Below are 250,735 nucleotides of genomic sequence, written 5' to 3'. Positions count from 1 at the left end.
CATACAGCTTATGCAGTGCTCTGTTTAAGCTCACAGACAATGACAGACTGTAAGAAACCATCGCTGGGAAGAGAGAAACTGAAACGGGGATGGTTATAGGCCTACTTCTGCCTTCAAAGTGGGAAAAAAACCCCAACAGGCAAAACTCTCAAGGGTTATAACGAACAGAAAAAGGTCTTTGGTGTTAGCATTTGTAATTCAGCCTTACATTATAATGGTTACCAGCAGCCTCATTTTCTTTTTATGGTCATCCTGGTTTCCTGGTTGCATGACACTTCCTTCGGCCCACTGTTCTTAATAATTTAACCTTTTATGAAATTGTTTTGATTTACAGTGTAGATTAGAGCAAGAGTGAAAAAGCATGATATCACCCCTTGGCTATTAAATTTCTTTGAACTATACACAAATGTGAGAAAGGCTTGTTTTCTTCTTCACCAGCTACTAATTTTCTAATTTTATTTTTACTTAACTGAAGAATACCATTCAGATATTGTAAGTTCTCTGTGCTGAGCTATGCAAAATCTATGCTGAATTTTGGATTCAATGGTTGGCTTGTTTGCTTGCTGGAGTCCTAAGTCATATAAACTATGATGAAAATAGAATTAAAACCACAGCTCAACGAGTGCTTTGCCTCTGTTTGCTTTTTGTGTCTAGTCTGGAACCCAGAATAGCCCATATTACTTGTGATTTCCAAAATGACCTCTGAAAATAAACAATGGAATTTAACAATCTTTCTAGGTTTGTCTCAGCATCTCTACTTGCCCAATTAATCAATACAAGCAAATCTCTGTTGAATCAGCTGGGTGTTATTTGATTTACCTGAAACACAAAGGTTTTTGGTATAACCCAAAATAGAAGCAAATGTCTAATTTAAATTTGAACAAAGAATCATTAGCTCAGTTTGTTAGAGCATGATGCTAGTAAGGCCAGCATTGTGTCTTTGCCTCCAGTATGGGTTGTTCACTTAAGAGTTAGACTTGATTATCCTTGTGGGTCCCTTCCAACCCAGAATATTCTGTGATTATCAAGAAGCCTTCTGACATGCTACGAACTGGACCCATCTTACTCTGCCATAACAAGTTTAGCTACACAAAATTTAGCTCTGGACAACATTTCCATAAAATTGTGTGGCTGGCTATAGCCAGACTGCATTCTTTGTGTTTATCCTGCCAGTTATGAGTTGGTCTCCATCAAAAGCACAAAATCTTAATTTGTGTTCTCAGTTTTCCTCATCCTTCTCCTAATCTTTTAACGATTTGAGTATCAAGCTTCCCACTTTCGAATAAAATAATCAGACTGATTTACAGTATTCAACCTTGGAATAATTCTATGGGCTTGTCATGATCTTGTTCAACAAGGATTTGGCAGGGATACCTGGCGAGTTGGTGGGCTGGGAGCCTTCAACCAAGGGTGAGGTCCCAGCTGCCCGCTTGCTGCTGTCAGAAGAGGGAGACCTTGCCCTCTCTTCCCTGCCCGCCGAGCTGGCTCATCTCGCCAAGCCAGAACACCATTCCCTCTCTGGGCTGAGTTCCTGCCATTTTGGCGAGCTCCCTGGGAGATCAGCACAGGGGGAGCTGGGGGCTGTGGCGTGGGGAGGGCCAGGGGAGCCCTGCAGCAAGTTGGCACGGTGGTTCCGCTGCCTCCAAAACCCTCCAGCCCTTAGGAACAACACAAAAGCAGCAAATGTCTTCCAGTCACTGCCACCACTCTGTCAGAGTCTTGTTAGCAATTGATGCATTTTCATTTTTTTCTAAGCGGGGCTGTTTCAGAAATGAAAGCATTACAGAAGTTTAGAAGTGACAGAGGTCTCTGATCATCCTCCTGGTTCATTCCTTTCTGGCACAGAATTGCTGTGTCATTATTTTCCCAAATGCCTTAGTTTTCATTAGAAGGCTTTGCCTTGAATTTGTAGGCTTTCCAAGAAAGACAATGCTGAAGAAAACATACTGTAGCTGTGGTAAGGAGGCAACATGCCTTTGTTCAACAACTGGAGTCATTAAAATAAAACCACTTCAGGCACTTTAAAAAAATCACATTTATGTAAGTATCTTACTGGTCAAAGTCACAGCAGCCAAAATACAGGTGTTTCAGTTTCTCGGTTTTAGATGCCTGTTCCCAGGTGGAATTTTGAATTGTGCATGTTATCCTTAAAAAAAAAAAATCAGACCGTAATTATCTGAGTTCATAAAACAAGACTAATGACAGGCTTAGATTTGTTTCAAGGGGGAGCTTTTGAGCCATAAATTGTACTGATGGATTTAAATTTAAAAGCAAGTTCAGTTTCAGAATGTGACATTCGACATAATGTGGACTTTATATTTGTAATTGAGATTATGGCCTTATTTTCCAGAAAAAATAAAAGCCATTATGGAAATTTCAAGAGATGACAAATCTGCCCTTTGGTACCTGTTATTTTGGTGTAATTACTTATCCACCCCGTGGTTAAATGCTTGACCTTGATTTTTCTTTTCAATTTGTGGGTTTTCCAGCATGAAGTTGCTGGTTCTTTCCTTTCTAAATCAGGTTAGTATCATGCTAATCTCTTGGATTTAGTCAGTTATTTGTCTCTTTCCTTTTAGAAGTATAAGACACACTGGAGTCCTACAGGAGTGACACTAGTAGAATAGTTTTAAAAACCAAACGCGTGTTTTCTATGATAACATTCCCTGTGCATCAAAAGAGAAGTAGACACAGCTTCGCACAACGTGAGCACACACAAAAAAATACATTATTATTGACAATGGGCTTGCTCAGAGAACAACAAATGCATAATTCCACGTTGTCCCTGGAAACATTACCTCTGCTTTGTTTCAAGGTAATGTTAACAACCCTGCTCTTTCCTTGGTGCTCTTGCCTTTCCTGTACGTTGGGGTGTGGTGTTTCTCCCTCTTAGGTCCTGTCACCAGGAGGCTCAGGACATGGAGAGCTTCCAGGATAAAATAGCTTACCCTCTTCAGTGTCACTTCTGACTGCATCCATTGCAAGTTAGAAAAAATGGCCAAGGGTTGAAATGGAGCTGAATAATTTTTAGTAGAAATACATCAGAATCCCAGCTACTGCCAACTATCACATACTTCCCTTTGTCCACTTCCACCACCCAGGTGAGGAGCAGGCCTGTGTCAGAAGAACAACAACCCAGCCTTGCTGGTCCAAGTTGCCTCTTGTCCAGTGAAGTGGCTGCTTTGATTCCCGATATCAGGCAAAGTAGTGTATTTCACTAGCAGCCTGATATGATCTCAGACCATGCTGCTGCCATTTGAAAACTAATCCTGGAAGTAAGAGTTTTTAATTTTTTTTTTTCTTTCAGCCAGATTGGTCTGCTGATTGCAGAGCATAAGGAATGGTGCAGGAAATGTGCCAAGGAGGGGAGAGGATGAAAGCATGCTGCTTTCATTCAGACTGCTGGTGAAAGCTCTGTTCACAGGGCCCTCACTACAAGAAAAAAATTGAGGTGCTGGAGCATGTTCAGAGAAGGGCAACAGAGCTGGTGAAGTGGAGCACAAGTGTTTTGAGCAGTAACTGAGGGAACTGGGGTCGTTTAGCCTGGAGAAAAGGAGTCTCAAGGGAGACCTCACTGCTGCCCAAAACTACTGGAAAGGAGGCTGTAGCAGGGTGGGGGATGGTCTCTTTATTCAATTAACAAGCAATGGAACTAGAAGAAATGCCCTCAAGTTGCACCAAGAGAGGTTTAGAATGGGTATTAGGAGAAATGTCTTTATGGAAAGTGTAGTCAAACATTGGAACAGGTTGCTCATGGAAGTGGTGGAGTTACCATCCCTGGAGGGATTTTAAAAATGTGCAAGATTTGTTGCTAAGGGAGAGTGGTGGATTTGGTAGTATTAGGTTAATGGTTGGACTCAATGATCTACTACATCCCGAATGATGCTGTGAATCTTTCCATGAATGCTAAAACAAAAGTGAATTTTGATGGCTAAGGTCCTGCTATCCCTTATGCAAGTTACTGACTCCAGCTACATGGGTTTACCTCCTATTTGCATCCAACGCTGACACTACTTCCCCGGTGAGCCAGATCACCTCCCAGTGCTGGCAGAAATGTCCTTTCACTTTTTCCCATAGATAGCTTCACTGAGTCAGCCAGACTCAGTGCAATAGAAAAGGAGTCAGGACTGTGTGCTCAAAAATAGGATGTACAGCCACACGACTTTAAATTGCCTCTAATTGTCTCAAAGCCACAGCTGCTATCTCATCTGACAGATAAGATGCTCTCTAAGGTCAGTCCAGGTAGTGGAAAACTGAAGCTGCACAGCTGTTTGCACTGCAGTCAGCTCTGGAAATCCACAAGCACTAGTTTTCTATCATCAACCTCAGGAACATTTTAGCAAAGCTTAGAGCTGCCCATCTCTAAGTCAGTCACTGAGCCATTGAGCTGCTCCTTCAGCACAACCTGCAGTAGCTGCTGAGCCCCTGGGCTCTGGCCCAGTGCTGGTGGAGCTGGGTGCTGCTGGATGAGGGATCCTCCTGGCAGCTCTTGGGGGGACATGGCTTTGACCTTTCTGCATCTCCCTGCAGCTGGGCACACAGCAGATACAATGCTACTTCACATGGATGCCCTGAAGCAAATTAAACCATGTAAAGTGTTTAGGAGTATTTTGATAAAGAAATTACAGATAGGCAAGTGAGAAATAATGATGATTTAAAGACTTTGTTTTTCAGTAACACTATTAGTGTTTTGCAACTGTATGTGAGCCCTAGAGAGGAGAAAGAGCTAGAGACATTCTTGTTTCGTTAGGTTTGTGCCAGTTCCCATTCCTCTTGGAAGAGTTGCTTATACTATCATGCTGTCAGCAATAATCTTTGGGCATACACTTGTGTGCACAAGAGACACAGTGACATGGGCCATCTTGCAGGATCTTGTCTTAGTGAGCAATGCTCCAGTTTGTGTGGCTTTTTCACATACCAGAAAAGAGGAAATGTTTTATTTTATACAATACACTGACATATGTATTTGTAAATTTACAAATTTGTTTAATATATACACATTACATAAATTATATTAATGCATTTGTAAATTATGAGTGCATAAACATATAAAACTGATGTATCTTTATAAAACTAACATGAGTGAAAAATATTTTAAAAAATATTTTCCAGATTTTAAGTTGATGGTGTGGTTTGAGCTATCCTGCACTTTAAAACCATTGACTGTGGATCTGAGTTGGGAATACAATCAGGGGCCAGTAATACTGTCTCCATTTTATAGATGGTTAAAGCAGGGAACAGAGGTGGTCCAGCATCATCCAGGAATGTAGCTGCAGAGGTAAAGTATGAAAAATATTCTCCTAGGTCTTTGCACCTTGTTATGTCTTGAAGACTGACCAGTATTGTTCAAGTAAATCTTATGCCCAATTTGGAATGTTTGGAGCTTTGGCTGACATACAAGGAGCTTTATCCCACTGGCTTTGTATGCATGTACTCCCAGTGGTAACAGCTGAAAAAATCTGATGTATGAAGAAGCACACCTTACTCTAAATCTGCTGCTGTTGTACTGTTGGAAAGAAATACATAGTCCTGTTTGCAGACAAAGATTCAATTCAATTACACTATTTAATGAAAACTGCCTTTACAGAGGTACCATCAACTTGAAATCCAGTGAAATCCAACGAAATGACAGATTTAAGGTACTGTCTCCTTGTCTCCTCCTACTTTTGATTAATGCACCCACCAATCTTTCTGAATTGTTTTAGCTTGGCTTTAAAAATCTGTTATGTGGTAAAATTTGTATGTAAAAAAGAAGCCTTAGGACGGCTTGGTACAGAGAGCTGTATTAGCTTCTAATATGTTTGTTGAACAAGAGAAATCCTACATTTGAGTACAGAAGGAAAAATGAAGCTGGTTACAATCAAAAGTTTTCTAAACATAAAAGGTTATAGAAAAGATGTATGATGAGAGTAGAAGGAAGCCTGGCATATTAACTTCAAGTTACAGTTAATCTAAAAAACTTTCTGTAACAGAAGGATAATATCTAAGTACAAGTATGATTAAGTCGCTGTGGTTCTCTATTGCAACACACAATGTATCTAAGTCCACACTGGCAACTGATATCAAGATTAAAGTTTTTTTTTTTTTCAGAATTTTGAAAGTGGATGCAATATTGGCAATAGCACACTGCATATTGTATGGAAGAGCACAGACAGTCACCTGTGATCAGAACTGTCCCTGTCATCCCATCACCCTACTTTCAGCCATTTCTGTTTTCTATTTCATATTCCTCGGCGCAGAAGCAAATTATTTTGTTGATTTAATTCAAAATTGAATGTCCCCTGTGTAGGTTTTGTTGAAGGAGTTTAAAATAGCCATCCACATCTTCTGCTCTGAACTTTCCCATTCATAACTGTAATCTGAATTTTTTTTTACAAGTCTTATATAGTCATATATACCAGTTGCTTCAAGGTCTCATTGTGTCTTATTTGTTTCTTATATATGAGACAGTGGGCAGATATGCATTTAAACTGTAGGAATACAGCTGTCAAGATTTTAAAATGCTATTAATTCATATGGCTGGACTCATACTGTATATCCAATATTTATACAGTATATTCTGTTTATAGTGATGTAGGGCACTTTACATCATCAGATAGAAATAAGCTGTACTGTTTCACAATTTTACAGTGATGGGAATGCACTTACAGTAGAAGACAAGCTCCTTTACATTTCTGTGTCACTGTTTTCATTTGGTGGCCCCAAAACACTTGAGAAAGTGAGAGCTGCACAGAAAAACAGAAAGCAGAAAATGCAGTGAAGTTACTGTACATCTGCAGTGAGACAGGGAACTGCAAGGAACCACCATAAAGCAGGTTAACAGAATTAATAGTAGAGGAAAACCAATTTGCTCCATAGCTGAGAGAGTTTTGCCAGCAGCAGCTGACAGGCAGCACGTGACAAATCCAGGCATATGTAGACATGTGAAGTCTTTCAGATGGACCAGTTTTGCTTCTAGAGAATAAACTATCACCATCATATTCGAATGGCTTGTGAATCTCCAAATTAGTATGGAAGTTGGGAAATTAAACAGGGGATCCTAAAAACAATCTCCTGTAGTACTAGTGTTGCAAGCTTAGGTCTGTGAGACTAAAGTTCTTGGTTTAGTTTACCATTTCTTTAGGTAATGGTGCAAATTAGGCATGAGATTTTTCTCAGAGGTGAAAAAGAAGAAACCTTCTTTTGGGTCACAAAAGTGTGGAATTTTTCTATAAAAGTCTCCAAAGTTTTCTTCTAGACATGGGTAATATGAGCTGGTCCTCCCATATCTGAGAACTCCCTGGGAACCCACCAATAACCTAGGGATAACTCACTGGATAACCTAGGGATCAGAACACTCATTGTTTAAGTCTGCAGTACCTACAGCATTTCTAGCTTGCTAGAAAAGCTTGAAGAAATATGGGGAAGGAAAAGAGGTTTCTCAAATCAACTTTTGCTTTAGTTAATGTGTTGTTCTGCAGAATCCATTTCACTTTATTCAGAAATTCTAACCACAACAAGGCATACATTTGTGTTTCTCTGGGTATACATTTTACAGCTTATGTGTCCTCTTATCATGCCAACACATCCTCTAAACCCCCTTGGGAGGACAAGTACAGCTCTGTGGATGAGTCTTATGCCAGTTGACTGACTAATCTAGCAGCTACCAATAGCTGAAGATTGAGGCACTGATAATTCCTCTGCACCTCAGACAGGGGCAAAGGAGCTAATTATACTCTGATTGTCTATCAGTTGAGGAAATCCCCAGATGAAGAGTTGTGGGTGTATTTCACTTTTCATACACTACTTGAGTGATGCTCTGGGAACAGAGGAGTGCAAAAAATAAATTGAGCCCTAATTACTCATACTGAACTTGTGGCCTTCTTAAACTATGCTCAATGCAAGAAGCAAACCCAGGGTTTAGAGACACTTCTTCCAGACTTTTTTTAAGACTGCGCCATTAGAGGCTGTTCCTACTGAAGTGTCTGCCAAAAACCTCTTGAGTCTGTGTTTAAGGAGCAGTCCTGAGTGGAGGTCCTTCCCTGGTGGTGTGCCAGCATTTTTCCCTTCTTATTAGAAGACTCTCTGAAGATCTTGGACCAGTTCCACACTTAAACTCCAAGCATCTTTATTGTCTATCTGTCCTTGCAATATGATAGGCCAGAAACTTTTACTGTCTGGCCTTTTGTAAGTCTTGTTTCACAATCCTGGTAATATAGATCTCTCAGTTTCCCATTTCCTCTTCTGTAATGTTTGTTATATTCAATTGTATGTCTTGGAGTTGATTTCTGCAGGTCCTGCCTATGTTTCATACAGTTTTTCATCTAATCTGCAATTGTTATCTATACTCTCAATCAGCTCATCTCTCTTTATTAGTAATAGATCCAGTCAGATCTTATGTTTGCATACACTCTAGGATGGTAATGTTTTGTCTTGCCAGCAGACAGAGATTTTAAAGTTGTGATAACCTATATGCTTGTCTGAGGGATGTGAAAATAGTGTTATGAATGTTGTTTATGAAAACTGGGGTCTGCAGCCTTCAGTTGTTTTCACACACTGTAGCTGACTGTCCTCAAAGAAGTGACAAGCAGAATAGCTAGTGTTGGCAAGCCCATCTGATCCTAACTAACTAACCAGGAAAATCCTCAGCATTTTGCCTCAGTTACCTCTATGTAGATACCACTTTGAGGACAGATTTATTTAAATAATTCTACACTTTATTTGCTCTATTTTAAACTCTGATTATACCTTATTTTCTCTTCCTAATTTTTTCTTCTACTGACCTTGCACTATGCATAAACATTCTTCATAGGGGAATTAGTGAGTTATTTGTTAATTTTTTATGTCTTAGTTTTTGTGCCTAGTACATAATGATCCACTTACATCTCAACTTGCATGCTCTAACATCCACTTTCAAGTTATTCTCTTTCCTGCCAACAAATCAAGTTTATTTTCTAATAACTTAAAATACCTCCTTTTATCCTTAAATCTCTAAAGATGCTTTCCTCCTTCTTTGTTAATTAATCCTCTCTGTTTCCAAGGATCCTCTGCTTAGGATTGTGCCTGTCTCCTTCTGTGCCATGTTCTGCTCTGAGATGCTATAGGTTGGTGCCTCTGTCCCACTCCCATTCCTGAGCATGGCAGTAGAAGGACGCCAGCTTGCCCAAAAGGGGCTCTCGGCCAGTTTTTGAGCAAGTGTTTTGAAAACTAGTTAGGCAGTTTTCCCACTGTAGACAGGCTCGTGGAAGGATATTAATTACTCATTGCAGGCTTAACGATGGGCAGCAAAAGGGGGCTTTTGTGCAATTGTCAAACCCTCACCATTATTTCTACATGTTGGTTTTGTATTTAATAGGATTACATGACTTCTTTGCTCTATATGCCAAAATGGATGGTTCCTTTCAGTAATAAAACAAAGCCAATAACCTGAAAGGAACCACGGCTCAAAAGCACAAACTTGACCTCTGAGTGACCTTGACATTTACAGACTAAAAAGAACTTTTCTTTGAACAGGCAGAAGTCAGGGAGCCAGCAAGAACCAGGAGAAAATGGTTTTGTTGCTTTCTGATTACATTGTTTAAACCAACATACTACATGGTTTACAATACTTCATTACAATGTATTAGGGCTTGGAGGTGATTTAATGTCTGTTTATAACTGAGACTAATCTTGAAATAAACAAATGAATGTTTGGAAAATGGATGAAGCTGTTCTGCCGGAGACAGCGTTAAATGCATCTCTGAAGAGTAAATCATGACTGTAGAGCACTTAAATGCTTTTTATTTCTACCTTCAGTTGTATTTCAGTAGTTTTATCTAACAAAATTAATCATGGTGCAGTAAAAGATTTCTAATTGGTTAGGACCGCCTAGCAGCCATACATTCTATAACAAATCCACAATTTAAAAACTGTTTAGCCCTTTAAAATCAGAGGAAAAAATAAACTAGAATATGCTGTAGCATTATACTAGGCACCATGGTGATCTAAATTAAATCTGTTACAACCCGTTCTAATTTAAAATTGCTCTGTTGTGTGAATGAAGGGGAAAAGAAGAAGAGTTAGTTCACTTGTTAAAAGCATTTTCATATTCCCAGATAAATCTTTCATCCACCCTGCTTTTGCTTGTGGGCTGTATATTCCCATTTCCTTTGTGCATCCCCTGCATAACTACACATAAATGGGGCTTCAGACGGAGTCAAGAACTCTTTCTCCAGTGGCTCAGTATCAGTTCTGGTCTCCATCAGCCAAGAACAAGCACTGTCACCGAGTGTCACCATCGGATGTTCAGCTGCTCCTGACACTCAGAAGCTCCTCTGCTCTGCAGTGCTGAGGCAGAGACCTTGCTACAGGAGGTTGCTCCAGTTTCTTCTCCCAAAGGATAACTGCAGCGCTCATCCTGCCATACATCTCCGCAGGCAACTCCTTGGGCACTTCTGCTTTCTCCCTGTCCTGCCTCTCCTACCACCTATTCATGGGCCCCAGGTACTGCACAGCACATTTCTTCTAACACCTGACTCATTTCAAAAATGCCTTGAATTTCCCGAAGTATCAGCCATGAAGCAGCTAACGCTTGACTTGAGTGGCGGGGGGAATAAAAAAGTGAAGTCTCATGGCTGCTCCAGCCGCAGCACCCACCCACACCCTTCCGGTTGCCGGCTGGAGGGAGCGGGAGCCGGGAGCGCCGGCTGGAGCGGCGGGAGCGGGGCGCTCCTGCACCGCCGTGCCCGCGCCGCCTGCCGACGCCTGGCGCCGGCCGCGGGAAGAGCAGGGAGAACCGGGCTCGGCAGGACTGCTTCACCTGCCTGCCTCACCACATCCGACACCCGCTGGAGCAGCTTTGGGGTCCCGAGCTTTGACAGTGCACTTGCTAGCGCTGCAGTGGATGCTATACCGTGACTGCGCTTTCTTAGTGCAAGGGTTCTAAAGGTCTGGTCCTACGGCAACGCAGCATCAACATTTACACTTCATACACTTCATACGGCTGACTGTCTCTGTATGCCTTCCTGCCTGCCACTCTGTTTGCCACGCAAACACAAGTGGCAGAAGTCTCAAGAATATTTGAATTTTTTCAAACTTGAAAAGTAGTCAACCACGTGAAAGTCCTGCAAAGAGGAAGCTTGCAACGTAAGCCGGTACGTTCATTAGCATCAAAAAGTGCTGGGAAAGGACATTAGCTACACAGAACAAATTTCAAGTGGTTCTTGCACATTCCTAGGTTTTAAAGCTGACCACCTCTGAGCCACAAACAGACTTTCTTGTTACCAGCTCACAGACCTCTTTGTATCCTGAAATGATGGAATGGCTCGGGTTGGAAGACACTTTAAAGATCATCTAGTTTGAGACTCCCTGCTGTTAGCAGGGACACCTTCCTCTACACCAGGTTGCTTAGAGCTCCATCCAGCCTGGCCTTACATGCTTCCAGGGATTGGACATCCACAATTTCTGTGGACAATCTGTTACAGTGCCTCACTACCCTCACAATAAAGCATTTACTCCTAATATATAGCCTGAACCTACACTCTTTAGTTTGAATCTATTCCCCCTTGTCCTGTCACTACAGGCTCTTGTTAAAAGTCCCTCTCCATTGTTCTTGTAGGATCCTTTCAGGTACTGGAAGGCCACAGTTAGGTCACCCCAAAGTCTTCTCTTGTCCAGGCTGAACAATCCCAATTCTCTCAGCATTTCCTCACAGGAGAGGTGCTCCATCCCTTTAACCACCTCGGTTGCCTCCTCTGGACTCCCTCCAACAGGTTCATGTCCTTCCTGTGCTGGAGGCCCCAGAGCTGGACACAGCACTGCAGGAGGACACAGCACTGCAGCACAGCACTCCTCCTCTCAGCAGAGGGGAGCAGAGAGGCAGAATCCCCTTCCTTGGCCTTTGGCTGCCCAGGCTCTTTCTGATGTAGCCCAAAACACATTTGGCTGTCTGGGCTGCCAGTGAACATTGCTGGGTCATGTCCAGCTTTTCATCCACCAGCACCCCCAAGTCCTTCTGGGCAGGGCTGCTCTTGGTTGTTCATCCCCCAGCCTGTATTAACTGCTATGTCTAAATACACACTAGCAGTGTTCTGAATTTACAGTGAAAACAGATGAGATCAGGCACATTTTTGCATGTGTAGTTTTTTTTCCCCCTTTGCTCCCATGTTAGTTTTTCCCCCTGTGTAATTCATTAGATACTATTATCTTAGCTCCTGTTAAATCTCTTTTAGAGGTTGATGTTTTTACTTACCAGCTTGAGCTCTAGATTGCTGACAGGTTACGCTGCAGAAAGCAGTGAAATTATCATGGACTGAGTTGGCACTGTATTTTTTCTAAGGCACTACGTGATGAAAATAAATCATGTTGCCCCCCGACACGATCCACTAATGAAGATGCACATCCTCTTGCCCTGCCTTCTTACTGGATATAAGTGAGAGCCCTTCCTCTGTCTTTTTTCTTCATTTCCACTGTGGAAGAAGCTTTCTAATTCTGCACATCGGTTTGCTTAGCAATATTGCTGTTGCCTAATGCAATAAAAATCAGTTATGTAACTGCCTTTGCTAGACTTGCAGAGAGCATTCACCAGACGGGAACATGGCCACAGTATCTTTATGCTTTCATTATGCCTCCTATATTCACTGTTACTATGCAATATGCTCTGCTTTCAGTATATTTTTAAAAATAATTTTCCTTGACATCATGCTTAGAATATTATACACTTATAATCTAAGCTCATGCAAAGACAGAGCTGGGAAGAGAAATAAGCTTATTTGGATTTATTGCTAAAAGGGCTGATATTATAGCACTAGTGCCTCCAAGGAACAAAGAATCACCTACAGGTTGTCAGACAGTATTTTTAATACTCTAATTCTGAACCAAATCCCTAAAATAACCTGTGTTTGCAGATTACCGTGTGCTCTTTTGTTCTGAATAATGTCTTGCTTAGTGAGCTGTGTCTTATCAATCCACCAAGTACTGGGTGTCATTGTTCACCTCATTCACAATTCATCTTTTAATTAACATTATCACAGGAAAAATTCTATTTTGGTCAGCATAATTTGTCTTTGGAATTGGCAGCACAGAAATAAAAGAATTACCATCTGAATTTATCTGAAGACTATGAAGGAGATGGTGACTACAAACCTACCTCATCTGGCACTGAAGAGGAAGGGAGGAAAACCATGTAAATGATAATGGCTTTTAAAATTGTATTTGCTATGTAAAAATCACTACTTTGGTCATTCAGTATCTACTAAGCAAACAGTTTCATCAAAATTACTGTTACTGAAAATACAAACCGGAATTCTACATTTAGATACATACTTTTTTTTAGTGGAAAGGGTTGCTGACTTAGGGAAGATTTAGGAGATACAAATGTCTTTTCAAAGTGATGGTTTTAGATATAGGTATGTAATATCAACTTCATGCAGCAAAATGATGACCATTTGCTTTAATAGTTAAACCTCAAATTAAGTTGCAAATGCATCATTGTTTTAGTGAACAGCCACGGAAGTGCTTTTAAAAAGTTTTTTTAACTGTACCAGGAAACATTCCACAAAGAATTGAAGCATTTCTGAATCCTTCTCACAAGACTCACCTTTCATAATGATTTACAGAAAACTCCATTAAATAGCATGTTGTTTTTCTGAGTCTTCTTTATAGACATTTATCCCCGCAGTCTAGATATGCAGTATTTTTATATTTACATTCAAATTAATACAATTATGTCAAATTGACTGCATCTAAGGTACAATGAACACACCAGCAAACCAGCTGCTTAAAAATTCCCTCCAACATCCCTTTACCTCTTGATTTCATCCATTTCTAATTGAAAATGCAACAGGCCCTGAAGATGATCACGTTCAAGCAGCATTCAGCCAGGATAACAAGAATTATTGTATGCTGAGCCTTCTGGAGTGTGCCCTACTGGACACAGCTGGGCTTCAGCTTGGCTGCCATGGGTGAGTTCTGGTGCATCAAGTAGCAGTCTTCTAGTGGGTGTTTCATTAGTACCTTCTAAAACAGATTTAAGAAAGGAACCATCAGTATCCCCTGTGACAAATATTAATTTCCTCAGTTATGCCTATTGTGCTGGTTTAGGATGGAGTAGAGTTATTTTTCTTCCCAGTGGTTCTCTAGTATGGGGCTCTATTTTGGATTTATGCTGATAATATGGGTTGATAATATGGAGATGTTTTTTGTTATTGCTGAGCAGGGCTTACACAGAGCCAACGTCTTTTTTGTGCTGCCACACTGGTAAGGAAGTTGTGGGTGCATGGGGTATTGGGAGGAGACACAGCTCGGACAGGTGACCTCGACTGACCAAAGGGATATTCAGACCATAGGATGTCATGCTCACTGTACAAAGTGGGGGGCAGCAGGAACAGGAAGGAACTTTTTGAGTGATGGTGTTTGTCTTTCCAAATAAATGCTACATGTGATTGAGCCCTGCTTTCCTGGAGATGGCTGAACAGCTGCCTGCCCTTAGGAAGTAGTGAACTGATTCCTTGCTTTTATTTGTTTATGAGTGCAGCTTTTGCTTTACCCATTAAATTGTCTTTATCTCAAGCCACAAGTTTTCTACCTTTTACCCTCCCAATTTTTTCCCCAATCCTACTGGTTGGGGGGTAAGCAAGTGGCTGTGTGTTGCTTGGTTGCCGTCTGGGGTTCAACCAGGGCACCATTGTGTTCCTAATGGACACAGCATTTATTAGACCTCAATTAAATTAATTGAACCCCAGTCAAACTACCATTTAGGTTTTGGTTTCTTTATTTTTTTCTCCTTTTTATTTTTTAATGGCAGAGGCAAGCAGTGCTTGAACAGACAGGTCAGGAGATGAAAGAGGTATAGATGACATCTGCATCTTTCATAACCATGGTCTGTAGCATTCTATGGGCTATCTTTTGTGTTGAAAGCATGGTGAGACCCAGAAACATCTCAACTAGAGCAGAGAAATGCCATGAAAGTTTAATATTAACCCTACTGAAACATTAAAATTGCCTCGATTTCTCTTTTTCAGTAATACACTTGGTAAGAGTTAGGCTTTTTGGCAGAAGATAAAGGCAGTCTCCTAAACCTTAATTATTACTCCTGAGTTTGAATGGTGTCTTTGCTTATGAAGTAAATGACACAGGCTAAATGTTATGGAAAATTCTTCCCAAAGTTGTAGAAAAAGATACTCAGGAAATTGTTATGTTCATATAGAAATAATGGCTTTGCAGGCTAATTTCTGTTTGTGTTGCCCACTTTACTAGGTAAAATAAGATGCCTTTCACATTAGTAAACTCCAGGATTTTTCTAACATTTTCTTCATGCAGCCCAGAAAGGGAAACAATTAAGTCATACAGCTTTCCTTCACCCTGCGCTATTTTCCAAAGAAGACTCATCTTCTGTATTCCTTAGGCATGCACAGTGCATGAATGAGAAACAGCGTGGGCTTTACTGATCTTCTAAGGAATATATAATTATTTTCTGTGTTTTAAGAACAATTACTTAAGAAATGGAAAAGGAGATAAAAATATAGTAAAATATGTACCCTGCATATAGGAAGGGTACATACAAAAGGAATTTATACTTATTCTTGGGAAATTTGATATGTAAATTATTAATTGAGGAGAGAATGAGGGAGAGGAAAGGAGATAAAAAAGGGAAGAAGCAACTATGCATACTCACTGTGAGAATGCTTACCAAGTTTTAAGGAATATAAGATGTGAAGTGTCATTCACTCTCAATGCACAGCTTTTTTAACTTAGCACTGTTTGGCAAAGGCAACATTTCAAGGTGCCTTTAGCTGCAGGCACCTGCAGGCAGTTATGACTTGGTCTGCCTTTCCTACATATTTATTCCCCTCCCATGCATTGTCTAGATTTGGAAGTGTAAATTCTCCAGAGCAGAGATTTCCTCAGCAGGATTTGCTAGGTGAGGGTCCTGTTGGATGGGTCCTTATCTCAGACATGAAGGCTGATAGGATGTGCGAGGTCGAAATAGTACTCCTTTGTGCATGATGGTTATGTCCATGCAGAAGTTGCCAGCAAGTGAAGGAAGGTGTGTTTTAAAAACCTCAGCACACTCAGGCGCCCATGGCTGCAGGCACGGTCAGACACGTCTGCTTGGTTTGGGCCCAGCTGTAATTACAGAGGTGCAAGGCAAGCCCATGGGTACAGCAGTGGTACAACAGGTTTTCAGAAAGTCCTCGTAAGATGTCGAGCCTGAATGTGCTGAAAAGGAGTTATGGAGGATGATTGTTTGCTGGGTTTGGTGGTGTTGACTTGTTTTTTGAGAGGCAGACTGGCATCCTCATTTGAATGAGCAAGCCACACCTCAGTTTGGGTTGTCCCCTGGAAGCTGAGCAACAGAATTTATGGCTTCTGCTATTTAGTAATACTTGTCTTAAAGCCACAGTTGCCATGTTCATATAATTTACTGGTTTATTTTCTTTCCACCCGCACTGAATGTTGGAGGCTTCCAGGAAGCCCTCACTGCCCACTGGCAGTGCTGACAAGGGCATTTCAGCTGAGAGGGGCACCCAGCTTTGCCAGCCGCACTGGAAATTACCCCAGTCCCAGACATCGCTTTGCACTGCGGGAGACTGGTGAACGACGAGCTGATGGTGCTAGTGTTCAACAAGCGTCCTTGGGGCCAAGGCAGCCAACAAAATCCTGGAGTGCATAACGAAGAGCATTGCCAGCAGGTCAGGGGAGGTGATCCTGCCCCTCTCTTCAGCTCTGGTGAAGCATCATCTGGAGTGCTGTGTTCGGTTCTGGGCTCCTCAGTACAAAAGAGACGTGGAGCTTCTGCAGCAGGTCACATGGAGGGCAGTGAGGATGACTGAGAGACTGGGGGGATCTCTCTTATGAGGAAAGGCTGAGGGAGCTGGGCCTGTTCAGCCTCAAGGAGAGATGACTGAGAGGTGACCTCGTCAATGTCTATCAGGATGTGAAGGGAGGGTGTCAAGAGGGTGGAGCTGGGCTCTTCTCAGTGGTGCCGAGCAATAGGACAAGAGGCAAGGACTAGAAACTGATGCACAGAACTTCCACCTGAACTAGAGGAAGAACTTTACAGTGCAGTGACTGAGCACTGGAACGGATTGCTCAGAGAGGTTGTGGAGTCTCCCTCACTGGAGATACTCAAGAACCGTCGGAAAGAAAACCTGTGCCGTGTGCTGTGGGATGACCCTGCTTGAGCAAGGGAGGTTGGACCAGATGTGGCAGCTTCCAGCCTGACCCAGCCCGCGAGGCGAGCAGGGCGGGCGGGGGCGGGTCCCGCAGACGGCCGCGGGCACGGAGCGCCGAGCGGCGGCCGGGCGGCGCCGGGGAAGGACTGCAGCCCCCAGAGCGCGGCGCGGCGGCCGGTGACGTGCGGGAGGCGGGGCGGAAGTGTGTGTTCCCCGGGCTGGGCGGCCGCCCGGACCCCGTTCCGGCTGTCCCGGCCTCGGCCTCGGCGGCGCGGGGCAGGGGGCAGGAGGAGGGAGAAGATGGCGGCGGAGCTGGAGGCGGAGGTGCAGGCCATTGACAAGAGCCTGCTGGAGTGCTCCGCCGAGGAGATCGCCGTGGTGAGGCGGCGGGCCCGGCGCGGGGAGGGAGCGGGGGCTCGGAGGCCGCGGCAGGCACCGGCCTGGGCGCCGCTCCCGGGGCCGGGGCGAGGCCGCTCCGCGGGGCGAGCGGGCTCTCCGGAGCGGAGCCGCCCTCTGAGGGCAGCCCCGGCCGGCAGCGCTGTCCCGCCGCGGCCTCGGCGCGCTGTCGTCGCCAGCGTCGCTGTTGCCGCAGCCGAAGTCCATGGCAGCGATCAGCCAGCTTTTCTTGTTGTGCCGGCTGCCGCAGGTGGCTCCTGGAAGCCGCCTGGACGTGGCCATCCCCTGCCGGGGGCGGCCGGGCATCTCGCCCCTTCCGTAATTGCTTCCTGAAGTTCCCTTCCCTCTGCTGCCCCTTCGCCTCTCTCTGCCGGCAGTCACGCCTGGACCTGAGCAGATCCCCCTCCCTGTTAATTTAGGTGGATGTCTGACCCCAAATACGCTGTACAGTGTTGAAGTGCCATTACAGGGTTCTTCCTTCCTCCCCACTATTTAAGATGCGGTTCTGGAAAAGCTTGCAGTAGTTAATCTTAGGATTATTAGAATGGGGTGCTTGTAGAGGAAATATTAGTAAAATCAGTGTAATAAATGAAGAAATCTACTTCTCTTTATATACTTTTCCTGCTTTTACAAATAGTAGTTGAAAGAGGAATGTAGTGTCGAAGGTAAAGTCTTAGGAGTAAGTTTTGTTTCTAACATAAATGTTTGTCCACTTAGACACTTGGGCATTTGAGGAATTGGATGTATGTGTTAAACGTATTGAGACTGCTCATGTGCATATTGGTAGGATAAAACCTTGAAGAGCTGTCTGTGTGTGTCTCAGTGGGAATTACATTGGCTGCTTTCCAAATGAAAATAAAAGACTGTTATAATTCAGATTATCCTCAGATTATGCTTGTATATCTTCAGTGCAGACAAACGTATGATTAGATGGGCAAATGTGTATAGTTAGCTATATCCTAGCTAGTTTAGCTCCAGGATTAGTCTTCCTTCTTTTCTACAGCAAACCAAATAATTTCATCAAACATTTATAAAGTAGTCCAAATTGAGCCCAAATTACCTTTTCTGTGTGAATAGCAGATGGTTTTTTTGGGTCACACTGTAGGTAAACTCAAGGCAATCATGCACCCAGGGGAATGCGTTTAGGAATTTGCTGTAGGTAGCAGTGCCAGCTTAAATGTAGTCAAATCTCATTTTTATTATCTGTAATCACCTGCACAAGATCCAATTCTGAAATCTATCATTCAAATCTAGTGGGTTTTTCTGCCTCCTTTGCTGATAGCATTACTTTGCCGATAGCCCAGTATTTACAAAACAAATACCATCCCAAAGCAATAGTTACAGCACTTAAGTCTTCAGTTTGTTGTGGTAACAACTTAATGATAAACTTCCAAAGAACAAAAATAATAAAAATAAATTCTCTTTAACATAACAGGAACCTACATTGCAAGTATTTCTTTTTTCATGTAGCTAAAAAGCTCATAAATCATAGCTTTTAGCTTTTGAAACAGAGAAGTGAGTTATTTTATGGCTTATTAGTATTCTACGTTTTGTTCTCCTGGTGTCTCTTACTTAGATGGGAATTTAATAGAAACCCTGATGAACCATTAGGTATTTATTTATGTAAGGTGTTTGATCAATACTTTGCACATTCTTTTTCTCTCAGGGCAGTTAAAGTTGTTGCAGGAGAATAAGTGTGAGGAGGGAGGAAGTGAAGAGGAGCACACTTCCCTTTTTAATAAAAAACCTCTCTTGGGAGAGTAGAATGTTAGCATTTCTTGCATGTGATTTCAGGTTAGAGGATAGACAAACACTAATTGAAATCTTGCCTAAATGCAGAATGCTTTTGTGAAAGAGCAAATTCCGAAGTTTTGAGTAGCTTTTCTGGAGTTCAGTGCTCCCCAGGTAGTGATTTAGAAAGACAATGCAACGTATGTATACCTATGTATATATTTCTATTTACAGTCTTACTTGCACAACAGACCTTTGCAGACCTTCCTGGCAGCTCTTAGAGTCACATCTGTTTCCTTGTCCTAGTAGCCTGGATTTCCTTCTGGTATTATTTCATCCATGATCTGATTTCCAAAGCTGTATGCACGGTTGTGTGTATAGAACTGGCTTCACAAACAGATTTAGGTGTGATGATGTTCATCATTGCCACACCTAACTCTCACATAGCTACTCCCAGAATTTTTGAGATGGGAAAGCCATTTACTTGAGGAACAAGAATTTTCTGTGTCTAGGTATTCGTCTGAGCTTGTAGTGTAGCTAGTATGCACTGTGTGTTTTCTAGATAGAAATTAGTAATATACTGCTGAATTAAAAGACTGATGTTAAAGATATTTTGCTGAAAAATTCCTGCAGTTTAATAACTAGCATATGCTATAGAAAATAATGCAAAACCAAGATTATTAAATGGAAATCATGGAAATGATTAAGTCACTGCCACTGTGATTGGGTCGGTTCCTGGCAGTAGTAGCAATTTGGCAAAACTGATGAAAGGAGAGGAAAAGATGAATGAACTGGTGAGAAAAATAAATTTTTTATTTAAAACTTTACCTTTTTTTTGGCTAAGGCTTTTTGGCATCCTCTTCCCATGGAATTCCTTGGGAAAAAACTGGGCTTTGACCATCAAAGCTAGATGAATGTAGAAAGATTTAAGCAGTTCAATCATTATTCTAAGAAGTCAAACTTAGGAAAAAAGAAATGAAGAATGCACCCTGACAAATTAGGGTTTTTTAAAATACCAAGTTCTACTTCAGAAAAACATACCTAATAAATGGAACTACTTCAATGTATTAAAAAAAGGCAAAAATGTAGCCAGTCTGCACAGATGCTCAGCTGACTCTGAATGTCTGTATCCTGAGGAACTTACTACAACTGTTATCTCAAACATAAGTTCTTTAGAGTAAGTTATAAATAATTCAGAGTAAATCAAGCTCTAACATTTGATCACCAAACCCATTTATTTTGGCATAATGAATTCTGTGTTTTCTTGTACAGTTTTAGGTTGATTTTGAACTCTTTTTTTGAAAGTTGCCAGGGGGCATCTGGTTGTCACATTTACAATGAAAAATGGCATGCTGAGGCTGTTTATGTAACACAAGATTTAATCAGTGGACACTTGCAGTATTTGCTTGCTCTTGTTTGTTCCTTATAAAAACCTTGCAGATTTAACTTACAGTTTAAATCTTTCTAAATTTGTTATCCCCGAGGCAAAAATAAAACAAATGTTGTCCTAGAGTATTTTTTTTATTCTGTGTGTATATACCAGGGGGAAGAAACCAAATTAGGAGAAGCTGTGAGTTTTTAAGTGGCTTAGGGCAGTTCCATGGTTTGATGCCATTTAAAAACGGCCAACATTGTTTTTTACAATTGATTGACTAAGAGAATTGTAGTGAGTTGGCCTCGGCTGGGTGCCAAATACCCACCAAAGCTGCTCTCTCACTCCTCTCCTGAGCTGGAGAGGGGAGAAAATACAACAAAAGGCTTTTGGTGGAGATAAGGAGTGGGAAAGGTCACTTACCAATTACTGCCATTGGCAAAACAGTCTTGACTAGTGGAAAAATTTATTTCATTTATCACCAATCAAATCAGAGTAGCGTAATGAGAGATAAAACCAAATCTTAAAATCACCTTCCCCTCATCCTTCTCTTCTTCCCTGCCTCAAATTTGCTTCTGTTTTCCCTATCTCCTCCCCTGAGCAGCACAGGTAGATGCAGAATGAGGGGTATGGTCACTTCCTCAGGTTGTCTCTGCACTCCTTCCTCCTCAAGGGAAGGACTCCTCACATCCTTCCTTTGCTCCAGTGTGGGGTCCCTCCCATGGGGACAGTCCTCCATGAACTTTTCCAGTGTCAGTCCTTCCCATGGGCTGCAGTTCCTCATGAACTGCTCCAGCCTGGGTCTCTCACAGGGAGTGCAGCCCTTCAGGAACAGGATGCCCAGTGTGGGTTCCCCGTGGTGTCACCAGTCCTGCCAGCAAACCTGCTCCAGCATGGGCTCCTCTCTCCAGGAGGTCCTGCGTCCTGGAGCCTCTTCCACTGTGGTCTTCCCATGGGTCACAACCTCCTTTGGGCATCCAGCTGCTCTGGCATGGGATTCCCCATGGGCTACCAGGGGATCTCTGTTCCCCACTGAACCTCCATGGGCTGCAGGGGAATCTCTGCTCTGGTGTCTAGAGTACCTCCTTGCCCCTCCTTCTGCACTGATTTTGGGGTCTGCAGAGCTGTATTCTTCAATATTCTTACTCACATCTCCCAGCTGCTCTTTTTGTCCCCTTAACTATGCTATTCCCTATTTAATGTGTTATCCTAGAAGTTCTACTGCTGTCTCTGATGGGCTCAGCCTTGGCCAGCTGTGGGTCCATCTTGGAGCCATCTGAGGTTGGTTCTCTCGGGCATGGAGAAGCTTCTGGCATCTTGAATAGAAGCCAGCCTGTAGCCCCCTTGCTACCAAAACCTTGTCTCACAAACCTAGTGCAAGAATTCATAGATCTAACATCTCACTTGAAATAGTAATTCAGATGAGTTATTTTGGTTGAAGGAGAAATGAAAACTCCCTCATTTTCACTGGTGATTTGTTGAAATGAAATGAGAAAGGGACTGTTACCTAATGCTGTGTTTGCTTTTCTCCATGTACTTTTTGTCTCTGTTCCTTGCCAACTTCAGGCTCCCGCTGATCCTCTGTGTCCCAACTGGCAGCATCTGTCTGCACTCCAGCGAAATGTGACCAACGTAGTCTAGGCTGTATCCTAAAAATCACTGCCGACATTTTACTGGTCATTCATCCTGGAGGAAAATTTTACTGAATTTTTCTCTTAAATCTTCTCTATGTCAAAAGGATAAAATGTGTGAGCAAGGAAACAAATTATTCCTTTCCTAACATCTGTCTTTTGTGATAATTTAGATTTAGTACTTAGAAGGAAGCATGACTTTCTAGTTTTGGAATGACATTTTAGATATTTCATGTAGAAATAAAATAACCTAAATGGCTAGAACTATGTTTGGTGTGTTTATTAATGAAGAATTTGTGTTCTCATTTCTTCTAATATAAAAGAAATGGCTGCAAGCAAACGACCTTCAAAAAGAAGTGTACCAGCATCTGGCCTATTATGTACCAAAAATTTACTGCAGGGGTCCCAACCCTGCCCCTAAGAGAGAAGACATGCTGGCACAGCACGTTTTGCTGGGACCAATGGAATGGTATCTTTGTGGTGAAGATCCTGCATTTGGTTTTCCAAAGCTTGAGCAAGCAAACAAACCTTCCCATCTGTGTGGCCGCGTCTTTAAAGTGGGAGAGCCTACGTATTCTTGCAGGTAGTTCAACTTAACATTGTGAAGTATTTATGATTTGTGAAGTTATGGAACATTTTACAATAAGAATATACTGTCCTAATGAAAAGTTAATTACTGAAATATATTTTTAAAGTAACCTTGCAGTCTTTCATGACAAGCGGGATTGGGGAAAATTAACACTACAGATGTATAAATGGAAAAATATTAATTAGTATAATGTCTAATGTTTTCTGTACAAAAGAAATGCAAGATTAAGAAAGAATTTGGGGTGACCTTTCAGGTTGATTTAAGGGCATTAATCAGAAGTAAGCGGGCAAGTGAATGTGTGTGTATTTTGGGTGTTTAATATCAGCTGTTAGTGTTGATCTTGTCTTTTAGACCTCTTTCCATGACCTGCTAAACCAAGCTATCAGATGCTTAAAACAAGCATATCAGCTTCTAGCTTCTTCCCTACCTCTATATCTAGATCTCTCTAAAAATACTTAATGCTTGAAAGAGAACAGGAAGTTCCTAACCAATTAAAAGTATTTAAAAGAATCTTCAGTTTTAAGCCATTGTATTACTAGCTGTAGGTTCATTTTCATCTTCTATATTCTGAACTGTTTGTACTTTAAGTTTTGTTTGTGTCACAAATTCCTGTCATTTTGTGTGGTTTCTACCACTCACTGGGACACTTGAACACTTGGTGAGGTAACATGGGGACTGAATGTCTGTCTAATTTCAAGGGTTTATTTCTCTGGGTTTCCATCCTCTTCATTTACAAGGACAGAATGACAGTGGAAGAATTTTTCTTTCTAGTGCTCTCCTCTTCTAGAAACATAATACCTTACTGGCCTTTGGGTTTGGAAATGCTTTGAGACCTCTTTATAATGAGAGAGATAAGCTTAAACTGGTGGGTACTTCAGATTCATACTGAGTTGTTGGTCTTGAAAAAGTAAGTGTGTTTAGAAGAAAATTGCAGAATTCCTAACGTTTTTGTTGCTCCATATGAACAGTGTTTAATCATTAACATACTGATGATGGAGTCCCTCTCTTGTTTTTGTTCATCAAGAAACATTTGATTCTTGCTGTGTGTTAATTTTCTTAAACTTATGGTTGGTAATGAAGAATAATGAGAGTTTTATTTGAGCTTTCGTGGAATACAGCAAAGAATTATTTTCCAAGTCCACATTAAAGCAGTGGATTTTTCTATGCAGTTGTGCAGCTTCCAGGTCAGTTTCTACTTTAGGTATAGGCACAGTTACTTGTCTGAGACATTACTTGATAAATGGTACTGAATTTTTAAATACACTGCCACAAGTTTAGAGCTCTGAAGAGTCAACATTCAATTTTGTAGAACTGATCTACCAAATCCTGCTTGCATGTTGTTGCATTAAGTGGTAGTTTCTTTGGGTTTTTTTAACCTAAAAAAAATAATGCCATGGACATAAACTATTCTAAAAGAGAAGAGCTTTGTACAATTTTGCTTTGACATTTTCATCTTTATTGTCTTCTCTGGAGAAAACACCTGTGCATAGTAAGTCATGGTTGCCTGATGTTCTTCCCATCATTTATTTTGGTTAAATTGAACTAAGAGAATATTGATAATGAGATTTCATGTGATCTCTAGTGTTTTCTTTTAAACAAAATAAGTTGTTTCTCTGAATTTTGGTTTTAATAATCATCATCATAAGACAGACGTTCTCTTGCTATCTATTTTTACATTGCAAAACCTACATACCTTAATCTTGAGGTACCTTGAAGTCAGTTGCATTACAGGAGTTCATGCATTTTCAGTGTTTTTCAGGGAGATAGTTAAATATAATGTTTAATTGTCCCATTTGGTTTAACCCATTTTACTAGAAATATTCCTTCTGTCTAATACAGGAATGTTTGTAGGCAAGACCCTATTATGGTCTCTGATCTCCTGGTTGAGAAAATTGTGTTCTTGCAGCTCATCAGTGAGCTTGTAGGGCTGAACTTGGAAGCAGAGGTTTGATTTAGTCTGCCGCGTGTGATCTTTCTTCCCAGTGTTCAGTGAAAAATATTCTCTGATTGCTGGAGATCATTAATGCTGGTACTCTATACTTGAGAGAACTTACTTGAGTTTATTTTTGGTTATGTAATTCATCTGTTTACTTGCTTATATACTCATCTCACCTCTTGAAGGCAATGTCTGTATTACCCAAACTAGACATACTACCTACACAATATTTTAAAGGCTCTTCTGTTGTGAGAACAGATTTTGTTCTATTTTATTTGTTTCCCCATCTTAAAGCCATTCCTTTTCTCTTTCACAGTAACATATACATTAGTTAGAAGGTTGATATTGGTGATATTTGAAAATTATCTGTTGTAAAATGTGTAAAGGCAAAAGCAAGTGTTTAATGCTTTTTTTTCCTTTCTGTTGTTGCTGTTCTCAGAGACTGCGCAGTTGACCCAACTTGTGTGTTGTGCATGGAATGCTTTCTTGGAAGCATTCACAGAGAGCACCGATACAGGGTTAGTGATCCTGCAGGATAATGACATAGTTATTAGTGATTTTGTGTGTGTGTGTGAAACACTTTCAAGTTTAAGAATGTATACAAAATTTCCAAATGCTGAATGAAAACAAAGTTCTGAATGTCTGCAGTAATCCTATGTGAACTCGAGTGTTTTCATCTGAGTGTAACTTCTGGAAGTTAACACTTTAAAATATTGAGCAATTAAATTTTATGTGCAACAGTTAAGTTCACAAATGTATGTTACTTTTAACACATACCCTTTAGTGAATTTTACAGGTTTAGACTTGGGTTTTGACTCTTGTGTTTGACTGTTTTAAAAAGCTATTGAAAAACCTTTATTAAGAAGTCACTTGTGTGTAAAGCTTAAACATAAAGTTAAAAGAGAAAATGATAACTGTAAATGCTTTATGTTTTAGTAATATACTGTTATTAGTAGTACAGATTAGTTTAAAAAACCCTTCAAACAAAGCCAAGAAGACCTTGGTGTGTTTTTAAACTAAGAAGTGAAAACTACCAGTGCAGCCTTTCTATAAATCTGTTTTTTACCATACTGCACTGCTGCTGATGTAATTCTATTTACTGCATCGTTACACTGAGCTCTAGGATTCAGGAAAAAATTCCAAGCACAACTTTTATCAAGAAACCCAGCCAAATTTGCTGATATCAGCTTACTTCTTGTACATAGGTTTTTACTTCTCAAGCCTATTGAATTAACAAGTCTAGGTAACATCCAAAAGTGTAAGAAAATGTTCTTTCAAATGTCCATCTAGTTTTCTTGATACTATAAGATGTGCCTGTATTAATAGAGTATATTCAGGTATGCCAAAAATTGGTGAAAGAATTCTTCTATGTATCAGTTAATAGGTGTGATTCAAAGAAGTATTATTATGGTTATTAACTTGAGGAGGTCTTTAAAATAAATTTTATTCAAACAGTGTAAATACACCTTTAAAAATTTTCAATGTTTTTTTTATGTGCCTACATATGTGAAAAGTTTAAGTCTCTCAATTCCTTTTGTCATAAAGCACATATTCCACTCACTGTATAATAGTGCCACATTAAATGATTTATCTTTGTTCAGATTAAAACTGTGAGAGTTTGGCATAGTACAGATGCCATGGCAAGTAATAGATTCAGAAAATCTGAAAACTTCAGATGGGCCAGAATGCAAGTGTTTGAAGGTGTTTTGTTGTTCAAGTTTTTTTCTTTTTACATAGGCACACTGATGATGTAGACAGGCTTTCGGCTGTTGGGTGTTGTGATCATAATTTTGTAGTAGAGCTGTGGTGACTCATTTCTTTATGTGCACATATGATATATATGTGCATATTCACATGAACTGCTTTGTTTTTAAATAATTTTAGATGACAACATCAGGTGGAGGAGGTTTCTGTGACTGTGGTGATACAGAAGCTTGGAAGGAAGGTCCTTACTGTCAGAAGCATGAACTTAACACTTCAGAAACTGCTGAAGAGGAGGTAATTACAATTAGGCATCATGTTTCAAAACATTGTTAACTGTGTATATATATAAATCCTTCAACATGAGATTATTTTTATTTAGTATACAGGTATTTAGTCTGCATGAGAGGCTGTAGGAACTTTAATAGTATTATTTGAACCATAGTGTTAGACAAAAATGAATATCTTAAGAAGTTCCTTAATTTTTTTTCTAGTTAAAGGCTTCATTTTATGTTCTTGGTCACCTCTGCAGTTTTAGTTCTACTTCTTTGTTTCTCTGTATATTTGAGAGGTCAAGGGTTTCTGCCACATGCAAAAGAAAACAAGTCTGTATGTAATCATCTGCACCAAGAAGCCAAATTCAGCTGTCTGTGCAACAAATATTCTGATTCTTACTAAAGGGTAGTGCACAGATTTTTAAAACTCAAAATACCTTGCTGTCACAGGAAAGTCATAATGGAGATGTAAGGCAAAGGTATTTAAAAGACATTGTTTGGTATGGAGAAGGTAAATAGAGAACACATCTTGACCACAGAATCAGAGCATAACAACTTGGATGTATTAAAGGCAAAAAGACATGCGACATCTTACAGGAAGAACTCAAGCTGCTGGACTAACCAGTGCAAAATACTATTGTTAAAAGTTTATACATGTTTGAAAGGGAATTTAACGTGGTTGTGGGAGGAAAAATTACCAATGGCAATTTAAAATTGTAGGTAGCATTTTTGGTGTGGGAAGTGTTAGTATCTTAAGTTATTGGAGACTAAAGAAGCATTCTATCTTCTACTTATAATCTTTTTATCTGTTATTACATCTCAGAAATGAGTGTGGCTAATTGGGCTTCTGACCTGGCTACTCACATCTGTTCTTACTTAGTATAACTTCTGTGAGATTTTTTAAAAAGAGAAAATCTAAGGCAAGCACTGGTAGTAATTTTGCTGATCTGATGGTTTGAGTGAGGCAACTGTAATTGTATTTTCAGTGATAGTGGTCTAATATCTGTTCCCACTCTCTCAGCCCTAAGACTCTAGCACTTGGTCTACATGCCAGTTTACATTAGTCAGCAGCCTTAGGAAACTCCTGTTATGAAATCTTGGGTGGACTGCTACTTCTGTGCCCAAAGATATTCACACAATGAATATATTCCCCATAAACCATGGAGGCTGGTATCTCTTATGCCAGTGTTATGTTAGAGGTGGATTAAGGATGGTTTGTTGAGTGTTATTGGAGCCTATTTTCTGCCTTGCCCAGGTATGTGAAAGTGCTGGGAGTGGGGGGATTGCTGATGCTTATGGTTTGCCTTTGCTTTTGGTGGCTGATAGTTCTTCATACCCTGGATAATTTTTAAATGAAGGGAAAAAAAAAAAAACCGAAATGGCAGTTCTTACCACTCTCGTAAAGCTTCCAAATATTCCCAAACAGTCTTGGGGTGCTTATTAGTACAGATGAATCACTGACTGTCAAGAGCCTCCTTTAGATGATGCAGACTTAAGTTGAGAAATTATTATTGTGATCACTTTTATACAGCCTAAGCTGTAGTGAAGCACAGAATTTAGTATTAGGTAAGCCTAAACCAGAAATTGGGCCATTGTTAAATATTTTAATTGTCTAGCACTTGACGCATACATCAAAATATCAAATGATGAATCCATGTCAATGACTCAGTGTATAGTTTATATCCAGGTGACCTGCAGGCTATACAGCATTCCCTGTCCAGGTTTGTAGAAGAGGAGCTAGTTGTTCTCAAAATTTTGATACAGTAAAAGACAAAAAGAGAAGAGGTTTATAATGTTTTCTATTCACCATCCTTGAAATGGACTGGAATGAAATGGCTGTGGTACCTGCACTGTCTTATTCAGAGTTGCCAGTGGTTCTCATTTGCTGCTCCAAAAAGTGGTCCTTTGTCTTTCCAGCTGACATCTTCCTCCCCCTCCACATTCCCATTCCACCAACTTCAGCAGCCTCCATTCTGCTCTGGCACAGAGAGAAGGACAAGTTTGTAGGGGCGGCTGCATTTGTCAAATGGAGATCACAGAGTGGGCACAAATGGGTGCACGGACAAAAGGGGAACAGCTCTCTGTGAGCAAGGCTGAGACGTGGACAGATCATTATGAAACACCTATTTAGATTTCAGCAGTTAATTATTTATATACCACAGCATATAAGAGACGTGCATCATAAATCATGATGCCAGTGTGCTGCATGTTCTATAAACCTGGATAGATAAGACTTATGCCTTTTAATGCATGCTGCATATAAAACAGGACAAGAGATGCATGGTCGTTTGTATTCTGCAGTTTACTAATATTGATAAGTGGAACAAGAAATACAGGGATTTTAAATTATGGTTTTGAAGGCATAGCAGAAGAAGCAGATTTTAATACAGCTGAGGTTAAAGTTCTTCCAAAGAACTATCTTAAAAGGTGTGCAGGAGTGAGAACAAGGAGAGTGAGAATGGAAGAATGTGTGAAAATGTAAATGGGTGATCAGAGGCAAGTTAACATTCAGGTACTGAATGTTAGATTAGAGCTTTGGTGACTGTCAGTGTAGAACTTGAAGAAGAAAACAGGATGATTATTGACTCTGTTCCTTTCAACTGCAAAGTCATTTAAAGAAAGACATCATTAAAGATGCTTACATCATTCTTTGATAAAGGGAGATGCAAGTTTGACAGTTTGTTTTGAATGTAATTTAATTTCTCATTGGCTATTTATATTTACTTTCCAGGATCCTCTTGTGCACTTACCAGAAGATATGGTAGCAAGAGCTTATAATATTTTTGCCATTACATTTAAATATGCAGTAGATATATTAACATGGGAAAAGGAAAATGAATTGCCTGGACTAGAAATGATGTAAGTATAATGCTTGTCTTCTGCCTTTTAAAGGCTTACAGATATTTACCATTGAAAATGCAGGTTCTGATTTTAAAAATATTTTTTACCTTTCTTAAGATAGTCAGAAATACTTTGTATACAATAATTGTAGTAGTTTTGTATTTCTCATATTTTTTCCTTTGTTCTTGCTTTTACTTTTAACATTGCTTTAAATGACATAAATTCAATCATTGCTTTGAAGCGAGAAGAGTGACACTTACTACTGCATGCTGTTTAATGATGAAGTCCATACCTATGAACAAGTTATTTATACTCTTCAGAAGGCTGTCAACTGCACACAGAAGGAAGCCATTGGTTTTGCAACAACAGTAGATAGAGATGTAAGTGAATTAATTGTTGGAACTTTTAATTACCTTGACTTAATGTTTATTTTGTGACTATACTTACTTTAGTCTGTTTTCCCAAAGCATATCGTTAATGTGAGTCTGTGAGTCCTTTGTTTCATACCACCCTAAAATGCCTATAGGAAATAGACATTATAGGAATAGGAAATACTAAACGTCTCAGTGCCTAAATACCATTCGGACAGTCCAGACTAGACCTGATACTGAATATGTTGCAATGTAAATGTTTTCTAGTAGGTCTTGTAAATACCAAGGTATTTCTCACTCTGTCAAGGATGGGCTGTAGCTTTGGCCCTTTCCTTACTAAACCAAGGAGCTGATATTGAAAGAGCCCCTAAATGTGCTCCAAACATAGGAAGTGCTTCTCAGAGTAACACCAGTTAAGTGTGAGGGATAAAATCCATAACTGACTGCTTTTGTTCTGGTGCTTGTGGAACTATTAATGGTTTGTGGTTTCTTTTTAAAATTTTACTTAATTTTCTTTATCGTAATTGTCAGATTATAGTGGCAGAAAGAGGTAAAAGCATTTTACACAGTTTTTAGGAGGAACAGTGAGTTCAGAGTCACTATATGCTGAATGTAATTGTAACTAGTATTTCAGTTTCAGAAGCACTATGTTTGTAGTGTGGCTGATGTGCATTTTTTTTAAGAAAGTGATACTGCATCTTGTTATTTTTGCAATTAACCTGTAAGCAGTTGACATGAAAAAAGTGGTTTTTTACTTGGCTTATTGACTAGTGCCTTTTTTTGGGGGGGGAGGGTGTAGGGAAGAAATCTTTTCCTAAATGGCAAGGGGAATGTAATTTTGGGCAGTTGAAGTACTTCAGGGAGGTCAGTGGAGCAGGAAATAAAACCACTTCATATTACTTAACACTGAAGTAGATTTTGGTTTTGTGTTACCACTGTTCTATCTTTTGTGATACTGGTAACCAAAAGATTCACTTCTGATCCCTGAATATGAGCTGACCTGAGCACATGCTTGTGGGATACACTCAGATTTTTCCCTACTGTTGATGCCTTCTACTTCTAAATGCATACATGAATGCATATATACATGAGCATATATGTGAAAGAAATGAGAATGTTATGCCTGAAGCAGTGATTTGGCATCAGATCTAAAATGCCAGTGAGTTTTCCTGTCTGCAGTATGCTATGAATTCAATCAGCTATCTGTTTTGATGTGTGGATTGACAGTAGAGAAAGACTGAAAACCTTCCTTTTGGAATAAAACAAGTGCTTCAATTGTCTGTTTAAAAGATCAGTTAATTTTAATATCTGCTTTTTAAAAGGCACTGAAATATCTTCAAATTACATCAAAACTAATGAACAATGCCTTTGTACTAATGTTTTCAGTATTTTAATAAGTGTGGTTCTTTTCAATGTTCCTCTTAAGAACAACGTTATACACAGAAAATTTAATGTAACAGGTAACTGAATATATGATACAATTTTATCTTCTTTTAAAAAGTACAGGGTGCATTTGGGAAATCCAAGTGTCTAACTATATACAGTACTTTAAAAAGTGAAAGTAGCAGGAAAGGCAGAGTAGTTAGCATGCATCTGAGGCTTTTACTGTGTTTTTTTTTACTAATGTAAAACACAGAATTGGGACTCCTTGTTTAGGAGTTATTGGTAATGTTACATTTTTCTGAATCTGCAGGGCCGTAGGTCTGTTCGATACGGAGACTTCCAATACTGCGATCAGGCAAAATCAGTAATAGTGGTAAGTAATGGTGGTAAGGGATGTTATCTCCTTACTTGCCTCATCTTAAGCAAAAGGAGGCTTTGCTACCCAGTTGAGTATGACTCCTTATATTTTAATGATACAAAGTGTTGGGAGATACTATTTACAATGTAGTAGAGGTATCAAAATACTGGTTTATGGGTTTTTGTTGTTATTGGTCTTTTGTTGGATTTTTTTTTTCCTACTGTGGCCTACCTGACACCCAAAATAATTTTCTAAAAAGAAGTTTGTAGACAATTTTTTCCTTCATAAAACAGATGTGGCCAGGAACTTTGAATGTATCTTTTAAAATTACATGCTAGTTCAGATCAGTGAAGTTAAATTATTACAGTTTTTCTCCTATAGTGTGAAGTTGCTTATGTCTTTCACAGCAACAGTTACGGAAATTATTACTCATTTAATCCAAGTGTGAAACTGCAAATATTTTCATTTTGTATCTATGCATTTTTATAGGCATATATATTAATATCTATATATTGCAAGATTCTTCCATGTAAAAATGGGAGAATAATGTTTTCTTTTATTTTTTTGTTAACTGCTGCAGTGCAGTACTTAATCACATGAAATAAATAGTTTATGTATGATACTGCAACTGTTGAAAAACAAATGCTGCAACTAGAATTACTATTCTTTGACTATTTAAGGTATTTTAAAAGCATTAGCATATTTTTAAAGATAATGTTGTGCAATATTTTTAACTTGCTGCCCATGCAGGCAAAGAACAAATAGCTTTTATGTGTAACATCTAACTATTATGCTTTCTAATACATAGATGAGGGTAAATTCTCAATATTTAATTTGTATTTTTGAAAATGTCTGTGCTCAGTCAGTTTCCATGATGGGCTGGTGTGTGACTTGCTTGTCATGTTGAGAGGGACAAACACACATGGCTGTCTTGGCTTAAACATGGGATTGTTTATCAGTAAAATGCAGCTGATCAGTGTGAGCATTGATAACAGGCCAAGAGTGGAAAATGGCTTGACCTAAATATGCTGATATTGCATAATAAGGTCCTTAGAATATTAATAGGATAAATAAAATTCAGATTTTTTTTGGGTTTGCTATGTAGGTGTTAGTAATTAGAATATATATAATATTATAAATTATCAAAATAAATCAAGGAATGCTGCATTTCTGTATAGAAGTATATGCCAGTCCTCACTTAAATATGCATTGCCTCCTTTTTCCTTTTCTTTTTAAGAGAAATACCAGTCGTCAGACAAAGCCATTGAAAGTGCAAGTTATGCATTCATCTATTGTTGCCCATCAGAGCTTTGGTCTGAAGCTCCTAACTTGGCTTGGCAGTGTTATTGGATATTCAGGTGGGCAAAATTGATCTTTTTCAGATAAGTTAGAAAATTTTTATGAGAGGAGCTGATTTTCTGAACCAATTTTGTCTACTTATTTCAGATATGTAATGTATAAGGTGAAGCTATTAATAACTTGTCAGACTTCATTCTATTTTCTCTTACTGGAGTGCTGTTCTGAATTCTAAGTTCCATGTGAAAGTGCTACCAGTCTCACGTATTTAGTTGCTGTTGAACAGAAGCTGAGAATTGCTGTCAAATGCACTATGCCAAAAAGCTATTTTTTCAGTCCCTACTTCTTTTTAAATGAATGCAGTAAGATGAAAATAACCTGTCTGATTAGATAAAACAAAATTATTCAAAAGTAATTTGATGAATGTAGATGAAAGCGATTGCTTCAGATTTTTTTGCTAAGTAGAACAGAGAAAATGTGAGGAATTGTAGAAGGTTTTGGTAAGTATAAAAGCTGACAAAGTCTTAATCATATTTTTTAAAAGAGGTTTCTTCAAAGGAATCAAGATGCACAGTATCAGATTTTATGGGAATGCTCAGTTTTTGTTTTGACTTTGTTCCCCCTTGTCCTGGTAAATCATAAGATTGTGAAGATGAGAGGGTATGAGAGGAAATAAAAGGAAAAATGCCAAACTGTTGATATGGAGAAAAGTAGATACAGACACCCTTGCAATTTGTATTTTTTTCATCTGGAAATGTTAGCAAGAAGTATTAGCAAAGCACACTCAGCTGTCATATTGCACATACATCCTGAATAAGTGCATCATTTCTTCAGAGACTGTCGTATTAGACTGATAGTTGGAAAACCAAGTTTTCATGCACAGGGTCTTTGTAACATGTTCTCATTTTTGAAATATAAATAGTTTGTGTTTAAATTTTAAAGATTAGTAAATCAAAATTTTGAACAAAAGTTATGGTAGCAGTTGTAGGTATTAGGAGAAAGGAGAAAGAGTTATGAAGGAAGTTTCCTTCTATAGGAAGTTTTCCTTCCATTGAAACATGTAGGCAGGCACTGTCTATCTCATTTTAAGCCCAGTCTTGTACCACGTCATTTGTGTCAGGTGCCACAGTCATTAATTTTCAGCACTAAATGACAGTTGCAAAAAAGTAACTTGAATATGTCATTCTTGTCTCATATTGCAGAAGAAAGTGCTGAATTTTGAGTTTGTATGTAGTGTTTCTGAAGTTCTGAAGAGTTCAGGTCATTAAGTGCTGAGTTCTTTATGTTTCAGAAGGGCAAAAGGCATGTTTGTAAACAGCACACGTCCATTTTGTCTGTGACCAGTGAGCTCCTTTCCTTGAATTGCCTTCCATGTCTTGGGATGCAATATTGTACTCCTAGTCTTGTTTTGTGAAATGCACTTCTGAAAGATTTGGTTTCCCTTAGCTTTTTAACAGACACACCCAAACAACTAAATTCTGCTCAGTCTTTTAAACAGTCTGTAAAAACCCTTCATCTGTAACATGGGGTGAGAGAGTTGGTGCTTGGGTGGTTACACTGAAATGTCCCTGAACAATGGCTGAGTGACAGGTAGAGGGATCTTCTGCTGTGCCAGAGTTAGGTTGGATGATTGCTGTCAAAGGAATGACAAATTATTGTAATTAAAAAAAAAAAAAAAAAGCTTTTCTATGGAACTTAGTCAGAAGTTTGACCACTACATCCTGCCTAGCAAATATTCCTTCTTCCACTTATTCCAATAAGTGTCAATTGACAATTGCTGAACAATGCAGTAGTTTCTATTAATTTGTTGTCCTTCATAACAGTAGTTGGAATTGAACTCTACAAGGCAAAAAGGAATAATCCCAAACTGCTGTAGGGGTTCTCAGAGTGTATATTACTGCACCATGCAGCACATGGTGCAGTGTACACAGCACTAAGCCACTCTGCCTGAGGAGCTGAGATGCCAAGCAGGGTGTGGAAGTTAGAGGCTGTAAGTCCCATAGTTCTGAGGAAATATGCATTACCTTCAGTGCAAAGCCAGATTGAAAATTCTTAACAGGAGCATGTCTGGGTTGTGCTGTGTTTCAGATGCAGGCTTATCTGCAAGCATATGACTTACATGTTCATGTGGTTACAGTTATCGCTTTTTTTCATTAGAAGAAAATATGCAGATAAGCCTTAAAATGATAGCATGAATATACAAGTAATTTCATGTATTAATTATATTTCCCTTTTCATTGGAGTCTAATCAGGAAACCTAAACTCTGGGAAATTAGTCTGCTGTGTAACTGTTTCTTATTTTATAAGGAACCACATTTTAATTTCATAACTTTAAACCAAATCACTGTGTTTGGTAATTTTCATTATGTTACTGTGTTCCAAAAGGCTAGTGTGAAACTTGCAAGGTGTGAAATATTTGTGTTTTTATCAGCACAATATGAGTGCTGTTATTCAGTTGTCATGAAAAAGGGGGCAGTGTGAGGACTTCTGTGTTGTATGAACATTTCAGGATGTCAAAACAACACACATTTTTGTTTGAGGTGTAACTAACTTGTACCATTTCTCTTAATTAAGATGGCCTTCGCCGAATATTGTGTCAAGTTGGTTTGCAAGAAGGTCCAGATGGTGAAAATTCTTCTCTTGTAGATAAGCTGATGCTGTATGATTCTAAACTGTGGAAAGGTGAGTTTAAACAAAGCTCTGGAAAATGCTAGAGAATGCTATGCCTAAGTTTTCTTTTTATTGTATCTGCTAATGTTTGATCATTTTTACTGTGGTGTATTGTGGGTAATTTTACCTAATTTGTTACAATCTCACCCTTCATGATCCACTCCCAAGTGTATTTAAGACAAGAACATACAGAAACCATTTGGAGATGGGGCTGGTTTTAGGTCTGATTTTTCAAAGTGGTCTAAAATTAAAATTGACTTGAATATGCAAATGATAATGATAGTTAATGAGAATTGAGTAAATGATAGAGAAATTGGGGATTTTTCTGCTTTATAGGATCTCAGCATCCATTTCATATCTACCAAAATGCCTATATTTAAGGGATAACGCAGAGTCTGCTTTGAATCATGTTTGTGTTCATGAGGTATTCTTAAGTATTCTGAGAACATTCAGTGAAAATTACTGTTCTGTTGTTTTAGAGCTTTTGAAACCTTGAAAGGCTGTTTGATATAAAGGAATTAGCTAGAAAAGTTGCAATTTTGAGGAACGGGAGGTACTTAATTTCTATTCCATCATTGATTCTCTGTCTGATTTGATACCGTGAAAGAGAGTGTAAAGCCAGGTGTGAGAAGAACAAAGAACAGGTAGGGAATGATGCAGTATGTCTGCCTGGGGAACTTCTTGGAGTAGCAATAAAATAAGTAAGAAGTAAGGTGGAAAGTGGATGTAGTATGGAGAAAATTATTATTGTAGGTTTTGTTTATCTAATACCTTTATCTTGAGAAAGAAGTCCTGGCACTGCAAGTTTTGTAATATGAAAAGTACTGCTTTTGAGGAGAATTACAGCATTTTTATACCAGTTTTGTTAGGATAGTATCTTTCATGTAAGCAAGGAGTAACTTTTACATCTCTATTTCGACATCAATATTTCTCTACTTTTTCTCATATTCCATAGTTCTCTGCATTAAGGAGATAGTGTCATGGCTTTTGATTAAAAAGTGATCTGCAGAAGAAATTATGCATATTTTCATTTTTTTCCAAGCTCCATAGAGATTAATATCATTTGTATTGATAATACTTTCTGGGAGGCTGTCCAGACAGATTAGAAATTCAGAGATACCTTAGCTGATTACTTTATGGAGATATTCCCAACTAGGAAAATTTGTTGCAGTTCCCAAGACTTCTCATAATAGTATTCTCTTCTTTTCCCATCTAAATTCCCTGTTTATCCTGTAGAGGAACAGAGTTCTGTTCTTGTTTTGCCGATTTCCCTTATATTTGATGACACATATTCACATTCAACGGTACTATTTTATACAGGAGTAATAAATAATGCCTCTTGAAGAATTTTGATTTGTTATTCTTCTTTATCCTTTGCTACCACCTTACAGACTTAATCAAAGCAGCTTCTACTCTGAAATACACATTTACCTCATTTATTATTTTTCTAAATGTTTTCATAATATGTTGATAGAAAATAGTGACATGCAATATTTCATTCATTTTTGTTGACAGGAGCTAGAAATGTGTATCACCAGTTATTCATGAGCAGTCTTCTTATGGATTTGAAATACAAGAAACTTTTTGCTATCCGCTTTGCGAGAGTAAGTATCTTTCTTATAAAGCCATTAAATGCTAAAACTGTCTAGTGAAGAGAGTCTAGTTAGTATACAGTGATTTAAATGAACTGTTACTCAATTTTTTTTCCTTTTTATGGAAGTGAAAATTTGAAATTAAATGCTGGAAATTTTATTTTACTCTTCAGTATATTAGTTATAATGGCATCTAATTTCTTGGGAAGGAAATGGCCTTTCAGACGCCCCAGAACTAAAGCAGTTCAGATGTTTTTGCCTTCACCATCAGCTATGCAGGCTATCACTTCTTAAGAGCTAATCACTTCTCGTTGTTGAGGTATAAGCTGTTATAGCACTGCTTAGAAATAATGCTGAAATTCAGTCATGCTGATTAGTATTTGTGCAGTAACTGGTATTTGAAATGCTTTAAATCAGCACTGTAAAATTCTGCTCACTCTGCTGCAGACTCTTGGGTAGAAAATAAAATAGTAGCCTTTATTGTGAAAATGAGAGTGAGTAGATCTCACATGTGAGCAGATTAGGTTATCATATTCTTTGTACAAAATACCATAATAATAATCCATTAGAGCTACTCTTCCCTTTTTCATGGCATTAAAGTTTCCCAGAGCAGACATTTAAGTTAAAAAATCAGGTCAGTGTGGATTAGAGGTGAATTTCCCCTTGTTGTTTAGAATTACCGGCAGTTGCAGAGAGATTATATGGAGGATGATCACGAACGGGCAGTATCGGTGGCTGCTCTGTCTGTCCAACTCTTCACTGTACCTACTCTGGTGAGTAGTGCCTGTCTTTCTTTTAAAAACTGATAGTTGGCACTCCTTGCCTTTTTTTGCCTCCTTCTTAATAGAACTATGAGCGATTGCAGAGTGATTTTATGAAAGATGACCACGACAGAGAGTTCTCAATTGCTGACCTCTCGATACAGATATTCACAGTGCCTTCTCTTGTAAGTACTAAAAGACCAAAAAAGGAAATCTTTATTTGTTAAAAGCCACTCAAAGTTCATAAATCAAGGCTGCAGATTTCTTTAACATTACTGTGAAAATGCAGAACAGTCAGACTGTTTGCATACATTGCTATGGGTTTAGGAGTGAAAGCATTTAACATTGGGAAGTTTCAGACTGGCTTCCCAGAGTGGAATGGGTGTTTCTGGTTTTTCTTTCTACATTTTTCTTTTACTGTTTTTTAGAAAGGTGCTTTCATATTTATTTACAGATACATGCACATACCATTTAAATTCCTCATCATACTGAGCCACCTTTACATGTTTGTAGAAGTCTATATTATGGTTTGCGTATCATGGTTTCAGAGCACCATTCTGGTGCAATTTTACAAGTGATCCACTTTATGTTCATTTTCCAATCAATACAAGTGCAAGCAAGAATTGTCTCATGATACTCCCTACTTCCTTTGGTACTTTGAGTCTCAATACAGTGCCTTCTTTTAGATTTCCAGTTAACTTTTGTTTTGGTGCTGCAAGCACTGTGTCTTCTCCCAGCTCACTAAATCTGTGGTCCTTCACCATCTTGTTTGGGAAACTTTTTTTTTTTGTTCCAGTCTTCATTTAAGTCTTGTCTTTGCTTGTATTATGAACTAGACAAATTAAAATTTGAGTCTGTACTGGAATAAAAGTCTGATTTTCATACCCAGAATTGTTTAAAAAAATAAATACTTGTGAATCCTTCCAAATTGAATAAGCCTTATTGAGCTCTTAAATTCAGTAGTAGCATGGCAATCACAATACTGAGAAAACTTCTTCAGTTTCTTAGGGATGCATGATATTCATGGGAATTCAACAGGAACTCAGGATTTTATTCCCATGGTTCAGGACAATACTGTATTGCCTCTTTTATTTTTGATGCTTTCAGTAAGAATGTTGCCAATTTCAGACGTACAGTTAGACTTCACCAACTAATACTCAGATGGTTATGGTATTCTTCCCTTTGGCAGATGGGGTGGAACGATACTACTTCTTGAAAAAGTAATTTCAAATATTTCCCAGGGCAGAGTAATTGCACTGCCCTTTTTATATGTGTTCTATTTTAGAAGCATGCAAAAAAAGCAAAGCAAACACATTTTGACTGTTGTGCAGAATGATACAATAGACTGATGACATGAAAGTAATTATGATAAGCTTCTATCACATGAACTAAGTAGTATTTTTCAATATATTTATAGCCACTCGTTCTTAACTAAATGAATAAGTTGAAGAGTTTAAACCACCCCACCATCATCCAGTAACATTTTCAAACTGATCTTAGTAATTTAAAAGTTTGAGCTCTGAAGGAACTATGGTTTTTTGCTTTGAGGGTGGACGGACAGCTCTGTTGGTGATTATTTTTTGGGGGGAAAATGTTAATCATTAGATTCTTTTCCCCAACTGCAGTAGCATTTTAGAAACTATTTTGGATTATCATTAGCAACTGCAGAACCTGGAAGCTCTAGTCAAGAGCCACAATGTCATTGTGGTAAATCAGAATGCCCAATATTGTTGAGTCTACTAGCCAGATGCAAGGATTGCTAGGCTCATCCCATTTAACCTGGAGAACCAACAGAATGGGGGAATTGTGGAAGTGTTCATGAGTAGGAGCTGGCAATAACTTAGTGCCCCCTCCTCTCTTGTGAAGTTGGGTTAGGTTAGGCTGGGTGATGAAGACAATCTTTGTCAGACTTTGCTGATTTGTTTCATACAACACATGGATATATGCAGTAGGTCTTGAGGAAAATTAGAGGTTATTTCATTAAATTTCCATGTGGAAATTGCATGTGCAGTTCCTTACTAGCTCAAAAGAGGCTCTGCTCACCACAGCTCTTGACAGTTTGTAAACAGAAAACAGAAGAGCTGTCACTCCCCTAAAGGGTCTCAAGCTATATGAGAGGAGACAACACATACTTAAAGGGAGGTACAAGTTAATTATAAGACACATAATAATATGTCTTGTGCCATAATTATATAGATCAGCAGGGGCCTTACCATAGACAGACTTCTGTACAGAAAGGATCTGAAAAAAGAAATCTGGCTTATGATGATTTTTGACTGGATTCCTTTTTTTTGTCTTCTGTGATTCTGTGAAAAGAATGCTTTGCAGTGTTCTGTTCTAATTATTGATGTGATTATTTTGGATTTTTAAAAAATGTATTTTATAAACTTCATGGTGCAGTGTGAGAATCTTGTTAGCTTTGTCTGCTAATTACAGCAAATTTCAATGTACTTTGGCATAGGCTCGAATGCTAATAACGGAAGAGAATCTCATGACCACTATCATCAAAACTTTCATGGATCACTTAAGGCACCGTGACATCCAAGGCAGGTTTCAGTTTGAACGTTACACTGCTCTGCAGGCTTTCAAATTCAGACGTGTCCAGAGCCTCATTTTGGATCTCAAGTAAGTATACTAACTATGTGCTGATTTGAGAAATTGAGGAGTTTAAAAAAAAATCAAAAATGAACACTTGCATCTTTCTAATCTCCCCAGGTACGTGTTGATAAGTAAGCCAACGGAGTGGTCAGACGACTTGAGACGCAAGTTCCTGGAGGGTTTTGATGCCTTCTTAGAATTACTCAAATGTATGCAGGTACGTAATTCTGTGAATTACAAAATTTAAGCAGGAAGTTAGCTATTTTGATGTTAAAATAGAAGAAATTTGATCTACTCTTCATTTTATAACTTCAATGCAGTATCACTTTTGGAGCCATTGCGTTTTCCTAAAACATAACATCTTGCTTCACTTCTTAAAATGTTGTCTTAGAGGACAATAAAAAGGAAGAGCAGTTCAAAACGAGAAGTGTCATTTAGGGCATATTTTGCACTTGTAGAGGCAGACAAGACAATTCTGTGGGCAAAATGTGGTTCATCTTAAGAGTTGCTTCTTGTATTAAGGAATAAATTGTTCCTGACACACAAATAGACCTCTTCACTTGTGGTTTCATTCCCTTAAGGTTCTTTTTACCTGTTGCAGCAACAGTATGTTTATAAGGACTGCTAACCACTGTCTCATATCTGCTTTTAGTGTATTTCAGTGATACATTGTTGAAATGTATAATTCTTCTTGTTCTAGGGTATGGATCCAATAACTCGTCAAGTAGGACAGCACATTGAAATGGAACCAGAGTGGGAAGCAGCATTTACACTGCAGATGAAATTAACACTTGTTATTTCAATGATGCAGGACTGGTGTGCATTAGATGTAAGTTCCTTTGGAATTGTTTTTCTTTGTGAAGAGGGATAAAACCCAAATATTAATACATGTAAATATTGACCTAAACACAACTTCGCTATAAGCACAAGGGCATCTTCTATAAGGAAATGCAAATCTTTACTTTGTATTTAAACACAAGTGTGGTTTGTACTGAGTAATTCAGAAGAGCATGTTTAAGCCTTTTACCAATACTGCAGAGAGTTTTGTCACACATCTGAAGATAGTGTATCAGAAACCTATCTGTTTGTAATTTTCAAAGAGGAGGGAATGGAGGAGTAGGCCCTGGATCTACCAAATACTGCTTAATTATAAATCATGTTTCTGCTCCCTAAGTGTTTCAAGATTTCAGGACTTTAGTGTGGTAAAATATGGCTGTGGAATAAGTGATTCTGGAATACCTGAACATTCAGGCTGGCTTTAATCTGTCACTGGTAGTTAATGTGCAGGTTTTACTAGCCTAGCAGGATCACTCTTCAGAAAGTTACCATAATGTCAGTTACAAAAAAAACCCCAAAGCCAAGTAACATCCTAGTGGGTACTTTTCTAATCAGACATACCAGTATTAGTTTTGCAGTTTGTACCCTCCTTAATTTGGCTTTTTTGTTGGATTCCTTATCTTAATTTTGCAGGACTGTTGTTAAAAATCGCAAACACTTCAGGGTTTTTTTTATGTTGTCCATATTATTTTTCAGAGCTGTGTTTTTTTCATAATCTCTGTAAACTGCAATCTTTCTTGTAGGAAAAAGTATTGATTGAAGCTTACAAGAAATGCCTGACTGTGTTGATGCAGTGTCATAGTGGGTTTACTGATGGAGAGCAGCCTATTGTCCTCAGTATGTGTGGACATTCAGTTGAGACCATCAGATACTGCGTTTCTCAGGAAAAAGTTAGCATTCATCTCCCAGTTTCTCGTTTACTTGCAGGTATGAACAGTTGAAAAATGTTTCAGGAAATGCAAAATGTTCTATAGGTGTGATTTGTGTTTGTGTGTACATGAAGACACACACAAGTATTGTTTAAAGCCTGAATAGGATAAATTTTGGCCATTTTTTAGTTGTTTTCTGGCTTCCAGGCCAGATGTTCTCAGTCACCAGAAAACTTGTTATCATTCAGGCTGGGGGAGATTGTCTCATGCCTCTGGATTTGTATTATAGGCAGCTCCTGCTGCTTTTGCCACTTGAATGACGCAAAAGAACTGTGACAAAATATGGACCGTGGTTGGAATATGTTTAGCTGTCAGCTTGAATAGACTAATCAACATTCTGTTAGAGAACAGATTTATAAAACAGATGTGTCACCAGAAAATTAGGCTATGCCTATCTTGTTCAGCAGTTGTGTTGAAAAAAGCTTTGTGAATTTTACTTTACAGAATCAGAAAGAATGTGATAAAAATAAATTCACAAATAATGAAGCCAAGAATGTAATTCTTAGGTAAAGAGCCATGCAGCTCAGTGTCAAATGGCTTTGAATATTTGAATCTTTTAGCAAAGTCCATGTAACTTCAAAAGAAAGCAAACCAGAAAACCTTAATGTGTTTTGTAGGGGCCTTATTCTAGTTCCTGAGATATTTTATAAACCCCCAAGTACTGATAAAAAGGATGAGGTATCTGCAGTTGATGGTTTGTCCTGATAGACCAAAGACTCTTGGCTCTCACTGTGGGGACATGACAGGGTTCAAAAAAAGACAAAAATCTCACTTGTACTGCAAGGCTTATACAGATACAAAGGGAAAACTTCAATTATCTTAAAATGTATTCTTTGTAACATGTTTCCTCAGGAAATAACTGTGTAGCTTCAATATCATAAATTTGGAGACTTGTTGCTGTGTCTAGAAAAATGGTCTGCAAGTAAATTAGATGACCTTTTTTGTCCTGTTTTAATTACCTAATATATTGTATGTAATATTCTGTATGGTTTCTTCATGTCTTTTTGTAGGCTTGCATGTTTTGCTGAGTAAAACTGAAGTGGCATATAAGTTTCCAGAGCTGCTACCCCTGGTATGTAATTAAATGTTGTATATTCATGAAATATAATTAATGCTGAGCATGAAATTGGTCATGTAAGTGTAGGATGATATTAAATATAACAAAGGGCCTTTGTACTGTGAATTCTACTCAGAGAGAATATCTTTAGTATGTAAAATTGCCTCTTAAAAGATTAATATCTAGATATTCATGACTAGAGCATAGGCAGGCAGTATTGCTCTCTAAAGTAACTAAGACTCAGGTTGCATAACCTCCTTTTTGTAATAGAAACTGTTTTTAGGAACCCCAGGTAGGATCTGATTCCTTCTCCTTGGGCTGGGTTCTCATTTTCTTCCCCAGCTGTTTCTTGCTTTCTGCCTGTTCTTATTGATATGCTATTTCTTTAAGGGGTAGTCAAAAAAGGTAAAATAAAAGGGGATTAAACCTAACTTGGAGAAGAAATTTCAGTGTCTTTGGAAGGAAGTAGTACTTAACCTTTGAATGAAATAAATTAAATTACAGTGTTGTTAAATTGATGCTGTTAATGTTATAAATTATAAAAGCTACTGTCTTTAGGAATAAAATAAAGCCCTTTTGCAGTAGCTGTGTGGAGCAAAGACAGAATGTAAGGGTGATTAACAATTTGAAAGATTGTAAATAGGCTCATCTAACTTGTTTGTTTGATTTGCTTGTGTTTTGTAGTACCCAAATATTTTGATGATCACAAATATCATCCTCCTTCATTTCAGTCCCATGTTCTTTTATTTTCTCTATATACATCAAAATATTGCATTTTCTTAATGCAGAGTGAGCTTAGCCCACCCATGTTAATAGAACATCCTCTACGATGCCTAGTCCTATGTGCCCAAGTGCATGCAGGGATGTGGAGAAGGAATGGCTTCTCTCTTGTTAATCAGGTAAGTGCAAAGTAGCTGTAGAATCACTCTTTCCTGATAGCTCTCTCAGGATAATTTCACAGAATCAATTAGGTTGAACAAGACCTCTGAGATCATTGAGTCCAACCCTTGGCTAAACACCATCTTGTGAGCTGGACCACAGCACTAAGGACCATGTCCAGTCATTCTTGAACACCTCCAGGGATGATGACTCCACCACCTCCTTGGGCAGTCCATTTCAATTTTTAGCAACCCTTTCCATGAAGAAATTCTTCCCAGTTTCCAACCTCCCTTGGCATAACCTGAGGATGTGGTCTCTTGTCCTGTCGCTGGTTGTCTGGAAGAGCCTCAGTGTATTTCTTGAAGTGAAGGGCCTACAGCTGGAGACAGCACTTGAGGTGGGACCTCACCAGTGCTAAGTATGGAAGGAGCTCTTGGTCTTTCAGACCACAAAACCTTCTGTTTCGATTTGAAATTTTACTTATGTCAGTCTTATGGAAGGCAATGTGAGGTAGGCGTTTTTATCAGCACTGGCATCATTTGAGTATTTTTGCTTTTAAACTGATCTTTGATTTTTTTTTTTTAGTCAGAAGTTGCTTTTTTATTTCAGGACTGCTGCAGTGGCCACTGAACTTAGTGCTTGGTGTGTAGAGTTATAGTTAATGCAGTTAATGACTCCTAGCTTTTTCACTGTGTACTGTGCAGCAGCAGTTGGAAGTGCAGAATTAGATCTGTGCATCTGTGGTAATGCATTCATCACCTCCATTTAAAAGTGTCTTGGATATAAAAATATGCAGCATTATGGTATTATGGCTATTTATATTTATAAAGTAGTTGAAATCCAAAAACCCTACAGAAGCATTAGAAGCAGTGTAGAACAAAGTGTTTCTTGGCTTTTAGCTCTAATACTTCTGGAGACTTTAATTTCTAAACGTATGTTCTCAGTGTTTGTATAAATTAGGTGTTCCAAGCATAACAGATATAAAATGGGTACTGTGGTGTCAGTACCACCCACCAGGGTGATTGTCTCAAGTGATTTTCTCAGCAAGTCTTAGATTACAACAGGAATAGGGTTTAATTCTGTGAGGTGTTAACTTGATTTATTTGCAAGAAAATTCCTTCAGTCCCATCAGCCCTCATGTCCATTAGATAATTGCAATGTATATTTGCTAGGAGACTGAATTAAGCTGCTCAAATATATTATATTCTGACACTTCTTGACTCTTGAAGGATCTTTATAAGGTGGTGTCCTTGTTGTCATTACAGCAAAAAGAGCTCTAGTTTTGTGCAATTATAGCAGTACCCATAGTGCTGTAGACACACATCAAATCTGGAATTTCAGCATAGTTTTCGGTAGTGAAATAAATCTCTGTTTTAATTTTCCCTGATGGTCAGGATCTTGAAGTTAAGAGCTTCATTAAGTTGAGATAACATAACTCCGAGTCTGCAAGTCCTTTCTCTTTACTTTGTCTATGGGAAGAGCTCATGTTCAGCCAGCTCCTTTTGGAACTTTCCCAGATAATAGGACTGGACATGTATATGTGTGGATTATTAGGATAGAGAAGAAAGGAAAGGCATGCCTAGCTGTTGTCATGTAATTCTGGTGGAAGTGGTTTGTGTCTAGAGGAGACTGTAGCATGCTGTAGTTTGTTTCCAGACCTATGCAGGAATTTGTCAGCCCTATTTATTTTCCCTCTATTGTGGTAGAACCAAACTTTCCCACCTTTCAGTGCAATGCAGTGGTTGTGGTGCTGCTGCTGCCTGGCTCAGTCCTGTTGAGTTACTTCCCAGGATGGTTTGGGTTAAGTATAGTTCTGTCACAATATTAACATTTTGCTGACATTGGCAATTCCTGAAAGATGGTATCTCAAATGATTAAAGAGCAATTCATGGAGCGAAGAAAAAACATTTCTCCAACTGCAAGGGCTTTCTGTCCTGTGAATTTCAAACAGTTAATTGCTAAAAAAATACATTAAAACATAAGCTAAAGAAGCCAAAAAGATTTTTGCTTGCAAGTTTGTAAAATTCAGACACTGCATCACTACAGCCCAGCCAGCAACTATGATTATCTTTTGCTTTATAAAAAAGCTTTTTGCATATAGATAAAATTGTGTAATTTTTTTCAAATTACAGATTCATTTTTTGTTTATGAACACAGTATAGCAGAGTTTATTTTTTACAGAAGTAAAATAATTTTAGATTAAATATTAACTTTGTTAATCATTGTGGTGTGGTGTTTGGGTATTTTTTTCAGATTTATTACTATCATAATGTGAAGTGCAGGAGAGAGATGTTTGACAAGGACATAGTAATGCTTCAGGTAACAATGTATACCAGTCTCCATTTTTTCAAGTATTTTCAGGATGTCTCTGTGTTTATGTTTTATCAGAACTTTTTTAAGGAAAAAGTGTCTATTTTTTTGTGGAAGGACTTCAATTTTCTTATTTTATCTACATAATTATGTAATAATTTTAAAAGGCAATAACTATTGTTGTAATAATTGTTTTTTTAACTACAGCTTTAAAATTGCAGAATTTTCTGTTTAATGTATATATGCCACATCTTCAAGAATGTAATATTTTAACTATTGGGTGGTGCTGTACTGGCAGTTGCATGAGTCTGCATGTTGTCAGAAATGCGGTCACTGTATGTGTTGATTTTTTTGGTTTTCCCCTTCAGAACAGATTTTGCAAAGGTGACAGTCTATTTAGCTCTATAACAGATGCAGTGCTTCTACATTGAGGGCAGATGCAATCTAAAATTTGCAGCTTGGGATGCATAGTTCAGCTGGACAGCAAAATGTTTTCTGAGGAAGTCCCTCAAATCTTAACTAGAGTTAGCAATACCCAGTAGGATAAAGATGTCCCAAGCTCTTCTGCTTTCAGACATAGTTCCCTGAGGCTTGATCTACCACTGATTTTTAATGATCATTTTCAGCTGCCCATTTGGGTAGATATCCTAGAGCTTTCTTGGAAATTTATTCTTTTTTAAAGATGGTCCCATTAGCAATAGTTAAGTAACAACAAATATTTGCAGTTGACAATTTTGTGTAATAAACAGAAAAAACTTCAGCCAGTAGTTTTCAAAATGGAAGTTTCTGAAAGTTGATGTTTGTTCTGCATTGAAATGTCAGGGTTTTTTTTGTTTCTGAGAAGTTTTTGTAAGCTTTGCTCTACAGTCTTCAGTCTTTCTTTAGAGGATTGGATTTTGTTGTTAAAATCTTCAGTGTTATATACTAAGTAATATTATGGCTGCTAGAAGATAAACTAGCAGGAACAGAATTTTAGAGATCAAAACAACCAAACAAAAGTATTTTACTGAGGTTTGTTTAGACTGCTTAAGATAAGAGAAACCCTGAATATTTCGCATGATGCCCTTAAAAGGGCATCAGAAATACTTGATAAAGTATAGGATTCTGCTTGTCAAATGGGCTTACACTTCTGTTCTTGGTGTCCTAAGAGAGAAAACTCAAATGGTTAAGTCTTCATTCATAGGATTGATAGAGGAATTAATTTTATAAAGAATTCACAGTGACCATCATATATAAGTATGCAAACATGCTATGATAACACCCAATCTGCTTTCTCTTTATAATCTTTTTTTTCTTTAATAGACAGGTGTGTCTATGATGGATCCAAATCACTTCCTGATGATAATGCTGAGTCGCTTTGAACTTTATCAGATCTTTAGTACTCCAGACTATGGCAAAAGATTTAGCACAGAAAATACTAACAAGGTATTTTATGCACTACTGCAATTGAATATCTTCAGTTTTGTTTTTCAAAGTGTATCAGATGCTGTTGTACTAATACAGAGCTATTTCTTAATAAAAAAGCAAAACTTATCCTATTTTAATTTCATTTGGCCAGTTTGAAGTATGCATAAATGTTTTTACCTGTCAAACTTGTAAATGTCAGAAAATGTTGCATTATTTTTGCACTTACGATGCTGTTTCAGCATAGCTCAGTTTAGGAGCTAGGGTGAAAACAGGCAATGTTTTGAATCACTGAAAAAGTATTTTCAGCATATGGAATAATTATTGAAAAATGTATTTTATTTTATTGTTTTGCTTCAGGATGTCGTTCAACAAAATAACACTCTTATAGAAGAGATGCTATACCTCATTATAATGATTGTTGGTAAGTTCAAAAATATTTAATTCAAAAAATATTTAATTAATTTTTTAAATTTAGGCTTTTAATGGTCTGAGCAATTTTTTATTGCTATCTCAGGTTCAGTTCTGTTGTGAACATCCTGTAGCTCTGACTTCTTTCCTAGGAGAAAAGCCTTGGAACTAGCTTATATCAATGTAATGAATCTTTGAACACTGGTGGGTGAGCACAAGATCTCACAGAAGGCACCCTATTTTCTGGCATTTAATTTGAGAAAAAGATTAAAAAAATATTTTAAAACACCAACAACACCAAAAGGTGTATTTTATTTCTACAGGTGAAAGGTTCAGCCCTGGAATAGGACAGATAAATGCAACGGATGAAATCAAGCGAGAGATCATCCATCAGCTGAGCATCAGGCCAATGGCTCACAGTGAATTGGTAAAGGCACTCCCTGAAGATGTAAGTAACTGAGTGTGAAGGAGGGAACCACTTTATAAGGCTGATTGCTGAAAAATTGTCTTATGCAAGTTCATGTCACTTAATGTGGAATGAGAGCAGCATGATTATGCTCAAAGCAAGGTTAGCATGGGTACAAGTTAATAGTTCTCGTGGCAAGGGTAGGAAAGAGGCAAAGAAGGAACAGCATATAAAAGAGGCAGGAGTCTGAGAGCTTCTTCAGTTCCTTTCTCTTTTTAATACTGTTTCTAATCAGGCCATCTGGCCAGCAGTCTCTGCAGGCTGCTTGTACACCCCGAATTAGATGTATGGAAGTGGGTTGTTAGAACTATCCAGAAATATAAGCTGTTATATTTTAAAGCCTAACAATAAGTGAAAAGACATGGAATCAGACACTGTATTATGACTTGTGTAACATAAATGCTTCATTTGCATGAACAGAATAATTTCTCTGAATTCTATTATAAGTACTTCTGTAGGACAGCAAAGCTTGCTTTCCTTTTCCTTTTAGCATATTTGAAGCAATCTTTTAAAGAATATTTTTTAAGACAGTTAGAATTCCAAAGTTAAAGTTTACTGTACTGATAATTTTAAGGATAAACTATGAAATATTTTTATTTTTTTCTAAATATTTTAGACTGAAACTATTAGAAAAGTCAGATTTCAAAATTATTTAAGAATAATTTAGTGTTGCATGAAAGAGCAAATTTGATTTAAGCTGGAGTTCTAAATTATATTGTCAGTCCTAAATGCTTTTTCCCTTGCCTGGTAACTGCAGTGAAATATGTATTGGAGGAAGGGGATGGGAATATTGAAAGAAAATTTGTGTGTGAAGTATTGTTACATATTCGAGCTGAGGTCTCATGCTGCCTTTTGTGGTTGTTTCAGCATTTTTCAGTAACTAGTCTTTTTAGCTTTCCAGTATTTATTTAAATTTCAAGGCCTAGAAATCAGAAATACTGGATATGTATTGTAAAAATGTGCTGAGTGAGCTAACTCAGTTTCTTCTGATACTGTTACATCCAAGTTCATTATGACAGGGAAAAGCAGTACAAATGAACCAGTTAGAATGGCATGACTTTTTCAAAGAACATTTTGCAGAGATGGTGTTCCTGAGTGTATTTTCATGTTATGTGGTTTTGAGTTCTCTTGAGTGCCAGTAAAATGACTTCGTTCTACATTCGGTACTGCATGCTTTCTCTAGTATTGTATGATATTGGAATGTGTTTATTCCAAGAACTACAGTAACACACTGTCTTGCCTTTTCATTCCATGTAGGAGAACAGAGAGACAGGGATGGAAAGTGTGATTGAAGAAGTGGCATGTTTCAAGTATGTTTCTCTTTATTCTAATGATTCAGCTTTAGGAATGGAATGTCTCAATTAGTGAAAATGAGAGAATGAAAGAAAGAAGGCTTAGTCATGGTGATTTCCCAAGGCTTTAATCATGTGCAGAATTCTTAATACTGTTACTTAATTTCTACAATGGCTGTTAGGCAGTGTTTGTTAGCTGTTCTAGTTTTTATGCTCAGAGGTTAAGAGTCAGTGGACATAAAGTGTTTTGTTTCACTTGGTTTTTTGTAGGAAACCTGGATTAACAGGCAGAGGGCTATATGAATTAAAACCAGAATGTGCCAAGAGCTTCAATCTGTATTTCTATCACTTTTCAAGGGCAGAGCAATCTAAGGTAACTAGTAGTTTAACTTCCTGGGCCTTATTTTGTGCCTTTTTTTTTTGTTTGTTTGCCTTTTTCCAAAGCTTACTTATGTGAAGAAGTACTACCAGCTGGATATTTGAAAATTTGCTCAAGATTTTGCAGTGATTTCCGTGCCATTGGATCCTGTGCCCTATACAGATCTGTTGAAATCAGTGGGCATTCAGGAGCTTGTCTGTGGGTTCCCTTGCATCTTATTTTACTGAAAGTATTTAAAACAATCTGTATTTTCCCTTACCTTTATGGAAATTGCCATTTTAGCTCAAACTGGCCTTACAGTTTTATGCTAGGCAAAGGATCCAGGCTGGCTCTAGAGAAAAGATTAATTTTGAAGTTGCATGCCCTACTTTACAAGTAGAACATAAGACAAACTGCAAAGATATGAAAGCTTTAATGTTTATTTAAGGCTGGGAAAAACAGTAACAATGTAGTAAAGCATGAATGCTTTTTTAATTAGTTTTATCTTGGTACAGATTTTGAGTAATGCTGGCAATGTTCTTCTATTTCAGGCAGAGGAAGCACAGAGAAAGCTGAAAAGACAGAACAGAGAAGATACAGGTATTTATTTTTGAGAGGAGATGGGAGAAGAGGGAATCACATATCAAGCTGTGTATTGCCCTGACATTTATACCAACTAAGAGCCTATTCCAGGGCTAGAGTAGAAGTTGGTTAGAAATTAAGCAATTTTTCTTATGTCTCCCTGGCTATAGCCGGGGATCTGATTTGTCATGGAACCAGCCTTCTGAAGAGCTTATTCCTTTGGCTTTTCTGTTACGCACAAGCCATGCTGAATGCTGCAGCCTGTACTGGTAACGCTCTTTATCAAGCAGCTGTGTTCTGCCTTAGCATCATTGAAGGGTTTGGGTTGGAAGAAAGCATAAAGGTCATCTGGTTCCAACCCTCCCCCCGCCTTGGGTTGTGCTGTTAAATTAGACATTTTAATTGGGTGTTGCAAATTTTGGAGAAATGTCAAACGCACCAATTTCCCTTTCAGCACTTCCACCGCCAGCTCTTCCTCCTTTCTGCCCACTTTTTGCCAGCCTGGTGAATATCCTGCAGTCTGATGTCATGCTGTGCATTATGGGAACTATACTGCAGTGGACAGTGGAGCACAATGGCTATGCCTGGTCAGAGTCCATGCTGCAAAGGGTATGGGTTTTTTATTTAAACTTATGCTAATGCAGGAATGTTCATTAGAGCATTTTAATGTGATTTTATAGATTTGAGTTGTTTGCTTGGTGTCTGAAATACCAAGAATACTGTGAATGAGAAATAAGTGGTACTTCCTGATATGCAAAACTAGGGCAACCCCTCTGCCTCTTAATGCAATTTATTTTTATAAGAGAATGGAAGACCCAGGTAAATTTCTAATGGGATATACATGAGAGGGAAGAATTCTGCTTGAATCAGTGGCAGTAATGTTTATTGAGATAGAGAAGCCATTAATCTAAATTGTTGCATATTAAGCAGATACTGATTTTTTTTCCTTGGTTTTCCTTTGCTTATTTTCAGTTTAGGCTAAATCACTAGGAAAAAACCATGAAAGTGCACAACAGAATTTTCTAACTTGAAAATGTATCCACTTTGGCAAACTTAAGTGAGCTGTTTGTTCCTTGCAATTTATAATGATTGTTGACCTGATTTTTAAAAGTGTTTTCTTTTATAGTTCTTTTGAAAGTTTTAAAGTTCTCATAAAACTTCTTTAGCCTTCTGATAATGTTTACATATTTATAAGTCAGAGTTCCCACACAATTTCATGTATAAATAAAATAGTTTACATATTTCTCTGTGGGTAGAGAGAAAAGATTGATCTTTAGATGAGTGTGGTTGGAGAGATGGTAATTCCATCCTCCACTCCATAGTCACTTTTAAAATCCTATAAATACCAGATGTTTAAATCAAACTGAGTCTTTTTCTCTTTTAAACTTACCAAGCTTCTGTGTACTCATTTCATGTCCAATAGCAACAAATTATCTTTAGAAACATGGAGGGTTACTGTAGATTTTCATGTTGTGATTGCAATTTTCTGAGCTGTTCAGAGATGAGTAGTAAACTGCCATCCAGGGGCTATTTATATTGGGCAGGGTTGTTGGTTTAAGGTCCAATCCAAACTTTTTTAAAGTATTAATGGATTTTTAAATAACATTTTGCAGTGAAAGCCCAGTTTTGAAACTGAGTATTAATTTTTTGACATCCAGTCTTATTGAGTGTATACTACCTTTTACAACCAAGTTTAAATTAACATAAGCAGCTCTGTATAACACAAAAAAAGTTGAAAATTGAACGATATATTGGTATTATAAATCACAACAATGTAGTTATATTTAAGTAATGTAAGAATGCTTGGTTTTGAATAAAATTAATAGGTTTGAATAAAATGAGTAGTTTAGGTTTTCTTTTTTTGACTGAACTAAAATTCATCCATTCTCAAAACTGTGAAATTCATTAGGGACCTGTCACTTGCTCAGAAACTTGTGGCATTTCTCTGTGATGGTGCCATGCAGTTGTACTGCATCTTTCCCAAGTCAACCACTTTTGTTTTGGAAGCACTTGCAAAGGTGGATTTGAGACATCTTCAAGAGATGGCACATATCTAGTGAGATCTTGTTAAATAGATGGAATAGACTGACAAGAAAGTAACTGCTGTTTATTAAAACAAATTTTAAAAACTTCAAAACTCTCTTCAGGATTTGCCACTTTTTCTGTAGATACTTGGTCTCTTCCATTCCAGTTGTGTTACAGATTTTTGGGTGATTATCTTTTCCTTACATGGGTGTCAGTGTTGATTCCAGGCATCAGTAAACCTTTGTGTCTGGAGCATCCTGCCAATTTGTATAGGGTTATGAAATGGCTGATGCAGCATGACAGATTTTGCCACCAAGAATGAAGTATCTCAGTTGCAAAATGCCATTCAGACTATCATGGTGCTAAATAGGGTAACTACATTTTTTAAGTCGAAGGAGATTACAGCTCTTCACTGACCTGAAAATTAACATTATTTTAAAATGTGTTTCTAGAGAGACCAAATTTAACTTACAAATTTTAATTTTTTGTCACTAAACTTTGTGTATAAAAAGGACTTAAAGCCTGCTTCATGCTTCTTCTGTCCAGAGACTTGCAATAGTAACATGCAGGGGGTAGGGAGAAAGATGACAAGTACTGACTTCTCACTCACTAGTCAGGACAGCAAAAAGAAAGAGGCAAGTATTTAAATATGGATTTTATATGGTTTTAAACAAACACTGTTGCTTCTGTGTAATGTAGCTTTGGAATTCTGTACGTAGAAATAACTTCAAATATATTTGTTACATATAATAATTGTATTACATGACTTTTCCTGTTGCTTAATTAATTACTTAAACTATATAGCAAGATTATGTGAACCATGTAAGAAAAGAACTAAAATTTGTGATTTTTACTTAGGTTTTGCATTTGATTGGAATGGCACTACAAGAAGAAAAACAACATCTGGAGAATCTCAGTGAGGAGAATGTTGTAACATTTACCTTCACTCAGAAAATATCAAGTATGCCTTTCTTTTCAAATGTATAGCAAATTTGAAATAACTGAAAATACCAGGATCTCATATTTTATTTTTCTGAAACTGCATTTACCAGAAGGGTATATTTATTTATCCATCAAAATGTTATCAACTGCCGATAATGCTTTCTACTCATGTAGATTCTATGATGGTACAATACTAAAGGCATTTTGGAGAGGAGAAATCCAGAAGTTTAATAATTCCCTCCAGATCTGATTCCTAATATCTTTAACATCTTAATAAAGATTGCTGCACATGATCAGATGCAATTGCAAAAATCATAGTTGCGTTCTTAAATAGTCTTTTAATCTTGTCCCTCCTTTGTATTGTCCGACTAATGCCTCTAGTTTTGCTAACACATGAAAGTTCCATTTAAAGTAGTGGGAAATAAAATATTGGAGGTTCCCAAAATGAAAACAGCCAGGGAGCACATACAGTGCATTTCTTTTGTAACAAAATACAGTCATCGAGCAAAACTTTTCAGGATTTGGAAGATATTCATGAAATGATTTGCAGTGGGGGAGTATTAAAAATTACGTATTGTGTCTATTTGTTGAAGAAATTCTTCAGTTGCTGAGCTAGCATTGGGGTTTCTTGTTTTTAATGGTAGTGAGTGATTAATTTGCCAGTAATGGTATAACCAATTCTCATTGTAATTTTTCTCATTTTTTCTCTCAGAACCAGGAGAGGCACCCAATAACTCCCCTAGTATTCTAGCTATGCTAGAAACATTGCAAAATGCATCTCATCTGGAAGTGCACAAGGACATGATCAGATGGATATTGAAGGTAAATATATTATATATAACCACTGAAAATAATGGAAATAAGATTTTTGAAACTTTCCTAATTACATTGGGATGATATCCTTATTTCCCATGTGTATTTGTTGTACCTAGTTTTACTCTTCTGGATTCCAATACTGCACATTGTATAGTCAGGATTATAGTGTATATACAGTTGTATTCTCATGTCCCAAACAAATTAAAGATGTTGTTTTTTTTTTTCTTACAGACATTTAATACTATTAAAAAGCTAAGAGAAAGCTCTTCATCAAGTCCTGTGGCCGAGACAGAAGGAAATATTATGGAGGAGGTAAAAGCAATCTGTAAGAGCTAATCTAGAACAGGTCTGGAGGGTGACTGGCAAAGGACTATATTTCTAATTGTAGCACTAAATCAAACACGGGAAACATTAGTAACTTCTGAACATCTGTCTCACAGTTTATAGGTCAAACTCATTTGTTTGAAGAGCCTATTGGTAAAGTCCTTAAGCTATGTTTCTTTGTTTCATACATTGTAGTCTCCAAATCTTTTGCAATTCTACTCCATAGAATTGTATGCAGTACAGTCACAGCATTAAATGTTTTTGGTGTTCCAGTAATTTTAGACTTCATGGAAAGTTGCTAAAAAAATGGTTCTCTATATATTCTTACCATGCAGGTTGTTCCAGAAAAGCTCTGCCAATGAGTTGTAGCTGGACGTGACATTCTAGGTACTGCACACTGTAGTGCTCCGCTGAGGAATGCAGCTGCTGGGGAGGGAGAGCAGCACCGTAGATGAGACATGTCACTCTCTTACCCTTCTATCCTAGGAGTGCTTAAAGGGAAGAGGAATAAAAAATATAGTTAACGGTTGAGGGGAAGAGGTTTCCCTTCTACATCTGCAGTTCTATCTGGCATTGAACACAAGCTAAGGAAAAGAGGGCACAAAATAACTCTTTGGTAGACTTTACTTTTGTCTTTTATGAGGTTTTCATTGTTTGGAGGTTAGTAGAAATTACACATGGTGGTAGCTAAATTAAATAATCTGTTGTAACAAGACTTCAAAAATGACAGTGAACAATACAATTTCAGAGTTCACGTGATAAAGACAAAGCTGAGAGGAAGCGAAAAGCTGAGATTGCCAGACTGCGCAGGGAAAAGATCATGGCCCAGATGTCTGAGATGCAACGGCACTTCATTAATGAAAACAAAGAACTCTTTCAGCAAACTCTGGAGGAGCTGGATACTTCAACCTCCGGAGTCCATGAAAATAGGTAAAGGCATCTTGTTTAAATTTTTTCTCATTAATGTTTACATGAGATTGTCCTATTGTTACAGCTTTAGAAAGCTCTTTTTTTTCCATCTTGATGGAAAAATATTCGTTAGTTTCTGAGACAAAAAGCCCAGCAGTAAATGAAATGCTTCCCTCCCCATCTCTGTCAGAATTGTGGGATAAATAGAAACATAACCAGGCAAATATTTTTTTGTACAAAATCACCTAGTGAATTATTAATAATGCTGAAGAGACTATGCTATTAAACATAGTAAGCTGGAAATAACTGATTGTATGTCTGTTGAAGATCTGAAAGAAAATCTGTTTGGTAGTTGGAAATACTAATTAGAGAATGCTAATGCTTTTGTGGGGAGGTGGAGAATGTTTTCAAAATTCATATCAGACACTTAAGGGATGGTGATGATGGAGGGCTGCAGATTCGTTTACTGTGTTAAACTGGAGTGGGTTATGCTGTTGGGAGAGTTATAAATTTTTTTTAGAAAATACATACTACTTCTGGGCACATAGGAATTGTTACATAAACACAAAAGCTACTTTTTGTCCGGGAGCATTTATCATAAATTTAAGAAACTCACTAAGCACACGTAAGTCATGATCTGAATGACAATGTTTTTCAAATAATTTGCTCACTAATATTCTTTAAATATTCTAGCCCTGTAATTTCGGATGCAAAACTCACAGCCTTGGGTCCAGAGCAAACCAGAGTAGCTGAACCCAGACAGGTTGTTATGTGTATATTGTGCCAGGAGGAGCAAGAAGTTAAAGTGGGCAGCAGGGCTATGGTCTTGGCAGCATTTATTCAACGATCAACTGTGTTGTCTAAAAATAGAAACAAAATTACTCCAGACCCTGGTAAGTACTGTTCATAGTTGTCTTAAATATTAAAGAGTGTTGGGGTTACTGTGACAACAACATTTTTTCATCTGAGACAGTCACATAGTCTTCTTACATTAACTGTTTGTGAATGGCTTCATTGTAATCAGTGGCAAAACTCCCATATTTTTGGTGAGGTAGAAATATGTGTGCTGAATAATGTAAATCACTGTGAGGCATGAGCTCAGTGTTCTGCCATTCATTTGTGACTAATTATTTATAACTGTTGAAAAAGCCCTGAAAATCAGAAGTGTTTGTTCTTAAACCATGCATGTAACATCAGAGGTAGGAGGTCTTAATGTAGTTCTTTAAAAGCAGGAGATGTACATTTTCTTCCTCTCAGTTATATCATCTGAAATGCCTCTTAGTGATGATAAAAAAATCTTGGATTTAGGCACTTTGTGAAACAGATCAGTGAGCAAGGGCATTGTTACAAAGGTTTCTCTAGGTTCTGTATATGTAAACAGATAAGAGTGTTTGCACTGAATTTTTTGCACTCTCACTCTGAAGATCAATGTCCTTGAACTCATTGTTTGATGGTGCTGAACCACCAACACTGCAGGTTGATCCTGGGGACTTGTACCAGGGCCCAACACCTCTGAAAGCTTGGTTTGAAGCCTTTAAGTACAGTGCTACACTCAATACACTCAAACCAAAGTAAAGTGATACTTTTAAATAATTTAAACAGTATAGGCTGTTACAGATTATTAATGTGTTTTGTGCTTCATCATAATAAAGTTAAATAATAATGCAAATGTGGCAACATTAATCTGCCATCAAGTCTTTTATAAATGTTTATTTCAAAGTTGTTTGGTTTCTTTTCTTTTAAATACAGAAAAGTATGACCCCTTATTCATGCACCCAGATCTGTCCTGTGGAACACACACGGGTAGCTGTGGACATATTATGCATGCTCATTGTTGGCAAAGGTAAAAGGCTATATTTAAGTTTTTAGTTCAAATAACATGTTATATTATCAGTTTGTCTAATGGCACTAATTTTAATGGCAAAATTCCTAACACACAGTAAACTTGAAAAGGAATTTCAGGAAGTGATTAAAACAGCTTTCTGCTGGAAAAAAGGGAGTAGAAATCAAATGCTGTAAACATACTCAAAATAATTTTCATTTACTGTCATCTTGGTAAAGAAGAGTCCAAAGCTATGCATGGCAGCTTTCATTCCCTTTCCTTGTCTATCCTGATGCATAATTCTCTGTGGTGCATGTGTATCTGGAGCTCAGATTTTTTGGGGTTTTTTTGCAGTTCACTGCTAGGCCCACTTTTGCTGCTTCTTCTTCTCTTTACTGAGGTTTTAAATGTCAATGCATCCCTTGCACTCTTAATTCCTCCAACAGATTTAATTTGAAGTAGAAACATCAATGACCTAGTTAATCTTCAACAAAAACTCAATTTTATCCTTTGTTTCCCAGCATTTTAATAAAGCCTTTTGCAGTTATTTTTTATTCTTTGATTTTGGAGTCATATAAATATGCTTAGTGCTGTGTGGTGCTAATGCCACATGACAAATTCAAACCATTCATGCTTCTGACTTTGATTAAGCCCTTGCTTTGCTCCTTAGCATGGCTTCTGAAGGGCCTAATTTCAGATTCTGCCTTGTGTATGAAGAGTGTTAGGAGCTCCCAGAGACTCTGTGGCTATTACCACACACAGGTTTCATTTGTGGTCTTTGATGTCACTGCTCACTGAAGATAGGTTTTTAATCTTCTTGTATAGCTAGTGTACAGTCTTTTGTGGTTACCATAATCTCCTGGAAATGCTCTTAGGTGCCTGTATTCAGATAATTTTGGGTCATCACTGGGCATGCTTTAAACCACATCAGAGGCTTCTGGAATAGTGGTTACATTTAGCAAAGCAGTGAATTCAGTTGCTTTTTCATAGAGGGTTCAGCCAACAGTTTTTTTGGCTGCTGCTGTTTTGGTTGTGACCTGTAGTAGAAAACACCCAAGGATAATGCTCATGGTATCTTCTTAAAAAAATTATGTAAAAATGAGTTGGGTTCTATGGCTTAGTTTGCATTTTTTTATTGGTTTTGTTTCTTTGTTTCTTAGTGTTTTTTGTTTATTTGGAGGCCTTTGTTTGCCTGTGGTGTTTTGTTTTCTTTGGTGTTTTTTTTTGTTTATTGGTTTGCTTTGGTTTTATGCTTTGGTTTTATGCTTTGGTTTTATGCTTTGGCTTTTTTAATGCTTCAACTTCTCTCTGCTTCATGCACTTTTTTCCTAAATGTACAGTTCAGACTTAACCATGAATTTAACATCCCAGTGAACTTCTGCACTTTAGGGTAGATTTTGGCAGCCGAAAGCACTAATACTTTATCACACAGAGCGTAGAGGTTTTTCTTTCTGATAATAATCTTACCTATATTTAAGGAAAGGCAAAACTGTGTCTTCCTGAGAATATTTTAATTTCTATGTTCAAGTAATAATAATTTGCCACTAATGTCTTCTCTTTTTTAAAGGTATTTTGATGCAGTCCAAGCAAAAGAGCAACGAAGACAGCAAAGATTACGAGTACACACAAGTTACGATGTAGAAAATGGTGAATTCCTTTGCCCACTTTGTGAATGCTTGAGCAACACTGTTATTCCTCTGCTTCCTCCACCAAGGGTTTTGTTTAACAGGTCAGTTTGGTTTATAAATGTCCTCAATAAGTGTAAGAAAACAAGATGCCAAACTAGTTACACCCCAGAAGACCTTCCTGAATGTTTGTTGTCTTCTGTTCTGATAAACTTGAGTGGATTACTTGTCTTCATATTTTGGTTTTTAGATTTTACTTTGTTATTGTATATTAGGAAAGCATAGGACCTGCAGAAAAAGAACTGAATGTAGAAAAATGCACGAACAGCAGAGAAAAAGCCCATTGAGAAACAGATTAATGATGTTGGAATGCTTATGAAATACTAATTCTGTCTTACAGATTGTTTTAACACTTTTTTGGGGATTTTTTTTTGACAGGTTAGACTTTTCAAGCCAACCAAACCTAACTCAGTGGATCAAAACAGTATCCCAGCAAGTAAAAGCCCTGCATTTACTACGAAATGAAGACTGTGCAAGTAAGTCTGAGGAAATCTTGTGAAAAAGATACATTCATGGAAAAGACCAAGCACTTTGCTTCTGCCACAATGGAGTCTAAAGATGATGGCATAAGTGGCAAGATCAGCTTGGGATTTCAGTTTCTAGTGATGGAATTTCAGATTCTACTTCTATAGCTTTCTATAATGTAGAAATTACATATGGGTAAATAATCAGTGATTTATTACTTTTTGTTTGTACAGGCCATTCTGGTCATTCAGAAAAAATGGATCAGCTACAATTACCTGAAGGATTTAGACCTAATTTCAAACTGAAGTATGTATTTACATATTAATATATCATTAAAAATTAATCATGAAATCATAACATGAAAATAGAATGCAACTTCTGTGCTAGAAGGTCTCAATAATTAGGGCAAATTACGAATTTTGCTTTAATTTAAAAAGTTAATATTATTATGATGATGACATTGAAGTCCATCCCAGAAGTCCTAAGTAATTCAGTAGAATTTCAATAGTGAATGTGCTAAGTCGTTGTGCAGAAACATGCTGCAGTTATATAATTACAGCATGAAGATTAAGTTTTGTACTGCTTGTAGCTGGATGAAGGATTCATCATTATAGCCAGCACAACATGTAAAACATGAAGGAAGACTATGAAATTGAGAGAATGTTAATATGTAATTTCATCTGTAAAGGTGTATTTACATTTGGTTCCACACTCTCTTCACTTCAAGGGAACGTAACAAAACTTGTTACATGGTGCACACACTGGTCTGCCAGCAGCACACGAAATGCAAGACTCTTATACCAGCTGATGAAAGATTTAGCTTTCAGTCACACACGTTTCTTGTAATGTAGCCTTGACCTTATTGTCTTTGAAGACTAGATAGTATTAACACTAAAAATGAGATTGGTTCTAAACAAAAAATCAAATAATAACTAGGGATCTGTCAGAAAAAAATGAGGTTACAGAGTACCAGATCCAAAGAAGGATATTGGAGTTGTCACTTAAATTTTAAAACTCCGATTGCTCATCTGTGGGATGAATGCTTATCATTAGAGGTACTATGCTGCCAATGGAGGAAAGAATGAATTAGTAATACTGTTTTGTTTGTTTCAGGAATCCTTATTCTGAGAGCATAAAAGAGATGCTGACAACTTTTGGTACAGCAACTTACAAAGTAGGCTTGAAGGTCCATCCAAATGAGGAAGACCCGCGTGTACCTATCATGTGCTGGGGCAGCTGTGCTTACACAATACAGACTATAGGTACTGATCTGTTCATTTGACTCCTTTGTAGGAGATTTTCAGAATCTGGTTAAACTCACAACATTAATTTTGTTTTCTTTTTTCCAGAACGAATTTTAGCTGATGAAGATAAGCCATTATTTGGTCATTTACCTTGTCGACAGGTAAGGAACAAGTAGCAATTCCTCTCTGAATTGGTGGAAAAAAGAGGGACTTCTACTTCATCAGTGACTACATTTTAAGTTATGGTTATTGGATAGTTTTATTTGTTGGACCCTATTTTTTAGTTGATCTGTATCTGATCAGTGAACTATTTTAAAACCACATCTAGCCAAACTGTTACTTTTTTTCCTATAAACACATAATTTATTAAGGCTGCAGTTGCTCATGGTAACAGTCAAAATAAGAATGCCAAAAGGAACTTGCATATTTGCATTAACATAAGTATCTGTCATATACTTACACAATCAAACTGCCCCCATAAACTGCAGTTGAGAGGCCTGAAAAAAAATGCTGTTAAGTCAAAAGACCTTTTCATGTTGAGGAACTTCATTAACTGTGACAGTCTCTTTATTTTTACAGGATGACTGCCTTACGTCATTAACAAGATTTGCAGCAGCTCACTGGACAGTTTCATCTCTTTCAGCAGTACAGGGTCACTTTTGTACTCTATTAGCATGTAAGTTTGCCACTTTATACTTTTTTTTTTGTGAAGAAATATATGAGTGCTTTCAGAATGACTGTTAGTACTAATTAGAAGAAGATTATTTTATGTAGTAGTATTAAGTAATAAACCAAGAGCTGCTATTTCCACCTGTATGTGTTGTGTCAAGAAAAAAGATATTCTTTTGGACTGTAGCTCCAAGAGAAGCATGGATATTTTGCTGTTATGGAGTTCTATTGATTCTTCATTAGCAAAAGATACTTAGAGCAAATGAGAAGGAAATGTGGTCCTTCACAAAAATAATCCATTGGACTTTTAAACATGGAGAAATTAAGATTAATGTAGTGTGGAAAGGGTATTTGCAGAAATCTGTAATATATCTGCAAACTTTTCTCTCTTTGACACATACTGTCATATGTTAATTGAGAGTTTTAATGAGAACAGCCAAAATGTTCCAAGCTTGAAGCATTAGTAGATATAGATGAAAAGTCTGAAGTTCAGCCTAATGAAGTAATTGCCCATGAGAGGACAGTTCTGAATGGGTATTATAAAATGGGATAACTTTAATATCTCCAGTCAGTAGAGCAGAGAAACTTTTAAAATGCATTGATATAGTGAAATTACTAGTAGATGGGTACCAGCTACTTCAGGAAACAGTTGTTAGCTTTATGGGGAAAAACGTAATTGACAGTTTGTAGCAGTAATGGTTGAGCTGTTTTCTATGTGAAGCAGAAGAGAAAATGCTGCTGTTTGGTGGGAACTTTGCAATATATGGTGTTCTGAGTGTTTTGGGTTTTCTTGAAAACTTGAATCAATATTTCTTCAAAGCTCTTCTACCTTCCAACTGACATAAGCAACTGTACTGCTTTTATTTTTAGGAAGGAAAAGTTTCTGCTATTTTGTTTTTTTAGGCTAGGAATAGTGAAAATGATGATCTGTCTATATTCCATAAACAATACATAAAGATGACTTATTGAAAATAAGTTCAGTTTTGGAAGTCCCTTGCTCTGGTCATGTTTTTGATACAGACATTTTTCACACTTTTGAGTTGAGTTCTGTGGCTGTATGCTGACAAAAAGAAAAGCATTTGAAATCTGAGTCGTGGCAAAATGTTTGCTAATAGAAATAGCTTCCAACTGTCACATGTCTTCAGCTCTCAATTTTTTGGCCAGCAAGGCAGCACTCTTCAACTGAAGTATTTTTAAGTTGTCATGATGAGACTATTTTTTAATCTAGTAGTGTTTTTAAACTTGGCAGCTTAATACTTACAGCTGCATTCTAAAATATACCCAGAGCTGTAGCTTTATAACAAATCAGACTTTACTGCTTGGAGTAAAGAAGTAAGCAACTGTTCCTTGATTGTTACTTAAAATATCTTGTAACATTTTTCAAAACACTGAATTTTATGTTTGCTTTTAGATGAAGGTGCTTGGAATTCATTAAGTGTGTGAATTTTTATTGTCAGCTGGAGTGCTTTGGTTAATACTTCAAGGTTATTGTAAAGACTACACAGAGAGACCAACACCTAGCTCTACCTTAATTAGAGATAAAGTGATAAATTGAAAATACTATAGCCATGATTTTTTGAGTCAGTAAGGCAAATGATTTATGTAAGGCACGTTCAGGCAGTTTTCTGAAGTTAAGCAAATTGCAGAAGTTTTATTTGAGCAGCTGTCCAAGAGACAACCATCAGTGTTTCTGTTTAGTCACTATTGCTTTGTTTAATAAAGAAGGCAAGACTCTTTTCCAATAATGCTGAACAGCTCTTGCTTGAATTGATTCTGGCCAAAACAGGTACATTTGTATTTTAAGTTCTTTAGGCATGTAAATGAAGGAGATGGCTCTCATTTTTTAAGTGAAGTACACTAAAATATTTTAATATATAAATGTTCGATTAATATTTTTTTCCTCTCCAAAATACTTAGCACTGGTGCCTAATGAAAAAAATGGGAATCTTCCTTGCATACTTGATATTGACATGTTTCATTTATTGGTAAGTATTTTCTAATATATATTAATAATGTTTCGATCCAGTAAGCACTACATAAAAACTATTGAAAACTTTCTCTTTAGTTAGGAGCCTTTCAAAATATCAGGTTTTAGTATCACTACTTAATACACTTTGAAGACTTTTAAAATTTAATAAAAGTATTCTTAATAAAAGTCTTAAATTAAAAGTATTCTTTTCTATAAATCAAAAGTGAGACATAATGCATACTCTGTCTATTAGAAACCCCAAAATACATGAAAACCAATCCCCCAACAAAACAACAAACTCAAAAAACTAAAGAGATTCAGAACTTTCCTGAGAGATAATTGTTGTTCTCTTAAATAATGTCTGTGTAATTAGCTTAAAAATTAGCCTTATGTAGTATGCTGCCTCCAAGGGGTGTAGTTGCAGCATGGGCAGAGAAAAGGGGAAGATTCAAAAGGAAAAGGAATATACCAACTTCCTTGTTTTCTTTCACAGGTAAGCTTGGTGCTCTCTTTCCCTGCCATACATTGTCAGGATTTTTCAGGGCTTAGTCTTGGCACTGGAGATCTTCACCTGTTTCATCTTGTCACTATGGCACACATAATACAAATTTTACTTACCTCATCAACAGGTAATGCCACTTTATCTCAACTTCTATTGAAACAATTCCTCCAGTCTTTACTCAGGAAAAAGCTATGGTGCAGCTGGTAAATGTGTGCAGTTTACATTTAGAAGATAGAATTGTTGGTGCTGTCTTTGAGCCCACAAGGAGTATTGGTAAATTGTACTCATCAATGTTCAGTCACGCTGTCTTTATTGCTCTACTCTGGGAGTTTTGTGGAGCGTAGCTATTAATGAATCCTGGCTTTCCAGCTGCCGTAGCAGCACCTGAACGGTTTATTGCAGGCTTGGCTTAGGCATTGCCTGATGAATGAGTTGCAGTTAGCAAAATAAGAAATTAATATATCTCCTGGCTAGAGGAGCTGGATAAGGGGTTGTTTGCAAAAAGCAAGGAACTCCAAGCAAGCATGTCAAGAAGCCAAACCAACTGAATAACTAAACCAGGACCTCATTGGAGCTGACAATGGCACAAACTTACCAGATAAGATGTGCAGCAGAAAACTGCTGTCCAGTGCATCATATTCTGTCTCAGTGGAATAGTTTGGGCATTCTTATCAGAACTTGAAAAAATACATTCTTTTATATAAACATGTATATATGAAACAATTTGTTAACTACTTATTTCTTCTTCAGAAGAGAATGGCATGGACCAAGAAAACACTAACAGTGAAGAGGAAGTAGCTGTGCTTACACTGTATAAATTTCTTTGCCAGTGTACAGGAAGGTAAAACCATGATCTTTTGATAAAATTTTATGTTATTTTTCTCCCTCCTGAACTGAACATTAACTATTATTAACTGAACTATTAACTACTGACTGAATTCTATATATTAGTGCTGTCAAAGACACTTGTAACTTAGGAACTCTTACATCTTATTTCTAATCCAGCACTTCTCGATTCATTTGAGTAACTATTCCTGCAAATTCATCTGTGATCAGAAAGATAACTGCTCATGAGGATTGTGTTTGGAAACAATTTTTTTTGTAGTCAGTTTGCAGAATGTGGAATTTGCAGTGTCTGAGTACAGTTAGGATAGGAATGGCTTTGAATGGAAAGCAAGTAGGTTTTAGGTGAAATTAGGTGTTGGGAAGAAGTTGTTTCCTGTAAGGGCGGTGAGGCACTGGCACAGGTTGCCCAGAGAAGTTGTAGATGCTCCATCCCTGGCAGCGTTCAAGGCCAAGTTGGATGGAGCTCAGAGCAACCTAGTCCAGTGGAAGGTGTCCCTGCCCATGGCAGGGGGATTGGAATGAGATGGTCTGTAAAGTCCCTTCCAACCCAAACCATTCTGTGATCTGAAATGGTTATGCAAAATTCTCCTTAAATTACCGTCCCAGTTGGTTATTTTTTTATGAATCTCTAGTTTGTTATTTTTCCTGGAGTTTGCTTTGAAAATAAACACTTTCTAGAATGATTGTTTCAGCTAAAGTCAGTAATTCAGTATGAAGTGTGACTGAAGACTTACTAAATATAGCTCTCAAACTGAAATGATTAAATAAAAGCAAGCTTTTTTTTGTTGTATTCTCTTAAGTGCCTTGAAAGAAATTTCCTCAGGCTGGCACCTGTGGAGGAATCTAAAAGCTGGAATCATGCCTTTTCTGAGATGTTCTGCTTTGTTTTTTCATTACTTAAATGGAGTCCCAGCACCCTCAGAAATTCAAGGTATTGTTTGTTCTGTATTAAATCAGTGTTCAAGACATAAGCATTAGTGGTCAAAATAAATTACATTTAAAGTCTCCTCTGAAGAAGCTGATTGAATGGATGTGGGCTTGTTACCAGTGCAGCACCATGTCAGCATAATGAAAAAGGCAAAAGTTGTTTTCAAAATGTATTTTTAATATAGAGGTAAATGCCATTCTAGATTACTTAAAACAGTGATTGATTCCATTCTGTTAATAAGGGAAATTTTGATTGTTTCAAAACTCTTATGGATTGCTGTTTTCAAATGAGACCTGCTTTTGCTTGCATTGATTTCATTCAATCAGCATCTGCTAATAATTAATATTAAGGCCAGGTAGGATGGGGCTTTGAGCAGCCTGGTCTAGTGCAGGGTTTTTCCCCCATGGCAGGGAGGTTGTAATGAGATTTACTTTAAGGTACCCTTCAATCCAAACCATTCTATTGTATCTCTGTAAATTCACTATATTACACCCCAGATAATCAATGTTGGTAACATTCTATACTGCCCTCCACATATGGCATATGTAGGGTAGAATGTAAATCTGAAGATGGTCATAATAAACTTTGTAAATACGAAGTTATGAGAATTACACCTTTTTTTGTTTTTCAGTAAATGGAGCAAACCAGTTTGAACACTTATGTAGCTATCTTTCCTTGCCAAACAACCTCACTTGCCTTTTTCAAGAAAACAGTGAGATTCTGAACACATTAATAGAAAGGTGAGTTGTGTTTTTGTGCTTAGTTTTAATATAATAAAGAATCTGCACAAGATAGTAGTGTAAGTATTCTCCCAGGAATACCTTTGGAAGTGAATCAGATTTTGAAAAGTGTTTATGAAAGTGTTTTGAGATAAATCATTGTGGTTGTAGTGGTTTTTAATAGATGTACCTTGGATTTTTTGCTTATTTGTATTTCTGTCATTTATTGAAGCTAAAAGCCAGTTTTTTTTCTTGTAGTTGGTGCAATAACAATGAAGTAAAAAGATATCTGGAAGGCAAGAGACATGCTATCAGGTAAACATAAAAAGATTTTAATCAGAGATGGGGAAAATCTTCAATTCTGCAGCTTTCTCCAAATACTTTTTCTAATGGGTGTTTATAATAACAGAATATCTGTTCTGCTTTATTGAATAATAAAGATATTAGGGAAGAAGTGATTTTTTTAATATTGTAAGGAAAGGAAATATTGCTAAAATGAGCAGATTTTTAAGTCAAAGTTTAGTAGTGGGGTTTTATTTAGACTGATGTGCAGGAATTCGAAGTCATAAAATTGCATCTCATGTTTCCTAGTACTTTGTACCTTCTGATGCAAAAATAATGATGTTGCTAAAAGATATAACCTTTCTTTAAAAATACTAGGCATTGAAGACCTTTTTAAATTGTCTTTTTAAAGAATCCAGTTCCTTCAGTAAAGCCAATGCCGAATCAGTTGCTGAAAAGGAAATCAGCTTTTCATACATTTGTTCTTGCTGCACAATTACTTGGAATTCAGAATGCATTTAATACTTAGTGGGTGTAGAAAAGCATTTAGGGTGTTGTTCTTTCTGAAGGCTGGGTAAAAATAGTTGCTAACAATTATCCTAATAATTAGAAATCAATGTCAAGTTCACAGTGCTGTCATTAAAAACATATCCCTGCTTTTTCATCTCCTGTGCTAAATACATAGTCAATCTTTTAAAATTATGCATACAATAAGGCCGTGATAAAAATAAAAATTAATCACTTCATCTGTAAAACACCAGACTATTAACAGAATTTATTACACAGTAAGAGTATTCTGGTTGTGTAATTGATTTCTTGCCACATGTGATGGGATCTTTTCCATGTTTTCCTTTTGCTGATTCTTACCTGCTCTTCCCAAGCTTATGTCTAACTTGACAGTGATGATTTCTTTTTCCTCTCAGCATGTCCTTGTACATTGCTTCTGTTACAAACTTCTGTTTGCATTTCACAGTCTAATTTGTATTATTCCTAGAATTGAAGATTATTAGAATTTTGTGTATAGTATCTGTTAGTTTTAAATATATTTCAAATATGTAATATTTTATATTAAATAGGTCCTTTTCTTGGCATGCATATTTCTTTATCTTCAGGATAGAAGTTCCCTAAACTTGAAAGTTGGACTATTTTCCATTCAATATTAGTGACAAAAATAAAATACAAACTAACTTATACAGGAGAGAAAAAATATTTCTTTAAATTTATAGTGACATCATAATTAGGTTTGCTAAAAGCATACATAAAAATGACATGTATTTTCCACCTCTGAATTTTCTCAAATTCATAAAAAACAACACTAAGGAAAGGGGAGGTGGTTTATTTGAGAGATGTATTGTGTTTATCTTTTTATGTGCTACCATTTTACTCAAAGAATAGCAGAAAAGAGGGAAACTTTAAAAAATTAATTACTCACAGATGTTGTTTAGATGAGTCAGGAAAACATGAATGAGTTTGAAGTTGCTTGTGTATTATTCACTGAAATATGAGTGCTGATTTGATTGCTTTATTCTAGCTATGCAAGAGAATCCAACAAATTAATAGACCTTCCGGACGACTACAGCTGCCTCATTAACCAAGCATCCAATTTCTCGTAAGTTGTATGCAATTACAGTGAGCACCTCAAAGTCTATTGCTTCTTTCATCGGCTGGGAAACCTTTAACCTGAAAGTCTCAGGAAGTTGTGTATGGAATCATAAAGGACACATAGTATTTATCAGCCAAACTGCCCTGTATTTCAGTGAAACAGTGAAAGAGAAATTCTAACTGTTAACTGTATAAATGTTCAAAAGTACTTCTGAATTGTTTTACTGTCTAGAGCTTACACATACAGTTGGTTTGTTTTTCTTTTTTTTTTTCCTAACAAAAGGTGTCCAAAATCAGGTGGTGACAAAAGCAGAGCCCCAACATTGTGCCTTGTGTGTGGGACCATGCTGTGTTCTCAGAGTTACTGCTGTCAGACTGAACTTGAAGGGGAAGATGTTGGAGCCTGTACTGCACATACATACACTTGTGGTTCTGGAGTGGGCATATTCCTTAGGTAAGGAGCTGAACACCTCTTCTCTTATTGCTGGGTTAGATGGTGTGTATAGTCATTACGTTAATAGTTCTATATATGTGATTGCAGGCAGTGTTTTGTTAACAACAGGGTTGCCTAAAAACTAAAGTGTATTCATCTTCTTATGCTTTGGGGTAAGGTTCGGAGGTTGCTTCTTTGAAAATAAAATGCCAAAGAAAGTTCAAATTTCATTTTCAAGGGAATTTGTTTTGCATGTGCATTTATTTCTACTTAAGTATTACAAAATGCTGAAGGTAAATACTTCATTTTTGTTGCTGCCGTTGCTGTGAAAACATAAAAATTAATTTTAGTTGTCTTCCTGCATACAGGGAAGGGCTAGATAATGTCTGTTTTCACTTTGGCAAAGATTAATGAGAAGCAAAATAGTTTTATTTTCCTGTAGTTCTCTGAGTATTTTACACGGCCTGCAAATATTAAGACATGAAATGACGTTGTTTTTAATGGCTACTTAGGAGTTATAACAGGAAGAGAATGAGAAATGCAGTTTAAAAAAATGTGCTTTTAAAAATCTGTCGTTGCAGATTATACAGAATTAAAGTAGGTAAGAACTGGAAAAGCAGTGTCTATGAAACTATTCACCTCAAAATCAATACCTAAAAATCTTCTCTCTTCTTCTCTCTGTTTCTCTCCAGAGTACGAGAATGTCAGGTGCTATTTTTAGCTGGGAAAACAAAGGGCTGTTTTTATCCTCCTCCTTATCTTGATGACTATGGAGAGACAGACCAGGGACTCAGGTAAATATTTTAAAAGCTGCATCTTTTAAAGACAAGAATTATAGAACTATCTATAATTAGGAAAAATAACTTTTTATGTTGTCTTTTTATTTTAATTATATTGGTTACATTATTTTTTTACATTGCTGGTGCATGTAGTATCTTCAGATATTTTAATGTTAATATGTGGGTTTAGGTCAAAAATGTTTCATTGATAATCTTCCCCAAATTAAAAACAGTTGTCTTGAAAACTGCTTAAAGTTAAATCTTTCTAGCATCTGTGAAGTTGACTAGAAACTAAGGCTGAAAATTTCATTTGTATCTAGTGCATTTGTTTTTATAACCTTAATTATGTGTTAATTTAGTACCAAGTGTAAATACTATGATATTGTTTTATTCAATGTGGTAGTTCTTTGTCTTAACTCCTATCTCTGCTTCCTATGTGAGGATAATTTAGGGACTTGATATTGTTAATACTTGCTATTTCTGAAACTAGCCAAAATCAGAGAATATGAACTGGTTCGACCCAGAGAGGTTGCTAAAACCCTGCATTTGGAGTTCTGTGGGCTGGATTTGACATTCCCAGAGGCTGGAGGGAACTGTTGAGCTATAAGGAAGCACTGCAGGTTACTTATCCAAATACCTATTGATTTGCTCTGATAATAGAATAATATTAAAAGGTTATCTAAATATTGTAGTATTTTATAAGGTTATCTAATACTTAGTATGTCACATCTGAGTGTTTGTGCTTAGTTGCAGTGTTTTATCATTCCTGATAAGTGTTATCTCCTTTTCAGACGTGGGAATCCCTTACATCTGTGCAAAGAGCGATTTAAAAAGATTCAAAAACTCTGGCAGCAGCACAGTATTACAGAGGAAATTGGACATGCACAAGAAGCAAATCAAACTCTAGCTGGCATTGATTGGCAGCATTTATAATGATTATCTGCTGAAGACTGGAACTTTATTAAAGATTTTTGTAATTCAGTAAGCTTTTCAAAGGAGGGATGAGGAAACACGTCTAAGGAAAAAGCCCCAACAAACTCAGTCCTGTTATTTAATATTTGTTTTACAATGTATTTCATAAAGATACCAATTAACATTAATCAAGCAAACTTCTTTCTATGTAAGCAAATTTTATTAGTCCTATAATTTGCACTGTGCTTTCTTCACAGAAATGTCTTGGGTTATGAACCTGGGCAAATGAACTTAAGTTTCTGATAAAAAAAAAGAACGACTCTTTTTGGAAGTCTGACTATGATTTTTCACATGAACTGAAGAGAAAAAGACTGCTGAAACAGAAACTAGATAGAGCACAATTCAGGATTGTGTTTTGCCCCTTACTAGTAATCTGAGCCAGTTTATTTATTATTCTTCATTTTAATACTTATGCTGTGTGTACATGCAATGGAATGAAGTAAGGAAGCAAATAATGTAGCAAATGGATGTTTCTGTCTGCATCAGTGGACAATTCACTCTTTCACGTGGTGTTTCTAAAAAGGATTTTGTCATTTGTACTCTTGCAGCTTTCTTGCTTCCAGTTGTTTTCTAACTAAAAAAACCTAACACTAGCTTTACAAGTAAAGTAATTTAATTTAAAGCTTTTTCCAGAGCATTGCACTCCTTAGAATTATGTAGTTTTTAATTTTAATTTAGCTGGGAAACCCTTTCACTTTCAATTATGTGATTGGTTATTGGTATTCAAGGGTTGACATTGTGGTTTAGAAGTTATTTTAAGATAACAATAATATGTAAAAGTCATGAAAGCTGATTTCATGTTAATTTTCAGAAGCACAGAAGATACTTTCTTCATTTTTGTTAACAGTCAACTTTTAAGGTGCAAATCCCATCTTCTTTTTGTTGCGGATAAAATGAGTGGTTTCCTCTGGCTTTGAAGGGCCACAGTCACACTGCCCACATTTTTTATTTTTTTTTTTTTCCTGTTGTCCCATTAAGTATATTTACTTTTTGGCTTGATTTAAAGCTCTGTAAAGATGTTTGCATATAGTATATTTTATAAATATATTCTATAACTGCGCAGATTTGCACTTGATACGAGGGTGCCTGAAGGCAGTGAATTTTCTAGTTGTATGTAATTAGACCTCCAAGGTGTCTCTAAAAATCACATTATGCTTACTGATTTAAAATAAAATCCATTATCTTTCCCTCTCCTATCTTCTGACAAATTAGTAAAATCTTAATTTACGTAGTTCTGTTTCCTTAATAGTCTGTGGTTCTTTTAGTTAAGTCTTAATTTCTGACTGCGTCTCAGCCCGGAAAAAGAATTCCCTTCACTGTCTGCCAGGTCTTCAGTTACACTTGGTCTGACTGAATTGTTCCTATTTTTACAGATTTAATGCTTCAGATAAATTTTGTATATTCATGGTGTACAGGACAGTTTTTCAAACATTCAGTAATAGTATTGAGTGAAGATGTGAAGTATCAAATAAAGAAACTTGGCCAATGTGGATGTTTTCTTAACATCACTACAGACTGCTTTTGTCTCTGTTATCTGTCACAGATTGGATCATTTGAATATTGCTGTCACTTTTTAGGAAGAGACATGGAGAAGTTGCAGGGGAAAATGACATTTAATGCTTTATCTTTGCCCTTCCCTAATTAAGGTGGTTGACATACCAACAATTTTCTGTGCATGGTACTTAGAAATCCCACTCTTTTGGTGATGTTACTATTCCTTTGCTTTTTAAGCTGTGTGCCACAGTTTCAAATAATGTGTAACTGCATTGAAAAACTCTTTTCCTGTAATCATAATATTAAAAAGATAATCAACAATTCTGACATTTCTCTGTGCAAACCAAAATACTGACAGCAGGAAGGATTTTTTGGTTTTCCTCTGGGGTCAGAGTTGGATAGTGCAACCACAAATAGTTGCAAAGTATACAGTTTATCATTTTTTTAGCAATTTGGTCATTCTTAACTCAAGACTTCTCTTTACTGATTTGTTTTGCATGTGTTTATATTAATGTAGAAATATTTATATATAACATTGTTTCAGTATCAGGGAAATAATATCTGTAATAAATTGGCTATAACTTTAATATTTATGGATTATGTGTGCAATCTAGAATATATTATGTGTGTGGGGGAAGGAAAAAAAACCAACAAAACCTACAAAAAGTCCCAGATACAAAAAACAAAACAAAGCTGAAAGCATCAAGTAGGAGCTTTTCATGTCAACGTTCAATAAGTACTTTTTAAATGTTGTTTTTTAGAATTTTGCTGAGCTTGTTCCTTCAAGTGTGCCCCTTGTTAATCACAGGCTGGCAGAAATACCTGGATGTGCAACATCTGCAATTCCCTGGCTATAAGTGTAAGATGATTATATTATTAGTGTCACTTGCTTCAGTCAGCTAAACCTTTCTTGACCTCTACCAAAAAGTCTAATCGTCTTTTTAAAGGATTGTAAGTTACATTTTATAAAGGGATAAGGGTTGAGGTGCACATCAGTAATGTTATTTACTCTGTTTATACTAGAAGATAACATTTTTTACTCCCCCCAGTCTGCCACAGGAGGCTCATTTTTACTGTGCTCAAAGTCTGTAACCAGGATAACAAACTCCTAATGCCTTCTAACTTGTGCCAGGAGCCAGTGCTGCCACAGCTCTTAACCACTTCATGTGATGTTACAGGGAAATTTGGCTGAGATGTAGTGCTCATGGCTTCTCAAGATTATTTCTGTTTTCAGCTCTCCTCTGGTTCTCTGCAGCTTCCTCCCATGTCCCTCAAACCAGTCGTCAATGCTGATCACTAAGGAAATAAATGTCATGCCTTCCCACTTTATTAGCACTGAGAGCAACCTGGACTTGAAGGGCCCAGTTCACTCCTTTTCCTGGGACAGTGGACATGGGGTGAGCAGCTGCACAGACCCTTTTCTGTCCTTTCTCGTTCAATGTGAGCCCTGGCCAGCTCTCGTGCTTGAGCCCTGGCATCTCATTTTAAGTATATTTTACTTTTTATTTTATATTAAATGATGGCATTCTGTTTAGAAGCTCTGTCATGAAAATTTTCTCTGTGGTCTGAATTTGTAGAGGAGAAACTGGATGCTCAATCCACCTTCAACATTAAATCCCTCTATTTTCCTCTCTGGGAGTTGCATCTCAAATCTCTTCAGAGTAGTGTCGTGTCATGATCAACTGAGTTTTCAGTCAGCCTTCCTTGTGCCCTGGACTCTCCTCTGCTCCTTCTAGGAATTGCCTCCAGCAGGAGGTGGTGACCCTCTGTTTCCATTCTGCTGTTGAGATTATTGATTATGGAAGTCAAATATGGCAGTATTAAACAGTCTGGGCTTGAATGTCAGCCCCTGCAGAATTCTGCTTGCAACTGGTTTGCTTCCAACTGTTCATTGCCACCCTGTGAGCCTGAAAATCCAGCCAAGATTCTGTCCACCTTGCAGTCTGCCTAGTTTACATCTCCCCAAATTGGTTGTGAGGATGTCAGAAATCATATTGATAGTTCTTCTAAAGTAAGACTTTTGCTGTACAGAGAAAGTGTTTTACAGCAGCAGAATATATAAAAATAGGCACCTCTGGTAATAGCGAGAGATACTGGGCTCATCTTTGTGGGGTTCTATGGATCTTGGGATCTGAGTATTTTTGTATTTGAATCAGCTTAGCTTTTGTTGAGCTAATTCTGCATAACAGTGGGAATGGAATGGTGCTTTTCGTGTCTTAAGTGGCATTAAAGGAACTTCCATAAGCAGGCAAGTCCTTCTCTACCATTAGCTGTTCAGTTCCTCAGCTCTGTACCATGATGCTTGCCCCAGAGTTCTTGATGCTGCATGGAGAGTGTCACAGACTTCATGGGAACAGCACTGGATTCAGTTGTTATCCAGGCTTGCCTTTGGCAGGATGCTTCCAGGTGCTGAAGGAGTGGTGCAGGGCAGGGAGCCTGCCAGCCACCCCTCTGCATGCACAGCTAGCACGTTGCAGCTTGGCTCTTCTTTCTCTGGGTTCAAGCTGTATGGAATGGCTTCCACGTCTCCTCAGGGACAGGCACACAGAAAGGTTGCTTAGCAGCAACAGGAAGTCTTACAGGCAAGTTGTCTGTAGGGAAATATCTCTCCTACCATGAATTATTCTTGGTTTGGTGTTTTTTTCCTCTTGGGATTTGAATGTGGAAGAATTAGAGTAGACTTGGTGTTTCTTTTTGGGCTGTGTTCATGCAAATGCAGGAATAATCTCTCAGGAAGAACTGTACTAAGTATTGCTGAAACAAAAGCTGTCCATCTGTTAGTGACTGATGGAAGCCATGTGGATGCATGGATAGCAAACTTTCATCTCCAGTTGCTGATAATTTCAAGTTATGAGTGAGCTTTACCCTGTGGGTGTGTCATTTGTTGGGTTGGAGAACTGGCAATGACTGACGGAAGGGCATCACTGTAAGATGGGATAACTGTAAAAAACTGCTTAGCTGCTGGGACTGCAGGGGGAACACACAGCACAGGCAGCTCTGGAGCTTGGAAGCATAGCCAGGAGGAGCTGGAACCTCCCTGCCTCTCCTTACTGCCAGCCAACAGTGCCCATGGAGTCTGGGGATTCTGCTGTTGTGGAAGTTTGAGCTGTTGGGTCAGGGACAGGGAAGAACTTGGGGATCCCAGCCTTGTCTAAGGCTCTCCATCTGTCAGCACTTTCCCTCAGACCAGGTTCTGGAAATTCATCCACTGGAAAACTCAGCAGCCTGACTGAAAGTCCCACAGAGCTGTGCTTTTCAGACAGTTCAGCAGCTTTCTCCAGTACGGGGAAGAAGGGATTTAATTTTCCATTTTATCCCAAGACTAAGAGTCAGGAGAAATAGTGATTCCTGGTTCTGTTCTGGGAGAATCAGTCTCTAATGGCTAGTTTAGATGTGACTTTTATGCAACTGCATTGAGCTAGTTTTGTTGATAATAGTGTTTGTCACCTTATAAGTAGTCAATGTATTAGTTAAATGTGTTGCAGGCTGATAGAGCCTGTAAGCTGCAGTAAAATAGTTCAGGTTTTTACAAAGCAGAGCCCTGTGATTTCCATGCATTGGTCATGCCTTGTACTCCTCTGCTCATGTCAGGAGTGCTTTGATTCTGCTCAGTGCCCCTTGTCACCAGCTGGCCCTGAGAAGTAGCTGAGCATTTATGATGTATTTATTTGTGAAAGCTCGGTACTAAAACATCCTCTCACTTCAGCTTGAAACACTGTAGCAGGGCATGGTGATTTCTCTTATTGGAGTTCACTGTAGCCACCTGCACACACCATGCACACCAAGGTGTTTGTCCAAGCAGTCTGGCCAGGACTAGGTGCTACAGAGGGCAGGAGCAATGGCTTTTGGAAACGTCTTTTATATTCTTTGGGATTCAGTAGGACCTGTGGAGCTGTATTTTGCCTCAGTATCTTGCTTCACCCATGCTAAATCTCAAGTAAGGCTGCTTGTTGCCTTTTCCTGTTTCGGGTGCCTTGGCTGGTATAATAACGTGAAGAGGAATGGCACACAGCACATGCTCTCCCTCGTGTTGTCAAAGCACAGGTCTGCTGCTGAGAAGGCGACTGTACCCCGGCCATTTGGAGCTCAGGCTTCATGGGCTGGGTGGAAACAACACATTTCTCAGCATCTTCCCACTTTATTGCTGTCAGTCACATCCCTTGTTATCCATACATGCTGCTCTTTAAAGGCTTGCTCAGTTATTTCTTCTGCTGTTTCGTACATGTACGTTTCTATTCATACTTCATTCGTGGCAGTTTTAACATTCCTTCTACAAATCTTTTTTCCACAGATAAAAACTGTTTTGCATATTTTTATCTTGAGTCTTTTGCATATTCATCCTGGGTTTTTTTCTCCTGCTCTTCTGCCACCTTTCCCCCTCTCCTGGCATGCAAACATTAGATGCCCAAATCTTACATCTTTGATGGAGAGATTTGTCAAGCACTCCTCTCTTGGAGGAAAAAAGAAGAGGGAGAGTATGAGGAGTTTCGCAGTGCGCCAGGTGTAGGAGCTACGAAATGGCAAGTACTGATCTTCGTCTCCATGACAGCAATGATTAAATGTTACTTTTTCATCAGTTTGTGAATATATATTTTCACAGTCTCTTTTCAGACAGCGTGAGCTTGGAGGTGGTAAGTTTTCCAGCTTGTCCTTTGCGTGGGATCCTGGAAGGAAAGCCAGACTGGGTAGAGAGCCCTGGGCAGGGTGGGACAGCTGAGCTCAGGTTAGGGAAAGTGTCTGTACAGACCACTGCGGAATATTTTAGTGACTTATAAAACCCAAGTGTTGATTTGAAATCAACCATGTATTTGAGGAACAACGTGTGAAACATATTTCTGTACTTGCAATACTCTTAAGTGTGGAGGATGGTAAAGTGTGTTAATGAATAGGAGAGAAGATTATATAAAAATAACAAGGGCAAGGGGATCAGCAATGTGTTCACTGATGTAATTCACTGGTGTCCTCTAACTAGAGATGCCAGCATTAGAAAGGTGCTGTTTGCTCCCTGTAAAGACAGCTCCAAGAAGCCTTGGAGTATTTTTTGCAGTGATTGTATCAGTGTCTTGGAATTAATGTGCAATTTCGCACCAAACACACTAGAAGAAGAAAAAAATTCTGCAGTAATTGCTAAGCATCTACTTAATGCTGTTGAACTAGTCAGGCATCTCGTGTATATGATAATTCCTTCCAGGTCAGGTTTTGGTAATTCATAAAGTGCTCTAATAGCTGAAAGCTTGGAGCATGGCATGAACTCTGAAACAAAGAACTTTGTAGGGTTTTTTTTCTCTGTACTACTTTGTAATGCAGTCTTTAGGATACGCTCTGTCAGCTTGAACTGGATGGAGCTGAAAACAAGGAATTTTGAAGGTTTTTTTTCTAATGGAGTGGTAAATGCTCTACACTAGCAACATGTGTATCATTTGGAGCATGCAGAAGCATGGAGTGTTCTGCTGGGAGGCTGGGGGTAACTGCTTCTAATGCCATCATGTGTGAGACAAACATTTCTGTGTGGGCAGCCTTTGAAATTGTTGGGCAGATGTGGAAGAGCAGCTATCCAGGCACTGAAAGGTGCAACATCCACTTAGGACAGCAAACCCAAGACCTCATGTAGTTGCTTCACTGCCCTGGAGCACAGTGGGTGCTCAAGGTGGGATGCCCTGCTCCAGGCATGGCTGTTGAGGTGCACGTGGATTCCAGGGCTGCATCAGCAGTGGTTGTGATGAGACAAGGAAGGGGTTGAATCCTGCTCTCAGAGATTTGGGATCTACTTGTAGACCTTCACCAGTGACAGAGACCTGGGTCTGGCTGTGAAGTATTTGAGGAGGGTGTATGGCACTGGGAATGTCTACTTGTGTAAGCAGCACTCCTGGTGAGTGCCACCTTGCAAAGAGGGAGGGGACAAAAAGTGGTTTTCTCCCATTGGAGTCAGGGATATGGTGTGATAGTAATGATTTGAAATCTAGACATACCACTGCAAGTTTTTCCCTGAATAAAATGTTTCCTGATATGCATTTGATCCATTTCTAATATTACCTGATCTCAAAAATAATCTAAAATACTCTAAAATAATAAAAAAAACAACCCTGAGAAGTAGAGAATAAATTTGAATTTTAAGTCCTAATTACATTTAACATTCTGGGGTGAAAACAAGAAACACTGTCAGAATTTACTTAAAATATGCCAACAGCAACATTACAGAATCAATTTTGTTTATGCTCTTAATTCATTCATGCAATTAATGAAAGATGAATTAATACAAAGCTGTGAATTCATCTTGTCCTTGTTGGTATATTTTACCCTGTTTTGCCCAGGGATGTGGTGCTTGGTTGCCTGGTGCAGAGGGTGTGCATCAGTCTGGTGGCAGGCTGCAGACCTGTCCTTTGGTCCTGGTGTCACTGTTTGACTGGTTCCTCTGACTCCTGCATCACCTGTTGCTCTGGAGAGCTTTGAGAACAAACTGTGGAAATGTACTCCCTCGTGGTTTATGGACTATCCTCTTAGAAACAATCAGGCAAGGGTAGTTGTTTGTATGTGCTTTGATGGGAGGTGGGAATCCTGCTTGGCCTTTCTCTGTGGAGCCCTCCCAAATGTTAGGGAGGAACTGCAAAAAGGGGAAAGGGGTGTCCCCCAGGGCAGGGTGTTGCAGGGACTGTGATGGAGAGTCTGCAAAGCTGAGCTCCAGGCCAGGCTTTCCTCCAGCTGTCCCACCTCACAACTGTGCTTTGGATTCAGATTCAGAAATACCAATGGAAATATTATGAAATGGCATGAGAACAGCAAATGCAGCTGATTTGAGAGATGTGTTTTACTACTTCAGTGTTTCAGTCACTCACTGAACTATAGGTCTGATATAAATCAGAAAATGTTCCATGTAGGCATGACTTCAGATATGAGATAACTGCATTGCTGTTGCCAGAAATAAATTTGCCTAAGCCTGTGTCTTCCCCACAGGGGGCTGTTATCACATGGTTCCATTCTATTTTTCTGGCCTTATCTCTTAATTAACTAATCTCTAATAATGCTCTTTCTTTTTTTTTTTTTTTAATAAGCATTTGCGATCCATCCCCTTTTTCCATTTATTATGCTAAGAACAGCATTGGCTTCTTTCACAAAACAAGCAAGGTGGGTGTAAATCAGGAACTGTTTTGCTGGGATTCTTTTATATCAGCCTTGAAAATCTTCCTAGCCCATCAGGTAGGAGGTCTGTGGTGCCTGTGAGCCCGATATAGCATTCCCATGCTCTTTGCTAAGCTGCACACTTGCATTTGTGTGGTATTACCAAATGCCCAAGCCCATGTAATGCATGGAGGCTAATCTTGTCAATTGTATTAAGGCTACTTAGGAACTAATAGCTTTAAGGAAGCTGTTTATATTTCCTCCTTTAAAGCACTTTAGTCAATGTTCTGTGTCCCTTCAAATAAATGTCATTAGTAAAATAATGCACTTTTTGTCATTCTCTTAAAAATGGTATTTCTGAAGAGTTGATACTTCAAGGCCTTGGGCTGACTCTGAGATCTGGGTACTTGAATTTAAGCTGCTAATCCATATGGAGGTACCTAAAAAGAAGTGGCCTGGTTTGCATGAATTAAGTTCACATCCTTCTGAAGTTTATTAGTTTGAAAATCAGGGCACGGCTCTGGAAGTCGTCGGATTGCTGCAGGGAGATTTGACTTTGTGAGCTTTAGACTTTAAAATAAGAACAATGTGTTCTTTTGAATGTCTATTGCAAGTTAGATTTAAACAGAGGGAGAAAAAGAGGTTATAAACCCAGCTGATTGTCCAAGACCCTGAGGATGCCAGTGGTTTCACTGGTTCAGCATGACCAGAACATCACATTCATGGCTGTGAAGATGTTTTAATTCCTATGTACTACAGGAAGATGCTATCAGAATAGCACAGCAAATTCTGTTTCTAGTAAGAGGCAGGTGCTTTGGGGGTCTGCTTGCACATCTCCTGAGCTTAGCTGGGCACATGAAAAGAGGAATGTTTGCTTTCTCTCAGAGCATTATATAGAGACGGGGAAAACCTTCCCATGTATAGGAACACATAAAACAGATCCAAAAATGAATTCGGAAGAAATAAGTCAGCAGTAATGCAAATTAAAGAAATCTGTATTAAATTGTATATATTTAAATATTTTCTTTAAAGAGATCTTTACTTGCAATAACATTTTAATACCTAAATTTACATTTGCAGTCAGCAGAAATATCTTTATCTAGAACAGCATTTGCAGTATCACAAGTAAGTATGTGTAAGATTGGACGAGTGATATATTACATGTGATATTGTACAAAGCACTCATATTACAATCTTGTGGTAATCATAAGATGTCACAAAGATCTTCATCAACCAGGAGGCTTTATTTTAGACAGCATTAGCCCATATACTCTTTGTTCCCTGGTTCCAGTACTGTTCTTCATAAACCTGTCTCAGATGGTCTCTTTACCTGCTTGATACCATTGCTCTGGGAACTGGCTTCTCCAGTGTGGCATTGAAAGAATGGTTTGAAAATATGTTATGTTGCTTTAGCAATAATCTGATAAAAAACAGAGACCACAAAAAATTGGAGAGTCCTGTCTAAATTAGTGTCCTAAGCCAGATTTCTAGGGCAGCAATAAATCTAGATCTCTCTGAAAAATCAGTCTTGTCAAATAATGGGTATAGATCACAGCTTGCTGAAGCCTCCCGAGGAAAGACTGTGATTAATCCTTGTAACACAGCTCCTATCCACATGTGACTCCTCTGAAAACTCTTCTCTGGTACATGTGGCCACATCGTGTGCCATCCACAATCCTGTTCTTCTCTAATGGGGCAGCTGGCCCCAGTGGTGGCCTGCTGAGCAGGGAGGAGCTGCTCTGGCTCGTGCAGTTCTGTCCCTCAGCAGAGCAAGAGACGATAGGCTGTGGTGAGTAGCAAGTTGGCCTTTTGTCAGTGCCCTTGTCCTAGTCTAATGCACAGAAGAGGAGAGTGACTTTTTAATTAATTATTGTAACTAAATTAATGACCGTAACTAAAGTTGAAAGCTTTGACCAGCTTTGAGAAAGTGAAAGGACACCACAGACACCTGTCAAAATCAAACCTTGAGTGCAGGTGGCTTGAAACACCCTGGGCACTGAGATGGAAACTACAGCATGAGGTACGGACAGATCCCTGCTTGTCCTGCCTTGAACTGATCTGTCCATCCTAGAAGGAATTGGGACAGAAGCCGGAGGAGCTGAGTGCTGCTGGGGCAAGTGCACAAGTGACTAAGAATGGAAACCAGTGGGCTGTGCAGTGGTGACACAGCTGCAAACACGTCCCCTTTGAGGGGCGGCCACCAGCCAGGGAGAAGGGACCCACTGAGAAACCTCTCCCAGGGACACTGGAGAAGTAGAGGGTTTGCACAGCCAGGGTAAAAGTCAGTGTGGTGCCTGGCTTGCAGGGAGGAACTGAGGTGTCTGCAATCGTTGGTGCAGGGGGCTGGGGCTTGTTCTCTCAGGTTTCTTTCCCTTTAATTGAAATTATCTGGCAAAATAAATTCAAGATGAGGCTCTGTTCCCTTATTAGAGGCTGCATGCCACAGCAAACTCTTTTCGTGTTTTATTTCAACTTGAGAACAACATCCTCCAGCTATGACATTATGGAGAGATGCAGCATATGCAAAATGTGCCTTCCCTGAAAAGGGAATTTAAAAGATATAATGAGGAGCACCCTATCAATGATAAAGTAAAATTTGTACATTGGGCTTTGCTTGAAACCTAGTTTTCCCTGGCCTGGAAGGGTGAGGCTTGATGTATTTGTGGATGAATGGTATCCACTTTCTAGGCCCCTAGAAATACTTAAAGTGTGAGTTCTAAGTGGGTTGGATTTGGGTTTGCCTTTTTCTTGCCTTAAAAATAGTTGGGCTTGAATATTCTGTAGCAAGTTATGAGATGACATACTCTGTAAAATATCCAGAGTAGCCATAACTGGCACATGCTCATAGCCTGGATTTCACCCACTAAAAGATGAATTTTCTATGCTTCTGCAAAGAATTTAAATACAAGGTGAAGCATTAGTCTACAACACATACATTCAAGATACAAGCCTGCAAAAAACCCTGAGAAATAAACCCCTTCAATCTTACCTGAATGTTGTTTTTATGATGCTTGGATGCTTCATTAAATTACAATTTTTGCTTAGTACATAAATTCTCAGCATAAATTTGCATCTTGTTCTATGTACATCTTAAGAATACAGCAGAAAATACCATTGCTTAGCACATTAACAAAAATCACATATGAGAGGTTTGTCAAAATACCTGTATACTAAGTTATATACAATTCTGGAAATCCTTCCTTCTTTGAATTCTATCATGTTACTCTCCAGAAACCCAATCTATTTGTCCTTAAAAGCTGAAGTACAGAAAGTATGCTGATGAAACAACTTGAGCAAAAAATATTAACTTTTCAAATTCCACTTTTAATTTCAAAATAGGATGGAATGGATAGCCATGTGATGCCAGCAATCTTTTTTTTAAAATTTTTTTTTCCTTAAACTAATTGTCTCTGATAAGGGAACACGTCAATATTGCAAGTCCTAGTTGGGGTCATATTCCCAAAAGGATATGGATATGGTGTACTCACATTGTGGATAAGTGTTTTATCCCAGGGTGCACTGTGTTGTATGTTCCCATGTACAAAAGTGAACATGCGTAGAAATGTGTGTTCTGGTGGTTGATACATAGCTTTTACAACGTAGATACATTCACAATTCTCAGTTTGTGTTGCTTTTCTCTGAGACAAAGTCCACCTGGATGAGCAGCTCAGCTGACTGTTGTGATGGCTGGCGTCTTCCCACCTTCCTCTCCTTCGGCCCCTTCGGCTCCTGCTTCCACCTGGTTGAACTTACCCAGCTTTTTCAAGTTCTCCAGCGCAGATTTGAAAGTGTCCTTCAGGCTGTTCTCCAGGACCCACCCTTCGCTTTCGCATTCGGGGTCTTCGGGGTTGGCGATGCTTTCCAGGGAGGTGTGCAGGAGGCGCAAGCCAACCATCACCGACATCTGTGCCACGCAACGGGAAAGGCAGAGAGCGTCAGCCAGCCCTGGACACTCCTGTCCCCCTCCCTGTCCCTGCTGGGGCAGCCTGGGCTGCTGCTCCGGGGGGCCGCGTGCCCGAGGGGCCCCTCCTCGAGCCCGTCAGTGTCGGTGCCTTCCCGGGAAGCTTTAATGCATCCCTGGCTGCCCTGTGCTGCATGTCCACAAGGCAGTTTGGCTGTGCAACACCGTCCTTGGCCACCACCCACTTCGTTTTAGCTAAATATTTTGACTTTGCATTGACCTTAATATGTTTGGTGAGTATATTAAGCTGATCAAGGAGATATTAATGAATCAGGGTCTCTGCAGAATGGAGCAGAGTTAGGATTTGAGCCATTAGTTTGTCTGCTTCAGATTCCGATTTTGTTTTAATATAGGTATGTGCAAATAAGGAAACCAAGGCAGCAGGTGATCTCTCCTGGGTTCCACCTAAAACAAATTTTATATTTCTGATTAAATATTAACTAGTCCCAGCAGTCCTGACTGAGATTTTTTCTACTGTACTGTGTAACGCTGCTGACACTGACAACACCCTGCACCTGCCTCCAGAGAGAAAGTGGGTTTTAGCCAGTCTCCTGCCTTCTAACACTGTTCAGAACAATCTGACCTCACCCTTGTGGTGCTTGTGAAGAAAGTGATTGATGAGTGAAGCAGAGAAGGACAGAAGAGCAGCTCCCAGAAGAGGCAGCCTGGTGACATGGTAGAGCTGGTGGTTGGGATGAGGCAGCAGTAAGATTGGTTTGGTCCTTCACATGCTGGGTAAAGCTCAGTTGGAGAACTCCTACTGCTGTCTGGACCTAACAGGATTTGTTCTCTAAGGGAAGTAGGATGCCTCTGTCACACTATCCAGTTTCCCAAGGAACTGATTACCTTTGGTCCTCCTCAAGCCTGATGGCTAAAGAGGCTGGCAGGTTTGAAGATGGGATTCAGCCACATGGCAAGGCCAGTGGCAGAATTCACATCTGGCTTTTGGACTCGAGGCACTACCCAAGCATGAGCTTCCATGGGCCATCCATCAGCCTGTCAGCTGTGGTCATCCTACTTGTGTATGATCAGTGTCTCCAAACTCGTGGAAGACTAAAGCTACACTTGTCTACTATCAACATTTGAAGATGTTCATATTTCTCTGCCTTCACTCAAGATCAGAACAGGAAAAACATTGGTCCAACAAACAAGTTTCACCAAATACTTCCATATCCAAAGGCAAATGTTCATACTGCTTAACACAGGAATGTATGACTAGCCACACTTTGGTCACTAAGGAGGCTTCTAGTGGCTCTGAGTCTGGAAATAGTCTCATCTAGCCAATAATATGATGACTTAAATCAGTTAAAGCACTATTCTATAAAAGTCACAACAAGTGACAAATCCCATCATGTTAGATTTAAAGCCTTTGACATCTTCCTTCTACTCTGAGTCCCAGTTTTGCTGCTCTCACTCATGGGGCTGATATCTTTGAAATCAATGGCTGTTGCAAGTGCAGATAAACAGGGCTGGATGCAGGAAATGGCCTCCACATTGCTTTCTACTTGTGCTACCTCTGGTGCACGTCACCAGGGGCTTTGTTTTGTGATTGACTTGCCAAGTGCCCCGTTTGGCAGCCAAAGTAGGTGGACTGGCTTCCTGGATAGCTCTAAGTCACCAAATATTATAATGCTTTTAAAAAGGAAGGTGCTTGTGCAGCACTAAGCATCTGACCCATCATTGTAAGAGATTTTGTGACATTTTCTCTTAGTTTAAGACTTTTTTCTCTTAAAAACCTTTATAAGCAAAATTTTGAGTCCCTGAAGCTGAGATTCCTTAAAAGCAATGCAAAATGTCTGTCTCCTTGTAACCTCCACTGCTCTGCACCTGCCTTCTGTGGCAGATGAGAAGAGAGCCCAGGAAGTTTGAGACAAGTATCTGGTAAATTAGTCTATCTCCTGTATGATCACAGAGAGTCTGGGACCACCAGTTTAGCTGAAATCTTGCACCAGGGAAGCATAACCCCGTGCACGTGCTGGGGGTGGCTGGCTGGCAGCAGCTTGGCAGCAAAGGGCCTTGGGACTCTGGGTGACACCAAGCTGTCCCTGAGCCAACAATGAGCCCTTGTGGCAAAGTGGGAAAACGATATCCTTGGCTGCATTAGAGGAATAATTGCCAGCAGGTTGAGGCATGTGATCCTTCTTCCCCTCTGCTCAGCCCTCGGGAGGCCACAGCTAAACCTCCAGCCTTAACCAGGCTGTGAGTTGTAGATTTGAGCTTAACCACAATCCAGCACAGAAGCCTGTGCTGTCAGAGCCCCAGAGCGAGGCCAGTCTTGCTGAGAGATGATTTCCCTGTCATGGGAGCTCTTGTCATTTTACAGCAACTTTAAAGTGCCAGGAAGAATACAGGCACAGTGTTTCTGCAGGGCTGTGGCTGCAGGGCTGGGCTGGTGGATCCCCTGCACGTTCAGCCTCTCCAGCTGGGCCAGCAGTGCCAACTGTGCCTGTCTGGAGGGTCCCTGCTGCCTGTGGGCTGGTTTTGGAGATCACCAGGAGTTCACCCCTACTGTTAATGCCTCAGAGAGTTTACTCTCCAGCACAGGACATGCAATGTGCCTCCTGTGAATGTCCCAGTGCTCTCCTGGAGCTCAGCCTGGCTCCGGGCTGTGGCACATGGGAGGTGAATCCCAGGGTCTCGGCTATCGTGGCAGCTGTGACCTATCGAGATCCACATGTTTGCACAAGTGAAGGACCTGGAGCAGCTTAGGAACCAGCCTCAGCTCTCTATTCCTTTTGAAATGATTTATTCAGGGCACCCTTGAACCCCTCTTTTCCTTTTTGCTGTCTGAGGCAGGTCAAGGAGACATCCAGGCATGCTCTTCTTGACCTTCTGCAGAGAAGCCCATCTGTTTGCCAGGGTTTAGCCTGAGGCGGCTTAGCCAGAGCAGGGTGTGATCTTTTTTTGTCATCCTCATGACTGGTTGTCACACATGGGAAGTCTACAGCTTTTGTTAGGAAAAGAAGCTTCTAGATATTAGCATTCTTTTCAAATAGAAGTTTTGATGTTTCAAAATAGGTTCATTCTTCCTTGTGCCTAATGTAGAAAAGTGAAACGGAGATGGCCTTCCCTGGGGTCCCTGTGCCTGTTTGGCGTGTTACCTTTCTCTACAGCTCAGAATAACAGCTGTGATTAGTATTTCCTCTCCATGTCCTTCCCACATCTCAATTCCAGCAACCCAGCTGGAAGAGTCGTCCACAGCCCCCAGAAAGGCTTTGTTGGAGAAGCACCTGGTTTGAGTCCATGGTGGCTGCAGGTGTCAAGCAACCCAGGATTTTGCTTTTTCACTTTTCTGTCCCTTCCCAGGAAGCCAAAGTGGAAATGAGAAACACAGAGCCAGCACAACCACTGCCCCTGGGCTCACCCTGCTCAGACCCACACTTACCTTGGCCAGGAGCTGGAACCTCTGCTGCCCTCCTGCTCAGCATAAAATTGTTTCCTACCCTGACTGGAATTTACAGGAAGTTGTTATATTTCAAGGGAGACTAAATTAATGCCTATTTCCTTCCTTCAAAGTTTGCCTTAAAACCAAAGGGAATTTCAGACCCAAATCTGGTCCCTTTATGGTAGAATATCATTCAAGTAATAAATATTCAGGAGGGCAAGTTATTGTAACCCAGGATCATGTTGTTTCTTTCAAGTTTTGCCCTAAATGTTCTCTGATTGCCTGAAAAAAAGCCTTACCTTCTATTTTGAAAAAGACAAAGAAAAGAAGATCTTATTTCTCATTATGCCACAGGCTGAAAAAAATACCCTTCATTTGAAAATACCCTTCATTTGAAGAGTTAGACATAAAATACTGCATTTTTATTACTGCTATTAATGTTAACATATCACTGTCATTAATCTCTTGCAAGTTAGCAGAAGTATGTTACAGGTTCCTAGTCATGATTTTTTGAAGCTGGCATTGGTATTTTTGTGCATTTTTCCCCTGAGTTTTTCAATTTCTTTGACTTTCTAATACAGTTGAAATTCCCCTCTCTTCAGAGCTCTGCACTTGAATCTGGGTTAAAATAAAGACCTTCTCTTTTTTTTCTTGCCAGAATAACAGTGCAAAGAGGTAATACATTTCTCTGCAGTTCGGAGCAGTTATTTTTAAAACAATGCAACATGGAGTAACTTCATGATTTTTTTTTCAGTTCACAGATTTAGGTAGGTGTTTATTTTCTAAAAAGCATCTTCATTCCTGGAAGGCTGTAGGCCAGTGCTTGTATCAAAATGTAACTCATCTTTTTAAAATTTGCATCGATCTAAATTTTTTAAAAGGCAGCTGAATCATTTAAATTAGGCAATGCCATTTGCAGCAGCCATTCCAAGGATAGGAAAGGATCTGCTGCACCCCAGGGAGCTGCACCCTTCCTTTTACCAGCAGGTCCTGCCTGATCTCCACATCCAGCACCTCACGTTCCAGCCCTCGTGCCACTGCCAGCCCACGCTCCCCGAGCATTAGTGCTGGTTAAACACCCTGGCTAGAAAACTGGCCTTCTCCCAGGGGCTGGGGATTCATTGCATTGCATGAACAGTATTTTATCAGCCAAGCTGCACTTTGGGTTATGGTGCCCACAGACACCTGCCCCGGGCAGTGCCCTGTTTGCATTTGTGTCGTGGTTTTGGGAAGCAGAATAAAATTAATTTAATCCACTTGCCCCACCTAAACCACTTTTTCTGACCAAATGCCTTGAAATTGTTCCACTGTGTGTGACTTAAAGCCTTATTTTGTTTGGGGTGTAAAACCTTTAACTGCATTTTCTGTCCCACTAATTACTGTCACATCTTTCTGATGTGCTGCTTTTTTGTATTTCTCGTTCCCCACAAATGGTGACACGCGTAAAATTAATGCATCTGGACAGCAGAGCCCTTGCACTCTCTTCCCTGCTCAGCACCTTGCCTTTGAGAGAAAATCCCTCCCTTTTCCCCCTCTTGCTGTGGGATTCTCGAGGCTCTGTGCCCTGCTAAGAGGTGTCTGTGATCCCACACCCCTCCACCTCTGTTTCCAACCCGGGACCTTTCCACCTTTCCTCAGCTATCAGATATTTTCTCAGCCTAACGGTGAGGAAATTGAATTTAAACAGATTTGCTTTTCACTCAGAAGCCCAGGCTCCTGCAGAGCTGGCCCGTCAGTGCAGCGTATCTGGGGGCAGGGGTTACCTCGAAGAGCCAGACGAGGAGGATGACGGCGCCCATGGAGCTCATCATGCCACTGTAGTAGTTGAGCAGCGCTTCCCGGCAGCCGCGGCGCCACAGGTTGAGCTCCTCGGTTTGGTAGTCGTAGCTGTAGTGGGCAGAGTTGTTGGTGACCTGGTACTGGATGCAGGGCCTGGGGGAGCTGGGGTTGCAGCAGCTGAAGGGGACGCCGTCCACCAGGTACCTCCCGTCCACGTTGCTTTTGATCCGGCTGCAGGCAAGGGCAGAAGGGATGTGAATACACACACAGACAGACAGACACACACACACAGACATACAGACACACACACAAATATCCACGAGCAAATCTGCACAAAGAAGGAAATCAAGGGCAAAGAGGGTTTTCCACCATGCCTTTTCTCTGTGTCCCCTTGTTCGCATAGCGGTGTTGGTCCAGGGTGTCCTTTCTCTCTGAAATCCTTTTCTATGTCAAGGCTACACTGGTGTAATTTCTTTCCTTCTGGTGTCATTTCTTCAAAGAAATTGATTTTTAACAAAAGTGAATGGCTGAGAGAATTCAGGAGGGGCAGTCAGAAAAGAGTGATCGCAGCATAGTTAGGACTGGAAGAGAGGTGCTGGAGCTGACCTAAACTTGGAAAAAAACTCAGAACAGCCTTGGAACCCACTATACCCATTGATCCAGCAAACTTAATAGCTTCTTTTTGATGATAATATCTACAGGGAGGGGTTGTGTATTTATTCTTGGCTTGGGAAGGCAGCCAGTATTGAAAACATGAAATGTGTTTCAGCAACAGGATGTTGCAAAATTTCCAAAGTTCTTGCAGGAGCTCCCCAACTATTGTTCATCTGACACTGTGGTTGTTCTCTGTAAACAGTCATTTAGCCTGGTGTCTTAGGAGATGTTTAGATGCAAGATAACTTAGAAGGCAAATAGTTCCACTGACTCTGCAAAAATCTATAATAAAAGGACTGCAGTTTTAAAACAAGCCATTTTGCTTAGAAAATCACAGAATGGGGAGTCCCAGTGGTGCAGAGAGCCAAAAAAAAAAAAAAAAAAAAAAAAAAAAAATCTGAGCATCCCTTTTAGCTTTCTATATGGATATTTTAAAATTGTTTCATAGAGAGAGGTGGTTCCAACAACCTGGTGAAGGGAAATTCAACTTTGCAATCATGACCTAAATATAAACAGCAAACACAGCTGGGGTTTTCTCCCTAAATGTAAAGAGTGCTCTGGATTGGGTCTAATTCCCATTCATGTGTAAATGCTCCACCAGTTTCAGAGAGATTGGATATTGGATCAGGCCTTCGCTCTACAAATAATATAAAAATCCCACTGTGGGGGACAGATTCCCTCCTTCCTTGGAACTAAGAAGAACTTTACTATTGGCTTCAAAGGGGCCAGACTATCCTACCAGGAATGGGAGCAGAGATTGTGGGAATGGGAGCAGAGATTGTGCACCACCACATAGTACAAGCCTTGAATTCACTAAAATCCATTTGTAGATTTTTGATGCCCTAGTTCCTGCCTCAGTAGTACAAAGAAATTACCCTGAGTCTCAGTCTCAAACAAGGCATCAGTTATTAAGGACAGTATAACCCTGTTTTCCCTCTGTCCCTTGCCCTTCCACTGCTGCTGGATTAAGCTACAGCTCTCAAATCTCCATATAATGCTGGCAAGGTTTTTTCAAGTAGTTATTTATATCCATGTGCATACCTTTGCAATAGAAACACCCCCTTATTCAATGGTGAATGTATTTGTTATAACATCCTGCCATGCTATGGGTTAAATCTGTAACAGTTTTCACTAAAAAAAGTCCTCATTCAGAACTGCAAAAATAACCAGACCACCCAACAAGTCAAAAGAACATGCAGAGAGACACACACAAGTGAAATACCATTTACAAAGTCAGGCAGGGATCCCAAGAGATCCCAAGAGATACACAAAGCTTTTTTTCAAAATTACTTCAGACGTTTTTAATACAGGCAGTATATTTAAAAGGCAGATTGCTTCCAGTTTACAGGACCCATTATGCAACCACAGAGCATAAACATTAATGAATTATGTTCCCAAGGAACCCAGAATAACCATTTCTTTTCCCAGCGCTTAATTTTTAAAAGGTTGTGGATATTTATGCCTAATACTACTTTTTTAATTTCAAAAGTTCATTTTGTTCTCATGTTTATTTTCTGCTTGAGCTTACTGCACCTAACCTGATTTTAGGATTACTGCCTCTTTGGGTACTGACATCAAAGCCATTAAGGTGTTTCTGGTCAACAACCTGATCTGGTTTGTACAGAAACAATAAACTAGTGCTGCTTTCATGTGAGGTTTTAAAAAATCAGGCACAGGACAGAACTTAAAATACATATGGCTACAAGGGCCACTGTCTAAAGCTAGGAACACCAATTGATGCTCAATATTATTGCAGCGCTGAAGCAATCCATTGAGTGAATATAAAAATAAAATCCTAAATCTTAAAGATCTGAAAGACGTGAATTATTGGTAAAGTGGTTTTGCCTCTATTTTTTTCCATGCAGCTGATTAGCTGCCAATACATAAGTGGAGTTTTAAAAGTGGTATCAACAGTATATCTCCAGGGAATTATTTTTTTAGGAAATTAATAAATTACATTGACATCTGCTTATGGATTAGTAAAGTTCTGATACTTTCCTGTTTATTTTGGGAGTGTGGCTTAAGGTAATGGGTTTATAAAGCAGTAAAAGACAGTAAAAACTATTTAGCCTGTTTATATCACGCTGGGTGAGAGTGGGAATTGTATTTTGGTGCTTTTTATTTTATGTTATGGATGACTTTGGAGGAATTTGTCAGGGGAGGAAGCAATCCAGCTGGTCATTTGGGATGCTTTATTACACAAGACCCCATTTTACACAGACCCCCTTCCAGTCAGCGCCTGTTGGCACTTGAGGACAGCACTGATCAAACATCGACACTACGTGGTACAAACCCCACCAGGTCACTTACTCTTTCACTTCTTTGGAGCTGAAGTCCAGATATCTGTTGCTGATCCACTGGATTTCGAACCAATCTTTGTAGCCGTTGTTGCCACAGCACTTGAACTCAATCTGGAGCATGTCGATGGTCTTCTTCATGAAGCATCTTCCGGGGGTGTCCGTGTCCCGGTAGAACTTCATGCCGTTCTTGAGCCCCTGGGCCAGGGTGCTCTCCAGAGAGCCCCTCATGAGAAAGCAAATCAGAGCCACGAAGAAAATGAGCATGTTAAAGACGCAGCATAGTGCCAGGTATGGTTTCAGCAAAGGCTTCCACTTGGCAAATTTAGCGGGATCCAGAGAATCGTAACAAATTTTTCCAGCAAAACCATTGAAGGCGCAGGATAATATACCCATCAATATCAAAGAATTGGGCACAAAATGGCTTTCAGAATTGTCCATCACTTCGCTTCGCTTCCGGAGCTCAATTTTGAGGAACAATCCCATGCTAAAAACAAGGATTCCAGCGAACACCGAAAACCAGTTCATGAGCCATAGTCCCTGTGCTAGTTTTACCCGTTTCTTCTGATTGAATTTGACTTTCAGAAGTGCCATCTTTGTAGTGGGAGATGTTGGAAGATTTCACAGCCTGGACCCCTCTTGTCAGCGTAAGCAACTGGAGGCAGAACCATTCAGGCGCTGGAAGAGATCCCAAAGAGCACGTTGGGAAGCAAGCTGCTGCACAGTCCTTCCATCTTGAAGACCCCGGGTTAGGATTCAAGTAAGTAAAATATTCAAAGGTCCCAATTAACAATGTCACATTAGTGAGAATAATGGGCAATTAGCACCTACAACTATTTCTGGTGGTTTCTTCCAAGCAAAGGAGAAACACTCTCAAGGTTTCAAATGATTTGATCTGGATCTGCAAGACGTCATTCTAATACCTTTAATCATTTGATCCAATTTGGAGAAATGTCTGTCAACAGATGAGTGGAAGTAATCCCTCATTTTACTATTTAGTAGATTTGTGCTCTCCTATGATAGGCTGCTGGATGGAATATGAAACCCCAGAGATATAAAAAGTTCTTTGTTGCCAGAAGAATATGGAACCTGTGAGGGAAAAGGAAGAGGGCTTTTAAAAAAAGATTTAAAAAGGCTGCTTGTATACAAACATACACTTCCCCACCATGATCCCAATATATTTGTATCTACAGCCAGACCTACATTCTAGTCCTTATCCTTCTGTGTTGACTTGAGATGATATCCCGTGGCTTATGTATTCTGAAAGCAGATAAGCGTGTAGTTTATGGTGACCTAAAACAACTAAGCTTGGCATTTTCTGTTTACTTCCAGGGCTTGTACAACTCTGGGTCTTGGCAGGAGAGCGGGAGAAAGGAAAAGTGCAGAGAAACTCAATAAATAAACCCTGGGCTGAAATCTAGAGGTGCTTTTATAAAAAGTGAGCTGGCATGAGCAGCTTACTGGATAATCGCCGGGCTAGGGCGGGGAGCAGGGCTGCCCAAGGAGACCCACCCGGGAGCTTACATCAGGGAGGAATTCAACTCAGCAGCTGGAGAGGGACCTTGGAGATGTATCTGAGTGCAAGGGAGGCGTCCCGGGGGTCCTCTGGCTCTGCCGAAGGACCTCAGCTGGCTCTGCTTTCAGGCTGGGCAGAGGGGAGGACACGTCCCCTCCTGCGGCTGCCGCCTCCTCCTTGGGGCACTCAGCGGTGCCAGGCAAGCGAAAATGTTCCTGCAGGAGTGGGAGGGCGTGGGTGCTAATGCTGCAGGGGAGAAAGGAGCAACCCCAGAAGAGGGACTGGGAGGATTTTCTCTTCCCTGTCAACCAGACCTGCTGCTGCCACCACCCAAGTCCCTGGGAGCATCCTCTAGTGGCTGCCCGCAGCATGGCCACCAGTCCCCGGGGACAGAGAGGGGAGGGGATGTGCTAGGAGGAAGGCAAGTGTGAAAAATAATAACAGAAATAATTTAAAAGCCCAAGCACTGAAAAATAACGTTTTGATGGTCTGCAGCTCTGTGGTACCATGGATGCTTCTCATTTACCATTTGAGATCCTGGAATGCTGAAGGCTCCTTCAGGAAGGACAAAAGCTGGCAACTCACTGCTTCTTCCTGTCCTGATAGAAGGTTTTTGTGGTGGACCTTTTTTAGCACATCCTGGTGCTACTGCACTGAGCTGGAGGGCAGCTGGTAACTGGGTTTTTTTCTAAAGCAAGCCTGGTGGTTTGCATTGCTGCTGCCCTTGCTGGCAAAGAGTGAGTGTGTAAGATGAGAGGGAAGGTGATTATCCATCAGGGACTATTCTCTCCTCTTGCTGTGAAGTGCACGAGAAATGCTGTTTCTTGAGAGAACCAATTCATAGTTTTGTGCAATAAGTAATGGCTCTGAAAGAACATCTCTCCTGGCAAAATATCTCACAACCAATGTAGCACATGTTGTATTTCACTGACTCTTTCATGTCTCAGCTAAGAGACTTGAGTTTGGAAAATGTATTTATCTGGCAGCCTGGAGTGAAATTTTAGATAAAGGAACTTGAAACCATTTCCTTTCTTGTCAGTGATGACAGTGGAACTGTAATTAGAGTGGAAAATAATTCTGTACCAGTCTGCAGGTCATGAGGATATACAATGAAATACTTCCTGCCCACAGCAGATGTAAGCCTGGTGCTGCTCTGGATATGGGTAATTTCGTATTCAGGAGTACAGAAGAATCTGAATATTTGTCATCTTAATAATTTAACATTTAGATACCCATGATAAATCTGATGCAGCAAAATCATGTAAGTGTATACACTACGGTGTTTCCACTAATTCAGGAATCAAAGTATTGAAGTAGAGCACACGGGACATGCTTCAGAGCTCACTGATCCCTCCGGATTTACTCTTCTGCCTATAACAAAGGAAACGGGAGGGGTCCTCATAAATCACTGCTAAATTGCTAGCTTTAGCTGGGAGATGATCAGTAAAAATCCCGGACCTGATGTTCAGGAAGGGACACTCACCTACTAATTACACCCTTGAGAATTCGGGTGGTACCTTTAAAGTCATTACGGAGAGCAATCAGCACCACCAAAAGAAGCCGGGTTAGGAAAAGCCTGATTATTTAAGTAGTTTTTCAACAGCTCAATACCAGCTGGGGACTTCAAGTGGCAAAAACTACCCCACCCATTAACCTGACTCGCCGCGCTTGGGGGTTTTAAAGGGGATTGGTTAACACTTTTTAAAGTGGGAATGAATAATACTTTTTAAAGTGGGAATGGATGCTTCCCCATTATCCCGGACACGGAGCAGACAAATCCCGTGCAAGCATCGGCACAAACTGGGCAGCCAAGACCTGCCTCTGGCAGAGCAGCCTGCGGGAGACGAAGGCGATGCGGGATCATCCAGAAGCGTTTTGGGGTTTAAAAAAAGAAAGCTCTTTTTGCCTGGCATCTGCTTTTCTTAAAAAAGTTTTTTCTTGGCTGCGATTCGTCTTTAGTTTGGCACTTACTACCACTTCAAAGAGAAAATGCTGAAAATTGATCCATAGCAGATGAAAGCTAATTGCTGCAAGAATGTTTGAGTTAATGGTCTCCTCAGAGGTTGTCTGTTAAATTCAACTGTATAATTCATATGCTGATATTGGGAGAAAAAAAATGGTAGAATAAAATATTCAAATTTTTATTGATGTCACGAATCTGTTCAACTTCAAAACCTAGTTAAAAATTATAATGTGTATGCATAACAATACAATATTGATACCTTTCCAAAATTTATGCTAACCTACATATAAGGTACAAACTTATCAGTTAAGAGAGAGGAATGTAAACTATTTAATCTGGTATTTTAAACAGTCTGCTGCTCAGCCCTGGACCAATCTTAATTTTTCTATCTTCAGGGGTGTAAGATATAAAATACATAAATGCCTAAACTATGGAAGTACCCTGGTAAAAAGAATAATTTCCTGGCTCAATCGTTCTTTCACACTGCTCTGTGCTATCAAATGTGTGCCTTTCTGAAACTCTTTTTCACCCCCTTTCCTTTCCCTAGGAGTGGTTATATTTCACTGCAAGAATAATGATGTCTAGTTTTACCTTTGATGGGAAGCTATTGTGTAGAGAGGTTTGCTCACATACCCTCACTTATGGTTTTGCTTTCAATTGTAACTCTGCGGTGTGAACAGGGACGCTCCTGAGGAGCAATGTGATAATGCTGTACCTCACTGTATGATTATCAGGTGGAGAAAAGGCTGATTTATGGCTTTTTTTTAACCTCCTTACACAGGAGGTAACTTGGTAGGCTACTATTGTTGTGGCATGTGAGGTGACTGCAGGTTCTGAGGCTGGAAACAGGCAAGTTCTAAATTCACTGCTGGGATTGTTGGAAATCCTGGGAAGGGTGATTTGATCTGCTGTACTCTGTGGCTCCTGCACTTTGCTGGGGTACACTGTGGGGGTTTTGGTGTGGTACTGCTCTGGGTAGAATTTGAGAATTTCAGCCATCATTCATGCAGTGGTGTGTAACATGTTCAGAAAACACAGCTTTTTTTTTTGACCTCCAAGATGGTCATTATGAGTATTTGTTTGTATTATTGTGATGCCTGGGATGTAGCATTCACTGATTATAAAATAAGAATTAGAAATCAAAGTTTATATTTGCAGAACCAGGAAAGAAATATGTTGGGAATTAAAAGAAGCTTACAAAAAGCTCATTATAGTCATTACTGCTGGAAAACATCTCAGCACAACAGGTGGATCCCCCAGTCAGTCAGATAAATCAGATCATGACATGAATGGAAATGCTGAAATTTCCCCAACTTGCATAGATTTTTTTTCTTGCTATTCGTGTCTTTCCTTGTATGTGATGAAACTGGCTGTTTAGTAAAACCTGAAGCAATTCCAGGTAAAACCATGGAGATTTGAACTTTGTCAACATACAGCTATTGCATAAACAAGAAAGTTTGAAAAAAACAATCCAAGCCTTGAAAAATATAATGCATAAAATTATGTAGAAAATTGTCTTATGCGTGTATTTCTTACCTTTTTTTTTTTTTTCACAAAACAATTCTACCACAGCTCATGTTAAAGTCTATTTAAATGAAAGAGAGCTGGCTGAAGAGAGAATGTAAATAACTCTATTTCTGTTCCTGATAGTCAGAGAAGCAGGGGCAGACAGAGGGAAATGCCTGGACTCAAAAGGGAACCGAGGGAGGGTTGATCCCTCTCAGGACAGACCTCTGGGTGAGGGGATGGCCCCATGGAAGCAGCAGCAAAGCTCCTGGCTGCTTCTCTGGATGCAAATTTTGGTCTGTGCCACCCCTCAGTGCCTCGACAAATGGCAAAGCTCAAAGCTCGGTGGCCTGAAAAGTGGCCTCAGTTTTCTCCCATGGCTTCAATGCTGTGTGTCTTCACATAAAATTGTTTTATTTCCTCCACAGACACACACAGGAGCTTTACAATGCTGAGTAACAGCCCTGTGGGGGACTAAGGAATTCTCACTGGCCTTAAAGATTTTGGTGAGGCCACTGGCTGGAGGAGGCCTGTCCAACTAGACTGTCTTTCAAATATGTTTGAAGCAGGACTGCTTTCCTGACTCCCCATGGAATATGGTTCTGCAACTCAATGCACCCCGCTATTTTTATAAACTTTCTGCCTGTTAGCTTCTCTTCAGGGCAAATTTGCACAAGGTTTGTGGTGCTGATGTTCTGTTATCCCATGTGGCATTTATTTTTCAGCATTTCTTTTCAGGCATTTCCAGGCATTTATTTTTCAACCCCTTGTGATGTCTAGCATCATTAATTTCTTTAAAGTGCGTGGTTTTTAAAGAAGTTCCTGGTGGAAGTGCTGGCACTGTGATGCAGACCAGGGCTAGAATTCTTGGAATTCTTGAAGAGACTTTGTTCACTTCAGTTGTACATTATGCAGGGTGATTGCTAGCTGATTAGAAATATTGGCTTCTCTTCCTTAGGCCCAAAAAAGTGGCAATTTCTACACTGAATAGCCCATGAGCATGCTAGTAAACCTTTACTAGTGCTTAAGTTTTCATACAACACTAACAGACTGCTGTTTCAAAATACTCTTGAATTTCTGTTCTGATTCTATATTAGGAAAGTATCATTTTAAAAAGGTGTATGGAAACATGCAACTCTGTTTGTGTGTATATAAATATATATATATGAAATTGTATGCTTAGGGTATTTGCCTGACCAAATTTTTCTGGACTTACTGTTCTCAAATAGAATTTCCTTGTTTCATGCTATGCCTGAGACCAAGAGCCAGTTATGTGTTTTGTATTACAAAGGTAATGCTAAATCTTTAGGGTAATTGTCTGGCACCATGTTCCTGAAGAGTACTACCTGCTAACTGTGGTTTGACCAAAGCTAAGTGTTTGGAGGAAAGAAAACATTAGGAGCTGGGATGCCAATAACTGGTTTGTGGAAAACATCCCCAGGGAAGCAATTTCAGAGAGAAACTGAAGTTTAAACTTTCATGTTTTGACTCCTGCTCTGTTTATTCAGGCAGTTCTGCATGCCACAGGCCAAGAGCCGGGACAGGACATGGCACTTCCATGTGAGGAAGGCTGGGAAGCTTCAGTGCACCCCTGGTACCTGCCACAGCCTGGGGTCTCTTTCCCTGTCTGGATCTGCCGGGATCCATTCCCACAGGAAGGAGGTGTAACTGTTTAGAGCTTTGGGCAAGTAGAACAAAGGCTTACTGTAGTTCTTACAGGCTGAACATTTTGCAATCTCAAGGCTAGAAAATGCTAGGATTGATCTGGAGAACAATTAACTAGAAAATCAGGTTCTGTACCAAGATGGATGTGTTAAAATTAAAATACTTGAGAGCCTCAACAGATCACATCCCTCTAACAAAGGATATAAGTTATGTACATTACAGTAAAACTGAGGGGTGTATTCTTTAAATCATTTTATGATGCTGCCAGTGCAAAGAAGACTCATTAGTAAAGGAAAAACTTTCAAGGCAAATATATTAGAAATGCAAAATCCAATTCAGTCAAAAAATATACATTAACAGAAGTAAACAAAACTGAAAATTGTAAGGAATATTAAAAAAAAAATCCCTTTTGCCCTCCCCCTTCAAATTAAATATGCTGAAAACAATTTATATAAAAACATTTTCTGCTCAAAACCAGACAAGCACCTAAGTGAAGTTTCAGGAACTTCTCCTGGCAGTAATGCAGTTTTTGATGCTTCAGCTAGGATTTAGTGTCTGTTAGAGGCACACGGATGATGGCTGCACAGAATAAACAATTTGAAGTTTTACAATAAAGCCTTATGCTAAGGCAAGATAAACAATTATTTCTTGAAAAATGTCACAAGTTAAGGAGGAGTTTTAGAAACCTAAAACTGCTATGTATACTTTATATATAGACAATGGTCACTTCAGCACCACTAACAGGGCACTGTAAAGACACTGCATTCCATAGTGCTGCTATTTCTTTATTATTATTTAGCAGGAGTGAGGAGACTTTAATTATTTTGCACTTTATGCAAGGTAACATGCAATTTTGCAGTTGGAATATAGCACCTCGTATTTCTGTTTTACTGACTCTTTCTGCCAACACCGCATGTATGCAGCAGCAGAGTGTTGCAAATTAGGATCACAGCACACAAAGCCTGTTGTCTGGAAAACTAGTGGGACAACCTTGAACACCTCTTCCCTAAAGCTTCAGCTTGCAGAGGAACAGTTAACCCAGCTTCTGTGATTTCATCAGCACTTGCTGGATGCCTCCGAGCTGTTTACAGAAGCAGCATCTTTTCACATGGCACTTCTAGATTGTGAAGCTTTAGTATTTATACAGACTCCATAGGTTTCTTAATTTCAACTAATCAATACATTAGGAGAGCATTATATGTTTATTAGAACCTTTTTCCTTTAGATTTCTCTCACTTGAAATAAAAGCCTAAAGCCAACTTACAGATTTAACCCGAATCAACAGAAACTGGCTCATCATTGCTAATAGCCTAACTGGCTAATAGCCTAAGGTTGCATCTCGGTCTGCTGCACCGTGCAGTTACAAACTCTCCCTTTAAATGAACCCTTTTTCACCCCATTACCTCACAGCAGTAGTGCTCTGCACTCCCCCCAAGATACCCTGTGCTGCCGTAAGAAAATGAGAACCACAAAAACATGGGAAATTTGCTATTTGATCTTTTCATTCCAGTACAGTTTGCACTACTTGCAGTGAATTCAGTCTGCCGGAGTGAGTGAAAGCAGTACAAGAGCTGTAACAGAGGCTCATTGTTTTTTGTGTCTCAGTGGCCTTTGTACCACATAAATAAGTTATAACTCACAATGAAGTACTTCAAAAATTGGTAAATCCCACAGTGATACATACAGATTATAGCAGCAACTTGTGCAAGAACAGTAAACTCTATTTGACTGGCATTCTTCAACTAAGAAATCCAGGCATATATTATAATTCGAAATTTGAATACAGAATGGAATCATTTAATGGCATATCGGGAATTAAGTCCCACAGTTTGTGGATCAGTGCGTTTACACGAGGGTCTCTTGCACAGCAGAGCTGCCTCCGCAGTCAGTCCCAGCTTGTCACTCTTTCCTGCTCGGGGATCAGGCTCCAGTTGGGCGAAGGCCTGTCAGTCGCCAGCCAGTCAAAGTCATCCACCAGGTTCCAATTGTTACGGTTTCTGTCCAGCCCAGACGACTCGAAATCTCGCTCAATACCAGGGTAGCTCCAGGAGTAGGGGGCGAAGGAGACATCAGAGCAGGCCTCGATTACGGCCCGGCTGGTGACCTGCACGTAGACCCGGCAGTCGTGGGTGCGGTGGGTGCGGAGCTGCTGGCAGGCCATCGCCAGCAGGCAATCGCTGCAGCCGTCCACCAGCACGGAGGTGGACACGGGCCCGCAGAGCACGGTGCAGCCGCTGCAGTCGCGCACCCGCAGCGCGTTGGGGTTGCCGCGGAGCCGCACCCGGCAGCCGCGCAGCTCCGACAGCAGCACGTCCCGCTGCAGCAGCTCCGCGGCGCCGAGCTCCAGCTCCTCGTCCCGGGCGCCGCTGAACCCGCACAGCGGCGGCCCGCCCGATTCGCCCTCGGCGAGGTCGGGGTCGGGCGCGGCGAGGTCGGGCGGGGCGGGCTCGGCGGGGCGCGGGGCGCTACCCGGGGCCGCTTCTTTCTTGAGGGCGCGGAAGGCGAATTTCTTCTTGGGCTGCAGCTGCTCCCGCCGCGCCACCAGCTCTCCCTGCAGCCGCGCCACGGCCTCCTGGCCCTGCCGCACCTCGTAGGGCGCCAGGAACCGCACGCTGTCCGTCAGCAGCTTCTGCAGCGCCTGCAGGCGGGCGGCCGCCTCCTCCAGCGCCCCCGCCGCCAGCAGCGCCTCCACGGCCTCCCGCTCCCGCGCCAGGGCGGCCAGGAAGAACTCGCTCTGCTCCTCCTTCACTACCTGCGCCTCCTTCTTCTGCCGCTGCCGCTCCACGCCCTGCTGCCGCTCCGCTTCCCGCCGCTGCAGCCGCTCCGGCAGCACCACGGCGGAGGCGGCCGAGCCCGCGGCCGCCTCGGGCTGCGAGAGAGCCGCCGCGGCCGCCGCCTCTGCCGGCGCCGCCATCTTACCGCTCGCCTCCCCTGCGGTCACCAAGCGGCGCGCGGATTGGCTGCCCGCAGCCCCGGCTGCGTCGCGGCCGCCGATTGGCGGCCCGGGCGGCGCGCGGCGGGGGAGGGCGGGAGGGCCGGAGGGAGGGGTCTCCCGCGGTCTTAAAGGGGCCGCCGCCTCTCCGCGGGATGGGGTGAGTGCTGTCGGCAGGTGCCGTGCGGGGCGGGTTATCCCGCTTCCCAAATTAGCGCCCGGGATAGGAACACGCCCCCGCCCCGCTCCCCCGCCGTGCCCGCGCGGAGCTGCCCGCTCCTTCCCGCCGCTGTGCTCACACCCACACCTCCCCGCCCGGGCCGCGCCCGCCGCCGGCCCTGGGCGCGGGGCTCGGGCGGGGGGCGGACGGGCCGCAGCCCGGAGCTCCTCCCGCCCTCCCGGGCGGGTGCGGGGCCGCCCCGTGCTGCCCAGGCGCCGGGCGGTCCCCGCGGTGCCGGCCCCTGCCCGGTGCGGTCCCTCGGGAGGCTCCGCCCGTGCCGTGCCCTAATAAACCTTCCCTGCTGGCTCCCTCCCCCGCAGTGAGGGGGCTGGGGAAAAGGCTGCCGAGCCCTGCAGGTAACTGCAAAGGTGCTGCCAGGTGGATCGATTCCGTCCTCGCTGCTTATTTGGCTTCTGGAGTGTTTTGTTCCAGAAGGGAGTTCGGTTCTTGAGGGAAAAGTGGGAGCAGCGCCAGTGGATTACTGTGCCCCAGAGGGAGGACTCTGAGCAATCCACAGAGGCCTATATGGAAACATGGGAAGGAAGGCTTTTACAGTTAAGAGATGTGTTTTAAGTAAATCTGCAACAGGAACCAGAAATTAAGCACACTGTCTACATTGCTTTGCTGCATTCATTTGAGAATTGTTTTTCTATTATTTGGATTTTAATTTGTGCAAAGAAAGTTAACACTAAGCACTCTCTTAGAAATACGAAACCAAATTTCACTCCTGTCTGTTTCTACAAATACCATCTCATTTCCCTTGTCATTTTGAAGTTACCTGTAACAAACTGACACAGGACATAAGACCTTGAAGACATTGAAACCAAAAGGTGGTAAACCCAAAGTAGATAATATGATTTTTCTGTCTTCTGTTTGGTAATAGCATGAGTTTTTTGCCCTATGTTCCTGTTTGGAAGTATAGGTTGTTATGTCCCTTAAGGTTAGCCTTTGAAAGTACCTTTAGCTTGAATGTAGCTGTTGATTTCTGTTTCCTGAGAATGTGGTTTAATTTCTGTATTAGACATTATATAATGTTGTTAGAAGGTATGGAGTATGTGAACCTTACATATGGTAATGTCAGTCCAGTTTGGATGACAGAGGAATGGCAGTGAAATGCCTTTAATCCTTGTAAAGGACTCATACTAAAATAGAGAATATTCTTTCCTTAACATGTTAACATAAAAACTCAGGGGATTGCATGGGATCATTATGTAACAGTAGCACTTTGGAGCAGGGTGGATGGGCAGTGAGATAGGTGAATTGTTTGATGCATTACAGCTCTTAATGTGGCATTACATCTCTTGCAATATTGCAATGTTCAGAATTTTGTTTCTGAAGAATTAGATTGAGTCTTAAGAATTAAAATCTTACTCTGTAGATGGGGAGTGTGCTCATGAAAAAGGAAGGGTATTGCAATATTCTCACCTGATGTTTTTCCTACCAATATGTTTAAATGATGCATTTAGTAGTAAATATTAGGTATTTTTTTCTAATAAATAGTCAAATCCACTCCTGCAATTATTGCAGCAATGCTCCATTAGGCAGGAGTATGGTACAATTAATTCTCCGTAAGAAAAAAAATCCTTATTGCCATGTTGTTGAAAGATGTGGAAGCTTCATTTTAGCTAGCAGGCTCTGTTTGCCTTATGCTCCCATGAGTCTAGCTAATACAGGTGGTAACAGTGATGAAAGTGCTTACTCCATGCATGAGGATATTGACAGAAAAACGTTTTTGCTGGTTTTCATATGCACAAATTTTCCTGGAGTATGCCTTTGGTATTGTTAACACTGATGGGAGCCAGTAGATGAACTGCACTGGGTTTAAGAACTTCATACATGGAAGCATTAGTGTACACAGCACAGAATATATGTTAAGTATTTCATGCTGTAGTATAATTATTCTTTATTGTATCTGGACACTTAAGATGCTAGGTGTTCTGAATTGTTTTTTCTATGGGTGACTGGAGGTTTGAATTAATGAGGACCAAATACCCTTGTGAATAGGAGCTTCTGGGGGAAACTGGGAACTTTTCACCTTGCTAATGTGCACAATTGTTGTTTTTGTTAAAAGCAATAATATACCAAATATATACCCAAAAAAATACCCAAAATATACACAAACACAAGAAGGTAAAATGTATGACTATAATGAAAATTTAAAAAGGGAGCTGTAAAAGTCTTCCAACTGTTTTGTCCTGATGTTCCAAAATTACTTTCCACACTTACAATTTGAGGTTTCTGTATAATTTATCTTGGCATGTGCATTTTTTTTTTTTTTTTTTTTGGTCATACAAAGACTGACAATTTTCTTCCTAACTTTGCTGGCAGCAACTTCTATGTTTTGAGGCTGCTTAGTGTGCCAGATGGTAACCACCTGAATAAAATGTAAGCCTTCTAGCTCAGGCTTGGAGTCATTTGGGTAAGCTGTAACAAGTAGTTTGGCTGTTTGAGGATATGAGAAAAAAGTAATGTACATCATTCTCTGTGTTATATTTTTATCCTATTTTTTCCCTTTTGGCGTGTGCTTTCATTCCTCTCTGGTTTGAAACTAGATAGCAGTCATTTCAGTAAGACCTTGTGCCTTTGTTTGGACTGTACAGTGTCATTTATTTTATGTGAAGTTGCAGGTTGCACTTGTTTACTTTGATCTAGTGCTGTGCAACTCTGGAAACATGAGCTCCGTGCATGCTTCCAGGTTTAAATCTGTGTCCCATGGTTATCAGTCATGAATGCTATCTGCCTGAAATATTTCCTACCCGTTTGCTATAGCTCAACAGCTTTACCTCATAGCCTTTTAAGTAAGCTGTATTGTGTAGGTCTGCTGAAGGTTCAAGATCCTGTCTTGTTCCATCATTATTTTAAGAAGAGTGGGGAATAAAAGTTGCGATCCACAGAGGCAACTGTGTGTTCAGCCTCATAATAATGGATTCTTACACCTGAGGTTCCTCTGCTTGTAAAAGTCAGGGAGCTCATAGATGTGGCGTGGTCTCGAGATGCAGCTTTGCAGTCTCTCAAGCAGAGGAAGGAAGGAAGTAGAGTTATTCCTTATCATCAGTATGTATTCCCAACACTGACAATTTTTATTCCAAAGGGTGGTATGCATGTATGTTGCACCGTCACACACAAAAATGCTGTGCGTGTTTTCAAGAAAAGCAGCAGCCTCGGTGCCTTGCATGGAGCCCTTATCTGATAGATATGATCTCTGTCTGTTAGATTGAGTTTCTGCAGCAGAGATTAGCAGAGCAACGTAATTACTTCTGGCTACAAAGTAGGTACTTCAGCGGCTTGTGCAACCAGCGTTTCTACTGATGGTTTTAGTAAGGGCTCTTTGAACTCCTCTGGCACTGTGATCAGGCATTAAAGATGTAAGCCATATTATGATTCATTTAAGATACTGTAGGCTGCACATTTGTCACGGTGCAATGGGGCTTCATTAAATGTGAATGTTGAGTTACTGTATCTCGGTTCACTTGGAAAAAAGAAATTATTTGAATGTTACATTTGATGCTGATTTTTTTTTAAAGCTTTTGTTTGCACTAAAGTGTTGTGCTTTATAATAATCTGTCCATATGGAAAGCCAGGACAATGTAAAATGCATGTGTTTTTAAATCACTTACTGAGTGTTAAAGCTAAAACTATGAAACTTACTTGATGCAACTTAATTGCTGTGAGTAATGCAAAAGCTTTGAATGTAATCCTTGGGAATGCTTAAGATACTAATTATATTCTAACCAGTCAAGGTGCACTTGTTTTTAAACTAGTCTGAGCTGGTCCTTCTGAGAACCTGCTATGTCCAATGCCAAAGGTGGAGAAACAGATTAATTTCTATGAAAATGAGTTATGCTTCAAAACCAGAGACAAGCTTCAAAGCTTAGCACTTTATGACAAAAGGTACTTTCAGATTAACAAAGCAAGGCCCAAATATGCTAAACACAAGAGCTCAAGAGCAGCAAATCACTTAGGTTTGGTGCAGATCTAGCTGCTGATTGCTATATAGAATCCTAACTTGCTAAAATTAACCGTAGTTAAATTCTGGAGACTTAGTATGTAAGCTACAGATACTGTTCTATGGACTCTCTGTTTAAGGCAATCATTCTATTAGTTATGGAGTTTCTGAGAGATTTTTTTCATTGCCTTGCTTTACACTTCAGATACTTTTACAATTATTTTTTTTTTTAATGCATTTCAGTAAACTATGGTTATTGGACTAGCCAGTTCAATGGACCACCTAGGTTCAGTAGCATATCAAAGTTTTCTATTTTGGAATTGTGAATCTTACTTGCAAATATATTCCATTTATCTTTCTGAGTAATTTAAATAGAATTAACTCCAAGTCATATCCAAGTTTTCCTGTTAGTTCTCCTGTAGTATATTCCCTGGTGGATGAAACTATACTTGTATTCTTTTTGCCATTTATTCATCTTAGGAAAAAGTCTGTCAGCTATAATTTTGAATGAGGGCTTCCTCCTCCTATTATTAGCATTTGTTCTTCAGTCTAAATCTGAGAATAAATTCCATTCCTATTGATATCCTTTCTAGTGATAAAGACTTCTTTTACAGCAATCTTCATTCATATCCAAATCTTACCCAGTTGATTTCATAGCAGGGACTCAGAAACGCCCAAGTAAAACTATTCTATCTGAAAAGTTCTGACTTAGGTGGTGCTTTATTCATAACGTCCCTTCTGTTCATCCATTTTGTCTTGTCCTTATACAAGTATAGTTTAGGAGGTCTGTGTTTCTTTCAAGAACACAAATGCCTTTGGTATAATTTACTATTCCACCGAGTTTCTGTAGCCCTATATCACCTCATTTCATGTTTTAGGCCTCCTTTTTTTGCTTAAATTCCTCCTATTTTTTGTTCAGTTTTATTTATTTTTAAACATCATCCACAACACCTCAATTGTATTAGGAATGCTTCTTTTGTTAGTTTCATTGCCAGGCTGCTGTTTTTAATTACTACTATGTTTAAAAAAAAACCAAAAAAAATAACACCCAACCCTCGTGTCCATTCATTAATATACTAGTCTGTATTTCTGTATTCCTACTTACCTGATTTTTTTTCCCATTAATTTGTGCTAGCCAAATGAACTATGAATATGATAGAAGATTGTCCCAATTTCTGCCATTACTTTTAGTTTAAATTCTTCCATCACTTTTGGCAGCGTTAGTTGGGCAAGATTACTTCTCCATTATTTCTGTAGTAAAGCTCTGTTTCCAGAGGTGAGGATATTTTCCTTTTTTCTGATACATTTCAGTGGCTGAATATCTTAAGATTATTCTAACTTGGAAGTAAGAGCTACTGATCTTTCAAACTTAATTCTCTTTTTTAGGGTACTTTAGCTGAATAATATGAGACTATAATTAAATAACCTAGAGAATGATACAGTAATTCTTGATCTGTTCCAGTAATAATTTTGAATTGCTATTTGTTTAAATGGAACCTCCAGCCACCATGTTTTCTTTGGCCTTACTTAATTGTCTGCTGTGTGTCAGATCCCCATCTCAGAGAAGCACAGTTCTCCAAAATCTGCTTTTTAGATTCAGACCAGCCCTATTAGCCTTCACACATCTCCAGTCATAGAAACCTGTCTGTCTTCTGGTATCGGTGTAAATCTCTTGTTTTGAGGTTCACTCTTCATTACCCCCTCTTACTACCTATGTACTTACCAATACCCCTTAAGATACCTTTGGCTAAGCAGTCCTGTCTTTGGTATGATGATTGATACTGGAATCATGCAGCTTTACAATTTACATCACGCAATTATGACCCAGGTTTTCTAAGTACTGTTTTGGGTAAGGAAGGCATGGTATCAAGCTGAACATTGTAATGTTTAGGTAACTTTTATGGGTGAGTCATCAAAGTAGTGGTGGTAATTATTCAGAATTTGGTGGTTAATATGGATATTGAACTTAATTTTTCCATGTGGTATGTTACATTTATATTCCAAGTTAAAAGTCCTTGTCTGCCTTTGTGCCACTGTATTTGGGTGCCCTACTTTTCAAGTGACCTCTACCTCTCTATTGCCTGTGCCCTTTAATGATGACCTATTTGTTTCTGGGCCTTCAAGCTTAGTTATTTATTTTTATTTAAATAATCAAGCCATATGTAGATGGGTAAAAGGTGTGACTGGTGATGAGCTGGCATAAGAAAAACGTTAATGAATGGAAAGAGAAAGCATGGGAGGAAGAAGTGCCATCAGTACAGCTGAAGGATTCAGTCTGAGGAAGCAAGGCTGCAGTGAAGCAAATGGCATTCTTTTCCATGCAATATATCTCTGAAAGGATGCAGTGAGTTGAAGTTACAAACCATCTATTCATGCAAAAACCTTGGGATGGCTGTGGAATTAATTCCTTTAATGCACTAGCTAAGTCGTTAAATTCTTCATTATGAATCTAGCACTGCCTTACCTTCTTTTGGGGCACTAATTTATGATTGCACAAGAATTGGAGTGCATGTGATGCAGACCTCAAAAAATGGGCTGAATATCAGCGAAGTGGCTTGATGGAGGAGAAACCTGGAGACAGAATGAATGAGGGTGTTTTGTACCCCCTTATTTTCTCCCTCTCAATATCTGAGCATAGTTTTCAGTTCTTCACAGTTTGTCATTTCAGAGCAATGTATCATATCACTCCAAATGTCATTTGGTGTCTTTGCACACCTATGAGAGTAGTATTTGTTAAACAGCATGGTCACAGTTTGACAGCTGGTGTCAAAATACAGCCAAGTAGTTTGTTGTGTGATGAGTGCACATGACTGTTCCCAGTAGCTGTTTTTATACCAACATCTCTCTGTCTTCCAAAGATTTATCTTCTTCCTTTTGACACTGGTCTTTCCTTTCTTATGCTTATTTTCCCTTGCTCCTTATAAAGCTGCGACAGGAAAATGTATTAATGTGATTGTGAAAGCTAAAGAAAGGCAGCAACTGATTGATTGTGCATTGTACGTAGGACTCTGCTTGAAGATGACATCTCTGAGCAGGTGACCTTGAAGTAGAAGAATGTTGACATACAAGGGTCTTTTGTATTCATGCAGTAAGGCAGTGAGAAGAGGGGCAACCTCTTGCGGCAGTGACACCCAGTTCTGAAACACCACGTGATGCTCTTAAAACAGCATGAGTACCTGCCAGGAAAAAGCAGTAGTTCTGTACAAACATGGTCTGAGAAATTCTGTAGTACACATGAAAGTGGTAACATTACAGCTGATGACTGCATTCATACCTCTTCGAATTGAAGGTAACATTAAGTGTGTACTTCAATATGACCTACAAAGTTACATCCAACCCTTGATTTTTTTTTTGTAACCATTTCTACTAGTGAACAAATATAGCAAATGTGTGTAGATCTGGAGAAATCTAGTTACTGACGGGCGCTTCATTGTATAGATGATGCTAGTTCTCCTTCCCTTTTTGTACTGTACCTGCTTGGTAATGCTATTGTCAGTGCTGCCATGAAACATCCTTCAGGGAAACTAATTTATGGTACCATCATGGAAAACTTATGTAGGATTCCTTGTGTTTCTTATGGTAACAGAATCCATTAAAAATCATTTGTCTTCCTTTCTCCAGTTCCTTCTTTGTATCGTATTGCCTACTTCCTATTTGTGGTTTCTGTAGGACTGGGAGAGTAATAATAATAACAACATACTGATCAGATGTTCGGCCTTGTAACCTCTGAAGCAAAGTTCCTTCCTGTTAACGAAATGAGAATGCTGGTGGTGTTCCTCCATACAAGTTTTCGCTTGGGCAATGTTCTCAAAAACCAGTGAAGCTGAGTAGGTTTGAATTCAGGGCAGAGTTTGGCCCTGAATGTGGCTGTTGTTTGGGCATTTACTGAAGTTAGGAACCTTGAAGTTTTGGCCTTTTGGATTTTCTAACGCTGGTGTCAGAGTATAGGCTTACAGCTCTTGCAGAGCTCTTTGGCATGTGCTGTTTCTGTCCATACTGTGGCTGTTGGGGTCCTTGCTGCATTCATGGAAAGTGCCGTTAATAATCTGGCTGATGGCCAAGGCACGGCCACGTGCAGGCTCGGTCTGGGCTGTGCAAAGGATCTGCTGGACTCATGCTAAGGGTTGTTTGCCTGGGCCCAACCCTTCCACTTCGGGAGTGATCTGAAACTTCCCTCAGTTTTCTACTGGGGGTATGCATGTAAACAAGGTTTGAAGGCGAGTCTTGGATTTGGCAAAAGTTTAGAATTGGTTGAATAATTAAAAAAATAATATGAACAGATTCTAATTGAAAAACAGAGCTGGGGTTCTGATATTCTTTTTTTTAAGATAAGCAATCTGGCGAACTTCTTTGAGACAGTCCACTTAGTGCACCATTTTGATATAGTTGCTCAAAAAACCTAAAACATTGTAAGAGGTTTTTTGAGCTGTGTGCAGTTAATAAAGAAGGATGTGCTACTAAATAAAGTCTTCAAATCCTTGTCTCTAAGGAGTTTTAACAAAGTTACTTAGGAATAAAATAGTAAAATCCTTGGGAATTACCATTACTAGTAGAAAAAGAGTCTTAGAGATTTTTTGTTGTTGTTTTAAAAGCATGCTAAAAATCTCCTTTCAATCAAAATGTTTTTTTTTTTATAATCCAGCCTTCTCTGAATTATCTACAAAAGTAATTTATTTTTTAGAATTAAATTGTTGTCAATGAATGTTGTGAATGGTGGAAGTTGGAATAGTTTTCTATAACAAAAAAGCTTTGAATAAAGTTATTAATGCTTTTCACTGAAGTAAGCTGTAGAATAGCATTAATGACCTCTCAGTGCTATAACCTTTGACTTCAAATTAACATTTTTTACTTTACCCAAAAACTTTTTAAAGTAGTTGAAGTTCGTGTAATTTGTTTTCAGCAAGGCTCATAAAAATGTATCTAAAAATACTTAAAATATTGTAGCTTGACAGGGGATCAAATATTATCTTTTTCAAGGTGACCTTGGCATTTATTTTTCTGGGGACCCCCCTGCACTTGCATTTATTTTTCTGAGGACCCCTTCCTGCCCACAAAGCTTATAGTGATTTACGGCTTTACTATGAAGGAAATCAACCAAATTGCTAACATTAAGGTTAATTTTAATAGGATAAAAACTTTGTTTTACTTCCCTGTAACCCCAAACATACCCCAACTTTTAACCTAAAGCCAGCAGCCTAGGCTAGGTCTCCAGACCTACGGGTTTCTGAAAAACACAACCCCCAAAAAAACCCCGGAGCCGAAGTTTTTAAAGGGCCTGTCTTTAAACGCGGAGCGAGGATCGCGCCGGGGCTGGAGACTCATCATGCCAGGGCGGCGGTGCGTGTGCCCGGGCGCCGGTCTGCGGCGTTGTGTCCCGGCGGAGCTGCGCGGCCGTGCCGTGCCGTGCCGTGCCGTGCCGGGCCCGGCGGTGCGGTGCCGGTGGCGGCGGCGGTGCGGGCGCGGAGCGGAGCCGAGCGGAGCCGCGCTCTCCTCCCGCTCGCTTTCTCTTTCCCCCTCTCTCGCTCGCTCCCTCTCCCGCTCGCTCTCCCCCCTCCCTCCCTCGCTCTCTCGCTCTCCCTCTCTCTCTCCTACACTGCCAGCCCCTGATGTGATGGCGAAGAAACCCCGTTGACAAGGCACTGCTTTTTCATGACGGTGAGTTTCCCTTTGAGTGTATTATAATTTTGTGATAAAAATTTCAAGGAAAAAAAAAACACACAACCTCCTTCCTCCCTTCCTTCGGGGAGGGAAAAGAGAGGGGGGAAATCTATCTCCAGACAGACAGAAAAGAAAGAGGAGCAAATTAACAACCAGGAGTTGCCAAAACCAGGATATTAGGTTTCAGCCCAGAGAGCTATTGGCTCTGGGGCTATGTATATAAATATATATCTAGAGAGAGAGGGAGCGAGAGGGGAGACGAGGAGGAAGAAGAGGGATATTTTGTGGGTGGCTGTTGTTTGGGCAGATGTGGATTCACATGGAAATGAACTATATATATTAATTTTTTTTTTCCGCGAGGCTGGTGATGGTGGCTGCTGAGGGCACTTAAAAAAAAAGTTGTTTCTTAAAATAAAGGCGCGGGGGGGGGGGGGGGGGGTTGAAGGGAGAGATAAGGTTTCAGGTCCAGGCTGATAGCTGCAGAGAGGGGAGAGGTTTGGGGTGGGTTTTTTTTTTTTTTTTTTTCTTGCTGATGCCATGCAAATTCAGGAGAGGAGGGAAGAAAAATCTCTTTTAATGACTCATTGATTGAGCCGGTTTAAAATTAGTTGTTGTTGTTGTCTTTTTTTTTTTTTTCCGCCCCCTTGATGGCCATCAAGAGAGGGATGGAAAGAGGAGAGGAGGGAGAGAGAGTGTGTGTGTATGTGTGAGTGTGAGAGAGTGAGAGGGAGAGAGGGGGATAGAGAGAGTGTGTGAGGGAGAAAGAAAAATAATCTTTTCAAATCTCCTCCCTCTTTTTTTCCCCCCTCGTTTCTTTGCTTTTCTCTAAAGCTCTGTGGTCTGTGAAACAGTCTTTTCTTCCTCCTCGTCGGGAAAATGGAGACACTTCGTCTCTCTCCTGGCCGTGCAGCTGGGAAGGATTTTTCTTTTCTTTTTTCCTTTTTCGCTCATGGCTTGATTTTTTTCTTTCCCCCGTCCACTCCCCACCACCCTAATCTTGTCTTTTCTTTGAGTTTGTGTCTCAGAGTTGTACCTGCTGGGGATTTATTTTTCACATATTTCCTCGTTTTCGGTGTCGCCACTAGATTCGATTTGATTTGTTTGGTTTTTTATTTGCAATTTCCTCCGAATCGCTCCGTGCCTCCTGCTTTTAACCGAGGAATGGAAACGGTGCCGCTTTTTGTGGGTGCGCGAAATGCTCGGGCGGTAGGTTTGGGCTAATGCGCTTTTTTTTCCGCCTTTTCGGGATCAAGTTTTTCGATGTGCCTTTTATTTTATTTTATTTATTTACTTTTTTTTCTTCTTCTTTCGGAGAGAGAAAATATTTACTTGTAATGCTTCTTTAAAACACAATAAAGCGTCTCTTTCTGGAGTGACCCCTTTGGCTTCACTGTAGAGTGGATGTGTATCCGATCCTTTGTGCTGCTGGGAGTCTTTTGCGTAAAAGAAGCAATATTTTGTAAATAATTTTTAAATTTGTGGTTTAAAACAGTAGTCGGTTGTGAAGGGGGTTTTCTGAAATGGTCACTGTTCACATGCATTGAGTCATGGGCGGTATTCAGTATGTAAATTATACTTTGCTCTTTAAGTATTAATTAAAAAATTCAGTTACAGATGATGGCAGAAAACAGGTGTAGAGATGTTAAAAGCCGGGCAAAATCGCACGATGTATCGAGGGTACGTTTGTACTGACTCAGAGCTGCTGCTAATCACTGTGGGGAGGGAATGAGGTGCGGAGGCCTGTGCCTCTCGCCATTGCCTGCTGGCCGCTCTGCTCCGCGGCCGGGCACTGCCGGGCAGAGCGGAGAGCGGCTCCGGGCCGGCCGCGGCCGTGCCCGGGCTCGGCGGGCAGGCAGCCCCGGCTGCGCGGGGGAGCGGGAAGATGGCGCTGCCTGGCTCCCTGCCAGCGTTTGTTGCGCAGTTTCACCCGCTCTCCTCCCCCACGGGCGCCATTTTAAGGTCCTTTCTGCTGTCGCCGCGCCGTGTGGGGCGGTGCCGTCGCGCCCAGCTCGGGTTGAATTTCTGTGTCTTGTCTGGGAAGCGTTTCTGCTCTGGGCTTTGGGAGCCGAGATCTCCCCGCAATCCTAAAAGTCTTGCTTCCCTCCCGCACTCCTTTCCTAGTCCTTGGTTACCGTCTTGAGCAGCAGTTAAACGGGCTTGGCTCGTACGGGCCCATGCGTGCAGCTTCAGTCCTGCCAACATCCCCTTATAAGCTTGTGGTTTTACCTCGGAAATACGTGTGTCTTGTCATCCAGCTTCTAGCAATTAAAAAAACCCCAAAAACTGAAGGAATGTATTTTTCTGAACAATTACCAGAAAATAAAACCTGACATTAAAGAAACCCACCTTTAAAAAATGATCTGGTGTAGAGCATAGGGCAAGGTATTCTCCATTGAAGAGGCTTCAGTTGTGCTTGCAAAAATAAAAGCATATGTAATTTTTTGGTGGGTGGTTGCTCATTTTGTTGCTGTTACTGTCTTCGTAATTTTTTGGTGGGGGAGGGACTAGCAGATTTTCAAGGTTTTATTGCTCCTTTATGTCTAAGAGGAAGCTGCTTTATCCAAATCACTTAATTTGGCAGCTGAACCTTAATATATTTTAAAGTTTTTTTTAGTGCTATTTAGTGCTATTTTTAGAAAGAGCACTGCAAATACCTTTTTTATTCAAAACCACTTTTTTTTTTTTTTTTTTGCTTTTGTTTTGAACATATCTGTATGGTCTGCTCGAAGCTCATGAGGCTTGAGTTTAATGCCAGCAGTACTCTACTGGGGAAGAGCAAAGAGTGCTGCCAGACCAACATAAGCTGTGCCCGCTAAGGAGTGTGGAATGCTTGTGTAGTTCTTGGATTCATGTTTTTAACATATCAGAGGAGGGCTTCTTCCCATTCTCATAGCTCATTCCTGATGGAAGTGGGAGATTTTTAAAAATTCAGGAATAATCTTAAGGCTGTTTAAATTTTTTGCCTGTTGAAGTTGCAAGGTTTTAAAAAACATTTCTGTGAAATAAACTTGTTGCTTCGAATATACAAAAAACTTGTCTGGATATAAACTGTCTTTTAAAAATACTTTCCTGGGGACTTGTTAGCATTTTAGCTTTGAAAAAAACCACCAGCTAGGAAACTGAAATTGTTTACAAAGATTTTGAATGTAGAATACAGTATTTGTTCACAGATTTCAAAAATCTTACATCATTAAATTCACTGCTTCTTGAAGAGGAATCTTGGGATCAGGGCAGTGAATTATTTTTTTAATGGTAGCATACTTTTAAATAATAAAATTTCTCTCTTATGCCTGAATGTCTGGAGGATTGTGTGTGATTTTCTTCATTAATTTGTGAAAATAGTGAAGAAGTGGCAGAAATGGGATAAAAATGACTGGTTTATATTCTCTCAGGGCCTAGTACTTGCCAAATGACTAAATATAATCTGCACACTGGCCTGCTTGCATTAAAGCACAGTATATTATCATCTTGCATTGAGATATTTTTTGGTTACTACTTAAATATTCCAGACCTGTTCTATTTAGATGTGTTTTTTGGCTGTCTGAGTTTAAAAGTTTGCGGCTGTTGTTGCAAGTAGCACTTTGCGTTGGGTGTCGCTTGTTTACATTGCTGGAGGAATGCAGAGCTCATCGTGTTGATACAGTAGCTTGGTTGTGCTTCCATTGATACACCTCGGCTTACTCACTCAGGTGTGTGCTTGTTTTGTGCATACTTTGAGCACTTGCTTTGTGTGTGATACCTGCATCCTCGAGTTGAAAGTGCTCTCGCTACACGTGTGGACTCACTTGAGGTCAGTGCTGCAGAGGTGGTTGTACTGTAGCAAAGTATTTACATCACTTTATGGATGTGCAGCTTTCCTGCCCCAGCTCCTTCACATGTCCTTTTCCAGTACAGTTTATGAATTTAGTTTAGTTGTACTGAGAGGAAAGCCCCAAAGTTGTGCTAGTATAAGCTGCATTTCCAGTTTCCTCTAAGGTCCCTTGCTGTATTGATGAAGTTTTCCAGCAGGAGAGCTCTGCAGTCAAGGGTGCCCGGGTGTGCTGCCTGCTGCCTTTGCAGAGTTTCGCTGGTGTACTTCCACATGGGTTCCAGGGAAGTTGTATCTGCATAACTGCAGCCGGGTTTCACAGCAAGGCTCTAATGGTCGATGATCGTGCCTCTTCATGCTGCATTAGGCTTGTGGTAAATCTAATGGCTGCTGCTTTTTAGGGTAGATGTAGCAGCCAGCGTGGAAGTGTGTCATTCCTTTCTAAGTAGCTACAGAGCATGCATAAGAGCCTCTTTGATAATGTAGTCACTGTTCAAAGACTTGGCAGAATTCCTTACAGTGGTTCTGCTGGAATAAGCTACATCTGTACTTGAAAGGTTTTTTATTGCCGTATGCCCCGGTCCAGCATAAACATGGGGATTGTCTACAAAAACAAGTGTGTTTTCCTTTCTTCTGGTAGAGGAAAAGCAGTGACAGTAATAAACTGTTCTAACATTCATTGTGACCTGCCACTGTTCTAGTTTGAAACTCAGAGTGAGCAGTTTTGGAAAAGCCCTTATTACACCACCATAAATGCATAAGCACCGACCTGAGTTGAGGTTTTTTTTCAGATCATCACATAGTTAAATGAATACATGTATGTTTCTTTTTAGTGTTAATTTGTTCCTGCTTTCATAGTTGAAAAAAACCCCAACCACTTGGTAATATTTTGCTTTATTTGAGAATTGTTGAGGTTTTAGACAAAATAATCATAATTAACTAGCACAGAGAGACTATCAAGTGTTTTTTTATTCCTTTCTTTTCTTGCACTAGTTTAGAAATGTTCTAGGGTTAAGGGAATCCTTACCAAAAGAAATAGAAAGAAAACAGGTAAAATTGCTGTAAAAACATAACACAGTAACCTTTCTCTCATTGAAGGTATTGAGAAGGGGTGGTGGAATGCAGAGAAGGAAGGTCTGGAGAGGATTTAACTTCCTTGCAAGAGACTGATTGATTTTTTTTTGTTAAGTCTGATCTTATGCCTTGCCTCAGGTGTAACTTGCAGTGATTTTACTGTGAACTTGATCCAAGTGTAGAATTTAAAGATCTGGTGTTGGAGCTTAAATTTATTGAGAAAAGTCAGCTACAGAAGTTATCTTGGTCCCACTGGAATAGATGGCAAAATTTCCACTGGCAGTCAGCAAGGCATTGGCTTCAAGAAGGACAGCATGGATTTGGGGTGTTGATATGGGCTGCACTGCTGAAGTAGTTGCACATCTGTCAATTAATCCTGTTCAGTTTTCAGTAGATTTCCCAAACATAATAACTGGACGGAGTATAAATGGCTGTTCAGCTAATTATTGGCAGCTGGTAGCAGATACTAGCTCATCTGAACCATGCTTGTGGCAAAGTTTGGTTTTTAAACTAGTATGGACTAGATTGGCAATGAAATGGTATTAATTGGGCATTGCTTTATAAATCAACTGGGAAATGTTCAGGTCATAAAGAAGTTATGGGCCTCTGAAAACTATATGCTCACAATGAGATGTATGAAAGTTGAGTATTCTTGAGTAGAAACAAGGTAAAAACCAATTGAGGGACTGACTGAATGTTTCTTGGAGTATTGTTTTGCACAAAGAACATATGCTAACAGTCTGTTCTATAGCATACTGTAATTTGTAGAAATGCTTAAGAGCATCTAATATCTTCTGGGCAGGTGAATGTTTCCTTCCTAAGGAACTGCTGAGATGACGCCTCCTATGTGTCTTGTGAGATGAAACCGGGACCTTTCAAAATGTTTTACGGATCTTGACATTTCTGAGGAATTGTGTATGTGGTGGAGCATCTTGGAAGATAGAGCCCAAAACAGGCTATAGCATAGTGATGAGGATAGTCACTGCTGGAGGAAAGGTCCAAGCCCAGCCTTTATCCTGAGAAATCCCATGGGATAAGGAAGCATCCTGACCTTCAGGCTGAGGTTACTCTAGATTTTCTCTATGTGGGTTTTAAAAAATCTATTTCCTGATAAAATTCTTGTTAAGATTTTGATATTGCCAAGAGCAGCTGTGGATGCAGTAGGAAAACAATTGTACTAAATAAATCAGAAATTCTGTGCTGAACATGTGTATTTCAGGGAAACCAACCGTAGACAGCCACATAGGGCATTCACATGTGTACTTGGTGTGTTGACTGTAGCTGGATTAGCCATTACTGTCATACATACTGTTAGTTGAACTGCACATTTCCTTTTTTTTTCCCCATAGCATACTGAAATATCACTATGGTTTTTGGAAGTTTGATAAGGTACCGCATTTGGCAGACTCAAATCAGGTTTTTTTTTAGTGGTGTATTAAAGGGAAATGTAGGAGTTGGATGAACAGCCTATTGTAGGTCGTCTGTGGTTTTTATTTACCCTTCTGTGTGTGGAGCTAGATGTGTAAGCATCCTGCCTGTGTTCTTAGGTGTTCATCTGTCAGATATTAAAAACCATGAAAGGCATAATGTGCTTAGGAATTCCTGAGAGGAAGGACTTCTGTATTTCTTTCCTTGTTTCTATTTTTCTGATTCCTGAATTGTTTCTATTTTTTAGAGTAGTTTTTCTTAGAAAGGTTTTCATCACTCTTTTGAATATTTAAAATTACCAGTTTCTTCTCATACTCTGTTGCATACAGATGTCTGAAATATTGATGATTAAATTCAGTTCTACAGCTAATTTCAAGCATTGCAAAGTCATCTTAGAGGTACTATTCAGGTTTAGATTCTTGGAATGAAAATTAATTTTTAAATACTAAGAAGGTAATTCTTTCATAATGCGCTGTGTTATTTGATTAGAATTCCAAATTTCTGAGTTTTTTAGCTGTATTTTAGAGCACAGTTCCTGGTAGATTTTGCAACAGTGTAGTAACTGCTTGTTTTGATTACTCTGGAAAAGAAAATATTCATAAGGAGTTGTAGGATATATGTACAGCATAGTTAGTTTATGAGTGAATAGTAAGTCTTTGTGTTTTATAAAGTGCATTTAAATTTTCTTTTCTTTACTGTTGTTGTCTTGAAATGACCATTTTTGGATAATTATGACTTCCGAGTGAGGTTTTAGTTTGCAATGAATTTTTCAATATTTACCTGTTTTCCATTGAGTACTTGTCATTATTCGGCAGCATATAATTTTTTTACAGTAATGAGAGGGGGAAGTGGACATACCTCTTAACATCAATTTTTGTATTCCATCCATGTAAAAATCAATTTTTTGAAAACAGAGGGTTTGACATGGTAAGCAGCTCTTAAGTTGATTATAAGATAGAGTCTTGGTTACTTACAAGAATTTTAAATTCACTTCACAAGATATTAGATTGCTCAAAAGTAGTATTGACTTGAAATTTAAGAAGAAACTATGTGGTAATAAGGGTTTGAGTTTATACTCTTTTCTTACACTTCTGTGTTGCAGAGAATGCAAATGAGGTCTGCTTGTTCCTGTGTAGGAGTTTCCTTCACTGAATCCGAGGCTGCCTGTTGGATAGGAACCTGAGAGAGATCTGACAGGGTAAGGCAGGCAGTGGTTACAGCACCTCAGCAATCTGAAGTGCACAATAAGAAGATATATTACCCAGTGGATGATGAAACAGCTTGGGTTTTTTCTCCCTAGTTCAGAAGCACATGGAGCAAAATATTAGCACTGTGGAAATTAATGAGAGTTTTGGTGGAAATTTGTGTGAGGGGAGGACTTCAATTTTGGGTGTTTGATCTCTGCAGTCAGTGTGGAGTCACTTAATGCTGCTGCAATCCTTTTATGTAATTTAGCAAGGGATGGATGGTGTTAAATAGAGTTATCTTACATCCGTGCTCAGAAAAGTTGTGAGGGATGAAAATGACACAAATTTGATGTGGCACGCTCAGTTCACAGCAGTACCATTCTCTGCAGTGACTGTTGCAGTAACTGATTCGTTCTGGTTTTGTTGTTGTGGTGATGGTTTTTCCAGTGGTAATGCATTTCTTCAGATATTCCATACTTCTGTTGAGATTGCAGATTAAAATTCTGAATGGAGAATGATAGAACAACAGGACAATTTAGAAGGTTTTATAGGACATGTTCATTATAAAGCATGAGAGAGATCTTGTCAGAATTCCTGCTGACAGGATGTGTACAAAGGCATACTGAAGTTGTGAGGATCAGTGGGTGTATGTCATAGTTCCAACAGTAATTACTTCAGGTGCTGGGTATGTTACTGTGTGCAAGTTTGATTATCTCCCATTATAAAGGTTTAGCTACAGCAGTCATTACCTTGCTTTAAAGCATCGATTTCCAAAGGTCAGTGTTCACTCTCAGGAGTCATGCTGCCAATCAGGAATTGATCTCATGTATTTGCACAAAACTTTCAAGTCTAGATTTTTCCAACAGTTTTGCAGCTAGATTTATGTGTGAATTATCAAGTTTTGATGTTGATTATATCACACTTTTTGGAAATTATTCTAGATGTTGATGTTCTAAGCTATCCATTAGCTTGTGCTTTTTACAGGAAGTGAAAATAGTAGTTTATTGCTTTGTATCTGAAATGGTCTGTTAAGGCTGTATGAAATTATAAGTGACTTTGAGAAAGGAAAATAATTCTTTTGATGCAGGCTTGAGTATAACTTGAGTAAATTTAAAATCCAGTGTTTACGGCTGTTAGAATATGGATACTATACAAAGCATGTGTGAATAGTTGGACTGTTTCTGGGCAAATCTGGTTTAATGGCACTGCAGGTTGTAGGTCCTGCATGTGTTACATGATACTGTGGATTGTGTAGCATGTTGGTGAAAAATTTAGGATGGTAAGGACTACTGGGGGTTACCTGGCCCTGCCCCCTGCTGTAAGCAGAACAAGCTTCACAGTTAGAACAGGCTGGTCAGGGCCATTTGAGTTTTGCAAAGCCTTCCAAAGAGGGTTATTCCACCCTCTTGCTTGAACATTCTTGTTTGTGAATTTTTTCCTTGCATCTGGTTGGGATTTTTTGTGTTACATGTTTTGGCTCTTGCTTTGTGTCTTTCTGTGTGCTGATAACATGACCTGCTTGGCTCATCTTAGCGCCCCTTTTAGCAGGCTGCAGGAAGCACCTGGATTTGCCTTCTGTTGACCAGGCTGAAGAAAGGCAATTCCTTCACATGACCACGTGATTTTACTTGCACTCTGTTGGACTCCTTCACATTGTTTTGTATTTCTTTTAAGAGCACTGTCTGTGTGTAAAAGCCAGACAGACTGTAGCTGGGAGCTCATGAGCGCTGATAGGAAGGGAATAATGGCTCCACTGGACCACTGTGTGCACTGTGGTAATGTGAGGGTGGTGGTTGTATTCACATGTGTGCTACAGCCCCACACGTGCTTTAAGCTGACTGAAGCACTGCTGCCTTCCCCTGTGTTTAACTACCCACCTACCTCATTCCCTTTCTTGTGCTGGCACTTGCTCTGCTGTAGCCCTGTGGCAAGCCAGAACCAATCAAGAAGCTTATCCTAAGTTGGTACAGATCAGTGTATTTTATCAGATCACTTTTTTTTTTCCAAATGACTCTTCAAAGCCTTGAGCTGACCCAGGGAAAGTGCATGAGAGGAGGGCAGGACTGCTCTATTCATCTTCTATTGCTCTTTGCTCTGTAGCAGGTCAGAGTGTTGAAATGAAGGCAGAGGCTTTAAGGCCAAGTAATAAGAGTCTCCCAGAAGATTGGCTTGCATAGCTGGGATTTCCTTGTCAGTTTTATTACTTTAAACTTCTCTTATGTTCTGTTTGGGAGCATGTGATAAAGGGCACTCTGGTTATTTCCCAGAAGGGATAGACATGGTTTCTTGCACAAGTACATGTGATCCAAGTGGAAATATATGCGATATTCACCAGTGTGGTGTCAGAGATACGAAATAAAATAGTAGGGGCTTTGCTAGTAAGCTACAGGGAATATCTGTGCTGGGTTGTGACTAATTAGTGAGGATTGGCCTTTGTAAATTAGTTGGATGCCTGAGCAGGGCTGAATTTGACCTACTTCTTATAAGCAAATTTTTGTGGTTTTTTGTTGTTGTTTTTTTTTTTTTTTAAAGACACAGTAGACCAGTATTGATAATTAGATATTGCTAGGCTGCATTGTAACAGTGTTCCAACAGGTTGTGTGAGTCTTCCCAAAGTGTATTTTCCCCAGCTATCACAAGTGTGATGCATCAATGCATCCTGGCAGGGCCCTGGATGGATTGATGGGTCCCAATGGTCCAGCGAAGCCTCACCTGGAGCCTCCACTGGCTGAAGTCTCCAAAGACTGATTCAAATATAGAACTGAGACAATGTTTAAGGGGCTAGGCCAATGGTCTCCAAATTTTTTTGATTGCATTCCCCTGTTGGTAAGATTTTTGAGCATGCGTCCCCAATATATTTATATTAATTTGCATACACAAATATATGTGTGTATATTAAAACTTCATATACTAGTGAAGTTTTAATATTTTCTTCTTGCACCCCACTGGATTTTCTTGCACATCCCTCACTTTGAAGACCACTGGACTAGGCTTCATAGCTCTTTAACTCCACTCATTGTGGCAGGTTTTATTTTTGAACTCTCATGGCTTAATATATTCCCATTTCATACATCACTCATTGCTTTGGCCCACTGTATGTTAACAAACAGTGAGGAGGACAGAAAAGTAGAAAATATAGTTGTCAAGAAAAGTGACAAACTTTTCTATTGTTTGTGCAGTAGAAAAGGCTTTAGGAAAATTCCTTAGGAGAGGCTTGCTTTTGTCAACACACTTGAAAATGATCATCTGTTTCAAGGTCACATGTTGCTCAAATTCCACTTTTCTAAATAGACTGAATTACTTTTAGGTGAATTTGCTGTTGGGTGTGCAAGTACTCTAATTGTTTGCTGCTGCCTCTGTTGCTCTCCTGAAATCAACAGGGCACTAATCATTTGATAATCCATGTTGAAAATAGGCATTAGTTAAAAAGATTTAAACCTTCAGTGTCCTGGTTTTGGCTAGAATGGAGTTGATTTTCTTCCTAGTGGCTGGAACAGTGCTGTGTTTTGGCTTTAGTATGAGAATAACACACTCATGTTTAGTTGTTGCAAAGCAGTGCTTGCATGAAGCCAAAGCCTTTTCAGCTTCTCATACTGCCAGTGTGGGGGCTGATTTGTATTTGCACGTAATAATAATTATTGTGACCAGGACTAGAGGGACCCTGCCTCCAGCTGGGTGAAGGAAGGGGACTGTCAGGTTTTACTGCCCGATTTATTGGACTGTGGATTTGGCACATGAAAGCCACAGGACATGCAGGACTCATTTCCACAGCAACCTCATGGACACCTAGGTGAAAAAGTTGGATCTATCATCTTCCCTATCATGCATCAGCCTCTGGGAAAATCAAACAATACAATGGACTGTTAAAGGCCACTCTGAAAGCAAGGGATACTGGGGCATTCAGGCATTGGGATATCCATTTAGCAAAATCCAGCTGGTTAGTTAACACTAGGGGATCTACTAAATGGGTTGGCCCTGCCTGATAAGACTTTATCCCCTTCTACAGTATGTGAGAGTTCCTATAGTGTACACAGAAAATTGTGTTGTGGAAGGCAATCTTTGTTGTTCCTGTCTCGGGCAAAGGCAGACCCATCCATGGGGTTGCATTTGCCCAAGGACTTCAAGGCACTTAGTGGGTAATGCAGAGCGATGAGGAAGTCTGGTATTTACTCAAGGGGATTTGATTTTGGGTAGAACAACCAATGAGGATGTTAATTGGTATATACTGTATTTGATCACTACTCTGGTAGCTTTATGCCATATCAATGGAATTGCTGTAAGGGGTCTCAGATTAATGAAGAGTGAGTGCTGATGAAACCGAGCAAAGTGATGTTAAGATAGAAGCAGACAAGTACAGCAGTGATGGAACCAGACTTCAGCATGTAATAATCCCAACAGCATTTACCATCTCTTTCACTTCAAAGGAATGATACGACAGATGGAGCCCAAAGTCCTGGGCTCCATCAGGATGAACGCAGTGGACATCTTAGAGGGATGGCCCATAGATTATGGGCCTATATGTCTGCATATATGGCAAAAGACAGGAAAAGTGGTTGTGATTATATGGGATGCATTGGAAAGTGTGGGACCTGGGCATGATGGGGTTGGTATAGAATAAAGGGTGGATATTGTCCTGGTTTTGACTGGGGTAGAGTTAATTTTCTTTCTAGTAGCTGTATTTTGGATTTAGGATAAGAATAAAGTTGATAATACACTGATGTTTTAGTTGTTGCTGAGCAGTGTTTGCACCAAATGAAGGACTTTTCAGCACCCCACCAGTGGAGAGACTGGAGATATGATAGAAGCTGGGAATGGAAATAGCCAGCAGATCAGACCCCAGCTGACAAAAGGGATGTCCCATACCATATGGCATCATGTGGAACAATAAAACTTTATTATCCATTTTAAACTCGTAGGAGTTTGCAGTATGTTGAATAGATTTTTCTTGTATCACGTTCAGTTTGTAAAACCAAGTATATGTTCAGTATGGGTGTTATAGTGAAGACTATGTGTTTATATTAGGATTTTCTCACACCAAAAAATGCACTATTTTTGCATTTTTCTCAGATGCAAAAATGTATTTGCATACATTTTATTTTCCTTCTGATCATTCTATGCAAATTTTGAAGAATTCAGTGAATTTAACAAATTTATCTTAATTTGTGTCAGTTGTTCTAATGCTTCCAGAGCATTAATTGAAGAAAGTTTTGTGGTGTAATTTCAGCTAATGGTGGACCCTTATAATAAAATCACAGAGAATATTTGGTTATGTAAAGCAAAGACATTTTTTAGTGTCTAAATAATGTTGTCAGTGTTTCCGTAGACACATGGCTTGGGATATACAAAAGTAGGTTTGCAGTGAAAACAAGGATAAATTTGACTTTCTATAAATTTTTGCTTTTGGCTAGCTAGGAAACTTTGGAACCTTGTTTTTGAGATATGGGTATACTCTCAGCAGTTAGAGGAAATAACAGCTTTCTGTAAGTAGTACTGTCAGTACATTTAAAGAAGAATGCTAATTGTTTATTAATTTATTCTTAGTAATACACATTTATATTTAAATTTTATGACATCATACTATGCCATGCCATTTTCTTAGCATTGAATTGCAATATCAGTGCTCAAGCTGGTGGCTCTATGCAAGAGTAAGCAGCTGGAACACTGACTCATGGGAGAAATTGCTTTTCTTAATGTGCATAATCACCTCATGAATGCTGATTTTTGTCAACATTGAGGTAGCTCTGTAGCTGTGCTTTGTTTTTCTGTCCTCCCTGAGAGGTGATACTGAATGATCCTCACACTGATATATGCCCCATTTCTGCTTCACCCTCAAATGTAAGCTAAAGCACAGAGACAGAAAAAATCCGAATAAGGCTCTGTAGCATAGAGGACACAGTACCCTCTGCTAGTCTACAATATAAGCTATTTTCAGAACCAGTGGAGTATAGAAAAATTTCAGGAAAGAGGTTACAGAATCACAGGGCAGCCAAGGTGGGAATGAATATCTAGGGATCACGTTATCCCCTGTCCTGAGCAGACTCAACCAGAGCAGGCTGCTCAGGGTCAGATCAGGCAGACCCAAAGCTGTGGTCTAGCTGTATCCTGGGTATCTCCAAGAGTGGAGACTCCATAACCTTGCTGAAAAACTTGTACTAGTAATTGGCTACCCTCAGAGTTTTAAAAAAAGAACGTTTTTTTTTTTTGTCTATGTAGACTTTTTGGTTTATTGTGTTTTGATTTGTACCCCTTGCCTCTTGTTCATTCCCTGGGTATCACTGAGAAATGTTTGGCTCAGTATTCTTAACACTTTCCCACCAGGTATTTCTATACAAGATAAAGATTCCCCATGGTTTTCCTCAGGCATAACAGTCTTGGTGCTCTCAGTCTCTTGTATAGCAGGTGCTTCCATTCCTTCATTGTTTTAATCATTATGGAGAGCAGAATGAGGAATGATTCATGTGGGTCTCTGGTCAAAGAGAGTAAGTCTCTATTTGTCAAGAAATAAGAGAGAGCAGAATGAATTAAAGCCAAAACTGTGTTATAACTGATATAACTGTGCTACAACATTTGAGTATGACAGCACAATTTTTAAGGGAAGTTGAGAAAAAACAGGCATGGAATGCAATGATAAACTTGATCTGAGTGGAAAATAGGGTAAAGATGAGATTGGATATCTTAAAGGAAGCCGGGATACCAAGAAGATTGGGAAACACATCAGTTGATAATTGCACTAGTGGATTAGATGGGATGGTCCTGACAGTTACTGAGAAGGACAAGGGGAATTCTGAGATGAATAGGAGAGCCTAGAATATGCAAACAGAAGCTTTGAAGGAGCAGCAGTTGGAGGGGAGAGTGAGTGTGAAAGTTCTTGGTGCAGCAGTCCCTGATGGAGTAGGCAGTGTGTGAGGAGTTGGTGGTTGTGACACTGTGAGGCTAAAAGTGCTCTGCATTGGATACTTGCCCTCAGGTTGGGCAGTGCACATAAATTCCCATCTGTACTCATTGTTAAAAAGACTGTCAGAACCCTGTACTGTTAAACACAAGTTTAAGGACACTCCTGAATATTGCTGAGGAGAAACTCGAAGTGGCCTCATTGACACTTAGCTATTGCTAAGAAAAGTCTGCTAGAAAACAGTGTTTCTTTCAATGCTTAGTCATGTTTCGGCTATAGTTTTGATTCTAGACTGTGCCTGCATCCTTGTGACATTGACCTAAGTTTATTTGCCTTATTGGCTGCTCAATGCTACAGTCACTGATTTGTAACAGTCTTTGTAGCATTTGATTATTCCTTCACTGGGATTAGCTGGGAATAAATTCCTATAGAAGCATTTTTATTGGAGCCTTAGATTGCATTCCGTGTTGATATTTTTACTACTTTAAATTGTAGAAGTTATTTTTAATCACTTTGGTTAATAATTTGTCTTTCTCTGATTTAAAATTCTAAAAACCCCCTGGATGGTAAAACATTGTATGGGGTTTTGTAAATCTTCGTATTAATTTGATCTTGAGATAAATCAGCAGACATCTGTAGAAGATGTTGGTCTACGTAAGAACTTTGTCAACAGTAGACAACTGTCAGCTTCTTAAATTGTTTAATAAAAATACTGAGATACTCTAAATTGGTTTTGTTGTTGAAAACAAACTTTTATGTGATACATATCAAATATCCATCCTCTCCTTTATTCTAGTTGTCATGGATGATGACGATGATGAATCCTGTCTCCTTGATCTTATTGGGTAAGTTTCCCATAAGAACTACTGCAGAAAATTTTGGAATAATAATTTTGCAAAATTATCTTCTAGAAGGTGATTCTATCTAAAGATGAGGTGACTTGCAATGAAATGAGCAGACATGCTTCACGTCTTCCACGTGGAGATGTGTGGATTGAAAAGCCTTCAATGCCAATGGATGCTTGCTGACATTCTCCTCAGAAGAGGCTAGGGAGAATGGATTCTCTTCTCAGGTAGTAGTAATACCAGATCAGTGTTGATGCATGTTACTAGGGATGCTACTACAAACTTCACAGCAAGTTAACTTTTTTTTTAGTCAAATCCCCAAAGATGTAGATTTTTCTGAGTAGTGGAACTAGATAATTTTTTTATACTGTGCTTGTATTTTAAGGGCAAAGTAAAACTTATTTTTTTCCTCAATTCAAAATATTTAAATATTTCACTTCTGCTAGTCATACACATTTGCATTTAAATGTTAGGAAAAATAATTGGCCTCTGTACTGTTTCCTATTTCCAACAAAGAATTTGCCAGTAGTTGATCAGAGTTACTTGATTTTTATAAAATTGGGGATTTTGAATGGTCATTTGAGTTGTTGGTGGGTTTTTTTTTGGCCCTCCCCGCGCCCCCCCGAATTTCCATAACAGATTTATATAGAGTTTTATAATTCTATGTGGCAATCTTCAAAAATAATTGGGATAGCTGAAGTATGAGCAAGTTTTGTACGGATTGTATACGTGACAAATTGCCTTCCTTTGGGTATAGTTCATGTCAATATTCAAGAACAGATAATATGCAATAAATGCATATTAAACACAAGAGGAGAATTGAACTTTTCATGCCCAAAACTTTGTTCAAACTCTGAAATTAGACTGGCATCAGTCTCATAGCAGCTGCTAAAAGATCATTCCCAGTTCATGCGATTAGTTTTTACTGTCTTAAGTGTAGGAAATAATTAGGCTTTTTACCTTTCTCACACTGAAATCTTCCAGTGAAACCAGTGAGAACCGTAACTTCAGAAAGACCAAAACACCCCCAGAGTGGCTGCTGTAGTTTGAGGGTTGCTCTGGATGCTGTAGCAAAAGCAATGCCAGTAAAGGCTTAGTTACATTCTGTGAAGTAACTGTTGTGTGAGGTTATGGATTGTGGCCATGTAAAAACACTTCCTGCTTGGAACGTGAACATGAAGATGATCATGTGACAATTAAGTGCTCTGTCATGAGCATGAGTCATGAGGATCCTGCTACAAGATCACAGGTGGTCCAGAAAATGAAGTGCTCTCTATACAGATGAGTGTTTGTGTGAAAAATTACAGTGTTCGTGCTGCTGCTGGCAGCAATTATTGTCTTAAGCATCTAGAAGAATGGAAAACATTTTTTTAAAAATCTGATCTGTGATTGGGTAAGTGCCATTTAAAATTCCTTCCTTACTAAAGACAATATTTAAGGTGATGAAGTGTTCTTAATTTTTAATTGCGTTTTGCACGATTGGAAGACAGTGAGGGTGATTAGTATTAAATGGCCTGATTATTTTACTGATAAAATTCATGAGCATAATAGAACCCTATATAAGATCATGAGTTCTGTGTTCCTTAATTTTTGAAATTCTGTGAAATCTACTATGAAAATGACATTTCCATTTTAAAATATATGTAACCATTCCAATATTGTAAGCATAATAGTAAAAGAAATCCCTGCCAAGTGCCATCATATATTTTGTAAACACATGAACACAGGTTTTTTTTTTTAAGGGAAAAAAAAAGGTGTAGAGGTGTGTTTGTCCTTTCAGAAGAGTAGTTGTGAGCTTGAAAGATCTTTGACTTTATGCTTCTTTATTTTCTAGCAAGAAGGAGGCATTTTTAGTTACTGCTTTTTTACATTATAATCTTCTGCTTCTAAAAAATGTTTTATTATTATTTGTTAATCAATAAACATGTTTTAAAAATCAAAGAAATCCATGTCAGTTTACTCTTTATGCTAAGGGAAATGCTTTATAATTGTTGCATTATAATAATCCCATGTAACACAGCCTTTTATTCTTTTTACTTGGTCTATACATACAGCTAAATTAATATATTTGCATTTGTTTGAATTTCTGACACTCATTCTATCTGACTACATTTTTAATATGAGTTTTATTTAGTGCTAGTGTTAAGTTAATTAAATACACTGAAATTCATAATATTTAGTCAGTTATTTCTATGGTTGGTTTCACTTGGAAGAGGTGCCATTTTTTCTTCATGAGGGGTCTGTTACTCTGGCAATCATAAATTTTTATTAACTTGTGTCAAAGATGGCAGAAAACCCATCACAGAGTCAGGTTTGTAAATGCCCTATTAGATGCTAGCTAAACAAGACATTACAGTTTAGCTGTAGAAGAGGTGGTTCCTGTTTTAGTTCTCACATTATTTGGTGGTAGTATATTCCTTAGGTTTTGTACTGTGTGTTGTCAGAAAATACCAAGTTTTTTACGAGAATATGAGTTTCACCTTCATAAAGGGAAATACAGTAGAGTGCAACTAAAATTTTGTGATCAACATAGTTTATTTGCTTGAAATGCCTTGTTACAATGGCAGCAGATGTGATCAGCATCTGGAAGTTGTGCTGATACAGAAGCACAGAGACTCCGATGATACAAACTTTCAGCTTTGCATTGGATTCAGTGAAAGATGTGTTTTTACTAGAAACCTGATTTATATGAGTACAGTATGTGGCTTAGTTAAATTAGCCTTGTTAGTAAAAAGGACTTCTAAAAAGTGTTAACTTCTTTATTTTTTCCCCCCTTCAGGGACCCACAAGCGCTGAATTATTTTCTACATGGACCTAGTAGTAAATCTGTAAGTAGCATTGCTGTGTACTAGGTATAGATAAGCTTCATTGAGTGTATTAGTTCTAAACATTATTTTTGTCTTTTACCAGAGCAATGAAGACTTGACTAATGCAGAATATTCTGTAGCCAACTCAAATTCAATTTTTGCCAACTCCAATGTAAGTGGTCAGAGATAAATTACTTTAGTATTGAGATTGCATGATTCTGTATGGCTTTACTTGACTGTCATAAAACTGAATGAAGTAGATGTGGGTTTCAGCTTTTTCTTGTGAAAGCTCTGAATACTAACATAGAACCTATCTTGTGCTGTTAGTATTTTAAGTATTTCAGTGGGGAATTAATTAAAAAATACTGCACTGTTGGGATGTGTTTTGTAAATATGTAAAGCAACTTGCTGAGCAGTGAAAATGCTCTCTGGTGTAATTCTCTGGTAAACTGCATTTGTGAATTTAGTGGTTGTAGGAGTAGTAGTGCTCAAAGATAGACCTTGAAAATTAGTCATTCATATGCTTTCTGTATATGCTAGAATGGCCTTTGTTTCTTACTTTATGTAGATGCTGAGCTGGCAGGTTTTTTTAATTAATTAATGCGTGAGTTGTTTTTTTTTTCTCTTTTCATATTTATTTTTCTTTCAAGTCGGGAGCTAATTTGGGATGTTGCCTTCCTGTAACTTCAGTGTTAGGGAAGTTGCTTTAAATTCATTAGGTGTTGCAAGAAGTCTTCAGTGTTCCTTCTTGTCAGGAGTGTTTTGCAGCCCTGGACCACATTTCACACAATGAGGTTGTGGAATCCCAGTCCTTGGTGGTAAATTCAAGGCTCTAGTGTGAGTCATGTTTTGAGTAGAACATTGGACTGGATGACTTAGGAGGTCCCTTCAGACTCATATTTCTTTGGTTTAATTCGTGTGTTTTTTAAAACAACTGAATTGTTAATCCCACAATCAAGTTATTTGTATACATAGAATAGAATTTTCTTGGTAATTCCTCTTTCTATTGTACTGTTACCTTGACTCTTGTCTGTTCGTCTCATGTTCATAACGGATACATGGATACACTTGTAGGTGTGTAGGGACCTTAAATAATTGACATGAAGAAATTCTGAAAACCATTAATCTGTGTGTGGAGAACTAGTGACTTTCCTTTAGGCACAGTAGTGTAAAGTGTTTGTCCTGTCCCTCCCCTTTCAGGATTGTTATTAAATATTGTAGAAGAAACAGACAAGCTGATTGAGATAATGATGAGGGAGTAGGGTACCAAGAGTAACCGGGTGTGCCCAATTTTCAGCTGATGGGGAACAGTGATTTCAACTTGGTACCAGGCTGTGGCCATTAGCAGACAGCAGCTGCCTGTATGCAGCACTGGCAGAGATGGGGTTTGAGGATTTACCCTAAGAAAAAACAGGTTTGAGAAAAAAGGGTGACATATGACATGCATTTGTCATAGCCTAGACTTCCTAGTTGTTCTTTGGAGACATCCTTCTGATGAGTATGACTATGTAGGCAGGAGTAGGGCGTTTCTGGTGTATTTTCAGAAAGTGAGTTTCCTTGAATAATTTTGAGGGGCAGTGGGAGATTCTGGACAAGGGGGGGTTGTAGCCTAGGCATTAGCAGTTGGAAGAAATAAAATATTTGATGAAAGCTAGGAGTTTCTGGTGTATGAAATTGGGGGTAAGTAATCTAGAAGGCAGGTGATCCAAGGAGAAGGGATTCGTAGTAGATGTTCCTAGGATGACATACTACAGTTTAATTCTCAACATGCTATGACCTCATTGTTTTATAACTTCATAGGGAAGACCAATGCCATCTTCTCTTCCCTCCTTCCTCCTGTGCTGACATAGGTGAAGCATGACTTGATTACAGATACAGATTCTTACAGTTCATTGGGAAGGAACAAGTGTTACTGTAAACAGATCTTTTCACAGTCTCTGCTTATAAAATGGGATACCTGAAAGCTTCTGAGGCTTTTGTCATTAAAGGTTTTGCAGATACTGAAAGTTCTGTCTTTGTATATATTCAGAATTGCTACCATGAAGTAGGATTGACTGTCTTGCTGCCCATCTCAGCCTTTCAGTGGCGGAGTTTACAAATTCAGTGTCAAGGGTTCAGTGCCTCAGCTGGTAAGCATGCTTAGCCAACACCTAGTACAAGCAAGACCAAGTTCCTGCTGACTGAAGGAAAAGACACCACTCTTCCCACTCCCTTATACTGCCCCCCATGCCCTATCCCAGCCTTCCCTAAGTTGAGTCTGTACCACCTCTGCTGATTCCAGGTTGGTTTCCTGTGGCAGTTGTTATGAGAGGCTTCCCTAGCCATTGCCGTTATCTGGCTTGTGCTGGCTGGCTGCTTCTATTCTCCTGTTACAGTATATTAGGACAGCATAAGAGAGCAGAATATTCATGGAGCTGGTGAGAATAAGACTCTTCTTGTTGGGCAGCAGATTCATGAAGCTGCAGAGGCTTTGGTTTCTTCTTGAAATTAGCATGATATTCTGCATGGCTCTTCTGAATCTGGACAGTAATGATTCAGATGTTAACTTGGAAAGTTACAGTTTTTGCATATAAAATTATTTTCTAATGTTAAATAGTCCTGGGAGTGAATGAAACTTAGGATTCTCTGTTCCACTGGGAGAGTTTTAAGCTATTAATCCTGATTGCATGTAATATTATTTATTAGTGTTATTATTGGTAGTAGTAATAGTGGTATTGCTTGTACTAACAAATAGCATTAGTAGATTTCAGTTTGGTCATTTACTTGGGGACGGCTTAGAGATGCAATAGGGAATCCCCCTGAACATTCAGAGTCCTAATTATGGCCTAATTAGTGATTCCTTTTTACTCTGCTCAGTGGTAGCTAGGTACAGTTGAGAACCTGATTTGTAGCTTTAGGTGTTACTGAGGTTTGGACACTGAGACATTTAAGCAGTGGTTTAATTCCTCTATTAACATAAATGCTAAAAGCTTGCTGTAGTTCAATAGTTGTAATTTGAAAATATTTCATCTAGTCTTAAGAAAAATCTTTTAATATTTTAAAACATGACTGAAGCTTCAGGAAATACACAGTTTCTTCAGAAACAGATTAGGGTAAAATTCTGAATAAGTTTGCTTGGGGAACTGAATTTAGGGTGGGGACATCATTGCATGTGATAATTATGGCTTGCAGCATCTTCACACTGTTTACATGAGGTGAAAAGAAGTGTCTATGACCTTTAAGGAGTGAAGGCTCAGAATATGAATGTGACTGATAATTGCACACCCAGAGTTTCCATTTATCCTGACCTAAAAAGAAACTGGTTATTGCTTCTGAATAGCTGAGATGTGATCATGCAATTTAGAAAGGTGTACTTTGTATAGCTCAAAACTATCATGAGTATTATTATGCATTTAAATTTGTCATTCTGGCTGCAGAAACCTGATGCTTGTATTGTCTAGAATTTCTGGACAGAACTTTGTTTTAGGAAAATTTTGGCAGTAGGCCAGAGTAAATAGGTTTTGATTTTCCTTATCATGGTGTTAATGGATGTGGATTTGATGGATTTTTTTTTTCATTAAAGGTGCCACTTAATATTTGTGGTAGTTCCAATGTTAATAGTTTTCAGTAATCTTTTTTATGAGCATAAACCACAGTCTGTAACACTTTTTTTTCTACTCTCTTGTTTCTAATTTTTTTTTTAAACAAGGAATTAGCATAATGCCTTAACTTTATGAAAGGGTCACTAGTTTTCACTAAGTGATTATAGAAATGCTGGTAGTATTTTGGAGGTGAATCTCGTTTGATAGAAGTCAGTGGAAGAAAAGCTTTCTTCTGCCTTTCCCTGCTTCTACTGTTGCTACTGAAGCCTTGCCCCAAACTGAATTAGAGTGGAGGTGTTTTCCTTCCTTTTATCCTTTTGTCAGTAGAGTGCTCAGCTTGAGGAAGGGAAAATGGCACTTAGACAGCGTTTCATGTCCTCTTGAAACAGTGCAGCTGCAGAGCTAAGTGCTGTGTATTGAGGGATTTGAGAAGGGAAAGGAGAGAAACGTCTCCAGCAGTCTTGAGGGTGTGAGCAGGGTATCTATGACCTGTTTGTGCTGGCTCACTGTGTGGGGTCAACATCACCCTGCACATGCTATGGGAAAAGTATAATTCTATATAGAAAGTTTGCTTGCATCGAAAAATAACTAATGAGGAAACAAAGCAGATACTGGAATTTCTGAAAATGATTTATTGCTTGTTTTGCATTTCAGAACACTGATCCTAAGTCATCTGTAAAAGGTGTAAGTGGTCAGCTTGGAGAGGGGCCTAGTGATGGACTGCAGCTGTCCAGTAGCCTTCAGTTTCTTGAAGATGAACTTGTGTCTTCTCCTCTACCTGATCTTACTGAGGATCAGCCTTTTGATATTCTTCAGAAGTCCTTGCAGGAGGCCAATATTACTGAACAGACTTTGGCAGAAGAGGCATATTTGGATGCCAGTGTAGGTTCTAGCCAACAGTTTGCACAAGCTCAGCTTCATCCTTCTTCATCAGCATCCTTTACTCAGGCTTCTAATGTTTCTAATTACTCAGGTCAGACGCTGCAACCTATAGGAGTTACTCAAGTGGTACAGCAACCTGTTGGAGCATCTTTTGCAAGCAATACAGTTGGTGTGCAACATGGCTTTATGCAACACGTTGGAATTAGTGTTCCCGGCCAGCATTTGTCTAATAGCAGCCAGATTAGTGGTTCTGGGCAGATACAGCTGATTGGTTCATTTAGTAATCAACCTTCCATGATGACCATCAATAACCTCGATGGATCTCAGATAATACTGAAAGGCAATGGTCAGCAAACACCTGCAAACATGAGCAGTGGCCTCTTGGTTCACAGACAAACTCCAAATGGAAACTCGCTGTTCAGTAACTCAAGTTCAAGTCCCGTAGCACAACCTGTAACTGTTCCATTTAACAGCACAAATTTTCAGACTTCATTGCCTGTCCATAATATCATCATTCAAAGGGGTTTGGCGCCAAACTCAAACAAAGTTCCTGTTAATATCCAACCAAAGCCTATTCAGATGGGTCAGCAGACTGCTTACAATGTGAATAATTTGGGAATACAGCAACATCATGTACAGCAAGGGATTCCATTTGCTTCTGCAAACTCACCTCAAAGTTCAGTAGTTGGTCCTCATATGTCTGTTAATATTGTTAATCAACAACAAAATACGAGAAAATCAGTTACACCTCAGACAGTTAGCAATGCTGGAGGTAGTATTGTTATCCATTCTCCTATGGGACAGCCTCATGCACCTCAAAACCAGTTTCTCATACCTACAAGTTTATCTGTTAATTCTAATTCAGTTCATCATGTCCAGACCATAAATGGACAACTTCTTCAGACTCAGCCTTCCCAGCTGGTTCCTGGCCAAGTGTCTGCTGAGCATGTAATGCTCAACAGGAACTCTACAAACATGCTAAGAGCCAACCAATCGTATTCAGGACAGATGCTGAATAATCAGAACACAGCTGTTCAGCTTGTTTCAGGCCAGACATTCACAGCTCCTGGAAACCAAGTTCTAGTGAATCATGGAACTTCCCAAATTGTTGGTGGGCAGGTGCCACTGCAGCAGGCATCACCAACGGTGTTGCATTTGTCACCGAGCCAAGCTAATGTTTCTCAAGGCAGATCGAGCTTTACCACCATGTCACCTGGGCAGTCCACAGTCTCAAATATGTCAGCTTCTGGTCGATTTGCTGCTGCGAGTTCTTCTGGTTCAGTGCACCCCAGCTTGGGAGCATCCGTTCAGTCTGTCGCATCGGGAGGGAACTTTACAGGAGATCAGCTGGTCCAGAACAGAGCTCAAGTTGCCGTCAGTGCATCGCATCGTCTTCCAGCATCCTCCTCCAAGTCTGTCAGCACCTTTAGTCACACGTCTGTGGGAGTAACACAACAACAGTTTGCCTTTGGTCAGGTATGAAAGCTGCTCGAGAATGTAGCTGAAGAAAGGCTTCTAAGCTGTGCTAAAATCTGGTTAATACACAGAATGTTAATTTTGCTGGTTTGTATTGTTACAAATACTGTGGAATTGCTGAAAATTACTATAACCCAGAGTCATCATTTCACTTGGTATTTTCTAAATCTGTCACTCAGTGAGCAACTCTGTCACTTTGATTAATTCCAAAGATTTTGTTGTGATTTATAGTATTATTTTCAGAAGTGCTTAGCATCGAACTATGTCTGCTCCTGTTTAAAGGAATGGGCATTGTAAGTTTATACAATTGCGAGCTCTCTTGTAAACCTTCCCATAGGCTAGATGTAAAGGCTCAGGTTCCTTCTTAGCACTTAAACGGCATTTGACTTCAGTAAAACCTATGCATTTTCAAGGTTTGAGTTATTGAAATTAGAGGTGAAAAGTTTTCTTGGGCTTCCTTTTGTTATTTCTATTAGTGCTTTCGTTATGTGTGTCCGAGCAGTTAGAAGCTTTCAAGTTTGATGCAAAGACAAGAAATGTTTCTTAGAATCCTTAAAAGGAAATACCTTTTAAAGCAGTTTGTAAAAGCATAACATTAAAAAAAAACCTTTAAGAAGCCAGGCTAGTAGTTAAAAAAAATTGGAATTCACTTTTAAGGTTTGATGCTTTCTGTTTTGTAAGTAGATACACTTGCATTATATATTCAACTTAAATCTTTCTGTTTTTGTAAGTAAACTTTTAAACAGTCAAAAGTTAAAAAAAAAAAATTCATAAAGTTCCAGAGTGAGCTGCCAATTTTAACTCAGCAACTTTTAATGCAATTAGCAACAAGCTATTAAATTTCTGTCCTTTTTTAACTTTTTCTTTTTGTAATTTTTAAATATTGGTCACTCTCTCAGAATGCATCTGCACTAATTAGATCTTTCTCTTTTTTTTACTTCTTTTACTTTGATAATTCTTTTTCCAAAGGCCTGATGGATTTTTTTTAACCAAACCCAAAATCTGCAATGAAATAATGTCTTAGAAAATAATGTGTATTTAAAATATTAATATGAACATGTTGTAGAAACATTTGTAATCTTTGCCATGACTTCTGGTGCAGATTGTAACATTTTGTTTGTAGATGAGTAATTTGAGGCCTGTCTGACTTTTCATGTGTCTACATCGGAAGACATTTGCAGGTTATGTGCTGGGTCAGTGAGTTTCAGCAGTTTTAAAAGCAGTGTATTTCTTATTGCTGTAAAAGATAATTTTGTTCTTGTGCTGAAATTTCAGAGCTGCAAATGGGAACTTACAGAGTACAAATGCTGCTATTAGCTAGAACCTTTTTAGTTTGTTTGTACTTGGATTTTAAACAATGTACTTTATACTAAACCATGTATCATTCAGTTGCTACGCAGTGGAGTGTTTGTTCCACTGTGGGTTTTTTTTTCTTGGGAAAGCAACTTCGTCATCTTGCAGTTTTGGAACTCTGAGAAGCTGTGTTTTCTGAGGCCCACTTGTAGTGGGAAGTCAGGGGCCTTGTAGAATGCAACTGGTATATATTTGTGCTGTTAGTGTAATTTCTCTTCCCCTCTGATTTACTTTTTAAAATTCTTGAACTTGGAGGGATTGAGATGTGTGAAATTTCACCACCGATGAGTTTGGAGTTAAAAAAGTATACATGGAGATGAATTTTAGTGCCTTTTCCTTGTTTTTCTTAAAGCTTTCAGTAAATATTTCACTGTGATTTTTAAAAAAATTTGATCTTTATTTTATGTATGTGCCACAGAAAAAGGCTGCGAGCCAGACATCACCAGTTTCTGCATCGAAGACGCAGGACAATTTGAGACAGCCTCAGCTAACAAGTCTTCTGAGCAACACACTATCAGGTCAACTAAGGTCTTTTTAACATAATTTTCTTAATTTTCTGCAGCAACAGAGATTAGTTCTTCTTCAGTGTGTCAGATGCCTCATGCTCATAGGGTTTTACAAGTTGTTGGAATTTTATTTTTAGAAGAATTCAAGCTATATTTTTTCAGTTTTGAATGTGTGCTTTGATTTTTCTCAGCCATGGCACTTCATTTTCTAGAGAGAAAAGTTGAACCTTCACAATTAGCAATTATTTCTCTCCTCTGTAAAAGCCAAAATTGTACCTTCTTTCATTTTTCTTTTTTTTTTTTCAGCTTAGGAAAATAGAAATACTTGATTTGCAAAATACAGACATCTGCTAAAATTCCATGAAACTTCTAAAATGTTGAATATGGTGGTGGCTGCTTCAGTTACAGAGGGAAGAGAAATAGGTGTACAAGGTTATTTGCAGGCTGTCATCACTCACTTCATTCTTAGATACGTGCCTTTCAGTTAGAATAGTTCATGCACTGTTCATGGCAAAACAGCAGCTTTTCAAGCAGCACTGTGCTACTGAAAGAACAAAACTGGTGCATTCAAGGCAAGCAGAAAAATGCAGTAACCTTTCTGTTCTCTTTGTACATAAGTAATCTTTTGAATAAGGTCCTATACTCCTGCTTGCTATTTTTCCCCCTAGTGTACTGTTATGTGTAGGCTGTCCAGGCAATTCTATACAATCTGCACAGTATGCTGAGTGTCTTTGGGGAAAAAAAACCTAATAAATTCTTACTTGTTTTGGTTGTAAGGTAGCATGACTGATAAGATGTTGTTTGGATTATGAAGCAAGGCAATTGAAGGAAGGCTGCCTATCTAAAAAAATGTAGGGGAAAAAGTATGCTTGCTGTCTAAATACTTGAGCTCTAGAAAAGTTTGGGTAATACACTTGAGGGAGGATTGGTATTAAAATGCTTGATAAACTTTACTGTATGATTATAGGTAAATTGTTGGGACACTAAACTGACAACACTTGAATTTCTTATGTTGCAGTACCATGGTGAGATATGATTTATATTGAGTATTTTTATTGTTTTGAGGCAAAATATCAGTCATGTTTATTTTTTATGAGCTGGTTTCTCCATGGGATAGTTACGTCTTACGCTTAAAAGCATTAGTGTGCTTTCCTTAAAACTCAAGTGAAATTAGCAGGATAGGTAGGCAAAATTATTCTCTTGCTTAGCATGACAAGACTCTTTTAAACTTTTTTTTATAGGACAGGACTCTGGAGGAAAAATCATACAACAATCTCTAGGATCAGCACAGCCACAAGAAAAAGTGATAGGATCATCATCAGTTCAGCAGAGTATACAGGTAAAGAACTTCTGTTTATATGTTTCCCTGTCAGTCCTGGTTTTGTCTAGGATAGAGCTAATTTTCTTCTTAGTGGGTGGTGCAGTGCTGTGTTTTGGATTTGGGATGTTAGTAATGTTGATAACACACCAGTGTTTCAGTTACTGGGCAGTGCTTACTCTGCATGTCATGGCCTTTCCAGTGCCCCATGCTGTGCCAATGACACACACAGGACAGCTGGCCCAAACTGCCAGAGGAATATCCCATACTATGGAGCATCATGTCTGTGTGTAAATATAGGAATTGTCTGTGAGCCGCTGATGACTTCTTGGGAATGGGGTGGGCATTGTTCAGAGGGTGCTGAGCAATTGCATTGTGCATCACTTGTTTCTCCTGGGTTTAATTCCCCCTTTGCTCTTTTTCATTACAACTTTATAGTAACTATCATTACTATATTATTTTATTTTGTTACTGTTTCTAAACTGTTCTTTTCAACCCACAAGGTTTACTTTTTTCCTGATTCTCCTCTCCACTGGGGTGAGGGGAGGTAGTGAGTAAACAAATAAGGAATCATTGTAGGTTTTTTGTAGAGTATATGAATTCCCTCAAACTTGACAAATTCTACCTTGACATGATAAATGTTGATTATTTTGCAAATTGATACACTGGATGCTGCTTTGAGATTCAGTTCAGTAAGTGGAGTCTGACTGTACTGTTCCCTGAAGTTAATTTTGTATGACATAGCAATTCTTCATTGAGTTGGCCAAACCTACTTTTCTTATTATTTCTTTCAAACTGAGCTGTTCTCTAGCAGATTGGGAGAGAGTGGTTTGTGAGAAGCAGCAGAACCATTCCACCTGGTATTTGTTTTATTTTTTACTGCAGTCTTCTCTTTTTACCATTAAAAGTTCTCTCGCATAATGCAAGTATGTACAAAACCACTGTCCAGGATGAGGGTTTTTTTTTGGTTTGTTTTTTTGGTTTTTTTTTTTTTTTTTTTGAGAGGATCTGACTTAAAAGTTTTGTTTGTAAATGTATTTGTCAGTGCAGTAGGACAGGAATGTTTTTCCATGTCTTATTGATGTACAAGTAGAGCAGAAGATACAGTAGTGCTCAGTTAGGTGGTCAGCCTGGTTGTATAATGGTTGGTCAGATGTTTATTCTGCTTGGTGGTGATTACTTTTTGTGCTCTGAAGTTGGAGGATTTTTGAGGCAAATACTCTTCCAGTGTGCCTTCCATGAATCTTTACCCCCTCAGAGAGCCTCAGGTCTTAGGAGAGTGTTCCCAGGAAAAAAATCTTGATTTCATTAAATATCTAAGCAAAGGAGAAAATTACATAGATCTCCACATTATGAGCTTATCTTAAGCATTGACACTGAAATAAAATTCCTAAAATGAATTTTACCATCCCTCCCCATCCACTGTGTTTTTAAAGAATTTAAGTGCCCAGCATTAGCCTGCTTTCCTCACAGGTACTCTAATCCATCAATATCAGCTAAGATGACATCTTCTGAGAAATGCAGAGACAGTTTGTATGAGCAGATTTATTTATAAAAGTTTTTAGTTGTACCTTTCCTTCTTTGCATCTGTTAACTTTGATCTTCTCTTTCTTAGTGAAGTATGTATAATGCACAACAGTGGAATTTTTCTACCAAAAGCATTTCAGACTTTTGGTTTATGTCACTTCCCTATTTTGTGGATACACAGTGCCCTGTGCAAATAGGAGATAGATGAAAGTGTTTATACTTATTTGGTGGTTACAGTTAGTGTTGTACCTAATTGACAGAAGCAAATCCTGAAACTAAGGCTTTGCAAATGAGGGGCTATATTGTAATTTGTCTTTTATTTTGAACTTAGGTTGATGGTCATTTAGTTGGACAGAAAAGGCCTGCTGCTAAACAGTTAACTAAAGGAGCTTTGTAAGTCATTATTTAATTTTAATTTTGTTGCAGAAATCTTAATTTTGACTTTTGTCAATGTAAAAACTCTGTACAGTATGTTAAGTATATATCATTAATTTTTTTGTAGTATTCTGCAGCAATTACAGAAGGATCAGGTACATGCTGTGACACCAGATAAAAGTCGGTTCAGATCATTAAATGATGCAGTTCAGAGACTCCTTTCATACCATGTGTGCCAGGGATCACTGCCAACAGAAGAAGATTTAAGAAAAGGTAATTTTCTTTTTAAAAATTAGCAGTAAGTTTGTAATCAGTGTATTGTGAGAATTCTTAATGTAAATTAGAGCAATAAGAAAAGGAACATTTTAAAATTTGTGCAGGTTATTGAACAACAGTGTTTGAAAGTGTACTTTGTCTTTCTAGTGGACAGTGAATTTGAATCTGTAGCTACACAGCTTCTGAAGAGGACACAGGCTATGCTGAACAAATACAGATGTTTGCTTATAGAAGATGCAATGGTAAGGTGTCAAACCCAGTTACACTTTGTTTATGGGATTGGATTCAGTTTGTTAAAACAATACCTACAGAACAGGTGCAGGAACTTCTGTTCTCTGCTTCTGCTTTGCTCTTACACTGAACAGGCTGCAATAGTCAGGAGGATGATTTCCGTGTATTTCTGTGGCTGATAAAACCTGAAATAATGTTGATGTTGTCCATTCAGAGGTCTCCAGCCATATTATAGTTGGTGCCAAATCATATTACAGTTTAGGAAATCATTGTCCTTAAAAGCTAGGTGGAATTTAATCAGAAATGCTTCTGATTTAAGTGCTTTCACAATCCCAGGTATGAGGTAAAATAAAACTGACAAAGTTAAAGAATGTATTTTACAAGGATCAGGAAATGCCATTGTGACTTCAGATATGCTAGTTTTCAAACCTGGAAAAGTTTTGAATTTGAGTATAATAGGCATTTAGATATTTAGAGACAGGAATACACAATATAGGTGTTAGAATTAATATGGTTTTAAAACTAGCACTTACATTTTAAAAGACCCTAGCCATTAAATATTTGCAATCTGTTGTGTGGCAAATCCCATTTAGTAATTTTGAAAAGTTTATTTGACATAGCATTCAGGTTTGAAACTAGTTGCCTGTGTTACGGCCTAGTGCAGTGAACATTTTCTGTGATGGATGGATCCAGCTGGCGTGAAGGCATTGTCAGCAAAATGCAGCTCTGCACCAGCTAGTTACAAGGATAGCAGAGAAGTGCAGGGAAGATGATAGAGTGGTTCCAGTTCAAGATTTTTGCTGGTTGATCCCCGAAAAGAGAAAGGATACTATATGAAATTTAAAAAAAAAAAAAAAAAAAAAGTTTTAGTAAGCATACTCAGTACAAAAGTACAGTTTGTACAACTGGAATAGCAATTCCATGTTTTAAAGTCTTTCCCAAATAAAATTTGCAGTACAATGTGAGTAATATTTTGTGATTGAGTTTCAGTAGTGGTTGGGTCAGAGTCAAGACCATTGAATTGTGAATGTTCTTCGCAAATACATAATAAAAGAAGTTTATTTTCTCTGAAATTTAACTAAGCTATCCATGTTTTGATTTGATACCAACATATGAGTCACTACAGAGATGGTTGCATTTTTCCCTTTTCTCCAGCGGATAAATCCTTCTGCAGAAATGGTTATGATTGATAGGATGTTTAACCAGGAGGAAAGAGCATCTCTGACTCGGGAAAAGCGTCTTGCACTTGTGGATCCTGGTAAGTAATGCTTAATTTCTAAATTAAATGTAGAGTGCTTAAAAATAGTTGTGGCCACAGTGAGGCACTGATTACTGTGGATTCCAGTTAGTGAAATACTGAATAAGCATTTACAAGATAACTTCTTAAAACTCCAGATTTCAGCAACATAGAGACACTGTAGGGTTGAAGCAGTTATTTATGGGGAAAAAAATATTTTACCTCTTTGGCAGAGAAATGTTTGAATTTCTTTTGACAACAGTTATGACTCCTGCAGTGCCTCCATCCTAGCAGGGAAGAACCTCTGAGTTTGCTTGCAGCCAGAAAAGACCAGCTTGTTTGAAGCATGAATACTCCTGTTCATCTTAATGAAGTGTTGCTCTTGGAGTGTCATGGCCATTTAAATGGCAGCATTTTTAACTGGGGTGTTGTTAAACGTAGCACCTGGAAACACATTATTTGTGTAAGATTACAACCACAGTTTGTTTAAAGGTTCTGCATGATCTGCATATTTTCAGAGATATTCACAGGTTGTGTTGTAGAAAGTATTAATTTTCAGAGACCATATTTGCATATTTAGAATGCTGGGAAGTGCCCTTAATCTGATTTTTACAGTGAACATATGTGAGCAGTGCGCTGATTAATTTAGTGCTAATCTCCTGCACTGTACACAGCAGAATACTTAAGGATATGAACATCTCTTAAAGACCCAGATCCATAAGCTGTGTATGTTATTTGAATTTCAGTACACAGAAACTGTGTTGGATTGTCAGTTATTTGGATGTGTAGATAATTTTAGTAAAATCTTGCTACTTAATTTTCAGATGGTTATCAGGCCGATTTTTGTTGTTCTGCCAAACAATTTGAGAAAACAGCTGAAGAAGCACAGTTCAGCAAAAGTGACCATCAGTCTAGCAAAACATTACCTTCTCGAAGTCAAGCTACCAAAACCCAAGCCAGAGACCGACCAAAATCCAGCTCAGCAGAGTCCACAAATCACAGTAAACTTCCTATAGTGCCTAACAACATTCTGACGCCACAAGAAGGAAAAGCTTCTACTAAAAAATCCGAGAGCCTCACTAAAGCTTTAAAGTTTGAAAAAGCTAATTGTTCTTCTGAGAGCCAATATGTGGCCCTTGCTGAAGAAAGGATGAGTGGGAAAGATCTTGCCAAGCCCACTGAGAATTCTTTGAGTTCTGAAGACTTGTCAAAAATAGTGTCAAGAGGCAGTCATGGAACACACAATAAAATATCAAGGAATGCAGTTCAGTCTTTCTCAAAGGTAACGTGTAATAATTCACTTCAAGACAAAACTCTGAGGAGCTCTCCAAAGAATGAGGTTTTGCATCCTGATAGCAGGAAAGGCTCTGGTGAACCCCAGGAAGACTTACTTCTCAGTAAGAGTTTAGAAACTACATTTAAAAACATCTTGGAACTTAAAAAAGCTGGGAGGCAGCCACAAAATGAGGCAGCAAGTAGTGGCTCAGTTGACTTAGAGTTCCCTAATTTTTCACCTATCGCTTCACAAGAGAACTGCCTGGAAAAATTTATTCCAGACCACAATGAAAGTGTTGTAGAAACTGACTCTATTTTAGAAGCAGCTGTAAATAGTATCTTAGAGTGTTAATAGTTACAGTACCATGGACAAGTTATGTTTCTCTTAGCAGAAGCAAATGTGAATGACACCACAAGTACAGCCTGACATGCATTTAAGGTTAACCTTTCTAAACTAGATTCTGTTCTGTGTTTGAGAGCAATACTCATTGTGGTTACAGTGAGATATCCAAGTAAAGTTAATCCTTGTTAGAATGCAGTCTGTTAGGGCCTTACTGTTTCAAGTATTATTATGATAGTGCTTTTGATTATTGAGCAGTACTGCAACGTAACAGGGTTGCAGGTTGTTAGGCCCTATATAATACGGTAATATACTGACAATCACAGTCATTTGAAAGGATATATTTATTAAGAAAATGTTTTTAAAGAGTGATGGAAGCAACAATTCTCCCCTACCCTTCTCTTCCACAAATCATCAAATTTTTCGTTTTCCTGGAAAACCCACTGTACCTCTATTCAGAAGTGACTATTTGCTTTGTTAATGAATCTGTATTCTAGGATTTTTAAGTTGAAAGGAAATCATCAGTGTGTTTACAAGGCTTCATAATTTAAACTTTAAGTGCTTTTCTATTGCTTTCTGAGCAGAAACTAGTACTTGATATATTTGTAGTGGGTAACTTTAGTCTGTGGGATGATATTATATGATCTTAGTCACAGTGGCATGATATGAAGTAATAAATGCTTGACTAAGGAAGGTAGAATGGAAGCCAGTAAATAGCAAAGTGTACAGGATCAGGCCATGATAGAGCCATGAATTTATATATATAATACATATATATGTTATCTCTTGAGGAAAAGATTTTGCATTTTATAATTGGATGTAGTCAGCCTTGAGTCTTTCTGAAGTGGTATAAATGTTTTTTTTTTTATTTTATTTGTTGTTTGTTTTTTTTTAGACCAAGTGTCAAAAGCACTTTGATTTGAAAACTGTATTTGTAGCTTATATTTTAAGAGGATGTTAGCCTTACTCTGAGTAAATTTAAAGGCCAGTGTTTATTTTTGATTTTTTTTTTGCTTTTTGCTGTCAGAGAATGTTAAATCATCCACCGTAGCAGTCATTATTATCAAGATATGTACAGACCAAAGTTGATCAGCAATCCCATTGTTTAAACATATCAAAAAATGTGTAATTATTAATTCATATTGTAAAGCCAAGTGAAACCATTGCACGGTTTGCATTTGGCTTGCTGTCATGTTGTTAAGATAGAATCTTATTATTTTATTTATTTATTTTAATCTATGACTTTTTTTTTTTTTTTTTTTTTGCTGCCCATGCTGCTTTGTTCAAGTTTACTTTGGTCATGAGTGCTTTAGTGCACATAAGCGCGCTGACATTGGTCACGTGTGTGTAGTACATATGTCTGCTCAGGAGGATACAGCTTTTGTGGTTTCTAAGGTATGCTCATGTTCTCCCCCAAAACTTCCCCACCATTTCTCAGAAACATTACCAGCCATTTTCCAGACTTGCTGATTATGATTTTTGTGATGTAAGAGGCTCGTTGTGACAAGCTGTGGTTGTCAGTCAGATTGCCAGGAGAGAAACCAAAAAGTTTTGCTGGTGTGTAATTCAGTCCATCTGAATGGCATGGAAGGAAGCAGAATTAGATCTGTGGGATAGTAGAACATTACAGTGCAACTCAGTACTGAGCTGCAGTCCACTGTCTGACCACTAAAGGAAACCAAATCTAGAAAGCAATGAGAGAAAGATGAACTTCCTTAAGATTCAGTTCCCCTTCGACATGAATGGAAATACTGGTTTTGTATGTTGCTAATTGCCATATAAAAAAATTGTGCCAATTTTAAAGTACATGTTTGTAAAAACCCAACATTCCCAAGTGTTGTATGAAATATTAAAAAGTATTGCCAGTTTTAAAATTTTAGTTGGGTGTCCACAGAATAGACTCTCAGGCAGGTAGTTGTTTTCTTATTGGCAAAACTGACAAGATAGTCTTCACCTATTGCCTTTTTAGATTTAATAATATTCTCATGGCTGTGTATCCTGATGCATATTTTATTTTATCATTTTGGAAATTTTATTAATTTATCATTTTGAACTATTTAGGAAGGAGAGCAGTAAGTTACACAGCTGTATGCTAGCTAGTTATATTTTTTTCTTTTTTTAAGGAAAAAAAAGGTGAAGTTGCACATTCATCAGTCCCCTTGCTTGTTGTACCACCTTGAAATGGGTATGGGGTTTTCAGCCTCTCTACAGCAAATACATAACTGAAGTATCAGGTTATGTGTCTTCTGTTGGATCTCATTGGGAAGGGAGGACAATGGCATATAAAAAATGAAAAAATTGCAAACAATAGTGGTGATTGATTTGGTCAGACACATTTCTCTGAACTGCTGAGAGGAACCCCTTGAACAGTCCTAGTAAGACTGCTTTTAGATTGTTAATGTTCTGTTGTTCACTCCTTTGAATTCAATTTTAAAGGAATTCTGGTACGTGGTGAAGCAGTAAATGAAATAATTGTATTTTTGTGGTGCTTAAAAGAAGTTTATTAATCATATGGGCTCAAGTCCAGCAAAGTATTTTGAATATGCATGAGTTTAAACATGTTTTCATTATTTTGCTGGATCAGAATTGTGATTTCAATGTTATTTAATACTGCCTAATATTAAAACAAAATTTAAACTGGCAATTAAGAAAACTATGTTCATTTTGAAGATTTTGGTATAATTTATCTGTTAGAGTAGGGAGGCCTTACAGACTGACTTCACTTAAAGAGGATGTGTCACTTATTGTCAGCGTGGTATGGACTTTATTTGCTTAAATACCTTCATTTGTAAAGTATGTCTCACTTGAAATTGCTTTGTATACATTTTGTAAAAATATTTATAAAATGTTTTGTAAAAAAAAAAGTATAACAAATTGCAGTTTATTTTGTTATGTTGGATAAATACTGTTAAAAGACACAAGTCAGTAAATATATTGTTAATCCATGGATAGGAAATGTTTAGTTGGAGATTACAAATTGAAACAACCATTGCAATACAGCCAAAGATTTGGGAAAAAATGTCTACCTGTGATTGTCTTGATTTAACCAAGTTGAATATTTACATTTCCAAAAGATGATTGGTGTCAGTTTTTAAGTAATATGACTACAAAATATTCTTACTCCTTGGCTTTTCATGATGCAGCTCTGTTGTAGTATACTTAGTAGGCCAATTTTCTATACTCCTTATGCATCTTTCTGAACATACACCATTAGGATTTGGTTCATGTGGCATTATAACTACATTCAGTGATGTTAATCTCCAAATTACAAGAGAGCAAATGGTTCTACCTTGTTGGTATTAGAAGTCTAATACCAGAACACAGTGAGGTTCTTGAGAGATGCTCTCCTTCCTTGGTGTATTTTCACAAGGTAGAGGCATCATCTTCCTGGTGCCTCAGGGAGATGGAAGGTGAGAAGGCTTTTGGATGAAGTGGCCACTGCATCCATGCTGCAGGTTTGATTCATGTCAGCTGCACTTGGTTATAAATACCTTTGTGTGGGTATTTTGTGAGAAGATGCTGCAATTACAGGTGGTACAGGGAATCTTCCTACTTTTATTAGAGGGGTGACAAACCTGTTGTTACTGTGATTGAATTTTTCAGAGAGTATGCTGAGACTCCAATCTAGTAAAGCTCTTATGCCTGGAGCTTCTTCACTTTATTTTTGGAGGCTATGGAAGTGGAGCATTGGTGAAGGGCACTGCCTCTCATCTTGGAGTAGGGCCTGCACTGTAGAAAGGTAGAAATCTTCATGGTTAGTATTTGTTATTTTGTCAATGAGACAAAATAAATACAATACACCTTTTGAATGCTTCCCACATGGATTCAGACAGTAACAAAATTAATGAAATTAGTTATATGCTATTTTAATCTCTTTTTGGGTTAGGATGGCTAAGCATCTTGGGGTTGTTTTTTTTTTTCTTTTTGTTATATCCTTGTAGAATCACCAGGCAAACCTTTTGTATTCCTATATATTTTATATGAAGTCTAGTGTGCAGGTGTCTTCACCTGAGAGTAACTTTCTTATAAGAACTTATGGCGTATTTTTTTTATTGCTTTTCAATAGTATTTTTATACTGGGGCTTGTTATGTTTAGTCCAACTTATGGGGCAGAATTTCTGAAGATTTGGGTATGTGTGTTAATGGCTAGGTGATGTAAGAAAGTCAAAACACTCTTCATTTTGAGAATCTGAATGAAAAAAAACCAAAACCAAAACAACCAGAATCAGATTGGCACAAGGAAAGGTAAGTGTAAACAATTTTAAAACTTAGAGGAATTTCTCAATTTCTCTCTTCTTCAGCAATTCTTCTAATAAGCCTTTGAATTTTTCCTTTAAATCATACACACGTTTCCTTGGAGTTTTCACAATAACGTGTTTGTCAGACGGCTTCAAGAAATGGGAGGAATTGTCTTTGTGACTGGGGGTCAGCTCTCACTTTGGTTGAAGAAAGTCACTGAAGCAAGGTCTGGTGAAGATCCACTCACAGCAGCTCTGCGCATAGATGCAATGCATGTACAGGTTTCAGATGAGCAGTGATGGGTGTACCGAGTTCTTTGTGATTTATGGATTGGAAATTGTGAGTGCTGCTAATCTTGCAGCTGGTCATCGTATTAAACATGGAAAAAAGTGCATAATAATGAGTTACAACAGGTAAACACCAAGTCAGTTCCAAAGTATTGTGGAATGGGGGAGGTATTTTCATGCTACTGAATGAGTGTCATTGACAACGTAAGTCTTTACTAAGAGGTAAGGAAGGTAGGGAACCTATTTGCTACTACAGTGGTTTTTTTTTGTCCTGAGGTTAAATTTTCCCCAGTGATTTGATTAATTTTGAGTATTTTTTGAAAACAATATGCAACATTCAGATATCTGTAGTAATTAGAATTCCCTTTATGAATATGCATTATGTCACTCTCCTCTATTCAGAAGGGCAGATTTAGTCCTGTCACAACAGTCTGAGAGTTAAGTCTCACTTCCCAGGAAGCTGAGGACTCCTTTTTTTAAAGTGAAATATTAACACATATGATTTTATTAAAGCTAAAAGGGAGATACCACCCCACTCTGATTTTGTTTAGTTTTATCCTTTGGCAATCAAATTTTAATCTCCTAAGTAATAAAGCATTCTTAGATCCTTCTAGTCTTAAGTCACTTTGACCTGTTTGTCCAGCAGTGTTCTGTCAGAGGCTGCATGGTTTGTTTCAGAGTCATTTTGATGAAGCAGGATCCAGCAAAAAAAATAATTGTATTTTACCTGTGCTCCCATTTTCCATACATTTTCCATAACTTTTGGAGGAATTCATGTTTATGTCTCCAATTTGTAAACTCTCTAGCTAAGATACCCCCTCTGGTATAACACATGCAGATGTGTTTAGCATCTACCCCAATTAGACTGAAGGTATTTTCTTCCTTACCTGGCTGGTTTGGTAGAAATAAATACCAGGACAAGATCATTGATGGCAGGGAAAACTGGAATTTCCTTTTATTTTTTTATCTGCCATGCTTTTTCAGACTTGAAGGTGTTAGTAGGAATTTTATGGCTCTGATGCCAGGGTCCAGGCATTGACAGAATTTGAGACTGAAAACTGGATTAAACCATGTCACAAATGGGGTGAGCAGGAGCCTTAGAACCTTAGACTCAAATACAGACTTGCTTGTTTGTACTGCAATCCAAAATCAAAATTTATCTTGAAACCCAGTGTTGTTGTGTGTATGGAGAAGAATAAGAGAAGGAGCAGAAGTAAATTGTTAAAGGTCCAATGTTTTTTAGAATAGAAAAAAGAGTATTTTCACTAGCTTCCTGTAGGTTGCAGGAGCTTTGACATTGGTGAGTTGACAATGTTCTATAGAAGGTTTAAAAATGAGAAGCAGCGTGGAAAGCAGAATATGCAGCTCTATTTGTCCATTCCAGAGGTAGCTCAGTAACATCAGATTCTGTGTAAATAAACAGTAGGTTTCAATTATCTGCTGCTAATTATCACCCAAATTTGATTTGCACTCTCTTCAAAGGGACTCATATCTTTACATTTAATTATTTGCTTCAGTGCAATGAATGAGTTTAATTCAAACCAAACGTGGGTCAATTTCCTACTGGAAAAAAAAAAATAAAGCAAGGAATCCACAATCCTATCAGTTTAATTTTAGTGTAATGTATGTGGTGATTCACAGCCTCAGTGGGGAGGTGAATTTGTGTCAATCTGTGAATTGCTTTGCCTGTTTGGCAACGCTGTAAAGGGCTTGGTCAGTTGCAGAAGGTCTTAAATAATTGCGGCAAACAGGGTGGTTCTGGTGGGCTCTGAGTAATGAGAGGAGGTTTTAACATTTTACAGATGTAACCAAATCTCATTGTGAAGACTTTTTCCTCCAGATATTATTTCTCTTACACAACATCGAGCCAGCTGGTCTTTTACGCAGACTTTTTTTGTACTGCAGTAATTTTCCTTTTAATCTTTATAGGCAGACTGTATTTATTCCTCTGTCTGTAGTGATGCAGCCAACAGTCTCTGAGGGCATTGAAACAATAGTCTCATCCCTTTCCTTCACCAAAAGCACCTACTGAAAACTGTAAGCCTAGGGAAGAAATGAGGCAATTTAAAACGTGATTGATGGTGCGATTGACTAAGACATCAAGCAGTGCTGTGGAAATCCTGCAGTTCTGTATCACATGGACACTGTCCTGGGAAACATGCTCCAGGAGACCCTGCTTGAGCAGGGGCCCTAGACAAGGTGACCTCTAGTCATCTTATTCATCCTTAACAACTCTGTACTAATAATATTCAGTTAACATTGTGGAGAAAGGTTATTTAAGAGTGTAGCACTGGCTGCAGTTTTCAGTTGAACTTTATGGGATCACACAGGTGATGGTGTGTATTGAAAAATGCATTAAGTTCTGCTTTTTATGACCTAGAAAGAGAATTTACTGTGAGAAAGATGTTAAAAGATTGTTAAATGGTCAATCAAATGGTTAGTATTTTACAGAAAATAACAACTATCAGAAAAGTAGGCATCAGCAGTGCTGTCTTGTGAATGAACATTCACCAAATGCCAGCAGCTACTGATGCTCTGCTGTGGAGTCTCCTGCATGTTGTAGCTCTAACTCCAGGCAGTCATTCATAAACTGTTCACTGGATGCAGTGAATGCTCTTCATTTTAACATGTCTTATCTCTTTTCACCATCCTCATCCATAATGTCTTTTACCTGGTCTGTTATCCACTGCTGCAGTAGCTCCCCCCTTCATTCTCGATCTCTTCCTTCAGCTCGTAGTGAAAGCAGAGCTGGCAGCTGCTCTCCGAGCACAGATGGCAAACTTAGACAGTCCTTGTTCAGACACTCGAACCTCTGCTTTTTCTGTCCCTTGAAATCTGTCCCTTGTGATAAAATCATCATTACGTATTTAGTGCCTTTGTGGTGTAATGGATGCAGCCAGGGGGCAATCTGCCATGCAGCTGGCTAGGCACAGAACAGCCACAGCAGGGAAAAGGGGAAATCCAGATGGGACCTGCTGCCTGTAGAGGTGGCAGCGAAAGTGTTGCTAGCCCTGGTAATTGGTAGCAGCCACTAACAGGAGCAGGGAGTTTGGGTACATGTACTTGCTAAAAATTGTATTCAAGATTGTGCACTCCTATTTCCTCTCCCGCATGTGGGAATGGATAGACCCTCCGGGATAGGGTTCTCACAAACCAGGGAATGCAGCACTGGCTGGGTGTGGATGTCAGAGCCCTCCCTGACTGCACAGAGCCTAAGACAGGGCTCTGACCTCCTTTGCCCTCAGCCAGGTGAGTGGGTATGGGCTGAATTCACTGGTATCCCTGGATAAAGAGCTTTTAGGGTTTGTTTTGTTGAAGTTTTTTCAACTTTCCTTTTTTCCCCAGGAGAAGGAAGAAGGAATGGACGGCTGGTAAACACTAGAATCTGTGTAAAAGCTGAAATTTGCACTGCAGAGTGTTTTTATTCTGCATTTTGACTACCTTTCAGAAAGAATAGTATGTATCGATTCTGTAGGCAGACAGACACAATAGCACTGCAAAGTGTGAATTTCTTCCAGCTGTCTTAATGGAGTGTTGATTTTAAAACCTAATTTCTCTGCTGCTTGCTATGCAATTAGCACACAGTGAATACATTGGGTTAGTTCAACTGTGTGGTTCTGTACTTTGTGTTGGGGTAGGTGTCATTATGGATACTTCAATCAAAACATCTTTGTAAAGTAAGAGAGCAGTCAAATAGCAAAAAAATTTGAGGCAATGAGAGCAAGAATATGCCAGGAAAACAGGTGATATTTATATTCTATCAAAATATATTTGAATGAAATATTAATTACTCTTCTACAAAAAAAAAACCCCAAAAACCAAAAAAACTAACCCAAAACAAACAAACAAAAACAACAACAACAACAACAAAACCAAAAAAAGCCCATCAATCCCCCCTAAGCCACGCCCCCCAAACAGCCCAAGCAAACCAAAACCTAGCAGAAATAGAGTTGAGATACAGGAAATTTTAAATCCACAAAAGCATTTTTTAAAGGTATCAAGTAAAGTAGAATCTAACAAAGGGCTTGATCAGGAGAAGATGAGTCTGATACTGTCATGTAAACCTGAAATAAAGGAGAATAAGACAGCTGATGAAATAAAGATAAGCACCAATGAAATAAAGCCACTTTTATTAAGAATATAACAGTTCCAGAATAGTAGTAACGGAGTTTACTGGTAGTAAAATATTAGTAGTAACAATATTTATTGTTACAAACTTTGGAGCACAGTGAAATGAAGAAACACTGAGGAGATTGTCTCCACTTTCTAGTGATGAAGCAATTAATAAATGTTATAACTTTCCAAGTAGCTTAAGATCTGACCATTCCTTCACAGTAGTGATCTCTAAGTTGCTTCTCTGAATCTCTTGTTTATTTAATGATGTTGTTCACTAATAAGAAAAAGGAGAGCTTTTAAGCACTTATAATAGATCAGATGTAACAGAAAGCTATTTCCAAAAATTCTGGAACGCTCTGGACCGGGGAAAGGATTTATTGTTTTGGTTTAAATGTCGTGTATCTTATCAATTTTTGGTGCCTGCGGTTTGCAGATCATTCTCAGGATTCTCCACGAGGTGGAGGAAGCGGCCCGTGCCTCGTGCTGCGGCGGTGCCGGCGCTGCCCTCCTGCCCCGCGCCCTGCGGGGAGGACGCGCCGAAGGGCTCGGGAGCGCTCCTTGCTGGCTTGCTCCTTATTAAAATGAGAACGGGGATTTCAGTATTGCCATTCATCAGGAGGTCTTGGAAGGCCGTACGGAATCACAGAATGTGCTGAGTTGGACCCACAGAGATCTGTGAAATCCAGCTTCTGGTCCTGCACAGAGAGCCTTGTCCGAGCATTGGAGGATGCTGAGAGACTGTGATGGGAGAAGCCTGGTCCCACAGATGTGTGCTGCCTATTGTCATGCAGCCAGGGCTGCTGGATAAACCTGCTTCTCTAAGAACTGCTGTGCTGCACTGTGTCCAGTCCTACAGGGCTATTTCACTGCAAAGTTCTTTATGGATACAGTACAAGTAGGGAAAATAACAGCTGGTGTCTGTAATTAAAAATGTTGTAATTTCTACTAGATATCTGCCAAGTGCTCTCATTTTTGAGCAGTGTTTCAGGTTTTCTGTTGACTCTGGTGAGATTTGGAAAGACTTACCTTGCACAGTTATCCCTAAACTTGTCTGTTGCAGAGTGCTGTATTTTCAATATTTTCAGCTCCTAAAAATCAAACTCCATTCAATTTGTAGTTTCCTTTCCTTGTCTGAAGCTCTCACCCAACTGATTTTTATTTTTGCCTGTGATGAAGCATGTCAAGCCCAAAATAGAAAATACTAGTTTTAAAATTCGATTCAGTGGATTTCTGTTGAAAAAAAAATCTGTTAATAGTCTTATGTGAATGACACAATAATGCTTATGTTTTACCTGATCATCTTATGGAAGATCACTTGACTTACTTTTCAAGTCATTAAAATGTATTTGCAGCTGTGCTAAGGTTGTTTCAGCATTTCAGGCCTAACTCAGTTGTAACCAGATAAAAAGTCACTGGAAAGGGATGTTATCAAGGTCCTTTGCATTTAGTCTGCACAAATGCAGAACTGCAGACTGAAATAGTGAATTGCTGGGAAAGAAGGCTGGAAAGGGATGTCGAGGAGCCTTTCATCCTCCATACCTGATCCCCTGAGCCTATCCTGTTCTTGGCAGAAGCCTGTTGAAGAATGCTCTTGTGAGCTTGCACAAAAGGTCCTTTTGCTTCCTTTTAGCCCAAACATTTTCTACCAGCTGCTTGCCTCTGTGTTCCCACAAGCATTGCGTTGCCATAAGTGAAGCGTCTGAGAGCTGCAGTGTGAGGTTAGAAAAAACTGGGATGTCAGGAAGGTGTGGACTTTATAAATAGTGTTGTATCAGGGGAAATATCCAGGAAGATGTTATTAAATGTAGGAAGGAGTGTATTCTATTATGTCCCAAAGCTTCTGTTTTCCAGGGGGAAGGGCAAATAGATAGTTGGTTTAGTTGATGCTTGTTATTTTTTTTCCTTCCTTTTTCCTTTACTGGTCTTATTTGTGCTACTTCCATAAAAGAAAATACAGATTTTTTTTTTTTCCTGGCCAAAATACATGGGGCCTTCTTCCAGCATAGCCTTGCCAGTTAGAGCAATAATTTCTTCTTGCTTCTGACTGATGCACCTGATAGTAACTCATCTATCTCACAAGCAGGACTTTGAAATTTCTAACAAATTTGGATATATGATCTGTACTTCAGGTGAAGTTTGGTCTCTCCTTCTTTATATATGTTACCTTGTGCCAAGCTAAATAATCTTAACATAAACTTCTGAAAAAGATTGACAGGATCAAACTTTGCCAGCTTCTGTGACAGCTAAAAGAATGTGTTTTGTTACTGAAGAGTCAATTGATTTAGAGGCAATATGTTAGTGTGGTAAAGCAGTCAGATGACCAGGCCCCAATTCCTCTTGAGAGGCTTAAAATTCAGGTGACCATACTTATGATTAATAGTATCTTAGCTTTAATAGAAATAATTGTGCTTTGGTAATCTGGAAATTTAATGGTAATATGCTTTCTCTGGGTGGAGGGGTAAGTGTATGGGAGTGCTCTCTAAATGACTTGAAGGAAACCCACATTAATTCTGAAGTACGGAAACTTGGTCAGAGATAGCTGATCTCTGGAGCTGTGCTAAATTATGTGAGCTATCTGTCCCTAAGGAGGCAAAACTTATCTCCTGAGTCCTGAAAACATGTTGGCTTTGCTATTTTATTTTTGATACAGGACTCATGTTGGGCAATACCTCTATGGGAAGCAGGGTGGGACAGCAATCTCCTTAAAGCTTCACTCTTAAGGTAAAGAGTTTTCTCTCTGAGTGGTGTGGAGAGGAGCTGCCTAAAACTCTCTAGCAACAGCAGATTTGGAGTAAAACCCAGTGAGAGTTGTGTGGCTTCCTTACAGGGTCAGGCTGGAGCAAAGACCAGCCCAAGGGGCTCTCTCTGGCTAGGGATGCCCCTTGCTGATCCTGCTCAGGGCTGGAGGCAGCAGCACAGCCTCTCAGGAGTGCCCTTGGTGCTTCCTGAAATGACCCAGCTGCCTGCACAGCCTGGGGTGCTGCTCTTGCTCCCTTGTTGGGGGACCTGCATGGGAGAGGGGCTCCCTTCTCTGCCCACTCATGGCTATCCCCCCACCCCTGGTGTAATGGAAAATTGCTATAAAATGGGGCAATAACAATCTGTGAGAATCAAATTTTACTGTCAGAGGTCTTACCTCCAGCAGATACAAGTGAGTGTGGAATGAACACTGTCTCTTCTTTTTGGAATGAAGGCTTTAGTAGCTCAAACTGGGACCAGTTTCGTCTGTCTTGAGGATTGAAGTTTTTTTTTTCCTGTGTAGAATTCATTATTCTGATAGCTATTTCCCATTATCACAAAAATTCTATAATTTATAATATTTAAAAAATCTTTATCATCCTCCTTCTATTCAGTGGTAGCTCAGGCTAACTGGGAAAAAAAAAAAACCAAACCAACAAACTCCAATCTATAAAACATGTGGTGAAGTGAAAAATACACCAAAATTTCACTTCAATGCTCTGGCCAAATCTATCTTATGGGAGTTGCTACTCTAGCCTGCTCTGTGCTGGAGAGACATTTTTCTCTTCTTCACTTGTGCTGCAGAACTGTGCTTCCTCTTACATTGAGGCCAAGCACATCCTGAGAAAAAACTGCTTGGTTTGCCAAACATGCAGCTGATGACACGTGTATTTATGCTCCCTGGCAAACTAAGTTAAACAAACAGGGAGTAAGTTGGGCAGACATTATAGGAGGTAATACTTCATTATAACTCAGCTGTGAGCTGCTTATGCTTCTTTCCAATTATGGCATCCCCATGCATCGCTTTCCCGAGAGGAGGAGTATTCTGGGGAAAAACAAATCACAGCATATAAAGCCTTGGAAGCACAGTAACTGTAGAGGAAGGGACAGTAGCTGGAGTGAGGGGTGTGAGCACATGTAATTTTGTCTCATTTTGTTCAAAGCATGGTTGTTTCTACCTCAGACACAAAACTGTTAAATCAACTCCTGCAAACTCAGTCGCTCGGTTCACAGTGTGCCTGAATTCAAGCCGTGTTTCAGTAACATCAGGTTCTGTGCAAATAAACAGTAGGTTTCAATTGTCTGCTGCCAATTATCACCTAAATTTGATTTGCACGCTCTTCAAAGGGACTCATATCTTTCCATTTAGTTATTTGTTTCAGTGCGATGAATCTTTAATTCAAACCAAACGTGGGTCAATTTCCAACTGGAAAAAAAAATGCAAGGAATGTGTTTATCCATGGTCATATCAGTGTCTCTCTTTAGTTTAATATATGTGGTGATTCATGGCCTCAGTGGGGAGGTGAATTTGTGTCAATCCGTGAATTGGCTTTGCCTGTTTGGCAAGTTTGTAAAGTCAGTTGTAGAAGGTCTTAAATAATTGTTCCTAATGGGATGGTTCTGGTGGGCTTTAGAATAAGGAGTGCAAGCACTGAAGTTACACAGGCATAGAAAAATCTTGTTAGACTTCAATTCCCATCCTACCTATAAAAAGCTGTCTGTGTGAAAATGAAATGGAGAGATAGGGTAATGGGATCTAGACTCTTTCCTACTGCTTTGAATCTCAACTTTAAAAGGTGTGTGTTATATTTTACACAGGCTGCTTGGTAGTCACCATGACCCTCTGGCTTGTGCACAACCAGAAAATTTCAGTCACAGAATTGGAGAATTTCTGGACATTTTTTTTAAATAAACAGAAAGCACTGAATGCAAGCAAGAGGGCTACAGCAACAAGAAAATTTCATTGTAATAAATACCACATGTGATCACGATTTACGAAGCAGACAATAAAGAGTAATTTAAAAAGAGAAATCCTTCTATTCTCTTTCATGTGGCTAAAGGCAGCATAATTTCTGGCTGTCTTTACTGGAGATTTATTCAAAGATTTAACACCCCCTTCTGTTTTTCTTCTCCTGGAAGCTAAGAGGAGGACACTTTATTAACTTGCTATTCTTTAGATTCACATCTGACCTCTGATGTCTTTTAACATGGAGATAATTGGTAGAAGTTTTAAATTTTTTTTTTTAATTTAAAGAATACTTTCAAAATATTTCAGTTAGTATGATGTGTTTCCTGCATTTTTTTTAGATTTTTTTCTAGTGACTGGCGTAAATACCAGTATTTTTGAAAAGTCCATGAATACTGAAAGCACCTTCTCAAATTCTGTATGTTGTCTTTTGATACTTTTAAAGATAGGTTATCTAACACCTCTGCAAAAGAAAAACCTGTTTTGATTTGGTGCTCAAACAGTCTGAAGCGGTGACCTAATGTAAAAATATTTGCTGTTGGAGTGGTGGAAAGATTTTGACTTTATAGCAAGTATTTTTTACACCTCCCTTTTCTGGGCTTCTGGCAGTCCCAGTTAAAAATCAGGGTCCTTCTGAAGTGGAGCTGCAATTACAAATGAACATCCATGTGCATTTTTGCTGTGACTGTCTCTGTAAGGTACATCTCAACAGGGTTTGATACGGGGAATTCTTCTTTGCCAGAAGGAAACTTTCCTGGTTGGATCAGTGTTTCTGGATTCTAGTGCTGTGTGACTGGTTAATCTCTAGTATTTTTATGGTTTATTTTCAGTCCTGCCAAGTCTAATCCAAATAGCTGTATGTTTTCTTCCTATAGTGGAGGTAGAGTGTGTTTTGGTAAAGTTAGTACAGCATAAAAGACACATTACAATTTATAGGATAGAGGATTTCTATTTAGGTTGTCTCTACATTTGTCGACAAAGATGAGGGGTCCCATGGTTTAGAAAACCCTGAAGTAAAAATAAACTCCGTAACAAGTTCTTTCCTGCCACCACAGAAGTGGAATAAATCTTAAGATAAGGACACAGATTCATAGATGTATTTAGTATAAATTCTATGTGTGTTTTGTAAGGTTTGATTGTGATGTTTTGTAGGCACCTCTTGTTTCCTAATATCTGTGTCCATTCTGCCTGAGTGATGAAAAGCAATGTGAGAAAATCTTTGTTTTTCTATATTCATAGGTTTTTCAGATGATGTATTAAAATTTTTTGTCTCTGAGTGAAGCCCTAGATAAATGGTTACCTCTATGCTGAGATTTTGAGAGTAGATAATAGTGAGCTTTTTAAAGTTCTTCTGTACTCTGACTATAATTTTCATAGAGCTGAAGCTCACTTTAGTAGAATCTGAGCATTCACCTTTTTAAGGATGATCTGTCTGAAGATTTTCTGCCTGGAATAATGTTTATACCACATGAAGCAAGATACCTTTGCTAAAATATCTTTGAATTATGCTATTTTGTGGAAGTTTCTCTGTTCCCATCCTCAGGCCTCCAAAGCCTCTGAGTTGAGACTCTGGAAACTTGTGAATATGGTTGATACTGTTTGAAATTAACAGTTCTGAATGAATATACTGGATTTTTCTTAGCCATTGCATAATTATAGCTGGTGTCTTTAAGGATTTGCCTTGCTCACTCTTGTTTCACTGTTCTTGTCAAGAATTTATCTTTTAATTGAAAATTCAGAGAAAATAAGGGCTTTAAAATGGGCATCGACTCATATTGCTTTCCAGGCAAGAGAAAAATCATGGGAGAACCCCCTAATCACACATTTTTCTGACATTCAGATCATCTCCTTGTTGTGTATCTAGCTCTAAGTACAACCATTTCTGTGGGAACAGTTTAGAACTTTAATTCATTTCCCTTCTTTCTAAGAGGAGGAGAGTGACCTGAAATTCTCTTCTAGCCAAGTAGTGTAAAGTGAATGGCTTTTAAAGATACATTTTAAAAGATATGATTACTTTAAAGTTATTTTACTTCAGCAACAAGTTGGATTGTTGTTTATTTAAAGGTACCAGAATGCTTGGATTTTCCTTAATACTTGCTGTTCATTACACGGTGGAGAAGGAAGCTTCCCACTCCTTAATCTTTCACTCACTCTTTCTGCCAGTGTGTCTCCCTAGATAGCTTCTGTGACCCCTTTCTCTTAGAAAGCTTTTTAGCTGAAGTGGTCTTTTGATGTCTAGTTTTCAGCCAGCTTTGTTACTTGGCTCAGGAGCTTTGTGTTGTTGACTCATCACTTATGAGGAAGATAATTAACTGCAAATACCCTGATGCATCCTTGGTAATTCTGCACAGAGCCTGTGCCTATGTGATGCTGTACCAGCTCAGAGAGGAAATTGTTATAGATCTCCAGACTGGGCAAGAAATTAAAATAATTCTTTGCTTTGCATGTCTAGTAATTTTATTTAATTGACTAATTTGCTCCAGAGTAATTTGCACCCCTGCTGCATGTTATTGCTATTAAATTGGTGACAGAGAAAATCTCTGTGTGACAGTGCTTTTGTACTTGGCCTTGTGCTGGGCATTTGTAGCTGCACTATCTGAAATCCAAATTGCCATTATGTGTGTAGGAATCTACTCAGCAATATTTGTTTATTTCTGCTTTTGGTCCAGCAAGTCGATTAGAACCAAGGGAAGTATTTAGATTTTCCTCCAGTCCTAAAGAAGTATTTAGATTTTCCTCCACTTTGAACTGTTTGTGTAATTACAGTCAGAAAGCAAGTAACAAAATAAGGAATTTGGAGAAAATCAACTCAGCTATACATGACTTTAAATAGATTTAAAAAAAACCCAAAAAGCTGGTTATTACAGTTCAGTCCTGAATTGAGAATGTGGAGAAATTAGCTGACTAAACCTTCAGTGGGGCATGGCAGAAACAAGCTCTTGGAGAACAGGGACAGACATTTTATCCACTAAAATTTCCCAAGTATATCCTAGTTAATCTTCACACCTGAGAAGTTTTGGGGCTTCTGTGACCCCCCATGCTGCTTTCACACATAGTAAATTCATTAATTTTGCCAGGGTGAGGTCAGGAAATTCTCAAAGTACAAACCAGGTTGATAATCAATCTTTTATAAGGGCTCCAAGATTAGTGGTGTCCAGGGCATAAAAACACTCTGAGAAAAGTCTTTGACAAAATATCAATGTCTTTACTCCCCTCATGCTACTATTAAGAAAAATGGGTCTTTTATGTCCAGTGGAGAAACTTTGTCCCAGCTCTCCATGCCTCTGACACCTTGATGCTGGATTATGTTATCGCCATGCACTCCACATGGAGCCGTGTGCTGAGATCCGTGGAAACTGGAGCTGGTGCACGCCGTGGAGCTCCATGCCAGGAACACTTGAGAACAGCCTTGCTTGCTGTTAATAAGTTCCTGGGAAGAATTCAAGGTGTTAGTTGGAACCTATAAAGCCCCAGATGGTTACCCAAGAGGCTGCTTCCTTTCCTGCAGCACAGTACTCGTATCTGGAATCAGCCAGAGACACCCGACCTTGGCTTTGGAATTCACTTCCCACATCCACCCTCCTGGCCTGGGGTCTGTCCAAACTTAGTGTGTGCTGCAAGCTCAGCCTGTCGTGCCTGGTGACCTGGTAGGGGATGGTGAGGTACTGGGAATTTTCTTTCTCCTGGTGGTGGTGTGTAATTTTACCTACTGGTGAATATTTTGGTTTGTTTCTTTGTTTCCTTTCTCTTCTGCTAAAATACCCCAGTATATTGCTTTTTTGACATGAAACCATAGCTACAGTTTATACCTGCCACCCCAGGGCTGGAACCAAGGCATTGCCTTTCAATTAATTACATTTCTGGTTCCATTGAAATCAGTGGGCATATGCAACCTATACCTGGTATGGTAGGAACATTTGAGGTCAGATGTGAATCTATAAAGAAATTCTGTGTCAAGATAGATGAGATGAGGAAACTCTGATAATAGGGCTTCTCTTTAAGACCGAGAGAAGTGATGAAACATTATGGAGCAGAAATATCAGCTGGAGAACACAAAGCAAAGACAAGCAACAGTTTAAGGAGAGGCAAAATTTGTGTTGGTGTTTGTTAAGGGATCTGCTTTACTCTCAGCTGGTGAAACCAGGTGCAGAAGAGGGGAAGCTGCAAGGGGGTGGGATGTGCTTGACCTTGATTTCTGGTGAAGAGAGGCAGGATGTGCTGTTCCAGCCCTGCAGTACAGAAAACACAGCTTAGCTGACTCTTCCTCAGTGCAGATTGCATGAGTTGCCATGATAGGGTCTCAGAGAGCACATTAAGTAAATTAAAATGGGAAACCAAACCTGGGATATTTGGGTATCTGAATAATTTTGCATGGCTGTGCTGTGCCCTTTGAGAAGGTACCTGTAACAAGATTTTTGTTTCTGCAATAATGTAGTTCATGGACAGGAAGAAATTATGACCATTTGTTGTGTTTAGCAGCATAAATAACAATACAAATAATAACATATACTAATAATATGTAACCATTTTAAGTAGAGACTCCAATGACTTAATGAGAGAAAGATCTGTTGCTTTTCCATTTCACCAGGAACTGTCAGGAGAGGGAGGATAAAGTGTTAGAAAGCTGAGAGTATATATAAATCCAGAGGCTGCAGCATTTTATTCACCAGTGGCTCATCCCTAATATTGCTTGGCTATAGACCAAAGTTCCTATCTGACAAGACAGGATGTAAAACTCTGACTAATCCATCCACCGAACAGCACAGGCCAGCTTTTTCTGGTTTTGTGTGCAAACAGTTTGTCCCTGGATTATTATTCCCATTTGTTTAGAAAGATGCCAGATTTAGGTGTAACACTATGTGGTTATCCACGGGTGAGAGGTGCTGTATCCCCAGTGAACCCTGTGGGCCTCCCACCCACAGACCCCTGAAAGCACCAGGTCCCAGTGCAGCTCATTCCTTCACAGAGAAAATATTCCAGCTGCTTGATCAGCCCAAACTTCACCTTTTTTCTGCTTTCAGCCTCCCAGCTATGGGGATATAGCTCTTTCAGGCAGCCTGGAAACCTGCCTCTCCTTAAAGCCCCTAAATATTTGCACAGTGAGCAAGCCCCACACGTCTGTCATGGCAAAAGGCTTTTCTTCAGCACTCGAGCCATCCCGATGCAATTGTGATTTTTCTAAACTGTTCATTCATTGCCAGTAAAAAGCCTTTTTTTCCCCGCTAGGAACATACCATGTCCCAGCTCTAGTAAGTTTATTTGTAAGTCTGATTGACATATGATGGGACGAAGCTAGACTGACAGTGAGTGTTTCATTGATGTGAAATTTTACACCATATCTGGACATAGTATATACTTGCTTTATGATCCAGCTGGGTATGCTTGTTAGTTATTGTTGAGGTCAATCAAAGTGTAATTGTAACATAGGGAAAGACGGTCCCAGGGCTACAAAGGTTTTCTTCCAACAGCTGCTATTCATTATTCATTAAACTCTACCTTCTGTTTTTGAAATTAATAACCCTTGGCTTTCTAACAAGGTATCAGACGTGCAGAATATAGATTTAAAAATCAAAGATGCACTGGTTTCATCCCCAAACAAGAGAGAGCACAAAGCACTTTAGCTAGCAATAGTAGTTGGCAGCAGAACATAGTGTTTCTGTTTGTGGAAAACCAGATGTGAGTTAATTAACCTGAAATTTTCGGGCACTGTGCGCTGCGTGTGAGAGAACTGACTGGTGTACAATAAACCCCAAACTTATGGAAGTCGGGGGTAGCACTCAAAACTTCAGTTAAATAAAATTTCATAAAAATTAGGGCAAAGTATATCACAAGTCTACAGTGGGGGAATATCAGATGAAACAGAGTTCATTCAAATTGGCACTTGCACCCCCTTTAAGGCAGTGATTTTCCAGCATCCATTCACCAATTTGTTTGAAGTGCAGCCCAAGCCTTAGCTCAGGACAATGGCCAGAGCAGGCACTTGTTTCTGTCCCGTGAATCCCATTCCTGTGTCCCTGTGGATGCTGTCTGACTGAGATGGCACATGGAAAAGTGTCAGGAGAACTTTGCAGCATGACTGGGGACGGGGTCATTCCCACACAGGTCCAGGCACATTTTTTGCATTCTATCATTTTGTCATCACAGAGGGCTAATACATTGTGGCAAAAAATATGTACAAGACACTGCTCTGAGTCTGAGTGTCTCAGGGCAGGCCATCTGTGGGAAATATGATTAACTATGGTGCACGATCACAAGATCAGTAACTATGGTAGTATATCATAAGGTTGATTAAAATTGGTCTAAGGGTGTTAACACGGCCTTCTTCCTACTCTCTGAATCAGGTCTTTGATCTCCTTGCTTTTCCTGTGTAAATTCCACTACTAATTCATGTGGGGTGCTTTAAACCATCACTAAATGTTACATTTATGACATGTTTCTAAGAAAACATTGGGATATCCATTGCACATGAGCATGTTTCCTCAGCTCTGCTGGCCTTGTTGGGCAGCTTATCTACTGTTCTCCCCAAGTCTGACCTTTCATATTTAGTTACTTTAAAGACACTAGAAAATCCACTATCTACTCAATTTCCTTGTAGCTTGGGGGTAAGGTTAAAATACCATGTAGCTACCGTATGTTTGACATTATACAGCAACAAATGATTAGCAAATATTTTCTTTTTAAATACATAGTACATTTTGCAAGAGTACATAACGAGTGTTCTCATTCTTACTCTTTGTCCTGGAGAAGGCCTGATGTTGTTAAATATAAAAAGTTGCCACTGGTGTTTACCTTGCTGAATCTGCTCACATCAATTGGTTCTGCCTACCCCATATTTCAAAGTGAAATGATGAGGAAAGGTCAGATAGATTGCCCTTCTCTTCGCTTCCCAGCTTAAGAGTGTCCTGTTTGTAATTAAGGAACAATTTCTTTTGTGGTGGTAGTCAAGAAATTTTTCTTTCGCTTCCCTCTTTCTCATTTTTTCACATAATGTTTGGAAAGGCATGTGAAAGCCAGAGAACAGATAATGCAGTTGGAAGATCTGTCATTCCAGAAGTAATTTTTTTTTTAAATAAATCTGAAACAGCTTCCATGTATTCATATTCAAATTCAAGTCCATAGACTATCAGCAGTGAGTTTGGAGGTGACAGGCTGAAGGCAAAGGCTTTGATTGCAAGGCCATCTGGCATTGTTATGAGAAAAGTTCTTGAATGCTTAAAAGAAACCAAAACCACATTGCTCAATAGGTGCTGACTCCAATGAAATTGAACCGTCTTAGTGCAGGTTTGCTGTCTGACTTGTTGGAGAGACTGTGGGAAAATCAGTTATTTCTATACTGATGAAGTGGCTGTGGCTGAGAATTGTGATTTTACGGGAAAAAATGTGAAATGGAATGTTTGGCATGTTGAAGCAAAATGTTTTAAAATTGTACCTAATTTTTTTTTAGCTTCCTGCACGATTCATGCAAGATGTACCTTTATAGAAGGCCAGAAAGAGGAAATCAATATTGTGTTGCTTCAGTCTGATCTTATAGAGAGAGAGAGACTGAAGAAAGATAAAATCTGTTTACTGTCACAGAATGGTCTGAAAGTGAGCAATACAGAGAAATATTATGTTGGAGAATATGGAGAGTTTTACTGAGGTTGATTTCCTGAAGTCTGGGTTTTTAGATTTCTGTGAGACTTGATTTGTTTGCCTGCTTTTCTTAAAGTTCATGTCCTGTGTTTGCCTATAGGCCTCACTGCTTGGATGGAACCGAAGGGATTAGAGGTGGGATGTAAGGGCTTTTCAATCTGGGTCAGGTTGGATTTAGCACTGACTGAAAATGACACCGGTTATTCAGTGTTCTGGATCAAATGTACGGATCCACTGCAGGCTGGGTCATCTGAGGTCACAGTGCAGCCAAAGTTGAGAAAACATAGCCCCAGCTGAAGCAGGGCATTTTCAGCCTGCTAAGCAGGGCAGAACAGCACTGACTGTTCCCACATGAGGTTTCATTCCTGTGTATTTCCCCTTCCTTTTTGAGGCCAAACACTTTATTCCTAGATGCCACATGTAATGCATTTACGAGCTAGAAAAGCATGCATCAGGCAAGGCATAAATCTGATTTTTTTTTTTTTTTTTAATTCTACCTTTTCCTTTGCTCAGCAGAGAAAGGAATAGGAATTGGAAATACAAAGGAAGTGGTTTCTGCTTTGGCACTGAGGACCTGCCTGCACAGCAGTCTGGTGAAAGGCAAATGCTGTTTGTCTGGGTCTCCTTTGACCCGAGTTGGGTTGTGTCGTGCCTTTGGAAGAAGGTTCAAGCTGGAATACGCTGAGTGACAGCTAACAGCCCAAAATCAAAAGAATGGACATTTAAATTTTGTTGCCTGCCTTCTACATAGCAAGCCAGGTGTGTCTACCATGCTTGTTGCTGGGGTATCTTAGAACTACAATTCATTCATTGTTTGCAATAGGGCAGCCTTGCTCCAAAGCCTTAATTTTGTATGGTAAAGCAGCTCAGCCGTGCAAAAATTAGACTTCTAAGGTTTATAAATGTGGCAAAGTGTAGGACACTCTGTAACCAAGATCTCCTGCCAGCAGACAGTGAGCTGCAGTGACTTTGCAGCTGCAGACTTGCTGAGCTACATTGGTAGTCTATTTCAAGTTTCAGGCAGAAAGGACGTAAATCTTCATTCTCTCTGTGATAAATTGTGTGTTAACGAATATAGGCCTTGCTTTGATATGAAACCAGGTCAAAAGAAGAATTCTTCTGATGAGGCAAATCCAGAGATAGTGAAAACAGCAAATTAGGATCCAGGAGTACTTATGGATTCTGAAGAGGAATTTTTTTGTGGACAACGTCACGTTCTGTGCAGCTGTGCTCACATATTTTCAGGATTTGAGTTAAGATTTAAAGCGTGCATTCACAAGCTACTAGTACAGATAATTACTGAAAAATTCAGTGCTGAATTTTGGGCACAAGATGTATTTCACTATGAGCACACCTCCTCTGTTCCTGTAACACACAGACTGTGTATGTATAAATGGTCTTGCCTTATTCCACAAAAAAGGTCTGCAAATGAGTAACTAAGTAGGAGAAGGGACAGTTCACCCAAAATGCTGTCTGGAGGGTTTGCTTTGAAGCTCTCCCATATCTCAGGTGCAGCATGTCAGGAAACGAGCCCTCAAATTGGTTGATAGGTATGTCCTTGGCTTGACTCACTGCTGCATTATTCCAGTTTAATATTGATGTATTGCCATGGGAGTGACCTCTGAGCTTTTTATCTCTGTCTCATCAAGGCATTTTTAAGCATCCAGTCTCCTTATAAAGTGAGTGCCTTTTGTCCTGTGCATAAGACTGGAAACACTAACAAGGGCAGAGTGTGTGTTGCAGCTGTACATCCACTCCATCTTCAGGACCGAATAATTCAGAGCTTGGTGGAATCCAGAAAATCTTCTGATATCTGCAGGTTGGTTGCATATGTCCTAGGACAAAGCACGCTGAAATTACTGGGGACTTTCTACAGACTGAAAGATCACCTTCAATAATGATTATTCCCTTTTTACAGCTCACCTTCCATCACAATCAGGCTGCACATTTGGGTGTTGCTTTAGTTTCTCCCACTGATATTGCATGTTTTAAGGAAGGAAACAACTCTGGTCTCATCTATTGTTCTGTCAGATGCTGAACATCAGACCAGTCCTTGAATTATCAGTTTCATGTGGATTATGTTACCTGTCTGTGTTGTGATCTGTTTCTGTTTTCCATATGATACAGTTGGTGTAGGGTTTTTAAATGACATGAAAGCTATAACCTGGAAGAACCAACGTTAATTTCCTCTGGAGCCTTATGAAAAGTATCAAGGGTGCGCCTGACTTGTGGTGACAGAGCTTTTCAGCATACCCTGAGCAAGAACGGCTTCTGGGCACACATGGCAGCCAGATATGGCTTACACACACAACAGCATGCACAGAGCACCAGTTCATTAACTTTCCATCCATGGATATGCTAACCAGATACTTTAATTGCACTTCTAATGTACCATCACATGTCTGGGGTCAGACACTGGTTGCACCCAGCTGCAGATCAGGCTGAGGTTCCATACGACCACAAACAGTAGAGATAAGGTTAAAGCCAAATACCTTTAGTCTTATGAACCCTCTGTCTCAGATATTACATCAGACATTCATGAAAGGACAGACAGAATAAATTAGTCAATGTAAAATGTATCTGAAAGACTGAGATAATCCTATAATTCCCAGTATTATCCCAAATAACATGAGTGTAGAACCAGTGATGAAATGGAGCAAAGAGGTCATTGCATGTCAGGGTTCAGATAAGATCTTCTGTGGATTCTTTCCTGTAAGATCTAACCAAAGAAGCTGAAAGTAATTTGAAAAGAACTCTTTAAAGTAGTCTTTACTCTGAAGGGATTAGGAACCCACAGATAAATATGATGTTCCTCAATCTCCCTGGAAAATAAAAAAGGCATTGCCGGGACAGCCGGCAAAGAAATTCTAAATAAAATTCCCAGGCACAATGCAGCACATATTTGATGTGATTAAGGGGTAAAAGGGGACTTTAAATGGACCCTACACAGGCAGCTGATTGAAAAAGCTTTGGGAAAAAGCATCTGGGTCAGGTTTCTGGGAGAAGGAGAGCAGCTTTTAGGAGTTACCTGTATCTTGCTGCCAGAGTTGCAGCAGGGGTGGTGAAGGTGTGCTGTGGCTCCCAGAGAAGGGATCTCAGCATGGTCCTTGGCTGGAGCGTGCACCGTGGCCTGGGGAGCCACCTGCTTGTGGCTCCTGTGTCCTCTGGCCCATGGGGTGGCCTCTGCAGTGGTGACCTTTTGACAACTGCAATATTGTTTTTATTTTTGTGCTGGGGCAGGTCCCACCAGTAGGATCTGATGGATGAAAGGAGGCTGAAGGAAGTGGTTGATGTTCAGGCTCAGCTGATGTTCAACTGGTCCAGTGCCCACAGCCGTGGTGCCTGTGGCCCTCTGTGCGGGGGAGGCTGTGCTCCAGGACGGCTTGGATGAATGGAGACAAGAGATCTCTGCAGGCTGCTCTTGGGATATCAGGTTTATTAGGGATGGTGAAAGGCCTTGCTTGGAGCTGCCAGACACAGCACGTGGCAAGGCCTGAGGAAATGGGGGAGGGGAGAGACAAGGGGTAGAGAGGATGCTCTAGGAGAAGTGGAAGCTCCAAGAGAGTGGGGGTTCCAAGAGAGGGGAAGCTCCAAGAGAGGGGAAGTTCCAAGAGAGGGGAAGCTCCAAGAGAGGGGAAGTTCCAAGAGAGCATCTGGCCCCTCAGAGACCCCTTATCAGGGGGCTTCAAGGTGGGCTGGAACAAGACTTGGGCCAATGGTGTTACAGACACTTGATGTTTCAGGGTAGGGTTACAGGTGTGGGATGAACCATACATTTTGGGGGTTGAGATGCAACAGTCCATTTGACTTTTGGATCTATCTGTAGGTAAGGGCATTATCCAACCAGTAGGGGGGATTGTTTTCATCCTGGCTATACTATTGCAAATCTTTTGCTGGGCAATTATATTTATTTATCCTTCCCAACACTCTGGTTCTTAGGATGCTGGGATGGCTGTAACAGGGGGGCCAGAGCTGGGACAAGAGCATCAGATGGACAGGTCACCAAAAGTGTGGTGGTGCATGTCCTGAGCTGAGAGTATAGTCTGAAACCAAGAAAAACTTTTGTTTCCTTTTCTTTTTGCAGAGAGAAGGTAGCAGAGTGTAACCAATTCCAAGGCATCTGCTTGTAAATTAGTGGTGGTGGTGGTGATATTTGGATCTTAGTACCACAAAGTCCTCCTTGAAACCACTCCTTATTCATTCTTCCCAGCGGATCCCAGGAGAAAGGGTAAGCAAGGCTTTCTGGTTCCCACTGGAGAAGACTATGAAGGCAGGAGAACTTTCTATGATTTTCCCTGGAAAGGAACTGTGGTTGGGACATATGTTCTTCTAATTTGGAAACATTTTATATTTTCCAGGGTGCTTGCCATAAATCAGGGAGAGTTTGGGCTCACAGGAAAGATGGGTGGGCGGAAAAGCTTTTATTTATTTATTTATTTATTTATTTGTGCTTGGTTTGGTTTGGTTTTATTTTTCCAGTTTGGGCTCTGACACACACATTTTCACTCTGTTGTTTGAGATTTTACCACTAAAACTTTGGGAAGAAAAGAAACCTTCTTCCCCATTGCAAAGCTGGTATTGTTTGGGATATCCTGCTGGGCTTGTGAAGAGAAGTGATGACAGACACCCTGTGACAGACGTAAAAACCCGCTCTGGAATCCGAGCAGCAAATCCAGCGTGTGAGCAAAAGCTGCTCTGACTTGTGTGTGTCTCCATCGTCGCCTGCCAGTTTCAAACCAGGCTGTGTCAGTGGAGAACTGTAAAAGCTTCTTGGGAGAACTGGCTGCTCTAAAGAACAGAAATGGGGAACATAACTTACAACTCTGAAATGGGTAGTGCAGCTCCTGGAGAAACAATGATTGCAACACAGGGATATGGAGATCTCAGCTGTAAAAGCCTGTAAGGCAGATAAACCATCAGGGATTTGCTTGTACCATACTGGGAAGATTCCTAGTCCTCAGTACGGATGTGAGATATCCAGTGAGAAAGAGCTGAGCCCCTCAGACAAATATAATTAGGTCAGTAAAGTTAAATGCCAGACTGTATCTTTATATTGCAGTAATAAAAGGGTAGTGAGAACCTCCAGTAAAAGTATCAGTGCTATTCCCAATCTGTGATTCCTATGGCTTATGGGCAAAGCCACAGCCAACACACGGCACATTTCCCATGTGAACAGGTCTAGTTTCACAATCACCACTATGAGACAGACACAGGACCCTCTGACAGGAGAGCTCTAGTCTGCTTTGGTTTGACAACAGAGATTGATTCCTGCTTGGAATCATTTCCAGTGCTGTGGGGTTCAAGGCGTGCCATGCGCTGACCTCATCCCACTGAGAGCAAAAGGCTGGAGATGAATGAGTAGCTGGACTCATGGCAGCAGAAGAGGGGGAGAAACAGCACAGACCTAACCAGGTTTGGTTAGCCAAGGGCTGTCTGGGGTATAGAGAGCCTCAGGGTGTCAATAACACCTTTCACCCTCATAGCAAACATCGCTTTGCCCACTGGATGTATCTGTCCTGAAGGAAGAGGAACCCTAGGCTTGTACACGTCTTCAGATCAAACAGTGAAATCAGTTACTTGGCACACCTGAAATTGCTTGTTGAAATCTTTTCTTCCCATCTTTCTTTCTCTCTTGATAACTATATATCCTTGCATACTTACAAGTTTTAGAGGGGTTAACTCATTGGGACTACCTTGGGGACAGAAATATTTGGAAGCACTGGAATTCCTGTTTCCCCAAGTGTGAGTGGATGTTATCTGTTCATGTCCAACTGTGTCTTTGATATCTTCAGATAGAGGGTGATGGTGACGCCCCATCCCCTTCATGCCAGCCATATATCACCCTTCTGGCACCACAACTCCTCTGACATCTGACCTGAGTACTATCAGTTGCAGCACATCCAGTTGTCTACAAAAACCAGCTTTTTGCTGTAGGGAATACCATTTCCTGTACCTCCTGGCAGACCTGCGGGGTCAGAAAAATCCCTGTGCAGCACTCTCCCCTCAAGACTGTCCAAAATGCCTTTTTTCACTGCAGAAGAGTTCCTCTCTCTATATACATAGCTTGCACTTTAGGGACTGCTCAGCCTTGCACAGGGGACAGGATGGACAGCACTCCATGAATGAGCAATTATTCAGAATCTCACTTCATTATTCTGTGTTTTTGCTGGCTCTTTTGGGTCCTATATACTCCCAAAGCATCCTTTACTTATAAAGTCCTCTCTTTGTGTGGACTTTTTATGGTGCTGATTGTCAAGTAACTTGAGACTTTCATATCAAGGAATTAATTTTTACTCTGCCCCTGTGAGGGGTGAAAATGGCCCAAATCAGTGGTAGAAAAGACTTTAGACTGCAACAGGGATGTTGTGAGCCTCCAAAAATTTCAGCTGGCTTTGTGAGAGATTAGCACTGTAAGCAAATCTGGTTTAGACTCTCACCTCCAGGTGAGGCTCCCAGAACTGGTGACATGTGTGGGGAGCTGGCACTGCCTGAGCTGCTTGGAGCCACTTGGAAGTGTTGCCCTTTGCAAGAGTAAACTTGAATTGCTGAGAACAGCATTCATGTGTGGGAGCCATGAAAGTGGCTCTCCCTGTACTCACTCTTTGTCTAATAGTCTTCCCAGAAAGAAAGGCAGGATGAGGAAAAAAGCAACAGGGGTGTAAATATCTATGGATGGTCAATAGGTAGTTGATCTCTGTGGGTTTTGCTTGCTTCTTTGTTTAAATTCCCCTTCCCTCCCCTCCCAGCAGTGTTGATGTTCCACAGAGATCCTATTCTGCTAGTACAAGTATTTTTTTCCCAGTATCTTCAGCTGCAGCTTTATTTAACCTACTGCCCAAATCCAAATTGTTTTGTACACCAAAACACTCTGAGTGCTCCAGTTGAGAGCTTTAATTCTCCAACTTTATTATTAACAATTATACCTTTTAGTGTGATTCCTGTGAAGTTTTGCACAAAGCCCTTCTCCCTAAGCATCTGAGTGTGAGACTCCCCTGTGATCAGCCAACAGCTCTGAACTGCTGGAGCCAAGCACGAGCCTGTCTCGTGTGAGACAATGTACTCTGTGACAAAAGATGCTGCAGTCTTTATGAGAACTTGGGTGAGATTTCCTTTTGCCAATGGGCTTCCCAGTGAAGTGGAAACAAAGGAGGGCTCAGTTAGGGTGGCTCCTAACTGAGGGTTAGTGGCATAGGAGAGAAGGACATTTCTTTAAATATGATCCTGACAGTAAAATCTACTAAGTCCCAATTAGAAAGGCTCACAAAAGGACTTCTGATGGTTGATACCACCTGGACCACTGAATTTTTCCCCCCTACATTTTGAAATTAAATATTCACAGTATTTTATTTTCTTTTTGAAGATTGCAGAATTATTTTAATTTTGTTAATACTAAAAAGGAAAGGAAAAAGGAAAAACTTTGCTTTTTCCCCCCAACACCCATTATTTGATAAAAAACAGTTCTGTCCATTTGAGAACAACACTTTCAACAAGGTCTAGTAACTGAGTTCTGACTTTAAGTCGTATTTCATCTGATATTGGGAGGGAGTGTACTCCTTTGCTCCTCTGTAAGTTAGAGCTCATAAAGAAGAAAGACCAAACTTTTCTTGCTGACAGAGTGCTTTGGAAATTTAGGTTAGGTGTTTTATATTTTTAATATTACCATAACTTTGAAGTAAATAGATGATTAGGATTTTTTTCCCCAGGGGGAGAAATGGCAAGGAAAGATGAGAGAGAGTTCCAGATCTCAGCCTGACATCAGTCTCTTGAACCTGGCACTTTGAAGGGCAGTTTCAATCTGGTGATTTGTTTGATCTCTTATAAAATCCTCTCTACCAGTGTGTAGCTACCACCCACTTATATTTATTATGCAGTTTTATTTTTGCTTGGTAATATTTTTCTCCTGTTTATTTTAAAAGGTCTACATTTTGTGGTGACAGTCTCCCATTTTCCAAATTAACTGCTAGCAGATGTTGCTGTGTGGTGTGAAGCACACGCAGCAGCTGAAACCAGCAAGGTCTGGATAGAGGCTTAGGAAGAAAAAAATCTTTGTGTTGTTCAAGCAAGTTTCAGGATTGTCTATAAAGTGCTCATGTAGAATCTTATTCAGAAAATAAATTACTGTTGTTTTTATAGCTTTTAGCTGGTTTTAGTGTTTGGAATTACTGCTGAAACCTCACAAGTCTGTAGCATGTTTTAAGATGTGAAATATCATTCGGGCAGTGTTATTTAGGAAAGGATTGGCTCCTGATACATGATATACAGGCAAATGCAGGTAAGTCCTGCTTACAGCTACAGCTGCCTGGTTTTGTCCCATCTGAAATCCCTGCTGCTCTCGTACATGTTCTAAACCCAAAATCTTCAGTGTGAGCAGAGCACTTTGAGTAGGCTGGTCTCGAAACTGTTGCTGAAAATGAGAAATGAGGGGTCATGCTTTTCCTTTTGGAGTGAAATATTGCAATTCGATCGGGTCATTAGGTATGCCCGTGTTTGTTTGTTTCTTTGTTTGTTGCATCTGTTAAATTTCACCCAGTTTTGGACACATCACGATGCATTTGTGAGAAAGTGAGGATGTGTGTTTTGCAGAGTTGACTGGCTAGGCAGGTGGCTAACCTGCCTGGACAATTTATATATCCTGCTACTGCTCATCCTAGTAAACAGGTAAATTTTAAGCACTCCCTGTTCTTCATGTCTGTCATCAGTAGGGCGAGAGGGAAAGAAAAAGTCTCATAATGCAGCAAGTGATTCACTGGTTGCTGGAGAGCTCAGGAGGAAGTGTGGTCAGTGTGGCTGTGGCTACATCACAGAAAGGTTTTAAGATCTGTTTGTGTGAGTTTTTGTTAAGACCAAAGCAAGTATTAGAGAATTGCAGAATGGCCTGGGTTGAAAGGGACCTTAAAGATCATCTAGTTTCAACCCCTTGCCATGGGCAGGGACATCTTCCACTAGACCAGGTTGCTCAAAGCCCCATCCAACCTGGCTTTGAACATGTCCAGGGATGGGCAACCTGTTTCAGTGTCTTGCTGCCCTCATAGTGATGAGCTTCTTCCTAATATCTAATCTAAACCTACCCTCTTTCAGTGAAAGCTCCTTAACTTACCACTATCTCATGCTGTAGTTGGTTCTTCATTAGAGCAGGGAAATGGACTAGGAAAACTGTAAATTTTCCTTTAAAATCTACCATTCTCTGTCTGTACCTTGCTCTGTAGCCTCCCTCAAAGAAACTGGAAAATTAACTGGATTTGCCCCATTAGATGTGCAGCTGGAGAAGAGCTGCCCACTAGATGTCACTGGTACTTCGCTGAAATAAGGTTTAAACAGCCTTTTCTGGTAGGTAGCTAAAAAGAGATGAAGTACAAGTGGGCATCATGCTCAAACCCTTCTCTGCTCCACTCCTGTGCCAGGGCTGTGGTGCCTCCCACTCCATGGGGCACGCGGTGTTGATCCAAGGAATGGAGCCATCCTGGGCTTGTGATGTGCTGGCTAATTCCTCCCACAAGTTTAGGGCTTGAAAACTGGGCTGAGTTAATATGCTGAGGTTTCAAAGAGCCTGTGGATGGGTACAGGAATGCTTTTGGGATGAGCACTGTGCATACATATTTGGACAAAATGTGCACATTTCTCACATTTCTCTTTGTGAAAGTATTTCAACACTGCTCTATTCACTAGGACTGCTAATGATTTTATTTCCCTTATCTTTCAAAGGCAACAGCTAATTCTGCATTTGATTCTGAGGCAAAACTCCATGCTGATATGGCTTATGCAGACTTTTGTGTGTAAAGAGGTGCTGAATGGCCAATAATCTTGTTAAAGAAGGGTTGTCACAAAGATGGCAAATACACAGAAGCTGGTCTTCAACAGTATTTTTAGTGCAGAAGTTGGACAAATTATATCTGCTTTATTTCACTTGACCTACCAGAGGTCCCTCCAGTTAAATCACCTGCAGTTGGCCTATAGTTGATCCTTTGTTGACTTATTTAATCATCTGCTGGTTTTCAGAACAGGGTATGAGCATGCAGACTGAAATCAGTCCTTGAAAGGGTCCTGTCACTGAGCAGTGAGCCTCATACATGATCATCTGCCCGTCACATAATATGAGCACAGATGACAATCACTTACCTCTTTTATGTCATGATATAAGGCTAAAATTGTCTAAAATGAGGAAGAAAGCCATTATTTAATCAATGGAATTGCGTCAATTGAGTAAAATTTGTCTCTAGTGTAAACAAATGGAATGTCTTTGCGCTTTGTGAAAACAAGACTAAATTACTTGCAGATCTTGCAGATAGAAAAACATAGGAAGTGGACTTGTAGGCTGACACATTATGGGGTTGGAGTCTGCATTTAAAATAATTATCCAGATTACTCTGGATTACTTAATATTTTTTGCATCATGCGTATGCACATTTAATTTTAAAGCAATAAAAAGCAATATTAGGGTTTTTTTCAGTCATGTTAGATTTGAGATATTCCTCAGAACAATGCAGGATTATTACCACTGAATGCCCTAGATGAATACAAAAATGCCAAAACCTAATTTTAACTTTTGTAGGTGAGTTGAAGAACAGTCCTCTTAGACAGAAAAAGTTTTGGGACATATACATATAAGGGACTTTATGTGAGAAAATGATCTTTCATTAAAAAATAAGTGTAAACCTAAGTGCCCCACTGTGTAGCCCCATATCTATACAAATAACAGAACACAGTAAAGAATTTAATGATTTTTAGATTCATGCTTTTGTACAATTACCCAGGTTTTGTAATATGAACACTCAATTATTAGTGATTACAGCCTGAAGACCAGTCTGAACATGGAAAAACAGGAGCTGGGAGGGCTATTGGGTATCAGACTGTGGGTATTTTACACATCCTTAAGTTTTCAGGTTCAACAGAAGAGAATGTGAGTGTGTTAAAGATGTGTCCTTCTAATCTGTAGAAATTCTTACTTGGTAAAGTAAATGTTGTTGGTGCTTTTGTAACTGGTCTGAAGTGACCAGCTGGAGTAAGATCAGTCATGTGCTTGACCTGGTGCCTCTAGAATGCAAGATATGCCTATATAAGTCTTCCTGGCTGATTCAAAAGTTGGGATTGCTCTGCAGAGAACTTGTTAGAAGATAGTGTGGGAAGCTGGTATTTAATATCTTCTTTTTAAAATCTTCTGTTGTGGCCTTTTGGAGACAGTATTAGATGATTCAAAGGAACACTGTTGGAAAGGCAATAAACTGCGTGTTTAGATCTTGATTCAAGAAGCTTCCAGGATAGCCCCTTTACTCAATGAATGCTTGGTGAACCAAGCTGAAAGGCATTTAATAATATCAGCACATCTTAGGGTTGGTCCTTAACTGTGACAGGTGGTAGCTGAGAGGCAAAAGGTAGAGAGGTGAGCAAAATTTCCACACCAAAGATCACAGAAGCGGTATAGTAAATATGCAATATTTTCACTCCTCCCATCCCTCTTCAAAGAGTCATCTGGAGTTGTAGTTCTGCGTGGATTTTGAAAAGGTGGTCGCCACAGGAGGGAAGGAACCATAAATTGAACAAGTGTGCACCTGACTGCTGTGTGTGCCTTGTGTGTCCAGGCTGTGGCTGAGGGAGCTGCCTGCCTGACATCAGCACGGGCCAGCAGGGTGGGACTGGCCCATGCACAGGCAGCACTGTCTGGCTGCATCTTCCTCATTTGTCAGACTAGACCCCATGGAAGAGATCTGAAGTATGCTGTGCTGCATCTTTTTCCCCAGTTGTGGTTAGGGAACAGTGGTTGGGGTGCTGTTGCATTGTCAGATTGATTATCAGGAAGATAAATGTAGAAAGAAAAGGCATCATTGGAAAGCTGGAGATTTGGACTCTTGGCTCTATCCTTGATCCTGCCGATACAGGAGTACAAATTATGAACCAGTTATGGAAGAAATGGGGATTCCTTGCTGCCCTGAAGTGTTGGGTCTGGATTTCTGACAACACTCAGGAAGGGAGCTCAGCACCACGTATTCCTGGAGACCTCCCCTGCTCCATAGGAGCTCTCACCTGGAAGTTAACCCCTCAGAGGGATTATGAAACTGGAGCCCCTTTGGCTGATTTGAACATAAGACATCTACAGCTCTGTCTTCACCACCAGCCCTAAAGTCCTGACCTGACTGAACACCAGTCAGCAAATTTGTTGCCAGTGGGGTTCCTTACAGCGTTTCCATGATGACAACTTTAACTGGAGAACCTCAGGCTCCACGGGCAGCCTCTTGCAATGGGCTGTGCTTCCTGTTTTGTGGTGTTGCTCCTTTCTGCAGGCAAAGGGTGTGAGTGGAGGGCTTTGGGGAGGAGTGGTCTGTAAATCCTGTAGGTTCATATATTGGATTTTAGGAAATTAGTAGGAAGGCAGCTGCCAGCTCCAGTTTCATTAGGGTGATGCTCCCTGGAGCACCCTTGGCATTTGGTTTTGTTTACAGGTCAGTGTAATGATAAAGTTCACTTCCTTTCAATGCAGGTGTCACTTTAGATATTGGATATATTTATTCAGAAATGCCTGACATAGCTGATAAAGAAAACACTATGATAGATTTTAGTAAAATAAATCAGTCTTAATAGCCAATAAGCCAATAAAGTGACATCTCTGTGTGAGAATCTGATTCCTACAATTTCAAATTTCAGGGTTTAGGGTCTTGTTTCACTTCTTTTGTCATTTAAGATAATTTGTTACATTTTAACTGAATTTAAAAAAAGCTCTTTATTGTTATGCTCTGCATAGTAAAGCATACTTAAGTAGCAAGGTAGAGAAATCTGCACCTTGAGAGAGTATCATATTGTGCTGAGACTTCTGAGAGATTAGCTTTTGAAGAACCTCTTTGTTTTTATTATGAATATGATTCAGTCCTGGGAATTTAATTTGCTTCTCTAGATCATTATGTTTGCATGTTTTCTTATCAAAGGAGGCATAAGTTTAGGGCATGAGCCTGTAAATCTGTTTTCACATAATTTATTAAAAGTCACATAGTACCGATACTGTTGAAGGGAAGGATTCTGTTTATCTTTTAACTCTACAGTGACATTTAGTCCTTTCAACATAGTTTTCATTTTTAGAGGTCAGTGCATATTCTACACTATGACTTTCCAGGAACTCATGTAAATTTTGTTTTCTTTCTGCTTATTTTCTCTCTGTTCTGCATCTCCTTACAATGCCCTTCATCCAACAAAGTCAAGTTGCCTGTTTTAATGCAGGATTAGCTTTTTGCAGGATAGTCTTGGCTGGACAGAGGAGCAGAAGTTTAGCAGCATCTTTAAGTTGTGTGTTTTTTCTCTCAAGTAAGCCAACCTCCCATGTTCAGAGGCCAGATTATTATGCCTTTGTTCAAAAGACTGTTCTCATCCATTTTCCACAAAGAACTATACAGAGTTTATTGTTTCTGTGTTGTGATCCCTTAACAGTTGATGAAGTTTGTGAGTGACTTTTCCTATCATTTCTGAAAATCCTAAGGAATACCTAGTGGGATTTGCAGAGGAAAGTTTCTGATTTCCTTCTCCTTCCCTCTATTAATACTGAATATCCCAGGGAGTGAGTACAGCTCTGTTCAGAACCATAACTTGTAAGAAATGATCATGTGCTGGTGTGTTGTGGCAGTCAGGGGAGACTACTCATATTTGGGGCTGATCCTATCCTCATGGGGATGGACAAACAGCTTGATTCTCCTTGTAAAAGCTGAAGCCAATTTTGACTTCAAAGGGGGTGGAGGGAGCAGGACCAGTCAGTTTTGAAAATTGATTTGAAAGCTGTGTCTAGTTAATTTGGATGCCCTTCTGTTTACAGCTTTTAGCCTTAAGAGATGAGGAGTGATTCCTTAAGGTCTTCAGCTTCCAAATCCGTGTCCTGTTGATATAATTGGGGAATGAGCTAGGGAGACAAAACCAGTAAATGTGGCCTTTGAGGGTGAGTTTAGCTATGATTTCCTAAGCATTTATATCCTACTGGGAAACTTTCAGACAAAAAACCTAAAAAGCTTCCTATTGGCAAAAGTTCAAATACTGTATTTAAAAGGGTCTTCCTGCACGTTCCTAAAGGCAGCTGATCAGAGTGTGGCTTTGTGCAGAGAGCACAATGCACTTCACTCCTGCCCAAATGCAGTTTGTGGCATGCTGTGGCAGCAGCAGCAGCAGCATGGCTGAGTGCAGGCTGGTGCTTCCCGGCGAGCTGCTCGCCACGTCGCTCTTCCTCCCTGAGCAAGCAGCTCTCAGCTGCTCTCTGGCCAGGCTGCTTTTAGGGAAGCCTGGTGTTAACAGTGGGATTGCATTATGTGAAATGCCAAGGGTTTTTTGAGTGCTTGTAATGTTAAGTTGTAAATTAAGTTGTAGCAGGCTCCAAAGACAAAAGTTCTGACCCATCAGTTCAGGGGCTGGGATTCCTGTTGGACGCTGTCTGCTGAGCTCTGGCATAAACCTGGAAATATCTTGCTTGGAGCAAGAGGGGCTGTGCTCCCATGGCAGCTTTTGGCCTGGGTCTGAAACTCAAACTTTCCTAGATTTGAAGCAGCCACAGCTCCTGCTAGGATCAACAGGAGATGCAGGTGCCAGTATTGTGAATAGCAAGACTTAATCCAAGTGGGATACATGCTGCTTCTACTGTCTCTCAGTGTCTCTTGAAGGTGTGGGGTGCTGTCAGGCTTGGCTGGCTGATATTTGCCAGCATTTTCAGACCCCTCAGAAGTTTAAACAACTGTACATTATGGTTGTTATTAACAATCATAAGGTATTTATTTTATTATGACCTGGGCAGTATTTCATTCAGAGAAGCTCATCTTCTAATATTTATGAGTTATGGTTTGGTTCCTTGCCAGTCAATTTTCCAAAAACTCATTGCTCTCAATCTTACTTTGCTCAGTGAGACAGTCTGAGCTCTTCTGGCTTTGGAAGCAGTGTATGTAAACATGTGACATTTCATCTCATAAATGGCGTCATTTTTACAGTGCCAGGGTCTGGTTCATCTCTGTGTTTCAGGTTATGCTGCCATAACCCCATTTATTTGAACACAGCTGATCTGCAGTAATGCAGCTGAAAGTCAAAGAAGTTGGCCAAAATGCCTGTAGGCCACTACAAATGGTAAAAAAGTAATACAGAAATCTGAATCAGCCTCTCAGGTGGCAAAAACTCCTTTGCTGCATTAAAGTTATATGACTGGGATATTTGGATCCATCTTAATTTATTGCATATTTTATTGTCTTTAAAATGATGATTAAGGGCGAGTTGGAGAATAAGGTAGAAAATATAGAATGCTTGAATCATTAAGAGGCAGAGGAGATTCATGAAAATGTGCTTTGCAGCCCCAAACCCATTTCTTGCCCATTCTACAGGAACACAAGCTGCAGTTTCTTTAAAATCCACTGCCAAGAGGACAAAATGTTGCTTTCTTTCACTTTTTACCCCCCTATACTTTCACTCTCTGATTAGTCCCGTTGTTCTTTATGAACAAACCTGAGTACTACATCCTCAACACTTTTGGGCCTCATTCACCAAACAGATGCTGTTTAATTTCTTTTCCTGGTGAACTTCTTTATTGTCCGTATTGTTACAGACAGAATTCAATTCAAGCTTATTTTCTGGTTTCTTTTCAAAATAGAATCAAGATAATGATTTATTATTTGTATGATATGCCTAAAAGCTCTTTCCTGGCTCTTACTCAGTTGTTCCAGGAGCTGTATAAAACCAGAACAAAGGCAAGGTGTATGCTATTGCAAACTTTTAAACTGATTCTTCTAGAAAGGCAGAATTTCTCCTTAACTATGAGGCAAATTCTCTTCTGCTCAACTCTATTAGCTGTATACCAGAATTGAAAAATCTGACTATTATCATTTAGTTGTAGATGCTCTTCATGCTGTCCTTGATAACTGAAGTGGGGAGAAGGAATTAGAGCTTGCCTGTTGCAAGAGGTTGCATTTCAGAGGATAACCTGATATTTAATTTTTCACGAAAAGGACACCTTTCATATCTTAGTTATTTCCCTTGTAGCAAATCTGGGGTCATCAAAGCTTGATGTTCTGCTTAGGTAAGTTCATGATTCACAGGAGACTGAAAGTCTGGGCATTGGGGTATCACAAGAAGATTTTGAAGGGGCTTAAATATGATCCACTTTAGTACATATTATTTGTACTTTTGACACCTAGCTTTCAAAGGCATAATTAATTTTTAATCTAGCCACTTTTGCTTGTGCCGAACTTCTGAGTAATTTGGAAGCCTTTTCTACTAATAATCTTTTCTGCCAATATATAAAAACAAATACTGGAAGACAGCAGAGCTCCTAGAGAGCCATCTTGCTTGTATAGCTGCAGCTTCCCTGGGTATGTGCCACTGCCTCCAGGGAGCAGGATGCAATGAAACCGTAGCTGCTCCTTTGAGGGATTCTCACTGAGCTGTTGACAAGTTCTTCATGGGCTGTGGACAATATACCACTATGCACTTGTGTCACACCACAGGGCCTCCCATTGACGCTTATCCTTTTCGTTTGGCCTCTGACCTCCACTGCTTGCCACTTAGGGAAGCAGCAGTTCAGAAAAGAAAGCAAAAGTCAGACTGAAGTAGTTTTCATCTACCTTGGATAGCCTTGCTTGAATTTCTTGCTGTTGTTCAGATGGCTCATAATTAATGCAGATCCTGTATTTTTTTCCCCATTTTGAAATGAAATCCATTCTTGAGTATAAATGGAGAAATCAGTATTGTTTCACTGCTACCCACATGTGTGAATTTTCACCCTGACATCATTATTCTTTTTTAAATTTTTTTTTGTGTGTGTCAGAGGTAATCCAGAACAAACCCCAGAGAGTTAGAAAATGTACAAATGCAAATTCACAGGTTTAGTCTCTCTGCAGTGTCTGACTTTCACATGTTAGTGATCTGTGCTTGGGCTTAACTGAACTGAAGGCAAAATGTAGTATAAAAGTACAGTTTCGACAATCCATGCAGCAATGATTTTGCCTGTGAGCTCCTCATTCATCTGGGTAGTTAAAACATTCCCCTACAATTGGTCACTATATCAATGCCAATATTTAAGTCTGGGCTGGAAGTAATTATATTACTCTGCATCCTGACTGTACAGCTACAGCCCCCCCACCTCTTCATTTGGTGATGCCAAGGAATAACTTCAGTGGCTTCCAAGTCCATTAATTGAATTACAGGAGTGCTGAAAACCCTGTCTTTATCTGGGGTTCTGTGGTATTGAGGTGTTGTACAAAATCAGAATGAAAAACCACCCTTTATGATGTGTGGGTTGGCAAACAACCCACGAAGCCTCCTCTGTTCCTCTGCTCAGCCCCCAGTAGCTGCTTTCCCCCTCCCACTGCTTCTGGAAGTGGTCATCAAATGAAAGGGTAGAGCTAGAGGGAGGGAAGAGGCTGATTTAATTAGAGATCTAAGGGGTCATTTTTTTCCCCCAGCATGCAGTATTGTTGTAACTCAGCACTTATTGATGTGTGATGATTACAGACAGCCAAGAAACTGGCCTACACACACTCTCCTAGACTTATGATGGCAGACACAGGACCCTTTGATTTCCAGAATGAGCAGTTTATCCTCTTTTTTTACAGTTAAACTGATCTAGAGGAACAACTTAATGAAAATAAAGTTAGATGACACATACAGGAAGGATAGCCTGAAAAACAAAGCAAATGTTAAAAATTGGCAGTAGTCATTTACAAAAAAGACAAAACTTTGTTGAAAATATATCCAAGAGATTCAGGAGCGTAGATTTTATCAAAAGTCAGCAGGATTTAAAATCTAAACCCCTTATAGAGTTTGGAGTATTTTCTCTGGTATTTATGCTTCAGTTTAGCAAAGATAAAAATAATTTAAAATGTTTAATTTTGAATTTTAAGATGTAGAACTTTAGGAAATGACCAATTTAGTTTTAAAGACGTTTACTTACTTAATCTTCAGTTCTGATCAGAGGTTTCACAGTTTTAGCTGGTTGGTCTTCAGATGTTACTTGCAAAACTATGCTTTCATTCCTTCAAGAAAGAAAATAAGTTTCTGACCCTTAATAGGCTGAAAGAGCTCATGTTTAGAAACTATCTTGTAAATGAGAGTGGAGGGATTAATCAATGATTAATGGATAATCAACAGTTATATGAATATATTTTCATACTTGCTTTTGGCAGGGGCAGTATGTTAACTGAGAATCAAACCCGAAGTTTCTTAGTGATGATAAAGCACCGAGACACTAGTGGTGAAAGGAAGCTACTGGGTATCCTAATGATTTAAGTCACTGTTGTAATCCAGTTACCTTCTTTTGCTGCTTCATTTCATGAGGCTACAAACAGTAGAGCACAGCTGAACATTTTAATCCTTTTCCCTGCCCCACAATGAATTAAGAAGGTGGTCCCTGCTTAAAAGAGACAGACAATTATCAGACCACTAAGGCAGCCAGTTGTAGCTTCGTTCACACTGGTTCTCCATGGATGCCAAGAGTTTGCAGGATCCAGGCCAGTATTTATAACTCCAATCTACTGCATAGATCTTTCTCAGTTCTTGATTCTTAACAGGTGCTCTCCTCCTGCCCAGTCTCTACTGACTGTGAAAGCAATTGAAGGTATTATGGTTAGACACTAAATGTATCACAAAGATTAACTTGATAAATGATCAATTCTGGCCTCATGCTTGAAATTTAAGTCAATTGTCTGGATGAAATGTGTAAATCCCTGTATAACAGACATTCATCTCTCTCCAGACTTTTCAGTGCTCTGCACAAGATGAAAGCCAGTGAGTGGATAATTTTTTCTGGAGGTGATGCTGTATTTTTTTTCTTCCACTAGGAATAATTTCCTGGGGTGTGGTGTCCAGCTGTGTGTATGCATGATATACTGAAAATAAGGGACATGGTTACTTAGGAGAGTGAATGGTCTGAGATCTGATAGACATCCCAGGTAGAAAATGGGATCTTGCCTTCCAGGCATTGTCCTCAGTGTCCTTCTGGTCACACCCCTGTTCTTAGGGCTTGCCCCTGACAAGAGAAATGGGAGTATTTATTCTCCATAATAGCCTGCAGACATTGTGCTGCATGTGCTTTTGTGGGAATATTTCCTTTTTCTCTTACCTCTTTCCCTTCCTTTCTCTCTTGATTCTGTCTTCTCCCCTTCTTTTACATTTTCTTGATGGGCTGTGCATTTTCAAAGTTTAAGGCTTTATTTTTTTTCCTGTTATTCCCTAAGTGGCATGGCTGAAGTGTTACAGGCCAGTTATCAAAGTGCCTTTAAAAAGGGAATTGTCAGGGACTCACATATGTTTGAACTATATGTCTTTGCATAGTGATTTTCAAGGGTTATCAGAAGAAAATATGAGTTGCTTTGACAGTGGTCCATCACAAGCTCTTATCTTCAGGAATTCAACCTCCTACTTTTACAGCCTATTCATAGTCCCTTTGGAAGTTTTAAACACAGCATGTTAGGATGTTGGTTAACAGCAAATAAACCTGTGTGCTGACCTGCCCATGTGCTAATAATAAGTCATGAGTCTGTTTTTTAAGAAACTCTGTCACAAATGGTGGTTGAAAAAATAAATGAAAGGCCAGATTCCTATAGATAAGGCCATCCAGATGGAACTGCTGGGGAATAGGTTAATGAGTTGGCTCTGTAGCCTTGACAGTCTTCTTTTTTAAAAAAAGGGGCACGTGTTGTTCAGACAAGCCCATGGCCTCTGTTTTCCAAAAGTGAAATTTACCATGGAGTGAAGGGCCAGCTAAAGGTCTTTGCCTTGAGCTCACATGGGATTGGAAGAACAGATAAGGTTTGTGCTGGTGAACCTCATTTCTAGGGAGCAAACTGACCATTTTGGTGAGTTCCTGAAGAGTAATTGAGCCTAGGCATGAACATTTTGTGTAGGCTTTTGATACACTCCTGGTCCTTCAGGATTTACAAAGATACCTGCATTTAAGGATTAAGGAGATTCATGGTTATCTTGCTCATACCTTTAACTAAGTTCCACAGAGGTTTTATATGTGGGAAATACACCATCATTTTTTGCAAGAATTGAATGGTTTTAATTTTTAACTTCATTTTTTTTTTGTTATATCACTAGAGTAATTAGTTCCACTTTTCCATAATACTAATCAGTTCAGCATTCTCTGAAAGGACTTTTTGTATTGCAAAAATTACTTCCATTTGCATGGAATGTTGGATTTGCCTAAAGTAAAAAATTATGGGTTTTGCCAGTAGACATCGCAGACATTTGGTACCTTTTTTGGGGTGTTGGGAGGTGGCTAGAGAGTAACACTAATAAAAAACCCCAGTTATATGCAGCTATTATATATTTTGCAACAATATTTTGGTTTTTGGTATGTGGTGATTCTGTTGCTTTATTTTTGGACAAAAACGGTATGGATAGCAACAACTAAACTCCTTGGTCTTGGGAGTTGCTTCCTCTTTTGGCTGACAGACAATTTGCAGAGTTAGTTCCATGATTTCTAGTGTCTCAAGAGTGCTTTAGAGTTTCACAGCAGGAGATTTGTAAAAGGGAAAGGAATGGTGTACAGGGAATTAAAAGGTCTGTAAAACTAGAGGCTCACTCTCCTGTGAGGAGTGATCTTGTCTAAATCAATAAACGTCCATGGTCTGTGTTTTTGAGCTCTGATTGTTAGGATTGTGTGTTCAGTCAGTGCATGCTGAGCAGAGCCAATATTGACTTAATAACACCAAAAAATGTATTTACAGCTATTTGTCCAAATTCTGAATAACTGTTCCTTTTGTTCTCTGTCCTTTGCTATTCCCACACCATAATGCAAACAGATTTTGGCTCTAAGTCCAGTGAAGTATTTCTAAGCATGCTTAACTCCAGGCACATGACTACTCCAGCAAACATTTGGAAGACTTTCTACAGGCTTAAAGGTAAGCACACACTTAAAGGATTTGCTAACTGCAAGATTTGTTTTTCCTCAGTATTTAGGAGACTGTGCCACGCACAATAAAATATGCTCTTGAATAAAGATCAGTATTACCTGTCATTAATTTTTCCATTATTCTATAGTAATCATTAACAGTGTTTCTGCTGAATTTTTTATCTGGAATCAAATATTGTAGTAAAGGGGCATCTGTGAAAAGTTACACTTTGATACCCAAGTGGTCAGAAACAATGGCTAAGCAAAAAAACCCTAAACATCCAAAGTTTATTTTGCAAATCCATGGGAAAACAAAGAAGGAAATATTGCTAATGAATAAGAAAGGAGGAATGAAGTGGCTCTTTGTATATTTTTACTGCTATAGGGTATCTTTTTACTGCAGCTTAACTGGTGCCTGCTAAGTATTGTCCTGCAAGGTCCTACGGGCACTGCAGACACCACACGGGAGCTGAGCAGGCTCAGCTCTCTCACACACAGCCCTGGCTGCCTTTGCCCACTCTGATCTCTTAGAAAAACTGTAGTGCTCAACTTCTGCTAAGGGGGATAGCTAACATTTAATACTGTAAAGGTATGCAACTACCAGAGTAGTATTGGCAGTAAATGAAAAACAAAAACTATTTGCATTTATAATGATTATGAAATTTGTTCTAATTCCAGGGTAGCAGTTAGGGAAATGGAATTCAGAGGCATGAGGCAAAGATGCAGTCCCAGTTGAATTTTTAATTTTTAAAACCTAGAACATGAAACTAAAAACCAACTGTCTGGTTATGAGAAGGACATGTTCTTTATGAGCTGTTCGCTTACATTTTCTGATGATTCATCTCCTGTGGAAATCCTTTGCCATGCCTTATAGACGAAAATATCATTCTGAAGATAGAGGCAGGATTCAAGCAGTACCATTCTCCCCAGATATCTTCTGATGAGGTGTCAGCTTCCTTTTGGCAGAGCCTGCAGGATAGATAAGGGACTGTGGCTACAGGCACAAAGGGCTTTTATGACAAGGTGAGAAAGAGAAAGTTTCAGATTAGCAGGAATTTGTATCTTTATTGTGCTTTTAACTTCAGTTTCAAATCTTAAAACAGATTTTTGCTGGTACGTGAACTCAGTGAACTAATGTCCTATAGCATTTTAATTTCATCACTCTGAGTATCTGACTTCAAAGCCTGCTCCAAGTCTAGAGAAAAGTTTGCAATCTCCTTGATTTGGCCATAGAAATGTGGACTTCTTGCATGTGGTTACAAAACAGGGGGAGCTCTTGAAATTCAAAGGCCATGACTAGAAAAATTCTACTATGTGTTTTGGAAGATCCATTGTATTTGCACCTGGATGGAGAATAATCTTACCCAGCCCTTTACTGTTGAAGTGAGGATTATTAATTTTTAAGGAAACAAATAGAAGAAGCCTCAGAGGTAGAATAATTGAAAATAAAGTGAAGTATAACAGTAAAACAAATATTAAAAAACATACAGGATGTATTTCTTTCTTCTGCCTGCCTTTCTCCCATATTTGTCTTATTCTATGGTTTTATTAATACAAAACCCTTTTAGATTTGCAAATCTCTTCCACAAACTCATGTTTTGAAGCTTTAAAATTATGACCTGTCAGAGTTCATTCTAAGCCTGAGGGATAGATCACATTCCATAAAATTGTTAAGATTGTCCATCAGATCAGATGGAAATTTAATATCTCACCACTTAGGAATCACACTCAGCATTTTGTGTGGCCATCTTTTGAGATAAAAGTCAGTGGTGTGTGAATTCAATTATTTCACATACATAAAACTTTCCAAATCTCTCCTGAATTCGCATGTTTTAGATATACCCATATCTGTTATGTTACTTTGGGGAGTGTCAACTGTACTTTGACTTTGTGGGAAATTAGATCAAAAAGAAATAATATTTGGTTCATTGGAAAAGGACAGTTAGAGGGAGTAGCTGGTGAAAATTAAGGAGGGTAGGTTTTAAATTCTCTAGGCTGTTGAAATAATCCATGTGCACCAACAAAATGGTGTTATTTCTGGCATTGCACTGCATAGAAAGTGCAGAGCAGAAATCGGCAAAGGATATTAAGACCTCAGGTTTTGGCCTGAACATTTCTCAGAAGTGATAAGAAACTCGGGTCACATTCATCTTCATGAGAAACTGGATGTGACCAAATGTAGCACCTGATTAGGGTAATAAGCCAGGTGCAATTATTGTTCTTGTGGGGCCCATTAGATCTATCAGTCCATTCTCATTTCCAGTGGGGTTCGCTGTCTAGTAACCATAATTTGATCTCTGGTGCTTTGGAAGAATGTTCACAACATGGCAGGTAGGTAGTGCCCAGTACTGAACATTCCTGAACTCTGGTTCTGGATATGCACATCAGTCCACAGACCCATCTCTCTCAGAATCCACAAAGGTACATCAGTGATGTAGTGCTAAAAGTTGCCACTTCTCTTTGTGGTCCAGGTGGACTGCTGGGTACTCAAATGTTTTTTCAAAGGAAGACATTTAAAAACATAGAAATAGATGCAGTACCTAACTTCAGGGACTTATCTCAAAAGTCCTGGTGGTCCATATTTGGGCAAAGGAAGTATCAAGGTCTTTGCAGTTTTGGTGATGCGAAGGCTGCTGGATAGGCATGTGGCTCTTTTTCCCTTAACAGCAATTTGTTTACATCTGCTTTATCTCACTATACTCATTCAATGGCAGAGGAGTATATAAACAATCCTAGGCTAGTCTAATCCAACAGCATCTATCAAGAGTTGGCTCTGTCTGCTCACTGGCACTCTGAATTTCTCTAACTTTTCCTTTTCTGTGTACTACATGAAATCTCATATCTGTGGAAGCAGATTTATTTGGCAGTAAAAATGTCCATTTAAATTGAAAGTTCAGTTATTTACTTTCTAGAAGTGAATAGTCTTCAATAAATCAGTCTTTATTTCTCTTTCTTATAATTATTTATTTTTTGCATCTCTGTAACAGACGTATCTTCTGTAAAGCCTCTCAGCTTTAATCCACCAAAGCAGGGAAAATGTGATGTTGAAGTGCAACTGAAGCAAAGGAGCAGCCAGAGCTCTGAATATTTCCCACTGATGGATAAGGGGATGCCCTATATGATGTCATCTATCAGAAATAGCAGTTGTCAATTGCTTTTAGAGGCAAGAATTATTGTCTCTTTCAAGGGGTAGTGAGGGTCTAGGAGAGGACAAGGGTCCCTGAGGGGGATGTGTGGCTGCTGCCACTGAGACAGTAGCACAAAGCAGGCAGTGTGCTGCTGTAAAAATGCTGTATAAGCCTCCTAGACAGCTAGAAACATCTTGTGTAAAAACCCAAATGCCCAACTGTAACCCAGATACCTTTGTGTTTTTAAATTATGAAGTCTCTTCTGGGAAGAATATTTAGGTCCTTAGCCACAGATGAATGCCCTGTACCTTGGAGTGCTCTGTCATGGTGTGGGGATGATGAATCCGATGAACTCAGGGAGGATTTGTGGCCCTCAGGTAGAATGTAGATTACATTTATTTTGTGTGATTTCCAATTTGTATATTGGAGGTGGTAATTCTGTGCCAATATAGGCGTTTTTTATGCAATTAAAGTGCTTTCTTATTTAACCCTATTTAACCCTGTTGATGTCTTGAGTGACTTTATCCCTTCTGTAGATGTTTCACCTCTTTGCCTATATTTATTTACTACTTCTCCTGCTGAGAATCATTCAAGTGCACCACTGACTGAAATTGCCTGACTAAACATTTTCTGAAGAAAAGCAGGATAAAGTCTGTACCACTGGTTGCAAAATGTACTTATCAGCATGTGCTATGCTATGGTAGGTACTCTGTGTCACATGTGGCAAGAATCCCTTCAACTCTTCCTTACGTTGAAATTGCTTTCCAATCCAATGTTATTTCTGTCTTTACTTTTGGCAGCAGGGTTGGCAAGTTTAAATTTTGAGAGCTGGGGAATGAGAGAGCGACGGAACAGATTCGCGAAGGGGTCAGAAAAGACAGGCTAGCTGGAAGCAGGCGGGACTGCTTGTGGGGCAGAGGAAGGTGAAATCCTACATGGAGTCCAGATGTCCCCTCCCCACACTTTCATCTCCCCCACCCTATAAGCTTTGTGTCAAAGCCGACCTCTTCCTGCTGGAGGACGACTGAGGCGATTCCTTTCAGGGGCTGTCAGCGCTTCTCCCGTAACTGCCCCGTGGAGATGCTGTTGAGTGACACGAAACACTTTTTCTCCTGACAGGATTAGCAAGCCATCTCTCCACACTGCCCAGCTTCCCCTCTGCCTCCACCAGCTCTCTCCATGTGGCCAAAGAGGTATGCTTGTGTCTTGGATAACCAAATAGCATCGGTTCACTTCTCCCACTTTTGCTACTGACAGAGGAACTTAGAGAAAACTTTCACTCTTCATACAGCTCCATTTTTGGAACAAGAACAGGATCTGCTAGTCTATGTCCATTTCTTTTATGCCTCTCAATTTCTATCTTGTGGAAACATAGGGATTGTCCAGTGTTATGGCCCTTCCAGATGCATTCCTGCTCTGTCCACAGTCTTCTCATCAGGTGCTCTGTAGGAGTGAAAAGATGATCATGGTGGTTAGCCCATCCCAGCGGAAATACCGTGACTAATCTCTGGTAATTGAAAACTTTCCTCTTTCTGGGAACATGTATGATGAAACTTTGCCAATGGAAGTTCCAGAATGAGGATTTTTATCCTTGATGTTCATTTTGACACCCCAGGGAGCAATGCAAGACAGTCAGGGAGCTGTTTTTCAGGCACTCCAGTGGGTGATCAGTCTCACCACTTGCTGGGGGATGTGGGGGTGAATCAAGAAGCCAATAGTAACCTGCCTCTCCCAGGCTGATGCTTGGTTGTTATCCCATCCCTTTCTTTATTGTCCCCTGACTGGTTTGTCTTTGTAGGGTGAGTCAAGCAGATCTTATCTTTGATTCACTACTTTCCCCCTCATCAAAAAACTTACTGTACCTCTTTTGGAATGGCTGTGCTTTTGTTAACTCACATCAACTAAAGCATGCCAGCCAGGTCTTAATCTTCCCCTGAATTTAAATGTATAATTTTCTTATGGCAAAAATATAGCTACAAATATGTATGAAAAAAATACATTTTTCTCCCCAGCTGCATATAATACAGAGAAAAAAGGAGCATAATTTTTCTTCATTCCATATGTAGTGCTGTTAGTATGCATTCAGCTAAGCATGTATCCAAATAATTAATTCAGATTGCAGTAAGCATGTGTATTGATTGAAATCTGTGTTGGGTCCCCTTATGGGTTGAATGTGGTTCTGCACATTTACTGTATTATATTACTACATTACAATATGCTGTCATGTTCACATCTCTGAATTTATTAAGCGGGATGTAATGTGCCAGATCTTGACAAATTTCTCAGTGTTTTGATACTTGTTGTTGGCAGTATTATCATTAACATAGCAAGCCAAATGACCCTTGCACTAGATTTTCTAAGCAGATGTCGATGCAAGAAACTAATCTCAGTTTATCTCAAATTATTCTCTTTTCAGGTGGTTATTCAATCCATGAAGTATGGGACGACCCATATTCACATTATCCCAAAGGAAGCTCTTAGAAAGAGCTGTGACCTCTTTGCACTTGAAGGTTAGAGGAAAGCATTTTCTTCCAACTCTTTAAAACTTTGCTTCCATATGTTGCCAACTCTACCAATATTTTTGCCGAGGAAATCTTTTTCCCTGTTACTTTCTCTCCTATTCTACCTCTCTTTTGTCTTGTTCAGGGTTATTTCTAGGGAAGAGGACTTGTTTCTTCTCTAAAGCAATCTTTCCTTGAAACAGCCACTCAAGTATTATGATCGTACCATGACTTGATCCTTTTGGAAACAGTGAAATGTGAAAAGGGGCACTTGGATCCCATGGGGATGAGCAGGCATAAAAACACTTAGGTAGATCAAGTAGACTGGATTGCTGAATTTTGTGGCTTTTATTTGGATTTTTTATTTCATTTAACCTGCAGTATCAACAGAGGCAAAACTCTGAAAGGCATTCCAGACAGGAACAGCCAGCAGGGAAATGATCTGAAACTGTTTTTGCACTGTTCCTTAAAAATGAGTATTTTTATTGTCTGCAAGGCAGTGGCTACAGACAACTATAACTGTCTTGTTATTAGTTGGTGCAGTGCTGAGGATTCCTACTGAATAGTGTCATTTCATGTAAAACTAGAAAATCACAGAAAACTCTCATTTCAGACTTGAAGTTTTGGTTTTCCTATGGCAGGATTTTGTTGTGTCACAGGGACTTTTCATCAGACACTTGAAATAAATTATGAAACATGCTGAAAGGACTTTGAGTTCTTCAGAGAATCCTGATTATTTTCCCGACACAAGCTTCCTATATTGTCCAGCCAGCATCACTGAGAAAGATGGAATGGTTGTCTGCTATGCAACAATAATGCCATAAAAAGGGATGAGAGAGGCAAAAGCATTATAAACCTACAAAGAAAACCACATGTAGAATGACCTCTCTTGATCTTTTTTATCAAGGCACCAAGTATTGTGTCTTAATGTCCAAATCTAGCTAAATTTAATCTATACGCTGTCTACAATATTCCCTCTAGGGAATGCAGTGCCAAGTGAGCACACAGTGTTCTCACACTAAAATCTTCCATCGGCATTGCTGTGGGTTGTCAGGCAGCCTCTTTGCTGCTCTAGCCTAAAAAAGAGGCCAAAGTTCAAGAGTTTCATAAATTCCTTCAGGAAGGGAGGAAAGTAAAAACATGTATTTTCATTGATTGTCCATCTTTCATTGATTGTCCAGACATCCAACTCACTTGGTTTTGTCTTTCTTTTTCCCCTTCCCACCTTTTCTCCTTCTAGAAATAAAAGGGTTATAGAATTTTAAGATCAGAAACAAAGATACTTAAATCATTCCATACTCAGGTTTTTGCTTTAAACTTCTTGCCCTTCATTAGTTTATCTGATAATAATTTTTAAGTATAAGTCCTTTATTTGCTTTTGGTTTTTAATCCACTGAAATTTTACAAATTTTCTTTTCCTAGTAGTCACTGAACAAAGACTGTGTTTCAGGAATGCTGGCTGCTTTGCAGAGCCCTGGCTGTATGAGATAGCTCTTTCTCTCTCAGAAAATGCAGCCTCACGTACCATAGAGCAATTAAACTGTTGGGAAATCTGAGAAACCCTGTGGTCACAGGAGATGCAATCCTACATCGGCTGCAAAACTCCCTGCCAGATGAAATAAAAAGAGCTATTAATTTCACTGTGTTATGAGCTAGGAGTGCATACAGGAGCCAAGCTCCAAAGCCATCCCTTTGTATGGGCTTTCCTGAAATGTAAATGCAGTCATGCTGTCAAATAAAAACAGAGGCAACAATAGTAATACTAGATGCTGCTGTCACACTTGCAAAATCTGGAAAAAATGCTTTGTCTGAGGCTGATGTGTACCAGTTTGAGAACCCCACTGGAAACTCAGAGATCACATTCACTGTGCTAATTCATAGTTCTCCCTTACAAATGCACACAAGTTACGGCATCGAGGCCAAAGAGATGAAAGAAGGGCTGGACTGGAAGTATGGAGGAGAGCAATAGATTACCTTGGTTAACTTGGTAGTTCAGGAGTTCATGAGAAGTTTGTGACTGCTGTTCTTTGTTTTTCTTCTGCAGAGCAATTTCCCCTGTCCTCTTCCGCCTCTTTCATGTTATTTATTTTCTAGTAACATCGACCTTCTGCACTGAAGGACTCTCCTACATGAAAGGATTTTTCTTGAGTTCACATTTTGTAAATATATTTTCTTGCTGGTTTTTCTGGCTTGTGCATAAAACCGTATTTTACGTTTTAAGTAAACTATTTAAAAGTGCATTACTTGAAAACCTACATTCCCTTGTTTTTATTAAGATCTGAATTAGTCTCTTAAGTCAGATTCAAAAATAAAGCTCAGCCTCATAAGACACTTAGATGCTCTTCAGACTTACTTTTAGGGTAAATTCTGCGAGCATTTTTTCCCTGTGTATTGTTTACAGTGATAATCTAATGTTTAGCCAATGCTTGGCTATGGAACAACAGAGAGTTGTGAGATGACCAAGATCATTTCCTGAGCGGCATCTTTTTGTTTTCATAAGAGCTCTTTATTTAACATTTCATTTAACAAGCCTTGTGGACTATCTCTTGATTAGATTCTGTGTGTTTCCTGCCACTTGCATGAACTGAGAAATGTAACCTTAAAGCCAGAGCCAATATAAATATTTTTTCATAGAGTGATGTAACAACCAGCTTTCTGTTTCATGAAGTTCAGACTTATTAAGAACTCTGAAATTTTCCTCTGGTCTGTCCTGAAAAATCATTTCAGTTGGTCTCTTATCTAAATGAAGAAGCTGAGGATTTAGCATTGTAGAAAACTACTGCAGAGACACTACCAGAAAATAAGTGGTCAAATTTTCTGAAGGAAGATTTGGATATCAGTGTTAGTGTTATGTTAAAAAAGTAACCTAGGAAAACCTGTGCACACTTCACTGAACTGTCTGTAAGGGGACAGTCCCCTTGTATTATTTGTTCACTTTTTTGTATATTCACTGCTAGGCAGACAAGTTATAAAAGCCTTCATCTAATCTGCCTTGCAGTCAAAATCAACTAAAACTTTTCCCTGGTTGAATAATTTTTGGATTTAATTGCTGATTTGTGGGGTTAACTTTGTAGGCCCATACTTTGCTCTTAGGCTTCATGGCAGAAATCCGGACTGACTTCAGATGAGTGAGGTTATTCTGTGAATGTCCTTGTGTGAGACCAGCAGCTAGAAGAAATATCCAGTCCAGAAGAAGAGTATCATGGTAGGTATTTCTGGAGAACATGGAAAAGAAATTGTGGATCATGGTAACATCTAGACCAAGAGAAGAAAATGGAAATCTGTGCTATAGGCATAGTTTTGGAGAGGAGGCCAGCTGAGATAGTCAAGACTAACGATTGTCACCATGGGATATGCCCCTGAAAGGTTCAGCCAAAGGACTTGATTGTTGGAAGTTTTTCAGTTTTTTTTTCCCCTCCACCAGTGTAAGGTTAATTTATAGTATTGGGCAAGGGGGAAGTTGGGAGATGGGGTCAAATTGATGGCAAGCTGCCAAAATCTGCTTAACTTCTTTATCAAAAGAAAAATAAACTTTAATCTGCTTTTCTGATGTCTTTGAGTGTGAAAATGGGTGCCTTGCAAAATGAATGTATAAGCTGCTCTGTAGCAATGAATTTGAAATTCTTAAAGTTTATGGGACATTATTAAACCTGTAGTTATGGTGGTATGTTAACAATTGCTAAGTTTTACTAGCTTTGCTTGAGCTCACTTTAAAAAATAGAAAAAATCTAGGAGACTTGCTTCTGCTCTTAGTTTCCAATGGTCAACATTCAAATGCTGCTTGGATTTCTCTCTGATTCTTTCTGATTTCTCTCTGATTGTTTTGATTTGCTTCTCAAAGGCCAACATGTAATTTAGTCACTCTGGTTCCCGAGTCTGATTATGATTTTTATAGTGCCATCCTCCCTGTCTCAGTCTTTGTAGGATTTTTTGATTGGTGTAAGGCCATTGCAGCTTGGTTTTCTCTTGTGAACTTTCAGTGAGATGTGCCAGGTCTGCAGGATGGTAATACTTTTTTCCCCTTCTGATTGTTGTGTAACTGCATTTATTCAAGTATGCCAAAGCTCCCAAAATATCCTAATTTACTCTTTGGTATTCCAATTAATCATGGTCCTTATAAGTTCCCCAGTAATTGAATTTGCCTGTTTCTTCTCTCCATTTTCGTAAAACTATTTTTATAAGGCACTATTAAATAAGACCCTCTTTAGTTTGCCAGCATTTAAATGGTAGCTTTAAATTTTGTCAGGTGTCTTCATCAAGCAGAATGTGTTTGCTTGGACAAAAAAATACAGCACCATATTCTAACATTTTTCAGAGTAATGAAAATGAAAAAAATGTACCCTGTTTCATTTATATTTTAATTCTTAAGTATTAAAAAGATAAAAACATTTAGCCACAGGTTTTGAATCAAATACCTTACAAAGACAGAGGCTTGAACATTTGGGCCAGAAATATGTCTTTTAAAAACCCCCTTGAAGAGTCTTACCTTATTTGATAAAATGATCATCTTTTTAAGAAATCTGAATTGAATTTTTTTGAAATGTTTTAGCTTACAGAGTCTCAATTATATGAAGCATTGGCATTTTAAGGGTACTGAAAATGTCTGTTTTGCTCAGGTGCTACCAAGGTGATGATCTTCTTTGATACTATATGGTAAAATGCTTTTGGATATCATATTTTGAAGCTACCAGTAATGTTGAAAACACTAAGAAGTCAACTCTCAGTTCTGATATCTGAAAGATTTTAAGTAAGGATGGTAAAAAAGAAAAGAAGACACTTTCTTTTCACTCATGGTTAGATAACTCATGGTGGATATGGCAGGGTCCAGTGGTGGAAGATGCCAGCAGCCATGCAGTTGATGGTCCTGTCAAGTAACAAGTACACTGGAAAGACTGAATGAAAACACTAGAAAAGGACAGATAAGGATTTTCCTAAATGGGTTGGTCATGGGTAAACCAGCTTGACATGGGGAATTTTGGTTATATTTATTTATTACAAATTAACACAAAATTTTAATTGCTGGTTAAATGGTGGTGATCTATCAATAAGCTTCAGTTTTGAGGTGACCAGCAGTGATGCTGGAGTAAGCAGGACCTGGTGGTGACCAGCCCAGGACCTCCTTCAAACAGAGTCCCTGCATTCCCTGGCTACCCACATCCTGCCATTTAGGTCCAGTAGAAATTTAGGAATATTTTCTAACTTTCAGTGTAGGTGAGCATAGCCTGAAATCTGAATCTTGCAGAGCTCATGCAGATTTGGCCCACTGGGTAGAGAGCTGACTCTTGTGCTTCCCTGCTCCAGGGAATTTTGCTTTACTGAGTTTTTAATGCTTTTCTGCAAAAGCTACAATTAAAGTTTTGAGGAGAAAAAGAGACATCAGATATATTTTCCAATATTTTCTGGTTTTGGGACTGAAAAGCTGCTGCAGCTAATTTATGCCTCTAAACATTACACACTGCTATTGAAAACATGCAGAGAGAAGTGGAATGGAAGTGTCCAATAAAAACATGAGTTTAATAGAAGATTTAAGAATACAAAACTTGTGGAAACAATGTTGACTATGTTTTCATCCCACAACATTGTTATGTTGATTTTTAAATGCAGTTCTAATGAAAATAGCATCACAGCTTACAGTTGAACTGCAGTCAGGTCCCTTTGTGCAAAACACCAATTGATATGGATGACTTCTGCCAGCAAGAAATAAAGATAGAATATGTTATTTGAAAACCATGCTTGTCAGATAAAAGGGGAAATAAATTATTATGTACCTTTGAAAAAAAAAAACATTAAAGATACAAACAGTGAAGAGAAAAGCATTGGGTGAAGAAATACAGTTAAAAGAGCACATCTGTTTCAAATTCTTATTTGGGGCAAAAGATCCCCACATATGTTTTTATTTTAAATTTGTATGTGTGTTGTTATCCTTGTGTTAACTATTAGGTAAATAAACGTATTGAGAATCCATTTTTCAGTGAAGTTTGGTTAGGAGTATTTGTATACACTGAGTGAGAGATAATTTGAAAGCTAATTGAAGCTTTGTGAGGAACCAATTTCCCACGTCTCTTAACTTTTAATACCTGCCTTTCATGTATTAGTACTGATAAAAAGCATTTATTTATTTTGGAAATGAAATAATTTCCCCCTTTGGTTTGTGTTTTTGACATGCCTTACTAGAGAACAGCATAACACAGAACCACGTCACAGCTACAGCTGTAGCAAGTGCTGAACTGTAGTGGAAACTCATTTGGTTTTGGTAAATGAGAATCATACAGTCAGCTGTGATTGGCTTAGATAGTGATTTTAGATACACAAAAACTGAAGTTAATAAATGTTCTATTGAATAGCTAGGGCAATCTCATGCTAATAAACTTAGTTGTTTGGGGATAAGTAGGAGAAATCCCAATGTCATTGAAATCTTTGGTTAAAACTATCAGTTTTCTTCAGTGGAACTTGAGTTTTACCCCGCAGCCCTTGTACAGGTCTCTCAGTCTCAGACTGCACCTTTATAAAGATTCGTGGTGAAAAATCATTCCCTTTATGTTGCAAAGACCATGTCATTAGAAAAACTACTGCATGAGCAGAACATCCTCTGCTGCTTTTGTCATCAAATCAAAGTACCTAGCTCAGGAGCCTTAACCCTTTCCAAGGCCTGTGAAGGCAATTTTTCCCACCTGGGAACCCTCATCTATCTGGATGTGATTCGGGAGGGAGCTGCCTCATACTTGCCCAGGTGGGAGAAGCCAGGCTGTGGAGCTGCCCATTAATGCTGTGGTCCCCTGGAGAGGCTGTGGAGCTGCCCATTAATGCTGTGGTCCCCTGGAGAGGCTGTGGAGCTGCCCATTAATGCTGTGGTCCCCTGGAGAGGCTGTGGAGCTGCCCATTAATGCTGTGGTCCCCTGGAGAACCATCCTTGGCTGGTCCAGGGAGCATGGCTAGGCTCTGTCGCAGGCACTCTGAGCAACTGTTGCAGGAATATCACAAAATTAAAGTCAAGGAAACATTTCAAATAACTCCTCAATTATCTGGGCAACATGAGCTCTCCTTCTGATGTTGGCTATGGGAGCACACAGGTGAGAAAGAGTTTTTACTGCGTTTTGCAGAAGCTAGAAATGTATTTACTCTTTGAATGAAAATGACTTCATGGACTAATTATGCTCTCTTCTTCACTGTGGAAAAGTTAGTGATTCAGTATAATTGAATCCTCTGCCACTTTATTGCTCCAAGAAATAGTCATAAAAAGTAGCAATAGAGTCATTACAGAACTCTATTAAAACCATCACTGTGTCTCTAACTGCTGCAAGTAAAGAAAAAGGCTTCTGGGCCAAAGTTTTCTGTCCAAGATTTTTGCCCTCTGTAGAGACGAAGGAGACTAAAAAAGAAATCCCTGTCTGTAGTTCTTGCCAAATAGGCATGGCTTCAGTGTTTGGAGAGTCCCTCTTGGGAGATCAGGAATGGCTCAATGTAGAGAGATTTACAGAGACTTAAAACTTATAATGAAACTATTATCTTTGCTCTCTCTCCTCTTCCTAAATCATATAAAGTCAGGTGGTGTGTTCTCACAGTAGTATTAGTTACTGTCAAGTCAGATATAAAGCAAAAAATATTCCTGACTTGGGTAAAAGTTAGGGCTGAGGATGAAAACTGTCATGGAGAAATGATTTTTTGTGTTTTCTCCAACAGTAAGTAAGGTGTTGCTCTTGCAAACAATTCTCTATAAGATAATCTGGTGCCAAGTCTCATTAATTTCAGCAGGAGCTTCGTGAGAGCCTGGGGATTCTGCCTTTCAGAGCAATTTATGTGACTGAGACTGAGATGGAGAAACAGTTTTGTGTGTTGGAGGACAAGGTGGGGAGCTGCTGGCAGAGGAACTAAGCAGGGAGGGAGCAAGGGGGAAGCTAGAAAGGTACTAATGCCATTACAATCTAAGGAGTTTTCTCAAGTTAAAATCCAGCTGAAATACATTTCTTGTACTGCTTAAAAAATAATCCTTAATAATCCTGGATTGCCAGGGATCAAGCCTGCCTCCACTGAGAGCACTGGAGTCTGTTGGTTGGTGTTATAAGCCTGGGGTTTCAGCCCCTGTCAGATCATTCACAGACGTACTTTTCTGACTGGCACGAGGTTGCCAGAGCACTGCAGGGCTGGTTTATACCCTCCCCTATTTTCATGCTAAGATGGAAACATTTTGAAACCCAACCTGGCAAAAGTGAACCTCTCAAAGTAAACACAGAAGTCCCTGTTAAATACTCTGGAGCTCATCTTGTGTTATAAAATTCTCTAAAGTTGGCTTGATAAACGTGGGAGATTGAGGATGCATCACCCTCTGTGTTTTTAGACCTTCCTCCCCTTTAGCCATCAACAAATTGCTGCTGTGATAATCATTGCAGCTGATGCTCTTAGGCGGAGAAACTCAGATTGTCAGACTGAGGCATGTGGAGAAGGAAAGTGAGAATATACACTGAAATACACAATTTTCCTTTTCACCATGTATTTTTCTATAAAGAAAAATTTGTTATTGGGTTTTTGTTTGGTTGGTTTTTACTTTTACTTTTTCCTGCCCTGATCCTTAATTAAAAAGTTTATTTCCTTAGTGTAGGAACAGGCCTGCTAACCTCCTCCCCAGACCAATCCTACCTCTATTTCACAGAGGTCAGCACCATCCATGCCAGAGAAGGTTTTGGGAGTGACTGAGATATGTGTTGCTGAAAAACCTGTCTTTATGGTAAGTTTCTCCTTTCCTCTCACCCTCTTTAATAAAAGTTTTGCTGTTGTTGTGCAGTCTGAGCACTTGTCATTAATAATAATTAAAAAATAGTGTCTACATGTTTGAAAAGACTGATTGAAAACAGGACTATTCGTGAATTGTGTGCATTCAGAGTTAATACCTAATCTATTTGTGCTGTATTAATATAAAATTGTTTCAAAGTTTTGTTACTTTCAGAGACTTGCTGCTTAAACTTTTTTCCCCAAGTCTGTAAACAGTTTGACCCTTATTTTCCTAAATCTTATTCTCTGCTCCATTGTACAAGATCTCATTTTGAACACTTATTGTTAATTTTTAAGATTGGTGTAAAAGAGAAGCATGGAATTCAGGTCAGTTGGATTGTATCCATGGGAAAATGCCCCTAAAAATTAATTTATGATGGATGAGATTGATACTGAAAAGGCTGACTTAATTTGTTTCATTATGTTTGGAAAATGAATGTGAAGGCTTGACAGCAGCAAACTGAGGTGGGCACAGCAAAGCCCATTTCTTGGCAATCTCCACTCATAGCTTTGTCCATGCATCTCTCTAATGGTAAGTAATGTGCTGATCTTTGGCAGCTCCTGAACAAAATCCTGAATTAATTTTGCACCAGGGGAGAGTACAAATCACCAGTGTGTTGTTGTTCATGGTGTTCATTTCTCAGAAACTTCAGTAGTGCAAAGAAATGGTTCTGAAACAGAGACTGGTGAAGGGAGGGATGGGAGAAACAGGTTAGTCAGAGTAGGAAAAGAGGGTATTTCCTATCACTGTATTCAATGAAAAATGGAGATGGAAGCTTGAAGACTGGTTACTGCTTAGTACCCAGGAAAGCATCCCTTAGCAGGGATTTGTACTTCCTCATACACCATAGCTGTCCAGTGGTTCATGAGCAGTGGTATGCTGGTGACAAAAGGATGTCACACATCAGCTTCTGTTTGGGAATGCAACCATCTTAAGGCTTCTGAGATGACAGCATTTCTCTTCTCTGCCTTTATTGAATCAGATTAAATGCAGAGCATGTTTTGTAAATTTAATGTCAGAATAGCTCTCAAATATGTTATTGTGAGAACTTCTGTCATGTCAGCAGAAGCATTAACTGCTGCCCCGTCTCATTTGACTAATGAAGGGGATGACTAATGAAGCGGGAATGCAAGAGGTCACACATAATTTCATTCTATTTGAATTTGAAAATGCTGGGTTACAAAAGTGTTATGAATTTCAATTTGTGGAAGAAAGCTAACTGTTAGAACAGAGCTGCTACTTCAAGCTTCCTGCGGGGATTTTCTTTAGTGTTGCTTCTTTTGTTGTAGGGAAATGTAGAGATTCTGAAAATATTTTTCTGTTTTAAACAAAGGGAGCTGTGTTTCTGGGTTAGCCAATGCTGGTGCTGTCTGTGTCTTTCAGATGTGGTCTTGACACTCTGGATCTATCACAAGAAAAGCTGAGGGTCTGAAATCTGAATAACAGTGATGGGAATCGACCTTGTTTGTCATCAAAACTTAGTCTGAGGAAGATTAAATTTTCCTTTATAATAATATATTTAAGCCCATTTGTATATTAGACCAAATTTAATAAATAAAGGCATGAGTACCTGCTGGCACCTTGTGGTGCATCCAGCAGTGATGCTGTAAGCTGCTGTTACCCATGAAAATGGAGTTTCCATATGCAAACATGGAGAAACCTATGGACACTTGGGTGTTTACAAGCACACAATGTCTGCATGTTTATGGCCATGCAACGGTACGGGGACTTTGGCCACAGAAATGTTGTCCATAAAGTGCAAAACCATGGCTGTATACGTAAGTGCATTCCCTGCTGATTAGCAACCTGCCATAAACCCCTGTTGACACAGCTATTGGTTGTGCGTAATCATGGTGCGCGTTTTTTAGCCATCACATTAAGATTCCCAGTTTCTTGTAAAATCAGTCACTGAGGTATTTTCTTTCTTTTTTTTTTTTTTTTTTTATTAATACCTGTGTGTATGAGGTGTCTGACAGAGTTATTATCCACTTTGGTGATGAAAAACTCCTGCTGAGGTCCAGGGGAACAGGATCGCAAAGACCAGCACGATGTTTGTCTTATAAAGCGCTCATTCTTCTGACTGACCATCTGTGTGTGAAAAAGGACTGCTCTTACGCAGCAGTAGTTTTGTTGAGTTTGGCCTTGATTTCTTTTTTCCAGATTCTGCCTAGCAAAAAGGGAGGGAGAGAAGGGAAAAAGCAAATTTCATTGGGGAATGGAGGAGGTGGGGGTGGAGAAAAGGAGAGCTGAAAGCTTAAAAAATTAGTGCCTGGTGGAAGAGTACAGTAAAGTCAGTGAATAATTTTACTGTCCTGGTCCAGCAGCTTGGGAATGTGCCATGTTAAACAATAACATCTTCCAAGTGAGAAAGGCAGAGGGGGAGGGAAAAGTTGGGGTGAAGTGAGAGGAGGGGACTGGAGGTAAGAGAGGGATTGGATCCTTGGATACAGTCACTGCCAGTCCTTGGATCAACTACCTTTTATTTTTATTGCTTTTTTTTCATTAAATATTTGACACTGAATCAATGCCCAGGATATAAAAATCTGTACTACTCTGTTACCATTGCTTGACAAATAAAACTACAGATAGGCTGCTGGCTTCAGGTTTTACCCAAATAAATTAAATCATTATTGCTTCTTTGGGGCCTTATGGACCTCACTTCCCTAAAATCATTGTATTGCATTGAAGGCAATCCAGAGGCAAAGATATAGGTCTGCCATGCAGCTTGGCCTGGGTCTCTTTTAATTTCTCTCCATTCACCTACTGAAAATGCTATCCAGAGGCTTTTGAAAGCTTTACAGATTTATCCATTTTTTCCAAATGCCTAGTAAGGTTATCCATTGTGACACTTGCTGCCAGTTTGCTCTTAGCCCAGTGCACCTCTGGGATTTCAGCACTTAGGTTATCTTGGTCAGTGTGATGATCTGCTAGGAAAAGTTAAGGTAGCTGCGGGCTTTGGGAAGCTTTGAATAAACTCTACAGACAATTTCCTGCTCTGGTTCAGGCTGTTTTCTATACCTGGTTAGCAACAGTGCTGTGCTGCAGGAGTGTTGGTTTCAGGTTTGCCATGAAGGACAGATGGGGCTTTCAGGGCACGATGACCCAGAACAAAGGGGCTGTCAGTTCACTGCTGGAGAAAACTTCTTATCCTAACAGAGATGGTACGTGAGGCTTGGGCAGTGGCCACCCTCAGCCTGGGTTTGGGCTTGCACTGAATGCAATTTTTGTGGTGTCTTGCCGACATCTGTTTGGGAGGAAACTGATGCTGTGACTGAGTGGGGCCCTTAGTTCTTAGTTTAATTAAGAGTTGAGCTCCAGCAGGTCTGATGCACCATCTGGTGAGAAGATGTCCCGTGTGTGCCTGGCTATTCATGTGTGGCGTGCCCCTCCTCCTCCCCATTGCCAGCACACCGGGACAGCCGCTCCCACCTGCTGCCACAGCGCATTTCATGCTCAAACCTGCTGCCTTTCATCAGCGTCCGCGCACCCCGTGAGACACATTTCTCTGGAGTGCTGCAGCGAACGGGAGCTTCCGCTGCCTGATTGACTGGGAGGTTTTTTCAGGAGAGTGTGAAATTTTAGCAGCCCCAAGGTTTATTGTGCGGGAGGGGAGAGACAGGACCAAAAATCTGAGAACATTTCTGGGATGTTGGATAATTTCAGGCATTTGAGCCAATGGTAGGAGGCAAGCCTGAGATAAACACTGAACTTGCCTGGAAAAAAAAACTCCAAAAACAAACCCAAAAAAATAAACAACCAAGAAAAACAAAATATATATAGGAAGCTGAGCTTCCTATAACAGGTCCTTTTTTTGAAGAGCTAATTTATCATAGTATTGATGGACTCCCAGCAAGAGGTAAGATGGAGAAAGCTGTTGCTCTTATAACTCATGTCAGGTAAGAGGTACTTCATGCTTTCATAGGGATGGATGTGGAAAGCCTTCAGTAAATGGGTGAAAAAAAAAGAAAACACTTCCCATATTATCTAGAACATCACAATGATGCAATAGAGGGAATGGCAACCACAGGAGTGGAAGGTTAGTGACAAAAATCTGTTCCATGTTATTAAGATTATTCCTGATGTAAAAATGGGGACAAGCAGTAAAAGGACAAGATTTGCTAAGGACACAAAGCTATTCAGGAAAACCTAAACTTTAATCAGCCCTGGAAAACTGTAGATACTATTAGAATGCTGAATGACTGAATCTCTTTTCTCTGCTTATTTTCTCATCTTTATAAATGAAGAGCAGTGAAACTAGCATAAACTATATATATGCCATGACTAGCAGGAAATTGCTACTCCCACCTGGGGGAAACACCTCAGGTGTCATTATGGCTGTCTTTGAAAATGTCACCTCAAAATGATGGCAGAGTCATCTAGAATGTTAGGATTTGGTAGAAGGGGAATGGGAATCAAAGTACAGAGCAAGAGCATCCTGCCACAGAGCATTCACACCTGATCTTCCATGTGAAACTTTGAAAACATTTAATTTAAAAATCCCAAGGATTTCCAGAAAAAAAACCATAAAAGATATGGATCATAAGGACGGTATGGAGTGACTTCTACATGACAAAGGACTTGATGGATTTTCTAGGCTGGAAAAGAATGACTGTGGGGGAAAGATTATAGTTATTTTTAAAAGCCATAAGAGTGCATGAAGGATAGAGAAATTAAATAAGAACTATTTCTATATTCATTGTTTCTCACTAAACAAGGATTATGAACAAGCAAAAAGAGGTGCAAGGAAGTTGTGGACCTCACTGACGCATCTTGTCCTGGAAAAAATCATCAACAGGTCAGGAAGGGATCAGGCAAATTATAAGAGGATGGGTTTGTGAGCTCCTACCAAACATGATGGTGCAGGTGCCAAGTCTCAGTTCAGGAAGTCTCTAAGCTGGTAACTTCCTGGGAGCTGGATGGATGGAGCAGGGAAAGAATTACTCTACATACCCCTTTTCCTTATAGGTATTTTCAGACTGAACTCTGTAGGCCTTTGACTCAGATGGTAGTGCCAAATTATGAGAGATGTTTTTTCCCCACTAGGTAGGATAAGACATTTCTTCTTGCTGGCCTGGTACAAGTGATACAAGACGTCACTGAGTGAATGGGGAGGGTGTTCAGTGAGGAGGAAGGCTCTGCACAGCCTGCACATGGGCATGTGGCAAGGGTCTCCATGTTCCTCTCTGGCTGTGCAAGTGGAGAGGATGATGGAAAGTATGGCCAAGCAATGTGTTCTTTGTTTGATACAGATCATCAGTCTTAAGTGATCCAAACCATATTTTTACACCAGAGAAAACGACTGGCCACAGCTAATTTGGGAGATGGAAGTCTGCTCTGGGAAAGTGAACAACAGCTGATCAGAGGGTCATGTTCTTGCTGATAGTGTGGCTGCTGATGTTTTTTCCATATCAGTGTCAAAGAGGGAAACCAGCAGCTCATGTGCCAATGGGAGGCATATCTGTTACCAATGTCAGTACTTTGTAAACTACTTCACTATACTCCTTGTCCCTTGTCTATTCTCTTTACCCCTTAGTCTCTTTAATAAATATTTTAGATGAAAGATATTTTCTGAAAAACCTTAATGTGCTGGGTAGGTGTACTGTAAATGTGTGGAAGAACTGAGCCTCCCTTTACCACTTGCTCTGGGTTCCACTCATGAAGATCTGATGGTCAAAACGAGTAGAATAGACTGGGAGAAGTCAGGTGAAAAAATAAATATGCTCTGATTTAACCATAAAAGCTGATATTAAAAGAAAATCATCAAAATACTTGATAGATATGTGTGAACAGATGATGACTTTCAAAGTGTAACATGAGTTTTGCTGAGATTCTGCAATATTTGGTTCATGTTGTGGGGTTTTGTTTTTTCCATTTCTGATTTTTGTCCAAATCTGGAAGTGCAGGAAATCCCTCAAGAAAGGCAGTTCTGGAGATTTCCAGCTTATTTTGGGGCTCTAGAGATTCAGATAGTTTGGGTAAACCTGTGAACTTTTGGATGTTTATCTGAACTGATCCTGAACTCTAAATCTTCTAGGGTTCACCCAGCTAAGTCAGCGGGAGGAAGGCCTATAATGATAATTTTAAATTATTATTTTCTCATTCAGCCATGGATATGACCCTTCTCAGCCTCCTGAGAATTTCTTTGTGCTGCATGGAACAATGAGAAAGCTAAATAGTGTGTATCACATATGCACAATTAAACATTGTGTGCCCCATTACGGCTTCAGCTCCTACACATCCCAGTTGCTAGTTGCTGTCTTTGTAGGAGGATTTAGCTAGAAAACAGATGACTATTTCCAGCCTGGCATTGTCTTTAGCAACACCTTTTATGCCACATGAAGATAACTTAGGGAAAATGCACTAGAAACAAAATTATTGAACTACAGTAGGCAAAGCCATAAAAAGAAAAAAAAATATTAAAAAAACAGATAGGTGAATGTGTAGTGTTTATTCTGTCAATTTTAAGAAGTGACTCTAGTTACATTTTCCTTGTCTGACTGCGTAATCACAGCATCTGAGTTATTGATGTTTATCTATGGAGACCTCTGGGAAACAGAGGAGCACTTTATAATAATCTCTATTCTACAGAAAAGAATTTTCTATGACACCAAAGATAACATCATACCTTTCCTGATGCCAAAGGCGAGGCACCAGCTGATTTTTCTTCCTGCAGGATTTTTCTTTTAGAAGTTAATGTAGGAAACCCACAGCAGAGTGAGGAATGGAGTCAGGATTTCCCTCCACTTTGTCAAACTATCCACACATATCCCATCATCCTCAAGAATTACCACTAAGTCAGATTTGTACACTTGCATTACATGTCCAGTCTGAAAAGACACAGAAGTGCTGCACTGGTCTAGCTCTCGTGTCTTCTGTCCTTGTGAGACTGTAGCAGGAATAACTGTGCTCTTGCACACACTGACACACAGGTGTGGTGAAAACAGAGTGTACTTAGTATTACAGTGTCCTTCCAGATGCAAGAGAATGAATTGCTAGAAAAGTGCATAACTAAATTTCATTTGGGGAGCTGGCACACAGGGGCTGTGGTTGGAAGTCTGGAGAGGCAGTGTGCTTTATGCTAAAGCTTGCTTCCCAAACGCCTTCCCAAGTCATGCTTCTAATGTTCCTGAAATCACTGTGACTTCCTTACCACATCAGCAATCATTTATGGCTCTGGAGCTGCCTGTCACTGCAGGGGAAATTCAGAAGAGCGCATTTTATTTTTCAAGGGAATTTGGAAACCATCAGTGCTGTGTTTGAGCTCCTGGGTTTTTCACAGGACTTGGCATTCAGCAGGGCTATGCTGCTCTCATCAGCTTCTCTCTGTGGAGGAGCTGCATGCTGAGACATTTTCCAAACTTCAAGGATTGCTGTTAGGTCCTTCAGGCACAGGAAGTGTCTCTTGCTAAGTTCAGACTAGATTTGTTCACAGATTTTTGACAGGACTGTCAAAAAAATTGCAGTAACTTTATACTTTTGAACAGAAGCTATGTGGGATTCAGTAATTTTATGGGATTTCCAGATTTTTGAAATTTCACTATCTTTCTGTTTTTCTCTGAGTATGCAGACATGAAGTTCATAAATATAAAGTTCTGAAAGCAGCACTTAAGGACTGATTTTCACCACTCCTTGTGAATGGAGTCTTCCGGCCTGGCTTACCTTGGTTCACACTGCACTCAGTCTCTCTAAAATATTGCCTTCTGGAGAGTATGCTTGAAAAAAAACCACTGTCTAAACCTCATTCAGCTTCCAGGAGCATCCTATTGGAAAAAAATTGGGTTTTTTTTCTCCTATTGAAGCCAATGCAATGGAATGCTAAGTGAGAGAAATGTGCTAATGAACAAATCCTCTGTAGGGAATGGCTTAGAAATGTCCATGCCAGCAGGATGCAGGAATACCTCCTAGATGTATTTAACCCCAAATGTGCAACTGTGTTTATACAGCAGATCAAAGAAAAAGAGCTTCTTTACACAAAGTCTGAGGAGATCTGAAGAAGGGGAATTATACTTACTTGAAGGATATAGCACAGTGAACTTTTTATGATCAAAGACTGCTTTGGGGCTTGTCCTACAGATTGAACTCTTAGTCCTAGCTCAAGCTGTAGGTATAAAATTGATTCAAATGTTCACTGTCTGAAACCTTTCTGGCTTATCTAAATATGTACTGTTCCTCTGCTTCTGTCTTAATATTGATATTTATTTTGTCATGCAAAAAATGGTTATGACTTTCTTTTGAAACCAGAACATTGGATGCAAGTTTACGAACTTGAATCCTTGCAAAAAATACTTAGATATGAGTCTTACAATGTGTTTTACTCTGAAAATGTTTGAAAGAGAAGTCCAGCTGAAAGCAGGACTCCATCATCAGTAAGATTCTAGCGCTAACACAGATTTTTCTCAGAGGTAGAGAACAACCAGGGAATAAAATGGGATTATTAGTGGGAATGAAAACATTCCAAGGAGTGAAGCATAAGAGTAAGCAGTCTCTTTTATATGCCTTAAAGCTGGGGCTTCAGATAGGGAAATATTTCCAGTAGAGGTGCAATTAGGAGAAATAATTGGGTGAGTTGACCCTGAGCCTCATTGTGACTTAGGTCTGATCCTCTCTCTGGAGAACAGATTCTTCCCTGATTCCCAATGCCACAGGTTGAAGCTCTGACTCTTAAAAAGGCCAACCAGTGGGGCAGCTAAGATCCTGATTTGGATCAGTGGGGATCCAGTCAGTGATCTGTGCAGCTTGATTTGGATCCCTTTTATCCTCAGGGTGCTTTAGCATGCTGTGACACTTGATTTCTTTTGTTGCACTTATCTGAGTTGTACAACTCCCGTCAGCTCACAGCCCAATTCCTTCTCTCCTGATGAAATCTGAGTATGGTGCTTAATGTCTTGTGTTTTGTTGTGCCATGAGTTGCCATGGAAATGAGCTCGAGGTTGCAAATCTAATGAAGTCTCCTATATTGTGGAACAAAGAGGAGCAGGATGTGGTGACACTCTGGGCAAGAAGCCTCATGTGAAAGTCTCTTGTCTGAGATCAGTATAGGTCAGCCTGGCAGTCTTGGTGCTGCCTATCTTTGTCTTTCAGCACATCAGGGAACCTTACTAGGACTTCCTCTGATTAGGAGTCATCAATTATATAAATGTGGATTTTAGAGCCTGATTTCCTTTATGCTTTTTAAAATAAGGGCTGTGAAATTCTTGTTGCTTGTCTGCTTAAAATCTTTTACTTGCTGAAAAAAGAAGAAAATATGACTAAAAGCAAAAATATATATGGGTAAAAATTCAAGAATGGCTGAGAAAAATGCCAACACCCTCCATTTTAGTCCAGGATGCAGTACTCTATAATGCTGAGAAGATGTGTAAAATCAGAGCACTGTTAGAGTAATGTTTTAATGGTTAAACTGTCAAAACAGCTATTAATCTGCAGTGGAGGGAGTTCCTGGGGAAGGGATTGTGTCTTGACCTTTGTGTTTTATAGTCAGTGCCCTCACTTCCTTCGCCTCTAATAGGCTTCAAAATTATACAGAATTATGCAGACTGAAAGAAACACAGAGTTATTAGGAGGGGTGGTACAATGTCTGAACAGTTACTATTATTGTTTCCTAGTCAGTCATACTTCCAAGTGTGTAGGAAGCTGAGTTCTTCTTGTACAAGTATTCCCCGTAATTTGTATCTTAATTTTTACTATGCTAAGTAAAATCTCTTCCTTTCCTGGGGCAGGCTTTTTTCTCTTTGGGCATTAGAAAAGGCTGTAAAACTGTATGGATAATGCAGTTGCTCAATGCCATCCTTTTCCAGAACTGTGCTGTGTGCTGTGTGCAGGATTGTGCTGGGAATTTTCCCCCTTGTGCTTGAGCCCTGCCTACGATTTATAGAAGGATGGAAGTCTTGACATTTGGAACACAGCAATTTCTATTGCTTATTTCCCAGTAGAACTTTCAACTTAAAAGATTTAGATGCTTTTCTTTATTAAATGGAGCAAATACTTCAGTGTTTTCAGCTCAAAGCCCATCAGCGTATCTCCATATTTTGTCAGGGGGCCCAGCTGCCAATTCTCAGTGGAAGTGCTGCTAGCAGTGGTGGTAATCCAGCATGGTGGTCTAAGAAAAGGATAGGAGCCAGAAATTTGTGCTCAGGCTCCAGTTTTCTCTCTTGTTATTTGGCTACAGTCACCGAAACCAAAGTTTTGAAAAAAAAGTGTCTGGTTTGTGATAAACTAGATGGTCACCCCAGAGTCAAGACCTGCCCCCTTGCTTTTGAAAATGTTATCCCATACCTTTGTACCTCTGTTTCTTGATCCATCAGCTCTCAATGAGGCTATGTTTCTTAAAACAGACTGGTCTGCTTGCAGTGCAGTGGTTAAATCTGAAGAAATAAATGTGCAGATGGTAAAGTAGGTTGTTAATTTTGGTCTGTAATTGCAAACTGAGACTGGAGTAGGAAAAGTCATTCAAAACAGAAGTATATGTTTGAGACTTTAATGTCTGCCTTTAAATTTCCATCTCTGTGTGTCTCTTTCTCTCCATCTTTTATGTGCACATGTCCCCAGACCTCATACTCTGGCATCCAGCTCATCCCTGCTGTCACCACAGTGGCATTTGGCAGTCCCTGAGGTGAGAGAGTGAGCTGAAAGTGTGCTGTACGATGTCCTGCAGCTCTGCCCTGATGCAAAACACATTTCCCACCTCTAGGATGCTTTCTCATGTCTCCCCTTTCTGAGTGTTCCCTCTTCCCTTTCTCCCGCAGGACAGCACTCCTTATCCTTCAAGCGAAGTTTTATATCCAGATGACTAATTTTAACCTGATTATTGTTTGCAAAACCAATAATTGGAAGAAGTCAGTCATTGCTTAACAGCTTTAGTGGTAAATCAGTTCCAGCAGCTTGCTGGGCTGCTGCTAGCATGAATCCACGTGCTTCTCAGCTAGATGCTCTCATCTCTCTCTTCTCCCCTCTCTCTCTCTGACATCCTTTGCTGGGTCCATATGGGTTTGGGGATGTAAGCACTTCAGAGGAGTGTTTCAATATATGGTTATGATTCTAATTTTTGGCATCAGCTTTTTATTACAAGTTGTTGACTGGCTGGAGGCGTGAGAGAGTGGGAGCAGGGAGGGTTCTCGACCATGTGTGAAGCGAGGAGACAGCAGTAGCAGAAATAGTACAATAACTCCTCTCTGGAGCAGGAAAATGGGGTCTGGAGCAGTCCCCTTGGCCCCTAATCTCTTGCTAGCTCTGGGGTTTATAGCATGGACCGTGACAGTTTTGCTGTAAGGAGGGGTCAGGATTTCAACCACAATGAAAGTTATAGCTCAAGTTAGTAGCATGTAAAGTATTTTGGTCTGGCAAAATAAAAGGCACTTAAATTATGAAATCCAAACCTCTGTTTTAAAATAGTACCTATCCTATGTACTGGTGTTCATTTACAGTATTGTTTTGAGTTTGATTTTCTTGTGGGTCTAAAAATGTGATAAGAATGTAGGCAGATGTGTTTATATGATAATACAAAAAAAAAAAAAAAGCTCCTGAAATACAGAAATTTGGTTTGTATTTTATATTATGCATTAGGTGATAATTTATAAATTAATTAGTAAATGCACCATATTTCCAAACAAAACCAGTAGTAATTGTAAGAGATTGTACAAAATTATTAGTAAATGGCAAGACACAGGGTAATTTCCTCTGATTGAAAATTACAGAACCTGGAGATCAAAAGCTAAAACTAAACTCAAAAAGGAATGAAAATACTTCAGGGACAGAACACTCACGTTCAGGCTCTGTGCTGGAGTGATCCTGTGTGGCTGCCTTGCAAGAGCAGACATAATTTCTGTGTGTGCAGTACCACCCACAGCTCTCCCTAACAAAGCACTGACGTGCCACGGCTGATGGGAAAACCAGAATAACAGAGATTCCCTAGGGCACAAGGGGAGCAAAAGTATTGGACTGACTTAGCATGGAGCCAGGTCTGATAGAGCTGAAACTCTTAACTCTTGTCCAGCACGAGCCCTGCTGATCATAACTTGGTCACTTTGAGACTGTGAGGTTCCTGCATGCTGTTTCCAGTTATTCTGCCTTGTGCTGGTCTTATAAAGTAATAATAACCTGAGCAGCCTTTTTGAGCACCCAAGGGCTGGATTTGCTGGGCTGTATCACGCTGAAGCAGTGGGATGAAAGCTCCCAGGAGGTAATACTGGAGATCAGGGGATTCCTACTAGGTGCAGGTACTAGGCATTTGTATCTTACTCCAGGTACTTTTGTTTCCTCACAAACTACATGGGTAGCTGAGCTACCTTAGAGATGCCACTTAAGAGTCAGCAGTGAGGAGGATCCTGTGATCTCATGTAAAATGCTTGCCTGTAAGAGAAAGTTTTGTGGTCTGTGAAATTTTGGATGAGTTTTGGGCCTTACTGAAAGTAGTTAGGGAATAAATGAGTGTACAGAGTCCTTCTGAAGGAGAAAAGATGAGAGTATTCCATGGAGACATATTAAAGTCAATCCAAAGTGAACTGATGACTTTACAACCCTCAAGCAAATTACCTCAGATAATTTGTTTTGTGCAACAGGATTGTGTATGGAATATGAAAATGTGTACATGACCTTCTTTTAAACTGCAGTGATTTATTACTGCCAGAACCATGAGGGATTCAAATTGAGTTTATGAAGAAATCAATGTTATAGGGGATTGCAAAATTATGCTGGGTCTGATGAATCCTTTCTGAAACCCTTTAACCACAAGAAATCTGCTTCTTTACTCAGATGTTGCAGAGTGGATAAGTCATTCACTCTGATTCCAAAAAGCCTTGGGTCTCTAAATGATTTTCAGGATGGTGATGTTTGCCTTTTTTTATTGTTCTGTGCAATCTTCTGCATGCACTTATGTTTTGTTGTAATCATGTCTCTTAATTGATGAGAAATCTGAATGATGCTGGGTTTTTTTTTTATTATTTTTTGGTTGCATAAAACAACCCAAATCAGCTTTTTCAGATTTTTTAGCAACCTTTGTTTTTTTTGCTTTGATAAACATGCTTTAGTTTAAAAGCTACTATATTCTTTCATATTTATAATTTGATGTATGCTTTTCCCATTTTCCCATTCTTCTCAATGTTTTCATTCTGCAGCTCTCTTCAGGTGATAGTTCTGACACATGCAGCAGAACAGCAGGGAGAACAAGAAGCTTTTGTTTTCTTTGAAGAAAAGAAAATTCTTTGAGATGAAAAATGGAAGAGCACAGCCTTCAAATCCTAATACAACTACTTGCATTTGGGAAGGTACCACAGACTCCTGATTTTCATTGCCTATCAGTGTTTTGTACAGTATAAGAGTAAATCTATTTGATATTTTAAACTAGGCTTTTATTCTCCTTTTCTGATTCTGATGCTAACTGAAAGCCTTTGCTAATGAAACCATCTTTGGTAGCAGGTTTCCTTTCTTTCCAGAAGAGGAGGAGGATAACACTTTCTTCCCTGAAGCTTCTGCCCATGCAGCCTAGAATAGGCAGAATTTTCTCTTCTTCTGGTAGAAAATAGCCAAGAGTATGCATGACAGGGTGTCCTGTATGGACTACATTAATTTTGCATAAGTCAAGCCTTACTTACCTTTACTTTGGGGATGAAAGAATGGGACTTCTTTTTCCTAAAAAGACCCAAAAAACAAAATACGAAAACACCACAACCCACCCCCCAAAAAAAAAAAACCAAAAAAACCCAAAACCCCAACAAAAAACTTGACCAAACAAAAAACCCCACAAAAATCAACCAACCAAGCAAAAACGGTGTGCTCAGACAAGATTAGTGCTTCAAATAGTTTTGAATATTTTGATGAAAAATCATATCCTGTAATGTTTATTTTATTATTATTGCCATGTGTTGTTGCTAGTGCCATTGTTTTCAGTCAAATCTCTGAGTTTGTTTAGGTTTTATTTTCAGAAGCATGTTTTGCCTTGGAACCATAATTTCAAATTGATTTTTCTTTTGTGGTCTGATTTGGTAAACTACTGTCCTTCAATAGGGATGAAATGAGCTCAGGAGGGGCTTGGTTCATGTGTCAAGGGCGCAGATTTTAGGACTGGCCTTAAATCAGAAGATTAACTTGACAGGTCACACTTTGTGTCCCCTCTCTCTGCTCCCACATTCTGCTGGTGTGAGCTGAGCAATTGGTGCTGGGGAGCTGCTCTCTGCATGGAGCATGTTCCAGGTGCCCTGTCTTGAGCTGTTTCCAGTCTGGACCTGACAGCTCATCCTCATAACTTGTCACAGTGCAGTAGATGCACCCCTGGAGTAGATCCTCCAGTTTAGTTTCATAACCCAGCTTGGGTGCCTTGAGGCTCTTTTAAGTGCAAACCAAAGGATGGTAAGTGTGATGATGGTGGCATTTGCTTTCAAAGCTTGCTCTTGATTTGAAACAGAAAATTAGTGGAGCCGAACTTGATTTCTTGTGGTCAGTGATATCTGACACATTGGCCTCTATGTGAATATCTCTTGCATGGTAAAATCTTCAGAAATGCAACTGTGGTCTCAGGCAGCCTTAGGCATTTTTGACCCTTACACATCTAAAAAACCAACAACAACAAAAAACAACCTCAAATTAAAAATCTAAGTACTTTAAGAATTCACGTGCAAAACACATTAAAACTGTGTGAATGGTTGTCCATCCCATGTTTCAGATCACATACAGGTCATCTGGAGCAAGTATTTATCAGCTCAAAATGTGGACTTATTTTTTGGCATTCAGTAGCCTTCAGCAGTAATTTTTTATCTTCCCATCCCATGCTATCTACAGTGTCAGCTACTCTCTACATGGCCTGGATTCTTTTCCACTTGCATTACACCTGCATTTCTACATACACTCTACTTTTTCCCTGTTTTGCCTGATCACCTGTAATATATGCACTTATCTTCTGAGATAAAAGCACAGTTGATGTCCACCCCAGCCAAACTCAGATTTGGGAGCATAATGTGTCGGATTAAATTCAGGATTACATTAATCTATTCATCTGCTGGTGTAAGTAGAACTACAAGTCCAAAGAATGTAATTCTGTATTAGCCATATTTTTCTACTTCTGTATGTTTACAAGAAAACTATAGCCTAATGTGCTTGATGTTTCTAGTGTGTTAGATATATACAACAAACAACCATTAATGAGTTTTAAAACTGTGATGCTTATTCAGTCCACTCAGTGCTCTTGAAAGTGAGCCAACATTAATTCAAGCTCAGTTGATCCTAATAAGTAACTAAGGCCCCATTTCATAAACATGCAATTCTAGCTTGTTGTTTCTGGCACTGCCATTAAGCAAAAGTCTCTACCCTCAGAATGACAGAATTAAGGGATTAGGGATAAAGTGAAAATTGTGAATAATTCACAATTTCTTCCCTCCTCTCCTCCCCACCAAAGGCAATTCTAGAGGGGCTCACAAACTGCTTTCAATTATACACCTTTTCTTGTGGGAGTTATGCATGGGAGTGTGACCTGCCAGTGCAATGAGGTTTGCTCATATGAGAGGAGTCTGTAGGACTGGATGTAGTATCTGATACTTTCTCTTGTCATCATGGGTTCACTGGAACAAAGCACCAACACCTGCACTAAAAAATACTGCTTACATTTATCCATCCTGAAGGGGAACTGTAGTGTGTTGTCCAATGTGTGCTGTCCCAACAATATGCATTTTCAAAAGAAATCTATGGTATTTTGAAAGAAATCTATGACATTTTCTACTAAGATGCAATCAGGGTCCCTCCTTACCCTGGCTCTTCAGGTATTGTAGAACATGTTTTCTACTTGTTCCTGGAATAGATTTTCTCTTCAACTTTCCTGATTTTGAAGAAAGATATTTTATAAAGCTCCTGCTGAATATGAGAAGCTTTGCAGTAAATTAGGAGGAGATGCTTTTTGCTACATAAAGTCCAGTAAAATAGGAGCTCATATTAAAGCAACATAGACTGCACAACAATTGTATTTCTCAATGCAGACATTTCTTACTCAAGCTTTATCTCTGCCATGCCACTGGATTTGAAGCCCTAGAGCTGTATTTCTGGGACATATGGGTTTAGAGCCATCCTTTCATGTGCTTGTCCAGTGCCCAGTCCCAGGTTCAGTCACTCTCTGACCTTGTAGGCTCTATGGTGATGTGGAAGAGAGGTGAGGAAACACTTTACCTCTCTCCTACAGTGAAAATTACTTGCATTCATGAAGTCTGTGTTGCTAACACACTCTTTTTCTCATTGAACTTTCTTGCTGATGCTAAAATGGTTGTATAATGCTGCTGTATTGTTGCATCATTGTGCCAAAATGATAATAAAAATATTTAGTTAAATTAAAAATTGGGATATTAATGGCCTTATAGACTTGCTGTCTTTATTCAGTGCTGTTGGTACCACTCATTAATATTTCTCAAGTGGTTGCTGATGTCGTTATTATTATGGGCTTTCTTTTTCTTCATGTGCAAATATCATTTTTAACAAAGCATGTGAAGAAAATGCTGTGCACACAGCTGTGTGAGGAACAAATTCAGAAAAGGCCAGATCAGTTTGTAAGAGAAATCAGGTGTGTTGCCATCAAGTTTTGGGTCAGTAGCAGGGCGCCAAGTGACTTGGCTTCCTTGAAAAACAGAGTAAGGCTTTTAATTTCCGAACAGAATGGGGGAATGCGTGCAACCCACAGAGGCTGGAGTCTCTCCAGGCCTATCTAACATAATGAGAGAATTCTTTGTGAAATGCATAAAATGATGACATTTTAGTGGTGAATGAAATACTTGATTACTTTTTCCATAACCTAAAATAATTGGAATGTTCTTATGCAGTCCCATTCCCAGTGAGGACTAGGAATGTGTAACCTCACCATATATATTCCTGAGAGACATCTCCGGGGCAGAGTGTGGTGATATGGAAAAATGCATTGGAAAGTGTTTTTTTTTAAGCCCCAAGGAAAAGTTACAGGATGTTCATCTGAGAAAACATCCAGAAAGTGAATTCAGAGTCATGGTCGCAAGTCTGAGGAGAGAAAAATTGGTCTGGGAAAGGTTTGCTGAGCTCCTTGGTGGCCACTGAGATAAAGGTGAGTGCCTGACTTACTCTGGCTTGTCCACATGGCTGTTTGTAGGAGAGAAGGGGCACAATGCCTGCTGGCACCTGGGGACAGGGCAACACAACCTGGTCCAGGGGAGTGAATTTTGGTGTGAGTCTGGATGGACTGACTGCCAAAAGGACAGCTGGGATCTGAGCTGCCTCTTCATCCTCTTTCAGCACACCCTGCTCCCTGCCACCATCCTGAGGGAAGTCCACATCCATGCTGAGTGCTCCTGGGGCTGCCATAATTTCTCCTCAGGTTTGGACATAGAGGATTAAGTGAAGCATCCTCAAGGGATTTTGGTATTTTGCAACACAGTAGAGATTTAAAAAAAAAAAAAATATGTAATATCTCTGACTAGCAAGGGTTAGCATGATCTTTCACAAAAAATCTTTTCTGGTAGATTGAGAGGCAGGATTTAGCATTTCAGAGGGGTGAAGAAAAATGAAAATCTATTACAATGGCATTGAGGACAAGTATGATCCTGCAGCAAGCAACAGGAGTACTCCTGAGTACTGTGTTAGGGCTTGCACTTGTTGCATGGACACTGAACAGCTCTTAGCATCACACTGACACAAGCCATAGCCAACCAGAGAAGAAAAGGATAATCTCTGCTCTGTGGAAATGGCAGCTGGACATTCAGGAGGAATCTCCTGGGCTGAGATTCCCAGTACACAGGGAATTGCATTGGCATTTGGAACAGGAACAGACAGGCATTGGGTGGTACCAGTTTGAACAGTTTGGGGTTGCTTTAAATCTGCACCAAATCTTTGTCCTCCCAGTAACATCCTAGTCCTGCTGCCAGAGGGTGTACTTAGTCACTGAGGACAGAGTGTGCATTGCTCAGCATGGCTGTTTTATCAGAATCAGGGGCTAGTTCTTTCATATTTTATGTTGTCTGAATAGAGAAAGTTTATAAAGACTAATTTGCAAGTATTTGGCACAGCATTTTGTGGGGACACACAGTACCCAGAATGGCTGCTTGTAATGGTAAAACCTTGGAGCATTTAAAGCTGGACCAGTTACATTGAGGAGTTAGACCACAAATAGTCCTGTGCAAAGGAGCTAATATCTATTAGAGATTGAAAGACTGGAAAGGGCTGGTAGAAGTTATATATTGACTGAAGATGAGCCAGGCTACATCATGCCTGTTCACCAAATTAATTATTTGTTTCAATATTTATAAAAGTGAATAGGAAACAGATGACAGAACTGGAGATGCTTGTTAGGTTTCTGTAATGGAGAAAGGAGAAAGAGAGAGAGGAAATCAGAATCTCACCATAAGAGAGGAACAGGAAATTAAAATGTCAGACAACTGACAAAACTGCAGGACCACACACAAATATAAAGATTTTTTCCATAGGATCTCCAAAACATTTTAAATTTAAGTATTTTCTCTTTTACCACCCAGAAATCAGATTTTTTAAAAAAAGAGGAAAGTCTGAATACACACCCTCAATCCAGTTGTTAGAATACAGCATATTGAAAAATTTTTTGAAAACTTCTCTGAGTGGTTCAGAAAAGTGCTACTGAGATATTTAATGGGAAGACAGAAAAGAGATGGGAGTTGCTGATTTGTGTATTGAGTATTCACATCCTTGTCCTTGGCAGAATTCATAGTCTTTATTCTGCAGACTGGTGGTGTGGCTGGCAAAGGCCCTGCAGATTGGGGTTATCAGGGGCCTCAGGGTTGTGTTTGCCTTCTGCATTTATTAAGAGCACCTGTGGCTTATGGTCTGTCCTTCGATTTGGCTGCATAGAAATTAATTTCCCCTGATGTGCCAGATGTGGACAAGGGAGTCCTGCTGGCTTGAGGGGCAACCTTACAGTGTATTTTCCACCTAGAATGTTGGAGTGGGGGAGAATGAAAACAAGGGGATAAAAAGACTGGGAATTTTCACATTAAATAGATTTGGTGGAGTTGTGCCAGCTGTGTTAACTGAGGGTCAGGGATCCTGAATTCATGTGGGATTCTGATAGTCCACCTGCAGCCAGCACACAGCAATGTATTCTCCATGCATGTCAGTAGAAGAGAGATCTAGAAAAGCCAAGTTGCACTTCACAGAAATCTGTTTGTGCTACATCTTTACCTGAATCAGCTGGATTTGGAAAGTGATTGAGAATCCAGATAGACTTACTGGTTTCTTCCCCTCTCAGAATTTCTTCTAGGTTTTAGTATCCTTGGGAACACAGGGAAATATGTGCCTTGTCCAGTGCCCTCCCAGATGGAAGGGTTTGCTGTCACTCTAATAATCTCTTAGCTGCTTCTTTAGCTGCCTCTGCTTCATATTCAGCAGTCATCACTGAGCAAGGGCTGTCTGCTGACTTTTCCTTCCACAGTACATTCTGAGCCAACTGTGCTGCTCTGCTGAGATATGGACTTTTTTTCTTTTTTTTCTGTCTTGTGGCAGGGTTTTCTATGTCTCACTTTGACTTTGGCCAAGTGCCTCACAAGCTATGGACTCTGAATGCCTGCCTTATTTGGAGAGCATAGGCTTTTCAGCTGGCTTGACCTCCCAGTAAGTTTCCCACTCTCCTTTGACCAGCTTCTGCCTTGCCAGTCTTTGCATTAAGCTTTTTTCCTCTCTTTCATTGTATCAGTTCACTCTTCCTTCTTCCTTCCCCACAAAATAGAGGTAAAATTTTAGTTGCTGCTGCTAACCATTGCCCAGTCCTTCTGCTGAAGTTTGATGTTCACCCCGGGGGTGAGGAGTTTGCAAAGTTCCATTCACACCACGTCTGCAGATGCTGCTGCTGAGGATTATTCTGTAACTGGTAAAATAGCTTTTTTGGACAGGTCTGTCTCAGAAAATTGTTGTCCACTGCATTTTAGCATAGATTGGCAAATCCTGCCCTCTGCAAGCAGGCTCTATAGTCAGACTGTTCTGTCTTCAGCTTCCAGGTTAGCTGTTTGGGTTAGTATTGCTGAATAAAACTATAATTTTAGAGGGAAATGCTGGTGCCTCAGTTGGATCAATGAGAGCAAGGTTTAGCCTTTTAGATCAACTTCAGACCACAGTCTGCCAGAAAAATGACTTTGCAGGCAGCTCCTTCTCCAGCTAGCAGCTGGTAAACCACAAGAACAAAGTGAGGAGCAGAACTTGGCATGGTAAAGTCCATGGCCAATGACAGTAAGATACCTGCAAAGAAGATGGGGTTCGTGATTTCCCCTGTATTTGCTTTCAAAAGGAGAAGCACTGGAAGGAGAGGTGAAATAATGCAAATCAATCATGCAGCAGTTAAGGAACAAACAGAGAGGCAGATGGATTCATTCTTTATTTGTCTAGTGATCTAAAAGGTGAGTTTTCCATAAAGGCAGGGCTTTTTATGGCACTTGTTTTACACAGGTACTGTGGGAGCAGCAAATATATTTGGTTTTAGCTGGGTGCTAAAAGGAGAAGCTAGCACTTTGCCTTTTGCATTTCTGCCTTCCTCCAAACACTGGGGGCTTTACCATGTGCTTCCTTTGGCAGGTAGGTATCTCAGGAACCTGTTGCTTCCCAAAGATCTGAATGGAGCTTGTCTGAACTTGTCAGCTTGTCTGAAGTTATCATTTACTGAGCATGTGATGAAATCAGCAATGTTCAGGTGAGGAACACTAGGAACCTGTGTCTTTGCTGTTCCCTGAGTAAAATGAGAGTCACCTGTGAAGCAGGGTACAAAGAAAGTTTGTTTTACAATTTTAATCTACTCTTCTGACAGTACTTCTGATAAAGCCAAATCTAAATTCATCCCAGGGGCTACTCCAAAGATGAGTTGCATTTGGTCCACTGAATTTGTGACTTACAGGCTAAAAGAAGACATACCTGTTATAGAAGTGTTGCCTGTGACTGACTGAAGAATAAAAGTAATTCATTCTCCCCCAGAGAATCACAGAATGGGTAAGGTTGGAGGAGACCTCAGTGGCTCATCTGGTCCAACCTCCCTGCTCAAGCATTGTCCTCCTAATACACAGTGTACAAAACTGCATCCAGACTGATTTTTTCATGGATCTGGCTGAAGCAAATGGACAGCCTGGAATAAGTCTTAAAGGTACTTTCTTCCTTTCCTCTCCTCTGCCCTTAATGGAATCCTGGCATGTGTTTCCCTGTCTGTCTCCCCACCATCGTGCTGCTGTTCCTCACAGAGCATTGTCACCGTGGTGGAAGGAACACCAACAGGAGTGACCTGGAAAGGCCCAGTCTGGTGGAGGAGACATTCACTGGGAGACAGAGAAGGGAGAGGAGAAGGGTCAGCCTCAGCACAGCACCCAAGGAACTGATGCCTTTCTCAGAGCTGTGCTTATCCCCACTCTCAAAGCCAGCCTTTCACAGTGCTTCCTTCACCTGCAAGCCTTGCAAAGCCCAGCCTCTGGTGGCTGCCTCAGTCCCCACGTTACCACACAGCCACTGCTGTCTGTGTGGTCTTTGGAATTCACACGGCTTGGTGGCAACCAGTAGGGAGGGAAAAGAACGTGTTTTATTTATTTAGAGTCAAGCACGGTTTAAAGTCCATTCTAAATAAATAAAAACTCTTAGCCAGATTTATATAAATAAAAAAGCAGATTTTCCCCTCTCTTTTGGCTGCTGTTGAACAGCATCAGTTTCAAGACCACACAAGGAGCTGTGTCGACAGCTCAGAAATGTGCAGGAGAGGCAGAGGTAGGAGGGGTAGGAAGGACCTTGATAACTTGCTTTGGGTTTCTAATGCATGGAAGTCCTCTGTGGACATTAAGCAATAGCCCTGACACTGTGGTAAGTTAAAATGTTAGAAGAAAACTGTGAATATCTTAGGTCTTTAATAGAGAAATATTTCCATAAAAGACTAGCTTTTCTTTACATGCTTCATCCACCCTACTAAGGCATCTGTGGTAGGATTAATTAGCACAGGTGAGCACTATGTTCTCTGTCTCCTAGTATAGCTTAGAGGTGACTGAGCACCTGTTAAAAGCAGTGATTTGAGAAAGAAACATTTTCTTCTTAGGAGGCTGGCACGTTTGGCTTTTGGGGCTTGGGTCTGTGCTACACAAAGGTTCCCAGTTTCCATCAAATGGTTCTCCCACACAGGTGCTGACAGTGTTGTGTCTCCTGTTACAACTATCACTTAGGGAAACTCCAAGCATGGCTTCATTTTCTTGGGAATGAAATGTATTATGTCTGCACAAGGCTTCAGATCTCTCCTCACTTGCAGACCTGCCAAGATATCAGGAAGGGTGACAAGCAGCTGCTGTGCGGAGCACCTGGGTTTCGTTACTCCAGATGAGAGATTATAACAGGCCTTAAACAGTTATCTGCTATAAATGGGTTCTCTTTGAGACAGCATTTACTGTGCTGCTCATGGATGAGGATGGGCTGGAGAACATGATTGTGCTGGTTGCAAGATTAGGCTGAGAACAAAAAGAGCCCAATTAATGATTGTTATTTAGTGACTGGTCAGAGGCCACTACAATTCTGACAAAGAAAATCAAAGAAACACTCTTGCAAAGCAAAGCTTTTCTCACAGTTCATTACCTCTTTCATATTCTGAACTTCCTTGTGCTGGCAGACAAAATGACCAACAGATGTTAGTCACATTGAGGAAAAATTTCAAAGAATAATTTTCTAAACATGTCCTTTTATAGCTTACTTTACCCACTTTATACATTATCTTTAAAGTTATATATGGTCATATATCCCATATACTTTGGGTTGTCTTGTTTTGTTAGTAAAACATCAGCTCACTTTTCTCTTCCCACTTAACGACACAGCTGGGGTCACAGCTTGTCAAAGGCAATGGTGCCAGAACTCCTAAAACTCTTCCCTAAACCTTCATCCTGAAGGAAGTTAGTACATCTCAAGGCTGTAGTGCTCTGTGGTCCAGTTAGCAGTAAAATGATGTTTTCTTTGCACATATGAGATCATCATACAACTTCTGCCATGCCAACCTGCAGAGGGTTGCTACAGATACCGGAGACCTCTGATACAGCAAATGGTCTTAGCCCCAGCCCACCCAAGCCAGAGACATGGAGAGTTTCCCCCCTGGCTCAGAGAGTCTTCCACTTTGAGAACACTCCTCACATCACTGTGAAGAGAAAACACTTGGAAAATGCTACTTAGGAATTGCTATTCTATTTAGTTCTGATTATTTATACCAGTTAAGCAGCAATTCTCACTCGTTCTTAGTAGTTTTGAAGATATCCACAGCGGGCACTTAATGGTGGACTTGGCAGTGCTGGGTTAATGTTGGATCTTGATGACCTTAGAGTTCTTTTCCAGCCTAACTGATTCTATGATTGTCTGATGCAGGAGCAAAGATAATGTGCAATAGGCTCACATTGCTTTCCTGCATGCATTTCAGGGCCCCACAAGTTGTTCCATGCATAGGAGAGCGGATTCCATTTTTATGTGTGCATATTATTATTTCAGGAAATTGTGTTGCTTTTTGAAAACCTGCATGTAGGAGAGCTAGGACAAATAGTGCAAAATACTTTCAAACCTGAATTATATTTACTTTTCCTTCTTTAAAAAATTATGGAATGCTTTCCACTATGAGTGTATAAAGTCAGTGGCAATGGATTATATGTGCAATAAACAGATTTTTGTGTTTATTAAATACCCCAGTCTTGCAATTTAACCAGCCATAAGTTCATTTAATGCATTGCAAGCTGAATGAAGGAAATCACATACTTATCACAGTACTCTAAGTAATCACACCAGAGGTGTGATTCACAACAGAGAATAAAAAATATTTATCTGATTTTTAACTCTCAATAGTAATAAGAAATGTTTAGGCCTTATATATAATTTTTTGTGTGAATTTTAATTCTTTTCTAAAAAGGATAGGACTGAGCAAGAAAGCAGGTGGTTCTACATCTTTTTTATTGGTGACTACAAAATATCATACTATCTGGCAGGAATGTGCTCCTGGAGAAATTCTGTGCAATTATACACAGAACAACAAATCTAAGTCTTGGGACTCTCTTAGACACAGAGCTACTCTTCCATTTAAAATATTTTACTGGAATTCAGTGTAAATGTTAATTCTGAGACAGCAGAAAAATTCTAAGGAACAAAAATTAAAATCCTGTGGCAGGCTGTGTTTTAGGAGACTAAGCATAATTATCTGTGTGACTGTAGGCAGGCTAATCTGGTACTGATTCTGAACAAAAAAAATTAAAATCTTCTTAGGACATGCAATTAGCTAGAGATTAGAAAGTAATTGCTGTCAATGAAGATTGTATTTAAATCTAATTTCATATATTGTGGCCAAAATTAAATGTGACGACCAGCTGCTCAGTTAATAAATTAAACTGAGATAATTAGTAGGAGATAAAAGCACTTCATATTGCAAGGATTAAAAATATTTTGTAAGAAGCGTCTATAAGAAGGTTATCATCATCAGGATAAAAAAAGGGCTTTTTAATCAGGAAATCAGTCTGGCTGATTGCTAGTCCAGTATTATACAACAGATTTTTTCCAGTTAATATAAATAATTATAAAGTTATTGCTAAATAAGTTATTTTGATTTTTTTTTTTCTGGTAGGACCTTCTTGCAGACCATGGGGGACTCTTTGATATGGGTATGTTTGGAAGAACAGAAATTTTATCACAGATAGATGTGAGCACAAAGGCCTGTATCTTCTTTAAGAGGAAGAAAACCCTCCATGGAAGATTTCTGCATGCTAAAAATTGGTGATCCTGCAAGTTTTAGAGTTCCTTGTAGTCACCTAATGTAACACAAGCTTTTAGGCTGCTTTTAGGAGCATGACTTCACTATTGTGTGGGCAGGTGGGAGAATACTGTATAGGATTTGAGACCTGATTATTCTTAAAAATAGGGCTGATGAGGTCTTCAATAGGAAAGCAGGTTAATTTCTGGTATCTGTTAGCAAAGAGGATAATAAACCAGGGAAATATGGGGAAAAAATCCCAGGTATGCTGCAAGGGTCTAGTGTTAATAGAGATGTTTAAGGCTCTCAAATACACAGTGTGTAACTTGCATGTATTACAGATATCATATACCTATATATATATATATATATATATATTATAATATTGGTGTTGTAATATATATATTATAACTGGTGTTATAATTTTATCTGTAAATATATGAAGGTTTATATGAAGGAGTATCTATGTATATGAGATGTATGGAAGCCTGTGTGCTCGAGAGGTTCTTCTCAATTACAATAGCATTCATTTAAAAATCAAATTAATTCTTCTATCAAGCTGTGTAATTCAGCTTGCTCTACCTCACATAATATTTCTGTGCTTAAAATCAGCAGCACTTGGTGTCACTGGTATTGTGTACACAGCTCTAGCTCCAGATAAGCTTCACTGATCTCAGTTGCATAATGGACAGTAGATCTTGGCCGCCTAAAATTTAATATGTCAGTCCTAAAATAATTTTAAAAGGAATTTGTGTGTCTTCTCCTCCACACTGCCTGTAACCTGAGAGTATCCATGTGTCTACAAATACAGACTTGTCTTCTCTAAATTGAAGACGTTCTGCTCATACCACTGGAGAAGCAAACTAAAAAATAAGGCAACCAGATGTTAAAAAATGTTGAAAGTTCCTTTTTTTGGAAAGGTAGCTATGTTAAATAAGCATTAAAATGCTATTTTTTCTATATAACTATTCATTTTAATGTCACCTCAAGAGTTCATCCAAGGGTCTTTGGGTCACTTGGGAGAATGTACAGTATATCTTGGCTTCACAGCCTTCAACTTGCTACAATAGGCCAATTCTTCCAATTAATAAAATAAATGTTGCTGATGTAGATGGATTGACAAATTAGTTCAAAGGCTAGTTTATTGAGGCAGTTGGCAAGTCTGATAGAGCTAGAGTGCATTAAGAGGCTTCCCCTGGCAGGAAAAGGAGCCCTTGGAAGAGCTGCAGTGGCCATTCCCCCCCACCACCATTCACCTGGTGGCATTTTTTCTGTCCAAGCAGAACTGTGACAAAACTAGAAAGTGTGAAGACTTTTTGTCCTACAAGACTTTCAACGGGGCTTTTTGTTTAGGGTAGAAGAAACTGATTTAGACAAGATACTCAGACAAGCCGAGGTAGCTGTAGGTCCTGTAATCTCTGTTGGGCATATTGCAATTTGATATAGAAAAGCAGGTTAATTAATGGTGCCTGGTAGAAAAGGTAATCATAAACTATGAAAATATGAGCAAATAGTTCAAGGGCATGCTCTGAAGGTTATTGATACTTGCTCTATGATCAATGCTGAAAAGCTAAACAGAGCAAGGAAGCTAAAGGGAGAATTTCAACAACTCTGTTTATGTGGGTAAAATACTCTTGGAAAGAGCATGTTTTCATTTTGAAAAGACATTCTGCTCTTTGAGACAGCATTCCAAAGTAGCTGCATTTTAATTCAGTTTGCAACAGTTTATGAGAGCAGATGCATTGCAGTGTGATATTTCAGGGGTGGATCAGCTCCATGGATTAATGCATTTATGTGCTTCAGGAATGCTGGAGGTGGGTTACTGCACACCTGAGACCCTCTGTAGGGCACACTGATGTCTGGCTGCAATTTCTGAGCTTTACAGCTTTAGCTAGCTAATGTGATAGCCTCTGTGTTTCCAGACAGGAAACAGCACTGCTGTCAGCTGTGCTGGACGTGGTGATGGAAGGCGTGTTCCTGCCTCCATACCTCAGACATGAAAGGGCCCACAGAGCAAAGTTTGAGGCTCTCAGCTGGTGCCCATCAGGGCAACGTCGGAGGGTGTAAGGTGATACAGGATGTTGCACACTGCAGTGATCTGGATCTGCCACAGCTGGCTGGAAATGCACCCCCTGATGTGCCACAGTCGATCTCCCCCACCAGTGCTCAGCCAGGTCTGTGCCAAGCTCAAGGGTGGGTGCAGCAAATGCAGGGATCCAGGCTGGTGGAGCTAAGCTGCTTTTCTTCCCCGTGTGTTCGCTTGTTTGAGCATGGTCAGCTCTCTGTTTTCTGTGCTGTGCTAGATACCAAAGATAGAGATCACAGGTGGGCAGAGGGCAGCCATCCCTGCAGTGGAATTAACACTCATGGACTTCAAGTCCAGCTCAGTGAGAATAATAACTCCAAGTCATGGAATTGAGTTGCTTTGCTACTGTATGAACTTTAATGTTAATTAGCTGTGTGAGTGGACATCTGTGCAGAATTAGCTGAACTCCCAAATCTTAACTGGACATTACTCCATGGGGAAATACTTGACCTCAGTCTATGTGGATAGGTAGATTTTTTTCTTCTTGTTTATGCAGGGGAGTTTGTGGAGGCTGTTTTATTTTGCATCACTTGGAGCTCAAATATGAGCTGTCAACCTGCAGAGCAGTGTAATATAGATAGCTGGCTGTTCCTGGAGCTCCAGAAGGCTGAATCACCTCTTTTTAAAATACCAGTTTTCATTGTTAGTGAAATCTGACTTTTCTAAGGAAAAATCAGGAATACACGTAAGAAACTTGCCTATCATTTATGTTCTGGTAGCAGCTTAGTCATAAAAACAGTTGCATTTGCAGTACACATGGATAACCTTTTATAAAGTATTGTTTAGAGAGCCCAGGAGAGAAATCTATGCAAGACGCCAATGCAAGAATTTTGTCATCACTTCTCTTAGGAGAAAGGCAGACAAAGAAAATAATTTACTGTTTTGAGAGGAATCTATTTACCTTCCAAGAATAATCTATGAGATTTATTACTGCCTATTGCTGCTGCAGTGTGTTTGCTTTGTTTCTTGAAGAGAAAACTAAGTGTGGTGGTTATCTCAAACACATGGGACATGAAGAGTATGGACTGGCATTAAAAAGACTGCTTTTCTGGACTGAATTTATAGATAGATGTTAAGAAAGCAGCCAAGAAGGCATATCCACTAGAGAAGTTTGTGTGCTTAATAGTATTTATTTTTAATTTTTTTTTCCTTTTTATTTATTTATTTTTAATTCTTAGACTGAATAAAACACAATCCCTTTTTTTTTTTCCCCAGCCATGCTCTGTCTACAGATTGCTCCAGAATTTCAGTGTCTTCAACCTCAATTTTTTCTCTCTTTTTCTTTTTCTCCATCCAAACACTTCCAAGAGCAAAGAGGATAGTTGCTGGGATGTGGTGAAGGCTCTGAAAGGAAAAAATAAATTAACATCAAATGGGCTTCTCCTCCTCCCACTCTGCATACAGGAAGTCTTAAGGAGACCACAAGACATTATTAGTACTGCCTCCTAACACTTTCTGTATCCTAAGAACCCTTCCTTTTCCTCTGCAACCTCCAATAACTTAAAATAAAACTCCTCATTTGGTGTTTCTTCGTGAAGTAATGGGTGGTGTTCTCTGGAAGGTGCAAATTGGTGAATTCCTTCAGTTCCTCTTAATGTCTTAAAGAACTGGGATTGTAAAATCATTTTTGGGGTCTATTTAAGGACAGCCTACTTTAATTAATACCCAGTGCATTCAGCCCTTGGTATCTGCTGTTTTATGCTGTTAAACACACTGGTATATGCTGGTGGCACATTTCTTGTCCAGGGTACCCTACTAATAAAGAAGGAGTGTCAGTAAAATGTCAGCATCTACTGCATTGCTATATCAGTGAATATTCTGTAGCAAATTAGAGGCTTAGGGTTACCTTTCTTTTCTCAGTTCAGACAGCAGATGAGGACTAATATATGGAAGAATACTCTCCTGGACAGGGCAGGCAACTATTCCTGGCTGTGGCTGTACTGTGTGTCCTCCCTCAGCTTCACCAGACACCTCTGAGATGCTGCCCAGCTGACAAAAAGGTGAATGTAAAGTTCAATGTGCAAAGAAGGGATTTTTTTCCTGAATTGAATTACCAACTTGTTTTACTGTGATTAATAAGGAAAGAAACTCCTGATGCTTGTGGCTCAGAGTGGAGGGATAGCACTTTAGCTGCACTGTGCTAATGTTTGTAGCTTTTCTTTGTCCTGTACAAGAGAAAATGTCTGTGTTTAGATCTCACTGAAAGCAGCCAAAGAACTCTTGTCACTATATTGTGTTAGCTTTGATCTGGTGTATTTGATTATGTTGGGGGTTTTTTGTTTATTACAGGCTCTCAATTTTCCTTCTTTGCCCTAAAAACTATACTCAGAATATTGAATCACTTTTCTCCATATCAGTGAATCTGCTTATTGACATCCTCTTAGAAGCCTGTGCAAATAGTCTTCAAAAAGGAATAAATGAAAGACACCGGTGAAAAGCAAAGTTTGACCAGAGGGCAAAGTTCTGTCAAAAACACTTTATCTTTCTTTGTTACTGAGACATGACCAGATGTTTGTTTATGACAAAATGCCTGCATTGGGATTTTTCAAAGCCCAGATGAGGAAAACTGTATCTAATTGCTTCTAGGAGTGCAGTCATGTCCTAGCTGCAACCTGGGTCAATGTGTCCTCAAATCCTATTTTGAGATTCTGGGAGTGGAATGAAAGTGTCTGTGTTTTTGCTGAAAGGAGATAGGGCTGTCAGTTCAGGCATACACTGAACATCTGCTCTGCCTGAGCCCTGTGGTTTTACTAGATTAAAATGCCACATTAAAATGCTCATCAGTCAATCAGAACATTTCCTCACTCCCAGGGACAGAACATCACGCTCAGCGCTGCACTTGCCAGGGAAGCCAAAGCATCGGGCAAGGAGGAAAACATCAGAGCAATGAAAGGTTTCACAATTGTGGCTTGTTTGGCCTGTGTGACATCACAGACTCGTGTATAACCTAGGATCAAACAATTTGGAATTTGTTCTCCTAAATGATTTTAAATCTAGCTAATTATTTGTATTATTAATTTTGATTATTTTAATCTTGGTTATTAACTCTAGTTAGCAAAATGAAATGTTATGCATGTTCTAGCTTTGGGAGAGTTTCCAATCAATAAATCTGTATCACAGACCACAAATTTGTGTTGTTTCAGTGGCACAGAGATAATTTTCCTTTTTTTTAAACCCCTGGATAGCTATTTAAGACTACCAGACTATGGGTCTTATAAATTATAAAAGTAGGAATTGCCAGGAAAGCTCTGTTTTATTAATAAAAAGAAAGGCAATACTAATAGAAAAAGCAACCCAGACAAATTAAGATAGTCCCCTTCAGCTGACTTTTAGCTGTGAGCAAGTTGTCTATGGCAAAGGGTTATTTCTATAAACAATAAACAGTTTGTGAACAGTTATGTAAATGTTGGTCTGAAGTACCTTATGTGATGATTTGCAAGGCCTTTTGCTGTATAGGTTTTGAATTACCTAGAATTAAATGCTTGCTTGCATTTACTAAAGCATTTAACTAATTTGGTTTTGGATTTTTGGTGAAGCACAGAAGGTAGAAATGCATATTTTCTTTTGCACAGTTCATGTAGCAATATAATTTCTGAAGTCTATTTAATGTGGACCAACCATAAACCTATTCATCCTGTGGAAGCACAGTGTTAATGAAAAAAATCTATAAATCAAGGTACAGCAAGTTGATGTCCCCTTTCAGAAACACCCACTGCATGTTGAGGAAACATCTGGTGCAACTTGGAATTTTTTTGTCAATTAATTTAACAACCAAATGTGGAAAAGATCATACTGCAAGTATTTCAAAATTTTGCTGATGGAAGTTACAGATATGAATTGAGAGACTGGAATCAAGGGACAGATTATGGCTTTTTGGAGCCTGAAGTACCTTATATCCTATGGCTTCTGAATGCTTCTCCTGCTCTCCTTCTGATTCCTTCCTTCTCACAGTCCTGGAACTGCAGTGGGAGGAAGGCTTCCTTCCTGGGAAGCATCTGTGATCTTTTCTTTTGCAGACAGGGCATTTCTTGGAAGATCAGACATCTGTGCTTCAGAGGCTTGGCTTGGCCTGGCCTGCTGCACCTTTCTCTGAGTAATATTTGACCTCTCCTTTATTGGGGTGATGCTGAAAGTGTCCTTGCAGTGACAGCTCTCACTGAAATGAATGAATGTTCATGTTGCACTGAAAAGATCACACTGCATTGGATAAATGCCATGTTGTCAACTTAAAAAAAAAAGTGTGCTAGACTAATTTGAAAAATTAAAAAAGAATTGATAATCCAGTACTATCAGATGATCTCATGATTAGGGATGGTAAGAACAGCATTTAGGTGTCTGCACATTTATCTTTCCTACCTGCAGTGGCTCCAAAAAGTCACATTTACAGGCAACAATGTCATTCTGTGTAAAGCTCTGAGGAGGAAAGCTCTGTTCCTAAATGGAAGATGATGATTAATGCACTGTAAAGTTACTCCTGAGCTTGCCTTGTGATACTTTCTCTATGCTGTGACACCTTGTTCAGTGTTTTACTTACATTTGAGAATTTCAGAAAAGCCTGTAGTAATTACAGTGTATTATCATCTGCATTTCTGCTACATAGACTCTCATAAAATGCCTCTTAAACAATTTCTTGCATTTTTTTTTCCTTTAAGGGTTGCTGCAAATGACATCATTTTTATGTGAATTTCAGTTCCCAACACCTTGTATGATAACACCTTGTAAAGTAGTTTAACACGACAGAAATACTTAAATAAAATTTGGAGTTGGTTTCAGAGATGTCCCCTTTAGGATACTTCAGTAAATTCAGCCCCCAGACTGACACCCGTTTCTCTGTATAAATTTAATTTTCCAGCTTTAACATTTCTTCATGGTGCAAATTAATTGCTTTAAAAGGAAAAACTGCAACAGTGTTATACATTCTACAGTGGCTTTCCCTACCCTTTGGAGAGTACATGAATTTGCCATTAAGCATCAGGTATGCTCTAGTCTGTCTCATACTTGGGTTTGTTATATCCATTAATAAGAAACAAAATCTCCAGTATTCAATCTTTCTCACTATATCTTATTTTCATCTCACCTTTTTACCTTTGGCTTTGTTTTTTTTTTTCACTTTGGCCAGTTTATTTGCAACCACCAAATAGAAATACTGCTACTCCTGCTTCCCAGCTCAGCAGACAGGGAATGGTGGAATCACTGTGTTGGGCTGTGCCTATTCAGCCTCTGCTGCTTGTGCCATTTGTTATAACAGATGTCCGTCATACCTCTAAAATCTTGTGAATGAATTCTGTCCAGTAGGGCCAGGTTCTTAAAATGGATGTGAATACTACAGGTTTCTTATAGCTCTCTTTATTCTGTTGTTTAAGCACAATTATTTTTCACAATATGTTTCTTGAACCCAGCATAAACCAGCACTCTCCAGCCTGATGTAATCCTTCAAATTCTGGGCAGAACCTAGGATTCTCAAGTGATTCACTGAAATGTCTTGTATTTTACAAGCCCAAAATAGAGGCTTTGTTTTAAAAGCACCTAAAATAAAAAAAAAAAGTGAAAAAAAGAAGATACTAGAACAGAATGGATTCTGTGCACACAGAAATGTGTGTGGAATGCCTCACTCCTAATGACATGTTTGCATCATTTCTTCTCCCCAGCTTCCGGCTAACCCTGGATGGAACTGCATACATAACACAGGGATGACTTATGAGAGCAGGGAACATTTATCTTCACAAGGCAGGAAAAGGAAAGAACCTCACCCTGTTAGTCACTGTGGTGGTTAGAACAGGGAATGGTGGCCTTTGCTGCAGCCCATTGTGTAATGGGCAAACTCAGTTTGCAGTCAGTTAGAGACTGCTCTAGAATAAAGCAGGTCTTTAACAATATCTCCTTTGCCCCCAGCAATTGCAGGTGGCATCCACATTGATATTGAGGAGAAAAAGCTGAGAGAGAAAGAGGAGTCTGAAAGTGGTCCTAGGGAAGCACCTAGTTTGCTGGGCAGACCTCAGAAGGAAATTTCCAGAGAAAAAACAGGATGCTGGTGTGGATATTTTGGTGAATCTAAATTCTTACAAAGAATAGGCAGGAAATCCCAAGGCAGATGAAGCCAAAGCTTGTAATTTGTTTTTTTGGCAATCTTGAGTCTCAGAGATGCCTGACATTTGGAAGGAGCGAAGGAACTGGAGAAACTGCCATCACCTGGAGAGAGTTTGGAAGTGTTCATGGAGAGTGCACAGCAGGCAGGAGGGGGAGTGATAAAAGTGAAACAAGGGGAATTCCTCAGGGGAGCACTGAACGCCAGGCAAGGAGATAAATTAATCGGGAAACAGTTTGCTAACTGTTGGCTGGGGGTATAACCAGGGCAAGCACTCAGTACAGAGCCAAGAGCTGCTATTCAGCCAAACTGTGTAGCTGCATAAAACATAATGCAGGAGCCTCCTCTGAGTCTGAAGTAGGTACAAAACTTCTAAAGAAAGCAGAATACAGGCTGAGAAATACCACTCTGTGTTTAATGTCCCTATATTTATTTGCGGGACAGTTTTAGAGGAGCACTTTCAGTTTAGGTATAGGCAGTGTGGAGATGGGATCAACAGACTGGGCTTTCAGGAAAGGCTGGAGATAACAACAGGTGAAATGTAAACATATTTCTTGGCATATAACAGGTAAAAAGTTGATGGTGACAAAATTTGTAATTTCATTTGGGAGAAAAGGTATCTTTTACTGGACCAAAACTATGCCAACCACATCAAGAGGGTATCCTTACTGGAAACACGGGGACTTGCCCTACTGTAGCCTTTGAACTCATCTTTCAGGTAACAGGAATGTTCTCTGCAGGGTAGGAAGTGCTCTGAGGACTACCTTTGATGGTAGGTACATTCCTCATAGACCAAGTAGCCGAACTGTGCTGTCACCGTGACAAATTTGGGTTCCACTGGCCAGGGAAACAGGGTAATTTGGCTTAACTTGCTAGCATGGGGTGAGGTTTTCTAAAGTCCTGCTTTGCTCAGAGGATTGCTCCTGAGAGCTGAGCAAGGCTTTTAGGCTTTTCCATCAGGCTGGTGTCACCTGAAGAACTTCTGTGCTCCCACACAGAAAACATTGCCTGACACACGCTCCAATGCCCAATCCATGGGGGAAGGGATGAGGCATGTTGGGCCACAGCAGAACAGCTGGATTTCCTCCCTGCCTCCCTCTGCACAGGCAGTGCAGCACAGCCAGCCTTGCCCCTGTGGAGCAACCTCAGCCTTTGGGACTGGGAATTTCCAGGTTACAATAAATTCAATTAGAGTTAAGGTTCACCCCAAGCTGCTGATGAGCTGGCAACCATTGCCTTGATGATCTGTTTGTGATTATCCTACTGAGAGTTAAATTTAGTTCTATTTTTGCCAGTTGATATTTGCTGTCCCAGGGGCAGAGCATTGCATCGTGTGCTCAGTATGCAACCTTATGGTTGTTTTTCAAATATGTAAATAGAGATAAGCTATTTCTCTCAAATCTCTAGCTATTAGAGCTCATTTTTAGTGCTACATGCACTTATTACAAATCCCTTGGATTTTGAAGTCCCTGCTTCTGTTCTCAAACCTCAATCTCTATTTAAAAGTATTGTTAGAGTTGATTAACAGTAAGGAAAGTAAATACTGGTTTTGGTGACTAAAGTACTACCCCTAAACACAGCAGATAGATTACTTTCAATGATGGATTCAAACACCCTCAGGGACTGCTTGGTGTCTCTATTTACTATTATCAATGTTGTAATTTTTTTATCAAGACTGGCAGTTTCTTCTCATAGAAAATCTTTATTGCAAAGCTGACCTGCCTAACACCTCCCTATTAGTAACAGAAACAAATAAGAGTTGATTGTTTAGCTGCTGTCATTTAAAAAGACTAAATCAACCTGCCACAAAAGAATAATTCCCTCTGGTAACTTTATCCATTTGCCCTTGGTGGTGACACTGTGGATACCACCCTGGTTGAACTATATATTAGTTCCTAGAGAAGCATTTCTAAATATATAGCTCTGCACAATGTTGTAATTGAAAAAAAAAAAAGTAAATAGCTAGTAATCTGAAAAGAATGCAAAGGTTCAGTTCTAATTGCTTTGCACAATTTAGTACCATTTTGCTGTGCTTTCCAAATGGCTTTATTCTGCTGCTCTGTGTATTTCTGTTATATAATATGGTAGCACTGCCTATATACAGGCAGCTCTGTTTTTAAAAATGATGTGTCTGTATTTTTATTTTATGTTTTGAGCATATTTTTAAAAGACTTACCTAACCAAATGACCCACACTGGATGTCTGCTTATCCAGACTCCTACAAAGGATGCAGTAACCTGTCAGATGAGTTTATGAACTTGATTTTAAGCTTATTCATTAAAGCTGTCTTTCTTTTATCATCTTGGAATCAAGTCTCTATGTTCTCTTTGGATTGGAGAATCTATAAAAGATGTTGTGAAATATGTACTTTTTACAACTTAGATTGTAGCATCCACTGGGGTTGACTTTTATTTATTTTGCATGCAATTCTTCTGTATACTTCTAGATATTAAAGCCCATATACTGCCTATCTGTAAAGAGCTGCTGTTCTGAAATTTAAGGAAGAATGACTGAACACTCAATCACTGAACTGGAACTTCAGTTTAACTTCAAATTGCTCTTTTATTTTATACAACTGAAAATTCTATTGTCACACTTTGCTCTTAGTGCATTCTTCACGTAAATCCTACATATTGTATGATTACATTCGAGACTAATTAAAAAAATTGTCTTAAAGAATTGTTAATATTATTGATATCTATAAATATCCCAGAGACTAATTCACCTTGCGTGTTTTCAAGGTAAATTATCATACTGCTAATAGGGATGGTAATAAAAGTTAGTTAAGATGTAATTCAGAACCTGTCTCTATCTATCTGTCTATCTATCTATCTATCTATCTATCTATCTATCTATCTATCTATCTCTCAAAGCTCTTCCAACCAACTAGAGGAATGTTTTGGTTGGTGGGTTTTGCATCTGGTTATTTCAAGGTTCCTGTGCTGTTTGTTTAATGATATGGATGAAAACAGAGTTGTACTGGGATTTAAAGCAGCGAACACCAAAAGGCTCAAATTGTTAGAAAGCTTAGGAAAAACACTTGCAGTATTTTTCAAGGTTCGTATGGATGTGTATATGCAAAAGGCTTGAATATAAATGCAATCTTGCATTTCACGTGTGCCAAAATGTGTGCTAGTAAATATTACAGTGCTTTTGGGAGACTTATTGGAAACACAATCCCACATGAGGGAAGTGTATGGGAATAACTCTATTGCCAGACTATCAGGATGTGAATGGTTCAATGGAACAGAATGAAGAGCAGAGAGAAGCCATTTTCTATTAAAAAGAAAATTTAAAAGTTAAAATTAGTCATCTCCATTTTTGGTGGGAAAATTAAAGATAAAGGGAGATCAAGGAAAACAGAAAATAAAGGGAAATAAATTAAGATAACCTGAAATAAAAACAACTGATGGTTGATAGGAAGCAGAGATTGAAACTGGTTTTAGATTTCACTTAGTGGTATTGACTTCTAGGGCAAGGTGGCTTGGGAAAGCCTGTAGGAGATATGATAAGTTTTTAGATGTTAGCATTTTGTGTGCATGTCAGTCTCCAGGTAGTTGTAGATGCAAATTTTTAGATCATCCTAACTTTCAGCATATTTGTATCCCAATGATATTGTCTTATTGTTCAAGAATTAGTCTTGCACAAACTGATTTCTAATTACCTATCAGTATACTGATTGGAGGATATAAAACTTTTGTTAGGACAGGTTTTCCTCAAAATTAAGATGGCCAGTAGAAATTTTCTCTCTCAAGCTTATTTTGATTAGTCCTGCAAACAGTTTGGGACTGATTACTCAAATGTTAGCTAAGATGATCAGATCCTGACTGTTTTCTGTGGAGGCAGAGAATCCACTGAAGATTATTTTACTATAGCTTAAGAAAGAAGCTTTGAATTTGGAATTAATAATAGGATATAGAATGAAAGAGTTAACTTCTACAGTTTCACTGCTATTCTTCTGTTGCAGGGACATTATTAACAAAGGCTTGATTGTTGTTTTGGCTACAAACATAAAGTACAAAAAAACTTTATGAAGGTTCCAGACATAGACTGGCATCTAGACTAACTGTCCTTTTCCAAAGTAGTTTTCTATCAAATAAGTCCATTATTAAAACATGGTAGCTTTAATTAAATCTCTATAATCTTCCATCAGAAAAATGGCATTAGCCTGCTAGCCATGGAAATATGGGAAGTCCAAACAGTAACCCTGTTATTGTTACTTGATTGTGTGTTGGAGAGTTTGATCACAGGCATGGAGATTTGGATGCTGTTGTACAGTGGGACCGGCCCAGTGCACTCAGGAGTGTGTGTGTGTGCTGGGCTTTACAACAATTACAAATCTTTCTAACTACTCGACCTGAAATCCTAAAGGCTGCACAAAATACTGCTCCTGTACTGGTGCAGCTCCTCCTTGAGTGGTTCTGGCACCACAAAAGTGCTTGAACTAGCATGATGTATTAGCACATGGGAAAACAAAGAGGTGTGTAAGATGTATTCACCAAACATAAATGTGTCTTCCCCTGATGGTTACAGTGCTGGGAATTGTGCATATAAACAAAAATAAAGTTATCATTTTTGCATTTAAGTTTTAGTTATACTAAATTATAAATATAAATATATATAATATATATTATATATATACAAATTATATATATAAAATTTAAAATCACACCTTTAAATGCTGGTTCAGGTGTTGAGATCAGGAGCATTTCTAAGGGATTTAATCCATCTCTCTTGTTCAGATGTCTGTGTCATCAGACAATTCTAGGGAATTTTCTTTTTCTTCTAGGATTGATATCTATATAGGATATCTGATAGGAACTTCTAGGGAAAGGCAGTAAAACAAGAGCATGGTGCTCTTTTTACTAGAAGTCCACTTTTCCCTGCTTCCACTGAAATGATTGTCAGCTGCTGTTGACTTCAGGGGAATGAGAATGAAGTCCCATGTGACAAATATTAAAATTATGGTAGTCCTAGACTTCTGAGTTTTATAGGAACGCAATTATCTTAAATGTGGGCTGTTACTACCACCACAAAAAAAACCAAACCAAACCAAAACAAAACCAAAAACCCAAAAAAACCCAACCCAACCAACCAAAAAAGGGGAGGGATGCAATTACCCAGAGAGCAAGTGGCATGCTTTTCATTGATTAGACTGTCCTCTTTGATTAAATTCCTCAGTATTTTTAATTTTCTAGCCCTAATTGTTGCCTTACATTTTTCTTGGGTCCCTTTGTTCTAATTCATCTGCTTTCAGGTCCAGATTTATTTTTTCAATTCATTCAGATTCTCCACAAACTTCTCCTGTCATTATGTGTTTTGTCTCTCTCTACAGATGATTATTTGACAGAAAGTTTCCATTGACTCCAGAGAATGAGTCCTGTAAATACCATTTGCGGTTCTCAGATGGAGTAGTTGCAAAATGGAATTGATTAAAAGGTCAAAAAACATTACTGTTGCAATATCTGAATTGCTCCATCAAAGTGTTAGTGGGACAAATGTGTGCAAATTTTTTGCATGAGACTAATCTGGTTTAAAAAAAAATATCTTTGATATCAGCTTTCTGATGTTTCCCAACAAGAGAGACATTTTGAAATTATAGCTAAAAACTAGTGTTTCCTCTTACACTATTGTCAGTTAGTTGTAAATCTGGAGGTAATGGAGTTCCCTTAGACAGAGTAAGATTCAGAGTCAGTATGTAATCTATTTTTAAAATTCTGGAAATTCTAAATCGTTCAAAGTAGCAATTTTGAAAACAATAATTTGATTAGTATATTTAGCTAAGAATTCTTGCAGAAAGTGGAAGTAACCAGAACATACTTGGGTCTTTTTACAGGAGAATCACTGATGGGGAGCCAGTGAGCATCAGTAACCCCAGACTTGTTTCTCATGGCACAGGGCAAGAGGTGAGTCTGTGACCTCTCTTGCTCAGCAAGCCACAGAAGTCCAGCAAAGTCTAAAATGTGATGATGCTAATTAATATGGGTGTCACATATGGAGCTTGGCAAAAGGTTAATTCTCAGCTTATTTCCACAGCAGCCTTCACTGTCTTTTTATCTAGACATCCTACAGGATGCAAATTTGCTCTGCCCTACTTACAAAACATCCCACAAATAATTATTGGCCACTGCATCCTGGCTGTCTGTACTGAATCTTGACAGAGACAACAGAATCATAATTTTTATTGCCAGCTGGGTAAGCCCCATATGATGCCTTCTCCTTGTGATTTTTCTAGCAGCAAATGTCAGAGCTGAAGTGAACAGTCCATGGTAAAACACAAACCTTTGCTTTAGATGAAAGCAAAGCCTTGCTGTGTATAACCTCTGTGTCTCTCTGCTCACTTGAGAGCAGAGAGAGATAATTTATGTCTGTCTGCAACATCTTTTGTGAACTTGAACTAAGCCTCAAGAGCCTAAATAGGCAGCTGTTTCTACCTCTTCTTATCTGCTCTTGTGAATCAAGAACTCATTTTGGGATGTAGTAAGACACTTTGGTTCACTCCTGGTTTAGGTAGGAAATCAATGGGCAGGAAGATTGTACACAAATTCCTTGTAAAGTTTGTATGTGTCTTGGGTGAATTTAAGAATAGACTTAAAATTTACTTCAAATTCTCATTGCAGATTCAAAGGAGGGCTGAGGCTGGAAGGGACGTGGGGAGGTCATCTGGCCCAGCTTCCCTACTCAAGCAGCCCAGGACCATGTCCAGAGGGCTTCCAAGTGTCTCCAGTGAGAAGGGCTCCACAACCTCTCTTGGCAACCTGTGCCAGTGCTTGGTCACCCTCACAGGACAAAAGCGTTCCCTGTTGTTCAGAAGGAATCTCTTGTGTCTCAGTTTGTGCATGTGGCCTCCTCTCCTTGACTGGGCACCACAGGAAACACCCTGGCTCCACCTCCTTTGTGTCCTCACTGCAGGTATTTATGAACATTGTTGAGCTCCTTCCTATCAAAACAATTTCAAAGCAAGTAGGTTTTTTGAGGGAAAATAATTTTGCCTAGAGATTTGAACAAAGCTGTTTTTTGCATGAATCCTGGGAGTACCTGTATCTGTAGGAGGTGTCACTGGTGCCTAACCTCCTCTCTATCATCTGGTGCTCCCTGCAGACCTGCCTTTCCATCACAAAGGAGCTCGTTCCTGCATGGACAGCAGGGCTGGCTGGCACATGCACAGTTTGAGCCACAAATCTGAGGCATGTTGTCACATAGAGGGTGAGGGGAAAGATGGTAAGAGCAGCCAACAAGCACTGAATTAGTTTGTGTGACTAGAAAGTGGTGATGTGCCAGATGAACTGTTGTGGTGGGCAGATGGCAGCCCATAAGCCTGGGGCCTCATTGAACCAGACATGCGACCTTGTTTCTTGAACAGTGAGAAGTATTCAACACGTCCTCTGGAAACATTTAGGGATTGCTGGTGGTATTGCAGTTTATCTAAATTATTTGGATAACAGAAAGTATTTGCAGAGAAATGTGACTTTGCATAATCTTATAGCACTATGTAGAGACAGCAGAAGTACTGCAATGCAATGGAACAGGAAGATCAAATTGTACATGACAGGACAGTCTGTATCTGTATTTTGCAGTGTCTAATGAAATGATAGATTGCAAATGTCAAAGGTAGAACACATTACTACATAATCCTCTAAAACACTTCTAGTTTCTCATTAAAATTAATTCACCATTCTTTACCACACTATTATTTCCTAGCAACACTTGTGATTTCTCATATAATACTATTGCTTCAACAAAAGCTCCTTTGGATGAGTGTAGGCTGTAAAGTAGCACATTGCCAAGTTAGTAAATAGGTAATTTTCAAAGTCCTATAACAGGAGAAAATAAACACAAAATATTAAGGAACCAGAGAGGTTCCCCAGATTCTGTGGCCAGTGAAGAGGAAGAGAAATCTTTGTCTTTTGTGTTTTTTCCTGGCTAGCAAGAGGAGCTGTACACAAAAGCTTCCCCTGGTCCCTTTGGTCTGCTGTCACACTGCAGTGCACTGGGGTCAGGTCTGCTCTCCCCTGGTGGTCTCTAGGTTCACACTAACTCCTGGCTGGAGCTTGGCTGGTCTTGAAAAAACCTCAGGGTGTGCCCAACTGAAGGGCAGTGTTCCTGCATGTGTTCTTAAGGTGCAACTCCTTATCTTCTTTTAACCCTATTTCATGTTCCTCTTCAAATTTCAATCTGCTCCCTTGGTTTTAGTGTGAAGAACCTGAACATGGGAAAGAAAAATACAAGCAGGTAGACAGGCAGTGCTCTGTGCTCTGGGTGCTGAAGCATGGCTGTCATCCCTCCAGTTCCCTGCTGAAACAGCTCTGGTGGCTCTCGGGTACCACATGTGACCATCATGACTTTGCCAGCAGTGTTGGTCTGGCCTCGTACTATTCATGTTCTGTTTTTGTTCTGGCAGGCTGCTCACACTCTCCTGAGGAAGGAACACGCACAAGGGAAGAAAAACAGTGAATTCAAGAGCATGGAGCTGCTGAAAAACAAGGAACCCTCCCCTGTGATAACAATGCTGTGAGTGAAGCTTCATCACCAGTGTTAGGCACAGCTATTGCAGCACAGGGCTGTCAGCTCTCATTATTTAGGAACTCAGCAAATGGATTGCATTACTTCTTCAAACAGAGCTTCAAATCAGGCTGTTGAACAGAACAAGAGGCACCAGTGCAGCTAGAGACTGTCACATGGTTTGAATTGAAGCAATCATCTTTCCTCCACTTCCCTTGCAGCATCAAGGAGTGTCAGTGCTGGTGCACGACCAGGCAATTGAAATGCAAAATAAACGTGCTGGTTGGTGGTTTTTTTTTTTTTTTTTCTCTTTTAAGTTTAGAACTGTTTCATTGGTCCAGGGTGGAAGTAAAATATTCAGTTAAGAATAAGGCTCACAAATACAAAAATATAAGGGAGATTATAGCAAGCAATGGACAGTTTAACCTGTTTTTTGGGTTTCCACTGTGTCATGGTAGTCTGTGAAAAGTTTGAAGTTTGTGAAAATTCCAGTAATATCATCAATCTGTTTAATGGAAATTCCTGTCCTTTTGTACAGCATTTGTAGTAAATTACCAGATTGGAGTACCCGCACATTGGAATATTTAATTCTTATGATGCTCTACTACCATTATGGGCCTTTCAATATTTCATCAATGACTTGGCACTTATAAAATGAAGCAGCAGTAGGATAGAATTCTTTTTGGCTGTAAGAGGGCAATGGCTACAGAAATCCATCATTCAGCATATAGAGCTAAATTACAAATGAATAACATGATTTCTTTTCACAACCTAATTTTTGTTAAATGTGTGCTAAACAGCACTGGAATCACTGTCCCTAAAATATGCTCTCTGTGACCCAAATACAAGACTGTTTATAACTCGTTTATAAAACCTGTAGATATTTTGCTTCTGTGGGACTTCTGTGGTCAGTAGCACTTACGTCTACTGTTTGCTTTTGGTCTTCTGCTTAGGGATTGTGTAAAGCCTAAAACATTTAAAAATAAAGTTTAATGGAAAGCATCTATTTGCTAACAGTGCCACTTTCTTACAGGTCTAATATATGATTAAAGGTGTGAGACAACCACTCTGCATATAAAATGTTTTGGTATCACATTGGTGCCAGTTCTGTCTACATGCTGCCTTTACAAGCTTCTTTTCCAGTTTACAGGTTGGCAGATATAGTTTGTCCTTTCCAGTGTCAGTGACAAGAGCTGGTGGGTATGAAATATGACCATGTAGTGTTTGGAAAAGTAAAGTATTTTTTTTCTTAGAAAATGTTCATTTTTAAGTGAAAATGAGAAGAAATCTGAGTTAAGAACAATATAAATAATTTTTGAGTTTTAAAATTACAAAGACCACTTTATTAAAAAAACACTCCCTTTGAGTTACAGAGCAAAACCTGAGTATACCTTCCTTTAACTGGTCTGATGATGCATGGCAATTTCTTTCCCTAATGATATACTTTGTTCTCTGCATAGTCTTATATGGCTCTCATAAAGAATGATGCTGCAATTTCTTTCCCCAATGTCACACTTTTGTACTGACTTATTCATGTGTCTGGCAGAATACAAGGTAGAATACTGTTTTATATTTATAACTAAAAGTCAAGTTTTAGTTCTTCCCATACTGCCTTCTCTGAGGTGTCATGTTCAATCAATAAGACTATGAACAATTTGCTTCAAGCACATATTCTTTTTTCTAGTATCATTTACTTTTATTTTGGTGAACAAACTAGACAGAGTAGTCTAAAACTCAAACATGGATTAATTTTCTGCAGGTCAGCTTGTAATAAAAAGTTGTTTAACTTGTTAAGAGAGGCACATCAATGAAAGTTAAGGGGATTCAGAAGTATATAAAATTATTTTTATTAATCCAATATGGCATATATATGCTCTCTCAAATGAATTTTAGTTTATCCTGTTTCTAAACCAACTAAATACTAATGAGGGGAATAAAAGTGACTTCCAGGCACACTCATTTTGTCTCTTTTCCACATCACTGTTGTGAGGCAAAAACCCAACAGATATGCAATGCTATCACAGGCACCAGAGACAACAACTTGAAACGCATAATAAAAATTCTCAGTTTATTAGATTTGTCCTTCTGTGATTAAAAACATATCTTAACAGCAGACATCTGTTGGACAACTTAGAGGGTTCCTTTTTGTCTTGGTATGTGAGAAAATCCTGCAGGCTCAGCCCTGCTAGACCCTGGCATGTTGTGGATGCACAGGAAATGAAGCATATGCTCAGTGGTGGGACTGTAGTTACATGCAAGTTTGGTGTAATCTGCTGAAAAGAAAGGGTGCCATTCCCTATAATGTGCCCTGTGGAAAGGAAAATCCCATGTGAAATCTCTGGTCTTATGTGATACCTCTGGCTGTGAATCAAGTTTGACAGAAAAAATAAGCGTGTGATAGGTAGCATGCTAAAATCAAAATAATTTTGCATCTACACCTTTTAAGCCTTGTACTGGCGCTATTGCATAGAAAGATCACTGTAAACAGAGAAATGCTATAGAGCAAGAGCATCACTCTCACTAATTTTCACAAGTGAAGCAAGATTATTTTTTTTCCATGCAGTAAACATATGTCCTTCAGGCTTTTTTAAATGGGGTACCTCTTTCCTTAGTAAAAGTAGTTTTCTTCCTCTGGGCCCAACTAATTCATCTTTTGAAAGGTGACTGCTCTGAAGCCAAAAGAACAAAAATAGCACTGGGGGCCACCAGCATGCAGCCAGTTTTGTGTGTGCTTTCAAAGCAAAAAAGACCTTCATTGTTCTAAGAAAGTGTTTCAGGGCCAACTTTGTGTTTTGGAAGTAAGTATGCAATGCAGCCTGTGAGAGAGTCACCAAGGACATAGCATTTATTTACATGCCCATGGTTCATCTGAAATTTGAGTGCTACAAAGCTTTCAAAACAGATAAAAAGCTTTATGAGGTAGATTTTCAAAATTTGGAAGATTCATAAGAATAAAGAAATATTTGAACTGACAGTAGAGAAGGTTTAAATCTTCATGTTTCAGAACACAAAATAGCCTCTATGAAATGAAAATTCCATAGAATTTTAGGTTAAAATTTAGAGTTCCTTCCATAGGAAGGAACTCATCTTGAGTCTAAATATACAGTTTCTTGCTGAGACACTGGGGTCTTTTCCCTCAAATACAAGTCAAAGAAGCACTGTGAAAGAGCAGTAGGCTATTTTAATATGCTGTGGTGCTTACCACAGGTGTGTCTCCATGTACATGCAAGAGGACATACATAAGTATATCCTGTCCTTCCTGAAAGCCTGGAAGCTGCAGGAAGTACTGAAGCCTTTCTACAGTGAATATTATATTATCAAAGCACTAAGATTCAGAAATTGGGCTTTGTGCCTTTCCAGGATGTTGACAACAACTGAGGTTAGGCCTCTGGAGCTCAGGTCTTGCATCAAGGTAATTTGGTCAATACCAGGAAATGCAGAGATGAAGGTACATGCTGGGCACTTCTCAGTCTCCTCAGGACCAATGATTATTGGTGCAAAAACCAGAGTTAATGAAGTACCAAATAAGTGGTGGCTTCTTCATTTCTTTGTCTCCTCAAATCGACACTGGGCACCTATTGGCAGGTCAGAGTGTGACGATTCCAGGATCAGAGCAGCTGGGTTAATTTTACATGCTGTGGTCTACCTGCTTTAGAGAGCATGGAATTCAAACTGGCGGATTTTAGGACATTTTCTTGTTTATGGGTAGGTTTGAGAGAGGCCTAAGAGAACATCCTCCCTGTTGCTTGCATCTGGATCCAAAGAGTTAATTTGAACAGGAATTTCAGCTGGATTCACTCTGTTGGCTGTATCTAGTCTGAGTGATAGAGAAATTCCTTAGAGCTAAGCTGTGAGTGCAACGTGAAGAAAAGTCAACATGTGCTGGGAGAAATCAGGGATGTCTTTTCCCAGTGCTTTACTTGGTTTGTTGTATGAATGAAGAGTCTTCTTCCCAAAACAGTGAGAGTGGTATGAGAGCATGCACGACAGCTGGCTGTAGAGCTTGGCAAAGAGTGAGTGAAGAAGATTGAGAAATTCTCCTCTGGGAAGTGATGAAGAAGTGATTCATACCTAGCCAGTTTGGAGAAATTCTGTCTGATTTATGGGCCACAGGACAGGAGCTCCTCTGGGCTGTGTTCTACTGAATTGCATGAACTGAAAGGAAATTATTTTTTTGTAAGATTTCAAAATTTTTTTACCAAAGGCTTCAAAGCATGTGTTTGATAGCTAACCCACAACTTCTGTAAGTGGTACCAGTATTTTTCCATCTACAAGATTTCCTTTTCCCATGTTTTTGTTTAATTTTCTCAGTGTCTGATTAAGCAGGTAAATTAATTTGTGTAGAAGTAGTATATTTTTCCTAAAATGAAAGCCTTTGATAGCGTTACAGTTCTGACAAATTTAGTAACTGTATATGCTACTTGGTGTCAAAAAAATTACTTTTTTTTTTTTAAATAGCTACAGCTAAAGCTGATTTTTATGGCTACTTTAGTCTTCATGACCAAATGTATCAAGATAAAACCACAATCTATAGTTACTTCTTTAACAAATACCAGACTGGGACAGTCATTTGCCCACTCATGGATTTTTTGGTCTTCTTTCTTACTTGATGTTTAGCAGCAATTAACAAAAAAGTCTAGAAGAAGCTTATGCTTGATTTTGGACCTTGGACAAATCTAACCATATTCTGATAAGGAAGATTTGAAGCAGCAGGTATGTATTTACATTTTATATTTTCAAGTAAAGCTGTGAGGATAGACATAAGTCACACAGTACAGAGGCCCTGCTTTCTGATGCAGTCACAGTAAAGATGAAAATATCAAAGGTCTCTTGATCTACAGAATTTAGAAGGTATCACACAGGAAATCTTCAGTAAAATCACAAATTGCTCCCACTCCTTCAAACTCTGACTACCATGAAAATGTTTATTTTTGTATTTTCCAGTTGACTAAGTTATTCCAGGGGATTTTCCCAGTGTAAGGAAGAAGTTGATCCTGAACATGTTTTTTGTAGTATCATAATTTCCATTACAGAACTAGAAAACTCTCTTTTTTTTTCTTTTTTCTTTTTTTTTTTTTTTACCCTGGAAGGGAAAGCCCCTTGCTTTTTCATGTGCCTCCTGATTTCTAATAATACCACAGACTTCTTTGCCTTGCAGTGAACCAGTTCCACAAGGAGGTTGCCACATCAGATTATATGAGTTTGCTTCATTTCCAGGCAGTGCTATTTAATATACATCTGCTGTGTAATAGATGCAGCAAACTGAAATGATTTTCAGTTGGGTTAGTCTTTATTGGATATGACCTCTGGTCTAGGAGGTGAAGGGAGAGTGGAAAATGAAAGCTGATTTGGTATTAGCCCACTATTCATATTAGAAAAAGTAAATGCTTTTGCGGTTTTCCTTACAGAGGTGTCTTTATTCATTTGACATGCCTTTAATAACTAATTCTAGTTGTCTGGTTGCCAAGATAGATTTCCTACAGGCAGACTTAAAAGTGATTTTGTCCTCTTTGAATGCATGGCTTCAAATGATCCCAGAACAGCAAACATTAAACTTCCCCCTAGACCTCGAGATTTTTCTGAAGCACTGTAATAACATAAAAGGATAAGACTATTAGAAAAAAATAAATAAATGAATTAAGAATGCTTCATATGATATAAGCAGGACAATAAAACTCCTTGTTTTTCCATGCAAACTAATATCTCTTTCCTACTGTTGGCCATATGCTGTGGATTTCTCACAATTCCCATTTTATGGATTTTGGTATCATCATTCATAGCTGCCTGGGAATGAGAATGTTTTGTAGGCTTCATCTGAAATCAAGGAGCCAACAGAGCTCAATATTTTCTTTCACAGATGGCTTTGTCAGTGTATTTTACTCACATTATCACAGAGCTTTAAATGTGTATCCAGTGCACATGCATCTGTGTAGCAGGTATGTCTATGAGCACATGTAAACTGGCATGGGAGCTGTGAAGTAGGATGACTTCCTTGTCATTTAACTGGGCTGTACATGTTAAGAAATTAAAAGCAACTTTAAAACTTGGCTTCATACACAGCAAAATTGAGTTTGGGTCTGCTGGTTGCTTAGAGAAAGAGCCTGAGAAAGAATACTGTCATTTCCAGGAATGAACTCACACTCTCAAGGGATGTATCTGCTATGCGGCTGTCTCAATGAATTTTGAGTTACTGGGTCAAAACTTGAAAACTGTCTCTCTAGTGCATTGATAGCCAAAATGCACCTTTTCTTTGGGTTACTGAAATGTAATAAGATATTAATCATGGATAATTGCTATAAAGCTTTTTACATCAGATGAGTCTTAAATCAGGTTGGTTTGGTAATAAGCAGAAACAATCTTTCAGCTGAGAAGGAATTGGACATATGTCATTTTTCAGCTGAGGGTCTTGGTGTTGTGATAGACAGGTTGTGCTTTTTGGCCAGGTCACTCAATTCGGTACAAGGAATTTCAGCCCTGTCCTGCATTGCATTGAGCAACCAGACAAGTCCCTGCCTCTCCTTGAAGTTGAGTTGTTTAATTGTTACCTTGTGAGAGGTGATTTCACAGGATGCCACACACTCTTCCTTCAGGCCATGCCCACCAGCTAATTCTCCACTGCTCCTTTGGCCCTCTTTAAGCAGCGTTGACAAGATCAATATGTTTTGACATAACAGATCACAGCAATAGCTTGTGAAGTGCTCACACGTTTTCATTTCACTGTAGAAAATACCTTGTGCATGAGCCTTGGGTCCATCCCATTTAGCTTTTGGAGTGGTTACATCCCAGTGACAGCTCAATGGCATTATGTGATTGGTTTGAAACATGGATCCATAGAAACAACCAAAGGGGACAAATTTCTGGCAGCTGAATGCACTACCAGTATCAGAGGCTGTTAATTCTCCTTTAATATATTATACTACATCTGATACAAAACAATTTACTTTCTTTTGGGTGACCTCAGCTGGGGACATCAAAGCCTTTTAACATGTCATTCTGACAGTTCTGTACTGCCAGCACCATGGTCATTGGGAAATTTTGTCCACACAGTTTCATGTTTTTGTGCTGTAGCCATGGCTATAAATATCAAACATGCTCAGCCCTGACTGTAAGCAACTCCCTGAATAGCCATGCACTCATGGCTCTGATGGAGTAGATAACATTTCTCAGCTACTCACTACTGTTAGCCTGGTCCCTTTCACTCTGGTGTTTGTTGTGGGGTTTTAGTTTGTTTGGGGTTTGTTTTTCCCCAATGTTTCTAATAATTTAGTGTCCATCATGGTATTGAATGTTTACAGAAGCACAGACAGGTGAGATTTTTCATTACCTGGGAGACTGATTTACTTTCTAAATGATGTCACAAGGTCTGTCTGGATGATCTGCCTTCAGTAAAATCATATTGCACATTTCCCATGTAACTGAGAGTCTATTTTGTTTTTTTCCTTAAAAATCTGTGGCTTACTTGGCACCCATGCCTAGTGAATTTCAGGACTACTGTATGACTCAGTTCCCCTGAAAACTCTCAGTGGATCAGAAATCCTGTGACATAAATTAAATTTTATTTTGAGAAAAAAACAAAGTCATGCTAGACCTCCTTTCCTGCAAAAGCAGGGTTTTTTATGCCAGTGATAAGATGAAATGTTCTAGAAACAGCCTGCAGCTAGTAGCATTACCCTGCCAAAATGAAACTATGAAAGCCAACATGCACACTACAAACCTGCTTAAGGAATTGTAATTTTAAAAGCAGAACGGTTGTTTGAAATGCAAATAAATATTTTGGAAAGTTTCTAGATAGTATTGTGTTATTTTTACAGGACACTGATTCTCACGCCATGGAAGTTATAGCCATTTAATTGTATTTTATATGGTACCAAACTTTCTGCCAAAATCTGGTGTTGGAATGTTTTTCGTTGTTACGGGTCTATCAGCATTACATCATTTACTGACTGCATCATGTGTGACACACATGTCTGTGCTTAACCTTTACAGTTGGGATATCTGAGCCTTCTTTAATCAAATGTTACGGTGCCAAATGGGTGTTGTTCTTTAAAGCTTCCTTGCTGAGGAAACACGTCTGAGTTTTTGTATGCCCACCCATTAGAGGATGCTATCAAATTTAAAAGAACTTAATTAGCAACAAATTGGCATTTAGTGGAGCCCAAAATTTAGGCTTGGTTGCCTTTTTTCAATTAACTAAACCTTTGTTTCTATAGCAAGCATCCAAAGCTATGGACTGGAAAATACATGTCCATATTCTCAAGAAACCAGTAAGGCTTCTTTGCAGAAAGAAAGATGGAGAAATGCTGGAGTTGTTCAAATGCAAAAATTTCTTCCCCCTTAGAGGTGTCTGTGGATACCCCCAACACATTCTGCCTGTTCTCACTGCTATTGATCTTGCCTCTTCAAACAGCCTTTTCAGTGGTGTGGGAGGCAAAGCCTTTGGGCTTGGATGTCACACCCCTCGGGGTAACTGAGAGCAAGATTTGCTCAGTTGTTGAACAGCACAACTGGATATCAGTAACCTGTCCCACAGAGGCCTTTCTTCTGGAATCCCTTGATTAAGCTGATGACTGTTTCTCCATTCTGAGCTTTAGGTGGTAACTTAGGCTGCAAATTTTACCATCTTTTGGGAAACCCAGATACCTTGGTGGGTTTCTTTGCTGAATATGATTGTCAGTAGTGTGGGAAGAGATGATCTTTGTGAGCACCTTTAAGAACAGGAGCAAATAATAACCTACAAAAGAAAAGCTTTGGCTTTGAAAACCCTCTCCTTCCTCTGTCTTTGCTCAGCCTGCCCAGCTGTTTGTCAATTGTGAAAGGCATACACAGAGCAAATACTCTACTAAAATGCAGCTGCAAGACTATGGTGGGATTCCTACCAAGTTGCTACTTCTATTTTTTTCAGTAACATTCAAAAGATAGAGTGTATTGCAAATCCCAGCTCAGGACTTGCCTGTGGGGGTGGCAGCAGCTGTGCTGGAAGGACACAGAGATGACCCTGGATGTGGCCCTCGAGTTGGCTCATGTGGGGTGGGGTTCCAAAGGCAGCAAAAAGAGCTCTGCAGGGCACTTCCACCAGCCTCTGAGACAGAAGAATTAAGCCACTGGTCTCAAACTGATTTCACTTGCCTGAAATAAGTACTATACATAAGCATGTTTCAGTGTTTGAGCTGAAGGTTCAGCCCTGGTGTTGGTGAGACCAGCAGAGACACCTCACACAACTTCTTAACAAAAACACCAAATCCAAGGCTTTTTCCCAAAAAATTGTGCACATCCAGCTTCTACTGTCCTGTGCCAATTGAAATACAGACTTCAGGAAGGTCAGTTCAAATCTGGTGTGATACAAATGGAGACAGTAATTTATTTACTTGTCTGGATCCTAGAAAATTCTTTGCATCAAAGGCAATATAGAGATACCCATCTCAAATTCTGTTTTCCCAAGAAACAAGGAAGACAGGGCAGGGGTAAACTCTTTAGTTAAAGACCCTCTCTGGACCAAGGGTGGTTGGTTTAAATAAATAGAGATTTTAAGCAGCACTATAAGAATATATCTTTTCCCAGACTGTGTGTTTGTAAA

At 39.4% G+C, this 250,735-nt stretch overlaps 4 protein-coding genes and 1 long non-coding RNA gene across 26 annotated transcripts; 3 read left to right on the top strand and 2 right to left on the bottom strand.

Moving 5' to 3' along the window:
• The first annotated feature begins 17,321 nt into the window (after positions 1–17,321).
• Positions 17,322–72,577, top strand: UBR2 (ubiquitin protein ligase E3 component n-recognin 2). 5 transcript variants are annotated; one of them, XM_085575981.1, is made up of 48 exons: positions 17,322–17,510; positions 22,586–22,845; positions 25,227–25,305; positions 26,672–26,785; positions 29,495–29,622; positions 29,846–29,984; positions 31,669–31,731; positions 32,954–33,074; positions 35,587–35,694; positions 37,198–37,286; positions 37,949–38,047; positions 38,122–38,220; positions 40,497–40,660; positions 40,751–40,850; positions 41,334–41,462; positions 42,214–42,397; positions 43,410–43,471; positions 44,245–44,355; positions 46,589–46,654; positions 47,948–48,070; positions 48,410–48,473; positions 48,784–48,908; positions 50,184–50,236; positions 50,489–50,591; positions 51,128–51,176; positions 51,613–51,767; positions 54,042–54,144; positions 54,838–54,947; positions 55,173–55,253; positions 56,014–56,195; positions 56,868–57,067; positions 57,924–58,017; positions 59,564–59,725; positions 60,060–60,157; positions 60,380–60,452; positions 61,260–61,408; positions 61,496–61,551; positions 61,970–62,066; positions 63,977–64,044; positions 64,522–64,657; positions 65,281–65,371; positions 66,177–66,307; positions 66,936–67,044; positions 67,282–67,338; positions 68,837–68,914; positions 69,191–69,361; positions 70,033–70,134; positions 70,911–72,577. In XM_085575981.1, the coding sequence occupies exons 1-48, from the start codon at positions 17,433–17,435 to the stop codon at positions 71,050–71,052; spliced, it is 5,355 nt and encodes a 1,784-aa protein (XP_085432107.1). In that variant the 5' UTR covers positions 17,322–17,432; the 3' UTR covers positions 71,053–72,577. The 5 variants fall into 5 exon arrangements, with proteins under 5 accessions (XP_085432107.1, XP_021403283.1, XP_021403284.1 ...); XM_021547608.4 differs by lacking the exon at positions 37,949–38,047; XM_021547609.4 differs by lacking the exon at positions 38,122–38,220.
• PRPH2 (peripherin 2) lies at positions 69,159–98,587 on the bottom strand. Its single transcript, XM_021547537.3, has 3 exons — positions 91,791–98,587; positions 88,811–89,057; positions 69,159–83,605 (listed from the first exon to the last, which is right to left on the bottom strand). Exons 1-3 carry the CDS (start codon positions 92,369–92,371, stop codon positions 83,369–83,371), a joined length of 1,065 nt encoding a protein of 354 aa, XP_021403212.1. The 5' UTR covers positions 92,372–98,587; the 3' UTR covers positions 69,159–83,368.
• Positions 98,588–99,911: 1,324 nt separating this feature from the next.
• TBCC (tubulin folding cofactor C) lies at positions 99,912–101,389 on the bottom strand. The gene has a single exon (XM_021547523.4). It carries the CDS (start codon positions 101,339–101,341, stop codon positions 100,313–100,315), a length of 1,029 nt encoding a protein of 342 aa, XP_021403198.2. The 5' UTR covers positions 101,342–101,389; the 3' UTR covers positions 99,912–100,312.
• Positions 101,390–101,442: 53 nt separating this feature from the next.
• Positions 101,443–156,885, top strand: BICRAL (BICRA like chromatin remodeling complex associated protein). Of its 14 annotated transcripts, XM_085575998.1 has the most exons (14): positions 111,629–118,691; positions 126,369–126,417; positions 129,197–129,245; positions 129,328–129,396; positions 129,980–130,039; positions 131,222–131,230; positions 133,460–135,163; positions 136,935–137,034; positions 138,264–138,361; positions 140,199–140,260; positions 140,370–140,515; positions 140,666–140,760; positions 141,905–142,007; positions 142,811–147,248. In XM_085575998.1, exons 2-14 carry the CDS (start codon positions 126,374–126,376, stop codon positions 143,611–143,613), a joined length of 3,342 nt encoding a protein of 1,113 aa, XP_085432124.1. In that variant the 5' UTR covers positions 111,629–118,691; positions 126,369–126,373; the 3' UTR covers positions 143,614–147,248. The 14 variants fall into 14 exon arrangements, with proteins under 14 accessions (XP_021403275.2, XP_085432121.1, XP_085432123.1 ...); XM_085575997.1 differs by lacking the exons at positions 111,629–118,691; positions 129,980–130,039; positions 131,222–131,230 and adding exons at positions 101,962–111,180; positions 152,677–156,885 and having other exon boundaries at positions 142,811–143,268; XM_085575989.1 differs by lacking the exons at positions 129,980–130,039; positions 131,222–131,230 and adding an exon at positions 101,963–111,180 and having other exon boundaries at positions 118,596–118,691.
• Positions 156,886–157,023: 138 nt separating this feature from the next.
• LOC144245988 (uncharacterized) lies at positions 157,024–215,918 on the top strand. Of its 5 annotated transcripts, none has more exons than XR_014954012.1 (8): positions 157,024–168,013; positions 168,665–168,808; positions 185,325–185,423; positions 189,661–189,734; positions 190,958–191,051; positions 194,136–194,247; positions 199,690–199,764; positions 212,919–215,918. It is a non-coding gene; the product is annotated as an uncharacterized LOC144245988 (long non-coding RNA). The 5 variants fall into 5 exon arrangements; XR_014954009.1 differs by having other exon boundaries at positions 194,117–194,247; XR_014954011.1 differs by lacking the exon at positions 194,136–194,247.
• Positions 215,919–250,735: the final 34,817 nt, after the last annotated feature.

The sequence above is a fragment of the Lonchura striata genome, chromosome 3 (assembly GCF_050655825.1).
Source record: "Lonchura striata isolate lonStrDom1 chromosome 3, ASM5065582v1, whole genome shotgun sequence".
NCBI classification, from domain to species: domain Eukaryota; kingdom Metazoa; phylum Chordata; class Aves; order Passeriformes; family Estrildidae; genus Lonchura; species Lonchura striata.
The sequence above is the reverse complement of the archived record's forward strand: the minus strand, read 5'-3'. Positions and strand labels throughout refer to the sequence as shown.

What these genes read in the sequence shown, in the direction of transcription:
- UBR2 (XM_085575981.1), top strand. Translation starts at nt 17,433, where the DNA reads ATGGCGGCGGAGCTGGAGGCGGAGGTGCAGGCCATTGACAAGAGCCTG. An exon ending in TTACACAATACAGACTATAG is followed by an intron (nt 61,409 to 61,495) that starts GTACTGATCTGT and finishes TCTTTTTTCCAG; the next exon opens with AACGAATTTTAGCTGATGAA. An exon ending in AGCACCCTCAGAAATTCAAG is followed by an intron (nt 66,308 to 66,935) that starts GTATTGTTTGTT and finishes TTTGTTTTTCAG; the next exon opens with TAAATGGAGCAAACCAGTTT.
- PRPH2 (XM_021547537.3), bottom strand. Translation starts at nt 92,371, where the DNA reads ATGGCACTTCTGAAAGTCAAATTCAATCAGAAGAAACGGGTAAAACTA. An exon ending in AGCTCCAAAGAAGTGAAAGA is followed by an intron (nt 89,058 to 91,790) that starts GTAAGTGACCTG and finishes CCTTGCCTGCAG; the next exon opens with CCGGATCAAAAGCAACGTGG. An exon ending in TCCTCGTCTGGCTCTTCGAG is followed by an intron (nt 83,606 to 88,810) that starts GTAACCCCTGCC and finishes TGCGTGGCACAG; the next exon opens with ATGTCGGTGATGGTTGGCTT.
- TBCC (XM_021547523.4), bottom strand. Translation starts at nt 101,341, where the DNA reads ATGGCGGCGCCGGCAGAGGCGGCGGCCGCGGCGGCTCTCTCGCAGCCC.
- BICRAL (XM_085575998.1), top strand. Translation starts at nt 126,374, where the DNA reads ATGGATGATGACGATGATGAATCCTGTCTCCTTGATCTTATTGG. An exon ending in CAATTTTTGCCAACTCCAAT is followed by an intron (nt 129,397 to 129,979) that starts GTAAGTGGTCAG and finishes CCTTCTTGTCAG; the next exon opens with GAGTGTTTTGCAGCCCTGGA. An exon ending in CAGTTCAGCAGAGTATACAG is followed by an intron (nt 138,362 to 140,198) that starts GTAAAGAACTTC and finishes TTTTGAACTTAG; the next exon opens with GTTGATGGTCATTTAGTTGG.